The sequence below is a fragment of the Pagrus major genome, chromosome 17, assembly GCF_040436345.1.
Source record: "Pagrus major chromosome 17, Pma_NU_1.0".
Classification (NCBI taxonomy): Eukaryota; Metazoa; Chordata; class Actinopteri; order Spariformes; family Sparidae; genus Pagrus; species Pagrus major.
In genome coordinates, this window is record NC_133231.1 from 27,682,702 (window position 1) to 27,908,026 (window position 225,325).

Here is a 225,325-nt window from a genome sequence, read left to right on the forward strand (position 1 = left end):
AAACAAGATCGTATCTTACAAATCCTTGTATCTCTGCACCGGACACATCTTTCTCACGTCTATTTCGAATTGTATAGTTTTGGAGTGTTTTTCTTTTTTATGTTCTATATCAGTCGGGTTTATTAGACCTATAGGAGTTCATTTCTGAGGTTGACCAGCTGGTACGCCATCCTTGATGCAAGTGTCCATACACATCCTGCCGTCATCAGTGTGTACTGAAAACATTTTGCGTACTGCGAGACGGATGATTATGTAACTCGTTAAAAGATATATTCCTGTATGCAACCCTCTCTTCTTTATATTAGGCCTATAGAAGTCATTACATTAGACAAAACCCCACAAACATGTAAAAGAAAAACTTCACTCACTTATTTTGTTAGTGTTTCTACGAGTCATTAATCTGGACAACAATTTTGTAAAACAATAACAGCTACTTTGTGATCACTGCACTGCTACAGAGCTCAATGAAAGATCATTGAGGTGGTGAAACGCCTCCAGTGGTGGAAGAAGTATTCAGATTAGCAACACTACAGTGTTCGCCTGTTACAAGACATGTCCTGAATTCAGCTCTTATGTATAAAGGTACTGACATCAACTTATCGTGTCATATATAGTATCAAAAGTAACGTTATGCAGAATGGCCTATGTCAGAATCATATTACTGCATTGTAATGAATGTGTAAACATCACTTTATTGTTGCAGCTGGTAAAGAAGACGCTAGTTAGATTTACTTTATGTACATGCTGGATGGCTTAAATATAAGATATCATGTTATTAGTTGATTTATATTTTTGTTTTAATGATATTAATCTGTAAATAAACTACATGTATCAAATAAATAACAACAGAAATGCTCCAGTAAAGAACAAGTAGCTCATTACTGTCACATTACACTGAAACTTAGTGGCTGCAGCATGAAGGAGTGATGACTGACCGGTGTTTCCTCTGCAGCTATGAGAAACATGAAGGTGTGTTGTGTTTGTATTTCTACAGTCCCTCCCTGCTGCGTGCAAACATTAACCATGTCAGCTCATTATGTTGACCAACACCATCACCTGCCGGGGACGACATTAATATTTAATGAGCACATTCATTTCCTACATGCAGCAGTCACGACTCAGTTGAAACGACGGGAAGCGAAGCGATAAACGCGCTTTAACTAAACCAAGAAGGATCATCTCAGAACACAATGTACATTTTAAACAGAACCAACCGGCACCATTAATACTACACAGTACTACAGTACCAGGGGGAGCACATCGCCTGACTCACTGCTCTGAAGCAGCGTCTCCCTCCGATCATCACACACACATATCAACATTTTTAAAAGAGCGAATATCAAAAATCAGACCGCAGTTTGTCGCACACGCACCTCTCCGCGTCGATAACATGCAGCACAGGCTCGTTAAATCCCTCTCAGCGTCTCCGGACAGCAGCTCCGGCTGCAGGCCTGCTGCACTGCACAGTGTCCACACAGCTGCTCATTCACCGCCGCGCGCCGTCCTCCTGCACGAGACGCTGCTGACGTCATGCGCATCACGTTCAGATGTTGGTCTCCTGCAGACAGATGTTGTAATGATGATGAAAAATAAACATGACATGTAATCAAACAAACATTAAGGCTACTATAAAAAAAAAGGTACATATGTTTACACGCATAATTAAATATTTTGCTTATTAAAAGAAAATATAGAGATTAATCCCACCAGGGGCATTTTTGTTCGAGCAGCTTGCCTGGCACACATACTAAAACATACAGTAACATGTAGACACTACGGTAGCCCTAAAGGGCCATGCATTCATACATTTTATTTCCTCCGTTTTCCCATGATAACGAGTTAATTTCATTTGTTTTCTCGAGATCCTGAGTTATTATCTGGAAATAACAACTGCCGTTTTCCCGAGATAACGAGATAATTTTCTCGAGATCTCGAGATAACGAAACTTTGTTTTCCCGAGATAACAATATAATTAATTCGAGATCTCCTCATTAACTACATAGCTGGTCAGCTATGTAGTTAATGACGACATCAGGCTCACTTAGATTGCGCTGCCGATATAGCTGAAGCCTCGCTAACCGTCTTTTTAGATTATGCACACTAATGTGTATATTATCTGTAATAGCAAGGCATAATGCTATTTCAGCCTGTGTCAGGCCTTGATTGAAAACATATGTGACGTGGTGATCGATATGCTCCTGCTCCTCTGACATTGCTACACTGAATGATGTTTCCTGCAGTGATTTAATATACTGCCTTATCGTTTCGTTATCTCAAGATCTCGAGAAAATTATCCCGTTATCTCGGGAAAACGGCAGTTGTTATTTCGAGATAATAACTCGAGAAATGCCAGGGATTTTTTATTTGTAAAAAAAAAGGAGAATTTTTATGTTTGGTGAAAAAAAAGAAATGCCAGGATTTTTTTTATTTGTAAAACTGAGCGAAAAAAAAATCACGAGAACTTTTTTGTTTTGTGGAAAAAAAAGAAAAAAAAACATTTCCAGGGATTTTTTATCTCATAAATATGTGAAAAAAGTCTGGAGATTTTTTTTGTTTTGTGAAAAAAAGAAAAAAAAACATTTCCAGGGATTTTTTATTTGTGAAAAATGTGCAAAAACTGCAAAAAAAAAAAAAAAACATTTCCAGGGATTTTTATTTGTGAAACTGAATGAAAAAAATATCAGGAGATTTTTTTTGTTTTGTGAAAAAAAAAAAAAAATTCCAGGGATTTTTTATCTGTGAAATATGTAAAAAAAATAAATAAAAAAAATCAGGAGAATTTTTTTGTTTTGTGAAAACGAAGAAAAAAACAAATCTGGAAAAAAAAATTTTGTTTTGTGGAAAAAAAAAAACATTTCCAGGGATTTTTTTATTTGTTAAAAATGTGGGGAAAAAAATCGGGAATTTTGTTGTTATGTAAAAAAATAAAAAAAACCTTTCCAGGGATTTTTTATGTTAAATATGTGAAAAAAGTCTGTAGATTTTTTTGTTTTGTGAAAAAAAGAAAAAAAAAACATTTCCAGGGATTTTTTATTTGTGAAACTGAGTGAAAAAAATATCAGGAGATTATTTTTGTTTTGTGAAAAAAAAAATACAAAATTCCAGGGATTTTTTTATCTGTGAAATATGTAAAAAAAAAAAAAAAAATCAGGAGAATTTTTTTGTTTTGTGAAAACGAATAAAAAAACATTTCCTGGACTTTTTTGTGAAATATGTGAAAAAAAACAGGAGAATATCTTTGTTTTGTGAAAAAAAAAACATTTCCAGGGATTTATTTGTGAAAAATGTGAAAGAAAAAAAAAAATCTGGAAAAAAAAAAATTTGTTTTGTGGGAAAAAAAAGAAACATTTCCAGGGATTTTTTTATTTGTGAAAAATGTGGAAAAGAAAAAATCGGGAATTTTTTTGTTATGTAAAAAAATTAAAAAAAACCTTTCCAGGGATTTCTACGGAAGCCTCGAGGGGCAATGGAGACATTTTTTCTTTCTGGTGCTCTATTTTATAAGTTCTCAATTTTTTCTAAGTTCTCAAAAAAAGTGTATTTTTCATGTGTCGAGCTAAGTGAAAAACATTTTTCTCACTCAGCCAGAGAGTCTCACCTCCTGTTTACACTTTTTATAGGTAGAGACAACATTCCCTCGAGCTAAATGCTAACATCAGCCACATGTTAATGTGTCCAACACTGATGACATCACATCAGCCTCAGCTGCACTCTGTGTCTATTGGGTGTTGTGGATGGTGTTTGTGGGACGTAAACAAGCACCAGAATGAACTCAAGAACAGAGTTGATATAATGAAATAAATCCACTGTTGAATCTGATTATCTTGAGATATCAGTGTCAAAGTTTCCTGGACATTGCTGAACATTTTTATTTCACAGATGTATGTGAAGACCAGCTCTACCAAAGATTTTAAAGTTTTCTGACAGTTTCCTGGAATATTTCGGTTAAAAAAATGATCTGAAAACACATTTTTGACAAAAATAACTCCGGAAAGTTTCTGGAAAATTCCCGACATTTTCCCGGACCATTAACCGGGAAATTCCGGGAATTTTTCCTGAAAATTTCGGGATTTTTTCCTGAAAACCCCAGAATTTCGATCCTCGAACTTGGTCTTCACACTCCAGCCTGAAACATGTCAGTCATCAATAAAGTCTTATGTTAACAACAACCATCAGTCTGAGAGTTTCTCTTCCTGTTTACTTTTTTAATATATGGAGACAACATTCCACTGGAAACTTTCCTGGAAACTTTCCGGAAACTTTCCTGGAAACTTTCCGGAAACTTTCCTGGAAACTTTCCCGAAATTTTCAGGAAACATTTCTGGAATTTTTCCTGTTTACTTTTTTAATATATGGAGACAACATTCCCCTGAGCTAAATGCTAACATCAGCCTCCACATGTTAATGTGTCCAACACTTTGGTTTATGAGCTGATGACATCACATCAGCCTCAGCTGCACTCTATGGGTATTGTGGACAGTGTTTGTGGGATATAAACAAGCACCAGAATGAACTCAAGAACAGTACAATGAAATAAATCCACTGTTGAATCTGATTATCTTGAGATATCAGTGTCAAAGTTTCCTGGCCATTGCTGAACATTTTGATTTCCGATATGTAGACCAGCTCTACCAGTTCCCTGAAAATTTCGGATAAAAAATAATCTGAAAACACATAACACATTTGTGACAAGAAGAAATCAGTAAAGCTTTTGGAAATTTTTGGGGAAAATCCCGGAATTTCGATCCTCCAACTTGGTCTTCACACTTCACACTTAGTCTTCACACTTCCTGAAAAAAATGGAATTTCGATCCTCCAACTTGGTCTTCACACTTCAGCCTGAAACATGTCACTCATCAATAAAGTCTCATGTTAACAACAACCATCAGTCTGAGAGTCTCTTTTCCTGTTTACTTTTTTAATATATGGAGACAACATTCCCTCGAGCTAAATGCTAACATCAGCCTCCACATGTTAATGTGTCCAACACTTTGGTTTATGAACTGATGACATCACATCAGCCTCAGCTGCACTCTGTGTCTATTGGGTATTGTGGACAGTGTTTGTGGGACATAAACAAGCACCAGAATGAACTCAAGAACAATGTAATGACATAAATCCACTGTTGAATCTGATTATCTTGAGATGAGACATTTTTCACACGTGAGAAGAAATCCGAGAAATTCCTGGAAAGTTTCCTGAAATTCCTGGAAAATTTCCTGAAAATTTCCTAAAATTCCCGGAAACTTTCCGGAAAACCCCGGAATTTCGATCCTCCAACTTGGTCTTCACACTTCAGCCTGAAACATGTCACTCATCAATAAAGTCTCATGTTAACAACAACCATCAGTCTGAGAGTCTCTTTTCCTGTTTACTTTTTTAATATGTGGAGACAACATTCCCTCGAGCTAAATGCTAACATCAGCCTCCACGTGTTGATGTGTCCAACACTTTGGATTATGAACTGATGACATCACACCAGCCTCAGCTGCACTCTGTGTCTATTGGGTATTGTGGACAGTGTTTGTGGGACATAAACAAGCACCAGAATGAACTCAAGAACAATATAATGACATAAATCCACTGTTGAATCTGATTATCTTGAGATGAGACATTTTTCACACGTGAGAAGAAATCCGAGAAATTCCTGGAAAGTTTCCTGAAATTCCTGGAAAGTTTCCTGAAAATTTCCTAAAATTCCTGGAAACTTTCTGGAAAACCCCGGAATTTCAATCCTCCAACTTGGTCTTCACACTTCAGCCTGAAACATGTCACTCATCAATAAAGTCTCATGTTAACAACAACCATCAGTCTGAGAGTCTCTTTTCCTGTTTACTTTTTTAATATGTGGAGACAACATTCCCTCGAGCTAAATGCTAACATCAGCCTCCACGTGTTGATGTGTCCAACACTTTGGATTATGAATTGATGACATCACACCAGCCTCAGCTGCACTCTGTGTCTATTGGGTATTGTGGACAGTGTTTGTGGGACATAAACAAGCACCAGAATGAACTCAAGAACAATATAATGACATAAATCCATTGTTGAATCTGATTATCTTGAGATGAGACATTTTTCACACGTGAGAAGAAATCCGAGAAATTCCTGGAAAGTTTCCTGAAATTCCTGGAAAATTTCCTGAAAATTTCCTAAAATTCCCGGAAAATTTCCGGAAACTTTCCGGAAAACCCCGGAATTTCGATCCTCCAACTTGGTCTTCACACTTCAGCCTGAAACATGTCACTCATCAATAAAGTCTCATGTTAACAACAACCATCAGTCTGAGAGTCTCTTTTCCTGTTTACTTTTTTAATATGTGGAGACAACATTCCCTCGAGCTAAATGCTAACATCAGCCTCCACGTGTTGATGTGTCCAACACTTTGGATTATGAACTGATGACATCACACCAGCCTCAGCTGCACTCTGTGTCTATTGGGTATTGTGGACAGTGTTTGTGGGACATAAACAAGCACCAGAATGAACTCAAGAACAATGTAATGACATAAATCCACTGTTGAATCTGATTATGTTGAGATGAGACATTTTTCACACGTGAGAAGAAATCCGAGAAATTCCTGGAAAGTTTCCTGAAATTCCTGGAAAATTTCCCGAAAATTTCCTAAAATTCCCGGAAACTTTCCGGAAACTTTCCGGAAAACCCCGGAATTTCGATCCTCCAACTTGGTCTTCACACTTCAGCCTGAAACATGTCACTCATCAGTCTCATGTTAACAACAACCATCAGTCTGAGAGTCTCTTTTCCTGTTTACTTTTTTAATATGTGGAGACAACATTCCCTCGAGCTAAATGCTAGCATCAGCCTCCACGTGTTGATGTGTCCAACACTTTGGATTATGAACTGATGACATCACACCAGCCTCAGCTGCACTCTGTGTCTATTGGGTATTTTGTGGACGGTGTTTGTGGGACATAAAGAAGGACCAGAAAGAACTCAAGAACAATATAATGAAATGAATGTACTGCTGAATCTGATTATCTTGAGATATCAGTGTCAAACTTTCCTGGCCATTGCTGAAAATTTTGAGTTCACAGATGTAGACCAGATCTACCAGTTTCCTGAAATTTTTGGAGAAAAATAATGAAATAATTTTTGATAGGAAGAATTCCGGAAAATTCCCAGAAACTTTCCCAGAATTTCCCAGAATTTCTAGAAACATAGGAATTTTGATCCTCCAACTTGGTCTTCACACTTCACACTTCCTGAAAATTTTGGGTAAAAAAAATAATCTGAAAACACATTTTTCATACATAAGAAGAAATCCGGAAAACTCACAGAATCTTTCATCAAAACTCACAGAATTTTTCCTGAATTTCGGATTAAAAAAATAATCTGACTATTGGGTATTGTGGACAGTGTTTGTGGGATATAAACAATCACCAGAATGAACTCAAGAATGGAATTTTGGATGAAAAAATAATCTCGAAACACATTTTTCATATATGTGACGAATACCGGAAATCCTCCAACTTGGTCTTCACACTTCAGCCTGAAACATGTCGCTCGTCAATAAAGTCTCATGTTAAGAAGAACAATATAATGAAATAAATCCACTGCTGAATCTGATTATCTTGAGATATCAGTGTCAAACTTTCCTGGCCATTGCTGAACATTTTGATTTCACAGCTGTAGACCAGATTGACCAGTTTCCTGAAAATTTCAGAGAAAAATAATAAAATAATTTTCGACAAGAATAAATCCGGAAACTTTCAGGGAATCTTCCGGAAACTTTCCGGGAATTTTCCTGGAAAATTTCCCAGAAAGTTTCTGGGAAAATTCCCAGAATCACTGCAAACCTAGAAATTTCGGTCCTCCAACTTGGTCTTCACACTTCAGCCTGAAACATGTCACTCATCAATAAAGTCTCATGTTAACAACAACCATCAGTCTGAGAGTCTCTTTTCCTGTTTACTTTTTTAATATGTGGAGACAACATTCCCTCGAGCTAAATGCTAACATCAGCCCCCACATGTTGATGTGTCCAATACTTTGGATTATGAACTGATGACATCACATCAGCCTCAGCTGCACTCTGTGTCTATTGGGTATTTTGTGGACGGTGTTTGTGGGACATAAAGAAGGACCAGAAAGAACTTAAGAACAATATAATGAAATGAATGTACTGCTGAATCTGATTATCTTGAGATATCAGTGTCAAACTTTCCTGGTCATTGCTGAAAATTTTGAGTTCACAGATGTAGACCAGATCTACCAGTTTCCTGAAATTTTTGGAGAAAAAATAATGAAATAATTTTTGACAGGAAGAATTCCGGAAAATTCCCAGAAACTTTCCCAGAATTTCCCAGAATTTCTAGAAACATAGGAATTTTGATCCTCCAACTTGGTCTTCACACTTCACACTTCCTGAAAATTTTGGGTAAAAAAAATAATCTGAAAACACATTTTTCATACATAAGAAGAAATCCGGAAAACTCACAGAATCTTTCCTCAAAACTCACAGAATTTTTCCTGAATTTCGGATTAAAAAAATAATCTGACTATTGGGTATTGTGGACAGTGTTTGTGGGATATAAACAATCACCAGAATGAACTCAAGAATGGAATTTTGGATGAAAAAATAATCTCGAAACACATTTTTCACATATGTGACGAATACCGGAAAATTCCGAGAATTTTTCCTGAAAATTTGCAGAATTTTTCCTGAAAATCCTGGAATTTCAATCCCCCAACTTGGTCTTCACACATTAGCCTGAAACATGTCACTCATAAATAAAGTCTCATGTTAACAACAACCGTCAGTCTGAGAGTTTGTGAACTGATGACATCAGATCAGCCTCAACTGCACTCTATGTCTATCGGGTATTGTGGACAGTGATTGTGGGACATAAACAAGCACCAGAATGAACTCAAGAACAATATAATGACATAAATCCACTGTTGAATCTGATTATCTTGAGATATCAGTGTCTAAGTTTCCCGGACATTGCTGAATATTTGTATTTCACAGATGTATGTGTTGACCAGCTCTACCAAAATTTTTAAAAGTTTCCTGAAAATTTCGGATAAAAAAATAATCTGAAAAATTCACGGATTTTTTCCTGAAAATTAGTGGAATTTTTCCTGAAAACCCTGGAATTACGATCCTCCAACTTGGTCATCACACTTCAGCCTGAAACATGTCACTCGTCAATAAAGTCTCATGTTAATAACAACCATCAGTCTGAGAGTCTCTCTTCCTGTTTACTTTTTTTTATATGTGGAGACAACATTCCATCGAGCTAAATGCTAACATCAGCCTCCACATGTAAATGTGTCCAACACTTTGGTTTATGAACTGATGACATCACATCAGCCTCAGCTGCACTCTGTGTCTATTGGGTATTGTGGACAGTGTTTGTGGGACATAAACAAGCACCAGAAAGAACTCAAGAACAATATAATGAAATAAATCCACTGCTGAATCTGATTATCTTGAGATAGCAGTGTCAAAGTTTCCTGGCCATTGCTGAACATTTTGATTTCACAGCTGTAGACCAGATTGACCAGTTTCCTGAAAATGTCAGAGAAAAATAATAAAATAATTTTTGACAAGAATAAATACGGAAACTTTCCAGGAATCTTCCCGGAAACTTTCCGGGAATTTTCCTGGAAAATTTCCCCGAAAGTTTCTGGGAAAATTCCCAGAATCTCTGCAAACCTAGAAATTTCGGTCCTCCAACTTGGTCTTCAGACTTCCTGAAAATTTTGGATTAAAAAATAACCTGAAAACACATTTTTCACACATGAGAAGAAATCCAGAAAATTCACGGAATTTTTACGGAAAATGCACGGAATTTTTACAAAAAAATGTGGATAAAAAATAATCAGACTATTTGGTCTTGTAGAGTGTTTGTGTGACATAAACAAGCACCAGAATGGAATTTCGGATTAAAAAAAATAATCTCAAAACACATTTTTCAGAGAAGAAAACTGGAAAATTTGCAGAATATTTCCTGAAAATTCGCAGAATTTTCCCTGAAAAATTCCGTAATTTTTCCTGAAAACCCTGGAATTTCAATCCTCCAACTTGGTCTTCACACTTTAGCCTGAAACATGTCACTCATCAATAAAGTCTCATGTTAACAACAACCGTCAGTCTGAGAGTTTGTGAACTGATGACATCACATCAGCCTCAGCTGCACTCTGTGTCTATTGGGTATTATGGACAGTGTTTGTGGGACATAAAACAAGCACCAGAATGAACTCAAGAACAATATAATGACACAAATCCACTGTTGAATCTGATTATCTTGAGATATCAGTGTCAAACTTTCCCGGACATTACTGAACATTTTTATTTTACAGATGTATGTGTTGACCATCTCTACCAAAAATTTTACAAGTTTCTTGAAAATTTCAGATTAAAAAATAATCTGAAAACACATTTTTCACACATGAGAAGAAATCCAGAAAATTCATGGAAAGTTTCTTAAATTCCCAGAAAGTTTTCTAAAATTCGCAGAATTTTTCCTGAAGATTCACAGAATTTTTCTTTAAAATTCGGGGATTTTTTCCTGAAAATTCGTGGAATTTCGATCCGCCAACTTGGTCTTCACACTTCAGCCTGAAACATGTCACTCATCAATAAAGTATCATGTTAACCGCAACCATCAGTCTGAGAGTCTCACTTCCTACACTTTTTTTCACCAGAAAAAAAAAATCATCACTTGCCCCTCAGGGATTCCATAGATTTCTTATTTGTGAAAAATGTGGAGAAAAAAAAATCTTTGTTTTGTGAAAAAAAAAAAAAATTCCAGGATTTTTTTTATTTGTGAAACTAAGTGAAAAAAATCAGAACTTTTTTGTTTTGTGAAAACAAAAAATAAAACATTTCCAGGGTTTTTTTATTTGTGAAATTGAGTGAAAAAATATCAGAAGAATATCTTTGTTTTGTGAAAAAAACAAAAAAAACATTTCCAGGGATTTGTTATTTGTGAAATATGTGGGGAAAAAATCAGGAGAATATATTTCTTTGTGAAAAAAAAATTCCAGGAATTTTTTACTTTTGAAAAATATGGGAAAAAAAATATCATGAGAATATTTTTCTTCTGTAAAAAAAAAATCAACTTTTCCAGGGACTTTTTATTCGTGAAAAATGTGGGGGGGAAAAATCATGAAATTTTTTCTTTTGTGAAAATAAAAAATAACATTTCCAGGGATTTATTTGTGAAACTGAGTGGGGGGTAAAATCAGGAGGGAATTTTTTAAAATTACTTTTAATTTTTGCTGTTTTCACAGATGGATTAAATAAATAAAGAAACTTAGAAAGATTATCTGGGCAACACTTTTTTTCCCACCAGTTCTCATAGTCATAAACACAGGAGAGAAAACAAATGAGTTCAGACTTTGAATCTTCGCTGTCCCCTCAGGGCCTCCGTAATTATACGCTAACACGTAAGCAGGATTTTGTTGTTGGTTTAAGGTGAGGTGATTTTAAGTACTTTACATACTCTTAGGTAGTTTATGATCAGATTTATTACCCACTTATAAAAACTGCTGGCTCATGCCTAAACGATTGCATCGTTAAAGCAGATAAATACACTGAACACATTTCCTGAACACAGGATCCACATTCACAGAAAAAAGGAATATACTGCCTGGAGATTCTTTTAGAAACTTACAGTTGCCTTCAGTTTCCTCTGGTTCAACTGCTGATTATAGTGGCTTGACAAGGTGTGCGTAGGGCAGAGAATCTGCAAAGAATACAGTAAATATAACTGTTTGATAATGTAGAGCAGTAAAAACTAAAATATTTCCCCCTGAAATGTAGTGGATTGGAAGCATAAAGTGGCATTGAAGGGATATATTATAGTAATTACTAATAAAGTATTTCTCATTCTGAGTTAACTCAAAATTTGGGATTTTAGTTAGTTAAATTTCAATCAAACATATTTTAAGCATTTAAGCTATATATGAATATGTACGCTTTTAAGACTACCCATAGAGTGAAAAATTATAAGACCCAGTTTTTATTCATTCATGAAGAAATTATCTACAGTTATACAGTATATATGGGCTGAAACAATTAGTTAATTTCTTGATCAATAGATTAGTTGATCCACAGAAACCAAATCAGCAGCAAGAAATCGTTTCAGTTACTTTTCAAACAAAATTTGTGAAAAAAGGAAACATCCTCTGTTTCCGGTTTCTCCAGTGGGAGGATTCGCTGTTTTTCTGTGTTGTATATCATTGTAAACTGAATATCTTTGAATGTTACGCTTTTATAAAACAAAACATTTGAAGACCTTTTCTTACCTTTTTCACAATTTTCTAAACATTCTATGAGTTAATTAACAGGTAATTGGCAGATTGATCGATGATAAAAATGCTACAGCCCTGAGATGAAATTGTGTTTCAGTCTACAGTCCTTGTGCACATGAAACATCCACCGGTGTTTAGTTCTGCGTTTGTCCAAAGGATGGCAGTGTAACATAAAAGAAGGGCAGCGCACCTTTAATAGTCTCCTCTCTCCTGTTTGGGGCCCCGAGCTTTCATCTGTTGGCTTCAATTTATTTCATCACACTATACTGCAGCTGATCTAATAGCATGTACATTTTGTTGTCACCTAAAGGGAATTTCTTGTCATGCTCCAAATTGATGTACCTGTTTGCAGCCTCGGACAGTATTCGTGCTGCTCAGTCACGTGGAGTGTGTGAGCAGCATACAAGCTCAGACAATTTTGCACATCAGCACACTGACTTACATTCAAACAGTAGATTATGGGTTTATATTTGGAAAGTGTGTTTTATGTCGAGCTTTGCAGACTTAATTTGATTATCCACCAAAGGAGCATTGAACCCTTTGATCCTTGAACACCCTGAGGTCACTTTCTGCACAATACAGCTGCTTTACATCCTCTGTGCAATATGGAAACAAGCATGTTGCATTTTCTCAGTTATTTTGCATCTTTAGTGTCATAATACTGTCATGATTTCCCAGAGGAAGTTCTCCAGCGAGCCTCGGCGTCCTTCCAAACCCTGACCTCTGACATCATCTCAAGGCTTTTGATATGAGCAGATAGAAGGACACATGTCTTAATGAGAGGATATAATCTCCATAAAGACTGGTGTCCTTCACCCCATCTGATCCCCCTCATGCACTTAACCACCTTATCTTCGGGTCCAAGATGGTATCAAAGCAATTTAAGTTCACTTAAATAAGTCAGGAACAATCAGGGCTTTAAATTAAGTGATGCTGTTGGGGTTTTAATTAAATCAGGATGGAGTCAGAGAAATTCCTTCCCGATATTGATCAGGGACGTGCATTAATGTTGACTTCATCCGACATTTCCTTACTCCAACTTGTGTCCTGTGCTCATGAATCTACTATTTAGTAGAGCCTGATGGATATTCCACTTTTGGGATGCTGATATTCGGAAGTCAAAAATTCCGTTACGCACACGTGGTTATGAAACTCTTGTGACAGAGATGTGTAACAGATATTTTACATTTTAACAATAAACTTTATTGTCAGAACTGACATCAGTGCAAACAGTAAACTTCACTGGGAGTTTGAAAATTATACATTTTCCTAAGCGTCTTTTTCTGCATTATAGTCTTTCAAAGGACAGTTTCCATATTGGCGCCTATAAGGCAACATATACCATGATGTATCTGTGATATCAATATATCCATCAGGCTCTACTATTTAGATTTGGAAAGCCAAACCACCCAATGTGTCTCATTGGCCACTTGCGGTACTGGGGCCCAAAAAGGCTTTTTTCTTATAGCATGCTATTATGAAAAAGATGTCTGTAAAAGTGTTGATAGGATATCTTATCTAAAAAACGTGAATTATGACTTTTTCTATTCAGAATTTTTGATCTATGGAGGTTTTATGTGATGCGTTGAGCCGAAAAAAGCGTTTTGCGGGGCCAGCTGGAGAAGCTCGACTACTTATGCGGCAGGAATGAGTCATAAAACCCAGAAATTAGTAAGCATTTTGCACCCCCAGTTCCCTCGTCTCAAAAGCTTTTTCAATGGGTTTTCGGTTAAATGCATGAAATTAGGGCTGTGGTTAACACAAGCTTAAGAGATTTTCATAAAATATAAAAACTGGTAAGTAACAAACAACAGAGATTATTTTCTGTAGTAATCCAAAATCCAGTTGAAAACTCCCACTGGCTTTTTGTCGAGGCGATGCTAACTTCCAGGTGAGCCTACAAAAATACGACACCCCTACAGCGCTCTATACTCATTTGGCCTTCATAACCAGGAAGTAAACCTTGAAGCTCGAAAACTTTTTTTGGCATTTGCGCCTGATGATCAATTCTTATTCGACTGAATAGTCGCCATCTTTGCATTTACTATCTGGTTCTATTTTAAATCTGGCTGTGCTTCATTCATACGATTTTCTTTTTATGTGTGAGTTATTTCTTTCATATCCCAGTGTCATTGACTGTACACCAGCTAACACTAGAATGACCACCACACTGAGTCCTATTTTCTGGGACACAGTCTAAACCAGACTTGAGCGTGCCCTCATTATGAAGCTTTTCAACCCCCCGAGAGCACCCGACCTGACCCCAAAAATTGCTCAATTGACTTTTTCCATCTGCAGTTATGTGTGGTGATGGGGAACCATGACATTTACATTCGCACCACTCCAATATGATCCCTTGCTCGGCGCGAGTTTTCGACACAGACTATAGCTCAAAACAGGTCACAGGATCAAAAGTGTCTCTTGCCCGAAGGAGCCACTGAGTCGATCCTTTCCATTTCTGCACCAAATGGTGTTTTCTCTCTCTCTCTCTCTGTGTGTCTCTGTGTCTCTCTCTCGTCCTCTCACCAGTAACTTGCTGGAACACATTTAGATCCTGAGTAGAAGTCCTCAGTGCCCACTCATCACTCTGCGTGGTGTTTGAAGATTACTACGCTCAGAGACATCCTCACTGGGCATCCAGGCAGCTTAGAGGCCAAAATCCATAATCCCTTACCCTTCATGGGAATTCTCCATGCACTTCAACATGCTGAAATACAGCCCCGCTGCAGCAGCCACTCATGGTCGAGGAACTACTGCAGCCGGAGGCCGAGATAGATGGATGACATGTCTCAATGAATGTGGGAGAAGTGGAGGAAGTTAGATTTAAAAATAAGTTATATACCGCCAGTAGTTCCTGCCCAGAAATCCAATCTTACAGAGGTTTCTTGCAAGGTGTTTTTATTTTTTATGTATGCACAGTCGGTCCGAATAAACTGGTAACTCTTTTATGTATACATTAGCAGCCCAGAGGACGTTATTTACTGAAAATATAGGTGCTTTCCTGCTGCACAGCTTTCCGCAAGTCGTCTCAATAAAAAATTTCCTCTGAGGCTTTAGCGCCTTATTAAAAAGCGTAAATAAGTGTAGTTCGTTGATTTAGCAGCCTGCATGAACAAGCAATATGTAAAGTTCAGCTGCTGCAGCTTGAAGGACCGGTGGGGTTTAATTTTTCCTCCTCTAGGCTACACTCTAATGCTTTGTTAGTCTGCTCTGTAAAACCATGTAATAGCTTGGGGAGTTTGTCTTGCAGCAAACAAGAATAATAAAAGTAATCTTGTATTCACATTTGGTATTTTCTCATTATGAAAACGTTTATTTACCATAAAGCCTGCTCGTTTTTTTTTTTTAAGACAAGAGGGAGCCAGAGAGAAAAGGTCAGAGCAGGTTTTTAGTCAAACATCAGGCAGCGGGGTCACATATGTTGAACCAGTGGTTTTTTCACTCTGCACCATCTGTGCACACATCCTCTGATGAAGTCCAAATGATTAACAAGGACTTTCATTAATTTTCTGTGAACTCTTCTGAGGCATTTTGCAAGGACATCTCCGTCATTCAGACGCCATACGTCTGCCTATATAACATGTTGAGCTCTGACTTGGACAAAATGTGAGTGCCCTTGGTCAGCGAGGAGCTGGACCGCTACCCAGCACTACCGGCCTAACCTGTATCGGAGCGTTGCAGCTCTGTCTCCCCGCTGTTTGGCATGCTCCGTGGCACCGAGCGCTGAGGGCAGAGCGTGTCACCGAGCTGGCATCGGCCTGAACTCGTTCAAGGTTACTCTTTGATTTAATGGTGATGCATTTTTTAAAACCGCATCATCCCTCTCTCTCTTGCCACCGCGCCTAGTCCATCTCTGTCACAAACACTGGCTGTGCGTCTCACCTTTAGCAGTGGAAGCACCAGGAGAGGTTGTTTAAGATATAAATCAATGGCAAACGAAGCACCCGGCTCCGGTGTGAGCTGGCCCTGATTGTTTTACCTGCCGGCCTTTTTTAAAGGCAGGACGGTGAAGGAAAACTGAACTATATATTTAGACGATGACATGGGAAAATAGTCTACTCATCATGCAGACAGCTTTTTGTTTGGGCGCTAACAATTAACACTGACTTCAAAGCCCTGGTGTTTTGATACATAACCAGGTGCTGTGATGAAATTTAATACCTCATTGATTGTCTCAGCTTTTATCTCTTTTGAAGATGTAAATGATGGAGAATAGTATCAGTGTGTCTGTATTGTCTAGTATAAATAGCATCATCTAGCTCTATACTTCAGTGATGTCTCTGACAAGGTGATATTCAGTAGTCATCAGCTCTCCCTGCTGTTGTTCCAGTAAATATACACTGACAGCATTGTAAAAATATTACAAAAATAGATTTCCAACCAGTTGCTCTTTTTCCCTCAGCTGCATGTGAATGAGCCTAATTGTCGGGGGTTAGCATCTGTGCACGCTCGCCACAGATTTATTCAGCTGATCAGACAAGATTTAACTTTTTTTTTTTCTTAACTGAAATTAAATCTGAGCTTTTCAGGCACGAGAGCGTCAGCCTTTGTGTAGTGTGGCAGCCCGTTATGGATGGAGATGAGGATTTCTGATAAAGTGATAAATCAGAGGATAGAGACGGGCCATATTCATGAGCCATGTAATCCTCTTATATCTCGTGTCATTTTGAAAAGCAAACACATCTTTGTCATCAACACTTGTGTGTTGGGGCTGATAAAGCTGCCTCTCACAAGAAAACTGCATATTTGCCCCTCAAAAGAAACGAGTTAACAAGCTGGTGTTGAGATAATGAGGGACACTTTGTTCTGTTGGGATCATTTATGGGGGGAAACAATGAGCAGTTCTGTATGATCAGCCGTGTAAAGTTAAGCACAGTCTTTAACTGTTAAATTTGATTATTCTGTCACGGTAGTGGCATTGCAATGCACATTTCTTTAGTTAGAAACATAGAGGTGTTGCTCAGAACTCCAACGTTTCCTCTAAAATTCTGTCTTTATGTCTCATAAAACTAATAAAATCACACATTAACTTTTGAGAAGCTGTATTTTCCTTACGTCTGTGGAAGATGTGCACATATTTGCAGGGTTGTTTGGAGGTCCTTCTTGAACAAAATGTTTTCTTTTTCAAATAAAAATGATGGAATTTCATATGATTTTGGACCATTGGGACCAAATCAACAACCTAATCACCAGAGTGAATGTTGGCTAAGTACATTTCTGCAAAAGCACAGATAAGATATCTTAAACGCAGATCTTTATGTTGCAACTTAATGTCTCTTTAGACTGAATATTCTCTTTCTCTCTCGTCTCAACGCTGTGCTTATGCTCTGTTAAGGTTTTGGCATAAAACCCACTTGGTTTAGTTCAGGAAAACATCATGGTTTGGCTTAACATACCTGTTTTGGTCGCCACAATCACAGATGGAGGTCAGACTTCCCGTGAAAGATGGCTGGTTTTGACTTGACAAAAACATCCACCGGTGTGACTTGAACTGCGTTCGCCCATTCAGCAGCCTTGTTGGTTTTGTAATAACGGCCCAGCCATCCCCATTCAATGTGAATGTGATATGCTCCATTTGGTATAAATGTCAACCTTGGACATATCTTTGGTTTAGAGAAACGTTAACTGCTAACATTATATCCAGGCGACTGGGCTGAAATACAACCATTAGATCTCAGAAAAGTCCTTAGTTTGGATGCTCTCCACGTTGTTATTACATTAACTTGGCTAAGATGGTCCCCAAGACGGCTTGAGTACTGCACCTATGCCTCAGAATGGAGGGGAAAACCCTGAAATAATCATTTGCTTGAAACCTGAAGTATAAATCCAGTCATAAATTCAACCTGGAGGTCGCTCTCTAAAGGATAAACCACTGACTGTATATTAAGTTATAAGGAATGACTCTTAGCTCCTCCGATAATCTGATTTATATAGTGCTGAAACTAATTATTATTTTAATTAACAATTAATCTCTGAATTTGTTCTCATTATTATTTGATTGACTGTTTGGTCGACAAAAGGTCAGAAAATATTGAAAAATGCTCATCACTGCTCCCCATAGCCTCTGGTGACATATTCAGATGACTTGTTTGTTTCAGCAAAGACATTCAATTTACACTCATATAAACCTGTGAAATGCACAACATTTTCACATTTGAGAAACTGAGAGAGAATGTTTGACACTTACGCCTGATAAATAATTTATGTACTTATGATGTCTACTGATATCTGTCCCTCCTGGAAGAGAGATCTCTGCTCCGGCTGGGCGATATACCGATATTATATCATTATCGTGATACGATTTTGGATATCGTTATGTCATGATAAGTGTTGTCTTATCAGACTGACTTTACCCACTTTGTCTTTACAAATCACATTACTGATGATTATTTACCTGAAATCTTATTGTGTTAATGTGTTGCGAGAGTACCAATAATCATCTCCATATCGAGGTATTAAAAAATCTAAAATATTCATATAAAAATATTCATATATATATATCGTATATGGTGAAATATTGCCATAAGGTATTAAGATATTGCAACATTATTTTAAGGCCATGTCGTCCAGCCCTGATCTCTACGCTGTTGAATTTGTGATTTGGACAATACAAATAAAATCAGCTTGATTTAAACTGACAATAGACACGTTTTCTGCTTCAACGTATCTTTATTTAGTAAATGTTGATTGCACAGTGTGATGGATATAGAATAATGAAACCATTGACGTTTATATTGATTCCCAATAAACGTTGCTATACAATCTTGTCTGCAGAATCTCAAAAGGTTAACTGGCAATCCATTTCTATTACAGAGTAAATGATCGGATTAACTCACGTTTTGTCCCGTGCTGCTGCTGCTGCTGCTGCTGTTGTTGTTGTTGTTGTTGTTGCTGTTGTTTGTGACTCAAAGGAAAACAGAAACGCTCCAGTTGTCTGTCGCCACTTCAGTTAGTGTTGCAACCATTTGTGGATATCATTTCTAAACGATTTTGATAATCAAGCAAAAATACCAAATGTTTAACGGTTCCAGCTGCTCAAATGTGAAAATTTTCTCTTTTCTGTCTTAGACGTCAGTATAAACACAATATTTGTGTTTCAGGCTGTTGGTCAGACAAAACAAAAACAATTCTTAGACGTCACCTCGGGCTCTGAGAAACTGGAAAGGGGATTTTTCTCATGTAGACGACATTATTGATTGATTAATTGATCATGTAAATAGCTGTTAGTTGCAGCGCTATAAATGACTATAATTACTATTGATGATCAGAATCTTTGTCTTTCAGTTGAGCGATCAACGCTTTGCCTCAGCACTGTATTGATATATTGACATTAATGTAAATCTATAATAATTCTACACATTAAACTCTCTGAGTTAATTCACTCAGTGTTTGAGTCACAGAAACAATTCTGTACCCAGAAGGAGAAAGACAAGACAGCAGATTATTGACTTATAACTGACCCAGTGTCAGACGCGTGGGTGTCATTTACACTGCCGATGCTGGGGGACGTGAGCCTGACACATTTGTTACACAGCTGATTTTGTCCCCGTCACTTTTTAAAAGGATAATTTGTTCAAAATGTTCTGAAAATAGCTTCCACCAACAAAAAAACAGCTGACTGACCTGCACTGCTGCTCTCTGCAGGAGATGTGATGTTGGCATTGTTCATTCGATATGGTGCTGAAGTTGTCGATGTGATTTTGTTGTGTTTTTTATTGCTGAGTATTTTTGTATAGTCGATGCTGTAATAGCTGATGCGCTGCCCTTTTGATGCGGCATTATGCTGTGTTTTTTCCCGTCTCAATTATCTACTCTGACCTCGTACTGATCCCCACTTAAGATTGTAGATGTTGAAGTGTCTCTTCATCTGAGCCCTTATGTCACCAGCGCTTCAACACAAAATGAAGCCCTTGACAACAAGCGCTCTATTTAAAAGAGACCTATTCGGTGTGTTAAATATGTTCATGTGCATGTAAAAGATTAAAAAAGGTCAAAAGAACAGAAGCTCCTCTCTCCCACAGAAAACACTGCTCCTGAAACGCCTCGCCAGTAGTCCCGTCTTTAATTCTGTGACTTTGTGACATCACAGTACATCATCATGTCACACGTTTTCATAATTCATGCCTAGTGACTAGTTTGGTATGTAACAATTGTTGAGTTTTTGAGAGTTGTTGTTCGCGGTGCTGGGTCAAGCATGTGTGAGCTGACCAATCAGAGCAGACTGGGTATTCTTGAGGGGGCAGAAGCTAAAACATTAAACATGTAAATGAACATTAAAGCAAGTAAACCTATTCTAGTAGTAACCCAAAATAAAATGATGAACCTGAAAATTAGCAAAAATGTCTCCTGTAAAACTCAAATGTGTTGTTGCTCTTAAAAGTTAGATGGCAGCTCACAACCACTCAGGGTCACAACAACCGGGTGTCTTGGGTTTGACCCACACACAGATCCACATTGTGTCTGTGCCATAGTTTTTTTTAGTGAATACAAATACACGAGACAGATTTAACAATGAGCTGCATCTCAAACTGTTGCATTCCTTACAATTTCTCACATTGTCGGGATTCTGTAACATCAGCAATCGTGAGAAGTGAAGCTCTTTTTTTCTGTTACATTCACTGTAATTTGATAAGAACCTTCCTGATTCTCCGCTCGCACGAGTGTCAAAATCCTCACAGTCGCTGGGAAAAAGGGGGTTTATCAGGCTGATAAAATGTGAAAACGGCTCTTTTCTTCACATAATGCGGTAAAGAGTGGAGACTTGTGCATTCGGCGCTGAAAGCAGCCGAGACATCCAGCTGACAGATATTTGAAAGCGGCCTAATTTGGTTCGGATTCATGATGAGCTGAGAAGCATTATTAGATCATAGATGTGCAAACAGGAAAATGGGAGAATTAGACGTTCGCTGCTGTCGGCCATTATCCATTGTAGTAAGAATTGACAGCCGTACGGTGCTAACATCCATTAGAGCAATTAGCTGCACCACACAGGTGCTCTGCATTTCAGTCTGTGAGACCTTTTATTAAAAGCCTTTTTTTTGGTAAAATTCTTCATTTCTAAAACCTTCCTAAGAAAAATCTGTATTCCAGATGTACTATAAGCAGCAGGACGGAATTAAATAGAGCGTAAACTTAATTTCATGTTGCCACAATTCATTCGATTCATATGGGCTTAATAGTATTGTTCATTTTCCTGCATATTTAGGGGTGAAGTGTTCGTACCTGGTTATGTCCGGGGGGCATTAAGTCTGACTAATGAAATGACTCTATCCTCTGTGGCGTTTTAATCTATTCACTGTGAAAGTAATTGACAAGCCCACAGTATGTGCATTAGGATAGCTCCGGCACCAAAGGACAGCTGTCACTAAAGCAATTAAAATGACAAAGGTTAATTAATTCTCTCCAGTTTTTACCTGATACGAGACATTCACAATGAGTGAGTTTTCATTTCCGGAGGAGTAATAGTGTTTTGAGGAGAGTAATTTATTTGTGATTTAAAAAAGGAAAAAGAACACCAGCCATTGTCTGATAGAGCCTTTAATATGTCAATACCTCACACAAAACTGTGCCCCAGGACAGCCGCAGCCCCAGATTTGAAATGAATTCTGCAGCAGGACATGGTCTGAAATGACAACTGGTGTTTGTTTTTCAAAGTAAGACACCTATTATGTCTCCTGTAGCAGCGCAAACACAATGTGATTTGGTTATAAATGAGGCTTGCGAGGATGTTTCACACTTAAGCATTTCATTCAAACAAACGTCTGCGAGCGGATAAAGAACGAAGCGCTACATTTTTTTTTTGTTTGAGGGGGTCAAGCGGAAGAAAAGCAAGACGCAAATAATTACTATGCCAACCACCTCTGACACCACGAGAGCAGAACCCAAGAACTTTCTAATCCACCTAAATGTCAAAGCAACGTTCGCAGCCCTCCCTCCGTGTGAATCTCCACAGGCTGCCAAAAGGCCAGTGGTTAGTCATCTGTTTACTCCTGCAGCTGCTGGGTGTCATTGGGACTCTGAAGGAGAAATCCCATGATTCTCTCTGCCATTTCTGACAGCTCCCGCCCAGACCACATTAATCAGGGATTGTGGGCGAGCTAGGGGATAGACGGCAGGCATGGATGGCTCGGGCCCAGGACAACTGAACCGAGGGAGGAGATCTGGACCAGAAGATAACTTGGATGTCCAAACACTGCCGGGTTGTAATGCTGTCGGTTTCATTCATACGCACTGAGCTCGTTAAGCAGACGGCTCCTCTGAGGAGATTGCTAGTTTTTCTTGTTGCTGGGTAAAAATGGTGCTTTGAAACGAACATAATTTAAGAATGGTTAAATGAATCCAAACCTTTTCCCTCTTGTGCAAATTAGTCTCCAAGAAAGAGATTTGCTGCTAAGAATTTGGGTTATTAGATATTTGAGATTGGCTTGAATTTAATTTCTGGAAAGCTATATTTCCTACGTTTTAATTATAAAACTCTTCCGTCTACATCGCCTCTGTTTAATCATTTCATTGGGTTGAATTGAAGGTACAATCAGGGATCTGAAAGTTAACAAAGATTAGCCCTTGTGCTCGAAGCCAGAACGCGAAATTGGAACTTTCTGTTCCCAAAATGATTAACAAATGCTTTAATAAAGAGGCTAATGAAGACTAGACTTAATGACTAAGTTAATAATATTTTCCAGGTGTTAAAGTTTTTAAACCAGGAATGTTTTAAATACACAGTCCCATATTAACCATTTACATTAGTTATGAAACACAAAATGCAGATTTTTCATCTTCATTTTCCATCAAACTCCTAAAACCTGCATTAACTGATTTGTTTGACAAGCTGTCAACACAACACTGACAAAATATCGCCTCATAAATTTGACGTCCTACATGTTAGATTCTTGTTTACACTTCCAGCAGACACACACAAACGTCAGTTTTCATGTGTTTGCAACCTGGCGAATGGAAGTCGGTTATATTCACACATTTGCTCTCCACTGACTCCTGAGGGAAACATCTGGATCTGTAGCTGCTAAAGTTCACTAGCTAGTTGCTAACTGTGTCTGCCGGCTGTTTGGTAGCATGCGGTGGATTTATCAGAGTTTTTCTTTGTGCTGCTGTCGGAAATGATGCTGATGAGGGTGAATCTGAACAGTAAAGTTAAGGGCCGTAAAACTAAAAACAAAGACCTGAAAGATACTAAAACGCTCCGTAAAGCTGAGGGGGAATCTGCGGGTTCGTCTCGACAAGCAAAATATAGTCTGAATATGGTCGATATTAAACAGCACATATCATGATCCATTGCATTTCCCCTCAGATGACACCATCGAGGGAGCAGATCCATCTCTCGTCAGCTCTCACACCAAACACTTTTGTGCCAGACTGTTTACACTTGTAAGATTATGTGCATAATGAGGCTGCATTGTCTCGGCAAAGTGCTGCTTTAATTCTTTGAAGCCAAACAAACTGTCCCTGGCACATTTGGGTAGGGGTGGAGAGATATCAAAGTCACTTTATTGAGATGAAAGAACTGGCCCAAACAGCAATCTGAGACATTAGTCATTCCTTCTTCTCGTTGACAGAAACACGCTCTCAATTTACGAGTCAGGTGCTTCCAGTGATTTCTGCCAGCCTTGTTCCTCCACATCATAAATTCCTCTTTATGCTCACTCATCCCACAGGCAGACCTATTCTTTGGCCTGCCTTGTCACAAAATACACCCCGTGTTGGCATATTGGATGTCGTCCAGGCTGCCATTAGCAGTTACTGTGTTGCGTATACCATATCGTACACTGTGAAAGAGCACTGAATTTAAATAGACAGCAGTGATTGCGCCCCTAGGTGCACATTTGTGTTTTTTTTACAGGTTTTCTATCGGCACTTTAATTCATTCTTTCTATGGTGTTGACTCTGCAGAGCTTCCACTTACTCTGTGTTCATTTCCTCTAAATGCTTCACGTGGAGCCACTGGCTCCCAATTTATGTAATGAAGGTTTAATAGCCAATTGGAACATCCAATATCATTAACAGCCAGTGTTAGTCTCATCCAGATTTTTCCTTTCCTTCTTTTTTTTTTTTTTTTTTTTTGATAAGCAGAGGTGCAAACGTTCGATAGGTGAATGTGTGATTAGCACCTGCTGTTTAATGTATGTCCCGTCTCCTCCGGAGCAAGAAACCATATTTTAGCATATCTCACCTTTTAAAAGTGTTTGTTCTGTTTCAGCTTTTGTTAAATGAACTTCAGGAGATCATCCTCTGCATCACTTCCACGCCTTCATCTCCTGCTTGTTCTCATATCTACTTTTTAAAAAAACAACTCTTCTGACCCTGTTTTTTTTGTCATTATTAGCACTTTACTATATAAATGATTATTTCCGTGTGTGCAGGTGGTTATTTTTGGATACTGCGGGGGCACTGTGTGTGGCTCTGACACTTCTTACTACAGGGCTGCTCGTCACGTCAGCGATGCAGGAGTTGAAATATATCACACTAGACTTGTTGTAAAGTCATAAAAGTGAGAGCAACGTCTAAATGTCTGAAATGGAAATTCAGGACTGAGGAAACAGCAGAATTAGAGCACAGTTATGTTTGATTTTTTTTAAGGAGCAGTGCAGAAAATGATCCTCTGTATCGCTGTCATCTTGTGTGTCTTCTGCAACTTTTATTTATTTATTGCGACATTTACTGGCTCGTGTTTGATCTGATGGGAGCCCACCATCGGTTGAAGTTTACCGTGCTCTGCTCATGGCCTTAAAAATTGCTAACACATAACACAGAATTGAAATAGAAACACTTTTTTTTTTCTTTTTTTCCTCCCGTGACTTGATGAAGATTATTTCTGACAGCCGCAATAACATGAAAATATAGATGGACGTTATTCAGTTGTTTACCACATTCGGTTCATGCATGGACATGGACGAGATTCCAACAACAATATCAGAGAGGTATATTCTCTCGAACAATCACACTGCAGAAAACAACACCACTCAAAATATGTTTGCTTTTTCCATTATGCCCTCTAATGCATACTGACAGATTCGTCTTATTTGCATTGACATTTACGTGTTTGCGATGATTACCAGAGACTGATTGGAAAAGACAGAAAGCATGATTGAGACGGAAATACACTATCAACATAAACAACTAAATTAGCCGGAGAAAACATTAATAAAATTGTTTTCTGGTCTTTGTTCGGAATCCGCAATATTTACATAAATACAATCAGCATATTTTTACGGTTGGCTTGAGAATTTCCTTTCGATGTAAGCAGCTATGCATATAATATGAGTATTGCAAGCCTATAAATGCTTCCCTAAATGCTCCCATAATGACCTCGGGGTAGGTCTGTTCATTGGAGCAATATCAGTCTCGCGACAAGTGTAAGTTAGCTGTATTAATGCCTGTCAACATCTCAAGTTTCAAGTGTCTCGACTCCATTTTCATTCAAATAATCTGGCTCAGGACCCGAAGCTCGTCTCTGTGTCTTTTTTTTTTTTCGCCCCCTCATCTGGCCATGTGATCACCCGGTGGGGAGGTAGGGGGTGTCACTGTGGTAGTTGTAATCTGGACACACCTTCTGCACCAGCTTGTAGTCGGTGCTGTAGAAGGTGATGAAGATGCAGATGACTTTGAAGGGCTTGGAGCACAGCCAGGACACGTGGCTCTGGGTCTGCTCCTGTGGGCAGCTCTGCGACGGGTCGTGGGCACACAGTGAGTTCCTGGTGCCCTTCTCCACCTTCTCGTACTCCACCCTGCAGTTGAATAGCTTGGTGTCCTTGGTCTCCAGAGCCGTCTGCTGTTGCTGGTGGTGATGGTGGTGGTACTGCTGGTGCGGCTGGTGGACCTGGAACTCCACAGCTTTAGTCGGTGGAACGAGTCCCACGGACACGTTGCCCTGACCGGTGGAGTTGTGGCGGAAGTAGACGCTGAATGTCCCGTTGCCGTGGTCCACGATTTTACCAGTGATGAGAAGGTTGAGCTTCACCGTTTTGATGTTGGAATGGAAGTCGCCCCAACCGAACATCTTCTTGAACTTGCCGGTCTTGACGATGGGCCTCCGTTTTGTTCTGGATCGAGCTTCGCGGAGGTTTGAAGCGTTGTAAAGCCAGTTCCACTGCCCCTGTTTAGAGTACGAGTCTGCGTCGTCATAGTTCAGATCCAGAGAGGTGAAGTTCTCTTTGTCATAGAGGGTCTGGGACAGCAGGCGGCTGATGGAGAGGGCCCTGCTGTTTTCAGTCCAGTAGGTCTTCACTTTGGGCTTCGAGCTCTCTCTCAAGTTCCCTGAAGACGGTGAGTCAGCGCAGGAAACCTGGAAGAACAAACGAACAAACAAGAAAATCACCAATACTGAAACATTTGAAGCATCCAGAGAGCTCAAACCTTTCACTAAGATTTATCTAAATTTAAATTCTCTCTAAAAATGTTAGAATCATTTTTATCTGCTTCTGCTTTTAACTTCTTTGGAAAATACATGCGCTGACAGACGTGGCATACAAAAATCCTGTCAGGGGATATTAGATCATCGTGTAAAGATGAATGAGTAAGACTTCAGCTGAGTCAAACCACTGAATTAATGCGTCCTCCCAGGGAAACTACATTCAAGCAAATGCCCTAATACAACATCTGTTCATGTTCAAGTGACAAAGCGGCTGTATGAATTTTGACTTGTGTCTGTCAAACAGGAAATAGTCTGATGTTATTAAGCAGGTCTCCTAACCTGAGTGAAGTCGTAGTTTTAACTCAAACTGCAGCAGTGTTTTCCAACCAAACCAAGTCAGTTTTGTGCCTAAACTGGGGAAAGACTGATTATTGTCCTGGCTGTTTATCAGGGCAGATATTCAGCATTTTTCCAATGGTCCGTATGGCCGTTTTTGGGTTCAACTGCTGATAAAATAAATTAAATTAAAAGTGCAATACTTTGGCTCTGATGCAACATCCATTCTCTGTCTGTAGTTGCCGCTCTGCGGTATAACTCACTGTCCACAAGACTTTCTGATTGGTTACACGTTACAAGTAACAGCCAATCAACACTGAATAATCTGAATGTGCAAAGTAACCAGTGGTCTCACTAATAATCAGTATCTGTATCCGCCCTGAAAACAACATAACCAAATCTTAACCATAGCATCACCAGATTATGAGTGGCACAGCGGAGGGTGAAATGCCATTACATTTAGTGTGTTTTGTGTTTTTATAACCAATTTCATGTGCCTCATTTGGTGAAAATAATTTTAAAGTTGTAGAAATAATGATGAAAAAACATTCAAACTTCTAAATGTTGGAAAAGCTTTTTAGACAGAAATTGAAGGATCTTCTATCAAAAGCATTTTCTGTAATTATAACAAATTTATAATCTCTCAACAAAATGAATGAATCCTTCACTAAATAAGAAGATTGTGCAGCCTTGGTGGAGCAGAACAGCATCGCATGGAATTACATTGAATTTCACAATGTACATATTACAGACCATTGGCCAATATTGGTCCACATTTAGCGAGCCAGAAAGTAAATGTGTGGCTATCAGATGGTGGATGGTGGTGAAGCTTTCATGCTTTGTTTTAGAGACGTGTCTTGTTGCAATCAGCACCAATTATGGTACAATGTTCTGTTTGGATTTTGTTTATTTCCTGGAACCGCAATCTTTCTCGAACCTTAACTTTACTGTGGACGCCACACAAAGATATCTAAGAAACTAGAGAATTAAAAAAAATGCTTTCATCGAAGATAACGCAGGTTTTTGCAGAATTTGCTCAACATTCTGCCTGGCATTAGCCTTTTGGTAGCTTCGTAGTTGAAATCTGTTGACACGCTTGTGGGATACCCTGCTGATTAACAAACAGGACCTAAACCAATCACCTCTTCAGCAGTAAGAAAACACCAACATGTACAGAAGCATATCAGCACCTAACAAACGGTGTTAACACTGTAACCGACTGTTACAGTGCGTGAAGCGTGTCGTGCGTGGCGTCCTAATCAAGATTAAGGATATTCCAGCCACACATCGAGATGAATGAAGCGCTTCTGTGGTGCAGACGTGATGCAACAGCAGACTATTACCTGCTGAATGTGGCCTGAATGGATGATTGATGATTCATTCAGTGTCCCTCCTCTAACAATCACACAGATGAGAGAGCGAAGATTCCCCGTGCACCCCACAGAGACCCCTGACAGTGATGTCCAAACCCCGGCTGAGGAACGTGACAGCAGATCTATCTGGTCGAAGCGTTTACATTTTGTACCTTCACCCCTCGATCGATACTCTGAAAATAAGGTCCTCTCTCATTCAGAAAAGTTCACTGAATGACATTGTCGTACTGTAGGCCAGAGTGTGTGTGTGTGTGTGTGTGTGTGTGGAGCTCTCACTGAGTAAACTGTTGCAGGAGTTGTGATCTTTCTCTGAAGCACGCGTTCATTTTATGAACTTGGCTTCAGAGCGGAGGAGTTTGAAAAGATGGCCTCCAGTTGTTTTTGAAGAGGCCTCGATGATGAACGACCTGATGCGGATGAACCGTTAGTGGCAGTGCGGAGACTTTGGCTTAGAAGCTGTTATATCTCTCTCCCTCTCTGGGTAGAGGAGCGCAGCCTGAGCGTTTAATGCAACATGATACGCAGAGTCAAATCAAAGCCTTTGAAACGCAGTAAACGTTTGGACATCGCCAAATCTTTGCAGACGAGAAGAAAAAAGGAAGCTGCAGGACCTTCGGAGCAGGACGTTTGTAGTGACGAGCTGAAGAGAAATATGAATTTCAGCAGTTTCCGTGCGCAGTGGGGCAGTTAAACTGTATTAATGAACACCTCCTTTTGTCTTCCATTGCTGGAAACAAAAGTCTGTCATGTTGCCTCACTGGTGATGTATTGTAAAAAGATAAAGTGAGTGTGAGGAAGAGGGAGACTTCCTGTTCAGGATTTATTAGCACCATTATAGTCAAACATAAAGCTCCTTAGGATGTAAAAGTAGCAGTGAAACAGTATCTTATAGACCGCCAGCCAAGCAGCCATAAAGTTGATTATGGCATTTAGTTCAGTCTTTAAACTTGCCATAGACAACTTTTTTGCTTTAACTTATCATTCTGAAGTAAATACAGATTAAACAGTATACAGCTGTAAAGATATGACACCATCCACATAAAGATTGGCTCCCTATAAACCTCCATTTCATTATGCTGTTCAGTCTGCCACCGGGCTGGATTTCTCTCTGAAATACAAAGGTCGAATCAGGCGCTCGAGGCATTGTTTTCCCCGGTCGCTATCCCCAGGTAACGCTGTAACAACTGGAATAACTGTGGAAACTCCACACTGCAAAAGGAGACGAACCCAGCTGATGGAGGAGTTCAAGAAGCCGTCTGTCATCACGAAAAAAAGGGTTGTATCTTTAATTTCTCTCATAATTTCTTTTTTAAATTCAACAGCATCATAATGTCGCCCTCGCAGTAGCTGTTCATTAATTTGCGGCTATACACAGTTAAAAAAACAACAGCCATAATTCACGTAGGATACAAACTGCTGTAGCCAGTGCAGAGCCGGCTGCATGGTGACACCACAACGATCAGTATTTAATGTTTTATTAGGCCATAACTAATCAAAACTCTGGTTTAGTCTAATTTTTGGGACAATTAGGAAAGGATTCAGGATTTGGGATAAGTACTCAAATTTTCACCCTAGAGTTTCCTCTTACCACTGTGTCTTGAGACGGTACAAAACCAGCGATATGTGTACTAGAAGTAACGAAACCTGCCTACTCATTAATACAACTGATTTTATTTATTTGTTTTGCTTCGGACAATAGGCAGGCTGTTAGTAACCGACAGTAACCGTGCGTTCATGTGATGTTGTAACTACCGGAAAAACATTTTTCCAACTGGGAAAATTCACGTGAGGACCCTCTTAAGTCGGAACAACAACTCTGAAAGCCAGAGAAAACTTTGGGACTAAAAAGGAAACTAGAAAAGAAATATCAATAAGATGACTTTTATTTAATATTAATGACGGTATGAGGCTCCACTCAAGACCAGAGTGATGTTGTGTTGGACTCGTAAAGTGGCTACAGACTAGAAAATCATAATAAAAAAACATTAAAAATGTTAATCCCCTTTTTTATTAAATGTATCTGTAATCTAACTACATATTTTTTCTGTAACTTTACCTGAATAGTTACCTTGTTTTCTGTATCCTAATTACATAATCCTGTTACCTGCTCCCTGAGCCTGGTGCTACACTGTAACTACAATCACCACTCATACGTGTGTTGAAAACTTGAATGTTGAAGTAAACATGTCTGTAACGCTGTGATCCCTGAACCTCTCACTGAAGTTACACAGTGCAGAAACAAGTGATGGAGACATCATCCACCCTGTTACAAGACTCTGAACCATCAAGATGATTTTGAAGCTGTTATTATGAGGTAAAAATTGACATAACATTCCTTTAACGTGAACTTTTGAACTTGTGTCGGATATAAACGTGCAGGATTTGGTTAAATGGATTTGTACCTTTTGATCCCTTTCCAGTTTAAACGTGTTTCAATTTCATACGTTCAGAATAATCATAAGTAAATAAATTGTCTTCAGAGTGACCGTTGACCTGCAGTATAAACTGTGAGCTCCATTCATTTTTAATGACTGTTTCTATTCTGAGTTGTGAAAAAAAGGCTTTAGTCTCTAATGATCAAATGAAATCTCATTCTCGTAGCGCAGTAATTACTGATGCTTCTCAGTAACTGGGTTTCAGTCTCAATGGAGTCACGAAACCAGATCAAGGGATATCAGGAAACTGCTCTGAGCTGGTTTAAGTGACTGTCAGGCTAATTAGTGACGGTGTGTGTGTGTGTGTGTGTGTGTGTGTGTGTGTTGATACAACGTTTTAAAGTGAAAATGGAAAGAATATCTTCTAAACAAAAGCAGATCTAAGCAGGTTTAGGACTCAGATGGTTCAAGGTTTGCCAGGAATTTAGATTACCTACGTCAGTGTGTTTTGAAAGGCACCGTAATTTTCTGCAGCTTCATGTTATGAATAATTTTGTACGAGGAGGTGTCGCTGGAATCAATTTTTTTTTTCTTAACTTTTTCCTTCCAAGATTATCAAAATTACACAGCACATCTAAAGTGCGTGCCCAGTCACCATCAGACCTTAAGTCCTTGTTGTGGAGACTCGCTCTGTTGTCAGCGGCGTTTTGTATGGTCCCCAAACTGTGACATGCAATTAGCTTTCATCTAAAGCACCTGACAGTCTCCGGATTAGAGCACTCAGAGGCACATTCACAGAGACCCCACTTCACGGATTAGAGCCCAACCTGTAATCCAGCCCGGGGAGATTAGGCAGATCAGAGGCAGTCCTGACTAAAGCAACGTTTATATCCAGAACACCCCGACTGACTGCACCAACACTCGGAGGGCCAAGATTTACCTCTCGCCAGCTTCAAAAACATGCAAGCGAGGCACAAAGGGAGTGTGTGTGTGAGTGTGTGTGTGATGGATACATGAATGTGTCTGAAAGAGATACTGCAGAGAGAAAAGAGGGACGGTGCTGCTGGAGAAAGGACAGGAGAATAACAAACATGGCAGCTAAAGGTCAACAGTCACACTTCGATAACTTTGGGTTTAACAGATATTGGTTTGTCAGTATTGGGTTTTATTAAATACCAAATAAAGGACGAACTTTATCATCCTTTGCCCAAAGTGTGATTTGCTTTGCACTTAATTGGATTTATTTAATTGTGATGTACGGGTCTTAAAAAGTATTAAAAGTTGATAAATCAATGTGGTGGAAATTAAGGCCCTTAAAAAGTACTAAAAAGTCTTAAATGCCATTTTCCATTTTATTACATTTTATAGCTTGTTTCAAATATGTATATTTATGCAAATAGGTAAAGTTTGCCTGAATTGAATCATTGCGTGATCATGAGTTGTTACCAGACATTTCCCCTCTTAACTCCTCATATGGTTTAATTCAAATAGATATCTGAGGCTCTTAGAGGTAAAACTAAGGTTAGACTAAAGTTCCAGAAACAAATTTGTGTAGCAGAACTTTTTTCCTTATTTTCTTCCCCATTAATAATCTCCGCACCCCTCAGATTTATCTCGTGAACCTTTGTCGGGGCCCGACCCCGAGGTTAGGAACCACTGGATGACGTTCCTACATGGCAAGTTTAATATATTTCATTTTAAGTTGTGTCAATTGTTTTGTTTATTGGTCAAATTCTGGTGTCTAATGGTTTCTTTCTAATAAACGTTGCATTAAGTTAGCCACTCAGTTCATTCTCCTGTGCTTTGTTCCCACCCTGCCTATTTGAATTATATTTAATTAATTGTATTGATAAGGAGTTATCACAAACTAAGACTGTTTAGTTGTACTGTCTTACAATCAATATATAGTAAATGTAAGTTAAAGTGTGTCGCTGATGTAACCGGTTAGAACCGGAAGTGGCGATGAGGTCTTAAAATGTATGAAAAGGGTCTTAAAAAAGGTCTTTAAGGTATTAAATTTAACTTCAGGAATCCTGCATTTACCCTGATTTTATAAATTCATTTTGTTTTCAGTGGGTTATTTGTTGTCCATCATTTTTTGTTAGTGACTCTGCCTTTCTGTGAGGTTTGTCACAGGTTAGGTTTGTGTCCGTCTAAACTTCCCGGCTTATTAAAGTGACCATAAAAGATAAAACTTTACAGTATTTCACAAGAAAAAAGCAACAAAAAAAGAAGTATACTGTAAATGTATGTATTTTTTTCTGTCTCATCTCATGTATGTCTCCAGTGCTGCCTTAAAGGACCGTACTAGTGATTTTACATGTTTAAGCTCATTTACTACAAAGAATGTAAAATCTGTGAGGTGCAATCTAAAATGTATTCAAACAGCAATGTTTTGATCTGGAGATCTTTGTCAGGTATTGTAGCTGAAATAATCAATTCATTGAAAATTACTTGTTCTAATATTTTTTTGAGCAAAAAAAGGTGCTTTTCTTTGTCCTGTGGGATAATAGCTTAAATATCTTTGGCTTTTGGACCGTTGGTCAGACAAAACAAGTAATTTAAAGATGCCAATTTAAGCTTCAGGAAATTATAAAGACCTTTATTCACTATTTTCTGCCTTGTTACAGTCCAGACAGTTGATCTATTATTTGAGAAAATAATCTTCAGAGTAATCTATAATTTAAAAAAATGTTATTTGGTTGGGTACAGCCCTAGACAGACATAAACACACCCATTACTGAGGTGGTTGTGATCGGCATAGTTAACAGTTAGTCTTCCCTCAGAGTGGATGAGAGCGCTGCTGAACACTGTCTGAGGCTCCACAAGGCGACATGATGTTTGGAAATATTTACAATAAAAACATAGAAAATATATTAAAAAAACAAAATTAATCATAAATTAACTGTTTATTTCCTAAAATGTAGAAAAAACTAACATGAATCTACTAAATCACAAAAATTCTTTAACTTTAACCACGAACAAAACAAAAATATTTACATAATTGATTTATTTTCTGTATTTTCCTTAATGTCAGTGTCAACAAATCCCATGAGGAGATCAAACCAACGAAGAGTTTATTCTGCTAACTATCGTCGATGTATCCAAGCCTGCTCCACGGAGCTCTGTTGTTGTTTCCACACACATCTTAGTTTCCTGCTGCTGTAAATACTCACGAGAGCATCAAATGTGTTTTAGTCTGCCACCAGAAATAGTCCCATCAAATGCATTTTTTTACTCCTGTTTGAGTGACATTTACTGAAAACCACAGCACCCAGCTCTTGTAGGAAATTACTGAGTGCTTTCTTAAATGAAAGTATATGAGTGACCCACTTTTAAAGATTCAGCACGAACCATTTGGCTCGAGGGCTGAGGGCCACAGACACAGTAGGGAAGTCAGAAATGGCAGCGAGACGAACGCGTTGGTTTTCGTCTTTTCGAAGGATTTGTAGACAATAACAAAAATGTATAATTCCATCACTCTTATCCTTTAAATGTGCTTGAGCAAGGTGCTTTGAAGGAAACTGATTATCTGAAAATCTAAAATTGTATAGCTTGAAATAAAAAATGTAAAGTTTACACGATATGTGCAGAAGTTAAAGCTGGAATGGGCTCAAATGTGCAAAGACACTGGTGTAGTTTTTTTTAAAGACGTGCTGATCTTGATGTGATTTTGTTCGTTGGGGTTTCAGGAGTAAATCTCTTGTGTTCGGTCGACATATAAAAGGCAGTGAAAACATTTTTTTTCTCAATCAGCTTCATACTATAAGCAACGGACACACTACTGTCTTCCAGTTTGGGTTATTTCACATGAGAGATTATTTGTATTTTTTGAGCTCGGGTGGGGCTCAGTTGGAAAACGGTGACGTATTTCTGTGCACCAATCAGAATTCAGCACCGTTTGAATAAATCACACCCGATCAAACCTCACCCACACTGTCCTGATGGAGCAGATTGAGTAGAGCTTTGAGTTAAAACAGCAGCTGAGGATCTTTTGTCTGAACATAAACTTTGATTATTGCACATTATATTTATAATATTTTGAGAAATACGATTTTTGAAACCCTATTTTCAGCGGCTTTAACGATAAAACATAAAGTAAAAGATCAGTTCAGTGTACCCTGTCCATACAGACTAAGGAGAGGTACAAATCAAAGCAGCAGAAGCGGAGATATACAGATTTTTTTGTCCGTGGTATCAGTCTAGCTCCTACATTTCAATGAAAAATAGTCATTCCTGCACACATTTTTTACCTGCATTGATTTATTTTTAAAAAGGTCGACGTTTCAGTCACCAAGACTGAGTGTCTTGTGCAGGATGTGTGCAGGAATGGCTATTTTTCTTTGGAATTAGGTTTTATGGGGTGGTGTTGGACTCATTTCGCTCCTACATTTCCCATAATTCAAAATAAGCTTAATCTTTAGACTCTCCCTGCTGGAAAGAAAGTCTTTCAGTCACCATTTGTACAGTTTGTAACGCAGGTGGTGTGCCCTTTTTATCCAAGAAAATACACAACCTTACAGAAAATCTTGTCAGTCTTGTACAAATATAATAAAAAATGTAATTTGTAATATATATTGAATATTGTGTTTTCATTCAAAGATATTCAAACGTATCTCCTGATCATATTTAGAGGCTTTCTTTTCATGTCTCAGAGTTTTTGCAACTTTTTCGACCGGCAGTTTGTTGTGCCGGCGTCTCCCGCCCACCAAACCCCATTTAACTGTGTGTTAATCTTATTCCCAGGTTGGATGCATGAGGCAGAATTCCTCTACAAGATAACACAAACAGCATCGGTATGCAGAAAGTCCTTTAGGAAACGACTCTCAGATTGCCAGATGCAGCACATAGGCAGGCTGTTGGACAAACCTAAATGCTATCTACTCTTGGCGAGGCTGTGATAAGGCGCAGGCGTCCGCTCTTTGAAACAGGAAGATAAACAACCTCGGCTTCCCTCGGGAGCTCGCAGGATATTCTATGGGCTGGACCCCCAACAAATTCCACCTTTAATAGAACCACCGGAGGAGCCAGATGACTCGGCGGTGGGCTGTACACAAAACCTTGCGAGAAAGAATGAAAGTGTGTGTCACTTTTCATTTACCTGAATGCTGCGGCTGCTGTGTGGGGAGGATTTGTGAGTGCGACAGTTCTAGTTTAACGGAGTCCGAACGAAGAGGCACCGGGCTGATAGCAGATTTCAGCTGCCACTTTGCAATCTTGATTGGATGCTGCATGTTCAGAGTTCAGCTGCAAACATTCAGACATTAATAGAGGTGTTGGCCTTTAATGTTTTTTTGTTGCATAAAGACCAAACTGCAGAAGTTTCTGCGGATTTATTTACTTTTTCAAATGTAAGGTATTAAAGTGATGCTCTTATCCACAGAGGCTTAAAGCGGGAGGAGCTATTAGGGGTTAGAGTTTGGCTCAAGGACATGTGGCTGCTGTGGGATCAAACCTGTGTGACCTTTCGGGTATGAGATCCAAAGTCTGGCTCCACCACTCCCAGCAGAAGCTTATTTTTAATCTAATTTATGACTTTCAGATGCCATGAATCACTCCCAACAAGAAGGGGAAAAACGAAATATCTTGGCGTATTGAACATCCGCTCTGCTTCTCTGCGTTTGATAGAGATGTTCCTCTAGACAGGAAGCTTGTTTGAGAGTCTTTAGTGTGTTGATGCTGTCCTTTAAGAGTATTTTCTAACTGAGCACTTGGGATATGATAGTCGTCATAGTCATTTACACTGAATTTAAGTTGTCTTGCCTTGTGAGGTCCCCCCGTCGTTGAGCTGATGGATCAACTAAGGGCATTTGACGCCCACTAAGAGTTTAGGTCTATATTCTCCCAGTGATATCAAAGTGTTACCTGAGGGGGGTCAGAGATGATGACAAATCACAAAGTGTGTCAAGACATCACAGGCAGCTGTGGATGGAGCCGAGTCCTATCACTGCAGCACCGCTTTGAGAGGCCAGGGCACAATTATTACCATGACTTCTGAGGAGGATAAATACTGTACGCGGACGGACTGCGGGATATTAGAGCGGGGCAGTTTGAAGACGAGGAACGAGGAGGAGATGGGGGGGGGGGGAAGAAGGCAAAAAAAAAAACCTAGCCACCAGTTTTTCAACTTACCCAGAGGAAAAATGCATAATCATATTATTTCACACACGACTTGGTTCAAAGGCGGCCAAAATAAGTTTGTGAGGTTCCCATGGGTCTGTCAATCTGTTGAAGGAGCTGCAGGCGAAGGCTTAGGATGCACCGAGTACGAAACAATTATGATCATCCCATTAAAGCATAGCGAAGCAATTTGGCAGCCCAGTCTGGAAAAAAAAAACACTCCCATCAAGTGATGCTGTGAGATCAGCTCGCACAACCATGATGCTATTGTACATTAAAGTCACATATTTAATTATTAATGTTTGTCTTTATATTGTGACAATAAGGGAATCCATGTTAGTTAATGTTATTGCTTCTGAAAGCTAAGAATCCTTGTGTTCCTTCGAAGCAGTAAGGCTTCGTAAAGTAAAAAAAAAAAGAAGGGGAGGGGGGTGAAATGATTAGTGCGCTTAGTCAGCTGTGAAATTGAGTTTATGGTTTTCAAGACGGTGAATTCAATTCGATAATGGGTATTAAGTTGTAGAGAATAATTAATAGTAATTGACTTCTTTCCATCACTATGCAAATTAAACACAGATAACACCACGGGAGCTTTTTAAGGCCAGTCAAGTTTGTGGGGATTAAGTTTATGGAATTTTTGTTGGAGAGAGGAGTGGCTCCTGTTCTGCTTTGATTGCTTTGTTGACAGATTTATCAGTGGGTGAGGGGTTACTGTCTCTGCGAGGATTAAAGGAATTGGGTTGTCACAAACTGTCAAGGCATTGAGTTAGGAGCATTCTGGTATGTTTGTCATAATGGGCTCAGGCTGTTCTCCGCCGCACTGTCAAATACATTCTTATTGAGCTGCATCTGTAAATGGGAGAGAGGAGGGGAAAATGCAAAATGTGGATTGAATGGATAGTGCTGAGGGAGAAATATCCAGCGGGACCGAGTCTGGGTGGATTTGTCAAGATGCAGATTTGGATTTGGGAAGCTTGTTGTTCACACTGACATTTTGTTAATTCGTGGAGATATTAATGAGTCGATTCATGGAGCGGTTACAAATCTGGTTTGTGATGGTGAGATTTATCATAATAGGACTCAAATTTAAGGAAAACATCCCTTTAACTCCACTATAACACATTTAAAATGAGTCTGCAAAAGAAGAAATCAACAAGATGATTTCCTTTTCTCTAATTGTCACATTATCAGACTGCGACCAAAATAATCTTGCAGTAATAAAGTCTCACAATAATCAGGCTCATTTTCAAATTCTGAGCTTGTCCTTGCACTACCTGAAACTCACTCATCAAATCATTCTGTTTGCAAACACTCCTCGATGTTCCTGCCAGCAGACGAGCACAAACATAAATCACAGAAATTGCAGGAAAAATTAATAAAAGGTGAAATGACATTTAACTCACCAGAGAGATGACTGACAGCAGCAGCAGCAGCAGAGCGGCGGCCCACAGACATGTGGTCTTCATGCCTCGTTGTGGAGCGTCTCCCCTCATGTCAAACTGTCCTTGATCTTCTCAGCCACAAAAAGAAACCTCCTTCTGACTGAGCCGGTATCAGCTGCCGAACTTGAGGAGAAATAAGGAGTGAGGAAGGCGGTCCTGAGGCGGGAGAGCAGAGATGAATCTTCTTCAGGCTCATTCAGGAGGGTCAGGTGTCTGCTGTTAAAACGTGTTTACGGAGAGGGGGGGGTGGGGTTTGATTTTTGATGCAAGGACTGGAGGAGACGCGAGGTGTTTGTACATCTGAGTGTCAGTGTGGAGGGATGTTTTATATAGCGCGCTCTGAGGTTCAGAGAGAGAGAGAGAGAGAGAGGGAGGGAGAGAGAGTGGGGGGAGGGATGGAGAGACAAATTGAGTGAGTGTGGAAGGGGGAGGGAGACGGGGGGAGCAGAGGAGGAGGTTCACATTATAGACTTTTGAGAAGGAACTTTTCTTTTAACGTCGTCTGGGGCTGACATCTAGTGGACGCTTTTGTCCTCTACACCAGCTGCTGGAGCACCTGAAGCTGCACCCGACGGTCGCAGATTATTCTGTAGAAAAACAAAGTGTTTACTCCGTTTGAAGTCTGTGTGTAGTTTATGTTGTATGCTGACCCCAATTCAAAGTAAACCCGAGGAAGTAGGTGTGGAGGATTTAGGGGGATCTATTGGCATGAATGTAATTAAATGTTCATAGTTAAGTTTAATAACCTTCTAATCACCTGAAAATAAAAATGATGTTTTTGATACCTGAAAAATGGGTCTTTTATACACAGTAGTCCAGAGCACACAGACCCAACTCTGGCTAAAGAGAAGGCCTTCTTGCGTTTTTTACATTTTTAGCGGCCATTTTTTGGGAGGGTGAGGCGAGGGATATTCGGTTGGTTGCAATACCGCTAGATGCCACTCAATCAGACACACTGGACCTTTAAGTGTTGAATGCCAAATAAAGCTAATATATTTGAGTCAAAAGTCAAAATACAATTCAACACCTGTTTGAGTGTGTTTTACACACACACACACACACACACACACACACACACATATATATATATATATACACATATATATAACAGTAATAATCAGTAACAGTCAAACATCTCTATCAAAGAGGACTTCGACTTCGTTCCATCATTGCACTTCTTCAGAGTCGGTGGTGGTGAGGACAGATTTGAAAACGAAGCAGGAGGCCGACTTTCTATCCTTTAACGGCTCAAGCTTAAAAATGCACTGAATCCTACACTTCCCATAATGCAACTCTATAGCATCTCTTGTTGCCCTCACTGCCAGCTAAAACTTCATGTCCACAGTTTGCAACTTACTGGTCATAATTTTTAGTCTTCAAGCTCAAAATTACCCCACTGATGCCATTTGAGTAATTTTGTCAGATTTGAAAAAGCTCCTACACCTTATACACCTTCAATGGCTGAGAGGTACAAATCATGACTACTAAATTGACATTGCAAAAGAAAGGTGAGCAGTGTGCACATCAAACTCTAGCTGGGTACAGGTGCAGGACAAAACACAGCAACAAAGGAAAAGGAGAGGCGAGCTTGGAAACGTCTGTGAGCTAAAAGCCTCTCTTTTCCTTTGTTAATAAACTGACACTGGCAGGTAAAATTGGTGGAGCGGCCCTTAAAAAGCCTTAATCATCCCATCACCTGCTAACAAACACCTTTAGGGCTGCAACTAATGATTATTTTCATTATTGATCATTCTGCTGATTATTTTCACGATTAACTGATTAATCGCTTTGTCTATAAAATGTCAAAAAATCTGTGGAAAGTCTTAAAATTGCTTCTTTTGTCCAAAGAAGCAATTTGTTCTTTCAAAACCCAAATACTCTTCATTTACTCTCATAAATAACAAAGAAAAGCTGCAGATCCTCACAATAAAGAGGCTGGAACCAGCAAATGTTTGACATTGCTGCTTGAAAACTCACTGAAACGATTAATTATCAAAATTGTTGGCGATAACTTTGGACCAAAATCTTAAATTAGATCTAAACCTTATTTGTAAACACAGTGGACCAGCTGATTTGAGGAAATAACAAGTTTAAGCTCATAATTGTCAGTCTAGGAGCAGATTGAGCAGCATTATAAGACTCACTTTGGTGATTTCAGCCCAGAGTTAATTTCATGATTACTCCACTTTTAAGGATAAGTCTTATCTTTTACGTTATAATTTTTATTCTTATCAGCAAATCTCTTGAAAAGACCAACAATGAACTGATGGTACTAAGAAATATTACCTGTGTTTTCAAAACCTGACATATACTGTATCTTATTTCTCTGTTCCATAGAGCTCCAGCGTTGTTCAGAAGTATTAAGTATTAAACTCCAGTATCGATACAGGTTGTTGGTTTTGGTCTTTTCATAGGACTTGCTGACAATAAAGAAAATATATAAGAAAACAATATTATTATCCTTTAAAGAACAAGTTCACCCAAAACTGAAAATTCTTATCCACTCACCCCAAGTGTTGTAGTCCACAAAACATTTCTGGAGCTTCACAGCATTGCAGCATTCTCCTTAACGACTGAAGAGGATGGGGACCTTTTTAAAATAAAAACAATAAAACATAAAATGGCTCCATACAGCTTGTCGGGTTCAATTCAAGTCTCTGGAAGCCCGAACATCCCAAACTGATTTGAAAAGACGTTATATACGCCCTGTTTTAAGCAGAAATCTTCAGTGTAGTTGCTAAACTAAAAGCAGAACGGTGCAAAATCAATTTCCCGGACTTTTAGACACTTGGATTACACTTGACAAGCTAGTTACCTACTTGACCATCTAGTTCAGTTGTTTAGGAAAATGTTGCAGCACTGTCTTACTGTGAAGCTCCAGAAATGTTGCAGTTCACTTGACTGTCCATCGGCCTGGACATGAGTAGATAATGACTGATTTTTCTTTTTCGCGTGAACCGTTCCTTTAACGCCGAGGGATTCTGCTCTCTTGTGAACAGAATTACAAAAAAAAAGCTCAGTAACTTTCTTTGTGTTTACAACCGTGTCCTTATTTATTTTCAGTAATTCTTCCCATACATATAAACAACCTGTACAAAACGGCTTAGCCTTTCGTCATTTTCTTTTTTCTTTCCTTTTTTTTCACAACATACAACTTGCATCATGATAACAACAATCGGCAATATCACACACCCACTTTGCAATATTCAAACTAAACATTTTCTGTGCAATACAAAATAAATGTACACATACTTTTGATATTTTTTGTCTCCAAAAAAATAAAAAAATCGCTGTTATTTACAAATCCCACAACAAAAATGGTAAACATTCTCCACACCAGTTTGTTTTAACGTTGAACTCAGCAGAAGCGTGTTCTCTTATTATTAACATGTTGAATTAATTTTGTTTGTACAGATTGTTTTTTTTAACTATATCTCACCTCATGTAGTGTGAAACAATAGAGCACCTATACGGATTACTACATGAGAAAGTTTTAAAAACTCTTGACGTATACTTTGCTGAGAGACCTCGAAGAAACATAAATGTAGTCTTAATTATGTGTATAATGTATGGCCCATTCAAGTATTAAAACTGTTTACAGGACTGTTAGTATTTAGTTATCGTCAGTAAGGCAGAAATGACGTTTGCGTGACATGAATGGTTTAAAATTATTGGTCTTTTTCTTTAATCACTGGAAAATGTCAGTTTTTCCTCGATGTACTACTGCAGGTAAAAAAAAAAGTAAAGAATTTTTTATGATTAAAAAGAAGTTTAAAGCCGGCGATTCGTTAAAAGAAGTCACCTCTTGATATCATTTAATTGCATCTGGGCAGAAATAAAGTGATAACACCAGACGAAATCTACAAACCACAAAAGGTACTTTACTACAACCAAAAAAAAAAAAAAAAAGAAAAGAAAAGAAATCAGCTGTGAGAAATAAAATCTATACATATATTTACTTGAGATTCACACCTGTTTTGTAGAATGTGACACATCTAAACATCTTTTCCTGTTGCCGTTGTTTTCCTTCGAATGTTTTCGCGTTACAGTAGCTGTTCCTCTGCTGTATGGTTTAGTCTGTGGAAGAGGCAGTGTTTTATGGCAATAGAAGGTAGAAGTCACATGTGCATATCATGCTGCACTAATATAGTGCAATGTAGAGCCTGAAACAAAGAAAAGGGTGGAGGCAGGCAGGCAGTAGTTTCCATGAACCAACTGATTGCAGGCAACTCCTCCATCAGCATCGTACAGATCAGTTTATCCCACAAACACAGGCCTGTGTGCCTCGAAGAAAAAAAAAATAAAAAGAAGAGAAGAAATGCCTCCCTTTTGTTCAAGACTGTAAAAGAGATTTGAGTCAAAACCCAGTTGAGGATTGAGAAAAAGGAATCCAAACCTTTTTATGGAGATTTTCCTCTCCCTCCTCCTCTTCCCTGCGGTGACTTTTGGCAACGTACGAACCGTCAGAGCATCCTAAGCCTCCAGCTACTCAGCATTTTTAGGGACAAGCAGAAAAGCGCGGGGGAAGAGTTGGAGCTTGTGCTGCCATGTTCAGAGACAGCAGGAGAGCTGGGTCTCTCTTCAGCACCCAGCTTTTTTTTTTTCTCTCCTCTGACTGAAATGAGTCTTTTCTTTACAGAAGTGTGGACGTGTAGGGGGGCAAAAAAGGCATTTCATTGAACACGGTGGAGGTCACGAAGGCTCTAGCAAAAGAAAATACTTTAAGAAAACAAAAGGGGGAGTGAATGGAGCTTTAGTTGAAATGGTAAAAGCCCACCAGTGTCTCCACTAAGAGGATTTTCTGTAATTTCTCCGCTCTGTGACGTGTCCATTCACGCTGCAAACATCCATGTCCCTCACTGTAATGGCTGTGATGAAGTGGGTCTCTATGACAGGTGAAGTGCTCGGTGAAGCGTCTCCCGGGGGACTACATGTCCGTGTCCCCGTCGTAGGCGAGAGTCAGAGGTTTTAGTCGGTTGTTTTGTTGCCTCTGTCTCTGAGGTCTCTTTGGCTTTTTGCTGTGAGGAAAGATTAAAACAGAGTCAGAGTGGCAAGAACGGCAGTATAAACTACGACACTTACCATGCTGTTACTGCACCCGATACTCTGTGTGTCAGGTAAACATGGAGGTAATTATGGAAAACAGGGATGAGGGGAGTGATTTCTACATCAGGGACAATTTTTTTTATTTGTATTAGTTGCTATTTCTATACAGAACTGGGAAGATATATATTTTTTTTACCCTTCTAGACTCTGCTGTCAACTTTTCCACCCACTAGTGTTTCCGAGTGGTATTATTGTTGGTGCTGCTGTCGCAAGCAGCTACTAACAACGCAGGACGCAAAGTGACTTTATGCATTCATTTAATCTAGAATGGAGGCATGAATGCAGATAGAAATGGTGCCAGTCAGACTTAATTTTCCCGGGAGATTTTGTGTCCGGCGGCAGACAAGATTGCATAGTGAAAGCGGATTTTATAGGGAAGTAATATAAACGCTGATGGTGTCATTATTCTATAGCCATTACACTGTGCAACATTTACCTCATAATGGTATGTTAAGGCAGAAAACTTGTCTATTGCCAGTTTAGGATGAGAAAAATGACTATCCCGGTTAAGAGAGGTTAAAAGTGGAGCTTCCTATTAGTCTCTAATCCCGATGTGATGATGATAATCACGAATAAATGACCAAACATTAAAGGATAAGGCTTTAGTATTCTATATTCTTATTGTCAACAAATCCCATGCAAAGACCACAACCAACAATCTCAGTACCTCAGCCCCTTCATGTCTACTGAAGGTATTATTTACTATTATTATTATTTTTAAAAAGGACTCCCAGAACAGCTCGACACTGTAGTTTTCTGGAGCAAATAGAGTATTTGCTGTGGGCTATTTTCAGCGGTGGATTAAGACACATCTTGTGCTCTAGCAGGACGTTGATGTGGGACTGAGTCAAAATAAAACTACAGTGTTTGTTTTTATGGTAATGAAGGAACATCTCACCAGTGCAACAGTGTTATTTACTGATGTGTAAGAGTAATAAGATATATCAGGCTATGGCTTCACAGATAATACTTTCTAGTAAGATCATATCGTTGTTGGTCTTTTCTAGGAATCTGTTGACAAAAACACAAATATAGAATATCACCAGCCCTTGCATCATCCAAAACATCTGAGGTATTTCAGTTTCAAAACAGCCAGCTGACCTTCTGTGTTTGACATAACTTGACTGTTTAAGAGCTAAAAACAAATCTCCACTATTTAAAAACATCACAAACAGTGAGACGGTCTAGACTTGTCTATTAAAACAAGAAAAGGATACTGACAAACAGTTCGTTTCATGTGCAGAGGACACAGACGTCTAGATCTAAGAGCATTAAAGGTTATTAGTAAGTTAATTTGCATGCAAACTCTGTGCACATGCCAGACATTTCCTACTAGGCCTCCAGGGAGAAAAAAAGCACCTTTAGAGGAAGACGGCATGATTTCTACCTTTGTACTTCTCCGAGCTGTCAGTGCTGCTTTAAATACCAGCTTGTGTCTCAAAGTAATGGCGGTATAATTTAAGACACTCAGAAATATAGTATTTTATATCCTCAACAGAAAGGCTGTGAAAGACTTTAAAGTTAATAATCAGTTGTGCCGTATTGATTATCACATTTTAATTAATCCAATGTTGTATCTAAAGTTTCAGCCACTTATCATTGCAGGACAGTCCAATTAATATTTCTACACATTAAAACTTTTCTCCAAACTTTCTCCCACAGCACAACGAGTACAGAGTTATGTGATGTAATGGCCTCTGGAGTATTGAGCTGCTTCAAAAAGAATATTCGGGAAAGTTGGTAAAGACAATCAGAGGAGCACCCGGGGGACTTTTCTCTGAATAGTTTCTGTGATGACGAGCTGATGAAATCACTGCAGAGTAAACTCACAACATCCGCAAACTTTCAGGCAAAGTCTTCTGCTACCACACATATCATTCAGGCTCTTATCTCTGTCGCTTTGGCAAAGTTATTCATGTTCACGAATACTGACTGGAACTAAAAATTATTTTCATTATTAGTTAATCTGCCAACTATCATCTCAATTTATCATTTAGTCCACAACGTTTCACAGAATAGTTAAAAATCCTTCAAAATTTCTCAGAGCTGAATGGGGCATAATAAACATGTACTGTATGTTCACTATACAGCCTGTTTTGGTTGATCAACAGTCCAAAACCTAAAAATACTTTAATATTACAGACGTAAATTATTTTTATATAATTGTTCAAAGCAGAATACAGAGAAATGACATCTTTATGTTGAATGTGTAAAAAGGATAACGAGCTCCTGATTTTGGCAGGAAATTAAATAGGAGGGAAATAAAGGGGACTGAATTGCCCTACTTCCTCTTTTAACCACCAGAGGGCAACGTGACATCATGCTAGAGTTAAAGAGACTTCAAAGTCTGTCGATTTAGATTTAATTTGTGGGACAGAAATGAGTCCCTGTAGTAAAATTCAGCTCTCGACTCTCCTTTATCTCCTTACCTCTGTCAGTCTGCTGTTGTACTGTTAGCAGATCTGTGCTTATACTTCAGCTTTGACAAATCTATATTCACACATGTAAAGTTGTTCAACTGGAGAGCTGCACAAATACATTAACATACCCGTGAGGATGTAAATTAAAATAACAGTGCTTGTACAGACACGGTGTCATTACATCCAGATTAGGACACTATGCTTTGCTAATATTCTGTTTACACCTTCTTGTTAAAAGGACCCAATACTGATGACAAGATGGGTGTTATGTAATATGTTTTCCTGCCAGTTGGACCATGAGAGTAACTTTTATCTGACCTGACCTGAGTATCTGATGAAGAAGCTACATTTTCATTATCTTAAAATATAGATCAGATATAAATATAGATTCATCATGCTTCAGTGTTTGGGTTTTATCTTCACACAAAGCAACAGTGAAACATTTTTTCCTAAATTACAGTCTGAAATTATTATTTAAATGAGAAATTTTGGTACTTTTTAAAAAAAAATTTCATTACATGTACTCAGGTATTGAAGTTGAACTTTACTTGGGTATTTTTACTTTATACTTCACCTACAACAGCTCAGAAGGAAATATTAACTGTTGATACATTAAGTACATTTATCTGTCGAATGCAGGACCTTTGCTTGTATTTGAGTATCTTGCCTTTTGAGTATTTCTGCTTTTACTAGAATAGTTCAACATTTTGGGAGATATGCTGATAGTTAGATGAGAGTAATGATATTATCATGTCTGTGAAGCGGGAGACAGTTAGATTAGATTAGCATTAAGACTGGTAGCAGGTGGTTTTGTACAGAGCTAGGCTAGCTATTTTCTCCTGCTTTCAGTCTTTATGCTAAGCTAAGCGTCTTCAGGCAACACCTTCATATTTCACAATCTTCTGCTCCAAATCACTACAAGAAAGCAAATAAGTCAATTTCCTGTAATGTTAAACTATCAATTTAAGTAAAAGATATAAATACTTCCTCCACCACTGTTAGTCAGTACTTAAAAGATATTTTTCACACCTGACCCACATGTAAATATACCGTACTACAGAAAGTAATCGTTATTCCTCTTTTGTTTATTGCCTATTGTGATGGTAACTGGACTTGTGTGAGCTTATTTCAACAGTGATTTGTGTAAATGTGTGGCTTGTTTTGAGAGTTTTGGTATGAACACATTGATCAGATATGGGTCCCTTTTAAAAGTAGGTATAAACAAAAACAAATCTAAACTACTGATCAAGTCAAAGACCTTTACTTCAACAGTTAAACTACATCTATTTGGCCTACACGCTCTAAAAAAATCTACAAGGATTAAAACGAAATCTTTGTGGGCGGTTTGTCCTCACCTGCACCAGCACCTTCACTCAGCTAGTCAGGCAGGACATGTGACACTTTTAGAGAGGTCACGGGGAAAGGTCAAGGACTGCAGGTACTTATACTGGAGGCTGTGTCGGGTGAACCCTCCACGTCCTCATTAGCTGCTGCTGCTTTCAGCCAGCTCTTGGCAATCGGGACAGGTGTAAATCATCTCATGTGCATTTTGGCCCACCCAGACTGCCGTCCCATTGGCGTCAGACTCTTGGGCCTTAAGAGAGCGATGCACCTTGGCACAGTAGCTGCTGCTCTCACAAGAGGACGGCATGAAGGAGGCAAGAAGGAAATAAAAGACAAACAAAAACGGTGATGTGAGGGTGGAGGGGCGGTGCTTTAACTCAAAACGGAGGGAAAAATGAGGGCTTGGTCACATGAATGAGGATGATGATGATAAATAGGGGGAATTAAACTCGTCAACTCACCAAGCTAGGTATATCATAGACACTATGAATATGAGGAGCACAAAGGCTCCGGCTGCTACACCATACACCCACATCTTCAGCTTCCCATCTGTGGAGGAGGAGGCTCGTCAGTTTGTCTGTTTACACTTCAGCACGCTAACAACTAGAAGCTGCAACAATTCATTCTGTGAAAGCTTCAGAAAACTTTAACACATTGCTGCCTCTATTTATCAATTTTAACACTCTCTAATAATACAGCAGGCAAATTAACTGTGATTTCATCGTATGAATCAGGTACTAATAAAAAAAAAGCTCCTTCTACTACTAAAAGTGAAGAGAACAAAACTATGAAGATACAAAAGAGGAAAGACTGGACATTTTAGAGGAAAGGAGAAATACCTGGTATTTACTTTTTTGAGTAGTTGTACCAGTGATTGACTGTAACTAAGAACATTTACTAAAGTTCTGTACTTAAGTACAATTTTGAGGTAATTACACTTTACTTTGCCAGTCAGATGATTCATACAAAATAATATAATCAACTAATTAAATCGGCCAAAAGAAACTTTCATTTTTTATTGATTCAGACGGCCCCTGTAGTATCACCACCGCCTCCGGTATTAAAGAATTTAATCTGGCTAGTGGAGCATTTGTTTTTTAAAGCAGATGAAGGGAAGACACATTATTTTTAAAACTATTTTTCTTCTTTAAACACAGCTTGTTTGCAGGATACATAGCAATGAGGTAATGTATCTATTTGTGGCTATGTAAGATTAATACCTGTAATAACACGATGGAGAAACACAGTAAACTTTGTTTTAGCGCCGGTCATACATCAAGGCTACACGTAAGCCGACAGTTAACATATTTAGTTGCTCGGTAATGGAAATGTTGTCGAGCTAAAGTCAAAGTTATCAACAGTAATGCTGTGATTTCAATACAATCCAACCCGGTGGCAGGTATTAACAATAACTATTAAGAAATCAATCATCTCACTGATGGTCTTATTTGCTAATGTAGGTCATATAGAGGCATCAATATTAAATTGAGACTGTTTCATAACCACTTTAAAGTTCCTTGTTATACATTAAATGATGATGCATTTTCATGGATGAATCCATTAGCTCCACATTTACCAGAAGCAACATTAACGTTCAATGCATCGCTAATTATGATCCAGTAATATAGAATATATCATTCTATTATTTTTATGATACAGATACAAGATAATAAAGATCATTAGAAATAAAGGATAACACGGATAACTGATTTGGATTTGGAACCGATATACGTACATTTTTGAGGTACTATTTCCCTCTTCTGCTACTTTATACTTCCTCTCCACTACATTTATTTGATACCAATCAGATAATGTAATGGGCAGGACATTATGTGAGAGGATGTTGCATGTTGGTTTATCTTATCTGGTTTAACTGTCAAATACATTCTATCAGTGATTTTGCTTTCCCCCCCAAACATCAGCTTTATTTCTCAGTATTTGTAAAAATACTTTCTCTATTTCTCACAAGTTCCCAGTTGTTACTCCTTTGTTATCTCCTCATTCCTACGTAAGTACCAGTAGGAAAAGTTAAGTATTTTCTCGGTACCTGATTCACACAATGAAATCACACAGAAAATTGCAGGCTGTATTATACAGCAAGTCTCTCCTTTATCTTTCTCAAAAGGCAAAAACATGTCATGAAGTATTACAGCAAGAAGTGTGCTGCCAAAACAAGCAAACATTTGGAAGATAAACGATACAAGGGTTTGTGTACGTGATGATGTGTGAATGTGGAAGTAGCTGCTCCTGACAGACGCTAACTCAATCTGTTCTGCACTCTTGCATCCTAAATGTTTCTGTTGCTGTCATGCTCCGCTGCTCTCAACGCTCTGTGCAGATGCAGTTCTCAAATGTTAATGTAGCAGCAGTTTTGATAAGTTACATGCATCAGAGCAGAGTGGAACAGACTGAAAACATGTCTGATGCATCTTTGTTTTTAATGTGTCAAGTTTTATTTCATGCACAGCTGCAAGTACAAATGTGTTGGACCTCGTGTTAATTAGACCCTGTCAACGCTGAATCTGCCGAACACAATCTGAAAGTAAAGTCTGCTGTTGTCTCGTGAAAACCTCCCAACTTCACCTCAAGGATTACATGGTGCTCTGCAGGTTGAGAAAATTGAGTCTTTTCCCTTTTAGATAAACTTAAAGACATAGTGGGCACTGAGAAAAAATAGCGGCAAAAGTGGAAATATTTTAAAAACAAGTTCCTGACCTAAAACTTTTACATGCATAAACAGATTTTCAGGTCATGACTGTGAGTGTGAACTGTGGAAACGATGTGCGACGATTTTCCTGACCCTGATCTTGGCAGGATAACTATTTGTCTGCAAGTAATTGCACATTTGCAGTAAATACAGACTCTATTTGCAGTCATCATTGGCTGGATGAGTTTTATTTCTACTTTTTTGTTGTCGGAAAAGATTAATTATACTGTCAAACATTTTGTAACATTTCCCAAAATATAACCCAACAACGTCTGCATCCTTTTGACTTCCTCCACATTTCTGTTTCTGAAGCGTTTTAATGTGGTGGTTTTTATAATTACGACTTGACAACTGGAAAATAGGAGCATCTGAAGGGAACATTAAGGCAGGGTTAGTTCTCCTTAACATGACAGTTAAAAGATGAAAAGGTTTTCACTTGACAGCAACAACACTGTCTCCCCTGTATTTTTCATATTTCTAATTTCTGTGAGCACGAAGAAGAGAAGCAGTCGTTTTTATTTTGGTGGATCTGAGCTAAAATGTGTTATGTGGTCTGACCTGGTCCATAGGGCTGCAGGTACCAGGTCCGGCCGGTGCGTCCGGGCAGGATGGTGGTGGGCAGGGTGGGGTTAATGGCACGACTGGTCTTCACATCCCCTTTCTTGTCCCCTGCTGTGGGGATCTCCAGGATGGGGATGGGGGCGCACTGGTCCAGCTGCCCAGTTGGCGACAGCACCTCTGTGAATCCCTCCTCGCACATGCAGATGCCGGCCTGCAGGGGGCAGCGCAGAATCATGTTTGGATTGCACTGCAGTCACAATACATCAAGGGAGTATTGGGCCATGTCATCATGGAAGTGAATCACTGGAAGAGGCCCTGGATGTTTGTATGTTAGGGTTCTCCAACTTGTTACTGTTTGGTCACAAGTTTGACCCCTGTACGTCCTCAGCTGCATCTGTGTGTGCTGTCTCTGTCTGATTCTTTCAATCTAGATAAAAGCTTCATCTCTCACAATAAAAAACAAAACCATTTCACAGCATGTTTGTGAGCTTTATTCATTATACAGAGAGCTGTTTCTGCTATTTACCTCTATTGATATAAGTGGGGTTGACAAAATATTAGAAACACGCAGGGTTGGGTCAGATTACTTTGAAATGTTGTCAGCTACTGAAGCCAAATTACAAGACAATTTTTGTGATTAGTGAAATAATCCATAGTCCTACAAATAATATAATCTACTTTGGATACTTTTGGATTACTTAAAAAATCCAGCATTGAGAATATTGCACCTCATACAACAAAATTGAAAACGCCACAAATGTTCTTTTTCTCTTGAACATTTCAATACATTTTCAATATAAAAATGAAATGCATTTAGCAACTGTTTAAATCGAATTACCCTTTCAAATACGGCATGCGCAGTGTGTGTATGCTACAACATGTGGGATACTGCTTCTTTTATAGAAGTTTTTGTTGCTGCTGTTATTTAATCAAAGGCCACGTGGAGGACTTTGCTTTTGTAATGCAAGAGGAACACTTGCTTATTCATAAAAAGCAACAAAAAGTCCATAATTGTTGTTAATAAGTGAAACATATATTAGTGAAGCCACCGTTAACAAACCTTAGAGGAGTAACTTACTTGTAGACTGTATTCGTCATATTTGTATGTAAGAAAACAAGCTTCATGATGTTAAAATAGTTATATTTTAAGATTATAGTTGTAATCTGATTACATAATCCAAATTACATGTACTGTTACTATCCAACCCTGGAAACACCTGTCAGCACCCCAAACTACAGCCTCCACAGTGCCCATAAAGCTGAATCAGTACTGGACTGTTGTATTAAACTGTGTTTATTTTCGCTACGTGTACGCAATAAACTGACAACTGATTTAGATTTATGATGCAGGATTGACGCCGTGACCTCAGAGGTCCTAAGCCTGATTTTCATCAGATCATTCTGACCCGCTTATTCTGTGGTTATTACGTCTGCTGGCTCGACCAACTGATACAGCTCATAACCGTCCTGTATTGAAAAAACAAAAAGCTATGAAAATGGATAAACTTTGGAGATTTAGCAGCTGCTGAATCTTATGGATGTTAAACTTATTATCCTGGTTTCGATGCTGCACAGTTGACTGACACTACAGGAAAATAGGTTTTACATCTTCATGCTGCCATCATTTCATTCCCCGCTGCATTCAAATTCAATTCTGTCAGCGGTGTGTCACAGTGAGTACAGAGGCTGCCATTCATCAGAGGACATGTGCTTTCAGGTTTATTTCTTTTTTATTGTTTTTATTCTGTTTACTCCATTTTTATTGTGCATCTCTGTCTGCACACCGAATATTTCTCTATAAGATTTTCCTTTTATTCTGTTTTTCCTGCTGAATCGGCCAGATGAGAACAAAGCGCTGCTCACCTCACTGCAGAAAGACTTTGGCATAAGACAGGGAGGGTCACAGGAGCTGTTGTCCACTGGAGGGTTCATGGCAGGACAACCACCTGAGGGAGAAAGAAAATAGAATCAAACAGAGTACAACATGTTTTTAAAGGAATACAACGAACATCAACATCATGGGTGTGCTTTTGTAGAGGCAAACATTTTCGTATATATCACGGCCTGCACATTCATACATTTTTACAAGAAAAAACTGTATCTAAAGTTCAGTATAGCTGATGTACTGTAGCCAGGTTTATTTCTGAAACTATTTTAAGTGAGTAACCACGTGTTCATGTGTTATACAGGGATGAAGAGCTGTACAGGCTGCCATCGCCCACCACCTTCACTACTTATAGAAACAAGACTCCCTTTTTTTTAGAATGGTTTGTTATATTTCTGGCATATTTTGTGTACATTTTGACCTCCTACGTAAAAGACTTACTATTTGAGCCTTAGTGCTGCTGGTACATCTCAGCTTCTCACTTTTGAGATCAATTCAGCCACGCTACTTATCATTCTGAATACCGTTTGTGCTGACCCTGTAAAATAAAGCAAGGTCTACTTAAAATCCACCAGTTGTGTGTCTACAGAATGAAGTCAGGTCAATGAAAAGCTGTTTTTTTCCCTTTTTTTTCCTCCTTTGAATACATTTCAAAACCGATGAGTTAATAAATGCCAAAAAATCTCTGGTTCCAGCCTCCCTAGTGTGAATAATTGCCAGTTTTCTTGATCTATTGTAATATCAAACTGACATATCTTGGGTTTTTGCATTGTTGCTCAGACAAAACAAGCAATTTGAATGTGTCAGCTTGGCCTTCAGGAAGCTGTGATGGGCACTTTTCACTATTCATGGACCAAACTGCTCAACTGAGAAAATAATCAGCAGATTATTCCATGAGAATAAAAAAAAAGTCGGTGCCAGTAATTCACAAGAATTAAAAGCAAACATTAAAAAAAGGGGAAACTACAGTCTATTTAAACCTTACTTTGTGTGGCAAAGTACCTACACCGAGGATATTATGATTTCGCAGGTGTCTGTTTGTTGGTTTGTCAGCAGGATTACACAAAAACCACTGAACAGATTTCCACAAAACTTGGATGCAGGATGGGAATCAATCCCATTAACTTTTGGTGCGGATCCAGGATTTTTTTTCTCACTTTCTGTAACATTGTGAGATCGGTGTTTGGACATTTTCGTAAATTTCTCAGAGAACAATGCATGGATCTTGACTGAAGCAATCAGATGTAATCAGGTGGCTGGTATCTACGAGTGAATACAATTTGATGCGGATCCTAGATCTGGTGAGCTTAAATTATGGTTAAGCAGTTACGGTGGTTTAAAATTTAGAGTGATACAGAGCTATCGGGTATTTGATTTTGGCTTGATTGGCTTAAAGGGGACTGTTCGGCCTTGAACTTGTGTTTGACATACATGGAAAATGTGTGTTTTTGTTCTCATCATACTCTTCACAAGTGAGCTGACTTACTGGCCCAATTCTCCAAACAGCTGATGTACTATAACGCAAGACTGAAGAGTTCCTTACCGGTGACGTTGAGTCCGTCGGAGCGCTGACACCAGATCAAAGGGCGGCTGGCGCTTCCGTTGCTGAACCATTTGTACTCGTAACATTCGCCCCCTGAGAGCAAAAATAAAAAAACAATAAACATCTATACAGACTCTACAGTGGGAGTCTGCAGTGAAGACCATTAATCATGTGCGTGACACATTAATAAAGCAGCTGCTAAGTTATGGATGTATAATAGGCTGCTGTCGTATAATATCACCATCAGTGTGTCTTCACAGAGGGGTCCAGTTCAATGTTTTAATCTTCAGTAAGAGCTTTTGCTTAATGACTTTCTATCAATGCTATTATGACTTTATCAATATCTCCATCAGTGCAGTAAATGACCATATTTCCCAAAGGAGTCCTGTGTAACCAATCATCAGTCTGGCCCATTCGGCGAGCTTAAATGAACAATTTAACCTTGAACAAAGGAAAGATCTATTCTCCACAGGCCTGGGTACAGTATCACTGCTCCAGTCGATGGCACAGCTCTATCTGCAGGCTTCATGGGACAATCTGTCTGCTGCTCAGACAAATTCACCCTTTATGTTCTCCACTTTTCCCATTTCTTCCCTTTTTTTCCTCGCTGTGGTGCAGCTGAGGCCGTTTTTCAAATGTGTCAAGTTATCGTTGAATCACTCACTTCAGCGGCACTTCCCACCATCTTTTACGAGCAGATTGGAGTTTTACTACTATAGAAACATTTCTCAAAGGAAGAGCCGCTCTGGAAGCAGAAATAATGTCAGCTCAAAAACATCACAGGTTTCTGAGACATAACTGAAAGTCTCTGTAACGACTAATGGAGTAGATTTTCAAACCCATTGACTTAAAAAAAAAGTTTCATTACAACCACAGTTACAAATAGACTTTTTTACTCATATCGCACTTTGCTCACAATTTATAATAAACATCAATAATAAATGGCAAATTTAAAGTTAATTAAACTTTAGCTACTATGTTTTTCACTGTTACCAATCAATAAATAGCTTTATATACCATCTATTAAGCAATTGTTGCCATTTATTAATAATGGTTATTATTAAGTGTTACCAGCACTTTCACACTAACATGATTTACAGTGTACTTGTTACACATATTCCCACACCAAACGAGGCGGAGCTGTCATGCTAAGTCATTAATATTTGGTCGCTACTGGATGAAAAGAGTAACTAACATTCAGGTTTGCTGGTCAGGGGCCGAAAAAAAATGTATGGAGTCGAGCCAAACCTCATCTCTCACTTTAAAGCTGCGCTCGCGCCACCAGCAGATCAACGTTTTCAGTTATCCGGTAATATATTTTAACATCCACTCAATGGTTTGCCATAAAAGTATGCAGACATATTAATTGCCAATGAATTTGCCAACATTAGGTTCACATTTGTGGTTACGAGTTAAATGCCTCAACAACTGTTGAATCGAATAACCAAGAAATGTGGTTTAGATATTCATGTTGTACACTGGATGAGTTCTTTGGTCATCTCCATGTCCGTCTTCCATTTTCATCTTGAACTATCATCAGGTTAAAAATAACTTTCATTTATGACCAAATACCTGCAAAACTAATGACATTCCTTCATCCTTAGCTGTGTTTAGTAATGTTAACCAAGATAGTGAATAAACCTACTAAACATCAGCATTTTAGCATTTTTAGTGAGCATATTCACATGCTGATGTTAGTACTAAGCACTGTGCACAGCTAAAATGGATTTAGCCTCTCAGTATTCTCCAAAAAGCAAAACTACACCAGTATAAATGTTCTCTTTGTACCAAGCTGTTGAACTTGTCTGCAAACAAACAAGACTTTTGCGGCAAGTACACAAATTCTTCTTTTGATTTTTCTCTTGTCCTTCGGTATTGTAATAGTACATGGTACAAATGTTTGTCCAGCACTTTCATGTCAAAACTCCTCCACCAAATGAAAACCTGCTTGGCGATTACTCTTGAGAAAGTCTATGAATCAGTCAAACATAACAACATATTAAAGTTGGCAGATAACATTGTCTCTGACCACAACCATGTCTTCAACAGTGAAAACAAAGTGTTACCATCAAAGTGGAGATACAGGATTTCTCATTTTAACAAGGTACACCAGTCAATCCTAGACTTAAATATGGAGCTTCATCCCACATCAAATGTATGTGAAGGGCCATGAATACTGTCTTCTGTGATTGTAATGTTATTTTAAATGTTTGCATCTTTGTTTTTTGTCTTAATTTTTTGATTTTCTGTGATGTGGCAAATGGAGTGTTTGTGATGATGCTGATATCAAAGTATAATCAAACAATCAATGTATATTGTATATTGTGAATAGGCTGATGTCTCATTTCATTCGACTGACATTTAAATGTCTGAATTTAGTTTTTCTTCCTTTTCAGATGCAGAATAGTGATGTCAATGGAAAAATGACTTAACTACAGACAACGTTCAATCACTACTAACATCATAAATATTTTTAAAAACGGACATGTTGGTCCAATTAGCTATTAGCTGAATGTGAATGTGTGGGATAAACAGAGCTCTGATAAAGACAACAGAAGCATACAAAAGGGAGAGACAGAAAATGTCGAGAGAAAGGGTTGAAATGCTACAGAGATCCTGTGGTTGGAAATCTAAGAGGTTATGCGGTATCTGTTTTAACCATTAGGCAACCAGGGCGCCCCCACAAGCCATTTCTAATGTACCTATTTGATCTGTCTCCCTCTGTCCCTAGCCTCCTTTTCTCAGTCACCGCCTTCCATCTTCCCCTCCCTCCGCTCTCTCTTCCTCCTCCGCCTTCACTGGTCTTGGCTGGGCCACTCCTCCCCCCTGTGCCTGGAGAGATGCTGTGAAACCAGGTCAGGCTGGTGAAGACTGCTGCAGGGCTGTGTTCGGTAGCCAGGGAGGGAGGAGAAGAAGCGTGGGAGGCGAGGGAGGAGAGGATGGGATGAGGGTGGCTTCTCTACAGACGGAGCCCATGGCTACCGTGTTGATATCGAGCTTTTTGTGGTAGTGATTCACAACCCATATTGCACCTAATGGGTGATTAACGCGCCCGGGGAGACGCAGATATCACAACAGCAAATGAGTGTGGGGGTTTCCTCTGTTTAGAGATCTGACTGAAGAAATCCCATCTGGGAGAATGCCAATTGACCCAGTGTAAACGAGGAAAAACTAAGCGAGCATGGTGGTTAGCGCTTAGTGCTGGTTTAGTTGTAGATACCCCCTGATTTAGGGTACAGCTTTGTCCTCAATCCCTTCTCCTCAATCTCAAGATCTTCTCTCTGTGGGTTTCTTCTGGCGTTCCAGTTTCCTTTGACAGTCAAACGTGCACATTCAGATAGATAGAAGACTAAATAGCCTGCAGGTATGACCCTGAATCTAAGTGTCTTTCTGTGTTAGCCCCATGATGCACTGACGAGCTCTCCCTCGTGTTTCCCGTCTTTCCACACAAGCTAAGACTGACTTCCTCTCTACATGATCATGTGTATTTGGAACGTGACGGCAGGGTAAAAGGATAAATGAATCAGACTTTGGGGCTGCTGGCTTGCTGCAAGTTAATTTGCATGCACTGCAGGTTCACTAGTCAAAGGGAGTTTGCTCACCTGTGCAGGGCTGAGACTCCCAAGCCTGGTCAGGACACAGCTGCAGGTTTTCAGGCTCCTGAGCTAACACGGCTCGAGAGCGAACTTGAACAGAACCAAAATCCACGCCGGCCCCCTTGACGCAGATGCTCACACATGAGCTCCAGTCTGACCACTCCATCAGGTAGCATTCACCTACAAAGAGACAGAACACATAATTGGGACCATTAATATAAGGTTTACTTTTTCTCTGGCTTATATCGCTGTAAACTGAATATATTGTAATATTCTGTTGGCTGGACAAAACAAGACATTTGAAGACGTCACCTTGGACACAAAGAAGTTGTGATGGATGTTTTTTTCACTATCTTTTATAGGCTAAACAATCACTGATTAATCAGAAACAAAAAGTAATCGTCAGATTCATTCATTATGAGAAAAGTCATAAGTTAAATCCCTGTTTAACAGCAATATAGAGACGGTAAGTTATTCTCACATTTAGTTTTCAACAAATCATTCTTTATCTTTGACATATTTTCTCATTTCACAAAACAACAAACTGGATTCCAAGCAATAACATCATAGTCCATCGACATAAGTCAATTTTAAATTTATTGAATTGAGTATATAGTAATATATAGTACGTACTAAGTGCAAAAATAGGCAAGACACAAAACCTCTCACTTAGATTTTAAAAAAGAGAAAGAACAGTCATGTTGAAATTAAACACAACAGCACCAGAGATGAGCCATAAACTCTAGTTTAAGCTTGAAGCCTTTACCGCCACAAACCAGAGTCAGATGTGTTTCCAGACGATCAATCAATTAGTAGAACAACCACCGAACTTCCAGTTTGGTATAAATAAAGCAGGCAGAAATTAAATCCTCATAAATTAAACTACGCCTCTCTGACAATTTGTCACTGTTACCTGTTCAGTTTTAAAATAAAGCCCAATGACCTGTAAAAAATGGTGCTGTCTGGCCTTGAGCCATATCACAAATCTTTTAATTTCCTGTAAGCCAGTGTGCACAGCTTCAGATCCTCAGGCAGGGTCTTCAGGTTGGCTCTTCCATAGTTTAAGACTAAAAGGTGAGCAGGTTTTTGCCATTAGGGGCCTGCCTGAGGAGATTTAGCTGACAGAATCAGAAATCACATCGAGATTTACTTGATTAGTTGTATTTTACTCTGATTTTACATTAATTTACTTTCTCTATTTTCAATCTCTTGTTATATTCGCTCTTTTTGTTTTTACTCATTGCCTTTTATGTTACTTTTAAAGAACCGGCAAAGCTATGCAAAAATATCTGCATTGCAGCTGTAGTGTGTGTCCTGAGGGAAATCAGATCTTCAACTTTGGCAGAATTAAAGCAATATTTTACCCATTTATCTATGGATGAAACAAGTTTAATCTGGGTGAGATGTTAAGGTATGCACCAGAGATACTGAATCTGTATCATGGTATCATGATGTTTAAGATGCTTTGAAGAGTTTCAGGAGGAAGAAGGTGTAAGTTCCAAATGCAGGGTGTGTTGGTTTTGATCACAGCTGACTACTGCAGCTCATCAAACAGCAGGGGAAATAGTACATGGGTCAAGGGTGGCAGTGCATGAAAGTGCGTGTGCATGTGTGAATGCAACCTGCCAGAATTCCCAAGCTGTTCCCGGTCCTGCACAAACAGCCCTTGAATTTCCTCCCAAATCACACTACAGTACCTCCCTGCACAGAAAACAGTCTGTGCTTTTGATTGCCGTTTGATACTTCAGTGCTCCTGCAGTTTGGCAAAAGGGGTTGGACTGACTTGTTATCTAGGGCAGCGTTTCTCAGTGTTTTCCATCTCAGGGACCAGCAGACATCTGATGAGAGTTCCCCCCCCCCCTCCAAAATGAGAAATACGCTAGTGGAAACACTTGCCACTTGCTCTTAAAATATAAAATGAATTCAAACCCTGATGCTTTTAAACGAGCTGTGGGTTGAAAGAAGGGCAGCATTTTTCCTGCTCTATATTTTAGAGAGATTGAATGATGAGCGATCAATGATGAACCAAAATAGACACAGAGCACTTTGGAAATGAACTCCACATTTGTATTTTGTCTTCTGGCAGAAGCAAGTAACAATAATTCTCCCTTCAGGGACCTGCTGACACTGAAAATAACAGATTTATATTTAAGCTGCACTGTGTGAAAATACAACCCTCTTATCAGGCTGAATCATAAATTGGGTTCAGTTCCCCATCTCTTCTAACTGAAATGTTGTATATTTGCCCTATTTACCCAAAGGAAACTGGTGATCACTTCTCCATGTGCAGCACAATACCGAGGGTGCATCCTGACAATATAAAGACCATGTTGAGGTTCTGGGAGGAGCAGTAAAGTGTTGGAGCTGCAGACCTGATGTTAAGAGTCCAGCAGCTGTTGGTCTGAGCTCACCTGTCTGCTCTGCTCTGCACTGTGAAGCTACATCACTACCAGCAGCTGACAAGCCTCTGTCACAAAACCTGACAACAACTCATCAGACACAACCTTTGAAGTGATAATCCCATCCGTGAGATTCTCCCCATTTTTTTTTTTTCCAGTTGGGGTTTGGGGTTGACATCCTTGGTGCTAAGCTGGGATCATGCTGTTTTTGCACTGCAATGCTGAGAGATCACCAGTTAATCAACGTGCAGTCAATATGCTGCTGTACTTGTATTGATGAAGGCCTCAGCAGACACAATGCTTACTGCTGTTGTTGCCAAATTCCCACTACTTTTACTCCCTTAATAAATGCTTTTACTGCTGCTGAAGAGGATTTATCACTGTTAAGAGCTTCAGTAGATAAAACTGGCTTTAAAAACACGATACAAACATTCTCATAAGCTGCGTCTACCTAAGAAAACCTTAAATTACTTGCAAAACTATTTCATAAAGCCTCCACACCTTTAGAATTTATTATATCCAAACTACAAATGTCTTTAAAATCCTTTTTTAAAATCTCATGTTTTTTCCCCTAACAATTCTTTATTTTATTTTTTAGCAAGGCTGCAAAATCACATCATAAAAATGATGTTTCGTCATTATTTTTGCTCATTCATGTCGACATAAACACTTCAGACACTTCACCACAGGATCAAAAAACTGTCTCTTTTTAACTTGAAATAAACATTAAGACTTGGAGCACAAACAGCATCAAGAGAGGCGGACTGTTCCTCATTACTGGATAAAGAGTTTAATGTGATTGCCTCTTGTCTCATTTGCACAGAGAAAGCTGCCATTGTCAAGGAATACGATCTATAACAGCATGACTCAACTAAACATGGAGCAGTGTGAAAGATACGAGGGAGAGGAGACTGAAAAATGAGCTACTCGACTTGAGAGTGTGTATGGTCGAAATCTTTTGTTAATCTGCCCCTCTAGGAGAGGATAAGCTTACCTCGGATCTCAATGAGAACTATAATGGCTCAGATGGTAAATTCAGGATAAAGTGCATATACGCAGCACTCATTCTATCATTACACAACATCTGGCAGATTATCACCAATCTGCTGTTTGGAGTTTGTTCACTTATTGATTACAATCGCTTCGACTTTCAGTTTTTGTTTGATGTCAAGCGACTGTCAACAACAAGTCCAACAGATATTTCACATTAAAAGCGTAGCAGGACAGTAAAGGGTATTGAACTTTGAGTTGCTTGAAGGTGTTTCATTTGAAACATCTGTGTAGGACGTGTTCACTTTAAATGACAAAATAAAAAGGCAAAGTAGAACCAACTGCAGCAGTATATCTAAAAGAGAAAATGTATGTTATCTTGAATTCATCAGGTCAGCATATTAACATGTAAAAGCTGATTTTGCATCAATACCGAATAGCATCAATAGATCAGATTTAGAGGGAGATGTCTTGCTAAGATATGAGACTGGATAGCATGAGAAATTAAAGCCTGATTATCTCTGCGAGGTGTTGAGGTAGTAAGGAATTTATAGTAATTTAAATCCCTGTCTTGTTATATTAATAAGTGACACAAAATAGGAAAAATATATTCATATAAAAATGATACATTAAAACCAAGAAGCTGTCCACAAGAAGCAACTAGCTCAGTGGTCTCCTGAGTGTGGAGAGTTTTTGAAGGTGGAGTTTGTGTGTGAAGGTGACCGTGAAGGATGGAGGGAGATGGCGCCTTGCAGTTTACTGAGGGCAAATCTGATACGCTTCTGCTTTTCAATGTTTACTTTATGTGGAGAAAGTAGAAGGAACATTAGACTCAGACTGCCAGATGGGTTGGTAACGTTGTTAAACATACGACAATAAACCACTACAGCAATTAAATTAAACTGTGCATCTCTGTACTGTGTAATATCTCACAGGTTTTGCTTTGCGTGGCCGTATATCATGTGAATCACAACAGATGTCCAGCTCAGCATAAAGACGGTGCCGAGACCGAATCACTCACCGAAATAAAAGAGTCATCCTGTGCAGGTCGATCGTGCACTGACACTGCCAGGTTTGAGGGTTTGTTACGTGCTGAGGCTACCCATGCTGAAAATGTGTGCACACATGGCGCACTAACGAGCTTTGGGAAGCTTCAACAAAATGACACATGGCATCAGTCGTGTTTGAGAGTTTTGTTCTACAGCTTATCTACTCAAAAACTATGCATATAAAGTTTAGAGGAAATATATCACACAAGGCTTTAAAAAAACTTTCTTTTCAGAGCTTAGAGACGGTTACTAATCACGGCAGGTCTGCACAGCTTTGGATGTCTACACATGTTGAAGCGGTGTGCATGAGGTGATACTTGTGTCGAAGGTGTTAGAGGATGGTGTATTTTTTTAATCACTTCCCCAAAACTTAACACACAACAGGACAAATGAAAAGAGAAAATGTGTTTCTCTGCTGTAAGAGAAGCTGCAACTGTTGTATTGTATACTGTAGTATTTACCCATTGTGGGCATGAAGCCAGTCCTGGATCCTCTCGAGTTCTTGGAAATGTTAGTGGCTCTGTCCGGTTCTTAATTGGATTTGGGGAAGTTTACACTCTGTCAGCAACTGACAGCCAATGTTACACACGATAACGTTGCATTTGCCAAAAGACCTTGATTAGTCCCCATCCTTAAAACCTTTCCTCTGGTAATGTTAAGAACAGACAGGTATGTTAGAAACAGGGCTGTAGGGCGTACACAGGGTTATGTGACAAAATAAAACTCTGATTTTACATGTTTTCTTTACCAAACTCATAATACGGGGGGCAACTAGCTCTTAATTACAATATTATCATTGATATATAAGATCATGCTGCTTCTTTTGTTCCCTGACTTCCACAATGTTAATCTGATTTTTTTCCTAGGACATACAGCTTTTGCTTCAGTCTGTTAGCTAGCTACGGCTGATAAAATCAGCTAATTACAGTTGTCATTTCTCCAGAAATACTGACAGTCATCAGCTAGAGATGAGAAGCCCGGTGTTGTCTATCAGTCAGAGACCTGCTGTTTCAAAAAGTGATAAATCTACCACAGTCATGATTGCAAGCTGTCCTTCGATTTATTTCTCTCTTTAATTTCTTTCTATTTTTCAATGTTGCTTTTATGCGATATATAAATCACTTTGAATCGCATTTGTTTATGAAATGTGCCATTTAACTGCCTTACAGTGAGCATGCCAAGTATAGGACCACACCACGTTTCACATGAGCCATGTCTATAATCAACGTAGAAAACACTTATTCAATCTGTTCTCCTCTTAATCAGCATCTACATTCATATGTAAGGTGAATAAATGCATAAAATCTATTGTCATTCCCAGCACAGTAGATTGTTATTCCGAGGCTGTAGCTCAGCTTGCCATCTTGTCTTTTTTTTTTATCAGCCCTGAGGGTTTTTGTTATCTCGCCCACACAGATTATTGATTGCACCCCTTTTTTTCCGTTATTTTATCTCTGTCTCAACGTGTGTGTGTTTTAATCACTTTGCCTCCGTGTGCCTTCACTGTACAAATGGAATAAATTGAATTGAAGGGGTCACAGCTTTCATTTGGATCTGCCTCTCAGTCTATTTCAGTAAAAGAGCAGGTGGTCTAAATAGTTTGTGCCTTCCACATAAAACAGAAAATAGTCCCTGACAGCAGCAGCGCCTGTGGCTTGGCCAGACGCTTCAACAAACACAACTAACAATGTTCGCGGGTGGGAGGCCTGTGAGGGACCTTCTTTTGACCACTGCACTAGTGTTCTACACTCTTCATGTGAGACTTCTCACTGGGAGGTGAAAAAAAAAGTGGCTGTCGACTTTTATTTCATCTCCTTCGTGGTACAAACTGTGGATAGACATCAAGTAACTGGGAGAAAATGGGGAAACCTGGAAGACTGAAATCTGCATTTGGAGTACGAAACCTTGGCAGAGAAGAGTAGAGGGGTCTCTGACTTGCTGCAGGCAATGAAATACAGTAGCTACCAGTAAATTTAACTCGCATAAAACTGCACTTTTAAAGTATCTACAAGTCATAATGTAGTCCATTTAATCTGCCTGCAGGTAAGCTCCTACCTCTCATTTTAGAGGTCAGGATAGATACTGAGTGCTATTGGTTAAAGATAATAAAATCTACCTTGTAACAAAAGTATTTTTAGTGGCTGCTCTGAGATGAAACAAACTGCTGACATGTGTTGACATTGTTTTGCATTGCGCGGTGACTTCTGTGTTCTGCTGGTTGAACCTGAGAGCAGCTCTGCAATACAAAACAGAGTTGCAATGGATTATTTCACTTCAGCGTTTGTTTAGAGCTAAAGTCTGTCTGACACTCTAATGTTCATGGCTCAACTGAACTCTGTGTGTCAACAATCTCTGTATCACAGCAATGGTGGTGAGTACAATGTTATATCAGTCAGCCTGCAGACCAGGAGCCAGATGAAAAAAGAAAATTGTGAAGAAGCAGTTCCTCGCAATTCAGGATCAAAGATTAGTTTAAGGAAACTGACAGAACTGACTGAAGAGTCAGAGGTTTGTCTACTTTGAGGCACAACTACAGATTCAACCAAATTCAAATAATGCTAGTGTTAGCAGCTAATACTAATTCTAAATAGTGATGGGAATCACAGAGTAACACATCAGATGATACGATTCACAATACATTGCCCATGATAACAACAGTATCACGATACAGTGTTTCTGCGATAATAGACACATTGTAAACAATTATCTAATGATACATCACGATATCTGTCTCACTGGTGAATACAAAATACCCCTAAAAAAGGCAAAGTGCAGGAATGATGTCTCTACAATGCAATTTATGCATTGCATTGTAGTGTCAGTTGCACAAAATTCAGCATTAACTGAGATGAAACAAGTCTTAGCTTAGTGCCTCTTTATCACACATACTGACTGCGTCCATGTTCACGTGTGGACATGACACTGACCCAGGAGCTCAGGCAAACAATATCCAACCAGCAGCATTTCAGTGGAAAATTCTCCTTCTTATGGACTGGCCTTAAAAATATCTTGTGTGTCACTGACTCTCAAGACTTCTTCTGAACATTTCTGCCTCAGTATTTAAAATAAACATTTGTGTATTATTGTAATCTCATTTCTCTAGATATTATTTTTGTATTAGATTATGTATCTAGATACAGAGGAGGGAGATTTACACATCTTGACTGTAGACGTATTTGTCAAATGACAAGCATCCTTAATTTGTTGATACTGCTTCTGCTCTACCTTGTGTTTGGACGTGACTTTGCAAGGTTGCTCATGCAACACAGGAAGCTCAAAATGACCATATTTGGAGCAGCATTATTACCTGGGCAGGGGAGGGTACAGGCCTCTTTCAGTCTGATCTGTTTGTCTCCATTGACGGCCAGCTCCAGGCTGCTGCACAGCTCCTCGTCCACCTGGCTGCCTTCGCCATCGTTGGAGCCGTCCGACACGAAGCAGGAGAGGTTTCTGTAGCGCATGCCGTGTCCACACACCACACTCTGACAGGACAGGGACACCACAGAAGGAGGATGATGAGTTACCCCAGCGAGAGAGGAGAGTTACATGAACCTACAGCCACTTGGTGACAGCTTAATACTGGTAATTTATAGCTATGCTAGCTATTTTAAGCAATAACTCAAAGTCATATTAAGGCTCCGAAACTGAATCTGTTCATGTGTCTGCTGTGACCATTATTAAAATGATCACTTTTTTGTGTAAACTACAATACCATGAGTGGATTTTAAATGGTGATGTTATTAATGTGTGCTGCATTTTACCAAGTGCATAAAAACATTAACTGTGTAAAATATTACTGACACTTTAAAGCTCTTTGCAATCTGAGACTGATAAACATGTACATGTCTGCCCTGAGATTCAATGAAGTTAAAGGTAAAGAAGGTAAAACTCACTTTTCCTTATTCACTGTAATTTAATCCACTATTTAATTAATTAATTTATGGACAGTCAGCTCTCTAAACACACCGTAGTTTACTTTTAAAAAAAAAAAAGTTTGACAAGTATGTATTTAAAATCTGCACATCCTCATTATTTATCCAGTCTTCAAACACTCGTCTTGGCACAGTTTCATTTAGATAATCAACAAAAACACTGCTGTCTCATCGTTGGACATAAATCACTGCTGACCATACCTAAACATTGTAATGCTTGAAGAAAGCCATTTTGTCATTACACTGACTTAAAGTTGTGTTCAGACTCTATTGTCCTTTTCAGACATGAATCAAATTAACGCTTTCATTGAAATTAAAGAGTAACTTTGGTATCTTTACATCTGGACCCTATTTTCCAATGTTTTTGTGTCTAAGTGACTAATGGAGACAACATTTTTTGAAATTGGTCCAAGATGTAGCAAGACTGCTACAGCCGGCAGCCACAAAGCTGGATGCAAAGTAATCCTGGGCAATTGTGCTCCATCAAAATACGTACACTTAAATGTTTTTTCCACTGACAGGCTCAGATTGTTATTGTAAGTGGCTGACAACATTATGGAAAGGATCCCGAAGAGAGGAATCAATTTTTGTTCATCATCATAAAACACACACAGCTCTAGTTTGGTCAAAATAAACCCTTAATTTACTGCGTTAGATGTGACAATATCAGGAGTGGAGTATTTTAACATCTAACGGGTGAATTAAGGGTTTATTTCAACCAAATCACAGCTGGACCTATTTCAAAAATTGTTGTCCCCACCTAATTACTTCAACATAAAGACATGGAAACATAGCATCCAGGTTGAAAAATACAGAGGTTATCCTTTAACTTATTATGGAATCACTTTATAAACAAATTAATGACTTAAAGTCTAATGATTTAAGTTAACTAAGAGTATTAAGCGAGTTCTTTTCATTGTAAGTGATGGGGTCCACCATGCCTGCACACACACAAGAGATTCAAAGGAAAACAATGCGTGTAATCCAGTGTCACTTTCTTTAATTTCATTTCATTCACTCTTCACTCTCAGACAGCCATATCAGAGATGAAATCTTAAGAATTACCACTTTCAAGACCTACAGACATCAGGCTAGTGGATTACTGTGCATAAATGGTAATGGCTGACCCCAGCTGACAGTAACTGTAGTTAGAAAAAATTGTCTCCCTCTCTCCGTCTGTTTCTCTCAGTCATAAGTACGAGGAAGGCTGAGATTATTGGACATTTGATAGAGTTAATTGAGAGGAACAAATGACCTAAATTAACGATAAGAGGTTACAAGTCTCCCTGTCTTCCCATAAAAGTACACCCACGCTTGGAAAGTTTAGTTTTATGTGATAAAGCGATGCAGCAGACTACTTTAATAATCTGACCTGGTGGCACACGATGCAAAATGAAGTGTAAGGGCTGCCAAATATCTTGGCAAAGGTATTGGTTTACAGCAATGTATCAGCATTAAAAGTGCATTAGATTGATTTTCGCTGTCCATCCTACAAAATAACTGCATGAGCTGGGATTTGATGGGACTGTTCATCAATACTAAAGACTCCATTATTTTTTGCTAGGTGCTGAGATTTCTGTCTTCTAAAATCCACTTTTTGGCTCAAACTGTTGTGTTTATTGATCTCTCTGTCAAAGCTGCATTCCGTGTGGCTGACATAGGTCGATACTATGATTAATAATTAATGGTATAATGTTATGATTTATTGACATACCTCCACCCGACACTCAGACCAAGGGCTGTATTGCCACCGGTAGCAGGGTCGAACAGGGCACGGCTTCCACTGCTCCATCTGAGAAGGGCAGGGCCGGCCGTCACCCTGAGAGGCCTGAACCACCGACCTCTGCCGCCACATCTTACCTGGAGAAAACACACAATGAGTGACTTAATCAGTGTATTATTTTTGTTTGAAGGTTAGCGCTCTTCCCCACACAGTATGCCAAGGATTTGTACTGCCATGATTGCACTGCCGAATTGTTTGTGATTGTTTGTTCAATAAAAACAAATCATTTATATAATAAAATTAAGCTAGAAAAACAGTAGCAACGAGGTCCTCTCTGACTTATTCCCCGCTCCAGTACTGAAACTTGAGTGTTGTGCTCAATAGATGTTAAATGTTCAGTGATTTTTTTTTCTTCTGCAAAGCCTTTACAGGTTTTTATTTTATACAGTTTTGATTATTGAGTGTCAACTGTTGTGTTTTCTGCACAATAAAGTAACTGCAAGCAGATTTGGCACACACAGTGGCCATTACAGTTTACCACACAGCAGTCATCCATTCCCTCTCTGAACAGCTCATTTTAAAGGCATGTGTATGTGTTTGTTTTGAATGCATAAAATTAATGTTACTGTGCACAAGAGCACTTCACTTAAAGGAGCAGGGTTTTATAAATAGCCTGTAATACTGCACTTTTTCACTGCCATCTTGATTGGTTCTTGGTCCACTTGCGCAAAATGGCTTTGCTTCCACATCAATCAGCAAACTCTCTTCATCCAACAAATTACAGCAGCTAACACCTCAGAGAACGTTTGATTCAAGAGCAGAATGACGCTATGAATTGGCAAGAAAACTCAACACAGAAACCCTACACGCACACACACACACACACACATTAAAATGCAACCTCGCTGTCTACCTGTTTTAAACCACCCACTCTCAGATCATAGAACCTTTCATTTGTTGCACGTCCCACTTTCATTTTCACACTGCCGAGCCAGCAATCTGCTCACCTCATAATACACCTCTGCCTAACCTACGACACCTTTCGACACATAAAACACAAACCAACCATCCCACACACTCACACAAACTGTACAACCTCATTTCCTATTCCAACAAGAGAACTTCCCACACACACACACACACACACACACACACACACACACACACACACACACACACACACACACACACACACACACACACACACACACACACACACACACACACACACACAAACACACATCAAATAAGGTCCCCTCTTGCTCCTTTAGCCTTTCTGAAACTTTTATCTTATTCCTTGTGATTTAGCAACTATCGCTGTAGCAACGCTTCTTCAAAGTGCTCCCTGCAGCCCTGAGGAGCAGGAAGATGTAATGGGACAAAATCAATTGTGTGAACCGCCGGAACAACAGCAAGGCAGCAGGAGGACAAATTTTCACCGGCCATTGGGGAAGACTGTAAGGTCTCTTAAATAAACACTTCCTCTTTTTTGCTTTTGTGAGTTTTTCTGGCCAAATGCCTCCTGGGGGAGCAGGAAATGTGTGATATAAGACTTTTTTAGTCATTCCAGGATGTTCTGCTGAGCATGCATGTTTACCAAACCACTGCATGCTTTAGTGCAGAAAACTGTTGATGCAATATTCTCCTTACAAACAAACCTGATAATGTGTGTGTGTGTGTGTGTGTGTGTGTGATAGTGTATAAATACTTTTTAAGCTTCACATATGCAGGCTCCTGCAGACCTGTGAGTTTTTACTTGCATCTTCCTGCTTCACAATCAATCATGTATACATTTACAGCTCAAGGCTGCTAAATACAACTGCAGGCTTCTTGTACTGGCTACTGAGCATCATAAAGCCGACTGTTGCAATTTCAGTATCTGATTCTTTCAGGTTACAAGCAACCCAGGGAGTGTCAACAAAAAGTCACACAAACGGGTGTGACTCAGTGCTGCTGGATCATCATGATAATATCCGTCAGGTCTGCCTTTTCACATCATCATACTACATTAACAATGTCATTATCATCGAGCACAACCGCTGGTTGATAGACGTGACCCTTGTTGTTGGACATATTACCCGATTCATTTCTTGTCCCAGATCGTTTAATGGAGGTGAGATCATACCAACCAAATTGCAGATGTGTCAGCCATGAGGCTACTGATTGTTATAAACCATTCACCTCAAATCATATCATACATAAAACATATCGTTTTCCCGTTTTCCCTCGTATGTATCTTTGAAGCTTACCTGAGTTTTCGACCTCTAGTCGTGCTATGGAGCTGTTTATACATGAGTGAATCCTCAATTTTGTTATTTACACATGAGAAAACATGAGAACAAAGGCAGGAATGAAGAAGACTGCAGGGTAGTAAACATTTATACTCATACAAACAATGAATGATTTAAAATGTTTAAAAATATGATCTTTGCAAATGTTTTAGGTGGAAGTAAATTTGTTCAACATGTTTGTTTGACCTCAAGGATACACACAGTGAGGTTTGGTGAGTAATAATGAATGTAAAACTAACTTTTGTTTGTTTAGAAAGAAAACTCTACAAGATGCCTTTAAGTTCGTTAACATCATCTCTCATTTCATCAACATTTTCTGTATCAGCTTGTTTTAACTCTTTATTGAATCCTGAATTTTACAATTAGAAAAATATTTAAATAGATTTAACTATTTATTTATTTATTTATCTTATTGCTGCACCATGAAAGAAAATGGAAATATTCTTGATGTTTTGTGCATCATTGCAATCACATCAACACAACACAACTTTTGAAAAATGTGACTCATGCTGTGCAATGTTATGCTGCACAGCCCGAGTCTGTAATGACTGAACCGACTGCAGAGCTGTGAAGTTTAAGAGTCGAACCTCATTTGAGCTGAATCACTGCCCCTGTTATCTGTTGCAAATTCAAGAACTTGATGTGTTTGGTTACTTGCCAAGCTCAGCCAGACTAATTCTGCATCGTTTTTTTATATCCCATCTTCAAAACATTTATAGACTAACTTTAATGTCAGTAAGTTTTATTATTTGTCCCTGAGCTTGTCTTAATGGGGTTATGAGTCTTTTTCTCCCCGTACTGCGCACTCTGGCTTTTGCTTGTAAAGTGATATTGAAAACTGTAATATAAATACATATCAGTACAGTGATCATTGTAAGGTTTTATTTAAAGATATAATAGGTTAACGTTTATGCATTAAAATATCTAATAATTTAACTAGAACTTTTTATGTATTTTTTCAGTTGTGTACTGTTGTACCTTGATTTAGATACCTTAGTGGTGCATTTAATTTGGTCGCCCGTTGCTATAACTTCAGAGGAAAGATCAGATGATGCGTCAGAGAGTGAGGAAGAAAGTAGAAGAATGTGACTAAACATAACGTGAATAAAGCTTTCATACATCGCCTCATCCGTACACATTTCTGCCTGAGTCATGCCAGATAGATTTTCCTTGGCTGGTTGCTTAAGACTCAAACTCTCATGGTCCCACACTACTTCAGATGTAATCAACCTATGCCTCTTGTTTTCATAGACATCTAGCGGCAGAAACGACATACTGGGCGTTTGAATTGATGAGGAAGAGGTGACCTAACATTTAGAGAAGGTATCTTGTTGGGTAAAGGTCACATATTTCTATTCTTGCTGCCTGTCAGTTCTTTGTTCAAACAGGAAACTGCTCAGGGGATAAATGTCAACAACAGTTTGGACAATTTGAGTTCGTCATTGTGTTGAGCAAAATGCCTCGCCCATTATGAATCTTACCTTCTAGACCACATGTCTGTGAACACTCTGACCAGGCCGACCACTCCGACAGCTGACAGTTGACGGGACACTCGACAACACAGGAGATGTTCATCTGCCACTTTTTTTCTAAATTCAACTGCAGCACAGGTAGGAAATGAAAGGGGGTAATTCATGATCATCATCACATCATTCACAACACAGGGGAACAAACCAATTCAATCTGTTACAGCCAGACAGGAGCTTGACCTCTCGGCACTACAATTCCCAGAAGTCTTTGTTTTGGCAGGGGACAGACTTGCTGGGCAGCATCAGACCAGTAGAGTTGGAACATCGCAGCTGCTGTAAAAGCTATTCTGACACAATGTGTTTTTGTGAATGAGCCAGATGATGAAGTGGGCCAAGGGTTAAATAGCTGTGGGGACGGCTCAGCCACAGCCCGCCGGTTACAATTACAGGGAGCCGAGACACATTATGAATGAATAAAACGCTCAGCCTGAAGCTACAACAACAATCTCTGCACGGGAATATTGTGAATATTTCATGTTGCTTTGGGCCTAATAGTACTGGAAGGGTATGGTAATCTATTGTAATGAGTGATGTGATTAAGTCATTAAGAAAAATGATGGTGTCAAAGAGAGAGTGTAAAAAACTAAACAGCCACAGAAACCAAAAGGGGAAGTATTAAAGGAAACACTTGAGGAAAGTCTTACCTCCTCACAGAATTTCATATCAACTGATTTGCCGTTGCTGCGAACACAGTCGAGCATCCGGGTCTTGATGCCACTTCCACACACAGCCGTAGGACTCAGCTGACATGTGCTCCAGTCTAAGGAGAAACAGAACATATTCACGTTTTATATGTATGTATGTATGTAGGCTGTTACGGCTCGTAAAAATGGCAATGTAAGTGCATCGGAGTGCTTATAACGCCACAGGGACCTGTGGGTGCCAGGCTGAAATACCAACAATACAGACGACAGATCTCCTACAACTTGGTATTGGCAATAAAGTTCATATAGTTTTAGTACATAATGATGCCCAGTGCAACCGAAGTCTTCTATCCACTGAGCATCATTAAGTTGACTATGTTGCATTTCCTCTATTAGCTCCTTTCACAGTGTAAGCAGTCCATGAACTGTCAGGAGAAAGCCACATGGAGAAATATGCAAATTGTATTTGTCAGTTTCATAGTTGGACTCTAATGCAGCAAAGTGTCTTAATGCTGGCAATGACATGCTAAAACCAGGTATTCGGGGTTTTCTGAGCTACATTAGCTCTCACCCTGAGAACAATCAGACATAAATCAAAATAAAAGACACCCGGTGACAACATTATAAAAGGTTTCTCTGAACTTTGTCAGTGCAACTGTTTGTAGGGAGAATTTTACAATAATGCAAACATCATAGCTTTTAACATTTTTGTGGGGCAAATCCAAATCAAATCTAAAGTCATTTTAAGCATCAAGTGCTCAAACCTGCAGTGCACGACCTTTACATATAAATCTATGTCCATTACATTCAAGATCTTACCAAACCAGTTCAACCAATGCTGATCAAGCCTATCAGCGCCGCATCAATCTCTCTGTATATCGTAGTATACCGGAGTTTTTAAATCTGGAGTCCATGGTGATTTTCTCACGCTGGCGCACCGGTAGCAATGCATTTCAAGTCAAATCTGTAGGTACTAAAAGTCTCAGTAGAATGAAATCCAAGACAAGTCCCAATTCAATTCTTAGACTTGCTTTAACACATTTTTGACCGCTTGGTCGCAGCAGAAAAAAGTAAATTAAACGCAACACTGACATACAATATTATCAATTTTACCCAGCTAGCCTGGGTCACATGATGTCTGCTTCCTGCCAGCTAGTAGAACAGACAACTTTACTACATATAGCAAATATTTACCAGTGTTCAGCAGGTTGCTGCTGTTGGTTTTACCACCCTGAGTGCAAGCAGAGTTGGAAGGCAGGTGAGAGGGAGTCATGATTTAGACAGGAGCAGGATGGAAGAGGAGAGGAGCATGTATTCAAGTCACAAGAAACCAGCATTTCACGAGTGTTATTCTTCTGTAGTTGGATGTATTTTCAGTTGAAGCAGGATGATGTGACGGGACAAAACACAAAGAGACGCTCTTCAAACGTGTTCAAATGCATCAGCTGTCATAAATTCTTTACACTTCAGACTGAATAAATCCCAGACAGTGAGAAACTGCGCCTCAGCTTTTTGAGAGTGAACAGGCAGAATTGCACTGTCGCGCCATGATGCCTCATGTTACTTTGAAATGTGTTTAGCTTAATGTTTTATATGCTGATATACATTTATATGTTGCAGGAGGCATTTTTTATATAAAATCTAAATTCATTTGTGATGTGGTGTACTGACACAGGACACTATAAAATTAATTACTAGCTATGCTGCTGACTTAACTCAAACTTTCATTCCATCACTGCACTGTATGTGATAGACATTTTAGGGAGGATTTGCCAAGCATACAAATGAAACCACTACGGGCTCCCAGATGACTCAGAAAAATTACAAGCATGCCTTGTGCATGTCATACTGTAAGTTTGCCTTCATCTCATTACCTTTGTTGCATGACGCACTTCGTCTCTCTCCGCCATCCTCCCCTTCCACCATGACACTCTGAAAACTTAAAATAATTGGTGTGTGTTTTGTTGTGTGCTCGGAGTCAGACTCTATATAGCTTCTTGGCTGTCGAAGATCACTGTCGATAACAGATGATTACTTTGTCAGCAAAGAGGTCACTGGAGGTTTATAACTGCTCACTTAAATCCAATAAATCTGGCTGCCATCAGTATCCTTTTATGTCAGCATCATAAGTAAGCTGTGGTGCCAGGCAGTCAGATTTGAGTTAAATAAAAAGGATTTAAAAGTAACATCAATTCAAGTTCTCCTAAATAAACCTCACCAGAAAAATCCAGAGACGTAAGAGGCTGAACCTTGCGCCCCTCTTTTCCCCCCAAAAACATATTTCTGTGAAGTGGAAAGACAACATTTCATTCCAGACTTTGGGTGCCAATGCATTTAAAACCACAGTGTGCATTCTGTTGTTAAAAACACTCTGCAACAACAGGGGGGCTGAGGTATCACTCATAAAGTGTGCCATCCGCTGACAAAGATGAGTGGCTGTTTTTAGCTGCAGTGAGCTCGTTTGCAAGCTCAACTCAGGGAATTGTGTCTCCTTCTGCCGAGTAGCTTTGTGGCACTCTGGGGACTGAAAATAGGGAGATTGCAACAAGAAAGAGTGACAGTAAGAGACAGAGAGAGAGACAGCAAGAAATGAGTAAAACTGTGAAGGAAGGAGCAGCTTGGATGGTCCCGGCATCAACAAAGAAAAAAAAAAAGAGTGCTTTACCCAATAATAATCTCTGCTCGTATATTATGTACATATACCCCGGGATGCCAGTATGCCACTGTGAACCCAGCAGTAGGGATTATATGTCACGTCTCACAGTGTAACCACACAAAGGGAAGACAGAGAAGGAGGGTGGGCTGGGTGAAAATGTGGGGCAGCAGCAACGCAGGCAAAACAACAAGTCTTTAGAACTGACATATCACAACAGCAACAATTTCTCATTTTTTCATTCATATTGAAAGAGTTGGTACAGTTTCCAGAATGAAATGTGAAAGAGCTGCCTCTGTGACATGTGATATCGAGGTGTGATATCCTGCAGATTAGACAGGGGAGGTCTGGAAGACGGCCAGTTCAAATTCTGAAATATTTTTCTTTATAGCAGCTTTAATTGACATTTTTATACCAACGATGTATCGTATGACAATTTGATAAAAGCAGGACAATATGAAAGTGGTCACTCGTACTGATGAAACTACAGATAATTATCACCTGATCTGCAGCTGAGTTTGGCTTTATGGAGCTTTATAGTGAGTTTTAGCTCATTCTTAAGCTGTACGCTCTCAAAGTGTTGTTTTTGGCCGAAGCAGGCAGCTGTTTTCAGCAAAAAAACATCTAAAGACCCACTGTACACCACCTGTTCAGCAGCTTTAGCAGCTAAAGAATCAGATATTTCCTTAAGGAGTTGGTAGACGCCTACAAAAGAATGATAATATTGCTCCCTAACTGCTGGATATGTAAATAAGCAGGTGTTTACTGACAGGTTCACCCCCAGCGGCCAACAGTCAAATGTTTTAGTTGTACTTGGTAACTTTTAGACTTTAATGTTTGTCACTGTAGTAAACTGCAGAACATAATGTGTGCCCATTTAACTATCCCTTTAAAAGTGGAGCCAAATTGAAACACAACAAACAAACAAAAAGATCAGCCTGTGTCCAGAGAGGAACTTTGCAAAAAGTAGCTGTGAGCAAAACTTAAAAAAGCTCTGTTAATGTAAGATGATCAGCATATCAGACAAGGTCTGATAAAACCTTGCAAGGTTTGCAATTAACTCGCAAAAACAAATCAAAGTGATAAGTCTGCTAAAAATAAAAAATAGATGATCCAGTTTTTTTTTATTGTTCCTACTGTTATTGAGGCTGTGTTTGCTCTGATGTTCACAGAGGGTTTCAATTTCAGATGAATTATTCGATTTCAAGGGCTGTTTTCACATTGGTGATTTGGTTGAAGTTGAGAAACATTTGTTCTGACAAACCCTTGGCAGCAGCCCAAACATCATGTGATCCATCAAAAACAGAAGGCACGTACAGTACTGTCGTTTTGATGAGAACCATGGCTGCAACAAGCAAACTGCTTTCACGACCTTACAGAGAGAGGCGAATCAACAGAAACTCAGCTTAGTCACTCCTGACCACTGCGGCTTTATGAAGACAGTGCATCTCTAAACATTCTTGGTTCCTTTACCTGTGATGTTGTAGAAGTAGTTGAAACAGTTGAGGTTCAGGCTGCAGGGCTCACTGTCAGTCGTGTTCGGACACTCCCTCCCGACGCTGGGTGACCGGAGGGTGTACGCTGTTCGCACTCGACTGTTGGTTCTGGTACATGGCTGAAACAGAAAACTCTCAATTAAAGACTGGAGTGATGAGAACTACAGAAATATCTCTGAAGTGGAACCAAGCCATAGAGCTCCTGCTACTACTGATGTCCATGTTGAACATTAATGTCTGAAACTGTGCTCGTTTTCTCATGTCGGGACTATTTCCCATCTTATTGGGACACAATTAATTAAGATGTCCTATGCTAAAAAAAATCTCCCAGCATCTCTATATGCCTTGTTCCTGGAGGGTCTAAAAATAAGTAAATAAAAGAGTCTTCCCCGCCGCTCTAACCTGGCATTCCCAAAATGTGGAATTCAATTTTTTCCGGCAGGAAATGACAGGACGGATGTTCTGCTGGAATGGTAAACCACCAGATCCTACACGGTCATTGCTTGTGAAAAAGAGAGTTGTGGGGGAAAATGACAGCCTTTTGAATAACTCCATCGCTGGTGACATGAATAAAACATGGGAGAGGCCCCGCTGGTGCCACTGCAGACTCCAATTCGAGATTGGAATTGTGGGAAGTCGGTGTGTCAAGCACTTTGGGAGAGAATGGGGTGTGATTAACAATGGCCAGCATGCTGCTGTGAGAACAGCAGGTGAAACCAGAGCAGTTAAAATGGCTTTTTAGCCTGAATGGGAGGTGTCAGGGGCGGAGGAGCCGAACAGGATGTTCTGACATCTTACATGTTTTTGGAAGAACGAAGATTTTGTTTGTGCTGCAGTTTGTAGGTGTAAGTTTTGCTGCTTTGATTAAATCAGGGGTCTTTACAAAACTTAATTTGTCTTAATAAAAACTTAAAAACTTGAAGTCTTAATATTTTACAGTGACTTGGAAAAGGACTCTCAGGTCACAATGTAGGAGTGAGATAATTTCTACGATCTTCTCATTTTGCCATCAACTTTTTAGCTGAAATGAACTTTTATGAACTTAATTCCTGCTAGCATTTATTATTGTAGCATAAAATCTGATAAATCAATATTTTTCTGAAAATACAACTAATTATTTTCACCGTCATGGCTGTCTGCCAAAGGATGATCTCATACTAAGCACACTTTCAGCCAACGTTTGTACATCATTGCTGACGTAGAGACAGTTGGAGTGTGCGTGTCAGAAAATGTAAATTTGGACACCTTCTGAGTCTTCATCATAAATCATCTTCCTTCCCTGCTGAATGCACAGCGAGTACAGTGGTATATAGGTGATATATAAGCATTTTTTCTCCTTCTTCCTAGTTCATATATCTCTTTTATTCCTCCTTGGTGGACGAGAAATAACCTGTTGACAAAGATTCATACACTGCTCACAATAATACAGTGCAGCTACGCTTTGAAATCCTCGAGCCTCAGAGAAAAATATTCCTGACAAGAAAAAGATATCAAGATAAATCTCAGTGGGCTTTGCTGAAATCTGACGTTCCCATATCTACTGTGTGCCAGATAGCTGAGCTTCTGCTTTCTGATCTGGGTTCAGCTCTCACCAGGCTGCAGCGGCTCCAGGGGCCCCAGTCATTGAGAACGCAGTCCTCGGGACAGGGCAGTCGGCTCTCTCTGGCCCCCAAGGGCATCTCCTCCGGGTCACATAGGTAGTCCTCCACAGACTCAGACGGCCCATCTATAGTGTTGAGCATGCACCTGTGGGATTTGTTGAGAAACGCTGAATTTGACCTTATTTTAGCGATGCTGCTGTTCACAAGAGCAGAGCAAAAGAGTCAGAGTTGGCAGGTACATGAAGTACTGTGTTTCTCAAGCAGTGTGGTGTGTCCGTCAGAGTACGTGAGGTCAATTTTATGAGGAAAAAAAATATGTGTTGTATTTGGTGACAGTAACACAAACTCCACTGGCTATGGAGGGTAAATGTAAACACACAAGGCGGTAGGATTAAAAACCTGAAAGTAAGATGCAAAATGTCAAAGGAAAGGTTATTATTTTGATGCATGTGGTATTTGTTATTTTAAACTGAATCCTGGCTTTCATCAACTGTTGCTGCCACAATTTTGGGATTTATTTCCTCCACATTACAGTTTCTTTACACTGCAGCAGACAAGATAAAGAGGAGGTGAGACTGCCACTAGTCTAACTGATAAATTCACCTGCTCGAAAGAGTAAAAACTCAGCTGAGATCATCAGAATTTTTAATCACTGTGATTCTACATCAGCCTTCCAGGACTGAACCACCAACACTCATACAAGGCATGAGACTTTTTTATGAATTCAAGAGTTACACCTCAAAAGATTTGGCAGCGTGCTGGTTGTTGTCTGTCAGCTAAACCATGTCAGACAGGTCGGTCAAGCCAACATGCAATCTTTTGCATGTTTCTTCTCTCCTAAAAAAACGCCTTACGTTACATAATGTAGTCATATTAATGAAATAATTAATGTAAATTAGGCTTGTCAGCTTTATTGGAGGTCTGACAGCTTGCAGCTGCTGAAGATTCTCTGATGATAAATTAATAATAATAATGATGACAAACTATAAAGTAGACATCACATATTCATAAAGAGCTCAGTGACTCTTCAGATTGCTTGTTTTGACTGATCATTAGTCCAAAATTCACAAAAATATAACAAATAAAACAAGAAATGCAGCACATTATCACATTTGCAATTACCAAAGCAATTACCATAATTTTTATTGATTAACTGACCAGTAAACCAATTGGCTCATCATTTCAGCATGAATTCACAACATATTTAACAGTTATGTATCCATGATGTATATAAACGATATAAACACAGACACATAGTAGGACAAACAGCTTGATAGATACCTGACTTTCCTGGTCTGGACGCCTTCGCCACAGTTCTCCTTCAAGTCCACGTTGCTGACTTTCCACACACTCCACGGCTCGGCCACCCACACATACTGATTACAGTCGCTCTGACAGGGCACCACCTCATAGACCTGAGGACAGAATCAGCTCTCAATATTTATGTGCTTTAAAAGTTTTTTGAAGTAAGATACAAGTACAAAGGTAACAGATGGATAGTTTTACTTGTAATTTTTTTTTTACTCCAGAGAACATTCAGTAGGTTGGGCCAGCTAGTGCCATAATCATCAGTGACATAAAAAAGAAGTGGCCTCAAAAAATGATATATATTTTTTTATAAATATTTCGTCTTAGCCATGGAAGTTTGTCAGAAAAGTTTTGCCTAATACGCAGTGATTCTTTGGCTCAGCTCTCCGAGGTTTAACTCAGCCAACAAGATTATTTCTGCCCCCAGAGCAGCTCTGCCTCTGAGACATGTCTGTATAAATTTAACTCCAATCTGATAGTACCTTGTTTACTTACAGTGAGGATACTGTGTACACATATCTGTCACTGACCCACTGACATTAGTGACACTTAACATCTGCGACTACATTACAGATAGCTGAGGAAAGCAGCTCTTACCTGAGCCTGTAGCAGTGAGTCATATCCAGCGAGCATTGGGGTGGATTAAAAGGAGACAGATGGATTAATGAGCACATGCCAACTGTTCATATAGTGCAGAACCTACGATTAATGCAAAATTCGAGAGGGCATAATCAGAAAAGCCTCTGGCATAAATACATGTGTGAACTTAGCAGATACACACACGTACAGTATACACACTGCCAGGCATATATCAACACAACCTTAATCTGCATCTGCTGATACTCACGGGCCTGGAAAGCATTTCATTTTTGCAAATCATGGAAACCTTAAGGAATCAACTGGCACACGTTGGGGCATTAATATGGTGGATGGGATCCATTTATAGCACACATTGCTTTTGCACTCTCGCTGCTACAGCAAAAAATGAGTGCAGCAATAATGAGGGGAAGGTAAAGGAAAGCTCTGCAGACTCAAGCTGATTATTCATTAATAATGGATTTCTTTCTCTCTCTCCAGTGTTGGATACGTATAATGTGTATCAGACTTGTAATAAGTATAAATATATTGTAGCACAGTTCATAAATATTCAAGAATCAATGGCGAGATGAAAGCCAGCTCTGTTTTTTATCTCAATCTCCTGCTCAGCCCCCCGATCCACACTTCAAAACTGAGCTGGGGAAAGTTCCAGTTTCAGTGTTTGTACCTGGTTGATGTGATCCAGTTTGGGACACGGCCGGCCTCCATTGTACGGTTTCTCTCTGAGCCACTTGGAGCGAACTTTGACACCGCTGCCACAGGACTTGCTGCAGCGAGACCAGTTCGACCATTCACTGAGTTTACAGTCTGAGGGGCAGGGAATGATGCACGCTTCTTCAATATATCCTGAAAGGGGGACAAAAAGGGTTTTTTTAGGGCTAAAACTCAATTATTTTCATTATCGATTAATCTGATGATTATTTACATGTTTAATCAACTGATCATTTAGTTTTATAAATTGGGAAAAATGTCCATCACAATTTCCCTAAGCCCAAGGTGACATCTTTAAATTGCTTCTTTTGCCCAACCAACAGTCCGAAAACCAAAAGATGCTTCATTTACTATCATAAATTATACAAGAAAGCAGCACATTGTCACATTTAAGATGCTGGAACAAGCAAATGTTAATCAATTATCAAAATGTAAATCAGTGTTTCCCAAAGCCCAAGATGACATCTTCAAATGTTTTTCCACAACTCAAAGATATTTAGTTTACTGTCACAGATGAATAATCAGCTAATCAATTAATTGAATAATCGTTGCAGTTTCACAGGGATCCAACCATTTCTTATGGTGGCAGTTCTGCTTTTTGGCTTGTGGCCTCTAAAGGGAAACTGATGATTATTTGTATGCCATGAGGTGCATACACACATCACAAGAAAACCTAAAAGACAAAATGATGATTTGCTGCTTTGCAGGCTGTTTCGGTAAATTACTAGACAGTGTACTGTAGTCTGTTATTAATTATATCAGAAGGAAAACATTCACCAGAAAACTGATTCCTAAGAAATAAAACCTCTATTTTCTCTGCATCCCACCAGCTGGATCTCAGCCTCTCAGCCTCCATGTTGAGAATGATTGCTTTAGAGAAAAATTATGGGTTCTTGAATCTCCCAGAAGAATCTTGTTTTCTTATCTAGTATGAAACTACATTTTAAGTTATTTTTTTAACTTTTCAATCTAACGAACAAGCATTACAGCTAAAGATCTCTTTAAATGCTAGATGGGGAAAAGTACCCAGCTGTAAGAGCACTGCAAACTATTAACTGACAAATATTTCACAAACTAATCTAAATGCATCTATTGATTTTCAGCCAACTGGAATAATAACAGGCCACGGTCAAAGGTTGAACTTTATGCTCTGTTATATAAAAGTCTAAAAATCTACCAAAGTAGTGGTTAGGTTGTGCAGCAGGCTTCATTATTTCAATCTATTTTTCCTCAGCTCACAGGGCCATGACACAGTTAACCAGGATGATTTCAAGCATTTCACTCTGCTTGTTATTTGTGTTTTTCTTGATTTCTGGATTTTCACCATCTCTGGGCTGTGACTTCTGTTTTCGCCTGTACACACAGGCCAAAGTTCAGTCAAATGTGCTGAAAGAGATTATTCTTCCGAACCTTTGGCTTTGTGAGTCTTTTTTTTTTTTCAAAGATTTTTTTTCACTTGCTCAGAGAAAGTCTGTTTAGTAAAGAGAACCTAAGACATTTTTTTTAGGCTTATGTAACAGTACTGGCCATGAATCCGTTTAGCCTTTGATTAAGAAAATCGATGAGGTGAATGAGCCGGGAAAGTGGAGTGTCTCACCGGACGCCTAAACACTTCCTCTTTCTGATGTGGGCTCTTTCAGGATGCTTTGCTCTTTAGTGAGAGACATGTGGTGCTACGCTGACTGTCAGATCTGCTGAAAACACACTTCCCACGATTTTAGACAACTCGTTTTAGAGGAATCCCACAGAGGCTGTTCAGCTCTTACAAATCAATTTTGTCAATTTATATGTGACTATTTTTTGTCATGTTTTCAACCTCGGTCAAGTCTTACAGGGCAGACATGTTTTTCTGTAAAAAGATCATGCTCCACAGTGACACACTGATCTGCTGGGTACAACAGCTATCCACTGCTGGCCAATGACTTCTGCTGATGCAAATGGAGGATAGCTGGAGGGGAGAGTGGTAGTTAAATTACATCCTTTGCTCAGAATGTCTGTTTTGGCCCCACAGCTGATTTGATACAGGGATGCCCCATTCTCAAAGCCCGGTTATGTCAGAAATAAATGAATGAATGAATGAATGAATGAATGAATAATTAAATAAATGAATGAATAAATAGAGAAATAGAGAAATAAATAAATAAACAATGCAGTCAGCTGTGTTGGTGTAGGCATGTTGCTAAAGGTGCTGTCTAAATGAAACATAATCCAAAAAGCGCAGTTTGGGTAACACATTTACAAATTTTAAGGCTTAGCAGATGCCAAGACACTGCACCACAGCCAATAATACAATGGTACATGGTTGTAAAGACCCTTATGTTCCTGCAGTGTTCTAACTGTAATCAATGGATGGGTGAGGTTTTGTTATTAAGGACAACGTCTGCACGAGATTAATGCCATCAATTTGGCGACTACAACTAAACAAATCTCTTAGACCTCTTACAGGTAAAATAATCTCTAACCCTTATGAGCCCTTTCATTGTTCTTTTCTCTTGCCCTCTTTCAGCATATCTGCAGACCTCTGCAGCCAAAGGTGGAAGTATTTTGCTCAGAAACACTTGGATGTGTTTTATATATGGATGATTGGAGCTTAGGCATGGGGTTTAAACTTGGCTGAGCTAAAGAGGACAGTTGAAGGGTGATCTTGCTGCTATGCAGTCCCAAAACTGAGCAGTAAGATTTCTTGAGGCTAATATGATTATAAAATAAAAACTCTGTTTAATCCGGTCAGGACTTCAATCCTGGCAGCACTTTGGCACAAACTAAATGCACAGCGACATAATGATCACAACCATACACATGCACGCACACACACACTTCTGCCTGACCTCCTTACACTCTGTTGCCCCAGAGTCCAGATCAGCATCTCTGCATCAACACCTTGCTGAGTTCAGCATGGCCTCTGGAAGCTGAAGCTGAGGCGTCATGATCTCTGACCTCTCACTGTAGGCCCTACATACAGTCTAGTCATTCTAAATCACTGATGCTGTCACTTTAAGTTCACTCACAGTGCAAAAGCTGCAGCACCTCAGTCTGCAGTTCACTTATAGTTCACCTGATATAAACTTGATGGGTGTCTTGCCAAGTGCTCAGGGAGGTTTTTGGGATGAGTCCAGCTAGGAGATCACTACTGTTGCCTTCAGAAGTCAACGTCTAACCTGGCACCAGCTCCTGTTGTAATTCCCTAAGCAGTTGTCACTGTTGTGTGAAGCTTTTCTAAACACTGACAGCCCAACTGCACCTGAAATGTTAACTGTCCAACCAGCTCTTGAACCTCCTACTGAAAACTGGGATATGCATTTAAATGACTCTGAAAATAGACAGGTTTCTGACAGCAGTCATAATCACTTTACTAACGTCTTTTTTTTTTGCTTAATCTGTACATTGCTATTTTTCTCATCATGGTAATGCTCAGTTGTTATTTTCTCTTTGCAAACGCAGGATGCCTCCTAGCAACCTGACACAATGTTAAGACATAAATAAACCTCAGAAGGAAAGATTGAACAAAAAATAGACCACGGCCACAAAATATGGCATAAGATACATCACCTGCATAGTGGTACGTTTGATAAAAAAAAAGTTTTGTAGACCTGATAGTAAATTTGTGTTTTTTTTTTCAGACATGGCTGGTTTAAGACCTGATTCATATTTAACAATGCCTATTCCTGAATGATCGGAAACCTTTGTGATTAAGAATCATTAAACCTTATTTATTCTTTCTTATTTATTGGCAACCTCACTGTAAAATTCATGAATGCCACAATGGTTAATGTATTATTTAACAAGAAACATTAATGTACTCTAATTGAGCAAAAATAGAGAAGTTTATTTTAAGGGGTAATATGTTTTTCTCATTAAATGTCTTAATGATACAGGCTTGTTACTTTGACAATATTGCTGTTTTAATGTGTGTTTGCAATTAGTCTATGGCTCTGCTGTAAAATGCTCAAAGTAAATAAAGTTAATTCACTCATTTGTTTATTAAGCCCTTCAACGTCAGAGTTAAGTATATGTAAAATGGAGTGCTTTCAGTGGACTTTTTTAATGCTTACTGTGCCATTGTCAAATCACTTCCACCAGTGTTTTCCAAAGTGGCCTGTATAATGAGGATATCTGCTGTCTGTGCAATCAATTCAATTTTTAATGTCTTTTGTCATCAGTTATTTGGCTAATATTTGTCAAACACTGGAGACGACTCTCCGCTTGGCAGGACACAACCTCTCAGCTGAGTGCTTGCACACACACATTCAATCAGCGCATGTGGGGGCGGTGCTGATACAGACATCCATCCATATCGACCATCATATTCACATCGTTATAAAGAGGGTCGTACGCACGGTGAATCACAACTTGTTAATCAGAACTATTATAAAGTAGCTGGCTGGACTATGGAAAGCTCTGGGGTATACACTACTAGATTGATGTTTGTACCCACATCAGTTAGTAATGGGATTTTGCCAAACACTTTTTACATCCTTTTTTTGCACTTTCAAGGACTGATAGCATGCTGGGCCCCAGGGAACCCAGCACACCCTGATCGCAGATCCAGCCACCACTTATTTCTGGCCACCCAGCCAGGAATAAATCCCAGCTCAGTCACCATAGTATTGGCTTCTGAAACCAAATTTCAAACACTCGACGGGTGGTGGGCCTGTGAAGCTTTACATGAACCTTTTGGCTCCAGGAATCCTCCAACATTACTGCCAGGTTTTTGACCTGTTACACCTCCTGCACCACAATCATCTCCAAGGCAATGTGGACAGCCAAATCCCTGGCTGCTCTGAAAATAACTATGGAGGCTATTTGCTCAGGATGGAGCAAAGAGGAATAAGAGTTACCAAAGGCCAGAAGGACCCTTTGATGCACATTACTAATCTTAAAAGACACTGACCTCAGTCCTCAAACCTGGCAGCACACTGTCTACATGTTGTAACACTCAAAACTGCTTAAGCTCAATTATACGGCACAGCTCTCAGTGTGTTTCTCTTGTTATTACAAATATGACTCGTCATGCACCAACTAATCTGGTCACTGCAGTACTGGTCAAGTTCACAGGTCCACAGCAAGATACTTGCCCTTCAGCTTTACCCTTTATGGCTTCCTACAGTGACTGTATTCCCTCCTCCTTCACCATTTCCTGCTAAGACGGGGCTAAGGCACCCTGAGCTGTCCTGTAATATTAAGTCACGGTAAAGGTCAAAGCATCATGGGTCGCTTATAGTCATACATATAAGAACTATGAGTAATGTCATATATAGGACATAGCAGGATTTCCCCTGACTACACCATGACCTTTGGCACAGTGTTAATAGTAGTAGATAAAGCCATTAGATTTTTGTTGATACGGTTACATTTTTTGTGAGATGGGATTTAAAAAACTTCCGATTTAGACACCATCTTAATGATAGCAGACCAAAGCAATTCCAGTCATTGTCTTGAGCTGTAACACTGTGTCTTGGTCTTGAGCCTCTACCCCCTCAGTCCTGATTATATTGAACATGACAACACACTAATTAGATCTTCTTGTGGCTGACTGCAATCATTGCAGGGAACTAATAGAATCAGGAATTTGTCATTTGGATGTTACTGGCTTCTTGTGCTGCTGAATATAAGTGAGTCTCCCTGCATTCAAGCTTGACTTAAATAATTTATACAGTTAAAATAAAGAATATAATGCACCAATTACAAAACTCCTTTTTGATTTATTTTTCTCTGTAGTTGACGATCCTCATATTGTCACTTGCTGCAGAAGAGAGAGGCCACATTTACTTCTCACAAAGATTTAGCGTTACTTCTCTAATAATATTCACTCCCTCTCATAGAGGAATGAGGCAAGCTAAAAAGTGAGTAACACCACAAAGCTTGGATCAACGTGCACTTTTAATGATAATCCCGTTTTTTCTGTTGATGTCTGTGGAATATAGAGATAACAGTGGCACAGTTTTCCTGATCACCATCATAGCCAACGGCACTGTGTCAGCCGCAGAGTCGTGGAAGGACCCTGTCTCCGCCTCTTATCAAGATTAAAAGTGATGATGGCTGAGATGGAGAGAAAGGCACAGAAAATGAAAGCAGGAGTGGCAGAAAGAGCGAAGGGGAAGAGCGACTAAATGAGGAGGATAAAAGAGAGATTTAATGATATCTTTGAGATTCACATGTACTAACGCCAAGCCCCATGAATGTGTTTTTGTTTTTGTGTGCACCTCAAGGAACACGATCTTTTATTCTGAGCTCAACGATGCTTGAAGATGAATGCATGGATGCGCGCACACACATGCACTCGCACACATTCACATAGGTGTAAAAATACACAGAAGCTGACAAACACACACAACCCCATCCTTACGACGTGCTCTTGTCACACCCACACTCAGATTAACTGACGCATATCTGAATCTGTGACTCACAGAAGGAGACTAAAACCATGTTTATATATGCACAACGCTGATGTATTCATTTGAACATCTCCCGCATTCTATTTCACAGCAATTTCACAACGAGTTTCTGAGCCCGGATTCTTTGCTTGAAGTATTTTGGATCTAAGATAAGACCTTACAACAAGGAGACAAATGATTCTGACAGGAGTGTGCCAGAAAAAGGCCTCCTTATGTGAAAGTCAGGATGCAAAATGAGTTTCTAGCCTCCATGGGAGGGGCTTTCATACATGCACAAACAAAATCCTTCACTTCAGATGAATATTTAACAGAACAAAAAGTTACCCTTGCGTCTACAGCAATCTGATATGCTACAGTATGTTTCTCACCTGGCCAAGGCTGGAGAGGGAAAGAAAATCTGATTTGCTACATAAAGTGCTACACCTCAAGACTTCTGTGCTCAAATGCAGATTTCTGTCAGAGCCTCTTCCATCATCAAGGGTCCCAAGCCAAAGTTAAAGATGAGCTGACCCAAATTCTAAAAAAATCATATTTTTGCACTGGCCTCTACTGCTACATGTATGTAGCATTGCAGATTGTTTTGGTCTTATTTGTCCAGGTCATTTCAACAGCAAAATCTTACAAATAGGATGATTCACAGAACACACAGTCAACAGTTCTCATTTGTATTATATTTTTTTAAGTAAAAAAGTAGTTTGAATCACGCAAAATTTACAATGAGTTTTATAAAACAGATAAATCAAATCAAGTAATCGGATGGTGAAATATTAACCACCTACGACGGTAATTACGTCCAACTCCTTCGCACAATTCTGCATTCCTCCACTCTATATCTGGCTTGCTTCTCTCTAAGCAACACTGTAAGACACTGTCACTATTACAATTGCTATAAAATGGAAACATTTAAGATCAAGAGTGTGAATGTTTTATGAACACGTTATTAAAAAAAAAAACTGTTTAAATTTGAATGTGTGTAACTTTCATACAGCCATACTTGGTAACCTTTTAATAAAAGCAATAAATCACTCCAGGCTGTGATATATTGTGATTATATCACAGCTAAGGGGCTTTGTTCAGCCCAACATGAACAATATATCATGGCCTTTGTGAGCTATTGCTAAAGTGAAACACTAATGTCTCTCAGGGGTGACGTGGTGTCAGAGGGTGTGGTTCTGTTCTGAACTCAGTAACATCCCAGTTGGCTTTCTTACACTAAGGAGAGGGATGCAGGGAGCCTAACAGACCTTTCACCAGTGTGGGCTGTAAATAAAAATGTACTCTCTAACTTCATCACATCTATATGTTTGATAAATTCACTCCCCCACACAAGCTGCAGCTTAACTCTTGAAACTACAACAAATGTATGTGTGCTGTGTGGGTTTGTTTCAACCAAAGTGCGAAAGCTCCTCTTGAACTAAGTAGAGTTCATGAGATGTGAAACTTAGAATGTCTTTTTCAGTAAAAGCAATGCATTATCCATGTTATCTGTACATAATATCTATATGAGGTACACTGTGAGTGGAGGCTCATCGGCAGATGTCAAAACCTCCTGAACAGACAAAACCAAACTTCCAGCACGGTTAAACATTTCTAGAGATACCTTTCTTGAAATCTTGGTGAACCAACCCTTCAACAAAGCAACCAAGTCTGTGATTTAACCTCTGCAGTGACACACACACGTTCACTCACCATGGCTGTTGCAGCGTAAGGTCTCCACCAGCCTGTTGTCCTGGTCGTAGCACACCATGGCCTGGTAGCGGTAGCCCTGTCCACACTCCTTGATGTCTCCCTGGACCTTCATCCCCAGGCTGCTCTCCACACGGCCTCCCTCGGGCAGGATGCAGTCTGACCAGTTCCCCACTGGCTGGGCATTGTACTTGTCACAGGGGCAGTACTGGGTCTCACTCAAAGGGTACATTTGCGTGTTCTTGCACTTGTCTTTCTTCTTGCTTCTCCCTAAGTAGATCAGACGGACAGAGATGAGGAGAACAGCCTTGGGACAAGTGACTCCACATGTCTGTTGGTGTTGGTGGATTTGTGTCTCTGTAGGGCTGAAGCGGCTTTGAGTCTCATGATACTCAAGGCCACTTTCAAGGCTTGGCATAGTTTACTGACTGAAAAAAAGTTGTTGTCCCTCATGTGGGATTCATGCATGGGGGGACAGCAACTCCTGATGATAGATTATGCCAGCAAAAATAGTTTCAAGCAGAGTGCTCTTTTACTGAAACAGCTTGACGTTTTTTTTTTTTATCCTCAGACATGTCAAGCATCGTTAATCATTGATCACTATGCAAAAAAACTTTTTCTCTTGTGGCAGGAGTTGTTCCCGTGTAAATAAGGAAATGGTGACTGTCTACCTAACAGCCCACAACATCTTTACCTGCAGGTGCCAGTGTCTCCATAAAGCTGGTTTAACAGTTTTTTGCATTAAGATAATTTCAGCAAAGGTTTGTACAGTTAACCCTCAATGAGGACCACAGCTGGTTGTTCCCAACTGTATTTAAAAAAACAAATTACTGTGTGGCATCTGTCTGTAAAGGTCACAGTGACCAACAAGCAGCAGAAAAGTAGACATTTTGTTCAACATAATGATCCACCTGTACTACCCTCTTCAAGAAAACTGAACTGCACTGTCTTGGATTTTTTTTGGATTGAACAAAGGCTATTAAGATCAATAAGAGGATAAAGACGACTCTAAATCTTGAAGTTACTGTTTTAACTGGTAAATGGGTGTGCGAGGGATCGGCCGACATTGCTGATAACTTTCTCAAATATAGCGGAAGGAATCTGGATAAAATAAAATCCAAACCATCTGAAAGCTAAGAAGAATTAAACCACTCCTTCAAAGAGACTTTATATGCACTACTTGATCTCTCTGCTCTTTTACACTCCAGTGAATGGGTCAGAAGATCTCACATCAGGGGAAAATAACAGCTTTTCAAATCCACTTTCTCACAGTTCCAACTCGACTTCCCCCCCCCCCCCCCGAGTAACCTCTCATGAAGGTGCCTTAATGCATTGCACCACTCTTGTCGTTTTGATTTTATGACTGTGATACACAGGCAACTCTCTGGGGGCACTCTGATGGATAACAAAGGCTGAGCAGATATTTCAGATTTGTTGCTTTAATCCCACTGGAGCATTTAGTGGGAAGGAACTATATGAATAGATTTATGACCTTGTGTTTCACTTTACTCCTTGTCTCTTGGAGCGTCGCCCACTAAAATGACCCCCTAAATTGTCTGGTAGCTCACAAATACTTAAACTACAGTGCAAATAAGCTTGTCGGAAAAGGATTCAAAACAACAGCCCATTGTCTGTGCTGTGCCACTTTGTGTTCCCCACCTATCAATGCCCTCTTTCTGGTGCGGACCCCCACACAGTCAGCTGTGCAGGACGAGAACTTGGACCAGTTGGTCAGCTGGCAGTCATCCTGGCAGGGGAGCTGACAGCGCTGAGTGATGGTTGGCATGGCCTTGGCGAATTTCAGGCACTCGCTGATGTCGGCCTGCGTCCCATCCAGCTGGCGACAGGACACAGCTGGAAGAATTAGAGGAAGACGGGTCAAAAAGGCTTCATTAGAACGTGTAAGGGGCCATAAAGCGGTTTATCTTTTATTGTTTCAACAGAAGGATTGGTTATAGCAGGTTTTAAAAAGTGCAAACCAATGATGTATGGTAATAAAAGAGGAAATGAGTGACCTTCGGTAGTGGAAAATACATTTACTCAAGTACTTTACCTCCATACTTCCATTCCACGCTACTTTATTCTTCTACTCTGATACATTCAAAGACAGATATTGTACTATGACTAAACAGCTATAGTTAGAAGTTTGTCTAGACAAAATATAATCAGCTTATAAAATATGGTGCATATTATAAATCTCAATGTATGACGGTGCTTCCTATTTTATAAACAAATTAGCTCTGACTTTAGCCACACAACATCTATGCAAACTAATAGTCCAATAAATACATACACATAATCTTCTTGCCTAACTCTCAGTAAAAAAGCAAAGAAACCTTTTTATCAAAATGTTGAAATAGTCCTTTAATGATAACTGAATTGAGTGGCTCTTTTTTATGTATTTTTACATAAAATCGCTGGGGTGTTTACATAAGAGATCCTAATATGTCTTTTTCCACTGGCGAACATAGTGTCAAATAGAGATTTAAAGAGGGCAACTTGAGAATTCATGAAAAACAGACTGTATAATTCAGATTAGATTTCATGGAGGGCTAAATAACAATCACAAGCAGAGCAAAAACAATTGCATCTCTACCTCAATTGTTTTGAAGCCCACAGGTCAATTTATGTTAGCTTGCATCATCCCCCTTCTTTGTTCTTTCAATAAAGGGTATTACTTTTGTTGCTGCAATATTTCATTTTCTTGTGATGCAGACACTCTGCAGGGCTGTACCTTCATAGAGAAATCAATCTCTAAGCACTTTTTTGCTGAACCCCCATGGGCACTGCTATTGGTTTGGAAAGCCTCCGTCTCGTGGTGTGCGAGGTCAGGTATGTGTGTGTTCAAGAAGGAAAGGGAAGCACATGCTCTCAGTTGTTCTGTGTATTTAATAGTGCTTCTACAGTGTTTTCCCCTCCAAGGAAAGCCTCTGTCCTGATAAACAACGCAATACAATGCCAAAAAACACAGACCAGAAAAGACAGTGTGTCTTATATAGTTTAAGTCAATGACAAAATGATTCCTGCCATTCAGAAGTGTCAAAGGGATGACGACAAGTGCAGGAGCGTCTGGACATCAGGTGTCACATGGTATCAAATCAGTGAGAAGCTGCAGAGAATAGTGCGGTGAGTTAGTCTAAAGTGGACCTTAAAGCATTTTCACGAATAAATTGATTCTTCCATCCATCATTATGAGCTAGCGAAAAAAAAAAACCAGAAATATAAGCACTAATAATGGCCTTCTATAGGAGCTGGAACATAATGAAATTGATCATTCTGCGTGACCCCCTGAAATTGGATTTTTATGAAAGCCTCCCAGGACTACATGGTACATCCATCCTCTATAAAAAGGCGAGGAAATATGCTTTTAAAGAGAGAGCCACGACTTCTTTAGAATACTCTTCACTTATGTGTGAAGCCCATATGAACAAGATGTTTGGCTGTGCTTATGCTATAAGCAAGGTGCAGCATATCTCCTCCTAAATTTCAACAAAAGACACTCGATTAAAATTGCATGACAAGAGCCTGAGGTGAAAAAAAAAAGCCAGCAGTGAAACAACCAAAACTGTCAAACGAGTCTCAAGAGGCATATGATGAGTTTGGAAATCCAAACTCTGGAGAAAAAAACAAAAAATAAAAACAATCAGAAAAAAGTCTCTTGCTGATGTTTTTAGGTGCGTCAGCCTCCAATTGTGTCGTATCTTGTAAGTGTGAAGATTTGATGCGTTCTCTAAGTAAAGTGGCCTTTTCTCTAAACCTTTGCACATCCACCTGGTGCCTCGTGGCCGGGCTCCAGATGCACCGCAATGAGCAAAAATTTAATTTACGATGATCAGGAATGGTTCAGTGAAGATTCAGGGAGGAATGGGAGATGAAGAGATTGGTTTCTATACCTCTTGTTTGAAGTCCTGGTCCACAGGTCTCCTGTGCACCAGCGCTGTTCTGCCTGAGAAACCACGGGACCAGCTGGCACTTCCTCCATTTGTGTGTTTTCCACCTGGAATACATCAGGGCAGTCTAGCAATCAGTGTGTTTGCTTAAACACCAACATTGTACTGCACCATATCAGACAATCAATATGTGATAAAGTTCTGTTTGTAAGGCTGAACTACATAAGGAAACTTGTTTTGCAGCGTACAGTACAAGACAGAATGTGACAGTATCAAGCACCATCACAAACTTCTTTTTTCTTATATCTTGTTTCTACATGAATAGATTTAGATAAAATTATGCAGTTGCTTGATGTTGTTGCTTGTAGAGTCAGTCAGAGAAAAATCCTCTTTGTTATTTGATTTAATGTATTTGTTTTAGAAAATGTGACTAGTTTGGCACAAATGTATTCAGATATTCTATCAGTGGTGTCTACGTAGGACAGCTTAGCATCGTAAACACAGAGTCAATGCTGTCTGACAGTAGGAATCTCTCTCTCCCTCTCTCTCAACACAACCTGTCTAGGCAGATGGCCGCCCACCACTGAGTCCGGTCCTGCTCCGAGGTTTCTGCCTGTTAAAAGGCAGTTTTTTCTCGCCACGGTCGCCAAATGCTCGCTCGTGGGGGACATGTTGAGTCTCTGCAAATAAATTAATCAAAGTGTAGGGTCCACACCTGCTCAATTTGGAAAGTGTCATGAGATGACTTTTGCTGTGAATTGGCGCTATACAAATAAAGATTGATTGATTGAATATACTGTGTAACCTCAATACCTTACCAATAACTGTTTTTTAATAATAATATTTATCAGTATAGACAGAATCAAAATGTTAATAGTAACTTCCAGGTAGAAAACCCCTGCATCAGGCATTAGCTTACATACAACTTTATTGTCTTTTTGCATTGTATTATTTCAAAGTGTACACGTCTAATTAAACTACAACGCATGTTTGATGCTTTCATATCTCATTAATAACAACACATTCCCTAACGTTTGGTTGGAGACCTAATTTACCTGTTAAATGATAGCTTGAGTTTACCCCGAACTGGCAGTTAGCCTGAGATATCCCTGTGGTGAGACGCTAGCATAGCGATATTACATGAAATAATCAAATAGGTCGAACCAACATGTTTAACTGTGTAAGTTTGCAGATTTCACATCTCCACAAATGTAAGTCAGCTGACAGTTTTCTACCCGGAAGTGACTGTTAGCGCGACGTCACGGTGATTCGGTCTATTTACAAAAACTTATCTCATATGGTGGCAAGTGACCTGATATTTTTGTCTTGTTTTACCTACCACAGCCAACATGTATCCTGTAATTAGCAGGTGGCATGTGCTAATATTTATTACCCGCAAGTATGACATTCAAAATATGGCGTTATAGCATCAAACTGTTATGCTAAAAATCACAGCTAAGTCCAGACGACACCTAGCTAGCGTTACCTCAAGCACCTACAGTGTAGCTAGCTGCTTGAGCTAACATTGGCTTAACAAATAGACAAGACGTTTTTAAAAGTTAAGCTTAAAAACAATCTTATGATGTACTTTTGTGTTTACCCTCTGAGAACTGTTCACCGGCTCGACACCCAGTTGCTGACGTCCTGCTAGCTAGCTACCTGTCTAATACTCACCCTAGATCGTTGATGTATAAGAAGACTGACCACTCTGTTGTTTTTTTTCTGAGCAGAAAAAAGACACCGCCCACTTTTTATTTATCAAACATCAAACATGATACAGAGTGGTGTGTCTCCTCAAGAAAACCACCTTGGGTCGAAATGTAGACCCTGTTAGCTTTATTTGACCTTTCTCATGATCACTGTGACAACCATAAGAAGTAGATACACAAGGCTATATTGAGGTTGAAAACAAAATTACTGGCATAATATTTAAAAGACAAAATCTTGGTGTTACAAAACGCTGCAGTCTAAAATTATGGCAATTCTCCTAGAATAATGAAAATAGCCCTTTCTCATATATTAAGCAATTAACAACTCTTTCACCATGGAGTCAACAATGAGTTAAATGAGGCAAGCACCCAAACTATTGTTTTTGTCATCAAACACAATATATTGCTGTATTATCAGTAAATTAGTTAGCCCATAACCCTTCAGTGTTCAAGTTCACATGAACGTTATGTCTTCATATCATATAACATAACAACAAAAATAATGATAATAACCAAATATGATTTGGGTTTGATTTTTAAAGTTTTCTTTTGGCCTGTCATGACTGTGATGTAGAGCCACTCAGGCATGAGAGACATTTGTAGGTCTACAGTATAGTAAGGTAATCGTATATGTGTATATATGGCTGTCTATGTAATGATATGTAGGATAAGGTCAAGGCCAAAAACAAGTAAGCTAAAAGGTCCTTTAATACATCTCAACCTACTGATACTTTGTCAATCCAAGCAGTAAAAAACATGAAAAAAGCCAATCCTCTATCTGACGACAGCATTATCGGATCAATGTAGTCATTTTTACCTGAATCCTGGACAGATTTTGGGGACCTCACAGTCCCTCTCCTCCTCCAGCACCTCTGGGCAGTCCTGTCCTCCGTTGGATGGCAGCTGGATGATAAGACGTTTCCTTGATTGTTTGGTCTTCACAGCATTACCAGCTGAACAGACACACACAATTATTGAATTAAAATAAAAAATGTCTGCATGGGAAAGTGATGAGAAACATGTCAAAATGATAAGCTTGGCCACTCTGTTTACAGTCTTTGAAGAATGCACTTGGAGAATGCTATTGCCAAATCTAATTGGACAGCTATCGTAAACAACACGCACGTCTAATTGCTTGGGATATCAAGCCAACAACGATGATGTAGAAAAAACCCATTAGACCTTGGAATTGACTCAGATTAAATTTATGGTATTTACATGTGTTGAGATGCCCTCAAGTAGTTCATTAAGATGAAATGAGCCTCCGGATAGTCCTGAACTCTGGTTTAAACCTATGTACGTGGGTGGTGGGAAATTCTCTGCACAAGTTGAAGATATCAACAGCATCAAATTAAAATGCACAGCCATCGGTGCAGCATGCTCAGAATGTGGAGATTTATGCCACCGTGTCGCATGAAGAGGTCATCAAAATGTGGACGATAATGATTTTCAGTCGTAAATCAGTTTAATGTCTTCGCCTCTGCTCAACAGCTCGGGCAATGGCTGCGTGACAAAGGTGACCTCGTCTGAACAATGTTTTTCTTTCACAGCATGAAAACAACAAGACCACAACGCACTCGCTGACACTTGTAGCCACGAGCGAAGTCGGCTTTCCAGGCACATTTAAAGAGGTCGGCCTAGAGGTTGTCTTACACGCCAATCTGTCAAATTAATTATGTGTAACGAGACGCGAGTGCATGTGTTTATGTGGTAGTTAATGTGTCTGGCTCCGTGCTACAGAGTCCCACCTCTGTAGTTTTTCAGCACAGTGAATTAAAACTTGCATCTGTGTGTACTTCAAGGCTAAGACTAGAGCTGCAATTGATTAGTTGTCAACTATTAAATTAATTGCTCACTTTTTGATAATCGATTAATCAGTTTGAGCAATTAAAAAAACAAAACAATCAAAATTCTCCGATTCCAGCTTGTTAAATGACATCTTTATTAAAAAAAACAAAAATAGACAAAAAACTTAAATACAATGGGCCAGTACATAAAAAACCCAAGAATAATAACTGTGATTCCTGTATGAAGCAGTATTACTTCACGTCATTTCCAGATCATTGCTCCTTCTAGGATTCATTTTTATTTCACTGTACCTGCGTCACAAGTAACCGGACACGGCGTCCAGTCGCTGAAAGGGGTCATGATACAGTCCTTCTTGCAGGGGAGCTGACATGGTCGCATTGTGCTGGGGCGAGGGCCGTCTGGACACCTAGGCAACAAAAACAAACACAGTGGGGCTGTGGAGTTACACAGCTGGGAACTCTTTACACATTCACCAAAACACAGCAGTTAGTGGTCTGAAACCTCAAAGATCAAATAAACTGAATTATGTTGATATGCAGCAGTAGATTTTTGCTCAGTGGATTTCTGTTGACACTTACCCCTCACACAACACAGTAACTACGCCTGAATCTAATCCATGGGCAAGTAACAGACTGGAAAAAAGCAGCTTTCTTTAAAAATCACCGGGAGCTGAACAAAAACACTGGTTACACCTCCCACACTCTTTAGCCTCTGAATTGTTTGAGGACCAGATAAAACCTGAACACAAGGTTTGGATTTCTGGTCATTTTAAAGCAGAAGAGGTTGTTTTTTTCAGGTTTCATCATCCAGAAACATAACATAGTGTCCCAGGGAGGTCGCGTGATGTTTCCCTGTTTGCCAAAATTAAACTGTGGTGTAAGTTGCAGGCACTTTACCACCTGCAGGAAGCAATGATTTAAGTACAGCGTGTACTGAAGAGCAAAGAGGTGCTGGCAACTGTGAGTAGAATATGAAGTCAGAAAAAATGAACTGAGTCACTGCACACTGAGCCCTAAACAATGTATAATAAACAATCTTCTATTGACAGGGATAATGGCAATATGTTCAACTCAGTGCTCACTGATAGCTTTTCAAAATAAAAGATCATAGAACATATACTTTTATTTTATTATTTACCGTACTTTGTGTGCTATTTCTGCCACCAGGGGTCTCTCATTTAAACCATTACAACAAAAGATGTAGTTCAATGTCATGAAGTAGCGTGGGATCATGGTAGTTGTTGTCTTAATTGTTAAACAATCAGCATTGCCTATGAAAATCTACCTACATGACTTGGGCAGAAAAGTCCACAGACGAGATAACGTTATAAATTTTTATTCAAACGCTTAGTCACATTCCCCAACTTCCTTCCTCAGTCTCTGTTGTATCTGATGTGTCCCCGGAAGTTTTAGCGACAGGTGAGCAAATGAAACGCACCATTACCTATTAGAATAAATAAATGAATAAAATATCGAATTTCTCTGGGTGTCAACATTGAGGGAACCTTAAAAGATAATGTAAGTATAGAACTCGACCTCGTCGTTTTTAGACATTTTAATGCTAATAAGAGATGCTTATTCAGACAGTTTATATACATAGCATGCACACACAAGTGCCACAAATGCTAACTAGTCACTGATGCCCGAATGCCAGGCAGCTGAGTTAAGGTTGGTCACACACTGTCACCACAAAAAGCCTTGAGCAAAGAGCTTGACCTAGGTAGAAAGAACCGAGACATGACAAAAAGGAAAGTAAGAGGGCAACTGAGACTAAATTAGAGGGAGAGAGAGAAAATTATGAAATTAATCTTTATTTTATTATCATAAGTCTTTTAACTGTTACTGCAGTGCCACCATTAGTTACAATTGGAAACCTGATAATTGTGTGAGGTTATGACATTTATTAAATAAAAACAACCAAAAGCACCAACGCCCTGGAGTCATTTTTGGTGTTTAATTGTGTCACATTAATTTAGATATTTCATTAGATTTATTGGTGGTGTTGGATTTTGCTTTTTGAAATCTTAGCAAATATATATTTTTAGCAAAAAAATCTAGTAAATATCAGGAGCCTGTGCCATAGAGCTATAATAAATTAGTCATCGAATCAATTCTGTATGTTTAGCTTTTTAATATCCTCAAATATGTGATCTGGGGCCAGACACTTCCTCTGGATGAAATGATACATGTACCAATAATTTTTCTCATGCTGGTATAGCAAGGTAAAAGTATCATACCACCTGCTTAGAGGAACCAAAACGCAGGAAATTATATCTACTCTATTAAAACATTTTCTAGTGAAGAACCCAGGACCCTCGTTAGTTTTTCCTACCCATATTTTTAAAAGCTTCCTACGACGATGGGAAAATGGATGGTTTAACTAAACTGTAAAACATCAACCAGGTCTAAATGACTTTCAGTCGGGAATCAACTGACATTTATAATAGTCACTGCTAGAAATATAATCCATGATTTAAAGCTTTAATAAATATAACCTAGAGGTTTGGCACATCAACCATCTGGGTATTGCTTGGATGTTTGCAGAATGTAATTATTCTAGCCACAATCTAGGGCAATAAAAACTGATGAAAACCTATGTAATCACATCCAGTTTATGGCTGATGTATGCCATCTGGCTGGTACTTGAAAGGTATAGAGAAGAGGTGGTCAAAACCCCCATACAGGCACCACAGGAACTGTTCAGCCGGTCTACAGGAGGATGTTTTACATGGATATTTCACTGCTAAGGAAACTGTAACGCACCGATTTCCTCCAGGCTAAAGCCAGCAGACGACCAGAGCGGCCTCAGGACAGAAACTCCCTTGTTTTAACAGGATTCTGCTATCAGCGAGTGATAATCCTTTTGATGGCACAGAATATGAGGTCAAGCCGAGGTTTTTCGAACAAGGGTTATGGTTAATCTCCAGTCATTAAGCACCTAAGGTCCCCTGTGCATACTACTGGGCTGAGATAAATAGGTCGAGATAGACCTGCTGGAAGACATCTTGTAATCTGATCTCTGCAACACTGCGTCCCCGCTCTCGTAGCGAGATGTTGCCGCTTTGTTTCCTCAACCTATGGCTGACAAAGCGATCATCTGGGTCAGGTTTAATGTTGCTAGGAATGAGGTGTCTCCTCTGGGCGTTCCATACTCGTTAGCACAGTGTTATCAGGGAAGCGATAGGGAGCCGCGCAGGGAAAATGTAATAATGTAACGGCGACACAAGGAGAGATTTATTTTTAATACCAATAGACAGAGCTAAATCCCTCTCGAGCGGAACAAATCCTCTGGTGTCTTCATACAAGTGAATGGTCCCTGGGAAAAAAACAGCTGCCAGATGCAGCGGGGGGGGGGGGGGGGGGAGGATACATCTACATTTTTAGCCTTCAGCTGATGCTCACGTCCATAAAGAAGTGAATGAACAGGTGTCTCGCCCCAGGACACTTCAACAAGATGCAAGATCCCACCCTTGAACCTGACACTGCAGAACAATCTCTACACTACACCCCAGTGCTAACCAGGATTTTATCACTTTATACATGAACCTATTTTGACTCTGTGATATTTAGAGTGTGCAGAGATGAAGGAGCTCTTTATGAAGGGATACCTGGCAGAGAAAGCAGTGTGAGGACAAGAATAAATAGAAATCTGCAGGATCTAAACACAATCAAAGTATATACAGAACAGAGAGAGAAGCTATTTATTATATATGCATTATAGATCTGCTGGTTCATAAACCAAATTATTTATGTCTCAGCAAACCAAAACAAACACAACTTCTCATTTAGGTTTGTCACAAGCTCATTCTTTAAACACCCTTGTTGATTCGTTTTTAGGATGTTGGCTGGTGATATGATCAAATTCAGCACAGATTCAAATGCAAACAGGTGCCCTGAAGAAATATCACAACAACATACACCAACATTAAAATTTCATATAGGACAGAATTGGTTTGGCTTGTTATCCATGCAAAGTGATCCCAAAACTCTCATAAGCATGTTTTAAACATTTCTTCCGCAAAGTTTTCGTTTGTTAGTTGTATTTTGCTGTGTGTTTGTAAATTCAGCATGACTTATTTATGTTTCTAATGGGAATAAAGATGTCACATTTATTTTGTTTATTGATTCTCTCCTCGTCATGAGGGATCAGAGCACTGAGGCTATAAGATTTCTTGACTCCAAGAGCTTGACAAAGAGGGGATTAAACTTTTGACCTTGTAATACTCCCTCTGCTACTCAAAAATGGTAAATGTCTCAAGCTACAAATGTCTCAAGCTACATTTTACTACTTGAAAAAGTTGTTTTATTGCCCATGCTCTTCAAAGAGCATGGGCAATAAAACAATATTCCCATTCAGATAAAACTCTACAGCTAAAAAACACCGCTTGACTTTCACGTTTGATCCAGATGGAACACGCACTGAATACCAAACCGAACCTCAGAGCGCTCAGAGACCCAGCAGATTGCTCACCCTTTAGATTCACTCTCCAAAACACACAAACACAAGCATATTTTCCGGTGAGATTGTCCTTACAAGAAAAACAACAGCATTCCTTATTGCTTCAGATGCCTAAAACAATCTGTGTTCCTTATGGTCTGAATTATGACTAATCTCTCAGTAGCAAAGGTAGAAGTCACATGGTGTTGTCGTAGAGCAATGAACCCTGTTAGAAAGGATGTCAGGTTGGAAAATTGGTCAAACAAAGATGAATGACTTTGAATACAACTGTTCATATCCTGCCTCCTTCTTTTAGCCTTAAGCATGACCGTTGCTGACACTTAACCAAGTATATTTTGTGCTTACACCTAACCAGGCCTTAATTACAGCAGACAGGTCAGGGAACGGACTTCAGTATAATTTTGAAAAGGTGATTGTGAAAGACACCGACAATGTCCTGTCGACAGTAGCATCAGACAAGAAACTCATTTTGAAACGCATTAATTTTAAAACTACTAAATGTAGCAGTTGATACTTTTCAGCTCATTTGATGGCGTCGATTTTTAATTGCTTTCAATTTTGGGTTGTATCCATATGGTTGAGTGTACAGTACTTATTGCAAGGCACTTTGGATAAAAGCTTAATAAATGTACTGTACTGTACTGTACTTTTATGATCATTTGATACAAAGGAGGTAAAAACTAGCTTTCCATCCTGGCCCTGGTCCTTTTTGAGTGGAGTTAGGATCAACTCTTGGGTTCAGCCTGTGCATGTAGTCCATCTCCAGCCCAGTTGTTAGAGTAAAATGTTAGCGCTTAACGTTTCCCATTTGTACATGTCATATAGTACTATAAAATGTGTCATATCACATTTACATTACATGTTTATGACCTGATTTTCAGATCAGAAGTTGGAGGGGATGCTGGTGGAGTTATGACACCACTGGATATTTTGAAGGAGACTACGACTATTTCCAGCTGTCGACATCTGACAAAACTGGATGTTTGTAACGAGAACTTGGGAAATCGCAAGCCGTGTTTGTATCCCCAAAAACAGGCATTCAATGCCAAAACACAATCTTTTTCCGCACCCTAACCAAGTGCCCAAACCTTACCAATCAACCAACCAATTATCATAAGCATAGCATTGTCACAACTAGAATAGCATATTGAACCTAAAGAAATGTAAAGTTGCAACATATCTGTGGTTTGCAGAATTGGGTTGCCATCTCTCTCTCTGTAAGTCTCAGTTTCATTCAGGGGTTTGATTTCCGCCCACAGTTTGAAGTAATACAGCAGCCTGGACTTATTCTCCAGTGTAGCTACGGACGTTTTGTCACGTCTCTCAGAGTCTCATACAGACACAGAAGGTACCCTTTAGCACACAAGACATTCCCCCAGGAGGCCAGGGTATGCATCCTGTGTGAAAACAAATGTCAGCGAGCTTTTCCTTCACCTAACCAAGTAGTGATTGAGCCTAAACCCTAAAAAACTGCTGCTCAATGTGTTAGAAAGGCTTTCTGGTAAGCTTCTAAAGGTAAGCTTGTGCGTCTCTGTGAAACAACGAGGGCCCTGACAAAGCGCCGTCTGTATTTGACGCCCTGAGATGAGATTGTGTTGACAGGTCATATAAACTGAAGACTCTATATCAACCATAGGTCTAAAAGTCTGTGTTATAGGCTGCTAACAGACTGCATGCTGAGATTGGCCCAAACCTCATGAGACCCTAAATAAGATCTGTGAGTAAAAAAAAAAAAAGGTTGGTAACTTTCTCTATGCAGTTCTCATCTGTCCTTATCTGACTCCTAAAATTTGATTTGGGTGGATGGAGTGTGCGTGGCACGTTCCTCTTCTTCTGCAGTAAAAATCTTGCTTAGTGCAGCTCTCACTCTTGATTTTGTTTTATATAATCCCCTTTGTTATCGACCTGTGTGTTTTAAGTGCTTTACATATGGGGCAATGAGTTTTAGCATGTTACCTCCAACAGAGAGAAGAACCATCCCCTTTGTTCCCCTTTTAGTCTCATTATGATGTAGCCCCACTAATGATGGGTATTATCCAAATTTAGATGATTAAAATTCAATTATATTCCAGTTTTCCCCAAAAAACAGGCAATGTTTGATGGTAGAACACAATACGAGCCAGAATATTCACAGCACAATGCTTGGCTGGGAGACTCTGTCTGTGGGGGTGTTAAAGCTCGATGTAATATTGTAATTTATGCATTTTTTATTATGTGTACATTTTGTTGTTCCGCTGTTTTCCTCCTTTACTTCTCCTGTTCTCGTTCCAATATTAATTGTGCTTGTCACAGTGATTTTGTTGTTTGTTTGAGGAATAAATGTTTAGTTACAAGGCACTCGGGGTATTTCAACCTAACTGCACAATTTTCTATGCTATGTTTTCCTCTATCTTTGTCTTAACAGTTCACTTGTGTGTTTATCACTGTGGAAATGCTTTACTCTGAAGTGAATGAAGCCATCCAGTAATAGCATCTGGTTTTAACTGACTGGCTGGTTCCAGTCAGAGTCATGATCTCATAATGATCTTTAAATGTCATGATTTGTAGCGAGGCGAGGACACGCACAACATGGCACCGGGAGCTTGTCCCAAAGCACAACATTAAAACGAGCAGCCAGGCTAATGCTTATGTTTTGCTTGCTGCTATTAGCGTGTTGAGTAATCTTTTCGGCGAGAGGCAGTTTTTCGAGAAATGAGCAGATGGTTGAGCAGGATGAAGAGAGGAGATTCAAAGCTAAGAACTGTCAGTAGTTGTAAGAGAGTGTACACACACATGCACTCACAAAAAAACAAGGTCTGGTGGGAAAAGATAAGGCCTAATTAATTTCATTATCAATATTACGGACTACAAAATAAGAACATCATTTGTTTAATTTAGCATAAAGCAGTTGCGGCTCTTCAAGGACCCTTTCACTGGTGTCTTTGGCCTCCTTCTTGAGGGCTTTCAGCTATCTATCACAGTCACAGTAAACACAGCCTCCATTAGAAAACCAGAAAACATGGCAGAGGGATGATTGACTGGGCTTAATACAGCTACTGTCGAACATCGTAAGCATGAATCATTCAGTTTCATTTTTCACAAATTCCACAGCATCAGTGTGATTATACAAAAACACATTTGGTACCAGTCAGCACACAGACTGTCAGAATCAATAAGCAGACGTTGTTGTTTTTTCCCTCACACCACAACAGCTTTCCCGATAGGATGATAGCAGCCCAAGCCTCAGGCGCTGACATATTTCTCTCTGTTGTGTCTCTCCTTTCTATTGGGCTTTGACAGTCAGCATTTATGTGTGCTGTTTGCATGTGTGTGTGTGTGACATGCTCTCTGTGAGGTTCACTGCCTCAGGCTGCCGGAGGAAGACAGCTCAGATCCATCTGTGAATGAGACAGGGCACATCTGCATAAGCAGGGTGCAGGCGGCCATGTTTGTTTGTTCTGCTGGGATCCCATGAGAGCACTGATCAAGAATACCTGACAGTTGAATTGTGCCAGATGAAGACATGCAGAGCAGAAAAAAAATACTATGTCAAGTCCCTCCAGAGTGCAGGCTAGGAAACACTGCCTCTGAGCAACAGATGGCCAGGAGACCAGAGCTGAAGCATCTTTGTGCTTTGGTCAAGAAATGTACAAACAAAGCGATTGAAAATAACAAGTGTTCTTTAATCCTGGAGCCTGAGACACCTGCCACTGCAGTCTGTCAAATCTACAGGGGTAATAAAAAGTAAACTTTCATGATAGGAGGACCGTAACCTTGAAACAACTACAGGCAGGTGTCAAATAAAAGGAAAAACCCTGCAGAGTTCAACAGACTTAGAGAGTCTATGACAAGGAGCACTGAAGTGTGTCTTCTTAAACTTTGTAAACTGGTCCATTGATTATTCTCTTGATGTATTGGAAAGTGATCAAAACAGTTTTCTTCTAGCTCAGGGAGATGATTTACCTTGCGAGACAGCAGGATTCCTGAGATCAAATGATTGCACAAATCTCTCTTGCCAGGCTTCAAGCTATGAGCTTGTGGCCAGGCACACAGGCGTTAACTACAGATAGCAGCTACAGGTGTGGTTCAGAAGTGATGACCACCGAGAGAAGCGACTGTTTGTTGGTAAACAACAATGGCAACTCCTCAAGAGGTTAGCGTAGATGCCGCAATAGCATCACTTATATCAGAACCGGAGAGTTTATTTCATAGAAAGAAGAGCACAGAAAAAGGTTTTTCATCCGTCTCGACTGGCTTCGGTAATAGTTTGATGCCCTTACCAAAGGGCTCTGCTGGTTACGATCAACGGTGATGGACTGATGGTTCGTCCTATCATACACAAAGTATTTTTTGAAAGTGCCTGCCCTTTTCCAAACAGTTTTTTTGTTGTGTAAGAAACCAGCGCATCAGGTAAGGAGGTGATTTTGGACTAAATGGTAAAAGGACTTTCTATTCTATCCATTTCTGTAGCACCTTTCCAGTCTGCTGACCTTTCAAATCGCTTTACAACACTTCTCAAGTTCACCCATTCATGGTGCCAACCTGCTCATCAGGAGCTATTTGGGGTTTAGTATCTTGCTCAAGCATATTTCGCCATTGCAGCCGGGGGAGCAGGAGAATTGAACCAGAGACCTTCCGATTACTGGATGACCCGCTCTACCTCCTGAGCCACAGCCGCTGATTTTAAGTTGCTTTCTTCCGTGTGTCCAACAGTTCAGGACCAAATGATGACCAACAAAATACGCTGTGTGTCCATGCCCTCTAGAATGACAGGCTGAGCGTTTCTGATTTGATGCTTGATCGGCATGACAACATCATTTATCCGCGTCCTGTCTGTAGATCTGTTTTATGATATGACAGTGCTATGGTTAGGTTTTGGTTAGGTTTCAGTGCTGTTCATCTTAATCATTGCAGTTTGTGTTAGTTGCATTTTGTCATTACATTTTTAAAACTGTTCCCCTCGACATAATAAATACGTTTTGTTTCCATTTTTTTTTTCGACCAGTGCTCATGCAGGTTGATTTGGCCTCTACCAGCTATTTTAATTGTCTCATGTTGCTTTGAAAACTTGCTTATCAAAGCGCTGATTGCTAGACCTCTTTTTTACCTGACAAATGCGGCTAATTGCCAATCAACCTAATAGGACCCATCTTGGTGGCAGTGTTTGTCATTGCGAGTAGTAAGAAGCTATTTCCCCAGGAGGTGCTCAAATTATTCTATGTCTTGTGATTGTGTGTGTGTGTGTGTGTGTGTGTGTGTGTGTGTGTGTGTTTGTGTGAAATAGTTCTGGGCAACAACGAAAACTTTTAAATGCTAACGGCTTAAATAAAAGAGTGATGTTCTGTCTACACAAGGACAGCTTTTTTCTCTTACAGTGCAGTCAAAGTCTACATGTTGGCTTACAGCCTGTTACTGGACCCCTGCCAGTGAGAATGGCCTGAGGAAAATCCACCTACAAACTTTGAACAACAGCTTTGAAGGGTTACAACAGTCAGGGCTCTAACAAAAGGACATAATAATGGACACTGAGGCATAGCTGGGGTTGTATACAGGAAGACTGAGGGGAAGCTTCTTCAGCACCAAGGACAGCACAACTGCTCCATGAAGGCAGGTGAAAAGAAACCTCACAGTCCACAGAGAATACAGCACTCCCACTATCTGTCATTCTATCATTTTCCCATCAGGCAGAAGAAAACTCAGGCTGTGATGACACATACAATTGTTTTTCGGTGGTCCAAACAATAGCCGAAGGTGGATTGGGAGTTAAATGCCGGAAATAACTGGAATTGATATCCTGTTATTCCCTGTAAATTCTTGCCAAATCTCAGCAAGAATTCACGTTTCCTCAGAAAAATAGCCAATATTTTTTTAAGTTCATGTGCAGAACACTATTGTATGCAAAGACACAAGGACCCTTTCTCCAATTCTCATGAACGCTACAACTCACTGTTGAAGATATTATATAGTGCAACATTAAAATCATATTAACACGGTGATATAACTGCAGCTGCAGGTTCCTGCCAAGTAATTTTCTTGCTAAAATTGGCAGCTTACAGTTCAGGTGTTTGGTTAAATATTGTTTATAATAAGTTTCAAAGGTCGTTCGATGAAAACGATACAGGAGGTTCGAGAAAATCTTAAAATCATACTCGTGGGGTGGAGGCTTAATACCTAAATCCCACTTCAGAGAGATAATAATCCTTTATATAAGCCTATGATCATAAATTCTCCACACAGTAGATTTAAAATGGTAATGTTTAAAAACAGACCATCCGATCGATTCTGAACGGTAGGCAATGTGTTTTTTTTCTATTTCAAATAAAGTGTACTTCTGAGAGGAATTCTTGTTCCACTAAAACATTACCACAAAATCTAACACATATGGAAGATTAATGTCAGATTTTGGATTTGAATAGGATTTTTGAAGTTTTTTATTTATCATGTATTATCCAAAGTTTCTAGCTTAAAATATGATTTGGGAACCTCAGGAAAAGAGTGACATTTATAGGGGAAGTAATAATTTTAAAATAACAACATAATAGCAACAAATAGCACTTTATAATTTACGTATGGGCATATTAGTACTATTTTATCCTTTAATGCTGCAGTTTTCACTTCAAACAAGTGTTTTATAAAGCAGATAATTGTCAACAACCTGTCGATAGTCTGACTTTTTGTGCCGTTCAGTCCAGTGGACTTCTTCGTACTCTGTTGCCAAACAGCCATTCAAAATTGATTTGAGCAAAAAATAAAAACAACAGCAACAACATAATAGAAATCAAAGATGACCTATTGTAATTACAAATCACCTAATGGTTGAAAATGTCGAACATCTCCTGGCATTTTTTAAGTTGAGTGTGTGAAATGCATTATTCAAAACCTCAAACCACCTCAGCTGAGGTCAGAAACTAAAACCACCCACTGAGTGGGTGAGTAGGTGCTCGACGGGAGTCCACTTTAATAAAGAAACTTCTTTTCATTCGTAATTAGTGATACTGTTACATGTTGTTCTTTTGCCCTTATTACAAATGATACTTGCTTACATTGACCGGTGAAAACAAAAGGTAATGGAGGCAGATCGACTGAAACCTCTCTCTGTCAGTTACTCAGTGGCATTACCCACAACACCTCTAACCCTCCGACTCTCCTGCAACCCACCTGACTTGTGTCTGTCTTGTTTCAGCTCTGTAAGAATAAAACACACACGATAAAAGACAACCTGGACCTCTCCTCTGCAGCCTGATAAGTGCAGCAGCAGAGTCTGGGTCAGCCACCACTGAACTGGACATTAATCCTCATTTTATCACGTGGTGCTCTCTATGAATCACATTTACCTCGTACACAAGGCACTCCGACTCTTTAAATAATTTATGAACCCGTCCTGTCCTCACTGAGAACCACTCTTGGGAGGTGTAAGACATGAGGAGGAATATTTCCTGACCTTATAAAATAGTGAGAAAGAAAAGGAACAAATTCAACACTAGAGACCTTTTTTTTTTTTTCTATTTGTCGCAAGCACTAAATCTACTCTGTGTTTCTTATCCACAGATTTTGACACAAGCACATCTACTGCTTTATCTTTTGTTGTCGAGTGAATCAGTCAAGCATAACTGACACCGGGCTAGAGCCGAACTTTCTGGCAGACGTTAAAGTAAACTCGACAGCATATTTTGAGTCCCGCAGTGTGGTCGTCAGAGCTAACCGCAAACATCTTGCCTCTCATCTGCCTCATGATTAAATTGCCTTAAAGTATCAATCCCATTTAATTACTGTCATTATCATCAATGAGAAATTACTAGCGCCCAAAACGGCAGGGTTAATTAGGCTTTCAGGGACGGAGAGATTATTTATTTATCTGTGGTCGCCTGCAAAGGGGAGATATGAATTGGGAGTTAACTTCACGTAGAGTCTGCTCTGCTTACTTAACCAGCTCCTTGTTTCTGTCTCTGGCTCACTTTACTCGCCTGCTGTCACTTTGCTTCCATCGCTGCTTCTTCTCTCATCTGTCTCTCACCTCCTGACTCTTCTTTAGTTTTTAAAATCTCACTTGCTTTCAATGTCACACACATATCTGCATGCACCATTCAATCTTACTCTGGAAGGTTTACCACTGATGTCCTTTCAAGTAAACAAACAAAAGTGACTTAATGCCTTCTCTATTCGCTTATTCATCCTAACAGATCACTGTTTGACTCGGCAACATAAGAAAGGCTTTTACATTTTTGCTTGAAGAATGACTCTAACCTTTCTCTGTGTTCATCAGTCGACTACCCAAAACAAAAGAGGTTCTTTAACAAATGATTTCACACATCAAGAGACAACCAAAGCGCTCCCTGTCGTCTATTCTTTGAAGTGCTGCTCCAGATTTAACTGATTGGTTTCTTCTTTTTAGATGAGTGTGTGCAAATCAGTAAAATCAGCTGATGCAGAGGTTTATTTGAAATGAAAACGTGCCTACTCTTGGATGTTGATAGCACATGATTGAGAACGGCTGCTCAAAGCCAGAGGATTGTAGTTCCAAGAAGTGGGCAATTTTTATTTCAACACAAGACTCCAGGAACTGATTTCACAGTTATAAACACCAATACCACTTAAATTATATTGCAAACATGAACAAGTGTTGCGGAAAAAGCAGAAGTAGAAAGTAAGAAAGTAAAGAAAATAGTAAGAAAATAAAGCTTACTTCTTGGGTGGCACCTGTCCCACGTTGACACGGACGCAGATGACCTTACGAGTCTGCATTCCCAGGGAGCAGGGACCCTGACCGTCACTGCCGCCACGGACACTCATGGAGGTGTTGAGGGACGAGGCTGAGGGGTCTTCGGTACAAGGGCCCCAGGGCCCCGTCTGCCAGTGGTAAACTGTACAGGCGTGTTCGTTACAGTTCCGAACCTCCTGGAGGGAGCTGCTGTTTGGGCACAGGGTGCCACCTGGGAAAACCAAAACAAAGGGAAGATCAAAATTTATAGCGTAAGAAAACAACATAATTCTCTTTGTTTTTGTTTTTCCAATGGATTAAATGATGATGTGTCGGATTTAGTAGCTCACATGTATATTACATTCACAAACAGACGAATTCTATACATTTCTAATCCGTGTATCATTCGTTCATTCGTTTTTCAAAATAAAACCAAAAATAAGAAAACGAAAAAACAATTCCTTTTCTCAGTATTCGTTTCCTAAACTAAAATGAAAAAACGGATAACGACTCGTTTTTTTCAGTTTTCGATTTTATGCTCAAATGAATAATGGAAAAAACGGATAACGAGCGTTTCCCGTTTCATGTTGCAAGCATTTGGTACCTACACCGGAAATTACCGTCACCCGGAAGTGGCCTGGAGCAAAGCTAACGTTAGCAGAGCCAGTCAATTCTCTGACGTTACCAGAGCGTGGTAGAAATCTCGGCATGCGTTTTACCATCCTCAAAAAGCTGTCCAATTATATCTGCATGATCCTCAAGTCCTGCCATTATTTTTGTTTTGCGCGCCCTCGCAGTACAGAGACAGAGACGGTCACTTCCGCTTCCGGCTCATTGAACTTTTTTCAGATCAAAATGGGATAAAACATGAAACGGGAAACGCTCGTTATCCGTTTTTTCCATTATTCATTTGAGCATAAAATCGAAAACTGAAAAAAACGAGTCGTTATCCGTTTTTTCATTTTAGTTTAGGAAACGAATACTGAGAAAAGGAATTGTTTTTTCGTTTTCTTATTTTTGGTTTTATTTTGAAAAACGAATGAACGAATGATACACGGATTATTTCTGAATCCTACGTGTCTCTGCCATCACGCTGCGAGGCTTTTGCTGATTATACCTGTTGCGCATTAACAATGTAACCTCTGGTGTTGTGTGTATTGGTTGGTTGGTTAGTTTTTATGTGTAGTCTTTGTTTTCTTTCTGTGGATACCATAAGGTATGCTACTTGTTGGGAAAGTAAAAACGAATAAATATCTTTTTAAAAAAAATGAAAATGTGTAATGTGAAAGGTGTAGCCGCTTAACAGCCATACATTTCAATCAAGAGTTGGTGGAGACCAAAACAAAGCCAAAAAGAGATTAAATATTGGACGTAACGTTGACTAAGTGTCAGAAACACAAGTCAAAAGAAAGGGTAATGTTGCTCAGTGTCTTTTGGATATCGAAATATACAACAGTCTGCTGGCAAATTTAATATACAAACTTCTACAAAAGGAGAAAATATTTTAACTTTGTGTTTCCTGCCTTATATTAGATTATTTCACTGTCATTACACACAGTATGGGTCCTAAGACGATGAAAGGAAATTTAGCATCTAACCAGAAGTGTATAAAGCAGTGAAGTGCAGAGTATGTACAAATGTATAGTGAACAGTAAGGAGTAGATATGAATATGTTAGAGATCTGCCTGAGGAAATCAGGTCAACTGAGTCAGTGATTTCCTTTAAGTCTCTTCTTAAAACATACTTTGTTTGAAGAGTCTATCCTGATTTTACTTGAGTTTTAATGTTATATTTTTAATGTCTTCTTGTTTCCTTTTAAAACCTGAGGATTTTTTGAATTATCTGTTTTATTTTGCTTCCTTTGTGAAGCACTTTGTAACATAGATGTAACGTAGGGTTCTATAGATAAAGATTATTTATTATTATTATTATTGTTATTAGAAGTTTGACACAGGATGAACAGGTATAAGGTGTACAGTAATTAATGGCAATAGTGGAACATTACATACAGAAATGACATATCATGAATTAAGACCACAGACGTTGATACAGTTAACTGCTATTCAGACTCGGGGCTTCAGTTTGACGCACACTTCAGGAAGGAGCTCCATTAAATCTAGCACATATAAACATCTGAACGCACTTAATGAAATCTCCACTCAAACACATAAAAGCCCCTTTATAATAATGGTGTCCTGGAGTTCTCTTGTTTAAGAAATGCTTTCACCAGCCTTTATACTTTATATGTTATCGTTGACAGTGCAAAAAAGAATGATAATTGCTATGTTTCCAAGAGCGCACCAGGATTTTAAGACATATATAGCATCCAACCCGGTCACTCATTTTTAATGTCACTTTTTTTTTAAACATTTTTACAAAAAAAACATGGCCCAGAATTTAGCCTTATAAAAAATCATATTCTTAAACAGAAAGAGATGGATATTTTTAAATAAAAACTTTGAGAAGAGACTGTAAATGAGCCAGTTTCAAGATTTAAAAACCTTGAGATGTGAGTTTGCTTCCCGGAGGCTACACACTGAGGCTCCAGTTAATTTATCTGAGACTGCTCAATTTTGAGTTTAACTGTGATAAAGATTTAAGAAATGTTCGTAGTGATATCTTATTTTCATCATTGTCATTGTATCTGCTTAGTGCTTAACGTCCCTGATTTTTGCGCATGCTTTACTGCCATTTCACTTGTAGTGTCATCAATCCTCTTATTCTACTGCAAAATGTCTTTGGGGTTACAGGAATGCCAAACACTTATATGACACCCCAATACCCAGAAACGTTAACTCAAGATAATGCTGAAAACGTTGTGAGATGGACATGTGCGATTTCGATATTCTCAAGAGTAGTCACAGAAGCTCCTATTTTTTGATAAAGGTAAAACGTGTTGAAGAGAAGTTTTACTCACATCACACAGGTGCAAGGCCTTCAAGACACAGTGTTAATGAAAAAGTAACACCTGCACACCAAAGACCTTGGTTTAAAATTCTGTGACATGGATTAAGTGTAAAAAAGTAAAATGTGTGACACACCAGTCTTATAACGCAGTACTTGCAACGACCCACAAGTGGCCCTAATGACTCTGAAACTGACCCCAACAAATGTCACATCATCATCATCATCATCATCATCATCATTAATAGTTTCTCCACTGAGATAGCTGGATGCTGGATAGAAATCTATATAAGCTCCTGAAAAGCACAAGTCTGAACACAGATAACTTTCTCCACAATCCTTCTGACCTTCATTTATTTAAGACGCCAACTACAGATACAGCTAGTATGCACCTATAAACACACATCTGTTCTCCCGATATAAAGTATCTGTTTAGAAGGTGCTACACTTTATCATTAATAAATGTTTATGCAATGAATTTTGTGAAGCAGTCTGGCTTCCACACAAAGTATTTAACTTTGTGTGCCACTGAGTTGGACTTCAAGGGGAAACCTGAACAGTAATTAACCGCCACAACTCCCAGGGGAAACAAATCATCATAGCAGAGGTACAGAGAGGTGCTTTGCATTCATGTTTTATTTTATTGTTACTGTTGGTATTGGTACTACTAAAACACTGCAGACATACTGGTGTGTTCACATACGGGGAGATAAGAGCTCTTTTCACGCAGACATTTTGGTTTTCTAGGGACTATTTATGACTGCAAGGCACAGGTCAGACTCTGAGAGCACTACTATGATGTGTACAACCTCCATCTATTGTTTTTCCCATTCCCCTCTCTCTGTGCCTGCCTGCCTCTCATTTCTCTTGTGAGTCAGTCAGTCAGTCATTCAGTTGCTGGGTCGATGTACTGAGAGAGCCCTCTGCGGCTTGGAGTAACTGCCGACACTTGGAGCTTTCAGCAAAGATTGAGAGGCATTGCGGGGCTGAGAGTCCTCCACACCTGTATTTTGCTGCTGGAGTTGGCACAGAGCCAGCTCCGTAATGAGCGGTGGTGTGCACACAGTTGGGCCTGAATCACAGACTGCCAACTCAGACAAATCTCAACCTAATGACTAGTGAGAATGACTACCTCTCTGCTCACTGCGCCATGCCAGCTTAGCTGACTAACAACATGGTGATGCTAGTCCCACCAGGAGCATGACACGGTGCCAAATGAACACGAACCGTTCCTGAACAATGACCCAGAAAAGCTGCATGTCAGACAATGGGGGAAATGCGAAGCAGCTTACAGGAAACACAGGCCACATGATGGGGTTACAAACAAGGCCAGCATGTGAGATATTTGAATGTGTTCATGTTTGCAGGATAGATTACAGTTTGATGGCTCATTCACAAAGAGCCGGAGCAAGTGGCACTTAGCATTCATCTTGAATATCATTCAACTGATGGCTGTCAAACAGTAAATGGCACTTGGGTGATTACTGGTCCCACAATAATCACCATGGAATTAAATGTAAGCAGTTAGCTGAATAGATCATTAATTAGGTTTATTAATGTTTTAATTTGAACGTAATTCTATGCCAACGTATTGGTGGTTGCTGATTTACATTAACCCTGTATGTTAAAAAAAGCTTTGAGTGGCTCCTTTAGTTTCAACATTTTCTTTTTCTTCATTAATATGCAACACAGGAGCTGTGAAATCTGCCAAGGAGCTCAAAATCTAATCAGATAATCTACTCTGCAGGGGGAAACCTGTGATGGAGATACAAAGCGTCTTTCAGGTATTGTTCTTCAGTGTGTGTGTTCATAAAAAAAAGTGTGTCTGAACAGGTAGCAGACTATAGTTTGATATGATTTCCTTTGTGTTTCTAGATCACTCTAAAGCTACGACAAGTACAGCCACTATATCTATAATCTAAAGTCAAAGATTTACCGAAAAGTTCTGGAAACTTTGGCACCCGTGAAAGACCTTCGATGAATACAGACATTACATATGTTAATGTGACAGGTGAGATATGCAGTACACAAACTAACACTACAGCAGAACAACAGAACAACAGCTAACATAATCAAGCTATTTCACACATGGCCACCAACAAGGCCTGACTGCATTACAACTGACTGAATAAATTCTAAATCAATTATAAGTTACCCTAAAGCTGTGTTGATAGTGCAGTTTTTACGAGTCAAAACAAGCTAACAATTTTAATTTGACTGTGAAAACACACGGCTAGAGGTTTAAAACAGCTACAAGCAGACTGTAATTACAAATGTTACCCTCCATCACTGTGATCCACGCCACAACCATTGCAGTGACTGTGAGGAAACACACACACACACACAGACACACACACACAGCCAGATAAGACAGAAGGAAAATGTTTGGAGACATGACAAAAATTAAGACAGACAGACAGACAAGTGGACGCACACAGAGATTTAGACCAGGGAGAACAAGCATATGCAGAGAAATGATCATAGAAACAGATAAAAAGTGAGTGTCAGGCGAGGAGACGGACCAACAGAAATAATCACCAGGACAGATAAGCAGACTGTTTGAGATAAGGACAAATGCACATGCAGACAAGTGTGAAATCCAGACATTCAGTGAGTGACAGCAAAGGACGACTTGAAAGGCCATGACTAAGCCAATATCCAGGCCTAATCTACATATATTTCCATACAAGATGGTGCAGGAGACTGTCGCACTGTCGACAGGTGGAGACTCACCTTCCCCGGCGTTGTAAGCCAGAATTGAGCGTGTCCTCATCTGCTTTCCCTCGATGGTTTTGCTTGAGCAGGTCTGAGAACAAGTAGACCAGGAGGTCCAATCGCTGAGCACGCAGTCCCTCGAGCAAGGCACCTCACAGGGCACGGGCTCCAGAGCCGGGGAGGACGAGCAGAGATTTCTGTCCACCTCTTCTCCTGAAGAACACAGTGATAGAAAATAAAAACCACCAAGAGGAAGACAGGAAGGACAGCCTGAAGCTACATTTTAATGTAAAATATACTTATAACATCTCTCTACATTGTACAATTCACTAATAGCAAGGGAACAACGTGGTAATATTTTGGGAACAACACAGTAGATTCACATGATTGGGTGGCAAAACTTAAATTGAACCCAATAATAGGGGTATATCAGAGAAATCTCAGAATAGGGTTGCAATAGCATAAGATTCCACGGTTTCACAGTATCATGGTATTTTCTGGCCCTAAAAAGTCAAAATATAGATGTGTTTTGCATTTCTGTCCTTTGGTTTATGGTTCATAAAATGTTTAAATTCCATATGCGTCCAGCCCTTTCAGTTTATTTCAAGTAATATAGTCCAAAATATAAGAGTTTTATGTTGAAAGCTAAAACAGGTGGTTTTGCATTTGTTTCAGGGTAATTATAGTCAAAACTTCATATGCATTTATGGGCCAAGTTTGTTTCTCAGAAACTGCCATCTGTGCCTCCAGGCGATAGATTACAGTCATTTTAGAGGAAGTTTGATTGAATTACATAAAAATAATAAAATTAATATTTGGTCCAAGGAATTCTCTTGTGATAGTAAAAGTACTGCACTGATATTAGCCAATTATATGTCCCCATGATGTAAAAAATTAGCCCAACACTACCTTCTTTTTTTTTTTTATTTAAAAATGAATATTATTACCAAGATATCCTCATTAGTCTGACCGCTGTAATTACCTCTTAATCACCATGTTTTTGTCACCGAGCTACAGTGCAAATTCTGGGGTCTTTGACAATTTACTTGTGTACACCGTTTTATGCCCCTTAGTACATTCATAAAAGTATCTATCAACTGGGGAATACATGCTGAACCCATAACTCCAGGAAGACAGAAAATTAAAATTACCTCATGCATTGCTGAGTGAAACCTGTTGCTTTTACTTGCCTATTGAGGATAGAAAAGGTGGAAACTTGGGTAATGAGAATAAACTGGAAGGCTTAAAGATTAATTGAAAGAAATAGATTATCACCCTCAAACTACACTTCAGTCCAGAGACTGTTGGAGCAGCTGGGAAAATGAACAGCTGTGTGTCTTAATTGATGGCGCAATGTCAAGCACACAGCTCAATTGAAATTGTAGAGGCGTGCTTGTTTTCTTAAGCCGCCCGTTGTCCCTAGGACGACTTAGGAAGGATATATTCCAAATTGGCATGAGATTCGACTTGGCATCCTTTGACCGAGCTATGTGGCTGGTAAAGAAATCTGCCACATGAAGTGGAAATTTGAAGGAAACAATAAAAGCATAATACAAAACTATTTACTAAACAACGTTGAGAGAGTAGACATTCCAGAAAAGGTTGATTTAATGAAGCAGTGATTCATCTTTTATGTTTGATATCAAGCAATCTTGAACCAAACCAGGTTTGCAAACATGATGATTAATTTCATGAGGATGGAGGTGGAGTTGACGGACAGCTCACTGAAAGATTTATGGACAATATTAATGTAACTGAATAAATTACAAAGTCAGACAGTTATTTCCTGCTGTCTCTTGGCCTCTTCAGGCTGATAAATTGCTTTGTGCAACTTCAAATCCAAACTCAACCTTATTTAACTAACTAACTAAACACTAGAAATAGCAAAAAGCATTCTAGGCACTGACACATCTGATGTTTGGAGTTGATCCAATATTTCTTGTTTTCTGTGATTCACCACAGAAATAATTCAACATGTTTCACTTGTGTTTTCCATATTGATATGACGGCTGATTATGACCCCGTTTTATGGATTATCGGTAGAATATTCATATTGGTGCACTCTTGACTCGGCCCATCTCCATACTAAAGTGGCACTGAACATGGCAAAAGCAAACTCACATGGGACTCCAACATTTTTACACCGTCGTTGATGATGTTTTATTAATGAGCTCCCTGCATCGGCCATAAGTGGATTATATTAACCCACATACTCATCTGCGTTGCTTCAAGTGCTGCCATGAACCATGCAGAGAATATTTTCTCCTGTAAGTGATGCATACATCGAGGAAAATGTAAAGCTTTTAATGGTTGAATTGAAATTTCAAGCAGAGGAAAATTGCTCGAGCTTCAAAAGTCAGACTGGGCCTGACTTTGCATTAAGATGTCACTTTGACAGATATGCAGTGAACCAGTCATGACTGAACTGAGAAGGCACGCAAATAAGAAGTGACAAGGGACCCCGGCAGTTTTTTCAGGCTCACACAGAGAAAAACATGAATGAACAGAACACCCACTATGAGAGGAAAACCTCCATGCTCAGTGTGCAGAGAAGACACAGCTCTCTGCCTAAGTGGGCAGGCAGTCAGCAAGGGGAATATCAATAGCCAGTTTCAATAACGTTTGTATCGACCTTCGCCTGTTGTCTGGGGCCCGGCTGTGTGGCCTTTTCTTTTATGACTGGGACACACTTGGAGAAAATATACAGCTGACATTGCAGTGAAAAATCTCTGAGGCGAAAAGCGGAGTGAAAACCCAAACAGAACAAATCAATTTTCATCAGATGAGGGAGTGAAGGTGTGTGTGTGGTGGGGTGGGGATCAATCAACTGAAGTCAGGGGAGAAAGAACAGTGCAGAGTCTCTGTTAACTCCATCACTACAGGCCACCGCTCTCCAACGGACCAACTTCACTGAATACCTGCAGTTAATGCAAGAAGTGTGATTTGTGGGAGACGTTAGAAGGACACATCAAGTGCATTAAAGGCAAAAACATGAACAAAGTCACCGCACGGGATCGTAAAATGAAGATTTACTGAGTACATTTGGAACAGAATTAGATTCCAAGAGCCGCAGCACTTTCTAACTTTACATGCTGAATAAATATAAACGGTATGTAATCTACACCGCGCTGGAAAAAAGCAACTGAATAAAAATCGATACTGTGTTGTACCTTATTTTGCCTGGCACTTGTCCACAACCTGAAGGCAATAGAAAGTCTGGAAAGCATGTCTGCACCATCGCCCCTTGTATTAAAGATTTACAGTAATAAAGAGTAGCAGTAAAAATCAGGAGCAGCAAAGGGCACAAGATACTCCAAGACTCAGGGCCATGGAGGATTGATTTGATTTAGTGTGAGTAAGGTTTAATTGTGCGTGCTGAGAGGAAGACAGTAATGAGAGAGACAGCGTGAGAGAGGAGGCGACGCTGAATCAAGCAAGCGTTAAAGTAGGAGAGGTTTAACAGGGGGGGAGACAGGAGGAGAGAGGAAGGAGGAGTGGAGGCAGAGAACTCCTCACAAAGTTGATGAATGGCAACCAGGAGTGCAGTCATGGAAATCTCCTCACGTACAAGGCTGTACAGCGGGAGGTGGAGGGTCAGTGGAGAGGTGACCTTGAAAAATATGGGATTTGCCACACAATGTGAGACCAGCACTTCTTCAAAGGGAATGGAGATGGGTCAAAAGCAGAACTCACTGGATGAGAAAGTAGAAAGTCGGAATTTTATTTCAAATTCAGTGAAATCCTCTTATCTATTAAAACAATGTGACTGAATCCCCCCTCCCCCTCACCGTTGCTGTTGACACACTGGACCTGTGCCAGCCGAGTGCCGGGGCCACAAGGCTTCTCATCATCAGGAATACACTCATCCAGGCCGACCAGTTGCCAGTCGTAACAACTGGGCTCGTCACAGGGCACCGCCTCCACCAGGTGCGGGCAGTTTCCAGGTCCTCCTGTTGGCTCGTTGGTGATCCGTCGTCTTCTCAGTTTAAAACCTGCATCATGGCAACAGAGTATAACAACAGTCACCACAGTGACAGACCCTGAAACTGTTCTATATTTAGAATCAAGTGTTAACATGTCTCATACATCTTATTCTGCCTTACATTCACACTCCACTACATATCAGAGGGGAGTATTGTACATTTTACTCCACTACACTGACAGCTTACTTTTCAGATTAAGATTCTAAGATTAGGATTTTGTAGGAATTTGCATATAAATCATTGTGATACGCTCAAAACTAATTGTTGAGGATTAAATTAAAGAACCTCAGTCATCAAACGAGAACCTCGAGCAAGTCCAGTTGCCTTTGTCCAACACTCAGACATTAAATGGTTCGGATTGTTTCCAACTATTAAGACTTGAAAACAGTGTCAAGTTGGGGCCCACTGTCACAGATGTCTATGATAGCAGCTCCAACAAAGACAGATTTCACCTCTACACTTCTTTGGTGGTTTCATTTAAATAACTCTTCACAGATGTCAAATTATACACTGTTTCACAACAAAATCAAAAAGAGAGGAAAGTGAAACAAACATCTGCATAGTAGATCTTTGTTTTCCTTCATTGCTCTCCCATTCATTATCTCATGACCCCTCTGTTTTATCCTGTGACTCTTTATAGGAGCCCGACCCCTAAATTGGGAACCACTGGACTAAATTATGAGTGGATGCACACTTGATACGGTTGGCGGCCGTATTATCTTGAGTAACCGGGTCATGATTTCTGCTGTTGAGTTTTTCAATTGTCTTTATCTGACACTTCAAGCACCACAGGCCGAGTGCTATCTAGTCCCATTATATTCGAGAGAAGGCAGAGATCTCTGCGACCGATAGCTCCAAAATTTAGCAACTCACACCAAAACAGTCTTAATAGCTAATATCACTAGAGGTTAGAGGAAAAATATGTGTTTTTGATTTTGGGGTGAACTTTGGAATTAGTATTTTTACTTAAGCAAATCATTTGAGTACTCATTCAAGCATTGATGATAGATGTTCTGGATTAGCTTGGTTTGGTTTGATGGCTGACTTGATGAGACAGCTCATTAATACTAATGAGGAAAAAACCTTGATGATTTCCCCACATGGACCGAGCACTCGAGGCAATCAGAAGTCCTACTCCGCCCATCTTGTTACAGTACGAACTGAGTTTTTACCTCCAGTAACGTTACAGATGAGCAGTCATTATGCACATATGACCAATAAATCAAGTCAGGCAGAAGTTGGCCTGTGACACTGACGTTGATCACTTAATTGCTCTTTCACATACATCGCATTAAATTATGTTTAATTTTGCATGAACATTTTACTCCACTCAGACTATAACTGCACTGACTGAACAATTGCTACCTACTGATACAACAAAAGGTACATTTTGTGCTGAAAATGTCTTGTCAATGTGGCTGCAGGACCGTCTACAGAATGGTATGTTTCCTATGTATTTTTAACAAGATGTCCTACTACCAGAGACATTCAATCATTAACTATTCAGTGTTATTCTCGGAAGCTATGTGGCCATACATAGCTAGTTTAAAATTGAACAACACGTAGAAAAACTATAATGAATATCACAGACTAATGATCGCTTACAGACTCAACAATCATGTTTATACAGTATCTCAATTATGTTGTTTTATAAAAAAACATAACAGTGTCAGATAGAGCATAGGCAGCATTTACTTCACTGGAAAAAGAAATATGCTTAACCATAGTTTTTGGGTTGCTATAGCGCAGAGCATCCAGATGAAGGTAATTAAAGTTTATACGTTATAATATATTATATTCACATTCATTTGAATACATCGGTAAAATTACTGGAAGCAATAAGAAGGAACGAAGAAAGTTCATTGTTGTTTCTCACAGAGTAAAACTGTCAGTATTCATATCAGATGATGGAAAAATTACTTTCAACATTTTTATTATGTTTAATAGAGCAAAAAAAAAAAAAAGAATTGGTGGGTGGTGGTGGTATTTAGAAATTAATTAAGGAATTTAATTGGTCTGAGATACTGGCCATTATCATCTTTTACTAACAATAAAACCACAATAACTGTTATAAATTCATCTTTAAATGAATTTATAAAAGTATGAAAGTATAGAAAATATTCACGCTCGTCAGGAGTTCAATGACTTTGTGTTTCCATTCAGAGTTTTGGGCTCAACCTAACGGGAATCCGAAGGTGAATTTATGTAAATCCTCCATTTGAACCAATAGCTTTTCCAGTTCGGGATCAATATGTGGAATTTGTTACCTGCAGTACTCAAAATGGATCCCGACGGATTAAAATTAAACAATTTTTTTAGAGGGATCGGTTCATGTTTTCATGAATGATCTGATGCTTCTTGTTCCATTGTTTTGTTTTACAGTTTGTGTCTCGTTTTGTTCTGTCTGTTTTTTCTTCTATGTATTAATTGTTAAATTTTTGTTTGTATTGTCTCTTGTGTATTTGTTGTTGAGTTTTATGTTTCATGTATTTTAAAGGCTCATCTAGGGAAGGGAATTGCAAATTAGCCTAGGCTGTAAATGCTGAGATGTGTAGCATCAGTTAATGCTTCATACTTTTCCCTGTACAAATAAACATTACATAAATAAATGATTCTAATGCTTAAAGCACCATTAAACCATCAAACCATATCTTCGTACCTTTCTTTCCAGCCTGGTCGTCACAGTTCTCGAAGGTGCACGGCCCCCAGGCCCTCCACGGTGACACCTCGCAGTCGATGGGACAAGGGATTTGGCACAGCTGGGACCGGTTGGGGATCGGACCCTCGCACAGCTTGTTTTCCACTGGGCGGGAGGCTGTGCCGATGAACAAAAAAGGGAGCACAAATAAGACACATTTAGAATGAAGCTGCTTTTCTTTGATCCTATTCTGGTTTGTCTTTATGTGGGTCTTTTTTTTTAATTTAACCAGCATTACAATCAACAGGAACAAGGGATACAATAATGCTCATTTACTTTTATTCCTGGCAGTACAGTCCCTTTAGAGAGCAGATGAGAAGCACAGCGAAAAAACAAAACATGCCTGTGAAGTAGACACTATTATGCCTTTGTTTTGTTTATCGCCTCCCTGTTAGCATGTCAGAATGATAAATTAGCAATGATTATCTCATGCAGTGCCTTGCTAGAAACATAAAACGCTGTGGAGCTTGGCCCACCGACTCTCAACGGAGACAGGAGAGAGGATGCAACAATACAACAGTCAAGGTGTAAGGGAACAGTAATGTCTTGGCTCATGTTTATTCCATGAGGTGTAATTTGGCATCTACTTCCCCTCGCCGTGCCATATTGGCTTTAGAGAGCCTTTTTCATGATACGACGGGTAAGCCCATGCCTGTCTGAACTCACACTGAGGAACTTTGTCGAAATAAAAAGCAGAGATGCTATCGCCATGCAAGGCACAGCTCTGTGACAACTGTGCAGAAAACATTTCTACATGTCTGCTGAACCGTGCCACGATAAATAAACTTGATGTGTGGCGTTCATGCATTTATGCATGCGTATACTGTATGTATGCATAACTGTCATTATAAAGTGGTGCGGTTGTATTTTCAAGAGCTGTGGATTCATGTCTTTTTTCCCTTTTTCGAGTTTTTATTCAATACTAGATGGAGGAGATTGACAGGAAATATGAGGACAGAGAAGGAGGAAGTGGATTTGATGAGCGATAGCAAAACTGACAGCCAATCAAAATCCATCCGAATTTAAAGGGCCATAACTTAGCTTTGGGGACATTTTTCTACAAAATAAGGTTGCAAGAGTGTTTATAATATCAATTAAAGTGGCTGTTATGTGGTATAGGCCTTACATGACTAATTTGACATTTTGTGAATGCATGTATTTGCTGAAAGTTAGATGAGAAGATTGATACAACTCACATATCTGTAGGTTAGAAATTAAGCGACACGCCAGCACCTGGTTAGCTTAGCTCATCTTAGCATAAAGACTGAAAACAAGATGAAACAGCTAGCATGGCTCACTAATTAACCCGTCATATCTAGTTTGTTTAATCCACACAAAAACCAAAGAGTCCAAACAAAATTTTGGTTGGTTTTATTGCAGGATTATTTTACCTTTGGACAGAGCGAGGCTAGCTGTTTCCCCTTTCTTCCAGTCTTTGTGCTAAGCCATCTGGTTGTAGCTACATATTAAACAGAGTGATATGAAAGTGGTTTAAATCATGGTCTCATCTCTGATTCCCAAAATGTTGGCTTATTTCTTTAAATCAGTGGGTCAACAGGGCACCACCTTGATGCTTCCTTGGTAATAAAAGTGAGTTCTGCTCATTCAGCAGACCGATTGAACCCCCTGCCTGGAGCTCCACAGTTTGACTGACACTGCCAAACCTTTTTCCTTTTCTCAGCTACACACATACAGAGCAATCACGAAGAGCTGTGTATATGGATCCAGTTTAATTCTCAAATGCAGATCAAATGCTAATGAATAACCTTTAAAACTGCATAAAATATAGAGACATTTTATTTTAGTGAGACAGACTTAATAGGAGCTGAAACCTGATATCTTCACTAGGACTATAATTTATAGTCTTTTCATTTCATTTTCATTTCATTTTCTATGCTAAGAGTCATTTCAAGAGGTGCATTTCAGAAGAAGATATCAACCACAAGAATAATTTAACGCTGAAAAAAAATTCTTATGAAAGTGATCTTGTAATAGACAATTTAATATCAAGCACAATTTCCTCAAATCAATATGACCTCTCTAGAGAGTTTAGTGTTGTTTTCATCTCCTGTAATCAACTCATGACACCGCAGGGCTCACTGGACAATTGTTAATGTAGGTAGACTTTGCTTCATTTTAATTTGATGGAAAATATTGAATATTGAATTAGCATCTTTTGTTGTGTGTGTTTGGGGTATTACAAAGTTATTCCTCCAGCAAAAGAAAATCCACCTCAGTCTTAAGACTTCAATTATGGCATGAAAGTTTGAAAAACATAGAAGACTTTTGTCTACAAGCAAACGGACGGATTGATCTCAACTTTTTAAGTGCTGAGTGATACATTTCAAATACACCAGATATTTAGTTATTCAGATTAAAAGATCTCGTCACATGTTCAACCTGAGGCACTTTATTGCCTGTATTCAAACTGTTCCTACAAGACATCTGAGAGCTTAAAGTCTCTCATAGTCAGGGGAGCGAATCATAATTCCCTTGGAACTGTACAGGGGAAGGCAAGTGCGGCTTTTGAAATGCAAAATGCTTAATTCCTCCTACAAATACACTGAAAGTCGAATACTGAGTTTGCTGAGCCACTGTTAATCCAAGTCTTATTGGGGAACTACACTTCCTTCAATCTTTTAACATCAATCCTCTTGGGGATACAAAATTGAGGACCAACACCGAGTATTGAAGAGAGAGAGAGAGAAAAAAACCTCTCTCTATATCCTTCTTCTCTATTAGTCCATTTTATAGTGTGCTCTCCAGTGAGTTCATTTTTCTATTGTGCTCAACTGACAACGGAGGGAAAAATCCCTCATGCGAGTGTGGCTTACTGTCTGCAGTGGTGGAAAATGTCTCACATCTCAATTTCCATATTCTGTTTGTGGAGGAACAAAGTTTTTTCTCACAGTCCCTTCAAAGCAGCAACTCGTCTGCCCGGGTTTTTTATGGGAGAATACAGAACTTTGTTGTAATACTACTTGTCCCTTTGTAGGATTTGGCAACAATCCCGAACATCCTGCATAAAGAGAAGCTTTGTGTTGTGTACATTTAACATCATCATAAATATACATTAAAGTATTAGAGTATTGAGGGGGACATTCGAAGTGTTGTTAAAATCAATATTTTAATTATTATTATATGTTTTTCCCTTTTGTGATCCATTGTTATGTTAAAAAGAGGCGAGGAAACAAGGAGAGACGAAGAGGAAAAGATAAGAGAAGAAAGGAAAGGAAAGGAGAAATTAGGGAAGGATAGGAGAGGTCAGAAGAGGACAAGATAGGCGAGGAGGAATGAGGAGAGGTAACAAGGATTGAGCAAAGGAGGAGTAGAGCGGAGGAGAAGAAAAATTAAGAGTGGAATCAACGACGGAAACAGGAAAAGAGAGGAAACATTAACAGAAGGGAGGAGGGGGAACAAGGAACGAGGGGCGGAAAGGACAAGAAATAAAGCCAGAGGAGATGGGAAGAGATCAAAAGGAGAGGAAAAAAGAGGACAGGAGAGGAGAGGAGGAATGAGGAGAGCAGAGGACAGGAGACAACGGAAAGAGAAAAGGGGAGATGAGTATATGAAATGATACAAGGATAGAGCTGAGAGGAAAGGAAAGAGGAAAGGACAAGACAAAGATAGAGGAGATGAGGACAGCGGATATCGAGAGGAAAGAAGAGAATAGGAGAGGACACAATGATACAGGTCAGGAGAAGGGATGAGAAGAAGAAGGGATGGGAAGAGAGGAAACACGTACGAAAATGAGAAATGAGAGATAAGCAAAGGAGATGAAACAGGAATAGAGGAGAGTAGAAGAGACATGGAAAAGGGAAAATAAATAAAAAGGAAAAGGAGAGGAGAGGAGAGGAGAGGAGAGGAGAGGAGAGGAGAGGAGAGGAGAGGAGAGGAGAGGAGAGGAGAGGGAGGGGGAGAGTAGAGGATGAAAGGATAGAGGAGAGGAGAGGAGAGGAGAGGAGAGGAGAGGAGAGGAGAGGAGAGGAGAGGAGAGGAGAGGATGAAAGGATAGAGGAGAGGAAACAAGGATGGAGGAAAGGAGACTGACATTGAGAACGTGGAGAGGAGAGAAAGAGGAATACTTACAAAAAAAAAAAAAAAAAGGAGACCTGGGAGGCGTAAAGCAGAGGGAGAGGCTGGGGCTTCGTTATCAGTGTGACTAAAAAGACCTACCTGTAATCTGGAAGGTGATGGAGAGGAGAGGGGGGACACTAGGCTTCTGCTGTCTTTGGGTCTGACCCGCTGCAATTACAGGGGAGATACCGCTATTAGCTACGCACACACACTGGGGAGACGGAGGCACTATCAAACAAACACAGAGAGTAACAGGAAGCACAAGAGACAGGCAGAGACTAATGCAACAGCAGGAGAGGCCACAGAGAGCTGGGCCTCACATCCCGGGCTTGTTTACAATAAACTGCTTTAAGAACATGATTAAATCTGTCTTTTATTATCTTTGGTCTGAGCAATAGTGGAAGTTTTTTTTGTGCATCATTTATTTTGAGCCACAGTTTACGATCAAAGGCCACATGCACTTTTGGTGACCATGTCATGCGATCAGGTTGGAGATTTTGGTGTTTGCAGTCAAAATAAATCAGATTACAGTCTTTTTAACTTCAGAGCGACAGACGTATCGGCCCTAATTTACCTTGGTGCTTTTCATGGCAGCTAATTAACTCAGCTGAATGTCAGTGTCAGTCCACATTGTAAATTTGTCTTTATAGGCTTTCCAGGTATTTAATGGAGTAGGTCAACATTTTTATGCTCATTCGCCGTCTTTCCAAGATTGGAATGAAAAGATCAATATCACTCTCATGTCTATGTGTCAAGTACAGAGCTGGAGTCAGGATGTCTAAAGCCTAGATTAGCATAAAAAATGGGAGCAGGGGAAACAGCTAGCCTTGCTCTTTTCAAAATAGACCTCCCAGCAGCTGTAAAGCTGACTAACTAAAGGTCCAATATTGTAGAAAGTAAGATTCTCGTGTCTTTTTTGATTATAAAGCAGGTCTAGGTGCTGGTATAGTCTCGGAAAGCCATACCTATTTCTACAGCACTGCACCCCTAAAGTGCTGGATAAAGGTCTGGCAGCATAAATTCACATTCAGGTATGGGGGAAAAAACACTTGTTTGCATGTTTCTCAACCAATCACAATAGTCTCGGGGGAGTTAACCCTGGATGCAGCAACGGTGTCCTGCAAAATAGTGTCGGGGGAAACATGGTTTGCATGCAGGGAGGTGAGCCCTGGCATTAAAATGGCTAAATCTCTGCAAAAGAAAATGTGACAGCTGCTAGCTTGTTTATGTTCGTGCCGTTAGCGAACATGTTAATGTTAGAGTAACTTGCCAGTTTCAGTGTGCAGGTTAATAGCTTGGAGGTTGTTGTTGTTCTTTCATGTAGCGATGGGGTTTTGAAAACAGCACATGCAGATAGCAGAAGGAAGGAGGGGGGGATAGGCGGCCCATCACATACTTTAGACCCCAAACAGTTTACATCCCAGTCAGACTGGGTGCAGTATGAATACTGTAAAAGCATCCGCAGAGAAACACACACAGCCAGTATTCAGAAACTGTGCCTTCAAACAGGCCGTCAGAAGTTTTGTAAGGTTGTGATGACACAATTATACAGTCGCCGTCCTCAGCCACACCTCCAGCGTGGCCGTGATACTTTAACCCAGTGAGTGGTGCCTGCTCTGTGAGAGCCGGCCAATCAGAGCAGACTGAGCTTTTCAGGAGAGAAAAAGAGAGGCCTTAAAGAAACAGGCAACAAGATGGCGTGTTCAGACAGAGGGTGAATAGAGGTGCTGCAGCAATGAAAAGTATGTCTAAATTAATTTGTTTTTTGAACACTAGGGCATGGAAACATGTGATTATAGCATGAACCAGAAAATAAGCATAGCATGGGACCTTAAAGGTGCACTATGTAGTTTCGAGGGAGTTATTAGCTTAAACTATGTCTTGGCAAACAAGCGCCAAGAGTAATGACTGTATGTACGATCTCAAACTCTTGTTGTCATAGCGAGGTTGCCATATGCCAGTGCTATTGTACCCGTGCCAAAACTAAAACCCATCTGGCAACCCACACTGTAACTGAAGACGCTACATACGTAAAAGCACTACCTGGATGAATAACCTTTGTTGGGTCAAGAAAAAGCTTGACTAGTAACCTGCACTAAAATCACAAATTGTTTATTTTACATTTCTGTTCACATACTGATTAAACAAACAACACACACTGCGTAAATAAGACCACTTAAAAGATTTGACAGCCAGGCTAGCTCTTTCCCCTTGCTTGCAGTCTTTATGCTATGCTATAAGTGTTGAACTATTCCTTTAATATCTTCTGTCATCTGGAAAGTGATTTTGGTGCAACCTGAGCTCTAAAAGCTACTGTTCTATCCTGCAATGACAGGATGAACTTGAACATTTCTAATAAGCCTCCCCAGATACACTCAGTGTCATTACACTTTTTAAAGGAATTTTGAGTCAATCTCAAATCTTAAATAGTTGGAAATGTGACCAAAATGTCAACTCCCATAAGGTTTGGAGAAGTGCTTTAGGCATCTATATGCTCCAGCTGAGCAGACCCAAAGATACACAGCCTTAGATGTGGAAGTGCCGGATGACATTACTTAGGCTGCGATACTGATCTGGGGTCATATGGGAACTACTCCCCCATAAAGATTAAGGTTAAGATTTAGGAGGTTGTAAGCTGATTCCAGATCTTGGCCTGAGGGGATCTTCCGCCCTTTTGCATGGTGATATTTATGCATGAGAGAGGAGGGAAGGAGAGCGCTGGTTGCAGGAAACTTCACTGAACCACTGTCTACCTCTCTGTCTCAGTGGTATGCTGGAAGATTACCCCCCAATGGAGGGAAGAGAAATCCTGCGCCAAGAAGATAAGAACATTGTGCATGTGTGTATGTGTGTGTGTGTCTTCACACAAGTCACGCACATTTCTGCAGAGGCAGCCCTAGCAGCACCACTATCAACATGTTTGATATATGAACCTTTAACTGTATCTTAACAGAGGTTATAGGCGCCTCAGTGTGTATGCTTGTTCCAGTACTCTGTGATCTCACTCGCCCTATAGCAATTTAACTGGAGGCCAGAAAGAAGGAGACAGACAGACAGACAGAGGAAATACAAACTCATAAGGTCTACATAAAACATCACTTCATATATATATACAACATTCTGTGTCTTTTGATCTTTAACTTGGTTCCCAGACTCATTATTCTTTAATTAGAGCTGATGCACAGAGAGTCAAAGGGCTACCGATCAATTCAAACTCTGAGAAACAATGTCTGGGCGTAGAAAATGCTCTGCCAGCTCTTCCTTCACAAGTCATCTATCATGAATTTATTCAACATCACATAAGATAAATTTAGATCAATATGAGAACCCTTCAAGAAATGTTAAAAACAAAATGTATTCCTGTAACACAACAGTGAGTTAGCTCAAAGGCAGTTCATCAAAGCTAAACATCAGGATTGGTCTGCATCAGCTACTAAATAAATTTAGTGCATGTTCCTTCTTTGAGTTTCTAGTAATTACAAGCTTGCGTTGTGCGAAAACTCTACCTTAGTGCTTGGTTAACTAGTCGCTATTAAACATATGCAGCACCACCTAATCAGATGGTTTAAGGGTGGCATGCGTTATATATTAAACTTACTGACAGTACTTTGCACATCTAGGTATCTCTGAAAAATGTGTTTAGAAATCATTCAGTCACGAATAAGTGGGAATTATCTCATTATACAAATCTAATGTATTTGTTCATTGAGTTTAACTTCATTAGCATAACGTTTTATACTTTGAGGCACATTGTGTTATTTTTTGAAATGCGATTTCAAGTTTAAATCTTTAATCAACAGCATTTATTAAGTGTCAGGTCAGATATCTTCCCTGAATTAACTCTGATACTCTTTAGTCTAAACAAGTCAAGTATTGGCTAGGCTATCTGTTTTTCGAAAATTTCGACTAATGGCTTTCTGATGGTAAATTATTGTAATTGTTTTCATTATCATTTTATGTCATTTAAAAAAAAAAATGTCTTACTCGATTTACTGTAAAGAACATTGTGACTATATTTTTGAAAAATTCTACATAATTAAATTATTACTAGTGATTGGTTGGAGTAAAATACACTCTTCTCCTGAAGAGGAAATGACAAACTTGTACACAATGTCAGACTGAATAATTGAATGCAAACTCAACAACAGTTCAGACCACTTATCAGGATATAACCTACAGCTTATCTCCACATATCCACAACTTACACTAAACCCCGGCAGCATGGATAAAGTGCACCCCAAGCACTGAGTGTGCGTGAGAGGAACAGCTCTTCACATTTGGCACAAGTAAAGAGTGGGCATCTCACCACCTCTTAGACTTTGCCACTCACGCAATCAGCACGGTTGGTCTCCATAAGCTTAGCCTCAACTAATGTCTTTAACGCCCTCTTTAAGAGGGCAGCTTTGACTCTAAGCTGGCTTGACAAGTGTCAGAAATGGAGGCCTTTGCACTTGTGACCAATGACAGTCTCAGCAGGTCACACGAGCAGACAAATCCCTGTTCTAAATTACTCCTGATTTGGTTTAAAAGGAAAACATGGCGGGGGGTAAGAGTCTGGTTAAATGTTCAACAGGAAGATTGAAGCTGACAATGTGGCCACAGAGGGATATTTGAAAAACAGAAGATTCAAAAACATACTACAGTAACTATTAATGCAAATGCAATATTGTACATCACTGTATATTTGGACATGAACTGAGTCAACATGTAGGCTTTTATCTGTTGAAAGCATTTGATATGTAATTATCTGCTACACATCCACCAGGGGACTGCAGTTCTCATATACTGTGTGGAGGGTTGGAGGATGTAAGTTGTCATGTAATAGTGCTTGATCAAATTTATTTGAGTTACACCAGAGAGTTCAACTGATTTGTCTCAGGCTATGCTGCGTGCTGCTGTAAGATTTGATATATGCAACTGCAGTGTTGGCTTTGGTGTCAGTAACGAAGGAAGATTAGTTGACAGCCTCCTGAGATCAATACAACTAAAATGTGTGATGGGCCGAAAGCAATTTTCAGAGTTAACTAGTAATATCAAAATCAAAGAAGATAGTGGAAATGGCTACCATACCAGTGATTGTTGTTCGAGTCTGCATTTGGTGAAACCACAGGATATTTTGCTGTGTTTGTAGTGACAAAACGGAATATTTGATGAGATGTTGGGACATTTCCTGCCTTGTTTGTGCCGACAAAACCAGGTATTTTAAGCCAAAACATGATCTTTTTCCTAACACTAACAGAACCATAAGTTTCAACATAATGTATATTTATGTTAAAATATATCCAGCACGGCCCTGAAAACTTGCTTCTTATGAGCGATATCGAGAAATACTAAAGATCCGGAGCCAAGTTTTCAGGGACTTCAACACTGCGCTAAGGGTCCATATGGTGCAGATTATTTCCCTCTCTAAGTCTGTCTAGACTGAATACAAGGCACATCTTATAGGCAGTGTGATTGCATATTAGGTCAATGCAAAGAAGTGAGTGGGCACAAACAGATGCAAATTTGCTCTGGAGGGCGCGAATGGAGGTGAAGATGCGTCCTCACAAGTTCAACACGTTTCACCTTGAGGAAAAAGGCTGAGCTTTTCACATTAATGAATGCACTGAGATACTGAGCGTGTTAAGGAGAGGTGTGAGGAGGAAAATAACGGAAAGAACTTTTATAGATCAGTCTGAGGTTGAGTCACAAAAATATAACAGGCACGCATATCAGTGCTCCCTCTTTCCCAGATTTAAAATCTATAAACCTCACTGCTTGGAACTCATTGGGATCATTTGTGCAAGTTAACATGAGGTCAGACTGTAAAATAACATTGACAAGGACATTGTATCTAATGCTGATACTATGTGCTATACTTTAAATCTATATACATCTAATTTCAGTGTGATAATATCGGGTTTAAACTCAACTATGCAGGGTAGGTTGAGTCAGTAAATGGAGGTAGTTAATAGGAACATCCTCATGGCATTGATGTTTGTTTTTTTTTACCTTTGTCTTTTTCTCTGAGGTCGTTGAGGTATTTCAGGAGCTCAGCGTTGGCCTGGACGCAGTAAACTTCCCTCGTCTGCAGGCCGCCCCCACAAAGTCCTGTCAGGTTGCTACGTCGACGGTCCTGTTGGCTCAGCAATGGGTCAACCCGGCAGTCGCTCCACTCTGTGGTTCTCCAGGTGTAACTACAGAGAAAGAGAACATGGAGGAGAGGGGACAGATGTACGACAGAGATAGAGTTCTGTGTAGGTGTGATGTAGTGTCAAAGTACAGCACATTGACAATCCTGCAGATCTAACTTTAGACGCAGAGATGTGTTGCATAGTTACAACCAGTTTAGTCATCCTGTTTTTCTGAGAAGTGACAGCATGAGAGCACTTTCAGTGATGTGGACAATTCACTGGACCACTTAATTCAGCTGCTTCACCATTGTTTAACCAGTTAAACATTATTTACCCGACAGAATAACACGTGTCTTTGAAACCACTGTTCAAAGTCACACAAGTGACATCAGATTTTTGGAAAAATGATGATGAATACTTAATAGTCACGATCTAGAGGATTGTCATCACAGCAGGTAGTAATCTCATAATGTGGTGGCACAGTAAGAAGTGTCGGTCGACAATAAAAAATTGTGAAAGGAAACATTTTGGTCTGAGAAGATGATTTCTTTAAAAAAGTATTTTGGGCCAGTCTGACAGAAAATCAAACCCTCTCCAAGATGAGAGTATGGATATGTATTCTGGGAATAGCTTGCAAGGATGTTACAGGATAAAACTGAGGCAATGAAGGCCATCTGTGAGCCTATGTTTCGAATCTTTGTGTGAGTGTGTGTGTGTGTGTTGGTCTTAAATATCCTTGCAGTCTCCCTCCATTTGTCTCTACTTTGTACCTGGCACTGGCCCAAGCACTTATATGGATCTGTCTCCATATGCTATCTCCAACACAGAAGCACACACGCACGCACGCACGCATGCACACACACACACACACACACAAACACACACACACACACACACACACACACACACATACACACACACACACACACACACACACACCCATGGCCCACCCAGGAGGCAAATTAGCTTGGTGATGTGAGTAAAGGGAAGTCAACAGGAAGCTTGTGCAGCCTCAGCTAGGTTGAAAAGCAAATACATTGATTTTGCCTGAGCTTTACTGGAGTACAGAATGAATCTCTGTGGTGTGTTTCGTACTGTAGCAAGGTCTTCACAATGCTCTAACAAAGGGGGAGGGTATTATCACAACTTAACAATTGTATCCATGTGAAACATGAGCACCTGTCGAGTGCTACGCGACAAAAAACACATCTGAGCTTCCACTCAAATTCAAAAAGCCCCTGCTGTGCTTCCTGCCTCCCTCCCCCATCAACAGGAAGAACTCACGTGGCGCAGGGTGGCACGCCTTCACCCGCAGGTTCACACGACTCTGACTCCTCCAGCAGCGGGCACTCCGCCCCCTCGCCCACGGGAAACTGGAGCACCTGTCTCATCCGAGTGCGATTGCCTCGGGGAGACTCGGGGTCCACGCAGGTTTTGGAGCAGGGGCCCCACTCGGCCCAGTCGGTCACCTGGCAGTCTTTGGGCATAACGCAAGACTGGACGGTCAGCGGCAGGTCTCTTGGTGTGCACAGGCTAGAAAGGAAAGGATGAAATTAAACAGGTTAGAGAAGCTTTTCTCTGCTTGGAACTCAAACCGATGCAAGCCAACAAGAGGAAACATTCTATACTTGTAATGGGGACATTAAAGATTTACTCAGTCCAGGAAGTCACTGGTCCAGGCCAAGAAACTGTTAATAAGATGGATATACAGTGAGCTCTGAAGCTGCTGGTAGGCACATTATTTTATCTGCAGCAAGCACTGAGGCAGTCTTGCTGTTTCCCCCTGCCTCCAGTCTTTATGCTAAGCTAAGCTAATTGTCTGATTGCTGCAAATGGATACTGAATGTTCACATTTTACCAGCTGCTCATTTTTTGCTGGTGAGTGAAGCAACTCTACCAGCCATTTGCAGCATTAGGCTAGTGGCTGGTGCTAATTTTGAGGTCTGTCAGAGAGGTATCAATCCTCTGATCTAACTCTTGGAAATAAAGCAAACAAGCACATTTCCCAACATGGCAAACTATTTATTTTAATTTAAAGTTCATCCTCCATAGTGCCTATGTCCATCTATCACACCCACCAAACTCTGTCTTTCTGGGAGAAAAGAAAGTAAAAATATAAAAAGCAGCAAATGCTAACATTAAAATACAAGAAACCAACAAACACATTTTCTTCCCAACTGGTATAGTAGTTGGTGCTGCTGTCACAAAGACAACTGGATGGCTTTGTGTTTTCCTCACAATAGCAACGACCAACAACACAGGAAAAATGTGAGTTTTTAAATTAATTTAGTCAATAATGGAGACGTGAAAGCAGAGGGAAATGGTGCCAGTGTGACTGGATGGCCTGTCAGCCTTAATTTTCCTGGTATATTTCGTGCCCAGTGGCAGACAAAATAGATTGTTTGCTTATTCCTTAATTTCTGTAGTTTGACTTGCACTAAGTTACAAATCTAAGCTTGAGAATCAAATAAAAACAGTAAGCAAATAAGCCTTACAACTCTCCGAAGACTGATCCTATTATCTGTTTATTTTCCTCTGGCATCAGCTGGTCACAGAGCATATTCATGGCAAACAGAGTCATGCAGTGTGCAGCTTTCTGATGCCTAATTATGGTGACTTTAAATCTTTTGGTGACCTCTCGCTGAGATTTTAGTATCACTGTGCGAAGATGCCTTAAAGGTTTATGGCCTCGAACACGTTAGAGCAACAGATATGTGACACTACAAGTGGTGTGCAGGGCTTCACTTTTAACTCTCTGCCCTTGACTGGTGCCACATTTTGTCATTAGCTGCTCTCATTAGCATACACACTGCATAATCAGCTTCACATTAGGAGTAAAACAGGACTGGTGTGGCGTGGTGTGTGTGTATCCTCAAGTCTTAAGACAACCAAAACAACCTCTGATCAATCGCTCACACACATCTTTTGATCATCTAAATAGCATTTAGATGTAATGAATAACCCGTCCTCTTTGGGCCCCTACCGAATCATTAGAAATTTGTTCTGACTAAAGCCGACTGCTTTCTGCTGCTCAGTCTGGATGTCTTTCCCCTTGAGGCGTCGCAGCTGACGAGCTATTAGTGCTAATTACAGCTCTGCTTCATTTAGAAACCTCTCATTTAGACGTTGCCACCACACTTCACCTCCAGCAACTCAGACTTTTGGTATAAATGAGGAAATGTATGAGCTGAGTGTGAGCTGGGGTTTTTTTTTTCTTCTTTTAACTCCTGTGTCTTTGCAGATTAAAACACCTCTGCAGTCTTTGAAGTGGTACTTAAGTGACACTGTGAAAAATCTTAGATTTGTTTTTCTGCCAAACACGTTTGGTGTGCCAGCTCATTTTTACATTGAAGGGAAAACAATGAGGAATTTAAACAGTGAATGTGATGCACTGAGGGTGATGGCTTGATTTCCTGTCTCAGAAGGAACTTCTTGTGTTTTAAAAAGCCCCTAATGCAGCCAATGACCCATTTTCGCTGCAGCTGGATCCTTTGAGTCTTTGCCGTTTGTTGTGTGCATGCCCGAGCATTTTTGTGGAGATTTCAAAGTTGCAAAAAAGAAGTCATTATTTCTTCATCTCAGTCATTCAGACAGAATGAGGACACAATCATTCTCTATTTAAATAAGTAAGGTGATGTCTGAAAAAATGATTATTTTTAAGCCTGTAGGTTTTACACTGTACTTGCAACAGCTCCAAGGGTTTTCAGACAAAATATAAGCAGTCAGAAAGTCTCCTTATTTTAACACTTGTGCGCTCATTACTTGAGCTGTATCCATTAGAACAGTGTGCCACTGAAAAACATAATTCTATGTGGGTCAAGTGATTAAAAAATCGCCTTTTTACAACTTTAGAGCCCTTGAGAAAAAAATAGCTGAGAGGAGAAATTATTCCAAAAACAGATGAGAAACAAAAATACGGTCCAATCAACGTTAAATGCAATGATGTAATGTGATAATGTGAAGTCCTACAGTGGCACAGCAGCAGCTCAATTAAAAGGTCATGATGCAAGTTTGATTGACAGTACGAGCAGAAGACTGAGTTATGAGGAAGTGGCCTGTCTGGGACGAGTCGAGGACTACGGAGAAAGTAGAGGCCCAATGACAGATGTTCATCAAACAAAATTGGAAATGAAGGAAGCAAGATGTTCAGAGAGCGCCTGGCTAGGGTATGACTGGGTTATTGCTTCACTGGGAAGTTTGTTCCACTTTCGCGAAAGTGGCAAAAACAACTATGAATATTTCAGAACAAGAAATAAACAAGTCAAGGATTAATATTTATGCTCCTAAGGGCATGTGAGTTGTTTTCACAGTTCCTTTGAAATATTTGATCCCAGTCACTGCTTAGCGCTCGGCGCCAACAAAGCATTAATGAATAGATTTAGTACATAATTGATCAAATCTTGGAGTACAGTGGCATGTGACAAATATGAATAGAGGCTTGTTCTACTGACATTGTCACTGATTCTTTCCTGGAGATCAGAGACCTTGTGGAAGAGACGAGCTGTGACATTTTAGGTTACAGTCAATTGAGGAACAGAGCGAGAGATGATAGATCCACAGAAACAACTCTTTATAAGGATCACTGATTAACTCACATTCTTCTAATATAGACATCATTGGGTTACTATGAATAGTATCATTGAATGTTGTGACAAGAACCAGAATTCACTGATTACTACTTGATGATTTTCTTTCTTTTTTCTTGCGTATATATTCATCAAAAACCTCAACATATCAACAGTCTGAGAAGTGAACAACAGCTATGGATTTATAAGCTTCTTGTGAACAGTGGCTGCATTTACATGGACCCTTATATTCCACTAATAATCATAATGACAGCTGGAAGAGACTGGCCCGATCAGACTCTCTCAGAGGGAATTTTCATTGGATCGAAAGGGGTAGAGAAAGCCTTTGACAATTTGTTCAAAAAGAAAATATTGGTGCCTGATAACCATGTAAATGCTTAATCTGATTGTTTCCTTCTAGTTGTTGTTTTTCCACATTTGCCCACACCCTGCTGCTACAGACTGTTAGTTGTTGTATTTGATAGGTCAAACGTTCCTATTTGGAGGATAATGTTAGTCAAAGATGAAATATTCAGCCAATTAGTTAGAAACATACCAAACAGAAAGTCATTACATGACTAAAATCCAATGAAACTTTGCTGTCTGAAAAAGCTTGCATTGAGTCATACTGTATGTTTCGAATCCCTCCTCAATTTATTTGACATAGAATCAAAGTCAGGAAAAAACCTGGTGGAGGTCTGAGTACCAGAGCGTTGTTATTAAACTTGGTTGCAAGTGAGGTGAACAGTGTGCAGGAGTTTATTCCGGATTTTGTCAGCCCTTGGTCTTCTCCTATGAACCTGTTGATTTTAATCTTCTACATAGAATCAAAGTGAAATTTTAAAAAGGCATCCCTCTGTGAGGCGCTTTGGATGATCAAAATATTTCTTCTTCTTTTGAACGACAAATAGTCTCCAAATGTAAGACTATTTTGAGAATCATTTTGGTGAGCAGAAAAAAAGAAACCGTGGCTAAACAGTTTCTAGTTACACCTACAGTCTAAGGAGAAGGGTTACAGATGAGTGATGGAGAGGCTGATACATGCAACCTTTTTGAAATCTGGGTAGAATGTGTCTCAAACCAATGGAAAGGTGGTTTTAAAACTAGATTTCAGACTCCTGAGCCTTTAGTTTCTCAAAGTGAGATCCATGGCCGTAAGAAACATTCTGTGTGGCCTCTGTACGTGACATGAAATGCATGGATTTTATTTTATTAATCATCCGCAGGTCATTTCAATACTTTCCCTTTCAGCAGCCTACAAAGACCACACTACTTGTAAATTTGGCTACTGCCGAATTTGGCGCTCAAGGAAATGAATGTTAAAAGGCATTATGAGTCTATTCACACATGCGATGACAAGTTCATGGACTTTCCTGTGCGGCTTTCAATCATATACTGGCTCCGGAAATTGGCAATCAGTGATCAAAACTTTGAGAACCCCTGCCCTAACCCTTAACCTCAACCCAAATCAGTGTTTGAAGGATAGAGTTGTATCTCTAATGTTATGTGCTGCATTTCTAACTGATTATTTGATAAAAGGATAACTATCCAATCCTTCCAGGATACATGACACAAGTGTAAATGAGATCACTAAATATGATGAGTGAAAACACTAATAAACCAGTGAAAATGTATTTTGTCCGTCTGACTACTGTAAGACTTCATGTTTGTGTTGCCTTCGTTATTAGATGTGTTCTCTGCTGATGATTTCATTTTTGGAATTGAGAGTTTCTTCTGTATTTTAGGCTGAGACGTCTGCAGAGAAAACAAGTAGGACTTCAGAACCATTTGATTTATCTCATCTTCAGTCAGAGAGTAATAGCAGCAATAATAATGTCAGGGCCAGAGGTTAGATCCCACTTGGGCTTACAAACACTTTAAGTGAGTGCTCATACTGTATAATTACAGCATGTATTTTGGATAATAGCGCCAACTGAAGGCAGAATTCAATTATATATTCAAGTGATGATTCATTGATGGATTTCCATTTTGACAAATTCACATAATAATGTAAAAAAAATATTGACTTGATATGTTGGCTGCTTCTTTCAAGCCAAGTGTATTCACCTTCATTCTTGTGATTTCACGTAGTAATGTCAATGGGGTTTTCAACAACTCAACATCAAGTTCAAGGCCTTCTTAAGGACTTTCCATGCCAGATTCCTTCAAATTCGACGACACCACATAGTTTGAGATGTGGGTCAAGGTTAAATACTTTAACAACAGTGACAATTTTGGCAATGACAACTAGCGGGCTTTGCAGAATCTCACAGACAACAAATAAAACAAAATATCAAATAAAATTAGATTATATTCTTCCACAAAGAAATTAATCTTGGCACTTTCAATGACCCATGTTGTCTCTTAATGTCTATTTTCACACACTTCAGTTCAAAGCCCAGTAAAATGTATTATTTTCAAAAGTGCCACAAAAAGTCATGGCTGAGATTGATCTCATGTCATAAACTGAGTCGCTCTGCCACTTCTATCTGCAGAAGTTGACATCAAATGCGCTGCGGTAGTTGCTTCTCGTTGCTCTGACAGCATAGCAGTGACAAAGACGCAGCCAATAAACATCCTACCTTGTGTGTCACCTCCTGACAGGGAGATGAAAAACTTTCAAGAGGACAAATTTGGCATCGTGTTCAGCTGTTAGAAACGCAGTAACTTAAGGACCAGTACACCTGAACGTCAATGGTAGATAAAAATATGAGGAGCAGTTTACTTACTGATAACAACAATACAAAGAAAACATGCAGTTAGACAGACAAATTGATTCAATAACTATATTTGCTAAAGGCTTGTAATATGCTAAATAATAAAGCCTCATTTTAAAATGTGTATCATTAAGATATAATTCAGATCATGACAGATCATTCCCCACTGCCTAAGTAGGAAAATTGAAGAGGCAGATAATAGTGCTGAGGGAAAAAAACATATTAACTTTACTGTCACATTAACATAAAAATGCAACTTACAAGCGTCCCACAGCGCTCCCATTCCTATGTATGCAGGTCACGTCCCGGGTCTGGTAGCCCACCTGGATGTCCCAGAATGGACTCTCTTGCCGGTTAAGGCGATTCCTGGTTCGTTTCTTCTGGATAAGCTCCCTGGTCTCTGGGTCTTTGACTCCTGCTCTCTCTCTGAGCCCCTGGCCTTTACCTTTCCTGCGCTTCGCTTGGCGTTCTGTCCGAGTCTGTGGGAGGGTGCAAGGATTCCACGATCCAACCCTGAGACTGTACATGCCCTCTGGACCTGTGCAAGGCCCCAGTTTACAAGACTGGAACTCAGTTAGGTTGGCACAAACTGCGCCTCCAAAAAGCGGAGGAACCAGGACACTGCGGACCCTGTTTCTGAGGCCTGTTCCACACGTTTTGGAGCAGGAAGTCCATGGCGAATACTCTGAAACAACACAATCCTGGGGGCAAGGGATCAAACATGCCTGCTCCAGGCGCGGCTTGGGCTCAAAGTACTCACAGATGGCATCCTCTGCTGGAGAGTCGTCTGACTTGAGTGTGCAGCCCACCTCCCGGGTCTGAATGCCCTCTTCGCCTCCACTGCATGTGAACGGCCGTGAGGCCCCAAAGGTCCTTGCTGAAACTGGCACACACTCATTCCAGGCACCCAGTTTCCAGTCATAAAGGTCCTTGTGCCAGTCGCACACACGGAAACAGTTTCTCTGGTTTAACGGACGCTGGCCCTGGTCACAGTTGGTGTGAAGCGTTGTCCAGCCGTCCACATGGGCACACCAGACTGCCCGGCTTTGGCTGCCACCTGGGCCACAGTCACTGCCCATGCATCTTCCCCATGGACCTGGGAAACAAATGAACAGACCCAAATTACAATGTGAAACATATGAAACAATAGACCTTTGAATTTCAGATGTAACTCCAAGAAAGACAGTGTGGTGCACTCTCAGAAACCTCTAGAGTAAATGGCTTCAACACATATCAAAACCGGAAAAAGGGGAAACATTTAAGTTATATTGGAACCATTTGAGAGACTGCACCACAGTGTTTGTTTATGGATGATTTAAAAATGAAACTGAAATAATTGCACAGACTGTTACTTGATTGGAAGTGCAGAATTAACAAATACCCTTTAGCTGCATTAGTAACAATCAAAGGAGATCAATGATGCCATTTGAAAGCTCTTGTGTGCCTTTGAAACAAAAATCCATATTATTCAAGCATCAATTAGTCAAACACTTCAAACCCTTAAATGCTGAAGAGAGACTGAGAGTTTGATTTAACTTGTTGTCAAGTGATGAAAAAGCACATAATGCATCTTCAAGGATGACACAGTAAATTCACAGACTCCTCTAATATGCTCCTTGATGTAAAATGTGTTGAAAAGCCGTTGGCAACCAGCAGCAGATGATGTGTGAGTGCAAGAAAATGTCATATTCAATAAAAGTAATCTGTGACCTTGCTTTGTGCTACACTTAGGTCAGACACATCGGTTCTTAGTGCATGGTGCCTGTCTGAGTGCCATAGGGATGGGGAGGGATGATTAGGCAATGCAAATACGATGTGCAACAGTGGAGATTATAGGTGATCAAAGAAAGTGTTTGAAAGCAAATTTACAGGGGCTGCAAGTAATCTTTTATCAAACTCTATTGGCAACCAGCAGGAGTTGCCAGAAACATCGATACAACTTTGATTTGTCTGTACACAAGTCTCTGGCAAAGCCTTCCCTTATCCTCTTTTACTAATTGCAGTAAAGATCCAACAAATAGTTTTGGAACAGGACTGAGGTAGTAAAAAGGTAGTCATTCATCATACGTTTATCTTAATTAGAAAAAATACAGCAATGCTTGCTAAAGAAGAGGGCTTTTTTACAGTAATCGTCAAGGATAAGGCTGTAAATATTCAGTATTTACTGTCAAAAAAGCCATGAAAAGAACAACACCAGGGATGAATCGATCCGATTGACAAGAATTGTCTGGGTAGCTCAATGTAGCTTACTCTTCTGTGCCATAGAGCTCCTTGTTGTCCAAACACATCGATGAGTCGCTGTTGCATTAGGCGACATGCTCTTTCACTACGATTGAACATGAACACTGTTTACTTATTGTGAATCAATCCCACATGCACTGTCTTGCTGCTCTATACTTGCAATACTGCACCAAATCTGGATCAATCCAATGCTGAAAATAGTCCCTCATAAATGCACCATTTACTGCCGTTTTAGTAATGTTTGCAAAAAACTACAGCGCCTAGCTTTTATAGCAAATAACTGGGCCTTTTACAACGTGAAACTATACATTGATGACCCAATTTTGAACAATCATATCTTCCTTCAGAACCAACAAGCTATAGGCTGGAGTGCCACTAGTCTCGCATTGGCTTGTTTGTATTTATTTAAACTGATCACAATAATCTTGGGTGCTGCTAAACCCAGGATGGAGAGAGGGTGCTCATGCAGAATAATGTTGTAGGGAACTTTTCCACATGGGGAGGTGAGCCCTGGCAATGAAATGGCTAAATCCCTACAAAAGAAACAATAACAGCTGTGAGCTTGTTTGGGTTCATACCGTTAGCAACCAAGTTAGTCTTAGGGCAACTTGCCAATTTCAACATGTGGGTTGGTAGCTCGTTAAATGTTGTTACTGTTGCTTCCTGTAGTGACGGGGTTTTTGAAAACAGTAACGAGCAGATAGTAGAAGGAAGAGGGGAACGCCGCCTGATGTAGATGCCCCCTGACAGGCTTTAAACCAACTGTCTACTTCTGGTGAGTCCGACTAGAGTAAACACAGACAGGGTAGGGAAGTCAGAAAGTATTATGAGATATGTACTAAAACGCTATAAAGTTTCTTTTTTTTTTCTTTGTTGACAATAGGAGAAATATGGACTAACACCTGCTTTATCCTTTAATACTTACTACTAAAAACGTTTTACAATACCGGTTGCTGGTTTATAATATCAACATATAGATTATTTATTTTTAGGTTCATCGACCACAACCCTATCAACCCTATGCACATATACAGTATTATGGTTAATTTGTGTTTATCTATTGCTCCTGTAGGTATAACTTATCTTCTGACAAACTAGAAAGCTCAAAAACAAATATCGGCTCTGCTCAAATGGCTGAAAATCTTTGCAACTTTAAGCGCTATAAATATAAATCTATTAACAGAAACAAAGAGCATCTTTTAGACACAAGGATCTGCACACACTATTTATTAAATTCAAGCTTTAAGTCACACTTCTTCTGCTTTTCCCTGAACAACTCTTCATTTTTGGACTGAAAGCTTAGCTGACAGAAATGATAACTGTCAGCCCAACTCAGCTGGTCCAAGCAAGTAAAAGAAAAACACTAATTAACGCAGGGTGCCTGCGCTCTGACTGTCTCATCCGAAGGCTATTGATACTTCAATGGAGAAGAAATCAAACTAATTGGGAAGCTTCCCTTTTCACCTCGCATTAACCTCTTAAGTAATTGATTATATTAGCATGTGGCCTGAGGCTGATTGGACCCTTTGTGTGCAATGGGCAGTCGGAGTGAGTGCAGCTCATGTTGACCCACGTCCATGCAGAGTTAAAAATCGTGCCTTAGAAAATCGAGAGCACATTTCTGGGAATGACTGCCTCTGATGGGGCTGCTTGTTGCCTCTGATCGCAGCCACTGATACAGCTGACAGGATCTATCTCCAGTCAACATGATGCTGCTTTCACAGGAGCCTCAAAGCAAATTGGTAAATGGTTGGTCTACTAGTCACTGTATCAACACACTCGGTCAATATCTGATCATCAAATGACTACTAGATTTGCTAGGTATCTATAGCTCCAGATCACATCATGCTGCTGTATTTTTTACCAGTTTTTAGACACTCTGCTATTAAGAGCAAGATTCAAAGATTGAAATACATTTAGTATTCCCCAGACGAAACCTCTCAGGTGTTTGTCTGAGTCCAAAAAATCTCTGTGATGTTTATTTTTAATCCAATAATAGAAAAAGGCGACTTGAGAAATTTTCTTTCACAATACAAACTGATAAAGATAGCGAATGTTATCTCGAGAGCTGATATTGAGTTTCAGGCGGAGAAAGAAAATGCAGTAGAGAAAATACCCATCCAAAAATATAAAATGCAGTAGAATCTGACAGATTCTGCGGTACCAAAATAAAACACCTCCCCCCTAATCTAATCCATCCCAGATAGACGTTATCTTCTATCTGAGGCTATTCTCTGACACACCTCTCACAATCAAACTCATCTGGCTCAGAAAGTGGAATATAAAAAGTTTCTCAGTGAATAAGTTTCACAAAGCCATATTCAACCTGCCTGGTCACACAGTATGGATTTTGTGTGATGTTGTCTTTGTTAAGGATGCATGTTATTCTGTGCCTAATATCCTATGTTACGTGTTTGTTAAGTCAGATCTTTGCAACTCTTTGCATGTTTTCTCACACTGTTTACACAAACAAATAAAACTTTCTCCAAATCTAAATCAATGCATAGCCCTTGTTGCCTAAAGCTAACTTCTCAATATTGCATGCAGTCTGACAGCACCATCTGACATTCTGAAAACAAACTGTGTTTCACCTCCATTTATCACATGTTTGGAAAGTATTCACAGATTATGCATTACTCTACTGTACATCAGGAAATTTGGAAGTACTTTAATTGTTTGCATTTAGATTATTGTGTGGTTAAATTAAATCTAGAAGAAAAATGAACAAACATAAATCCAGAGAGTTCAAATTGACATCATGGTGAAATAAGACATTTCTAAGCATGTGCATGTCCTTGAGGAAGCTTGCATAAGCTGCATGCACGGGGCACAGACCTGCTCAATCTAAATGTAAATTTAGTTTTATCATTCAGCAACAAAAACATCCTTTCTGTGTCTTTTCATTATTATAAGTGAATTTACTGATGACCTCTGGAGACTACATTCTTGTCAGGTTTCATGTAAAACAGGCAGCGTGTTTTCATCAATGCTATCTATAACTCAATCAGAGGTGAGCCAGGTGAGCAAACGTTACTTTTAGAAACAAAAATCGATACATAAATGCTGTATAAAGAGACAAAAATCACCAAAGTGTAGCATTTACGCCCGTCAGCAGCCAGCACCCAGCAGCTTATTACTGTATGACTCATATTGACTTATGTTGTTAGGTGGCGACCTCTAGTGGTTGTAGTAATTATTACAGCAGCAAAGGAGGAAGTCAGGTGCTGTTCATGTCCTGTGTGAAACCAAAGGTTAATGGTGAGTTATTATAAATATAACTTAAGATACGTATGTAACGTCCGTGTGTTCGTGACAGAATTATAAGTAACGTAAGTAACATAGTAAATATCACCCAAACCACAATGTTTTCGGAAACCTAACCAGGTAAAATTCTTGCCTAAACCAGCACAGACTGCCACCGTACGATGAAGGTCTGGCAAGCCTGTTACTTGTAGGGTGCAATGGTTGGTTTTGGGAACGGTGATAGATGCCATTTTGGGAGTAACTGGCAATCGACCTATTCAGTCATTTAGGTATGAGGATAAGTTAAGTATTTATGTGGTGATCTGTCCACGATCAAATCCTTGAAGAAGGAGAGTAAGGGTTCCTGGCAACACGTTGCCTACTTCCCAGGTGAATGGAGAAGGAGAAGAGTCTTAAGAGGTCAAAACTCGAGCATCAGGATGACCCTGTTGAAGGCCACTAATTAAAATCCTCTATATACTAGAATTGTTGCTGGAGGTTTTTCCTCTGTACACCATGTTATCCTTGACATTAGTAGAATAATATGACTCAGCCCTGACCAAACATCTGAACCGGTTAGCCCTCTTAAAAGTGAGTATGAAGTAAACTGAATTCAGTAAACCCTCTGAGTTGGAAACTTGTTGGAGTTGCTGAAAGTTCAAGCTCAACCAAATACCTCTTTTATATAATATTTGCTTCAAAAAAGCAAATGAAAAATTCATGCATGTCTGGAGCAGCGACCTCTGTCACTGAGCTCGTGTTTGTGCTGTATTTGCTGACACCAGAGCAAAGTGAGAGATGAGCAGCGCAGAGGGAAAAATAAGAGGATGGTGGCGGGTGTTAAGGAGGCAGAGGTGTTAGCCAGATGACCTGTTCTGACAGTAAATGTATAAATGTATAAAGGAGAAGGAAAATGTGCTGACAACATTATACAGTATAAAACAGAAACATTATTAAAGAAGGAATTAATAGTGATGCTAAGTAAATGTGCTGATATCTACAGTATACCTCAAACTAATCAATTATGGATGAATCATTGGCAAACCTTGAAACGGTATTATTAATTTCCATATAAAAATGTAATTGGATCATAGACACTATATTCTTTCTTACTTCTCCTTCTACTTTACTTTCCTGTCATAATGAGCTAACTTTGACGCTTTTACATGCAGTAAAACCAGGGAAGGTGCTAATGAAGATTAGAAACACCTGAAATGTCAGTTCTGCAAACAAACTTAACTGAAATAATATTAATAAAATGAGCTATTCCTCGTTACACGGGGCCAGCATGGAGCCAACAGCTAGTCTCCTGGGAGTCCCCCGGCTCTTCACTGGGGACCTTTGCTTTGAACAATATATGTTGAGTGTGATATCCTCACTGTCAGTTTGAGGGCCTGATCTCTGACTGGGCCTCGAGTGTCTATTTAATGAACAGCTCCTTTGTCCCCGCAGGGTCAGCTTCACTAATGAATGGGTCACTGTGTCTCTCTCTTTCTGCTTGTGTTTGTTTATTATTTCTCAAATCCAGAGCATCAGGCTCTCGCGCTCAAAGACAGGACCTTTCTCTCAGCCGGGTCAGGGTTCATCTCTGGATCGTCTCGGTTGTCTGCCTGGCACTTTTCCCCTATAGGCAGTGTCTTGACTTCAAATCAGGCAATCTGGCTGTTATTCATGAAAAAATTCGAATGAAATACGAGCTGGTTTGCCTCAATCAGTAACATTAAGTTTAAGAAAGCACTGCGGGGTTAGCGCACTGTTGAGAAAAATGTAGAATACCCTTCCGCCCTTAGTCGAAACTTAGCTACAACACTGTCAAAACTCCTACGGTATATTGTCAGAGTATCTATATGCTGTAGAGAAATAAGAAGCAGCAATCTGAAGGGTTGAAGTGAGTTAATGTACATACAGTATTGTGTAAGCCTCGGGTCTCTAAAGATTTTGTTCTCCCACACAGTTCCAGGAAATGAGAATGAGTTCAGTCAAGTTGTCAGATTAAATCGAAGCTTAAAAAGATGATTATACAGAGGTCTGATTTTACGGATGACTATATTTATTTTATGCATATGGCTCACAAACAAACCACGTTTTAGTGTTTTGATGGTATTTTAAGGTTCCTAAAAGCCTGAACGAATCATCCAAAGCTTGTTGCATGATTAAGAGAATGTGAATGATGTTTTAAATCTCATGAAAACGTGCCTGAAAATTGGTCCATCAGTTCCACGCAACAAAATGCAAGATGTCAGTTTGATTATGTAACCTTTCTCGGCTTTTAAACCCGACCGCAGTGTTTTAAACTACTCTGCTACTTCCCGCTGTTTGAGGTGTTAAAAAAAGCAACTTCACATTGAGTTTCTGAGTGTTCAACGCTCTGTATACCTCCACACTTTAGACAGATTTAATCATATGAGCCACAATGTGACAATTGGATGTTTGCATAGCCGCTGGGAGAGCTAAGTATTACCACACTGAACTTGCCATGTTGAGTCACATTAAGCTCAGCAGAGCATTTGTTTGCCAAGAGCAGCAACACAAATCTGGTGTGCTGGGCCAACTGTGTATTGTTTTTGTGTTTAAAGAGCACAGCCAGCTCTAAATACTGTTCTCAGACAGCAAATGGTGCCATTTACATCATGCTATTTCTTATGAGGCACGGTCAAAAGATCACTATTTAGCACCAGATGGATATTAGCCCTTTGGTCTTAATGGGCCTCAGTATGTAGCAGGGGTTAGCGAAGAAAAGAGCAAATGATACAGGAGAAAGGAAACAGACCAGAGGCTAATACTTAACATCTGAAGGAATACTTTGAGCAGCTTAGCATTCATGGATGATTGTTAACCCTGGCCTGCATTCAGTGTGATCGGTGCCCTGGGCTGTGCGGCACTAAGCCCACATTGAGTCTCCGCTCACACTTGATCTAAATTACATTAGCTGTAATACCGTGATTGTGCTCGCATGGCTTGAAGGAGCTTCTTTGATGACTCTTTATTCATCACATCCTGCGCATAACTGCGAGGCAGACATTTCAACAAGTCACACAATGTTAAATAGTCTTCTTCCATTTTTATCTTTGCTCCTCTCTGCATACAGTATACTCAATATTATGACTCAATAACAGCAACTGTGTGCAACAGTCACTTCATAACTGAACATAACAATTTTGTCTTTCTTCACATGGATGGATCTTTTGAATGAAATATTGATTAACATGAATATGTAATTTATAGAACTGGGTCAAAGTATTTATACTTTATACTCAGCTATCATTCAAACATCATAATGATACTGATTGGTACTCATGGGATTCAGAAGCTACATCTTGGGCTAGAAACCTGGTGCACCAATCACCTTTCAGCTTTAAAGGACTTACATGCTCATATGTACATTAACAGTCGGTTGCTATGATACAAGCGGTGATGAGATCTCATGTTGTGCCAGTATAAGAGATGGATTCCAAACGCATGCATTATAAAGTTTAAACAAAGCTAACATGAGGCTTCAGAAGATAAATTGAATAAAAAATATAGAGTTTTCCTCTTCATCCCTCCTCTCATCTAGATTGTTACGGCGTGAGTTGCCCAGTTTTGGAGATATCGGCCGTCTGTGCATTATCTTGAGTAACCGGGTCCTGAAAGCTGTCGAGTGTCTCAAATGTATTTTTTTGTGCCATCTAGTTTCATTATATTCTAGAAAGATGTACATCTCTACTGCAGATATCTGCAAACTCTGAAACTCACACTGAAACAATCTAGATGCATAAATACCAGATAAAAAGAAAAATATATATTTTTGATTTTTGAGGGGGAACTATCCCTTTAAGTGGGTCTCTCTACTATTTAAAGTCTTTTTAGTGTAGCATGTGAGCGTAAGCAGCATCATCGCTTTTCTAATCACCTTTAATTGAAGCTGAACCAGAACGACATGACAACAGTAGAAGAAGCCAAAAGTGAGCGACAGAAACTGGAAGACAAGCTTGTTGTTCTGTTGTTTACAGATGGATTATGGTTTTCTGTTAGCTCGTAAACACCCCCAGAGGTTGGAGGAGTGACAAGATAAATTAGAGAGAACTTGCTCCAATCCCAACAACACCCACATGTTCAGTAGTGACGATATCGCTGTTGGCAACATCAAAGAAATTCTCAAAATTCTTTGAGTCAAGGGGTCAGGACCAGGCACCGAGCCAGAGTGAAATACCTGCAGCTAATAATACTGCTACAGCAGCACTACACCAGCACGTTCGACAAGAAAGTGTTTAAATTGTCAGTATCAAACACACACATATTCCCATCAGTCAAGAGCAGTGGTCTGTGTAGAGGTCTGTCAGAGAAAAATGTCAAGACTGTCAGATCCTGTAAAATTCAGCTGCAAATCAATAACCTCCATAATTTCCCATTACACACTTTCATATTTCTTATCAGCCCAATAAATGACGAACACCTGACTGCTAAATCTACAAGCATTGAGAGTCAAAGATAAAACAGCACAATAGCTATGACAACACAACGCATCACTGCACATACATGCTCCAGGAAAGATGCCTGGTTTCCTCCGAACCAGGTGACCTTCACATTCTTTAGAAAAGACAGAACAACAATAACAATAATTATTTCAGAAAAATCTACCTCACTGAAAGATTCAGAGCTGCCACCAGTGCTTCACTGTTTATCTGTCATGCTAACCTTCATGTCAGCTTGCTATGTTTTTACGACAATGGTTATATGTCAGCCCATCCTCACCAGATACACATGCCAGATGATCATCTGTGCAAGCAGCTTATTACAACCCATGTTTACATTAACTGTCAGGCGTGACCTCTGGTGACATAGTCATTATGACGTGAGCACAGGAGGATAAAAAAGATATTTTGCATACTGAGGAGACGGGGATGGACGGCTCGAACTAGAGCCTGACCAATATATTGGTTGGCCAACATTATTGGCAGATATTGACCTATCACAGATATATGGTATCAGCTTATATGCTGGCCAGGATGATATTTTAGTGTCATTTTGGACAATAAAGTTTATTGTTAAACTGCCTCCATTACATAAGACAAAAGTGTTCCACATTTGAGGTAAAAAATGTGTGTTTATGTATACTGTATATTCTGTGTATACAATAATATTGACCGATACATCGATATTGGAATTTTTGTGCTCCCTAATATCAGTATCGGCATCGTCCACAAAAATCTATTATTGGTCGGGCACTAGTTCAAACAGGCTTTCACTCAGCAGACCGTTGTTGGTGTCCGGTATGAAACCACATGGCAGTGCCGATGTAAAGTACTTAACTTACACCAGGTATGTGATGTAACTTAAGTTAGCATGCTTATTTTAGGATCATTTCTTAAACCTAACCAAGACTTTTTATGCTTAAACCTAATCAAACCGCAACCATTTCACAACGTTAATGTTAACCAGGTCATGACAAAGGTCCGGTACGTCGTTGGCTGGTGCTCTCCTCCAGTCATATATGGTGTTTTGGGATTCATTGGTAAATTAACTATTCAGTCATTTTGGTATGAGGACCTGTTGTACTGTATATTTTAAATACAAAGGCCAAATACATACTGTAAGGCTGAATTATGCATTATGAAGTAATTCATGCTTTGGTACACACAGGTAAAGCATGAATGAGTTTGTGAAAGGATTGTTAAGTAAATGTTGAGGAGATGATGAACTGACTCTGACTGCTTCAGATGAAGAAGAAATCATGAAGTGGCTCGTTGCAGACTCTGTTGGGTAAAACAGCTGCTGATTATCAAAGCTTGAGCGTGATGTTTGGACCCACAGAGCTGTCTGCGCTCTGTTTTTCCTCACACATCCCCACCTGATTGTGACTGATTGAGCCACCTGCCTCTACTTTTCCCACCTTCTTAAAATTCATCATTTTTTTCATTTTTTTCCCCTCCACATCAGACTGAGCTGTTAATTATTGTGAAGCAAACGTACAAGATGGTGGATCAATCAATCCATCAATCATTATCACCCGCTGAGCTGAATCAGACATGAATCAGACACATCTCATCTAGAGATCAATTTAATTACTAGTTGACAGCGGGAAGGATGACCTCGTTAAACAAATGGCTTTTACTGGGCGTCAGAATAACTTTATCTGCAGATGGGGCCCAGCAGAAAAAGTTTGGCAGCCATTATTGTGCACATCCCTCTCTGGTAAACATAGCTGAGTTCTCCGAGGCCAAAACTAACGTTGTAAAACAGAAAGTCATTTACATAGCCTCCACTGCCAACCCGTAACAAAGAATAATCAGTATGTGCATACAAAGCAGGGTGATACGACTAACTATGCTTTTTTTCTGTATGATATCAATCTAAAGATATTTATACAAATATTAAATATGGCAAATCTTTAATCAAATGTAAAATCATTCAAATGTAATAAAAACTTTGAATAACTTTACAATTCGCTTGATATTTACAGATATAACAATTAGTCGATTTAATTGAAAGAAAATAATTTAGAGAAATTACATGATCTGTTTTTGGATTTACTGGTGTTTTATAATGACGTCTTGTACTCTAGGATATTGTGATTTGTACTGTTTTTTTGGTTTGTTTCACAGACCAAATCAATTAACTGAGAAAATAATCTGCAGCTTTGATGATTGATGATCAAAGCTGATGATGATTGACGATGAAAATAATCGTTAGTTGCAGCTCCGTTGGAATTATTCATCATTTGGACAGCAGGAATTTGTGAAACAAGAAAACAAATGGATCATATCATTATGTTGACGTACGACGATGTTTGTTGACAATGTTTTAAAACATTCAACGTCTGTGTCTGGGTACAGTATGGTTAGTAATGATGGTAATGGGTTCATAAAAAAACAATCCTTTTGGTGAAACTGGATCATATCTTATGCAAAAAATGTCCCACTGATGATCTCTGGCTGCTCTGCCTCAACTACACAGAGTTGAGGCAGTTTCCTGAAAGCAACCTGTAACTGTAGCTACAAGTTAACTCTGCTAGCTGACTCTGGGCTGAGCGCTGCCGGGGACTTGTAGTGTTTAAACCACTATCACAGCAGCATTGGACTGCCAGGAGGAGGAGGTATCCAGGTCCTGTGCCAGAATGAGCACCAGACCCAGAGGACGAAGAGGACGTTAATGGAGGAAGCTAAGAAGAGAAATAGAGACAGGCTGGACAAGAGTATATCTCGAATTGGATTTTAGACGTCAATGTCTGTTTCACTAAGTAAGAGGCTTCCGGTGACAGACACCGAGCTGGACTACTAGCTGTTGATTTGTACTATTAGCTAGCTTGCTAGGTTATATGTGTTGTTTTTGCTCTTCCTCGATGTTTGGCTGTGTTGGCAAAGTTGTGAACTTGCTAGTTTCTGTTCTTGAGCCAAGTCAGCCCATTTCAACTGCGGTTTAGCTGGTAGCTGGTGTTATTGTCTCTGCTTCAGGTTACACTATCTTGGCCTGCTGTTACTGCTCTGAGTTGTGTGCAAAGCTTATGCAAACTTTGACTGAGCATACACGTTAACATGAAGACATAAAATTGTCATGTCTTGACATGCCAAGTTTAGTTTGTAGTTAGCGCCTACATAACAACTGAAAAATGTTACAGAAACCTGAGATTTGTACTCAGGAGCTGTGGGGGTGCCAAATCGGACAAAATACAAACTTTTACATAAAGGTCTGGATACCAAGCCGCTCTCACACTTTACTTTCTGCCTTGCTACATAAACGATGCACCATCACCTTCCATTGTAATGAATGTTGGCATTAAACTGTGAGGAATCAATATTGTAATACCAAGTAATACAATGCCTTTTAAAGCCATAAACAATATTACATCTTTGCCTGGCTCTAAGAGCACACATTGTTCAATTTGTTTCCAATTAGTGTTTATTTGTTGATATTGTTTGGTAATTTGGGAGGTTGTTTGCTGAAATCATCATTAGTATCTAGGCTTTACAGTTGTCGAATGAGCCGAGGTTGAATAAAAGTATTTACTGTGTGGACCCCAGGAAGATTAGCAACTGCTAATGTGGAGGCTAATAGGGATGCAAACAAGCTTAACACTGGTCTTTAGCAAGTAAACAGGAGGCTTTCCATGCTGCGCTGCTGTACTCAACATGCTGAGTTTGTTTAGAGAAAATGATGTCTAACCACCATCAACAACAAATAGCGCTGGTGTTTGTCATAATGTACAGTAGCCAGTCTCACTAATGAGGGAGCATTTTTCACTTCTTAAAAAAGCCTGGTGGTGCACAACAAATTATTGATGATATTCAGACAGGGGGCATGAATGCCAGAGTATTCTTGTTCTCCTTGGGAGTAAATGTCTGTGTACTGGACTGAAAACTTCTATACCAATTATTAATACTTCTGATGCTTAAACATGCATGAAATTCAGACAGCTGGTCTTGATTGGACACATTACTAGCATGATCTTTTTCTTCAAACCATCGTCAGCATGTGTTCTGATTTTTGAAACGTTTAGCTCCTGATCTCACACATTAATAGCAAAGTCCCCAAAATACTCTTAAAGGCTGTGGCTGCAAAAGGCTACTCTTTAAGTAGAGACACTGAAGAAAGAACAGAACAAACAATAGTGGCCTGACCTATTACAGTCAAGGTAAAAATAAATATATTTGTGCACAGCGGCAAGCTGTTTTATCTTTATTTACCAAGAAATGAACGTTCTCGTTCTGCAGGGAGGTGATATAAACATCACAAACACATTCAAGCCAAAGAGCTGTCCAGCACAACCTGAATCCTTCAATACCAGTGAGCAGTGAGCAGCTTCACATGTCTGCTTTTGTTGATTTGTTGACTCAAATCCAAGCTGACAGGCCCAGGGATGTCCCCTTAAGGTGTGTGATAGTTTGGCAAAGGGTATTGGGGCAGGGGGATGGGGGTTGGAAGGCGTTTCAGTGCCACACAGGGAATGTCAGAGGCCTCTGTGAATATGCCCTGTGGATGAAACCCTCTGACGCTGCACAGGCTGGTTTTACAAGAGCAGCAGTGACACAGACTGTTCAAGGCGTTTTACTGTAAGCAAGAAAACCAGAGAAAGAATGAAAAGAACACACAGCGGGGACGCTTGTTTTCCCTGTGGATGGTATTCTTCTAGTCGTGGTGTGGTATTTCATCTCCATCTCAGCCTCACAAACATGCAATATGTATGCGACTGGTTGCAGCTATTTGAGGGCAGACACAACAACAAAGGCATGATGACATGTTTTGTAGCACAGAGCTCAAACTAGGTGTCAGCCAGGCGGTCCTTCTAAACCAGACTTCCAATCTGACATCTATTTTTCTACAGTTTATGATATCTTGTCCACCCCTGGTATGCAGGGGGGTGGACACAATATCATGAGCACCTGTGCTATGTAATAGAATCTAAAACAACTGACATGGAAAAATATTACCTTTGTGAAGCTTGATTTTTGGTGAGGTAGAGGAGGACAGGCACAGATTCAAGTATGCGGTCATTTTTGAGGCATTTGTTTGTGATGTGGGATTGATTTTCAATACATTGCCCGGAGCTACAAGGTTTGATTACATGGGTTTCTAATCTGTTGCCAACCTGCGTCGTTGTGTTCCTGCTTGGTAGCGAACTGAGACAATCTCCTCCATCAATGCGAAGCCTAAACACACGCGTGACTGTGATGATGACGAGAGAAAAGCACTGTTTTTAAAAGTGTCACGTCCAACTCTCAGTATTTTTGTTTCAAGTTTAACTTCACTTCTTCGTTCCTGTTTGTTCTTTGTCTTTTACCGTTTACTTACTGCTTCTTTTTGGAGCTGTGTTAAGTTTCTCTTAATGCACTTTTTGCTGCTACTTTCAAAAAGCTCAAGCAGGAGCCTTTTCTCCACAGAAATAAAATGTGCTTGTCTCTGAGGTAGCAGTATCCTACCAGTGTGTTACATAAAAGCGGTCTACACAAAATACAACCCAGATTAAAAAATAGTTGGGATGCTGTGTAAAACATAAATGAAACACAGTGTAATAATCTGCTAATACTTTTTGACATATACTCAATTGAATACAGCACAAAGACAATATATCTATTGTTTTACTTAATGAACTTCACTGAAATTTATAAATATTTGCTTATTCTAAATGTAATAGAAGGATGGGGCAAGGTTCACCACAAACATGATTGTATGAAGGATGTTAATACATGGGCTCAAGACAACATCATAAAACTGTTGCCTATAAACATAGTTTGTTTGCAAAGGATCACATTCTGTTTTGTACACCGTGTCCAAACTTTTCTGGAATTGGCGGTTGAAATATGGATATTCTGCACTATCTGGTCATGGGGTCAGTTTTAAATGAAGCAGGGAAGACTAGTACACAACAGCTACAGCAAGCTGATTATACCAAGAGTGGCAGACGACAGGCTGCCCTTGGGGTTTGTGTGGATCACCACACCTCTGACAGCGTAAACATGTTTTCAGCACTAACACTAAGAAGGTGGAGCACATTACACCAGCCCTTAAATAACTTATGTGTCAAAGGATGGATTTAAAATCATATAACATGTCTATAAAGCACTAAATGGTCTCGGCCTCAGCACATCTCTGATCAACCTGTGTGTTATGAAGCATTCAGACCCCTCAGGTCATCTGGGACAGGTTTACTCACTGTTCCAAGGATCAAAAACCAAGCGAGGTGAAGCAGTTTTTGGCTTCTTTGCTAAAGCTGTCAGCTCATTTAAATCTTGGTTAATACATGACAGTTTACTGTTTTCAAATATGGTAAACTTCTCATTTGCTTGCCTGTCTGTTTTTATTGTCTTTTTTTATTGCTACATAAATAAATAAATAAATAAATAGACTTGCCTTGCCTTCAAGTTGAACAACCTGCCTGTGACAGTTGTAAGCGTAAATTGTTTTCTCAATTATCTTTATAGGTATGTAGACATACAGTTATAAAAATATTTTCAGTCTGTGACACTTATGCTGTCATCCCAAAACAACAGAGGTGGAAGAGTATCTCAGAAAAAATAAATAAATAAACATTTAAAAAATTCAACAGAATTGTGTCTTTCCAGACACAATGCTCCTGTTACTCTGGATAATGCACAGACCTCACTGTCAACTGATGTCATTGGAACTACTTCCAGAGTCTCTGTGAAAACTGCTGACAGATTTACAGGGATGCTGTCTCAGGAAAGAGAATTTTTTAAATGAAACTGTTCAGTACTGTCAAAATCCCACACACTTCTGTCTACTGGGATGAAGGCAGAAATATCACAGGAAAAAAACCTGGAAACCTAGTTACATAAAACAAGGAGAGAAAATCTGATTTTTTTTTTTGTAATTTGTTACTTTAACCTTCGACATAGATTTAAAAGGTACTACAGTAAGGTGATGAAGCATTATTGTGTCAACCGATTGTATTTAAGACGCCCAATAATACGTATCTACATTTTCTCATCTGCTGTGACAAATCCCCCTTTGACAGTAATATCCAGCAATGTGCATGTAGTAGTTGGATAATCTTTTGTATTTTGAGGATTAAGCTCACGCTGTGTGGATTTTCTTGATGGGGGATGTTAAAGAAGTGACAACCTGTGAATGAATTTACACGAGGCGAAAGTGCAAGCAGCATGACACGAGGCTGCGGGCTTTTAATATCACTGGTGTGGGACGCACTTGTTAGAATTCATGTTACTGGTTTTTTTTTTTGTGTATCTGCGCATGTATGCTGCAGTGTATCTGCATGTGTTGTTTTGTGCAGGTGCCACTGTTTGGGGGGGGGGGGGGATGGCAGCTTGATGATGTAGCTGTCACTTTATTAAGATACATTTTCCAATCACATGGCGAGATCTCCCACCCTCAGGAGTGCCAGCATTGGGGATTAGATTACCACCTCCCACAATGCATCACGCTTTACATCACAATCCAATAGGAAAGTAATACTAGAGTGGGGATACTCTAAAGCCTTGCCTGCTAAAATGGGAGGTTTAAAATTAGCTCTGGGGAGATGCAGTAAATCACAACAGCAATGAGAATCATCAAGGCAACACCCTTCTGCATCAGCTAATTTTAAAATACAGAATGTTGAAATCTTTAACAATATATTACTGTGAAATTACAAGTGTTCATGATCTTAAAAGCCAGTAAACAAACAACTGTGCAAATAAAGGCATACAGAAAATAGTTATTTGCTTCATGCTTTGATTTGGACTGATTATCAGTCTGTCCGTGTTAAAAAACAAATAAAAACTGTTCTGGCAGATGGGTAAGGTGGCGTATAAAGCAACAAGATGAGAAAATAATGACATTTGGAAATAAGAATAATCTCACATGGGATAAGCAGTGGAACATGACAGCAATGCTAATTACTACGGTGCACTCAAGACTGATAGTAAATTATATTAGAGAAAAGCTTGTACAAGCTGCTTTTATAAAGTCTACCAGCAGTTTCATTATTTCAGTGTTACGCTCAACTACAATGAGATTCAAGTATTCCCAGACATACACTTTATATCAAGCCATGTGTTAGCACTGGAACGTTTTCATTTTTCTGCTTCAACAAAGCTTGGAATTACAGAACAATACAATTACAATCATCTCATAATCCTGTAACAATCACCTATAGTAGGCTACTGCGAAAGACAGTCAGCGTACTTGGGAGTGATTCCACAGGCGTATTTCCCAAAGTCAAAAATGCTGTATGAACTGATACATTTCATACATAAAAAATCAAAGACAGCTCATAATTAAATGATTTTAACACAGCCCGGACCTTGATGAGACAAAAGTTTTCTGCCTGTTGTCTGTTAAAGATGAAATCCATAATTTTGTGCCTGTTGTATGTGAGAGGAGATTAAAAATGTTTAAAGTGCATCAGTTATGGCAGAACGTCCAGAGTTGCATTTTGAAGATATTGATGTCTTGTTTTGTTTTTCCGCATGAAAAGATTTCTAGCCAGCTGAATGGAAATATCCTCGATTGACCTGGTAAAGTACTTGATAAAGTAGCTTTGGATGATGCAGATATCATGAAAACTAAATCCATATTAATTTATGTTAATGTTATTTCGTGGCTTTACAAGATTTTGGTTGGTATTTTTTGCTGCATTGCTAGCGAGATGCTATCCAGAGCCATGAGACAGGAGAGGCAGCTCACAGACAACAAGTTTAATCACAGTAAATGTACTGGTCCAAACATCTGAGAGCATTTCACCATTCAATGACATAAAATGATATTGTACAAAAAGAATTCAAAGACCTCAGCTTTATAGCTGAACTAGACATAATCCTACAGACACCTTCAATCCAACAGTGATCCTGAGGTACAGCTGAGGCTCATGGGAATGGCTATAAATCAAAATATTGGACAATTCAAGTTTGATGTGATCATGGGGCTCAAAGTTTTTATAATACATCCTGAGCGGAACAAGAATGTCTGTACAAAATTTCATAGCAATCTACCCAACACTTTTAGACATTTCACTAAAAAACAAAAATGTCAACCTCATGGTGGCACTTCAGGAAAAGCCAGGGGATGATCAAAGTCTGTAGGATTCATCAACTGGGGACAATGAATGTTTACACATAATTCAAAAATACATTTCATCCATTCATTGTTGGGATATTTTAGTCTGGATCGAAGTGATGGACTGCCCGACTGCCACGCTGTCCCTAAAGCCACGTCGTGAGCATATCCATCGTTTAGTATAAAGTATAAATCCCGAAGTTTAGCTGTTATCTGGAAGGTATAATCACAAAATTTACATACATCAAATACTGGTTAGGACTTCTTTAATAATATAATGTGCACAGAATCAGTGTTTCATTAACAGCAGTATGGAAACCTGATTAGAGAAAGACTAAAATACCAATATAAAGGTTTTTAACTACTACTTCTCATTATTATGGCATTCATTTTTGTTCTAAAGCATCATAGTCCAGCCAAATTGATGAATGCAAATGCTATTATGTGAATATCCTACGCAAGATTCTTCTGTTGTCTATTGTTTTTTCAATAACATGGAGGTGTAGGAGTGGGAAGGTGGCATTACATGTTTGTTTTTCTTTAAAGATATTTACACTGATTTTACACAGACTTACACAGACAGAGTTGTTTGCAACAGGGAGGCTTTGAAAGTTTGTGATTTATTAAGATTCAGGAAATGAAGTCTGCTACATTCTTTTGTTTCAGTTAATTAAAGCCCCGGTGATGCAACATTGATGCAAAATTACCGCCTGTCAGGTCGTTAATTCAAGTAACAGCGGGGTTTCGTGTTTAACCCATCGACTAAGCATACTGGATTTAAGAAAGTAACACTTCTAGGCCAGTTGCTGCTAAACTTATTGAGGTGCAGTCCCACTTTTCAGGGCCTACAGGGGATCCATCTTGGACTCTGATTCGGCAGCAGTAGGGAGGTGGGAGGTGTTGGACAGAGAAGATGGGAATCAGAGCCAAGCTTGTTTCAAAGCACACACACATATGCACACACTCAAACATGCATGCATGCACACACACATACACATGCACACAGCAGGCCAAAGCAGACAGACTGTGATCATACCACCACATCGACCCACCGCCTTCTGTTAGCTCTTTTCATGCTTGCCTTCATTTCATGTCACGCTGAAGTGTATGACGAAAACAGAGAATAAGAAGGTGAAATCAGGGTGAAACCTTTGAATTTCATAATCACGCCTCCAAATTGCAATCAGAAACGTTCTGTTTTGTTTCATCTCTGTTGCTTTTGATTGTCTTTGTTTTTCATTTGCTTTGCAAAAATCTCCCGGCCAAACTGAGTATGAATAAATCTACTTCACTTTGGTAAAATGGGTCAAATTGAGCAAGCAGATGCTGCATTACTAACATTTTTATTATAACTGTATAATCTTACAGACCCCGCACACCTGTACAGTTTTACAACTGAAAAACACTAAACTAGATGACAGCGTGAACCTTCCACGACCCTCCTCACCTGATCTTTCTGCAAAAATACAAAGTATAATTTATTCATCCAGAAGACTGAGGGCAGGTAGAGGTGGGTGCTGATCCCGTGGGTTATCCCTTCATAATGACTTTTTGGTCAGGACGGTTCACACAGCGATAACTGTGCTTCGTTGAGAGGAGTTTCTGCTGCTTGTGCTGAGCAGAGTAATGAGACATTTCTAGCCATCTCAGCGACCAAATTGACAGCGTCACTGACTGGCGGTCCACTGGGAGGTCTTGTTAGGATGTTGAGCTATAATTGCACAACATGTTGGCAGGGGGGACACAAAGAGAAAGGGCAAGAAAGGATACATTTTAGCACCGTGTGGCTGAGTTACCGATATTTCTTGTATTTACTGGGAATCGTGAAGTGCGTCACTATTTATATTTTGCCATGCTATGGACAGTAAATCCTTTGAAGAGACAAACATAACTCGCGCCTTTGATAGTTTCAAATAATAGGTTGCTTTTATTTCTCTTTGTCATAGCTCATATCAAATTGTGAAAGAGCTGCGTGACAAATGATTGATTACTATAAAACCTGTCAGGCTCCCTCACTCCCCCAGTTGTGTGTAGACTCCCGGAGCCAAGAATAGATCTAAAGACTGACAGCTGCCTCTCCCATAGGACACCAGCCTCTTGCTTGTGCTAATTTGTGCCAATGCCTACGCATGTGGAGGTGTGAGTATATAATACCAGAGAGGTTTGGGCACACTTGTCAAAATCAGTCAATCTGCCTTGATTGAGTGAAAAGAATAAGTTTGTGGTGCAGCCGCTGTTCATACAGCTCCATGTTTACCATGCAGCATGTGTGCATCTCTGCATGTATGTTTAATATAGCGTAGAATATAGAGGCCTTTGTTCTGCAGCTCACTATTGCACAGAAGAGTTTAGTATAAGATAATGCCTCTCTATCTTACAGAAAACAGTAGTGCATTCTCCGTGGGGGATCCCATAGATAAAGAAATTACACACAACCGCCTCAATGTCAAGAAGAAAAACCTTTGAATAATTCATGGGAGCTACTGCATACATCCTATGTGCCAAGGAATCGGCGAGATACTTCCACCATTGCATCCCTGCGAGATAAAAGAAGCACAGGGTATAGAGCATTGACGTTATTGTCTTCCTTTCACACAAGCGGTGAATAACTGTCAAACTGTGGAGGCAGATGAAGGCCCTCTCTGGGAAGGGGTGAATCCAATGTAGCACATACCTGAACGATTCTGCCAGATGAAGGCAGATCCAACAATCCTACCGTGAACATTAGCGTTCAGCAGGAAGTCAATTCAATTGAGTTCGTTTGAGGAAACTTGAGCTGTGCTCTTGCCCACAACACTGCAGGCATACGTAGTGGTTAACCCTGCTCGTGAGGCTATTTCTGTTTTTGTATCAGAGTGCAGCAGCTAAGACAGAAACAGCTTAACGGCAGGCAGGTGGCCAGAGCTCAGTGGCGATCCTTTCCACACGACAACCGACTGACAAGTGGCGTCGCACCTAATCAAATCAAGAGGCAGAAATGAACACAGAGAGGAAGTTGCCACCTGGGTGCCTCTGAAATAGCTGGGGTGTTGAGTGGAAGTGATTACGCTGTGATTTGAGTCTCAAGGCTTTCCATCCGAAATATGAAGCCTACATCCGAGTCTCGGCTCCTCTGACCCCCCTCTCACACCCTCCCCACTTGTTAATTGGCTAGATGGGGAAGATTATAGAGCCCCTGGGAGATGGTTGCTAGGATATTGATGGCAGTCACAGGACGGACATGGCTCTGGACATTTCTTGCCTCTCTTTGGTGTAAAGGTCTCACCATTCGATTTTCTGAAACCCGTTGATAGCTTCTTCTTTTTTTAATTTTCTGTCAGCAGCTTTGAAGGTGTCAAGACATCTTTAAGTACCGCGTGTATGTCAATGAACAATAATTACAGCTGATTAATTACTCACATAAAAATGCACATCAGCAGCATAAAGCACCAATTTGCTGAACATCATTACTGAAGAGTGAAAAATCAACGTCCCCAACTGTCACTTGAAATGGTACTACTGGGAAACCAACATTAAGTGTATGACAACGTTGTGACCAACCAAACTGGTTCCAGATAGACACTAAGGTGTGTGATTGGTTTCCTCCCTGGTCTGGACAACTTGGCACAAAATAGCTACGTATAGCACTGTATAGAACGATACTTTTAATTGGAGATAAAACAGTTAACTGGACGCTATGGGGAAAGGCTGGGAAAAGCTGTGTTTATGATTTATTTAACAGACATATTAAAAAAGCTTAAGTTTCAACCAAACTACCATCAAACCAATTTTGGAGGTATGTTCAAATGTACATTACCTGTCCCATAGGCAGCACAACTGAAGAACTGCTTACTACCATGTATCACTATCTACCTACCTACTGCATCTATGACCTACTGTAACGTAACATCAGTCGAACGTAAAAAGAAATCTGCAATAGGTTCATTTAACTGAAAATGATACACAGATAACCCTCTTCTTCTTCTGTCCTACATGTCCAGCACTTAAGGATTGGTAGAATAATACCCGATATATTTTTTTCTGAAGTCCTGAGCAAAAAAATAAAAAAAATGTGTGCAAAACTCTGTCTTTTGGGCTCAACCAGTGATCCCCAGGATTCTGACTTGTTCTCCTTTGAGAAAAAAAGATCTTGTTTTTACAACAGATATTTTAAAGGGTACCACTGAGCCACAGGAGGAAAAGCCACCCACCCCATCACAAAGAATGTATTACAACAACTGGGGAAACGGTTGCTTATGAGATTCAGTTCAGTCATTTTATTATCCCAGATGGGAAACTTGATTTGCAGTCGGGAGCACAAGATAAAAAACAAGTACAAAAATGTTTCATGTACATTGAATATACACACAATAAGACAACAAGACAATCTCTAAAATACTATATTACATGTGCAGATTAAGCATGGTTATTGCACATGAAACAAAGGAGTTTTTAACTCCTATTTAAGAGAGGGTGACATACTCCTTATTAAACAGGGTCGCTCAGTATAGGTTTACATGGGGCCTTTTTACTGGAGTCTATGTAACTTCGGTCAATTTAGTAATCGAGTGTAACAAAACATTGTTTATGTTTATTCCAATAGATCTCTGACAAAACTAAAGTATTTATTGACCGACTCTGTTTGAACTTTTAATTTAAAAAAAAAAAAAGTGCATAAGGAATACTAAACTGTATACAACCTTTTACATAAATCCTCCTGCGACTTGCGATGCAGTGTGAATGATCATATTCCTTTAAAGAGGAGATCTCCTAGAAAGCTCCCCGAAGACATAATTTACTGTAGGTAACGGATTGACCAGAGGGCAAATCAATAACAGCAAGCCAATGTTTGTACACTTCCGCAGAAGCATAAATCTCTGTCCAACAATATGAAGTGCCAATGCGCAGTTACACAGCGGCAGGTTTAGTATGCTTTTGGAGCTACTCAACTGCATGAGTGGTGGGGAGGCTGCCATTACTTCCATATGGCAACCACAGCCATGCGCTTGGATACATATGCTTACTGTAAGCCAGGCAGAATGGATTGGCTGTGAATATGTTCTTGTATTACTAATGTTTACTGTGAGCACGATCAAAAGAAACACTGCCAATGTTTAAAAGGTCAAACAACAAATTAAGTGATTTGAAGCACTAAAATTAGTAAGAAAACAAGTCGAGACAGTTTATAATAAGCATTCACAAATGCACCATATTTCAGGATTAAAGCTCGTCCTCAGGCATTAGTTGGTCCCTCGTTAATTTATGTGGTTAATTTGTGAAATTATGAACTTTCATTTTTTGGATTCAAGCAACTTTGTCATGTCTTTATCAGTCTTTCTAATAACTTAAAGAGAAATCTCTATTGTACACGGCTCTTGTATCACTGACTGACATTCTGTTATATAAATTGGGGTTTCTGCGTGACAACTCCTCGCTGAGAGTGCCAGCTTTCAAAACTCACATCCCAGCCTTGCTCTGTTTGAGACCAAAAACGTTTCATAAAAATTGGATTTTCAAGTCACTCTTGAGCCCTTTGCCATCTTACACTGTCAACAGCTGAGTGCTGGAGGACGGTGCCATGATCAGGCTTCCAGCACTACAAGACACTTTATTCTCCATGCATGCAGATCAATAGAGAAAGAAGTAGGCTATTTTTACTGTATTCATGGTAATAATTTATGATTTTCCTGTTTCTCCTCACTGCTGAAAAATTTTAGATTTTTTACATACATACTACAATATCTGCAAAAGCCAACTATAATATAGTTAATGTTAGGGAAAGACTGTGGTAATGTCAAACAGACCTAAATCCAAAACACAAGTGTTTTAGTTGCATAATTAAAAAAACTTCAGTCAGTTTATTAAGGGGAAGATTATGGTCATGGTTGATAAAAAGTCGTTAAAAAGTCAATTGTGAGTCTCCGGCATATAAAAGTAGACATGCTGCGCGCTTATCCATCACACTGACGTCTTGCTACATGAAAGGCACTTCCGGTATCGGCACTAAACGTTGGTGCTGGATACAATTCATGAGGTGCAGAACACATCAAAACAATAAATCTAAAAACAAAGGAGAACTACAACTTGTGCATCTCACAAAGATGAAAGCTGATACTGTCTTAATCTCCATCAAAAAGGACTGTATGACTGGGAATAGTATGTTAGAAATACAAATAAAAGATGTGGGCAGATTGAGACTTTGAGAATTGATTGTTATAGTTATTACAAGGGAAACTTGTCTGAACAAGACAGATAAATCAGCACGTCCTCATACCAATACAATTTAGGTCAAGATAATTGTTTTTTGTGTTCAGTCATGTAGATAAAAACAAGTCAGTGTTGACTTTAGGTTTCACATGGGACATGATCACCGGTCTCCTGAGTTAAATTCCTGTGTTTGACACTTCATTCCACCCCGGCCTCCTCACAATGAGGCTTTGGTTGCTCTTTATTAGGGGTTAACCGATATGGCTTTTTCAGGGCCGGTACCAATACTAATAAATAGTATTATTCAGTGTTTATACGCTGTTAATTGTGACATGTTACCACTCAGATATTGTTGGTGGTGGGACATTGTGTTAGAGGATGTTGCATCAGAGCCAAAGTAGCACATTTTTAAATGTGTTTATTTTATCGGCAATCTGACAAAAAATCACTGATACAGATAATTGGAAAATGCTGAATACAAATAATGGCCCTGATATCCGGCCAGGGCCATTATTATTATGGTCATAACAGATCCACGCCTAACAATAAACATAGCTATGGGTCATAATAAGCTGCTTGATACAGCCTTTTTGGGGGGAAGGACAGGCTGAGACACAACTGTAAACACGGAGGAATCCGGGTGAGAAGACATGACATTGAATTGGATGGTTTATTAACCAGCACCTACTGTATAGATTACAGGCTTGTTATGGGAATTGCTGTACCTGTAAAGTTCATGCATTTCATCATGTGGCTCTCATCTGATCTTCCTTCCTCACACCCCGTCTTCACAGTCAGAGAGGAGATAACAAGAAGTGACATCACAAGGAATATCATTATGTATAAATGAGCCACCCACTGCCTGACTTTCCTCCATAAATTAGCAGGCAAAAAAGAACAAAGCTTTCAAGGAACAGCAACACGATATTAAAATCCTTCCTGCTTACTGCAGTGTGAGGGAAGTTAATGGACTGCTCATAGTGAGCAGCAGAAAGAATACCACTGCCGGATGGATCAGGTAGAGCAGGAGGTCCAAGGTGACGGAGAACAGACACGCACACATACACCCACACACACACGCTGAGTGCTATGATCCCACCAGGGGGTGTGAGCTGTAAAAACTGCCACCCTCCATGTGAAGGCGCTGAGATAAATGAGCACACAACTCTCTGTTTCTGCCCTTTGATTTCACTGCTGCGCCGCTCCAGGTAAACATGAGAGGAGAGATGAGGCCACTGAGCATGTGATCTCACACACACACACACACACACACACACACACACACACACACACACACACAGAGGGGACAGAAGGGAAATGGGAGATGGGAGCTTCTGAGCATGAGCACTCTCTTACGCAATTACACATGCATGCACATACTTTCTTTCATACATACACACACACACATACACACACACACTCCTCCAATATCTACCCAAAGACGGGTTGGTTACTTTGAGCCTCTGATATTTTGTTTCCTTACATGGATCCAAACAAAACAATCAAGGAGAACACTTGAACCTGCTCTGTATTTGCAGCTTGACATGCCATCATCATCAATAAACACATAAATCTCTTCCCTCCTCCCCCCTGTTTGTCGTCAATCCTCTGTTGGCATCAGCGGAGCGATCAAACACTTTTCTTCAGAGTCCGTGTAAGTGGAGAAAACACAATCGGATTAAACACATACTAGATAATAGCTTCGCTGTAACTGAGATTGAACAAGGCGCCCGGGGCGCCAATCAATTCTTTCAACTCGAACCGGAAAAGTCTGCGCTTCGGCTCATCTAACGCAGACACCTTTCCCTCTTCCTCGATCCAGTCGTAACATCTGGATCGTAACACAGGCGAGGTTTAATCAGGGGCAAGCATCGGGACAGGAGGAGAGCGTGTGCTGAATCCATTAAATATGGATTAGAGTGGTAATCGCCGGAGAGTGGGACATGAGGGCAGAGGGGTGCGGGAGTACAGCCAGGTGCGCGAACTGGTGTGACATGAACCACGACAGGGGGAAAGAGAGAGGGATGGAGTCAGCATGGGTGTGGCAGCAGTGCCCTAAACATGCAGACTCAGTGATAGCATGAAGAGGGCTTCAAGCTAACTTACGGCTCCATCTGTTCCAGAGCAAACGAAGGAGCAGAGGAGCAGGCAAATCTGAATGAATGCAGCGACTGAGCACTGATAGCAGCAGGAGCGAGTGGGTGTTTGGGATTTGTTTGTTTGTGTCTGTGTGCCCGTACACGTAGCCCACGGAGGGCATTAGCTGTGACAACACTGTGCAATCTGGGAATGAATGTGGGTTAATGATGCTGCAGACCAGATGTGCCTCACTCATATGTTGGACTCTATGCAGACACTACTGACAAGTGACAGTACGATTTGGCTGCATATTTTTACACTGAATATATACATATATACTTGAATAAACAACGTGTAATTTCTATTTGTAATGACACAGGATGAGTAAGTGATTCAGCAATTTCAGCAGTGGTGCTGACTTATAATCATCAATATTTTAATGAAAATACATCACATGCTGTATTAAAACTGCAGCACAAAGCAAGTCTTTGATGCAGATTTCAATATGAATCCCACAGATTTGTAGTTTGCAAGTCCGTCCTCAGAAAATTTGAAAACCTCGAAACCAATTACCATCAAGTTGTCAGAAAATCGATTCAGATTTTAGGATTTTGAGCTCAAATACAAACTGCAATGGGCTACATTGTTGTGGGGTTGTTGTAAATTAAATGCAGTCCAGAAAGGCTGGCTTGAATTAGAGCTGAAATGATTAACTGCTCGGCAGAAAATTAATAAACTTTTTTTAATTTCAATTAATAATCTCAGTCATTTGTCATTCGCTGGTGTTAGCCTCTCAAATGTGAGTATCTGTTGCTTTTCTTTGCCATATATTAAACTGAATATCTTCAAATGGAAAAAAAAAAAAGATAGCAGGTAGATTGTGATAAATCATAGTGAGCCTTTCTTTATACAAACATTTTATTGCCAAAAATATTAGGCGACAAGTCAAGAATTGGCATAATTGGCATAATCTACAGTAAAAACAGTTTCTTGTTGCAGCTCTAATTTGAGTAAACATCCAAAACGCTGTAGGTTTATTAGACAACAAAACACTGCACAAGGGGAGACCAACTGGAAAGTGATCACATCAGTAGCATCATGACAATTGTGACATCAACAGAAGAAATACACTGTCCATGATACAAAGCTACTCACCAGGAGTGTGTGCTCGCACCTGTTGGATTAGTCAATGCTTTGCTGGATAGCGTTGCAATTCATTGCAGCAAAAGTTGAGTCAACTTGAATCAATACATTTATTTTTGTCACCAGAAGGTTAACCCAAAACAGAAAATGAACATCATCAGCTGTGGCAATAAATACACCAGACAGATACTTGATTCATAGTTGAGAAGTATGTTTGTGGAATCAATAGGCACATTTCAAAAGATTTTCTGACGAAGGACAACTCACTTGAAATCCTTGATATCTGAGAAAATAAAACTACATTTTATATGAGAAAGTTTCATTTAGATTTGCCAGACTGTCCTGCTGAGTTTTCAGAAGAGTTGTATTGTGTAGACGAGACCCTTGACTGTGTGTGTCACTCCAAAGAGTCACTTTCAAAGCCTCTCTGGTAGGTCGAGGATCAAAGCAACTCAATAGCTTCCCTGGACCATCGTCTTAAACACCAGGTTTCTTTGCAGAATCAAACACTGCTCGGTCATACTTCCGTCATACTCAGCAATGAGATTGAGCAAAGAAATTTAAAGGAATAATTGGGTGATCTGAGCGTCTGCTTTGATATAGAATTTGTCGAAAACACAAGGTAAAGCTATTTTCTTGTAAGGTAAGAGCAAAAAGTTCACTTTCAACTAGAACTGCTTCTGTATTTACTCAGTTTGATATCTACAGCGGAAATAAAACTCTAGATTTTATATCCCAGGCAGAATTGAAAGAGAAACGATCAAACTTGACTGGTATGAAACAGCATCGCTCAAAGGCCAACATGGTGTCTTTGAAGGATGTTTGATGGTGGCAGTTTAAAAGTCAGCTGGTTCTTTTGACGAGCAGACTCTGACAGACATATCAGGCTATACCGGCAATATCGCAAATAAATTGAACCTGACAGATGGAAATAAATTTCAGATGAAATTGAAGAGTGCTCTTCCCTCTAATCCTTAAAGTCGTGTAGGAAAACCCTGCTTCTGGCGATATATGATCAACGTTAATAAAGAGACGAGCTCAGACTTGATCAATCATAGCATTTGGCGGCAGAGTACACCAAGGGAAGTCTTATTATTTCCCTCCCTTGAGTGTGCTGCTCCATCCTGAGAGGATGCATTCATTTTCACAGTGGGTCTCTGTTGTCTCTGCTGCTCTCTTCCTCTTTCACACCCATTCAATCATCTCTATTCTCTTAGGCTTTTTCTCACTCTCTCCTTGCCTCTAATATTCCCTCCACTTTCCCTTTATAAATAACAGTGTCCCAGTAGGGTCAGCCCATACGTGAGAGGCATCAGGAATCTACTCTGACAAGAGAGCATGATAGTGTCAAGCACCACTAAAGGTTAATACTGTCAATTTCCATGCTACAGACTAAAGCCTTTAATGATAGCCTCTTCCTTTTTATTGAGATGGCACCAGGAGGGCTTGTCTAGTTTCAATCTTCCTCTCTGTTTTTGTCCTCGTTTTCCTTGTGCATTTTCAGTTTCTCTGTTTTAGTTTCTCTTCTCTCTGAAGAGTGATCAGCTGCAGTTATGAGGGGCAAACTGCTATGCTGGAGAACAATGCGAGGAAATTGTTAAAATAGCTAATTATTTTTGGGAGTTTAGCTTTTATCTTTGTCTGAATTTAATTTGATTTGGGATGCTGTGCTACCAAATAAAGATAAAACTGACCTGACTTGAGTCGATTACTTTGCTCTTAACTTTACTTAATTCATGCCAGTCATGCCGAAGCCAGACGTGTACCAACACAGACAGAACAAAAATAAAAACATATGATACAATATTAATTCCTCCCGCAGTAGGAGTGTAAGAAAACAAACACAAAAACATGTCTATCTGGATGTGGATGGAAACAAAAGATAATGAGGTTAAAGTGCGCTGGCTGATATAAAGCTCACCGAATTATCTAAGGAATGAATAGCTTCAACCTATAAATCCCGACAGCTTTTTCTCAATTGTCTCAATTATTTAAGTGCAACAAATGTTTATTTTTCAATAGTTGGCAAACTTTTTGTCAGTTGTTTCGAAAAATTGTCGAGCATGCAGTGCATTCACGCCCGTGGTGAACAGCCTACTGCCTGTAGTTTATTGACAACTTTAATTGCAGTCGGGATAAAGGTATCTTCATAACTCTTTGTCTTTTCCAGATATAGTACAGGAAATAAGCACAGTAAGCTGTCTTATTGAGACACCTTTGTTCTGTTAATGTGAATTTTCTTTTTTATGTTCTGGACATTTTTTTGCTTTTATTTTGACGGGTGAGACCAAAGACAATTTTCCTGCCTCGGCTGGATAATGGAGCTTCTTCATCTGTTTCCTTTTCTTAGCCGTTATCATGCTCGCCTTGCTAGTGCTAGCGTGTCACAAAAGCTCTCAAAGCTTCTTTTTGTATATTTTATTGCACTGGGCTATTCATTTCCCTGCTATCATTTTTTTCCTCAAGATTATACATGATATCATTCAGTAAGGACTTATTGAGAAGGGATAGAGGCTCTCTGGGTTTGCAAGCTTGTTTGCTCAAACGCTGAAGTAACAATACATTTACTCAAAAATAACTATCTGTACTGTCGACTTCTGCCTCATGGCCATTTTACAAACCATTCCTCTTTTGTGGAGCAGTTTATACAGAGTAGGCATGAATGCCCTAATCAACAGTGCAAATTTGCATCTCAAATTTCATCAGGGTTGAACTCAACATAGAAAATACAGACTAATTTACCTTTTCCCTTTCAAGTAATCCAGTGATTATGATCATTTCAATGGAATTAATGGATTTTTCTGCAAAATCTCACTGTGTAAAACATTGATGTAACTGAATCTGACAGTATGTTGAAATTAAAGAATTTAATTTGAATATTTAAATTGAATATAATGAAAGCTAAGAAATATGTTCATAACAACTTAAGACTCAAGACATCAACTCAAGACTACACATGCTGAAGGTTATAACGTGCATCAGACTCCAATGCATCACTATCAATCATAAACACGTTTGTTTTGAATTGAATAAGTCTGCCCATATTCTTCCTGTATTAGTGTCACGTACAACTCTCTCTTCATCATTATCCTGAGTAGTAAAATCTAATCAAGATAATAGATATATCAACATAAAACGATCGTCTGTCAGGAGGACACACCCTGGAAACAGTCCTAGCACAGCCATCAGTGCAGTGTAACATAATAGAGTGCAGTGAAACATAAAAAAGGGAGGTCAGGATGGTAGATGGCAGTAGATGAGTTTGTCTTCGGCACCAGAGGTCCTGTCTCATTCTAGGTGTCAGCCAAGATGACCGTGAAGTCTTCCTAACCTTAAAGAATAGGTTCAGATTTGTTCAATTTTATCTCAATACAGTTCTCATGTGTATCCTCCTCTCCTTACAGTTTGAAAGTGATTCCTAACTACCGTGACTTCATCTAAAGAGATGTGTGACAGATCCCCAAATCCTTGATCCTTGTGTGAAAATACATTTCTAAATTCAGCCGAAGCTGATACAAGTCATGTTTCTCAAGACTGTTTCCTTGCTGAGCGGCATGGAGGAGATAACACAAAGGATTTCTGTACTAATTTTGCACCACAGAACGAAGACTGTAACTCGATGATTTGATTCAATTTTGACTGCTGAAGCCTCATTTAAGCTTTGCCGCTGACACAGAAAGAGGACTGTGGTTTATCTGTGTATCTCATCTTTTATACTGTAGTTGAAAGGAATGATTTCCAAGTCTGCTGATAATCTTTGTATTTCTTTCAACAAATCTCAAGAAAAGTGCGAAAATCAACAAGAACTGATCTGACTAAGCAATACTATCCAATGCCTGATATATCTGATATATCCTCCATAGAGCTCTATTATTGTCCAAAAACTATATATATATATATATATGTAAAAAAAAAAGACTTGAGCCACAAAGTCGGCCATGTTTGCACTCTTTCATTATAAAATCTACTTCCATGGTTGTTTATTTTGACTGCTACTGTAAATACTAAAAAAATAAAAATAAACAGCGCACCACATATGTATTAATGTGGAGCTGAAAATAGTCCCCAACCAATAAAGTATTTATTTATTGTATGTTTGAGTGATGTTTGTGGTTTGTTACACAGAACATCCAGAATGTCGCCGTTAGAAACAGTTTGGAAAAGGGCAGGCCATGTCAAAAAACACTTGGCAGGCGATTGTTCGACCCATCTGTCCATGACCTCCTATCAAACTCTAGCCAAGTCAGTGCCATTCTTCGCTCAATGAAATACAGTCTACAGTTCTGATATAGCTGATGCTATAGCAGCATCCACTGTATGCTAACCTCTCAGGAGCCGTCGTTCTTGATTTCAAATGAACAGTCGCTTTTCTCGCCGGTTGTCACACCTACACCATGTCGTAGCTGCCAGTAGTCCCTCATTGGCTCATTGGCCAGCCACAAACATAATTTGAAGCTAAACGAGATGGATCACATGATCTCACAAATCCAGCTGCCTCACAAGGTACTCTAAATGGTGCCTAGCAGTTTAAGGAAGTTATTTGGCCCATTTTACAAATTAAAAGAACAAATGTATGACCTGTTTGATGTCCTCAGGAGGGAACCTATATGCCAGAGCCACAGAAGGAGTTGGCAAGTTAAAAAGTATTGAGTGACACACCAGCCTTAACCTTTAACATGTAAAAATGAAATGATTCTTTCAACAAGTGGTCACAGTTGCTTATTTTCATCAATACTCGAATTGCCACTAGTAGAGCACTTTGTAGAACATACAGCTGGCCTTCTTAGCCATTGGTAGACTAGGAAGGAGAGAAAAGAAGTTGGAGAATTCTTGATGGAGTCAAAGTGCAGCAGAAGTTTGCTGAGCCTGCAGTAACAGGACATTGACGTCTATAATCATACATTATTTGTGGACAAAAAGTGTGAAAAACTGAGGCAAAGAAGTAATCTCCCTTTTTCTCCCACTGCTTTGCTCAATTTAATTCATCCGTGGATCACACCAACACTGCCCCGCTCTGCCTCACTGTCTCTCCCTGTTCATCTACTCCTCTTTCATTTCTTCTTCAGCTGTAGCCTCCAATCACGTAAACAAAGCAAGAGCAAAGCACTGCAGGGTCTTCACACTACAGTTCTACTCTCTAGGGATATTACAGTCAACGAGAAAGGCCTTGAGCATGGACGAGCAGGTTTCAATTATTTTAATCCTCAGTAAATTAACAGTGGACGAGGGGAAGATTTCATCAGAAATGAGCCTCTCTTAAATAGTTTTCGAGAGGCGTGGAGAGCTGACCCATTGCTGCTGGTGCTGCTTATAAGCTCCCACGCTGGCTCTACCTACAATGATTTAGATGTCTTATTGGTGGGCTGCAGTGTTTTGTTTTTTATAGCAGTGACAAGTTAAAAAAAGGCAGATTTTGAGGATCAATGGCAGGGTGGGTCCACTCAAGACCTTGTGCCCATATTAGAGAACAGACATGCCAGTTCAGATTGTCCACAGTCTGACTGGAGGGTTCACCAAAAGGCTACAACAGCAGGACTGACCTACATTTCATACACACACACTGACAGACAGACACAGCCTATACACACACATGTCAGTGTTTCCGCCACAGTTTTATTCTTGTCCGAGAGGAAAAGCCTCTGAAACAACATCTGGATCAACACGGGGCACGAAAACTCCCAACTCGAGCCCAGAGTGATAAAATGCGTTCAGGGCTGTCGAGTCTTCCAGGCAGAGTGACCAACTTTATCCGTTTAATGGGGAACTCTGGGACACACACTTTCACACATGCTCACACTTAATGGCCATCGAGAAGACACACAATTTAGATCAATGTAGCTCACTGCAGTATGGACACAGGAGATATGGGATGTTTACTCGGGTGCTGTAATTAAAGACCATTTTCAGCTACTGGTATTTTATTTTACTTCCACAAAATTTTTGTGGAAGCATTGTATCTTGTATTTCACAACAGTAATTTGACAGGTGCAACTGTTTCTTCTTTTGCAAATTGGGATTTTACATCGAACATGGGAGAGGGTCAATACTGTTAGACAAAAACGTGTGCCTCCAAAACATCAGCTTTTCAGGAAAAGTAATCTCAGATATTTTCTCAGAAGGGAAATAGAGTGGAAAAAGGAAAACTGTGCCAGAACTGTCTCAAAATGTAGAGGAGCGTGTTTGCCTACAGCTGATCCAGAAACATGAAAATCCCATAATGAAGGAATGTAAAAAATGTATGATCACAATGACACATTGACATCGGTATGGAGTGGATAGTGCCAAAGTTTATGTCATGTAAATTTTTAATGTTAAGTAGTTGTTTATGTTAAAAAGGGTCGACTCTGAAAATGACCCTAAGCATCCCAAAATTGATGTATTATGACATACAGACAATCACAACATGAAAACACTGCTTACAGGCTCATGCATCAATAATGGAACTAATCTTACAAGTGCTTTACTATTTTAAGACCGATACTTTTTCTCTTGTACTTTAAGCAAGACAGTTTTATTTTTTAATCATTCTGGCGGCCCCTGTGGACAAAAAGTGATATGAGAACAACTGCCTCGAGCGGTAAACATCTTAATCTTGCTAGAGCGTGCATTTGTTTTTCAAGAGAGTGAAATCAAGATGGATTGTTTATTTTTAGCACTATTTTTACATTTTAGTCAGCTGTTTTCAGGATGCATTGTTCGGAGGCAATATATCTAATTGTGTCTATGTAAGATTAATAACTGTAATATGTATGTATATGAAGTTAACTTTGTTTTAGTGCCGTTCTGACCCACCAGACTACACAGCAGCTCCTCAATTTATCCTCAGCACTCCACCATTAAAACATAGCTTAAATTTTATGACTTATCCAACCCACATAAGTTTGAATCCAACAGCTCGGTGACAGGCATTAAGAATAACTATAATCTCTCGCTATGTTTTGCTGAGGGTCTCGTTTGCTTATGTAGGTCATATAGAGGTGAACAGAAGTTCCTTGTTATATGTTTAAACAATATTTTAAAAACAGAACTCTTAAATCCTGCAGAATATAGCTGGTATAATCCTATATTTTTCTTATTGTCAGTAAATCCCATAAAAAGACCAAAATCAACAACATGTTAGTTCATCTCTCTACCTGGTCGACTCTAAATAAATTACTGTGATGGTGTTCATCACAACATTTTTTAATCCTGGTTGGCTCAATCTTGGGATCCGTTGACATTAATAAAAAATGTAGAACTGAGATGTTTTTCCTTCCACTGTGCTGCTGTTGTGTTTACATACGGACAAGAAATGAATTTTTCTCCTTCGCTTGTGTATGCTACACAAACCCCATTTCTATTCTGTTGCAACAATTGCAGCAAAATTACTTGTCAAACTGTTAAGAAATTGCAAAAAATAATGAAGAATAAGATGAATTGTTTTCACACAACTTCAAAACGACTCTGATACAAACAGGCGGCTAAACAACCGAATATTCATCTGCCTGACTGTTTAATATATTCCCATTAAATAGATGTCAAGCATGCAAGCCAGGTACGGTCACACGTAGCGGGGCATAGGCTTTGACATTTACGCAGTCATCATATTATCTCTGTTGCCATGACTACAGCTGTCAGCGGCTCAAAGATTGAGGGGGGTGGGGGCGGAGGGTGGATATGTGGAGGTGGAGAGGGCAGCTCGAGCCTTGACTGACAGCTTTGACAGGTATATAATCCTGTTGGTCGTGCTTTCAGAGAGACTCACACTCAAAACACACACACAAACACATACACACATACGCATACACACAGTATTCACTGAGGCAGGTGCGCCCGGCTGATGGAGGGAGGGTTGGGTCAGCCTGTTCACTCTGCAGCTGCTGACAGCTGACGAGAACTTCTAATGACACACTGTACCAGAGAGCTACAGAGGGGATGTGGGTTGTGTTATTTCTTTATTCTTATTTCACTCGCTGCCGAGGAGCAAGACAGAAGTCTGATAAATGCATGATGTATAGTCCAATAAATAGTGAGCAAGCCACTGCCCACTAAATTCAGACTGGCTAAGTGACGGAGAATGGGGATAATATGCCAGGGATATAAGGTAGAAGCGCTAACAGTCCCAGAGCGTATGTTTATCCTTACTGCTCTTTATTGGTCAGTCGCTGCGAGCTTTATCTTCACCTTCTGTAGGTTAAGAAAAACGATCCTTGCATTTGTCTCGTCACCTTTAATAACAGCTTGGGAGTAAGAATATAGAATGGATGGAGAGTTGACTCAAAAGGATGAATTAGAATTGTTATATAATAATAAATATTTGGTAACACTTTCTAAGAAGTCCATGTCTATAATGTATTATAACACATTATGAACATACTTATAATGCGTTACAATGTACCTATAGTGCCATAATATCAAAGTTATAATAATATATACATAATCATAACTCATTATTACACTGCTGTCTATTATGCATTATAAACAATAGTATAATGGATTATTCCAAACCATTTATTGAATGCTATTACCTGTTAATAAACCATGAATATTCATGAGTATGTATAACTTTGATTATGCAGTGCTATAGGTGCATTATAACGCAATATAAGTATGCTCATAATGTGTCTTAATGAATTACAAAACATGAGCGTCATAGAAAGTGTTACTAATTTCTACAGCTGCCATTTTCAGACGATGTGCAGCAGTCGCACAGAGAGAAAATCATCAAGGAGACAATGATACTAATCTATCAACTGCATGACAGCAGCCTCGGTACACCACTAAAAACTGCAGCAGCACAACATCTCGGGTTTATAGACAAGTGAGGGACCCTTGCCTTTTGTCAAATATAAAAACTCTTGCTCTGTTATCATTTTTGCTTTCTTCATCAACTCATATACAGCTGAAGGAACCTTGCTCTCTGGGGCTGTTAAGAGTCATTCTGGAAAACAGGAAATCACTGACTGAAGTAGAAGAAAATGAGGCAGCTTCACAAGAAAAATAAATTACAATGCTCCATCAGAAAAAAATGAAATAAAATAAAACCTCCACAGATTGATGATACCAAGCAGTGTGAGATCATCGAAGGTTGAGTTTTTCATTTAAAAGACAGGAAGTCTGCAGCACACAGCGACGTGCCCTCCAAGAACTTCTGGCACCGCTGTAATTCTGCAAAACTTAGCCCTCATCCTGAGTGTGAGAGTGTGCCAGAAAATGGGTGAATGCCTGTAGCAAACCGGCAATTTTTCACTGCTTACAGGAGGAAACGACCCTATTCTTCCCCCTCTGTGTGACCACTGGGTTTTCAATATGGGCCCTTTCAGAAAAATGAACTGGGAAAATGTAAACACGGAGTTGATGGATGACATTTTCCGAAGCTTTGTCTTGCAATTAGTTGTGGTTCAAGTGCTCCGAGGCTCTTCAACAACTTTCAGACATTTTTTTTCTTTGATGACAAAGACTTCCTGCTGTGGAGCTTCCGGACTTGTTTTGTTCAGCGACACACAGGTAAAAAAAAAAAAAGAGTCTACCCATATTACTTGTGCAGTTCCTGTTCTCACCCAGATCAAAGTGCCCAAAAACACGTTTTAATTATAGATTCTGCTGGGAAAGGGAAAAGTGTTGTGAAATAAGCTGAGGTTATAAGAAGTGAGCAAGAGGCTTATTCTTAAAATAATAATGATACCTCAACTAGGGCTTGGTAATAACTATATTATATTGTTATTGTGATATGAGACTATTTATCTTCTTAGATTTTGGATAACATTACAGCGTGTCCCAAAAAATGACCTTAAAACTGTGAGGGAAGGGTTGGTTGGTTATATCGGACCTGGGCCACCAAGCCAAAGCATCCGCATTTGACAACCTGAGAATGACACTCAGAAATCAACTATCTTTCTTCAGCATTGTTGATGCATTAAATGTCCACCTTAATTCACACACCGGCTCGCCTCACCTTCCTATTTCTCTCTTATTGTATGTGTCTGCTCTGTTCACAGTGCAGCATGTTTTATAAAGTCACTCAAAAACATACTTTGGATTTTGGATTTTTTTCACTCGCGATTACGTTTTCACAACAGCAGCTGAGACTGTTCATTGAAACAATCGATACCAATGTTATGACATCGTACTAGTGAGTTGCACTTACAAGTTCTTACGAAAACAACACATAAGTAGGTCTGCATTAAATAGGAGCAGTCGTATCACAATCAGTGCATTTACAGGATGAATACAACACCAGAGATTGTCTCACTTTCTGTTTTTCTCTGCAGAGCATGTGCAATTATCAGTAGACGGAAGTGTCCACTAGTTAATCTATCGCAGCTGGCGATGTTCTCTCTGAAGGATAAAAACTAAAGGTCAAAAAATGCAAAAATGTGTTGCCAAATATTCTTGGCCTCAACTTTATCTTGATTTGGCATAAATGTTGTCTTTTCCTGGTTTTAAAGGCTGCATTACAGTGAAATGGATGTAATTTTCTGAATTTACCAGATATTAAATTTGGTCTTGTACTTGCCTTTAGCCACTTAGTCAACATTATGTCCACATTACCAATGATTATTTAACAAAAAATCATTGTATTAATATTTTGTATAACTACCAATTCCTATAATGTTGGTAGAAAAAAGTATTTGGTCAAAAATATTGTTAAATTTGATTTTGTCACCAAGTCCAAGCATTTATGAAGTGCTTTCGAGGAAATATCGAGGAATATATCATGTGTCACATTACAGCCTATAAATATCACCATATCATGTAAGGCCAAATTGCCCATCTAGCTTCAACTAAGCAAATGTTAAAATGAGCGTGCTGTAAATAACAGTGGCGTGCAAACACTGCAGGATGAGATGGGGTAGAGATATAGAGCATGTGCCTGCAGTAAGGTAGAGGTCAGTGTAAACATGTGCCACATTTTATCACACAAGTCTCTTGTGACATGCAATGACGTCATTGTTGCAATGACTGGTTTGCTCCTAGCCATGAGTCATCTGTGATGTATAGAAAGAGCAGTAGCATAATTTATTCTAGGTGTTATACAGTAAAACAGATGACACATAAGGATAAAAGGATATGTAAAAAAAAAAGGTGGGTGAACATATAGTTCAGTTGAACATTTGGGCCCTTGACTATTTGAATGCAGAATGAATGGTGCTACAGTACAAAGGTCTAAGTATCTTGCACATTCCTGTTGTCAATAGAGGATGAAGAAGGGCAAAGCAGAACAGCCAGTGGCTCTGAGGAGAGAGGTCACACGTGCCATGATGAATTACAGTAGCCTGTCTTGGCTGCTTGTTCATTAATGAGTCCTCTTAGGGAAGTATGCTGCGACAACACAAAAGGACGCATCAACACCACATCAATTCTCATCTGCTCTTTACAGTGTGTCTGTAGTGTTTGGGATCTAATTTTGCGCTCTCATAATCGAGTACAGCTCGCCTAATCTTTATATGACAAGCGTTAATTTGCATATTTTATGGTGGCACTCTAATTTGATCCGAACACTTGGGACTAGAAAACCACTGACACTTATTACAGGCATTATCGAAGACCGCATTACTTTAGTTTGAAAAAGAGACTTGATTATTAAAATGTAAGTACTGCACACATGACATATGAAACACTCCACTGACCTTAATAAGTCACTTGGTCATACTGGCGAGATGGCAGACCAGCGGCTTTCAACAACTCATACAAGTCAGTCCCTCCAAAACAAACAGTATATTGCAGTAGTAGGCTCTTTATCTCTACAAATACACGTTTATTAAATGTTTAAGACATTAATGCAAAGTAATTCAGTACCCCACAAACATCATCCACCCACAAACTTGACCAATGATCAATACTGTGGAAAATACAAGTTGACTCTTGATCCTGCGAATTACTGCCTAGCTAAAATCTATGTTTATAAAAAATAAAATTGGAATATAGAAAATCACATATCCGCTCAGTTCTGAGAAACTGAGACCTGACCCGAGACCTGATTCTGACCGGGTCCAACTCGGTGGCTTTACTTACTACAATGTATATTGAATTTGTGTGTCAAAATATCTTACACACCAGTGGATCTGAATGGATGAAGTGTACTCAAAAGAGAGATCCAGTAGCCATTGTAAAAAAAAAAAAAAAAGAAGAAGCAAAAACCAAAAAAAGTATTCATTTCAATCTTTACATTATATTGCTTTTGTATCACTGCTGATTTAATTGATAGTGTATGATGCCACTAATTAATCAACGTCAGGTTCGGGTAAGTTTCCATGGTTCTCTTTCGGATCAGGTTCAAAGATGTAGTAAAGCTTGGACAAATCATAAATGTTCAGATTTTTTTTAAACTTAGCAGACTTTGTATTTGTCTTGATATGACTATCACTGCAATGACTATCTTCAATTACAACTGAAGAAGACCCAGTTCAGTTACCCTAGATTCAACCCTCCATGGATAAACATGGTCTGGATGACTGAGACTCTTCACAGACATACAGCTATTAAAATTTCTGTAAAAAAAAAACAAACTAAAAAAATTGAATTAATGATAATGCTAAGGTTTCTTATCTATGAGACTGTAGTTGCTTGACAAAGCTAGGTAAACTTGGGTATCATCTGCATAGTTACTGTTTTGCATAATTTGCCCTAATGGACATTTTGACCTGGACCTTAAAATAAAGCACTGCCACATTTTTCTTGACAAGGTTAAAAAATGCTTTACAGAAAGAAAAACAGCAGATAAAAAACAAAAACAACAGCAGGATCAAAGATGAAATAAAGTTAACATTGTTAAATGGCAATAGTGGGAAGATCCAGCATAGTTTAACGAGTCAAAGAGCAAAAAGGTTTGGTCACCTTTAGTTATGAGCCTGGTTCTAGAAACAACCAGTAGAGCTGCAGCTACTGATCTCAGAGAAGGCCCAGGCACATAGGGAGTCAATAAATCCTTTATATAATTTGGAGGGAGGCCATTAACGCTTTAACAGTGATCAATATCATTTTTAAATCAATATGGAATAAAACAGGCAGCTGTCGTGTGTTCCTATTTCTGTCTGCCTGTTCAAACTTGGGAAGAAGCCTTCTGCAGCAGTTGGAGTCAGTGAAGTGAGGGCTGAATGATTCCTGCATTAGGTGCATTACATTAATCCAGCTGTGAAAAAAAAAGCATCTTTAACTTTATGTAAATTGAAAAATTAAGAGCTGAAAAACACCACCGAAAATGATGAGAGAGCAGTGACAGTAAACCAGTAAAGTTGAAGGCCTGACAACTAAACACTGATCTGAAATTCACAATAAATAATGATAATTTACTGTAAGTTCACTACCAGCAGCATTGTTTTCACACTGTCATTTGATGTGTTATTGATGTTATAAAAACATCAATAAAGGCCACTTTAAGAACATTTGAAGGTACTATACTCTCCTATTAGTCATCCCAAATGTTCAAGTACGGTAGCCTTACACCTTCTTGCTCACAATGCCACTGCTGTGAAACGCAACTGTTGTTCAGAAGATGTAAGACGATAAAACAGGGTTTTTACTGTATATACATTATTATGATTTTATACAACTATGCAACGCGTACCACTCAGAAATGATTCAATATCTAATTTATTCTCACTCACGACAGCCCACCTAGTGACACTGGCTAACTTCCACACAGAGATGGCAAGATAAGAGTGGCTGAGAAACAGCCTCTCCTACAATCTGTCACATGCTACCACTGAGCTGCATATAACTAGAGGTGTGACCACTAAAGAATACTCGTCCCTGACTGAAATTGCTAAAACAAGTAAAAAGCTGCCTGGTTATCGACATTGTGTTAAAGGGAAATGCCAACTTTCTCTCTATGGATTACAAGTGTAGTCTTACTGGGATTTACTGTGTGTGTGTGTGTGTTTATGTGAGTGTGTATTGGGATTGTGACTGCCAGAGACATAGTGTGTGAAGTGAACCTCATGAGTGTAGGCCCACGCCATACACCCACAGCACAATGGGTAGTGATAGGAAAAAGCTAATGGACGAGCAGATGAATAGACATTTGAATCAATGGATGGATGAAGAGTTGGATGACTTTCAGGATTTTAGTTTTAGTTATACAACCATTTAAAAGCAGCAGAAATAGCCTTATTGGTGAAGCATGAAATGACACAGAACCAGAACACTGCAATCTTCTGGAATGCAACTTTAATAAAACTTTAAAACTTTGCACTCGGCTGCAATTTTCTATTTCCCTTTGGTACAGAATTGATTTTGAACCGCTCAAACCAAGACAACTCTATTTTTGAATAGGATGCTATTTCTGTTCGTAATACACCCTATGACCATTAATGTCATCCTGACCTGAATAGTGTGCAGAGAAAGGGGGATGTCACCTGTTTTCATAGGAAAGGCAAGGAGGCCGGGGAGCGTTGACAGCCACTAGAAACACATTTATTTCCCATTACATTACATTATAACCTTTGTGGGACTTTCTGTGTGCCTGTGTGTGTGTGTGTGTCTGTAGTTTCATTTTTGGCAGCAGCAGGCAGCTGAAAAAAAATACCTCTACAGACCTACTGTATGCTACCAGCTAGGCAAAGATAGACATTAAAAATGATGTTTAGCGGGGTTGCTAAAACGATTAGTCAATTGATAGATGAGTCAACTAACAGAGAATTAATATGCAAACAAATTTTCTGTAAATTCCACTTTTGTAGAGCATTAAATTTAAAGGCTAGTTCCCTGATCTATGTTTAGAAAGATGTAATATACGTAAGTGGTTTGCCGAGAAATACTACGATCAAAACACTATGCTTTTCTCTTCTCGCTGATTTCGCGGGCCACCCAACGACCTAAAGCAAACAACAATGTGTTCTAAAGACATCCACAATTAGTGTTAATGAATAACTATTACCTTTTATATGTTTTATAGAAACAATCAATTTATTAATCAAAAAAGGCTTGATTAGTCAATAATGAACATCATCGTTAGCTGCAGCCCTAAATATATAAAATATAATATATAAAAGTAATTAGAAAATGTTTGTCAAGTGGAATAGTATGATTTCCTTGGTCTTCTCTGTAGGTAAATAAATGTCTGGGTGGGCAGTTTCCACCAAAACCCTGACAAATACTCTACACACAGCATGCCTGTCTGCTGTAGGCATGAGGAGCTAGTGAGCCCGATCAACCTACTGGGATATTCATATACGGTCAGCCCGGCCCTGCCTGGGGCCATCTGCTGCCCTCCCTCTAATCCAGGGGCTTGTCACTGATGATTAGCCAGCCACTCTATCACTCCCTCTCTCCCTCCACCATTATATATTTCTAGTTTATTATTTTGATACTAGTGTTAAGGCATGGCATGGTGTGCTCTCTCAGCTTAAACTCCTTTGTATGGATTTATTATGCCTACAAATCCTCTATCCTTCCTCTCGCTATCCTGGTCTCTCTCCCTTCCTCCTTCCTTCATTATATATTTTGGGCCTATTATGCTGATGTTAGGGCTTAAATAAAGAGTGCAGTCTCACACTTTTTTTCTTCTCTATGCATTTTCAAATACACAAATTAACAATATTTTCCAATTTCTGTTGGCCTGGGCACCTCTAATATGGCTGAGTATTTCTTGGCACAAAAGGACTTGAAATGCAGCTAAATTTCAGCAGCAGTGTCAAGAATAAGCACATCCTGTTTAACAGGCTCAATGCAAATGAGGTCAAAATTATCATTCAAATGTATAATTGAGAGGTTTACTACCACCTTCAGTTTAAATATCAGTTTGAAATTTTTCTCTCTCGAATTGTGTGAATAAAAAGCACTCTGTTAGGGTGAAGGTTAGCTGTTTGGAGAGCGCTTTGTACCACAATACGATAATATGATAAACAAGTGAAAATTACAACTGTTTAAACAAATGATATCTTTATTTATCTTGTTTTCTGTCCATGAGTTTAGCCCATTATATGCACGGAGCTTCTGGGTCTGAAAGGGGAAGCAAACGCAGAAGTGCCTTCTAATGGCCAGCAGGGCTTGACTCCACTGGCTGCAGTAAGTCCAATTGTATGTAAGCTTATGAGAAAATGACCCTACTTCTCGCTTGGTGTATGACTTCAGTTAACAGTTTTTCTAATGAGTTCACGGTCTCAATCTATGGTTTCAAGTCTTCTTAAGTAAAGCGTGATGTTCATTTTGTTTTGTTATGGTCCCATTTAGTGTAAAATAGACAATAAAGCAGGGTATGCTTTAGGGCGTGGCTACTATGGCGATCGTCAATCCTGATAGAGAGCTCCACTCTCTTGATCAGATTTTGTCACTTCTGGCTCAAAAATACCACGATGGCAACGGCCATAATTTCAAATTTTAGGATTTAAAATGGTAGTCTAAAAACCAATGGGTGACATCCCAGTAGGTTTGGTCATGCTAGCAGCATGGTCAGTCGAATGACTTTTGTAATCCCTTGCAACACCACGAGGTTGACATTTGTGGTTAGATTACCATACTCCCCAAAGTCTAATACTTTGGTTTATTCGTTGGCTGATATTATAAGCATAATATCTGCTATACATCTTCATGTTTGCATTGTCATTGTGAGGTAGCATGCTGATGTTAGCGTTAAGATCAAAGCACCACTCTGCAGCCTTGCAGGACTGCTAGCATTGCTCTAGATTCTAGATCAAGTCTTGTTAATTAATTACTGCTCTTTAATCACTGCTGAACTTTTTTTTTTATCATGCAGTCAAACTAAACTAAAATCAAAGCACAAAATGCACAAGGCAGAAGACACCGGAGACACCGGGGTCAACATCATTCCACAGACCAACACCATCAAATCAGGGATTGGCAAACACTGTCACGAACAATTACCTAAAGCCACTGTCCTGTCACTGTTGCTTAGGGTACTCTGAGGAATTACTGCATGATTGTTACTCAAGGATCCACAAACACATGGTTCGAAAACAGGCAGAAAATCTTTCAGAAACGGGGTCAAAACTGCAGAACAAAACTGTGAGATTCAATAACAAAAGCATTGTGATTATATAAGAGTAAAAGCATAAGCAGCTCAATATCAAAATGTAATGCTCTAATGATAGTCAGCAAGATTTAATGGTTTTGATTCCTTAACCACACAGTAGATTATAGTAGTCTGTGTTTACAGTTCATCGCATGATCTCATGATGAATTAATCTTCCCATAGCTTCTAGTTCTACATCAGCTTACCCACTAGTCAGTAAAGCAGCAACACCGTGACTGTGAGACAAGAAGCTTTTATCTTCAAAAAGGACTGTAAAATATGTCCATGACTACCCCAAAGCTGAGCAAAAACAAGTGATGGCCAGTGGGAGAGATGATGGATTAATGACGCGGCTGCTGGATGGAAAGGAGGATATTTACTCCTGAGCCTCCTCCATCTCTACGGCTTTATTAGAGTAGCATCGGTGGAGGCAGCGCAGCCACTAAATGTCACTGCTTTCTTCAATGACACGCAACCACTATTCCTCTCAGCCCACTGAAACCGCCTCGTTGCCTCTCGTGGGAGTTAAGGGCCTGTTTTGAATGCCACTCCCGGACCGCAAAAGTGCTTGGCTTCCCCAATACGGCCACAGGATTTCTTTGTTTTCCAACTTGTGGCAGAGCACAGATTTAAGTTCTCATTTTTGAAGAGACACCATAGGGACACGACAGAGAGAAAAACACATGTCTTCTCTTTATTTTGAAAAATAACATTGTGATACTGCTCAAAATGAGCATACACATGTAAAAAAGAGTAGGTCAGACTTTTCTGTCATATTCTAACCTTTTTACAGCAGCACGTGTCACATATATCAGGTCAAGGCAGATAATCAGACAAAAAACATCCCGACATAACATAAATCTATCACTGATCTGCTTACTCACACCATGACCTTTCACAAAGTCCACTGCTAACACAGCTGAATGACATAGTGCCCGATCTAAAATATGTTGTGAGCCATTTGAATATGGTGGAAGAAGTGGGAATCCTCTTATGTCACTCTAAATAAAGTTTTTTGGATGAAGTGTAATCTCTAATCCAGCCATCCCTCCTATATCTGTAATAGCCAGGTCTTAGTGTAAGCTCTACCATTTAGATTAAACAAACTCTGGTATCTCTTTGGCATCTTTCTCCCCTGGATGGATTGGCTATTTCAAAAACGCAGCAGTGTGCAGTGGAGAGTGCTATGGTAATATCTCTAAAGCCACAATCCAGATCAATCTGGGTCAAACGTGACGTATTTTGCTGCAAATGCTTTTAAAATCAAATGCAATGTCATGGTCCACTGTTGGCCAGCTCTGTATCATTCCTGCTGGGGTGACCACTGGAGCTCGAGACAAAAAGTAACTGTGAAAAATAGCTTCCTTCCTCTTTTAGACAGAAAGATGCTGAGGCCACATGGCTTCTCCTGTTGTTGCCTTTGCAGAGAAAGACTCCACAGGCTGCTGAGTGCTCATTTTCTGATGGTTGTAGGGCCAGACACACACACACACACACACACTACAGACACAATTAGCCTCCATTTCTACTCCAACCAAACCAAAAATGAAAACAAAAACACCGGCATACTGAATTAAAATAAAAGCCATTGGCATACTGTGTAACGAAAAAATTAAAATCCCAAGGAAATTGTCTTAATTTATATGCATGGCCTAAATTTGTTGCCTGTTGCTAAGGAATTTAAACAGTGGCTGGCCAATTACCTACCAGATTCTTGCTTGCCCTCAGGTGCTATGCTAATTAGGGTCATAGAGGGTCACGTTGTAATGCACTCACTCAAATGAGGAAGGATTCTCCAAGGGATATTCTCATTTGGGATGATGCCAGTCACAATCCTGCTGATATCAGAGCTACTCAGTCAGACGTGTGTTGCTTCCTGGTTTGGGCATAATACAGGTACGCAGGCATTAACACACAGCTATTTAAGGCAAAGGATTTTCAGGGCGTACCGAGGCAGCAGATTCTAATTTAAACCAGGGGTAATGAGCAGGGCTCAGGTCAGCTGAGGACATGAATGAATCACATATGCAGACAAAAAAACTCCTATTGCAGAATGAGGAATTGCGAATGAAAATATTTAGCGTGTTTAAGCTTAAGTGTTCACATTTCTCATGGGGTTAAGTAAACAGGGCAAGAGGAGCAACTTGATGCTTGATCAGACCGAGGCACCTGCAAGAGATCAATACTGTACTTCTATGTCTGTCTCAAGGCTCTACTTTTGAACTCAGCTTGTCCTGTGTTCAGTTACTACACTTTGGCTGAAGGCGTTTTGCCATATTAATGACCTTGCCTTGCTGTATTGAACTTGTGAACCCGTCACACCCGCTCTCCCTCAATTTCCTGGATGGCCTCTTCAGTGGGTACGCCATAATAGCAGGTGATTGTGGAAGAGCCACTAACAACCCTCAGCGGCGGTGACATCCTTCACTGCCGGTGCCTCTCTGAAGGCAGGAATGTATTCGGCTAACAATGGCCTGTCAGCGCTAGTCACCCTGTTGCCGTGCATTGAAAGGTGACATCAGCAGGACGTGGTGACACACAGCATCGCGTTCATAGCGCTGAAAGCTGCAATGGTCCTCATTGTATGATACTGTGTAGGACTAAAACTCCATTTTCTCTGCAAAGTGACAGGTCATTAGAGATGTTGGGCTGACAAATGTACACTCACATACAGACACATACACATACTCTGGATTCACAATGTGTTGATTTAATGTCCTGAAATGATCTCATTTGCTCATCTGATGAAACTGCACTGAAAGAATATTTATTTATATCATCCCTACTGAACTTTGAATCTAAAAATCTTACTCATTTGTACAGTCTGTGAACAATGACTAAACTTGTTCCCAGTTTGTGATTCATGATTTGGTTAGTCAACCATCCAGGAAGCTATTAAACAAAAGTTTAAATGCCACTGCTTTTTGTGGAGCACATAACAGGTGGCCAATCAGAAGCCTATTTGATAGTCCTTGGTTTGCTTTTATCTGTCTAAACTAACGCCTTAAAAGGTTATAAAATGTTACCTTTCAATGTGGTGACTCAATCTTATTGATTCATCTATCAAACACACATTTTAGGAGCACTTTACTGAGTGTTACTGAGCGAGTTCAGCATGCATTCGTGGGAAAACACACACATGCATGGTAAGTAAGTAATTAAGTAAGGCTTCATGCACGGGTTCATGACTCAGGTGACTTAACAGGCCTACGGCAGAGAGACACGTGCTTAGAAGTGTGACTTGACCTGGTGAGACGAGACAGTGGGTGACATGGGATTGGCTTAATCAGAGGCCAGGGGCGACTCCTGTGTAATCTGAATGATAGATAATCTGGATCTCAGGAGAGATTTACAGACCCACCCTCAGAGAGGGTCAGAGTTGATAAACAGTGATCAGATCAGGATGTCAGACTGGACTCTTAAATGATTCTGCACCTGGCGCAATACTCAACATATTAAAAAGACAATAACAATGTTGATTGTACAGATTTGTACCTGCACAAGGAACACTTATAGTCAGCCATACAGAAAACCCCAAGACATGGAGATGTTACAGTATGTGTTTTCCTGAATACACCATCACCTACTCTACCACCTGTAATTGCTTTGTCCTCAGGCAGACATGTGAGGTCTTGACAGCTCAAATCTTGTCGCTCCAACAACAGAGTCTAATGAAGCACGCACACAGTACCAGAACAGGAAAGATGCACCTGCTGTGTGTGTGTGTGTGTGTGTGTGTGTGTATATGAGCAGTTCTCTAATACACATGTTATGCCTCCTCACTACTGGCAACAGATAAGGTTGCTGTGGAATTTCAGCATATTTTACTGTTCACTGATTGGGAAAAGCTGCGGATTTGAAAAGAGAAAAGTAAAATATAGCATGAGTGGCAGACAGGGAAACAGAGCGATGAAGATGCAGAGGGAGACGTGCATAGGGAGTGCACAGTTGAGAGGAAGCAACAAGAAGAAAAATGGTGTGAAAATAGCGTCTGAGAGAGAGACAAACTCCCTGCAATCTCTCAAAGGCCCCCGAAAAACTGTGGCAAGTCGTTATCACCATCATCATCACCACCACCGCCCTCATGGTGGCTATAATCACTCCCGTTTTTTCTCCAGTTATCCTCACCGCCACCTTCAGAAATATCACTCGCAGTGTCTGGCGGAGCCTGTTGTCTCTATCTGCCTCATTTGAATAGAATTCTCGGAGCATAAAACTGCACTGAACTGTCTCACCTTCCAAAACAGATACATCATATTTTCACAGAAGGCAATAAAAGCAATGCAGGCCCAATTCCCCACAGTTTCGAAGACAGGGGCTGTATTTCAGCTAGACTCATCAATATGCAAAACATCAGAGCATAGCTTGCCACAAGAATATTCCCTCCACTGCACACTCTGCAAATGTGCACAAACATCATCACATTTTGTGTTTTTTTTTTTTTTTAAACAAGCTTCGATTGGCAAGAAAAAAGTATGCAAATCTTGTGCAAACATAATCACATTTTGATGAAAAGCACCAGGATTCAAAGCCCTAAATTGCCCTATGTGATTTTAATACTCTGCAGGCAATTGTCAAACCAAAGAGGCACAGAAAGAAAAAAGACTGGCGGAAATCAATGCGATACCTTTTATTTGGGAGGAAGTGAACAAACTCCAAGCACTGGCTTACATTTCAAAGCATAGAGCCTAGAGCTTTCCCGGTGAGGAGCATGTATAGTGTGGGAGAAAGGTGCTGTAGCGTGGGAGAGAGGCGTAATCAGGATGACCTACAGTAGGGTAGATGTAGGTTAAGTTAGTCCCTCTCTTTGCCTGCAGTGCTCACTCTGCCTTTCTCTTTCTCAAGTCTCTTCCCTGGGCTGTCTTTCCTGGGTTGTTAAATCCCTGCTCCTTTAATCTCCTTACTCAGCTACATCCTCTTTAAAGATGCAGAACCACAGGAGAGACGTGGGATACGTCAACTGGGGAGTGGAGCTGGGCAAGGCGGGGCAGGACTAGTGGAGTGGGGGTGTTTGAGTTAGGGGTTGGAAAGAGAAGTTGTGCTGGTATTGAGAAAATAAATATAGTTTTTGGTATCGGTGTAAGAGAAGAGCTCTCCTTAACCTCCTGAGCTTTTCTGGTTAAGTGAGGATTAAATCGAGTCAAGAGAGATGGTCATCTAATTTCTGCCTTAGAGGAGTGTGTGAATGTTTTTAGAAAGACTGCAGGGAGTAATTCTCTCAGTGTCCATGGGAAATCATCATAGTAATAATCACGGCTCACTGCAACATCTGTACTCTCTTAAATTAACATCCGTGTTTGGTAGCGGGCTTCCCATAACTCAATGGATCCCTCTGTGACACTCAATTTACTCCATGTGATTCTTCCTCCAATAGAGTTCAACACAGCTACATTCAGTCGGAACAAAGTGTGCAAAGATAAGAAATACTGAAACACCCATCGATCTACAGCATCTAATGCATGTGTGAATGTCTCCACACACCACATGCTCATGTCGTATCAATATCATCGAGAACCCTTCCACTATGCGTCCCTCACCGAGCTCTATTTTGCAGCAATGCCTATCAATCATCCCCGTGCTGTATCACACAGCAGCAACATTTCAATAATGGTGCATCACCTGAGACTCGGGAAGATGAAAGTAATCCATTCAAAAATGGATCACAGTTGTCCTGCGTGCCACATGATATTCAGAGTGAGGAGACGGCTCTACTGTAGATTTCTGGGTCATCTTTCAAGTGCATGTATCTTTGAAGTTCTGCATCGTAGAGTTGTATACCTCAAATAACAAATTTATGAGACAAAGTGTGTCATCTGGAGGTATTGTAGACCTGTGTGAGTTAATTAAGCATGAGGATATGTCTCTTTCTGTAAAAAATCCAAGAATCCTTCATGTTCATGATAGAAGGGAAACACAGTTGGATGCACTGATTTTAAATGTTCCCTAAAATCTAAAAGTTATCCCACATTTTCCACAAATAATGAACTGAAACGCACATGAATAGATCTGACTGTGTGAGTGTGGGAGGTCACATACCATAGCAGCGTCAACAGCACACACTACCACCATAAACGCTCCATATGTAAAACAAGGGATCAAATATAATCTCTAATTAGTGGTTTAGCTGTACCTGTTTCCCAGAAGTAGACAGACTTCCCATCATCTGTTTGTGCGCGAGCCTTCCAGAAACCACAGAACAGCAGCAATGTCACCAAAAGGTACCAGCTCCCCTCTGTCCTTATTTGGAGGGTCCCTGATGCACCCCTCCACCCAAGCCCCATGGTCCACCAAAGGATAAAAGTAAATCCACTCAGCTCAGAAGGTCAGCGAAGGCAGCGTAGGAAAAAAAAAAAGAGATAAAAAAAGAACGCTCGTCCGAAAAGGCAACAAGAAGTGAGGTGTGTTTCAGTTTGAGAGGGTGTGAGTAAGTGTGTGTGAGTGTATGAGAAGGGAAGATAAAGAGGTGTGTGTGTGGTGTGTGTTGTCAGTCCTGCAGGAGTTGAGGTCCGGTACTTGGTCTTGTGAAGGACAGAGAGAGTAGTTTTCTCCTTTTTGCTCCTGAGTTGGCAGGATGGTCCCAAAGGGAGGCTGTCAGTGTCGGGGACTGAGCTGCAGATGGACGGTGCGGTCTTCCTCCTCCATCGTATCCTCTTCCACTGTTCCCGGTGCTGCCTCTGTCCTCTGGCTGTGGAACAGTGACAGTGGGCGAGTGTCTGCAGTGTTGTTCGCTTCCCTCCCTCTCGCTTGCTCTCGCTCACTCTCTCTCTACGTCTCCTATTCGCTCACTCATTTGCTCCTCTCCCTGTGCCACCCTGCTCTCGCTCTCTCTGTTTCTACTCCTGGCTCCTTTCTATTTTTCTCTCCTGTCCTCATCTTTTCATGTCTCTCTTGTTTTCCCTTTTTTTTATTACACTCTCGGCATCTCTAACACGCTCCTTCTCACTTTCTCTTCCTCTGGCTCCGCTTCCCTCTCCTGTTTTCCTGTCTCCCGCCTAGGGCATGAGGACGGATACTCCCCCTCCTCCTCCCCCTCCACTCGTCCTCCACTTGCAGTGCTGGGAAGGCGACTGGAGACCAGCAGTGCTCGCACTGGTCTCAGAAGCTCCCATAAGCACTGCTCCCAGGATCAGAGAGGCAGAGAGACAAGCAGGGCTTAATGCAGAGCGAGAGAAAGTGGAAGGGGAGGGGGGGGGTTGATGGGGGAAGCAAGGAGGAGCAAAACACTAAAGCAGCGAGGAAGAGAGCGCGTGAAACAGATGAGGGAGTGGGGGTGTTTATGCTTGTGAGAAAGGGGTGTGAAAGTGAACTGATGGAACGGAGGATGTAGGAATGAAGACTACAGAAATAGTGTAATATTCTCCTATGAAATATCTCTATTACTGACTCTGAAAACAGAATTATGAGCCAGCTCGTAGCAGGTCAGACAGAGTGAGACATACACTAACAAAATGCTGGCATTTCATCTATTTGTGACTAGGGTTGGTGTTTACTTTTAGGGTGAGCAGCTGACATCCCAGCACAAATCTTTGACTTACAGTAAGACATAAATTTGAAAATCAATATCATATCAGAGTGGTTTGTTAGGGGGAAAAAAGAGAAAGATAAAAGAACTGGGTTTTTGGTCCAGAGTGATATCTACCATGGTGGAAAAGGCAAAGAAAACAGTGCCACTAATAGGAACTCTGTCAACAAAAAATGCAGGAGAAGACATCTTGGTGTACTGTTTGAGTGTGTGAATGTGATATTTAATAGAGCTAAAACTACAGAAGTGGCTTCATAGTGTAAAATAAATAATTGGATCTCACTTTAAAGACAGCTGGTGAATATCTGGATTGCTGATTTTAAAGATAAGGCTGCCATTACAACTTTCCAACGTCCCCATCTGCGGCACTCAAACCCCAACTCATTTTCTCCTACTGAAAATGTGAATCTTTAAACATGTTGCAAAAATATACTTTTGATTTTTTTATTTTTTTTTAATGGAGACTGTAGATTGTAACAAATGTAATGTAAACAGGAATAAATTGTGCATTTGTTAGGGACTTCTTCCTGCTGTGGATAAATAAACATTTGGTGCTCGAGTGAGTGCGCCGTAATGAATGAGCATGTCATTCGGTGCAACGTGGCTCATTAGAACTGTTTTGTTAACACTGGATGTGACATACAGAAATAAAATATGTTAGGTTGAGACAGACAATTAAGGAATTTGATGGCAATTATGAAAAATACAGAATATCCTTTACAGGTTAAATATATATTTTTAACATTTACACAGCAGTAAACAACTAATAAAGATAAGTGTAATAATTGCGTCGTGAACAGTGAATGATGTCACACTGCCGGGATGGCTGTGTGTGGATGTTAGTGCACGTGAGCTCCTTTTTTCCTCTTCGCATCCATTTTCAACTCGGCAGCCTTGTAAGAAACTTTTTCATATTACAGCTAAACAGGTCACTAAAATATGTTGTGTATTGTGTTGTTTTATATAATGTAGTTGCTGCTATGTGTTTTTTTTGTTTGCCTTGCCCAGGGACAACAGATGCAAATTAGCTGCTAGCTAACTCTGGTGCAATTACTTTTAATTGTGCGCTAACCCTGTAAAAATAAACAAAAAAATAAAATAGTAAATAAATGTTTCAGAAACATTGGAAGCAAGGAAGAGGCTGTGTAGTGCCAGACTTTTTTCAGCACTGCCTAGTTTGACAGTTTGATCTGAGTTATGTGAGCAGTGTGTGTTCAGATGGCTCTCTTTATTTTTCCAACTTAATTGGGTAAACAACACATTTTTTTTTTTTTGGTGTGAGATACTGGTGCAAGAGTGCGATATCTAATGGCAGTGAATGTTGTACATTTCACATCTTAGGTGATGGTAATGTTGGCGGTAATATTGGATAAAATGCATCAAACAAGAGGAGATTACAACACTGTCAAACTCGTTGGCCAACATATCAGCAGTAAGCTGAGAATGACTCAAAATGAGTATGCGGATGAGATTTTCTTCAAATCTCAAACATGACCAGCGCACAACCTTCAATCAAACGGACAGCTAGATTATGGTGGTTGTGTAGGGGCAATGCAGGAGGACTTTATTTACCTGAGCTTAATTTTCCTGTGCTGTATGAACTGTTCTGCCTCCACTCCTGACAGAGTAGCCAGGCGGAGGTCGTATGGGGACGTCTGACTGGCAGGCTTTGAGTTTGGCAGAGTCAGCCTGTCATACCGAGTTTAGCACGACCTGGCTTTCCTTGGACAAGGCAGCTGAAGGGATGCATAGGCCTGGTTAGCACGAGACTTACAAAAGACTGAAGGTAGACAACTCTTGTGTAATTTATCCAAGGAGGAGTATTTTATATATATATATATATATATATATGAATAGATGGACACATTAAACCAAGTGGCCACCAGAAAGATTTTATTCTTAAGCAATAATGAGTGTGATTTCATGCTCACTAGTTTCCTAGTTTTGATCGGATTTTCATGCATGTTTTTTGTGAATGGTTCCGGAAACCTTGATATGCTACCTTTATTATTCTAACAGAAACTAAAATACAGCGTCGTGTAGGCAGACAATCGGAAACTGAACAAGCAGAGGATCAGAAACTGAAGACAGCGAAAGAAGAAAATGAAGAAGATATGAAGGAATAATAAAGAGAGGTATGCTTGAGGTCATGTTTACTTAAAACTATCACACTCCAAATTCAGCACCAAGCAGTTAACCCCCATGAAGACTTCCTCTTTAGAAACCATAGTAACATCACAAACAGTGATCATCAGATAACTGCACACAGCACAGAGCCTGCAGACCTGCAGTCTGTAATGCTTTATGAAACAGACCTTTCCACTATGCAGTGATGAACAAGAAAGTAAAAGTTATTCATCTTGTTACGAGCATAAGCCCCTCAGGGAAAGCTTATACTAGGAGGCATTGACTGACTTTTGCCTCTCATATCGTTGATCGACGCTCGCACATTCCTGTTTAACTGGGGCGAGAGCTGTGTCCATATTCTTTGTGGGAATGACAAGAAACAGACGAATACATTTTAGTGACCAAATTTTCACAACTTTGCTTTTTGCCAATGGTGTGATAAGTTGCCTTCGCAGATCTATCACCTTCAGCGTTTTCGCATCTGAGGCCACAGTAGTATGCTAGAAAATGGTGAATTGCTGATTTGGTTTGATCGGGAGTGAGTTGCTGCCTCACATTGTTAAGGATTGTGATGGTCTCACTGCCAGTTGTTCTTGATTCTTACCATCATCTGTGGCCATAGGCTATGCATGGACCAAAAATATTAATACACTGGAAGAGAAGGCAAGGCTGAAATGTGTTTCCTTCGCAGGGTATCTGGGCTAAGGAGGCAGGGTAAGTCTTCAGACATCCAAATGGAGCTTTGAATAGAATGGCTGCCCTTTCAAATTGAAATATGTCTTCAGGGACACGCAGCTTGGAGGGGACCCAGAGCAGTCCCACCACACACTGGATGGAATAAATATCTAACCTGGCTTAACATAAACTCCTTCAGAGTTCCTGGGGAGAAGGACTTTTTGGCTTACTTGCTTAGCCTGCTGCTACAATGCCTGGGTTGCCACTACCTTATCTAACTTCACCTAGAACAGTAGCTAGGTTACCAACTAAATGTAGCCCAAATTTTAACCAAAATTTGAATCCTAATAAATACTTGTTTCCTTTGGTTTATTAAGGTAAGCGGCAGGTGGCACCAATTCTCAAGTGTGATCATGCCAAAGCAGAAGAAGAGGGCGCAACAAGATGAAATGATTATGATGTTAATGACATTAACATTAAGGGTTAGGGTTCTTAAATGATGTTTAAGCCACATGTTTCATGTGGGTCATGATTTATTGGCTAAGTCTGCTTCCACTGCACATTTCAATTTTTCATTTCAAACTTTCCCACCTCAGCCCGGTGTACAAGCTTTTTTTTAAAATGTAATTTTTTAATCAGGTTTTCTAGTGCGCAAATTTAAAATGCACATAAAAACAAATTTATGGAAACATTAACAATGATAAGGCTTCTAACTGGAAGCTGCGTAGTTTGAAAAATAATACACATCTCACAGGGAATGAAAATCAGGTATTATTTTTGAAAGTCGTACAGAAATTAGATACAGGGATGAATGGCAAAAGAATATTAGAAGAGACAATGAAACTTATGATTTAGACCATTAAAACAGTCATCCCTATACTTGCATGACTATTGGAAGTATGCACAAAAAACATTTAAATCATTTTTGCTTTAAATTTTTTTAAAAGAAGAAAAAAAAGTTAACTTTTTAGTCAACTGACCAAACTCAACTGCTGTCAGATAAAGAATCAAAAGATTGATCCTGAATGCTGCATACATACGTATGCTGTGCAGTGGCTTTCATTGTACTCAATTTATTTTAAACCGCAAAGTCAATGTTTTCATCCGTCTGTATGACTTGACAGCGTAACAATAGTGTCTGCTAATGACGTAATGTCTGGATGTCACTGTCTTTGCCATTAAATGTCAGCTGTGAAGAGCACACAGGATTCAGTCAGACAGAGGAAAAACAGATAAGACGGGACAGATGTGGGTGGAACTGGCAGGATGAAAAGTCAACACCAGCTGCCACCTGAATACTGGGAGGCTAATCTTTATCAGCAGATGAAAAAAAATGAGTCTACTCTGCTATCAGCTTTACTATTTATATAATTACCAACTGAACATCTTTCAAACAAAAAAAATCTAATTGTAAAATAGTGGAAGGAGCAGCCACTATCTCCAGTGATAAAAAACCCTGCTCTTAGACAGGTGTCACATATAGTATGAAGACAGGAGCCTAAAGTGGTGACAACACCTCGCCCTGATCTGTAAAAAAAAAAACAACATATCACAAACAACAGAACGGTTGTTGACTGAAATCGGAATGGATCGTCAGATGATTATTATCTGGCTGCCTACTTCAAGTGAAGCCTGCAATTCATCAACACAGATTGTCATTCTCTTATTAAATGATTGACTGGCATTCAAAAGATGCATTGTGTGTCCTCAGTTAATTTCGGTATGATAGGCTTTGCAATCATGAGTAACTACTGGCAATTAGACATCAATGTGTTTGTCTTCTGCGGGATAATTTCCTGAGAGATTAATAGAACACAGACAAAAAAATATGTTCTACTGATTGTTACTTCACTTGGATGTTTGACTTCCATGTGCAGAATATTGTAAATGCAGATTTTGATGCTACACGCCTACTTTCAAATTCATCGGCTAATGGGGGAAAATTGATCTGTGTTCATCTTAAAGGTATATGTACAATTTATTGTGTGAAACATTTAAATATTAACAGACCTGACAACCAAAACATTTTTAATCTCACATGTATGTGCGTACAGCCAAAAATCTATAATTCTTTTTCATTAATAAATAATTGCTTTTGAAATTATGTATAATTTTAAGAATAGAGTCAGAACAGGATTAGAGTTTATCTAGAGTAGCAACAGTCATGTTTACAGCAGCTAAATCACTATATACACTCAATAATATCTCACTTGAAATACATCTAATTCTAGTAAAATAAAATGTTTTCACGACATCACAACACACGGTGAATGACGAGCACAGACATTATCAATAAGAATATCAGAGCTTTCAGTCTTTCCTCCTGTCCTCCGTCCTTCTCCCTCTGTCAAAGTGATTCACTGCCTGCAGTGCTGCTGGTAGAGCAGTAGAATACCTGCAGGCAGTAGCAGTATTTTTGACAATTTGACGTCTATGTCTGTAGTTGCAGAGATATATACTGCAATTAGCACGCTAACCAGCTAGCCCTGGCCCGGTCTGTCTCGTATTACCCACTTTGTGCCTCAAGAGGCCACAGTGAGTCACTGTAGGATCCAGTCTGCCCTCAGTCCAACATGAGTAGCGCTGTTGTTCTAACTACCAATCAATCATGTTGAAGGTACTTTCCCCCTTGAGTCAATGAGTACAAACTGCAACAGTGGATGAAGTTCTTGGCAAGCGACCATTATCACAATCACCACCAACCAAGAAACCATGTTTGACGGTTAAGAAAAGAAGGAATAGAAATATAAGGGTTAACATTGGTACTGCTTTCCACCACTGTAGACAGCTCTTTGTGAGAAAAAGGATGAAGTTTGATACTGAACTCACAATGTTTTGTCTAGATTGGTAACTAAACAGCTGTTAATATTAACATTGGCTAGGGATTGTGCTTTTTTTGTTTTTTTTCTTACGATATGGGAGTGGACACCACTGCAACTTTCTGTTTATATGCTGGCCCCAATTAGTTTTGACAGGTGGCCAATTTTGCGACCAGCAGTGAAAGTGAAAAGAAAAACATATTCATAGATTCTGGATATTTTAATGAGGAATGAGTACATGTCCCCAATTTAATGTTTAATTTAAGCTAATGTGTACCTTGTAATTAAAGTTTATGTGGAAAAAATGTATCAGACACAAATTATTATTCTAAGCAGAGTATTTTTATGTCTTAGATGCATAGAGAGGATCTTTAATTTACTACTACATTTGCTACAAGTAGAATTATGAATACTATTGTTCATTAATTAAAAAAGTCATCACTTTAAGTTCCTAGTTTTATTTAATTTGGTTATATTTCATTATTGAATTGTACTCAACTATATTTTGGCAATACAATTAACATACTAAACATAAAAAGTAACTTTCACAGTCTTCGTATAATGTAAGCCTACAGGGTCTTTTTGATAGTCAAAAAATTAATTTGGGGAAGAATATCAGTATAAGTAAGGACAGTTCACACTGTACCGTCACGTTCTTCCAATCCAAAATGATTATAAATAAATAAAAGACGAATTCCAGTTTCATCACTAATGATACGCCACTCAGCTGAACAACACTGCTCTCTGTTTGCTCTAATCTGTGCATGCCCTAAATTTACTAAATGTTCCTTTTCTTGAATGATTTTCTGATCGAAACTTCTTTTTACAAACTCTGCAAAATATTCAGGACAAATAAACTCTCTAGTTTTGATGACAGTCAAAAACCTCCAAAGTTCAGATACTGACAGTGACAATGGAGGATAATTTGTGTGTTTTGCACAATGCTGTTCTTGGTTTCATAGTAATTCAGCAAATTTAAGTGTACAAAAATAACCAATTCAGCTTATTCTGCACACATACTTCTGTGGTTGCATCTATAAGTGGATTTGGTGACAAGGTACGCTTTTAAAATTCCCGGCCACACAGCACTATGACTTCTGTACATATTTATGACAATTTGCAAGCTTGTTAATATGAGGCATGTTTTCATATACTGAACTTCTAGTTCATATATCAGCTGCTCTCACTGGTACATACTGCATACATATGGCAACTTTGAATGATGGTTCAAATAATGTTTAAACTTTATTTAAATATTATCCCTCTTTAAGTAATCTCTCAATCCACTTCTGTATGCTGTTCTGTGGCTTGTGTTATTGCATGCTTTTCTGTATTTGGCTTAAATTAGATTTTAGGCACAGCCTGTAAGGTCCTTTGAGACTTGACGATTCATATGGAACAATTACCTGCAATCTATACAAGTAAATAATTTAGACTCTTTGCCGTATAGTACAATACACGCAGGTCAAGCCGTGATAATGTTGATGCTCTGTTTATTTTTTGCTGCAACACAATACTTGTCCCCTGGGAACCATTCAAGCTTCACTGTACCTTATCTTACTGTAAGTGTTGTACAGAAACGTACTGTTATTTAAGTCATCATTAACCCATAGTTTGTTCAGGTTATGTTTAATTACACCGAAGTGTTGCCCTATGTTGCTCAGTTCCTCTGAGTGGCTGCTTATCAGGGATTTGGAGTATAAATAAATAATCTACCAGCAGGCCTGAAGCACAGAGGCCACATTATGTCTCTGCATCTGTGAAAGTGTCTGTGTGAATAAGTATACTATGTACTGTTTCAAATGCCTTAAAATGCAAGCCTTATTTAACGTTAAACAAGCATTTATATATCACATCAACTAAATGTACTTTCAGTTGGAGAGCCTGCTTTTCTCTGTGAGCCAGCAGTTATATATTAAATGCTCTTGTAGGTAGATGTGGAGAAAAGAGAAGATGATTGAGATAATGATAGAGAAAACACAATCACTCAACAAGAGATTACATCTATTAAAATTGATGAAATCAAACACAGTGAATCAACAAAAAACATTACTGCACTCCTTGCAGTGAATTATAAATTAGCACTCACAGAGTCCCTGCGGCATGTTATTTGGTAATCAGAGGAAGTAACATCGAGATCAGCTTTCCAATAGCAGCATGAAGACTCCTGCTATCTTCAAATCTGGCTTGTCTTTTGTAACTTTGTCTTTTACTAAAGGAGAGTGAAGCAGTTGTCAGTCAAGAAAAGCATCACAAATATCCATCATCCTGATCGACTGGTCTGTTCTGACAAATCAACAAATACAACCCTATATTTGTAATAAATCAAAACCTCACTTTGTTCAGTGAGTCCACCATTTGACAAATCAGACATCAACGTGCTTTGAAAATGTCCAAGGTGGCTCGTTCAAATCACTAATTTTATCCAAAACCCAAAGATATTCATTTTATTATCATGTATGAAAAAGAAAAGCAGCAAATCCTCTAAGCTTGGCAGCTGAAAGAGAGTTTCTGAAATGTTGGCATGAGAGCAAAAGTAACAATTATTTGAAACGATAGTTGGTAATTAAAAAATAAAGGCGCACATTTGTAAAAAATTAAAACCTTATTTTGTGATCACTTTATTTATTAAATAAAGAATCCACCATTTGATAAATCTGACACTGTCGCTCTTTGAAAATGACTGATGGCAAGAAGTGACAACAAAATGCAGTCCTTTCAAAATGACAAGAGCATAAAAAGTGCCGCCCTTGGTTGTCAAAATTGGAGGACTTTTAAAAATTGAGCCTTTGTTGTCTTGGAGATATTGAATAGCAAAAATGTCATGCGTTGATATCAGAGATATTAATATCACCTCGTGACAAGTTTTCTATAATAAGAAGGCTGTTTGGAATTGATGATTAAAGCTTATTCTCAGGCTGGAGTGCTTGAAGGTTACTGGTTTTAATACACATACTTTGCAATTGTGCAGATGATTGACAACAGGACATTATTAATGTGAATATGGGTATGTTAACATGCAGAGACAGGATACAGCTATGTGCTGACAAACATGTTTCTGCTGCTAAGGAATGGTTTACAGGATGTCAGTGCCGTTTCATCCACAGACTCAACAGTTGTGAAAACAGGAACCAACTGAACTAAAACCAAAGGGCACAGAACATGGTGCTTTCTAGAGTATAGTAATTACTGCTCATCTACATATTTTGCTGACAGCGACATGTACCCATAATGCTGTGCTAAGCAAGTACTCACACTAGATTAAAAAATTTAAGCTGTTGCTAAAATGGAACAATGACGTATGACCATAGTAGAAGTCATGCGTCATGCTCAAAGCTTGAGCAGGTGCACTGAGAGGAGAGTCTGAGAAGCTGTAGACCAGCAATGTGCCATAATGTGAGCCAGTGGCTCCTTTTAAGAATAGGGCAGTGCGTAGTGTGTGCTCGAGAGAGAGAGAGAAGGTTGCTGCACTCAGACTGATGTTAGAGTGAGCCACTAACAAAAACAATTATTCCGTTATAGATAGTAAGCACTAATATCAATAAACACGTGTTAAACATTTTTTAGCATCGTTGCGACCGTAAAAAAGAACTCAAATTTATATTGGTTCCAAATATCGGTTATCGGTCTCCTTCACTGCTAAAAATCTATATCGGTATCGGCTCTGAAAAAGCCATATCGGTTATTCTCTAGCAGTGACCTCATTGTTACATTACAAATTTGAGTTTATTCAAACTACTCAAAATTACTAGTGACATTTATACTCGCTGACCCCAAACCAGAGCACACGTGCACGCAGTAACATTATGGCTCGTTTCTAAGGTCAAGTAATCATAAATTTAAGACTGACTTCATCATGATGAGAATATAATGCAGGAAGATTCCTTTCATACACACGTCATTCTACATAAGTATAAGTAATAACTTTTACCTTTTTAGATGTTCCAAAAGATGAAAGGATGTTTTGCTGCCTTTTCACTATTACTAGTTGATGTTATTTAGCCATAAACTGGGGGAAAAAGTAAATTCACAAAGACTACCGGCATCTTTAAAGGTGAAATATTTGCTAACATGTTACTCAAAGGATGAGTTAACGTAGTGAATCAATCAACACACCTTCTATGTCAATATGACATCTCCGCCTACTCAGTTTTTTTTTATTTATCTATTTATTTATTTTTGCTCTGTGGCATGACAGACACTTTGGTGATGCTTGGATCTGCAAGCACTTAAAATGTACATGATTTCTAATCAGATTATGCAAACTGTGAACGTTTAATTTCCTTGTGTGGCGAGGTGCTCCAGCAGCATTACACCTATGGTAAGTACAGGAGAAACCAGGTTAAAAACAGATTCCTTTTCATGTGAGCACGTCGCTGACATCAACAGAATTTTGACTCAAATGTAGTGAGATTTTCCCTCTGCCAAAATATTCCCCAGACTGAATTATGAGGTGTGCAGGATCTACAGCGCCACACATAACAAACCTGTCAAACCTGTGCGCCTGTGTGTTTCACACAAACAATATCGGACCTAATTGCTCAGTCTTTGAATTAATTAACTGACTGGATCAGTGCCACACATGTTTGAAGTCTATTGTACTGTATCGCAGTATCTTTGAGACAAATGGAGAGAGACTGGCTGCCAGCCCTCCGCCAGGTGCAAGCGCTGTATTCTGCTCTGTTGATTAGAGCTGTAGAGGGGGATTGAAGAGCAAAGTCTTCAAAGTAATCTCACAGAAGGCCAAACACCATTTCAAGGTAAACTGACCATAATCACTTTGTTTGAAAAAAATATATATACAACTTGTTTTCCACAGGACAAACAGAGGCACTGTGCAGGTTGAAATGTTCTGTGACAAGATGACAAATAGCAAACCTCTTAGAAAAACTACATTTGTGTCATTAGCAAAGTGTTTCTTAATGACTACAGGGCAAATCAAATGTGGAGAGAAAACTGTAGTTTTTAGACAAATGGTTGCACCAAACTCCGACAGAAATATCTGGCTATTTAGCTTCTAAATGTTCCACTTTGTTCATTAATGAAGTTTTAACTGTATCAGTCTGCAGTTTTATGCTGCGTAGAGTGGGATTTTAGAACTTTAACACTGAGACAACTGCCTTCTTTGGTTGACAATGACATTACACAGTCCAAAACAGTAAAGTTGTGGGCTGAACAGCTAAACAATGAGCAGAAACTTGCTACAAAGCTCTGTAAAGTCAAGGGGGCCTGCAGATTCAGGTGAATAATCTCTGCAGATTCATCAGTGTGAGTATGGTTTGGAGCATATAGGCTATGCATATAGTTTTGTTAGAAGACAGTGGTACAGGCTACAATATGCATGGATGTAATAAACATAGTGGAAGCAGTGCAGGTCAAGAACCAGAAACAAAACCAGTAATCTGCAAGCTGCCAAGCCCCTGTTGCTGGTGAAACAAAGTAAACTTTGTTTTAGTATGATGCAACCAGACTGCAGAAGTGCTTCTTCTAGACCCCTCAATCCTCAGCACTCTGCCTTAAATTTTTTTTTTAATTTTATGACTTATGTGACCCAGTGACGGGCATTAATAACTAAAATAACTTTAGCGAAATAGCCAATCTTCTCTCCGATGGTCTCCTTTACTTATGTAGGTCATACAGAGGCATCAGCATTAAATGAGGACTGTTTCACAACCAGTTAAGAACTCTTTGTAGTCTGTTAAAGCTTACAAATTTCACTATAAATTGTTGACAATCTTAGCAACTAGTAAGACACAGCCTGTTGTCTTATGAAACTGTACAAAGATACATAACAGCAATTATCAATATTAATGTTATTATTAGTATGTACCCCAGCTCAGGGTTGATTTGCTGTGGGTGACAGCATGACTCACAAAGCAAAGGACAATGACAGCGACATCAGTGTCTCAAGTCAAACAGACGATAAGCTCAGGATTCCCTTGAAACTGGGTCTCAGGAGAATGACTCATGTGGTGCAGAGGGGACACGATGCTACAACAGCACTTTGAATTCTCAAGTTAAAACATACCCTTACACTCGCGCCTTGGTGACCATGCTGCAGTGTATGCTGCAGGGCATGAATGCACCTCCTTTGACACAATGAGATCAGTGTGCTTCGCCACAATACAACAGAAAAGAGCGCTCATACTGCTCCGGCACATACAGAGTCCCCATGACTATTCTTAACTTAGTTTGTTTGAGCTGATTTACTTTGCACAGGGATGAGACACTGAAGTGAAGCGATATGAACATTATATGAAATACAATAACAAAACAAGTTTATATCACATACCACCTCTGGCAGTGTGCTGCACACCACCACTGTATTCTCCTCCTCCACGAAACTAGCTGCAATATGATTAACAGCTGAATGAGCTTGTCTCTCTTGGCAAGTTTAAACTAATAATGAATTTTATGACAAATGCAATAAAAGCTGTCTTTGCTTTGTTTACTCAAGATTTAATAGGTAGGTGAATCTGCTGGTTCAGTAAATGAGCGCATATATTTTGTATTTATAAGATTTTATTTTAATTGTGTTTATGAAGAAGATGATCACACTTCTATTCTGAGGTTACCCAGGGTGAGAGTCATGAATCTACTCCACATGCAAGAAAAAACCCTCTCTTGTGTGTATGCATTTAACTACAGGCAATGACAATGGCTGGGGTGCTGATGGGGTCTTGATAATCAAGTTTCTTCTCATTTGAAGTCATGAAGTCATCTGAAGTCATGTTGGTCTATGCTGTCATCTAAATATATAGATTATGGTGGTAACATGGCTCAGATGACAGTGTGGACTGCCAGATCAATGTGGATACCCTCATCATGTTGTGAAAATGCCCGCTAAGAATCACTTTGATGCCTACGAATGTAATTTGTAAAGGATAAGGTTGATTTAGAGCCTCCTGTGTGTTGCAGAGGAGATATGGATGGACCCTGTTCAAAAATCCCTGTCTAAGATGTGGCTGTTTGGTGCTTGTTGTCTGCCACATTGTTAAAAAGAGACACCAGAGGTTGCTGAAAGGGAGCTTGACAAGGCTGAAATGAGATTGTGAAGCCTCAGACGAAAACAACATGGTGGACAAAATGAATGTGTTTTCTTACAACGTATATGTATTTCACTCAGCCAACTCAGATTATTATGTGATTGAAAGAAATGTGTTGAGTTATTTAGCACAAAGGCACAAACCTCGTCACTCCCCACAAAGATACGGCATGATTGAGGAGCGACAATGAAAACTTGCCCCGGTGTATCTTTGATTAGGAGCCTACAGGTGGAAGCTGGGAAACGTGTGGGGCATGTGAAATACTACATGAACAGCAGCAGCAATTGGAGCGATAGCAGGAAGTGATTGCAGCAGTTACAGCAGTTTTGTTCAAATAAACAGAACATGTTCAGCATTGTAAATTAGGAACAGAGCAGAAATCTAACTTTACCAACATTTACCAGTGTGTGGTTCTTATGCATTTCAATTTCAGCCAATTCCAATAAATATCCAGGTCTTTCTGTTGGTTTAATGCCCTTTAATTGTTTTTGTAGAATATAAAGCCAACTTGATGACCTTTTAAGAAAAACTGGAAGGTTTACAATACAATATGGTTGAAAAAACTAATTGAAAAGATATTGAAACAGAATTGTACAGGTAGCTGTCCAGCAAAACAATTATGACACAGTTTAAAGCACTGTCTATGTTCCTGCAGTCTTGCATAGAGAGATCTTTCTCCACAGCACTCTGTAAGTACTCTGGAGTAAAGGTCTGGCTGCACCAATTCCCCTCCTGGCAGAGGAGAAATAATGCTCTGGCTTGTTTGCATTTCAATTGTCACAATGTCGAAGAAGCAACAGCGCCCCTGCAAATAAGTGTCTTGTTTTGCATAATGGGAGGCGAGTCCTGCCATTAAAATGAATAAATCCCAGCAAAAGAAAAAAGGTAACTGCTGCTTACTTGTTTAGGTTGGTACTGTTAGTGACCAGGTCAGTGTTGGGCTAATCTGCCATTTTCAGTGTGTCAGTTACTAGCTTAGAGGTTGTTGGGTGATGCCGCCTGAAAGGGGTGCCCAATGGCAGGTTTTTATCCCCACAGTCTACGTCCGGTAGTCAAACTAATGATAGCTTCATCACTAATGAAAGCTTCTCTAAATGTGACCAGATATGTGTCTGCTGCAAATATAACCAGAATGACAGGCTTTTATACACACACTCTACATCCAGTAAGACTGAGGTTACTATTAAATTATGAAGCCTCGCTAAATTTGATCAGAAATGAGTTTGCTACAAACATAATAAGAATGCTCATCAAAAGCTCAATTAACAGGAAAAACACCCAGTCTTGAATGAGAATTGTGAGGTACTGAGAAGGAGGTGTAATCCCTCTCTTGGGTTTGTAGATAAAAGTCTGTGCGACTGTTCTAGATCAGATCAGATCTTGATCAGACTCAAACCGAGCAGAGTGACAAACATGAACTGAGCACAGCTGTGATTCATTTCAGAACTCAGACAGTAGTGACTCAATTCAAGGATTGTTGGAAGGGAGTGCTTCACAGCAGCATCTCTTTTACGTCACTCAGGCTGCCCGAGGCTGTGGTGCCAGCATGATCCTGACCCCGATTAATACTACATTTCATTGATACGCCCAAAATACATTCAATCAAAACAAACTCTAAATCCGAGCTCTGTACATAAAGCAGTGTACATTTAACAGAACAGAGCTACGTCAAACCAAAATCTCACATTTCATCACAAAGATTAGGTTGTTGTTTTTTTTACATTGTTAGGCAAGTATACATGTTACAAGTCCCATTCAGTAACAGAAAACAGATTTTGAGCCAAACATATTCAAGTTACACACACCAATCGCCTACCAAATACACATAGTACTGCATTTCTCTGTCTGTCAGCAGGAGGACAGAGGAAACCCGAGTTTGATTTGTTGACCACAATGTTGAACTGATTAAATGCTGCATTCTGTGAAATGGTCCCCATACATCTTCCCTGATGTAGACACTATAGCAGACAAAGCTGCTATAGTGATTGCCTAGGGTGAAAGTAAGCACCAAAGTCACCCGGGACAGTTTCACAGTAAAGTATTCCACATTAAGATTAGCAGAAACTGCAGTGTCATCCGGTGAGCCTGAGATGACTCAGCAGAGCTGGGCTGAGTAATATTTGCTAATAAAGCACAAATGTGCTTGCTGGGGGGGGCGTGGATGTAGGATTTGCCACTCAAGATAAAGCAAAGAGTACTAGAAATTAAAAATCTCAAAGGGTTGTGATAACTCTCTGATCTACAGGGCACAGAGTTATGCCTTGAAGACACAGCAAGTAGGAGTACAGCTCCAAAGAACGTTTCTGTCCCTTGTTTTCTCAGAATGGTATTTAATGTAGTTAAGCCCAACCCATCTGTCCCTGTTTGCAAATGCTCGTCCGTTCTACCTGACACATGTCTTGTATTTATTTCAAACCACCATCAAACAAAGGACTTGAGATGAATACACTCACTGTCATCTTATCAGCTTTATCAATATTTTGTTCACTTAAGCTGAGATCTGATTAACAAACATTTGGATGCCGAATTTGCTCTGAAAGCCTCATCAAAGTAATCCAATCTCTGAGTAAGTGACCTGTAATCCATCCTAAAGAATCTTTGGGGAAGCACAGGGTAGGTAATGGCTTTATGAGATCAACCATGAGGCCAGAGTACTTCTAAGTCGTTACAGGAGTCTTCTGCAACCCGGATCAGAGATCCTGGCATGCCAACAGGGAAAAGAAACGCAGACATCTCAAAACATTTGACTCAAAGCCATATAGCAAGATAAATATTTACCCAGTTCAAACGGATATAGTACAGAAACCATCAGCATCTACTGTAATATGCATGCAGCGAGCTAGATGATGTGAACATTAATTCTCTTTCGCTCTATGACTGCAATCTGTAGGCTACAGTACGCATGCTACGCCAGCCAATGTCGATCAATCCTTCCATCTCTCCCCGCCACTCTCTCTCACATAATCAGAGACACAAACACAAGTCAGGAAGGGGCTCTGGTCGGTTTACGTGAGACCTAACACCACAACTGCAGTTGGCACACACACACACAAACACACACACACACCCTTCTGATCCCACTTAGAAAGGAACGCAGACTAGTGAGTATGTTTGTGTGTGTGTGTGTGTGTGTGTGTGTGTGTGTGTGTGTGTGTGTGTGTGTGTGTGTGACCTTTCATCTCAAAGGCATCTCAAACACACTCACAGACATAATTTGTGTACTGAGGGCAGCTAAGGCGAGTGTATGTTGTAACCGTCCCATTTTAAAGAGTTCTGAATAAAAAGGGACACTAGATTTAATATTGCACTTCAATCAAGTTAAGGGGAGTCAAAAGATTTTAAAACAACACTCAAGGTGCATATAGACAGCGAGCGGGTGCCTCTGCTGTAGCTGCTGACCAGCAGTGTGATGTCCTGTATGTACGTATGTACGGCATCGTCAGAGCACAACGCTGCCACTGCGGCCGCTCCTCCTGACTTCCTCCGATTCTACAAACAACCTCAGAATTGTTTTCATTTTCTGTTTGTTATGTTTGTGTGTCTTGTATGTCTTGTCTACGTTATAAATGACACAATATTGAAACTTGAAAGCTAACTGTTGACATTTGTGTGTTGTTTTAAATCTAACAAATACATTTATGGAGAAACCATAAACCACAGGCTACTGGTATCCACCTACTCATTCACAAGCAGCTAATTAAAGCACATTGGAGGAAATTTTGTCGGCAAAATTACATGATTGATATCAACACAATTAAGCACGCTCTGCTAACATAATAAAGCCTGTTTATTGGGTGAGCAGTAAAGCTTGTGGTGCTCTAAGACCGTTTCTTTTCACTAATATGTTTGTTCATTGTTGAAGAAGTGTACAATTCAGAGAACTCAGATACCAGTTAATATATTAATCAATAGCCATGCATGTTCAGGAGACAACCTTGGCTCTCTGATTCGGCGGTTGTCTTGTTGACATCAGAAACAATGGAGGCGGCAGTGAAACTGCTCACTGTCTGACTGGACCTCAAGGGTCTGTCAGACAGTGAGGCTACAATGCTCACAGCAAAGAAATCTGGCTGTATGAGAGATAAATCAAAGTATTGATTACGGTGTTAGATAAAAAGTCAGTAGTTCATAAAGACCATGGATGTCTGCACCAAACTGTAAGGCATCCATCCAACAGCTGTTGAGGCATTTCACTGTGAACCACCATATCAACCAGCTGGTGGGACTGCATGACATGTCAGGGGATCACCAAAGTCTTTAGGATACATCCTTTGTGGAACACAAATATCTGTAACGAATGTCATGGCTATACATCCAAAAGTTGTTGAGAGATTTCAGTCTGGTGGACTGACATCACCAGAGTCTTGCTGCTAGCATATCTAAAGACTATGGCTGTATGGAGAACCATTTTTTGAGGCTACAAAACGTCTGTGAGGATAGAAGTGGGAAGTTAACATCCACTTTCTATTATAGAACATCATATGTGGAACATAAACATTCCCTCATGAAGATTGGGAGCATTTGTTTTCTGCCCACAGATACAGTTCTGTGCGCTTGTATCACATGCATGTGCCTGGTTTTTATGCGTGCAGGTTTTGAGATTAATTAAACTCCATAGACGGCCTCCATTTCTCAGTGATTATCAGTCTTTAGCCTCTTTTCTATGCAGCCGACGCAACGTCTCTTTCCTCTTCAAAAACCCTTACGCCCCCAAAGCATTCAAATACTGATTTTGACAATGATTACTATGGCAACAGTAGAAGCTTCAACCATCAGGGTCAGCTACTACTAAAAAGAAAGGCCAACTTAAAGTGGCAATCTCGAAGAATTTCGGAAGCGACAATTGCAGGTGTATTTTTGGACCTCACTGCTTCCCAGAGATCCAGTGTTGCTTGTGTGACGTCAGTCAGTTGGCAGTTGGCAGCTTTGCCACGCCTCCATAACAACACCACATGAAAGCAGAGAGGGAATGATGTCTTCTCAGATAGTATTTATAACACAATTTACTGAATAAAACATGATTGCTATAAAAGTAACGTTATGTACATACATATTCATTGTCTAACTTATTCCGGTCATTATGATGCGAACCACCTACTCTCTCTGGCCGACCAAACACTGTTGGGTGAACGCGTCACTTACTGTGCACCGCTTGTGACATTATCCAGGAAAGTCGGCATCGTCACCCAGTGTAATTCTCTGGTATTACAGCAAATACAAGGGCTTTCATCAGTGGGCTATAGGCTCAATCATCATCGTGTTACCTCATTCGGCGATAGATAGTGACTTAACATATATTTATTTACAAGAAAATCTTCAAAATTATTACTTTAAAGTATAAGACATTCAGATATTCTGACTTTCAGCCCGTAGTGTGGGTCAAGCTCTAAAAACACTGGATCCCAACTGGATCTTTTCATTAAACACTTCCTGCTTGGTAGATGCTCACATCTTTCAAAATCCACAGTGTGAGTTCAGACCATATATTATGTAGTCTTCAAGGCCAGGCTAACGCTGATAACATCATATGGGGCTTTTCTCTCGGTCTTAACAAAGCTCCCTCTAGAGCTCCAGAGGACATTAAACAACAGCTTTTACAGGCTGCGTAGTACTCTGACCATCTAGTTAACTGACCTTCATGTGTTTATGGAGTGTTTTTCAAGTGTTTATGTGTTAATGTATTAATGCAGTTCCCCTTTAATACTGGGGTTATGTTAAAGTCTAGTTTCACAAAATGTGCAGAGAATAGCTATGGACAAGGATAGATGTCGTTTCAACTTTCATTTTTCACTCACATGTTTTAAATATTAATGCAGGCAAGTGTGGTATCTGTTTCATGCACACACAGTAGACTCAAGCTCTGTCCCCATTGCATAGTATTCATTATAGCATTGCTATGCCTGTTTGCCTGTGTAGCACATTCACACTGGAGCACACTTAAAAAATGCTTGCATAAAATCACTTGAATTTTGAGTAAAATGTCGATAGACACTGTGGAGCCGAAATACAGCCCACAGTGTAAATGTAGGACCTACTAATGGATGTAAAAATGTGCAAAAAGCTCTGGAGACACATGATACAACTAAGTATTCAAATAATAAATCCTTGGAAACATTGTAACGGCTTTAAGTGACATTTTCAAACTGGCGGTAGAGTGTCAAGCTTTAGGTGTGGCACGAATTATATAATTTCATTCAAGTAAAAATCTGCAAGTTAAGTAATTTTCTTGTATACTGAGGAGGATTATGTCGACATTAGCACACAGTGTATATTTCAACGTCTAAGCTTACAGTATAGGCCAGTAGGAAACTGGGACACGAAGCCAGACCTTTAGAGGCAAGAAATCCATAAGACGAAAGGTTTACTCTATCCAGCTGACCACTCCCAGTCGACCTCATCAAGTGGTTACCGGCCAAAGCCAATTAGTCTGATGACACTCAGGAACACCATCCATTAGCATCACAGGCTGCTGCTGTACTCAGTTTACCACTGATTAATTGTACTCTTCGACTCAGACTTGACTTTGACCCTCCACCATGAAAGACAGCAATTTAATCAATTGATTAGCTCCTTGATTAATATGTTAAGATGTGTATTGAAGCCTCTCTCGATAGTAACCTGAAAACATTTACTTAAAAGTCTGTTTGTTGTAAACCAAGCACTTTAATTTATATGGATTTAGTGAAACATGAAATTGAGACAGGCCAGGCTAAAACTGTTTTTATCTATTATATAATTTTTTAAAGGATTGGGCCATGGAATCTTCAAATATACTATACCTACACACCACAGATCTGTATCACTACTATCACCACTGTCTTCAGTGGGAAGGAATACAATCAGCATTCATTCCTAGTAGTCAAGGATGTTTATCCACTCCAGTTATGGTCGGCAGTGATGGAAAAATGACACCAGGGTCAACACACTAGTTTTTGTTCCTTGACCGCCCCAATGCTATGACCCCTGTTGAACTTGTGGACATTGGCGCATAAATCCTACTTCAATTCAAGCAGCGCTCGAATATCATTCAGCATTGACTTTGAAAGAGAGACTGTAGGAAATGATATTTGAAGATTAACCACTGTAACATTATCACTTGCCTCCATGCTGCTTTCTTTTCTACCTTCTACTGAACGTGACATACCAATAAAACAGAAAGGGAAACTCATCCACAGACAATGGCAAAAGAGTCCATCAACCATTTTTTTTGCAGTTTTACACGTCTTTAAAAACCTGTATAAATTAAATGCATATCGGTGTAAAAATGGTATTCCAGTCAAGTGGGTGTGTATTTGAACTTTGGTCCAGGTGGCCTCTAGGATGCATTAATGATACCAGTCCTTTCAACCACAACAGAAACCATTCAACTGCTGTGTGGGGCACTTAATGTTTATTTCTTAGAAAACATTTGCACCAGAACCAATGATAAATATCTTATGACACAACTAAACTGTTTAGATAGTTACGGTGAGCTGCTCAACATCAGGCAGCAACACATCAAAACACATCTGGGCTTCAAGAATAAAAAAAAGCAAGCAGTTACACATAACCATTGTTTCAACAGCATTTCAATGAGCACAAGCATAGTTAGGACCTGCTACACACTGAAGTATTGCCGTTTAAATGTCGTTGAAACAATAATTACAGTGAATGTAACCAAGATGTCTGAAAAACTAGAACTTTGCAAACTCATTTAGTCAATTTTTACCCTTGTTTTTAAAAGGTGTCATGAGAGTGACATTAAAGGTACGGCATACAAATAAGGGAAAAAGCATGTGAGAAGAGGAGGAAAAGAAAGGAGAGATAAAAAAAGAAAAAAAAACAATGCTTAATTCTTGATGGAGCCATCAAGAGAAAACAGCCGCTGTAATCTGCAGAGTAAACAACAGGGCCATTAATTGAATATATGAGATGTGTGTTTGTTTAAGTCTGCGTGCATGATGGTGTATAATGTTAATAGTGTTGATAAGCATGTAGGTGTGAGGAGTGCTGAGTGCTGAGCTGAAAGACATAAGAGATAAAATTCAGCCTGAGATGCCTCAATGTTTGTTAACATCCAGAATCAATGGCTCTGTGCTTTTCCTCACAGGCTTCTCTCAAAAAGAGCAAATCAATTAACTGTTAGTACTTGGAACAATATTTCCTGCAATCAATTTGATTACATTTGAAGATGTTTACTATATTGTGTCAATATAGTATGTTTGATTTGCACACAACATTTTATAACACTGCAAAACTCCTTCATGTGGGTGTAAATGTGTCAAATAAACCTACATCCACTGCCATCAAGCACACCATTTCAATCATGAAGCACATCAAATCAATTCCAACAGTTACCTGACTTTCAAAATTACATCCAACAAACTGCTACATTTTCCCATTTCACCGGTCTAATGATTTGCAATAGCTTGACATACATCTCAACTTTGTTAGCTTAACAAGCAATTCTAAAAGAACCTGATTTAGTCTATCAAACTAAATATTCAGCTATTACAAGGTGATTTCAGAGGCAATGGTGTGGAACAAGTGCTTAAATTATCAACATAATTAGAAACATGCTGCAGTAAATGAGGTCAAAGGTTCAGAAACCTGCAGAGTTTTGCATATCTTGTTGTCAGCAACATGTATGTGCTCTTTAATTATTCAAGTTTACATCAGCTCATTCTTATTTTTGCTAATTAAAGACAAAATGTTATGCAATGGTTGTTAAACTCGACAGATTAGTACTAAAGCCAAACACCAAATTAGGATTATTAATTAGAATTAGCAGAACATCGCAACTGTTTTAAATATGGGTACCTTTTTGTATGCAGTTACATGTTCACGGAGGCCGTTTTTTCTTCAATCTCATTTTTGCTCCATCTGGACATATTTAAATAAAAACTTCATTATGAAAACAAACAAACCTGTGCGTGTGCCAAACAAACTGTCCGTTGACAGTGACAGCAAATATGGGTCAGTGTCATTATCAGAAGCGACCAAAAAGGGGCTGAAGCAGAACGAGGTCAGATAGGACTGCTTTTTTAGTGGCCACTCTGCCAAGCCACTGCAAATGCAGAAAAAGAAAAAAAATGCTCGACCCACATGCCAAATCTCTGCCTCCATGTCACGCCAGCATACACAGCACCTTCCTGGCTGCTGATAGAGAAGCTTCTACAGTGCAGTGAAGATCACACCTATTGTGAATTACATACAAAACACAGTGACAACCATGGTGGAGTGGTTTTATGCCAGTATGTGCTAACGGCTGGCACTGGAGCCTTACAGCTACCTGGGACCTGGGAAACACTGTTTACAGGATCCTGCCCACAGTTCCTATGTGTTTATTGTACTTGATTATAGAGATTGTCGTCTCTGACTCTGCTTCTTCTCACTTTGCTGTAAACAACTTGTGCTTCCAGAGTATGACAAAAAGTCTTGGCACACTGCAGCTCACTTCACAGCAGAAAAAAAAACTTGGCATCATAATGTTGTCTATAACATTATTGGGAAATTTGACCTAGATAGATAGTCACGATTTTGACACTTGCCAAATGAAACTAATGTTATTAGACTTCAAGGTTCCCGAGGCTATATTTTAGAAATAGGACTACATGTGTGATATGAGAAAGTTAACTTAGGGATTTAGGGACAAATGTAAAAGAATTGGCATGTATTATTACGACGCTCAAAGAAATATTCATACCTAAAATGCTGATTTTAAGTATTTTAATTACATGTAGATTTTCCCACCTAGTTTTATTCCATAAGTTTAATGTGAAGTCTTACATTTAATGCAAACTTTTTCTATCATGTTGAGTCAATGTGAAAATATTAAACAACTTAAGGTGCATTCAGACCAAGCATGAGGCAAATTTGTCTCGTCTAGATAACATAGAGTCAATGCAAACACACAAATATATGCGTCTATTTGCGCCGGGCAACATTTGAAAATATTGTTCTTTCAGCGGAAAACTGTCATGTGTCCCGGGCTTTGCCGAATAGGGCCGGATGGAGAGGAGAGGGACAGCTGTGTCTGAAGTGCCCAGAGCTGTGCAGCTTTCTAGGAGAGGGTCGGTCGCAGAGCCCGACTGTCTGGAGGATTTTATATCAGATTCTGCTCTGATCTGGAGCTGTTTACCGACAGCAGAAAAACTCAGAGATGACTTTTTATTAACTTTTGGGATTAAAAAGGTGGATTTATCTTCACTCCTGCTTATCAACCTGACTGCAGCAGTGATCCATGGATGTGACCTCCAGTGTCAGATGATTACTAGGGATGCACCGATGCATCGGCCGACCATCGGCATCGGCCGATGTTCGGCTAGTTAACTGCCATCGGCCATCGGCAAAAAAAGATTACATTCACCGATGGCAGTGGCCGATGTTTATGTTGATTTAAATGTCGCATGAACGCTGTGCTCGGGAGGAACCTTTCTATTTTCCTTTTTTTTCGGGGGGGAACATAACTATGCCCACAAGAGGGCGCCAGCGCCACACTTTTCTTAGTCAGGTAAAAGAAGATGGCGACCGTGTGGGAATATTACACTGTGTCGGAGGACGATCCCCGTCATGCTGTTTGCAATGCGTGTAAAACTAATATTTCAAGAGGTGGGACCGACAGAAAGTCGTTTAACACATCAAATTTAATTGGACATTTGAAAAGCCGGCACGCAGCGGTGTACAACGAGTATCTGCAAGCTGACCACAAACGGAAAAATGAAGCTGCCAAGAAAGCGAAAACAGCCACCGCCGGCAAGACTCAGACTTTAATTGACACGGCCTTTGAGAGAGTAAAAGAACTGGCTCCAGACAGCGCTAGAGCAAAACAAATAACAAAGAAGGAAAGAAAAAACATCGGCATCGGCATCGGCCATCGGCCATGTCGTTATTTTAAACATCGGCATCGGCATCGGCCCAGAATTTCACAATCGGTGCATCCCTAATGATTACTGTGTTGACTGCTGACTGGAGTTGGAGGGGAAATTTACTTTATTTTATGAAAGTTCGGAGAGAAAAAAGAAGAGAGACAACAGGAGTCTCAAGTGATTGATAATTATGAGGCGCGTCCTTCAGCGAAAGCCAAGATGCGGATTTGCAATGTATACATAAACCTTATATGTTTGTTCAATCATTACATATCAAGTTAATGGGAACTTCTAAACATAATGTGTTTTCAAGTGTTTATTTTTCAAGTATATTACATAAAAGTCATACATTTCAAAAGGGTCATTCTATCTCCTGTAATGAATCACACATCCATAATTTATGCACATTGATTGAACATGGTAAAAATCTTTGCATTAAATGTGACCCTTTACATTGAACTTATGTACTAGAACTGATGGAAATTTAAAAAAATGTTTATATCCTATTTAATGAGTAGAATAGGAACAGGAAATAGGATGATGAAAAAAACAACAACTCTGATTTATGAAGTTCAACTTCACACCCGAGACAATTTAACACCCAACCTGGTGCTTAACAAGATCACCCAGAAAACCTGAGGGAGAAATATTAAAAGCGTTAACTTCATTCTGGGGCTTTTACAGTACTGATAATGGATAGATGTGGAGGTATATAAGGTTTTGACCCCTTCTTATGATGATAAATTGCAATCATTTCATATATAGCACTTCAGCTTTTCATGCATTTTTGAGTCACCCTCTCACATTACATTAAGCACAGCATAGAGGAGCAATCTCTCGTAGTTACACCGACCTTACTGCTGCAGCCTTGTTGTTGGAGACGCCTGTAGGAACGGCCCATAGACGGCCATTTTTCTCTCGCTGCTGCCATAGCAACCAGCTCAAAAAAAGCAGCCTGACCTGATGTTAATATGATTTGACAGGCAAGAATGTGCATGTGTGTATGTGTGGGCGGGTGTTTCATTGAGAGTATATACTTTTCCCGAGCGTGCATGTTCGCAGCTACAGTCTGTGTTTCCTTGTGCATGCGTGTCCGTGTTTGTACGTAAAGCTCATTAACTCCTCAATGCGCTGTTGCTATGCTTCTTAGCAGAGACTTAAACAAAAATGAGAGTGGAGACAGCCCTTAGTCCCCGCACTCTTCGACAAGGTTATATGGTTTGTACGTGTGTGAGACTTAAATTAATCTCTGCTCTCAAAGAAAAACTTGCAACTGCAATTTAGAACATTTTCATGTTTTTTAATTGAGCAAATTTTATCCAGTCCCAAAGCCTGACATGACCCGAATACGTCTGTGGGGGGTTGACATGGATGTTGATCAATAATGACCCCCAACCCACTAATGCGCTCTCATATGTTTACTTCTGATTAATGGAGGACCCAACACAAGGGAGTGGCCAGTTTTACAATACATTCTGGAGCCTGTATCACAAAAAATAGGTTAAATTAGTCAGGCTGTCTTTGAACTACAACATTAAACCAATTATGATTCTAATCTATTTGCTTGCTCTAAAACAAGTGTAAGTATGTCTGATATTTTTCAACCTGGGTCTTTTCTTTATAATTGTGACTATTCTGATAATGGGTTGCATTCACTGCCTTGGCTGCAGAGATTCAGGAGAACCTGAAGCCGTATAAAGATGTAGTTCTATGTTTACTTTCTGTCAGCTGAAGGGACAAGCAAAATAATTCCTGTAAAACGTACGGTTTTGTTACATTTTTGTTTTTAAAGATTATTTATTTTGCATTTTCACCTTTAATAGATAGGACAGTATGTAGGCAGAAAGCAAACAAAGGAATAGATAGGGGTCTGATATGCAACACAGGTCCTTTCCTGGAGTTATAGGTCATGTGTTATGCTCCTTAACCATAAAGCTATGAGTATGCCCTTTGGCAAGTGCAAAATTAGCATTTCCCATAGTCATAGTCTCATAGTCAGCAATAACAGCCACTATTATTGAATTAAGGATAGATTTTAAAAATCCATAATTTCCCTTCAGGTTGCTCAATTAAACCCATATTCTTCAATCAATTCATCGGCTTGTTCTTGCAAAAAGGCTGTGTAAAGATTAGCCATCAGCATGTTACAACAACAGAATTAAATATAAGCTAAAGACTTAACTGTTAATTGAACATCAGTAGACTTCTTTAAAATATATACGTTATTTCACTTTCAGTTTTAGTTACATATATACATACATGTATACATGCAGGGATTTCACTTCTGTTGCTTCCGTTAGCCCAACTCCCATTAACCTGTAACTAACCGTTTAAGTATGAAGAGGAAAGAAATGCAAACCTTTGATCTGGCACTCCATCGAGACATTGATCTCTGGCACACTGCGTCTCAGAGGTTGTCTGACATGTGCTGGGCATTGCGGCTCTGATTGAGGAGCACACTAGTCTTGCATAGCTAGACCTATTACCACTCTTCGTTTTGTCGCTGTTTCAATGCTGAAGAAAGGAGCAAACTGGACTGCATCTCCCAGTCAGCAATGATGAAGTTACAGGTATTTATGAAGTTAGCTTTCAGTTGCAAAAGCTGTCCAGCAGTCTCTTGTCAGAGCTAACGTTAGCCTGTCTGCTGGCTTGAGTGGGAATTGTTGGGTCTCTGTAAATTAAGTATGGTCTAGACCTGCTCCAATTGGAAAGTGTCATGAGATAACTTCTGTTGTGAACTGGCACTATATAAATAAAACTGACTTGACTTGACTTTTAGCTCATCCTTCTTCTCAACGTGTTTTTCCACATGTTTAGTCACAGTAGCTCTCGATGACATAATATACTTGGGCTCAAACTAGCTCTTTGAATCCTTTGCCCTCTACCACACGGATTGGCAGCATATATCCTTGGACCAGCACATCACAGTTTCTCCCCCCAGCTAGCAGCAACATGATCTTTGGCTGCGAGCCATCCCTAGACATGGCAGCAGGGTGCTTGTTCTTAATGTGGAACGGCATAATGCTAGTAGTACTACTAAAGAGTAGCATCACACATTTTAACGTAAATTTGTTACATACATGCATGAAACTGTACTATATGCTGAAGAGAGAGATGACAGCCACTGTCATACATACATTTCCTCCACCCCAAGAACCAAGACCTCTTTAGGTCAAGGTATGCCAAACATGACCGACAAACACCCAACCAGCTCTGCATGAATGCGTGCCCCATTCTGTCCCCGTCCTAACCTCTCTTGTTCGCTGATCAAGCTGCAATTTGATAAATTAAAAGGTGATCTGCGAGATTAGAGTAACTGCAGACTGTCACATCCCATTTGCCATGGGACACAAAAATAGCCTCACAGACAGAATGAAGAGCCTTTTACTGAATGCTATTAGCAACAGCAGTCAATTGCCAACAACTGTATTTTAAGATCAGAACCTCTAGCTGCTTGATCTTGAAGCTATATCTTTTTTTATATTCAGTACATCAGCAAACAAACTGTGCTCCATTTTTTTTTTGCATTGTAGATACTTTTAAATTACTTTTCAAAATCTGACCTGGGTCAAAACAACTGCAGGGGTTTTACATCTCCAGTGGTATAATCAAGATCAAATGAGATTCATGCGGTGTTAAGTTTTAAGTGGTGACCTGCAAGAAACAAAAAAAAGCAAAAAGATTTTGTTCAAAGAAGAAAACATAAAGTCGGAGAAAATGCTTCCATGAAGTAGCCACAGATTTAATTATTATTCATATAAATTATATCAACAGACAGTGGCAAACACTATTGTTAGTTTTTTTATTCTACTGAATGTGTTGATGGCAGGGTTTGCCAAGACATCTGCCTCACAATGTTGCCAATGTTTGGCCAACTATATGGCATCTTAATGTTCGATATTCCTATAGGTATATTTTCAGTGAGCAATTAACTTTCCTGTTTTATAGTCTGATAGTTTTCTAACAACTCAAACTTTAGTTGCTCATTATGATTTTCTCCACAACTAAAATGTGCAGTTTATGTTTGGAGTGTAAGTGAAGACTTTCCAGTGTTTTTCTTCCAGTGGTGAGTGTAGCTTTCGATACTCCAAAGCAGGATTAATGCCATGTATTCCAGATGATTTCCAAGGTAATTGACCTTGACCTGTGTGGAAACCCAATTAGATCCACCAGTCTGCACGCCAGTCGGAGTGTAAGAAGACAGGAAAGTGATCTACACCGCCGACAGCTCCCAAGTGAAACGAAAAACAGCTAAAGGCAAGAAAGTCGTATCAAATGTTGGCTAGTGCATCCTCCACTAATTTAACTGCTGATCCAGTATATAAAATAACTCTGTATCCATTAATCAATTTCTTATACCACATTAAGGCACTATTACTTTACCCATACATCCTGACTACAGCAGTATCTTGCAGATGTGAAAATATACTTGCGTACTTCATCCATCTTCCGCTGCCCTTATCTATTATCTAACCCTCTTTGTAAATCCCTCTGATATTTTTTTTTGCTGCGTTCCAACCAGAGCGTTCTCTTTTTTAAAATAGAGCATCAGATTGGATTCCAGCAGGAGTTAATCAGAAATGCTGCATGGTGCTCAAAGATGACATGCTTTATAAGCATGGTGGAAAACAACCATCAGCCTTTCGACAAAATGGCAAATTTCTCAGAAACTGGTGCGTGTATCTACCAGCTGCTTTTGGCAAGCACCAAATCACCATTATGTGACACAATTTTTGATCACTTAACTGTGAAAAGTGGATAGTCAGCTTTACAATACATCAGTGGTTAACATGGTCAAAGACGTATCCATCTCTTGCTTATGATATCTTGTGGTGACTACTACAATGCCCACCAAAAATCCAGTGACTTCCACAGATCTGCAGCTGAAACCAAACCCAGCAGGCTCTTTCTCTTAAGTGAATGAGTTGTATGCGTGTAATCTTTGCCAGAGTCGGACAGATGTGAACACCGCTGGCTGAGCTGACCAGGGTTGAATCATAGTTCAGCTGCATGAGACAACAACATATAAAGGCTCCTGTAAAAAGGCAGAGCATGGTAGATCTGCCTGGAACAATTTCACAGATTCCCTGCTGGGGTCTATCCGGTCCCTAAAGTGTCACACAGCAGTGCCAGTGACGAGTGTTGGTTAAATGCCTGGAAGCATACAGTAGCTCTGCTGGATCCCATCCCTTTGATTCTTTTCTGGTGCAGCTGCCAAACATTGTATTTTCATGTTTTTTTCCTCCTGTCTAATGATAATGAAAATATTCAGGGAAAGAAGCAAAGACTGAAAGCTCACGTTTTGAAAAGAGAAAGTTATTCAAGCTCAAGCTTGTTGTCAGAACTACTATGAATTGCTGATTTTTTGTGTTTATGAAAGGGAGTTCTTCCATCTGATGATACATAATTGCAAAACAACAAAAGCCAAAGCATCAACATTGCTGTGATGTAGCAAACTGAAGGCAGCAAACGACTGTTTAAAAGTGCTGTCATAAAAAAATGTTGTTTCATGCTTTCAAATTAACCTAATTTCTTCACGTTCAAAATGAAAAATTGTGTGCTTGTATTTGAAGGTCTCATGAAATTTAATGGAAAACAAAGCTGTGATATCACTCAGCAGCAAACATTATAACCTTTTGTATCACAGTTTTTGCTAATTTCATTCACTCAGCAGCAAACATTGCTCATTTGCAAATTGGGAATTCAATTTGTTCTGCATACTTAGCAGAACCAAACATCATGTAGTCGCATGGCCAATTTTTTTTTTTTTTTATCCTTTTCTCAACGCTTGCTTCTTCTTCTTGCTGCGTAAAATGTCTGGTGAGTCCTGTGCAAAATAAATCCTGCTGCTGCTCCGTCAGACCACCATGATGAATCCCTGTAAAATTTTGTTCTATATGCTATTTTTCCATGCAGCAGCTTTTTTATGTCGTCTTTCTGGGTGCGTAACACTCCTACTGAGAAGCCATTTCAGAATTTCTAGAGATTGTGATGAGTAATACCCCTTTATGATAATTACTGGGATGATTTCACTCTGGCTGCATATTTAAACCGGACACTCACCCTGGATGAATGATATTGATGCTGTCACTGACATTGACTCTCATGTATTTGTTTTATTTAAGATTAAAATGTTTTTTTATGAGACCAGGAAATTCATACTAGTTTCCGCAGTTATTACTAAGCAATTAAGAACAAGTCAATTGCAATTCACTTAAGCAGTTGTTAATACTGCGTTTAAGAGCTCAGTCATTTCAGTTTATTTTCACTGTCAGTTCTTAATTTATCAGCCTTCCAACAGCTTATGACTGGACCGATAGGTGCACACCTCCCACTGATACTCAGTAATTTCCTATTAAATCAAACAGGCTTGGCATTAGATGTGTTCATATGCATGATCATGTCTAATAACTCAAGTCGCCTTATACTGCAACACTGCAGACTGCCCTAATATACCACCAGAGGCTTGTCAATTAAATATGAAGTGTATGCACTGGCTGTGCCACACTATAGCAAGAAAGCAGTGGCAGAAAGCTGTCATGACCAGGTATCCAGTGAGTTGCCACTCTGAGGATTCATTTTTCTTTTTGTTTAAGGTTAAGAACAAGTTGACACCAGACATCAAATACTACAAACTCAGAATATCCTCCACTTCACCTCCGCAATATGGAGTTTTACACATTCCCTCTGAAGCTCTGCTACTGGTTTGAAGTGCTGACACCTGAAGTAGGCTGACGTGTCCTCACCACTCACTCCCTCTTATCGGGGACACACAGGCAGCTTCCCTCACACAGCAGACCGGACCAGCGCTGCCACTTTTAACCTGTCTCTTCAGACGAGAGCTGAGGTGTTTTCATATGCCTCACGGTGATTCAAAATGAATTAGTCCTCTCTGTGTACTACACGACTGTATTGGTACCGTGAGATGCAGTGACAGGAAAGGATTCTGAGATTAAGGAGGACAGACTACCCACAACCCATTTGCCTACTGGCAAGCATTACCTTTATAACAAGCATGTTGACAGCACATTTTCATCCTTGATTAGATTGTTTGGGAGGTGGTGTTATAAAATATCCCCATCATGATGTCTCAGTTAATGGACAAACAAGCTGCAGTGTGGCTTGTTAGGAGTCAGAATGTGATGCAAAACTACCTGCAAGAATCAATCACAATTAAGCATGGGCGGTCTGGCCAAAAAATCCTGTCACAATCAGTTTAATCGCAAATATGATCCTCGGCCTAAGTCGTGATCTTTCTCAAAGTTTGTACCATTTAAACACAACATTGCATTTAAGATGGTTCTTTTTTGGCCCAATTTTTTTATCCATCTTGTTGCTAGCTATAACTCACATTGAATTTATAATATGTCATCCAAGGAAGAGACAAGTGAAGGAATTTGTCCAATCAGCATAGCCATCTAGTTGGCTACATCACTGTTTAGAGAGCGTGGATCATCTGGTCAGTAGCTGTGTTCACATGAACCCTAAAATTCCACTCGTAATCAGAATAATAGCCCAATCAGAATAAAAATACCTAACGTCACCACCTCAATTGGAAGAGACTGACCTGAACCATCTGGATCTGAATAAATTTTCAATCAGATTGAGAGGGGTAGTATAAACCCTTAGTAATTCGCTCAATAAGAAAATATCTGTGCCCAATAACTATCTAAATGCTTGATTCTGGGTTTCCCTAGTTCAACTCAATATATTCTTTCTGTGCATGTTCACCCAACATTAGGGGAAGTGAACAAGTTCCCAAGAGGACAGAAACGTGGCCTATGTATAATGTAACAGCACCACTGTAAGAATTTTCACTAATCACCAAGAGTTATGCATAAATTCAGCGTAAATCCCAAAGAAAAGCATCAAAAGGGGCGCCCCAGTAGCTCAGTTGGAAAGACATGCAACCCCTGTACAGAGGGTGTGTCCTCGCCCCAACGGCCCAGGGATCTAATCTGACCTGTGGCCCTTTGCTGCATGTCACCCTCTCTCACCCTGATCCCTGTCACTCTTCAGCTGCATTCCCTAATAAAGCCATGAAAAGGCCCAAAAAATATTTTAAAAAAAACATCAAGCATCTTATCAGATCACTTTATTTTGCGTCTATGTAAACAGTTGAGTTGGAATCGGATTGTAGAAATATTGTCCATGTAACAGCAGCTAATGAGGTGATGTGAATTATGGAAACAGAAGTACGAGGCCATTAAATACGGCGACCTGGAACGTAGATTGTGGACACCATCAAGTTTGATCACGATCTAAAATGGCCAGATCGCTCACCCCTAATCACAACTCAAGAGATTTTATGGCTTGGCTCAGGAATAGCGGCACCTGAAAGCCTGGAGTCGCCCATGCTTAGAAAGCAGATATAACAAAATGAAATGACAGAAAAACACAGTCACAGGCACAATTTCAAGTAGCTCTTAACTGGAATGAACACCAGAGAAAGCACCATCTATCATGCTTGGCTTAAACATCAGGGAACAGAAATTAAAATTAAAAACCTCGAAACTGGTGGGATGAAAGATTACCAGAAAACTTTTCCACAGTAGTTCGGATGACAGAAAACAAATTGCAGTGATGGCCTCTTTTAGATGTAACTGGAGCTCTGAACAATGGCTGGTTTCCTGCCAAAGTGCCAAGTGAGTTGACAAACCCACCACCACCTACTGGTACATGGCTGGTGGTAATTTCCAACCCAGTTAATGAGAGGAAGTATTCTGATCCCAAACTCTCACATCAGCAGCAGCAGATTTGCATTATAAAGATTTTTAGGATGCATAGTCCAGTTCAACAACAAGTTGATGTTGTTTCATGCTGGACAATCACTGCTAAATAATTGTTAAACTTAATCCACAAGAATCCACAGTCTGGATGGGTTGTAGAGGAGTTAAAAAGTGCTGTGAATGCACATCATTTAAAAACATATTTTCTCAAAATATGTAGCAAATCCGTATTTAAGGGGATATTCAGAGCCACTGTTGGTGCTGATTTCTGTCATTTAGCACTGGCATTATGACAAACTTGTTGACAGAGCCAAGTAGGTCATTGTTAAAGCCAACCTGTGTCAAATAGCATTTGCTATTTATTTTTAGCACATTTTTAATGTGACTACCAGATGGTTTCTGCACACAGCACCATGCAATGACTCCGACGTGTCACTGAGTTAATCACAAGGAAGTGAAAAAAAAATAGAAATCTGTATTGTCCAAAATCACTAAATCAAACCATCTGGTACTGAAAACGAACACTAATTGCAGATATGAATTTGACCCAGGTCAGTTTACAGCCCAATTGGTGCAAAAGCATTACAGGTTATTATTTCTATTAGCTATTTTCCAAGTGAGCTTTTCCCTCAGCTAGCCAGGTTATGCATTATTCAAAGCAGTTCCACTGAAATCAGAGAGATTAAAAAGATTAAAATAAATCTATTATCACTATAATTTGATGTTTGCTCGTGGGCATTAATGACCATGTTGTTGAGGATTCAAAGCCACAGTGCTGCTGAGTCATACATTCACACATGGCAGCACACTGCCATCATCTGGCTGATGGAAAGTACATGCAAACACTGCCAGTAACCAAGTACAGCTACTCAAGACAGAGTTTAAGAAGCACTGTATTGTGGATACAAAGTGAGCTGAGATGTTTCAAAATGTTAAGTCAATAGTTTTAGTGAGTTGTGTTTTAATTTTGCAGAACTCCTATTTTTTCAATGTATTGCCCCTGACATGGATAGTAAAAGCAAAATAATAAAATGTCTCCTGAAATAAGTCTCACTGGTTCTATTTATTCTCAGACATCTTGCCATCTATTTCTCCATCTTCCTAGATGTAGGTTCCACTGAGATACAGCTGTTTTTACAAGCTTAATAGAATAATGTGGTTAATTCAGGCTGATTAAGAGTGACAATGGTGGTGGTTGTGACAAAACCTGCTCTCACTGGGAACTTCTAGACACATTTCTGTCAGCTGACAAGATTTTCCAAGAACTGCAGCCGTCTTACATCAAGGATGCCGTCTGGTTCCTCCCATGTATGCTGTGATGCCTCTTAGTCTGAGGGCAAATCTAATTTTGGACTGTACTGTTTCAACAGTAGACTGAATATCTTGACCTATTGTCCATGTTTTGTCTTGTTTATCCTTGTTGCTTCATAATTAGATTTCTTTACTAAT

At 39.6% G+C, this 225,325-nt stretch overlaps 2 protein-coding genes across 2 annotated transcripts; both read right to left on the bottom strand.

The window, feature by feature from the left end:
- Positions 1–21,804: 21,804 nt before the first annotated feature.
- Positions 21,805–38,569, bottom strand: LOC141012526 (neurexophilin-1). Its single transcript, XM_073486033.1, has 2 exons — positions 38,258–38,569; positions 21,805–26,581 (listed from the first exon to the last, which is right to left on the bottom strand). The coding sequence occupies exons 1-2, from the start codon at positions 38,345–38,347 to the stop codon at positions 25,793–25,795; spliced, it is 879 nt and encodes a 292-aa protein (XP_073342134.1). The 5' UTR covers positions 38,348–38,569; the 3' UTR covers positions 21,805–25,792.
- Positions 38,570–43,238: 4,669 nt separating this feature from the next.
- On the bottom strand, positions 43,239–190,392 carry thsd7ab (thrombospondin, type I, domain containing 7Ab). The gene is made up of 32 exons (XM_073484541.1): positions 190,242–190,392; positions 139,039–139,873; positions 132,780–133,028; positions 131,374–131,558; positions 125,482–125,550; positions 121,267–121,422; positions 118,413–118,616; positions 114,643–114,837; positions 114,190–114,228; positions 113,846–113,881; positions 108,991–109,237; positions 96,161–96,276; positions 94,879–95,014; positions 92,356–92,459; positions 90,122–90,316; positions 88,466–88,732; positions 80,338–80,516; positions 79,671–79,676; positions 79,047–79,180; positions 77,757–77,910; positions 76,142–76,283; positions 72,016–72,131; positions 71,324–71,441; positions 67,543–67,688; positions 65,204–65,378; positions 57,465–57,638; positions 53,863–53,955; positions 52,298–52,380; positions 50,432–50,645; positions 47,628–47,715; positions 47,178–47,453; positions 43,239–43,314 (listed from the first exon to the last, which is right to left on the bottom strand). Exons 1-31 carry the CDS (start codon positions 190,390–190,392, stop codon positions 47,306–47,308), a joined length of 5,154 nt encoding a protein of 1,717 aa, XP_073340642.1. The 3' UTR covers positions 43,239–43,314; positions 47,178–47,305.
- Positions 190,393–225,325: the final 34,933 nt, after the last annotated feature.

Bases quoted from the DNA above. Each gene is read 5' to 3' on its own strand.
- LOC141012526 (XM_073486033.1), bottom strand. From the start codon at position 38,347: ATGAGGGGAGACGCTCCACAACGAGGCATGAAGACCACATGTCTGTGG. The intron at 26,582-38,257 runs GTGAGTTAAATG...TTGTTCTTCCAG, and splicing joins TGCTGTCAGTCATCTCTCTG to GTTTCCTGCGCTGACTCACC.
- thsd7ab (XM_073484541.1), bottom strand. From the start codon at position 190,392: ATGGGGCTTGGGTGGAGGGGTGCATCAGGGACCCTCCAAATAAGGACA. The intron at 95,015-96,160 runs GTACAGTGAAAT...GTGTCTGTTCAG, and splicing joins TCCGGTTACTTGTGACGCAG to CTGGTAATGCTGTGAAGACC. The intron at 72,132-76,141 runs GTAAAGGAACCA...GTTTCTCCTTAG, and splicing joins CTACTTCTACAACATCACAG to ACTGGAGCACATGTCAGCTG.